The sequence below is a fragment of the Podarcis tiliguerta genome (assembly GCF_965153285.1).
Source record: "Podarcis tiliguerta genome assembly, chromosome: 9".
Classification (NCBI taxonomy): domain Eukaryota; kingdom Metazoa; phylum Chordata; class Lepidosauria; order Squamata; family Lacertidae; genus Podarcis; species Podarcis tiliguerta.
Window position 1 is genome coordinate 34,699,357 of NC_139542.1, and position 217,077 is coordinate 34,916,433.

Here is a 217,077-nt window from a genome sequence, read left to right on the forward strand (position 1 = left end):
TACTATGGATCTTGACTTGGGAGAGGTACTGCAATTGGGTGTTGTGCATCAGCCAGCAAAAAGTATTGGGTTGACCATGATTCATAGGATTGCACAGGAAGTGGCTTTAAGAACTCAGACTTCATTCTATTTCTTGTGTGGGGATAATAAGAATGACCTACACTTACAGGTTGGTTGCAAGGATTACAAATATAATATACATGTGGACACTTGAAATGTGTTATATGAATGCTAGGCATGATTGCCCTGATCCAATTAAATTTAGTTGGGCTGCATGATGCAAACTCTGGACTGTACCACCTGAGACTGAAGCAGGGGCCTCACATTTTGAAGTGCTTCTCCATAAATATCCACATAGAATAATAGATGCTAGGGGAAAGAATGCTAGCCTTCTCCCTAAGATGCTAATTTTCTATCTGTGAGGAATTTTTTTAAAATATGAAGAAACATTAAACCACATACCCTCCTCACCTGCAGTCTCAAGAGGTACAGTTAATGCACACGTTTACCACCCCAGTGACTACTAGGTCAAAGTCCCATTGAAACTTATTTTAAAAAACATTTGCATACCACTGTTATTTTTTTTAAAAAAATCAAGTGGTTTACAACAGAATATAAAACCATACTATAAGTATGCTCCCTGTTATTTTGTCATGCGATTTAGGCTATAAACCTATGCATGCTTGTGTAATAGTAAGTGCCATTGACTTAAGTAGAATTTACCTGTGACTAGTAAACACATGTAAGGTCAGACTGCTAGCCAAGACAACATACATTAGCAGTATTTAGGGCAGAGTTATTAGTAGCTTTTTGTGTGTTTGTTTCCCCTGAGAGCACCTTGCAAGGAAGAACACATCACAGTAACAACAGGCAGAGCAGAATGCTCAGCATTTGCCAACAAAGGGTTCTCTCCTGCTCACCCGCACCCCCCTTAGTCCACATGTGGTGGATTCCCCCCCGCGCTTATGTCTCTTCTTTATGAGAATGAAGGGAATTTTCCATTGCTTGAGTGAAGGAAGGTAATTACAAGAAGAGTCAGCATGTTTGCATTTTACACAGCTACCTCTCTTCTTGGGACTGGGCAAATTGAAGGTACGCAGGGATCTCAAATGGTGAGCCTCATTGCTGCCTTGTTAATGTAATTTAATTATTTTTACATAAATTTCTATACTGCTTAACTTTTTAAAAAACAAAAACCCACCCACCCACCTACCAATGTAGTGTACGACACAGACTAAAAACAATATAGAATTTGGAATAAAATAAATTGTATTGATGAATGGACCATACTGTTGGTGTCCCAGCTTACCTTTCCTGGCTTACTTTACTCTTCCAGCATCTGGAACTGGGGTTCCTACCTCTTGAGGCATGGTACCTATTATTTCTGAGAAGACGAATGTTAGTAATATGCCCTACTTGTGCTTCTCTTGTTGACCTTGGTTACTTGTTTGTGCAAAGTGCCCTTTGACCAGAGTTCCCATGTGTGCTTGTCTTAATTTCTCAAAACATCAGGACAGAGAGATGTGGCCCTATGCCACGTACCTTGATATATGAGATCTGTGTTTCCTGGCTGTTCAGAGAGTAGATGGTATGCTCAGTCTTGTATTCCCATTTTGGGCTGGGAAGGAAGTGATAATTGCCAAGTGTTAGTGCTGACCTTTAAAGCCCTAAACAGCCTAGACTCTGAAGGAGCATCTCCACCCACAACATTCAGCCTGGACACTGCGATCCAGATCTGAGGGCCTTCTCGTTATTGGTGCTCACCCTCCCATCAGATGCCAAGAAAATAAACAGCTCTTTGACTTTTAGAAGACATCTGAAGACAGCCTGTATAGGATTTTTTTAAAAAAATGTTTGATGTTTTATTGTGTTCTTAATATTTTGTTGGGAGCCGCCTAGAGTGGCAGGGGCAGCCCAGTCAGATGGGTGGCAAATCATCATCATCTGGAGCTCTTTCTGTTGACATAAACGAGAATGTTTTTAATTTGAACCACCCTTTTACAGGCATCACGTTATGCTGACATCACAGGGCAGGCCTGATCTCTCAGCAAGTTTAGGATTACGAGCAAAGTTCACAGGAACCCCATCATGCTCCAAACCCTTTCATTTTCTTCACCTGAGTCAGTGGTGTCACACTGGTATAGAAGTTGCTCTATCAGCAGTATGTTGCACTGGGTTTTGAATCCTGCATATGTTTGTGTTCCGCTGGTGCAAAGAGGATTTAGCAACAATCTTATTGTCAAGTGAGTGGACATACCTCAGGGACAGGATTGTGCTGCTGTTTACTTTTTATCTTTTGTTAAAGGCAGGACTGTAGGGTGGAGATGCTGAAGAAGATTTACAGCCTGTTTCTAGAGAAAGCATACCCTATGACACACACACACACACACACACACACACACGTATCTAAGTGTGTTGAACCAAAGATGAACTGTTCCAGAAGCTCTGCTTACACTATTTGGTAGTCAAGATAACACCACAATTAATTGGTAGTTGTTGTAGCAATGAGCTTATATGTGTTTATAGTCACTTGCTTAGATATAAGCTAATTGGTTTCCTTTGATGTTGTCCTTATCTGTGGACTTGGGGTGCTGGGCTCTGAGCCCAGGAAGTGGAACTATTTGTAAGGCTTGGGTATTTGCCACCTGCAACCTCATCTGGTTGCAGATGAAGTGATGGAGGTCCAAGACAAGGTGAGGTATGTTGCTTTGTATATAAAGAATGTATGGATATTTGCTTGGGCAAGGATAAGTCATCTCCTTGCTGCAGAGTCTGTCCTGCATCTACAAAACCTAGGAGAACTGGCAGGCTGATTTGCTGATTTGTCTCTACCTGATTTAATAAAGTGCTAGAACTCATCACTCTGGCGTTTTGGGCATCCTTTTTTGGAATACACCAGTCTCCCCCAACCCAAGAGCTTCCAAATATCATTGGGCTACACATCTCCTATCAGCCCCAGACTGTAAAGCTAATGGTCAGGGATGGTGTGGCTTGCAGTCAAAAACACCTGAAGGGCACCAGGTTGACACACTATGGAGTTGGAAAGTAAAATGTAAGTGGCAGTCTTCAACTAAGTTTTACTCAGAGTAGACTCACTGAGATTAGGGTGAATAGCACCCAAGACTTATAGCAGGGAAGGTTCAAGCATTAATTCAAATAACTGAAGCTATGAAGAAAACAGAAATGTAAATATTCTGGATCCTCCTGTACAGCAATATCAAATATGCAGGGGTTTATTTTTAAATTAGAAAAAGATTACAAATATTTGTCACTGAAACATGAAGATAGACTATCTTTCTGTGCCTGAGCGAATCAATGTATTGCTAGTGACTTGAAGTGTGTATGTGCGTGAATCTTCTGAAACAAGGTTCAGTTATTTGAAAATTAAGATGCTGCCATTCTTTCAGGAAATCACACCGATTTCATCTGGGGCTCTGTATTTAATCAATACTGGATTTAAATATATCAAATTATTCAATTACATCAGCTATGGGGAACCTGTGGCTCTTCACATTTTATTTACTTATATGCAACATAATACAAAAATTTCTAAGCGGTATGCAGAGCATTACACTTATAAAGTCATGTGATAAAAACCAAATGAACATATAATATCAAAACCCAGTAGCATATTAAAACAAATTATTAAAACAAAATACTGAGCAGCATGATCTAAACAAAATGGTAATGATCAAGGAAAGCCCGCCTGAACAGATGAGTTTTCAGTGAGTGTTTAAAATCTGCCAAAAGTTGATGCCTGAACGGCAGGAGGGAGAGTACTCCAGAGGGTCTGTGCGTAACCACAGAGAAGAGAATTGTTGGGTTTCAATTCCCATCTGCCCAGCCAGCATGGCCCACTATCAGGAATGATGAGAGTTGTAGCCCAACTCGAACAACATTTGGAAGGGTCATAAGTGCCCTGTTCCTCTTCTATTGTAATCTATTGTCACTCTAATTCTAAACATGTAATTTGAAAGAAAAAACAACTAAGTTCAAGAGAACTTTGTAGAGCTCTGTGACTTACACACTCAAGTGGGGAGAGCTTGACTGGTAAATAACAGCACTATGAGTTTGGGGGGCAGGTAGGTAGAAGGTAGAACTCCCTTCTAATTCCTGAATCCAGCATGGATTCTATTCCTGGAATAGCCAGGCTAGCTTCAAGGTAAGGGGTAATGGCCCTCTAAGGATGGGCCATTAAGGTAACAAAGGAAGTGGTGCTGTGCAAATGGGTGGCCCCCTTCCCTCAACTCATTGGTAGACCAGAGTTGGGAATTGAGTTATGTAAGCTAGAATGTAGAAGCTGGTAAACTGCAGCCTGGGCAGCTGAGAGACAGAGCTGTGCCTGATATTGGTTGAAATCCAAGGCTGTGGCTCTGGGAAAAGCAAGACCCACTTGGGGTGTTAATGCTGTGAACCCTCCTACTGCAGGCAGAGGTTGTATAGATGTGTAAATAAACACATATACAGTATATCCTAAAGACACCATGGTCTCCAATGTACCTCATTCCAAAGGAAACCAAACCCTGGAATCCCTGGGATCTTGCACCGCTTGGAGATTGTGGTAGTGTAAAACAAAATCCATGCAGACCAGGCCAGGTTCTTGCTCTCTGTATATAAAGCTTATCTACTTAAACAACTTTAACAGTGTCACTATGTGGCTAACTTATACAATTTACTGCATGCCAGAGATCCAGGTGCTACCAGACAGGTTGCAAATAGCTATTGTTAAGACAGTTTCAGTCCACATCAAACAAGAGATTAACCTCCAGAGTGCTTGCTTGTGCAGAAGGCTGCAGTAATTAAGTGGCTTATGGCTCTGGCATTGGATGACACAGCCTGGGCTGTTCTAGCTGGAAGGTTAACTTGACACCTAAAATCTAGTGTTAACTCTTCAGGATAACACTGAGGGGAGAAAAAAAAGAAGTCATGTGGCTTAAAAATGAGGTGACACATTGCTACATCCCGATAAATATTCTGTAACGGCTGCCCTATAACAGTCCTTGGCCTCTTGCCTATGTAATTGAATTGATGAGGATTATTTCAGGAACCACTAAAATCTGTTTTATGCATATTCCTTTAAGTCAGGATTCATGAAATTGTAGGGCTAAAGACCTGGAAGAAGTGATTGATCATCATCAGAAAATGATATTAATATAGGTTCTTACAATCCTTTACTCTCACAACACTCCTGCAAAATGGGCTGCAAGTTTTACTGATTTCTGTCACTCCTTTTCTTCTTTTTTTTAAAAAAATTGGTTAATCACCTTCCTTTTACCCAGTCAATTAACTCATTGGTTCTATTTGCAAAACTTCAGTATGGATTATCATTTGAGAAATTCAGACATAAGGCAATGTAGTGTGTATACGGTATATATATGTCCAGTAGCACCTTAGAGACCAACTAGGTTTTTTCCTGGTATAAGCTGTCGTGTGCATACATACTGCACATGAAAGCTTATACCAAGAACAAACACGCTGATTCCCAGACCGTCCACGGGCCAGATTTAGAAGGCGATTGGGCTGGATCCAGCCCCCAGGCCTTAGTTTGCCTACCCGTGATTTAACTCTTTGTTAAGGAAAAAGGGGCATCATAAATATTTTATTTTTCTATGTTACAGCAATAGCACCAAAATACCTCCCTCAAATAAAACAAGGGTATGGACCTTTAATGCACAGCTGGAACTCTGACTAATCAACAAAAGATTTAGCTGATTATGGAGCCCTAAATTAATCAATGAAAAACGTAGATGATTAATGATCTAACTAAAGTTTGTAGCTGCTACTATTAATTATTATACAGCTTGTGGATTGAGCCAAGCAGCCTTCTTTCAGGCTTAACCCCACGTGTGCAATATGTGGCTATCACTGATCTAACTTTCAGGGTTCTTAAATTACAACAAAATAATGCAAGTGACATGTGCAGAAGTAAGTTTCTTCAAGTTCAGTGGGGTTTACTCCCATATACGTGCTTAAAGGATTGCAGCCTAAGTATTATACTGAGAAATGAAGTCAAAGCTGAGTCAAAATATGAACCCAAGACTCATAGGTCCAAGCTTACAGGACATCCGTGGGCCACCGCACTGAGGCAAAATCTTCTAACTACACCGTTGGGTTATTTCTTCTGATGCACTAAATCAGTGCACCAGACACATGACACATGAGAGCCACAGATGGCCTATACACTAATCCCTGCAGAAGCCCCTGCAGCAGCCTGAAGGAATCATCAGGTGGTCCAAGACCAGTAAAGAGATGAAAACTGCATGTGACAAATATATACCAAGAACTACACAATGTGGTGCCTTCTTGGTTTTTAGCTAATGTCCGAGCTATTTGTGCATTTTCCATAAATCTGGATATGCATCTTAGAGACGAGATTGGAGAAATAATAGCAGCCATTACTGGATTTTTCTCAAGTATCTCCTAATGAAAGTTCCAGTACACCCAAGGGTACTATTGCCCCAGTTTGGGAATGAGTGCTGATCATTACTTAGATGTGGCGGGGGTGGGGTGGGGGGAGAGAATACGCAAGCATACATAAGTATTTGATCCTTTTCAGAAATGTACATGATCAAGTATCTCTCCAGACAAAACCTGTCCCCAAAGTCCCTAACAACAACCAGATCTGCTCTGTTGTCCTAAAACACCACTATCTTATAGGGTGGGGAATGTTTATTTTTTAAAAGTTTTTGTCTATTTCCTTTTTTAAAAAAAGTATGAAGCAACTTAAAAAACCCGTGCCAGTTAAAACCAATACAAACTACTCTTATATAATAACAAAACAGAACTCTACTTAAAATAAAATAAGTGGGATGGGCTTGCTGTAGTGGTAACTAGCATGCTGGGCAAATATGCAGAGGTCACACTGAGAGCCAGTGTGGTGTAGCGGTTAAGAGCAGTAGTCTCGTAATCTGGTGAACCGGGTTCGCTTCCCCGCTCCTCCACATGCAGCTGCTGGGTGACCTTGGGCCAGTCACACTTCTCTGAAGTCTCTCAGCCCCACTCACCTCACAGAGTATTTGTTGTAGGGGAGGAAGGGAAAGGAGAATGTTAGCCGCTGTGAGACTCCTTCGGGTAATGATAAAGCGGGATATCAAATCCAAACTCCTCCTCCTCCTCCTCCTCCTCCTCCTCCTCCTCCTCCTCTTCTTCTCCTTCTTCTTCTTCACCTGCTTTCACTGTTAAAAAAAAATAAGTAGAAGTGAGCTCTAGCATTAGAATGGATCACATGAAATGATCTTTACTCACACATCTTTACAAGAATCCTCTACAGAAGCAAATATACACCGTGAGAAAAATGTTTATATATTTAAGTGACTTTTATGCAGTTTTTCTCAAGACCACGAGTTTCTCAAGGCAGCTCACAATCACCAATAATTTATTACATTTTTATTTATTATAAAAGAAGAAAAGGAGTTCTACTTATTTATTAGGTAAACTTGGAAGATATAGGTCTAGCTGCAAGTCAGTTATTATTTCTTTTCTGTGAACCACCCTGAGACCTCCGGGTATAAGGCGGTATATAAATTCAATACATAATAACAACATTTTCCTAGTAATACTCTTGCAGTCTGGTTGAAGCTCTCTGGAAATTTGATTATTAAGCCTGTTTTGCATACTTTTTCATTTTAGATTTACTTGTCCAGTTCACTTATGCATGAATTATTGTTTTATTTGCTTTTTAAATGCTGTTATACTTTTGTTTATTGGTTTTAGGTTGTTTTAACAATATTCTTTCTTTTTTATAATGTACACTTCTTGAAGATTTTTAAAAATCTTAAGCAGTTTATAAATGCTTCAAAATAAATAAATATTTGTGCACCCCATCATTTGATCACGAAGACTTGATGAGCCATAGCTGAATGTGTGAACATTGTGCTTGAGACAATATAGAACATGCTAGTGCTTGAGGTAATATAAAATGTCATGGCAATCCCCTCTGCGGTGTGTATGATCTGTTGATGTCTCATTTGCATACGCAAGTAACCACCAAATGGGTATGCAAAGACTAGAGTCACACCATCTTTCCCATAACAACTTCTAATGCAAAGGCAGATGTAATGTTTTACCAGAAGTTCATGCTGCGTGTCACTCTAGACTTTCCCCATCTCTATTGTTACCACATGACACCTTGATTCATGCATGTGTGAACCAACCTCTGCTGCCAATACTTCTACAACATATTTTCCTAGGGGGCTTGTTCTGTCTCAGGATACAGCAGCAGAAGCCAAAGCATTCGCTAAGTAGGCACATGCTTGTCAATACATCTATGCCCCGTGAGTAAGAGAATGGTAAAGCAAAAGCCAAGAAAGATAGAGTGCATCATCCTTGAATAACAAAAAAATAAAAATTGAACTGTCAGAGTTAATTATTTTCCTTGAGTCTTCTTGCGCACAATGCTGTTATTAAATGAGCAGACCATTAGAATGTGTATGAGTCTGCAGCTCTTCAGTTATGCTTTCAAAAGCCTTAGCAAAACACCAGGGGAGCGCAGAATCTCCATATTTTAAGTCAATTAAGACAGAAAGAAAATGACTGTTTGGCAGGACTACCTAATAAGGTAACAACAGGTATTTCATACTACATGTAGAAGTTTGGTATTATATATTTAATGTCCTCCCGCTGCCAGTTACTGATTTTTTCCCCATGCTGTTACACAAAAGGTGTTTGGAGGGTTTGCTTTCAGACAGACAGACAGAGATGCTGGAGCTTTCCATCTTGCAAGCTCAAATGTGGGATGCTGCTGGTAGCTATTTAGCAGTAAAGGGGAGAGGCTCAGAAGACCTTTCTTGCCGTGATTTTAATTTAAGGTGTTAAAAAGAACACTATTCTGTCCTAGCCCTGCTGCCTCACATGAATAGATGTGCTTCCAGAGCATGTTGTCAACTGGCTTCTCACAGGAGCCAATCAGAGCTCTTTCCCCCACTCCCCACACATGCTACTGCTGCACAGTACTAGGTCCACTCTATTGCAGTCAGGCAAGTTAGTGAAGTCCTTTCTGCCACAAACACATGGCAGTCCACTTACAAATGCAGGAACATAGGAAACTGCTTTATCCTAAATCAGACCTTGGTCCATCTAGCTCAGTGTTGTTGACAGTGACTGGCAGCAGCTCGCCAGGATTTCAGGCAGGGGTCTCTCCTAGCCCCACCTGGAGATGATGTGGATTGAAACTGAGATCTTCTGCATGAAGAATGGACGCTCCATCACACTGAGCTACTGGCCTTCCTCTCAAGGTTCTGGTGTGCAGACTAATCTCTTATATTGACTACAATATAATGCTTCCTTCAAGTTGAATTTCAGGGCCAGGGGAGGAAACCCTGCAGGCACCAGGGGGGGGGCCTCTCCAGGTACATGAGTGTTCACAGCTGTCAGGTTAGCAACCCTTGCTGTCTTCTTCTTTCTTTGGAGATCACTCGTAGCTGAGTAAGATTGTCTTCCATAAACACGGTTTTAACAGTGAGTCCATAAGTGACTGTGGAGGCCAATTCTGGATCCACACATCCTTAGTGGGGAACATAGGTTTCCGGGCGGGAGTTGATCATGCTGAGGGATTGCCAAGCGTGCCTTCCTCTTAGCATGTTCCCGCTTTCGTCCTGAGTTTGAGTGTCTTCAAAGTCCACACCTTTGGTAAAGGCTGTTCTCCAACTGGAGACTCACAGGTCAGTGTTTCCCAGTTGTCTCTATTTATACTACATTTTTTTAGATTTGCCTTGAGAGAGTCTTTAACCCTCTTGTTGACTACCAGCATTACACTTTCCATTTTAAAGTTTAGAATAGATTAATTGCTTTGGAAGACAATAATCAGGCATCCGAACAGCATGACAAGTCCAACGAAGTTGATGTTGAAGAATCATTGCTTCCACACTGGTGATCTTTGCTGCTTCTTCTTTACAACCCCTGCTATAGGGCGCATGGCATGGTAGTGTCTCACCACAACATAGCATGGATTGGAACAGGATGGCTTTGCTTGGCCACTAGAATTACAGTTACCCACAGGCTACTTAGGAGTACAGCCACCTATTTTTTGCTACCTACAACAGTTATTTTGTGCTGGCACCTACAGCACTTTTATCAAGAGATGAGTACCAACATCACTTTTTTTATTTTTAACCAAAGTAAGCATTGCTCCTCAGAAAAAATCCGCCACAATCTGCTCCCTACATGTGTGCACATATGTGAAAGGAGCAGTACTGCAACCTAAAGCTTTAGTCTAGGGGGGGGGAATCTTTGGCGCTCCACATGTTACTGAACTACAACTCCCAGCAACCCTAGCCATTGACCATACTTGAGAGCTGTAGTTCTGTGATATACAGAGGGCCAAAGCTTCCTCACCCCTGCTTTAGTTATCAATCTGCTGATGAAATCCCACATGCACAACCTCTCAGCACCTGAATTCCAGTGGTGGGTGTGGTCAAAGGATAAAGTGGGTGGAGCAGCAGGTGTGATTCTTTCTTTTGTACAATAGGATACCTTCGAGCTATGCAAACTCAGATGAACAAACGCCTCTCCCCTTCCAAGCAAGGAAGATATATTATCACAATTCAGGGACAGTGAGGGGCATGACCTGGGTGTTTGTAGATGTGGGGAGAAAGTGATAGAAGATCACCTAGTAGTAGAAAAGTGGTCTATTGTAATGTCTATGAAAGACATCTGTTGAAATTCTGTCAAACTTATTTAGTTGGGGAAGGGGGTGGGATGGGATGGGGAGAACCACCGAATTCTTTAGAAGCCTTGCCTCCAGTTTAACAGTATGAGCTGTGAAGGGAGGGTTTATGTGGTTTTTATTGACTGAAATTCTGTTTTAACTTAATTTTGTTTGCACAGCCTTTTCTTGCCCATAGCATGTAACAATAAAACAAATGCAACAAGGTAATTTTACATTTATTAGAATTTCCTAAAGTTGGAAGCTTAAGTAAATAAATGCCTGTATACTTAGGCACATGGCAACACAGAATTATTGTCTGACAGTTATCATAGCAAATGATAGTAATATTTCGGTTGAGAATTGGGTAGGGGGGTACTGAATTTGTTTTCACCCAATAACTGTTAAAAAACAGAACCCCACAAAACAGAATTAAAAAACACATACCTCTTAATCAGTTATGTATGTGTGTTTATTACTAAACAACGCTCAATCTGATTCAGTCTTTTTGTTAAATCTACACTTGTGAACATAATACTTATTGTCTGTGTTTAAGGAGAGGCATTTTTCCAGAGAAAACAGAGCCTTGTGGCAACTTAAAGACTGAGACTGTGTACATACTGACCCATTTGGACAAAAGTGTAGCTTTTCTAAATCTGGAATAGTTTGTGCTTGTCATCTACATGCTTTTAATCTGGATTTACTCTAGATCTTGCATCCACAAGGGAGGGTGTGGTTGCTTGATGCACATTTGAAAACTCCCTTTGATTAGGTAATACAAGCCTTTTCTTTCCTGCACATGTCCCAGGTGAAAGAGGAAGGTGTGATTATTATCTTGGTATATGTCCACACACAACATAATTGGGAAGTTGTGGATGCAGCCCCCCCCCCCAACTGCTGGGACTGCCTACATCTGTTTTCAAATGGACACATGGGGAGTAATGCAGAATCAATCTTAAAACCAACAATAACCACCGTTAAAAACATTATAAGCAACAGTACTACTAAAAGCAATTTTAAATGGACAAACTAAAAATAAGATGTGCCTTGATAGTTTTTCTAAAAGCAGAAAGAGTGGGAACCAATCATAGCTTTGTAAATGCTGAAACTTGCTTTTTTAAAAAAGTACATTTTGGCTCTACTGTGCTACTCTAATAAACAATGAACATGGTGGTGAGAGTGAAGGACTTGAACTGGTGAGACCTGAGTTCAAATTCCCTGCACTTTACTCAGTCACATACTGCCAATCTAATCTCCCTGAAAGGATAGTTGTGAGGAGTAATCCTCCTGTAATGCCATCATGGGACCCTTTGGAGAGGAAAGGGTGGATTGTAAATGTGAGAAATAACAGTGACCCAGAGTCTGCCAAGCTCTTATCTTTTCCATTTGTGGAGGAATCTGTAAGATAGTCAACACTTACCTAGCGAAATTCCACAAAGGTGATGCCTTACTTCAATGCTGGTAAAGGATGCGCAGCTAGTTCATAGGCTCTTAGCCATTATAACATTATAACATTATAACATTATAACATGCGCAGCTAGTTCATATGCTCTTAGCCATTATAACAAAGGCTCTCAGCTGCTTGTTTATAGCCTTGTAGCTGCTTTAATCTTTTGTGTTGAAGATTAGAAGATGCCTCCAGCTGTTCCACCTAGAACCAACTTCAAAACAACTCTATGTGAATTGTTGGTGCAATATAACAGTTCTGCTACTGTTTGTTGAGTAAACCTTTTCAGAGGCATCCACAATACATTTATTGACCACTACACATACTCTAGCAGTGAGGCTTTGGGAGATGCTGAAAAGAATTGTGTTGAAGGACACCAAGAAGAATAGCAGGACAAAAGCTAGCTTTCCTTGCAAACTTGTGTACTTAACAGGCAGCATGCAATGCCTTGGGTTGGCCATGCACCCAGCTGAGCTTTTAGCTATGCTGTACTTTGCCAATGAGGAAGTAAGATTTATTTCAGGCTCAGGAGAGCTTTTAAAGAGAAATCACTAGTCACTGTGTTTTGTTTTTCCCAGTTATGCATGTAGCAATCTCATTTGCTCCTGCAAACTTACATTTTGAAACAAAATAAAAAAATTCTTCCAGTAGCACCTTAGAGACCAACTAAGTTGAACACTTTGTTAACAGAGATTACTAGGTTATTAAATAAATTCAATCATAACTGGATTTGTAAGTGGTTGCAATGGAGAATATGGCCAGATTTGCTCATAATGGTAAATCATAAAGCATATAACATGACTTACCATGCATGAGATGATCACATGGCCAGTGAGGACAGTGCTTAACCATGAAGAAGAAGAGTTTGAATGTGATATCCCGCTTTATCACTACCCGAAGAAGTCTCAAAGATGCTAGCAGTCTCCTTTCCCTTCCACCCCCACAACAAACACTCTGAGGTGAATGAGGCTGAGAGACTTCAGAGAAGTGTGACTAGCCCAAGGTCACCCAGCAGCTGCATGTGGAGGAGCAGAGACGTGAACCCGGTCCCCCAGATTACGAGTCTACCGCTCTTAACCACTACACCACACTGGCACTCGGTTTGGATAACACAGCAAGAATTTGACTTAGTTCAGTACAATGTGGGAGCAAAAAGGACTGGGGAGGAGCAAAGTGACTAGAAGATACTCTCCAGGAGTCCATCCTTTGCACAGTCCTGGGAAGCCATATTTTTACTTGCTGTGCTATGCAAACCAGGCCACTGTGGAAACAAGGTTTGTTATTGGGCTTACCGATCATGGTTTGTTTGAGAGAAACAAACCATGATCCCTGATTCACAAGTAACACTTAAATTACATAATTATTATTGGCAGTTCAGAACACAGTAAAATACACCCATTACAAATCTGTGATTAAAACATCTCAAACTACATAGCTAAAAAGCAAATAACTTAGTGAAGCAGACAATGATATGAAAACAGCTGGGCTCCAAATTCCATGTACGTTGTAACTAAGCCAGGTATTGTGGTTTGTTGCTCCTGGTCAAGCTGGGAAGGAGCAAAGTGGATGCCACCTGCATATTCACAGAAAATAAATAACTATTGTTTACAATGATGTGCAAGCACAACTGTTGTCTTCCATGAATAAAACTCATTAAATACCATTTAATTCCACAGGAAAATGTATATTACATTTTATTTTATAAGCAACTGTTTAAAAATGTTCAATGTTACCTGGAATGTTAACATACAGCATTATTAATTTATTGCATAATCAAAAACATATTTCATTGTTATTACAATAAAACTTTTAGAAAGCAATTTAAGAAACAGTATGCCTCTGTAGTACAGTTTAGTTACATTCTTTATTAACAGAATTCTTGTTGCATGATCAACCCTAGGAACTACATAAATGATTCACTAATCACTTCTACTGGATATACTGATTTGTAGAGATTTAGGCTGCAGTCCTAACCTCACTTACCCAGGAGTACACCCCTTTCTGTGTAGACATAGTTAGGCTTGTGCAATTAGTGTGAAGTTCTGTGCACACTTACCTGGGAGTAAGTCCTGTAGAATTCAACAAAGCTTTCTTTTCAGTAGACACATATAGGATTGTGTCATTCGAAACTAGAGCTGTGTATAACACTCTTATCTTCCATCCAATTTGCAATATAAAACAGAGTGTCAATAGAATTTTAAGAGTTACCAATAATGCCTGGTTTTAAAATGATCTTGGACAAGTGGGCCAAACTATTTAAAATCTTGCTTCAGAGATTTATTGTGCAATCCTACACACATTTACTCAGAAGTAAGCCCCATTATGTTCAGTAGAATTTATTCCCAGGCATAAAGGTATAGGATTGCACCTTCCAACAATTCAGTGTGAAACACAGAGTGGGATAGTGAGGGAGTGGGCGGTGGGGAGATAAACCTAAGGAAAAATTAAGTGCAGGAAAGTATTTAGGAACCTTGGTGAGAATCAAAAGAGCTGCATTTTCATGAGCTCTGTTCATAGATGTGCAGTTTGAAACATTAAGGCCAGAAGTCACTATTCCAACATCATCTCCCTACTAGGGTATTTTCTCCCTTCTTCCAAAAGCTTTAAATCAAATCACAGGCTAGAAAAATAAAACAAAACTCTCAGATAGAAGCAGATGATTCTGTTCTTTATAAAAGTTTCAATCCTCTATGGTACAGATTCCTGGCAGCCAAACCCGGCCCTTCCTTCATTCGAACATCGTTTAGGATATATGTATGCTGAGGGACTCTCACCAACATGTAATGACTCGACAAGGGAGCCCTGCTCTCAAGTGGCAGATAATTAGGCTTCCCCCCTCCCCTCCACTCAGTGCCACTGTTCCGAGTCTCCATCTCTCAGCTGTACCCTTAAGAGCAGCTGATCTGCAGCCAAGCGCTGCACACTCCCCACAGCCAGCGACTTCCTCTGAAGCTGCAGCACATAATTATAACCAGCTGTTAAGGGTTGTCTGAGAGCAATCCAAACAGAATCTTCATGCCCAGAGACTGAAAGCCACCCCCCACCCGTCCCTCCTCCCCATTCCGGGCTTTGCTACAGTGGATAAGCTGCAGGAAGCCCTCTCAATATTTCAGTAAACAAGAGCAGTGACTCCCAGTGTTTGCTGTACCAACAGAGGTGTTAAGTGGACAAGGCGGTTCTGCCACCACTCCGGAATCTGCCTTTGGTCTCCTGGCTTTGCCTGGCTTGCTTAAAACACAGGCAGCACAAGCTCCTTCTGCGGCACTTGCTGCCAAGTCAGGGTGACTCTGCTGTAACCAACATAAGCACTCAGCCTCCTTGCTGTTGGCACTGTTTCTGCAAGCTTCCTGCTCAGTGGCATTATACTTTGGACTACCAGGCACTGGGGAATAAGCAGCAGGTGGAAGATATTATGACGATGCCCTTCCGGCTTGTTGGCTTGCCTGCCTGGCTCTTTATGGGCAGGCGCAGAAGACTGAGCGAGATGGACTAGGAGCCTGACTCGGCACGGAAATTCTTACAGCAGGCCTATGATAGAGTGAGTGCATTTCTATAGCAGAGGTGGAGAATTTTCAGAGCAAGGAGCAAAACCCCTTCTCCCCCAGCATGCCAGGATCATTCTCTTGCACTGCAACACTTAACAAGATTAACTAGGGCAAGGAAATTGGAGAATTGATCCCTTGTGCTGGGGGTTCTGTTTTAGGGCCAGTGGGATGCTGTTTAACTTTTCCTGTTTGTGGTTTCCTTCCTCTGGCCCTAGTAATTGACCTATGGGACAGCAAATGCATGCACCCATAGATAATAGGAGTTAGTGTGGCTATAGGGAACCCGCGGCCCTGGACTCCCAACTCCCATCAGCCCCAGCCTGCATGGCCAATGAACAGGGATGATGAGAGTGGTAGACAAACTGCATCTACAGGGCCACCAGTTCCACCATTACTTGGCGCAAGCTGCACATTGCAGGTTTTGCAAGCATTATGAACAGCCACAATTGGTGCTAATTTGACAGTAGGACCCATTAACCTCACCATGGACAGAATTGCCTAACTTCTTCCCAGCCTCTAGAGGTGAGCAGAAGCAAAAAATAAAATAAAAAAAATACCCCCCTCCCATGTCACACCTGTAACGGCCATGACAATTGTTGACAAAAAATGCCCTGAGGTCATGAACCGTTTCTTGGCTGCAATGGACTTTGGGCAACTAGACATTATATGAAGTGTTGTGTTATTTTCCTCTGTGTTGTAGCACTCCTTATGATAGTCTCAGCAGAAAACAGAATCACTGAGAGAAGACAATATTATCTGCCATATTTTAATTTTTCCTGCGGGGGTAGAGAATTCAATCACTGGCTCTGTAAGACAGGAGATCCAAAGCAGAATTAATGGAAGGCTTTCTGATGTGATGCTTACTAATGTCTTATTTAAAAGGAGATTCAGAGTCCTGTAGATATAGACTGGGATTTTGCTTGATGGTGTAAATTTTATACACTGTAAAATAGGTACCATGTTGAAGATACTGGGAGTCCAAGGATTATAAATGGATGGGGATGATGGGGACTGAACTAGGTCAGACAAAGTAAGTCCCCGCCCCCTTTTTTAATTTTGGAAGTGTACCTGGTAGCAATAGCGCACTTTGTAAGAGACTCATAAGCCACTGTATTTATTCTGATGCAATATTACATTCATTGTAAAAAGGAGTAAGATTGAATTTGTGTTCTGTCAAATGTGAGATGGAATCTTAATTCAGAGTCTCACATTTTATAATGGTTCTCTTCCACCCAGCTATGGCCTGTGACTTTTTCTGCTCATAGCAAAGTTTCCTAACTTGATTCTTCTTTTAACGTCTCCCATCCCATGTGAACTAGACTGGAAGAGTATTTGCAATGTGTTGCTATAAATGAATCATCTAAGAACAGATGTTAGGTTGTAATCCCATCCCCACTTACCTGGAAGTAAGGCTCTCTGAATACAGTAGGTCTGACTTCTGAGTAGCATGGTTAGGATTGTGCTGTGACAGTTGCTGCACATAATTCCTCCTCTGTGTGTTAGGAACAGGATTCATTAACCCATTGAGCTCAGTATTGCCTACACTGACTGGCAGTATGGTTCCTGGGGGTTTCAGACAGAGGACATGCCCAGCGCTAACTTGAGAAGCTGGAGATTGAGGCTTTCTTCATGCTAAGCAGATGCTCTCCTACTGGGCTGTAGCCCCATTCCCAGGTACTGGGCACTTAGATTTCTGTTTAGTGTTTCCTGGTTGCAGTACAATATAGGCAATTTAAAAACATTTTGCAAAGCACCTTTGTGTCACTGCACTTGAGGTTGCTATTACTTTTGTCTGGCAGGCAGCTTGCACTGTGCTGTTGACCAGCTGAAGTTTGGCAGATGAAGCTGTGTTTCCGAGTTCTGTCATACACAACCTTTAAAAAAAAAACACGGAATGGAAATATAGTTGGCAACTCTAAGTATGTTGGCACATAGGAAAATGGGAAGTTGACTTACATGAAGCCAGTCCTACTGGGCCATTCAAGGGACGCAGATGGCACTGTGGGTTAAACCACAGAGCCTAGGGCTTGCCTATCATAAGGTCGGCAGTTCGAATCCCTGCGACGGGGTGAGCTCCCATTGCACGGTCCCTGCTCCTGCCAAACTAGCAGTTCAAAAGCACCTCAAAGTGCAAGTAGATAAATAGGTACCGCTCCGGCGGGAAGTTAAACGGCGTTTCCGTGCGCTGCTCTGGTTCGTCAGAAGCGGCTTAGTCATGCTGGCCACATGACCCGGAAGCTGTACGCCGGCTCCCTCAGCCAATAAAGCGAGATGAGCGCCGCAACCCCAGAGTCAGTCACGACTGGACCTAATGGTCAGGGGTCCCTTTACTTTTACTGGCCCATTCAGCTCTGTGTTCTCTACACTGACTGGCAGCAGCTCTCCTGACATCTCCTACCTGAAGATGCCTGGGGTTCAATTTGGGGCCTTCTGCATGCAAGGCAGAGTTCCCCACCACTGACCTACAGCCCTTCCCCATGTTTCTCCATATCCTATTCTCACAAAGTTACTTTGCTGAATACTCAGTCTATTCTGAAAAGGCAGGGGAAAGATAGATTTAACGTGGAGACAGACAGCGCTTAATTTCAAAGATGTCAGGTTCAAGTAAGGCTGCATTACATTACCGGGATTTCAAAGGTGGAATTGACGTTCAGGAGGGATTTCTGAAAGGTGGCACTTTCTCCTGGATCTTAGGCAAGTAGTTTCTGGAAGAAGAAAAAGCTCAACAATTTGGGGGTTATCTAAAAAAAGCTCAGCTAGGGGTGCCCCTCCAAAAGGCCATTCTCCTTCATTCTGTAAGTGATGGAGATGTCTGTAGTCACTGTCTGCTCCTGCATGAAGGCACTCTGTACACATTTAAAAACATTCTTAGGAAGACAGGAAGCTACATTATCAGGGTTGTCTAACACTGACTGGCAGTGGCTCTCCAATGTACCAGACTGGGTTATCTCCCAGCCCTGCTGGGGATTGATCCCAGGATCTTTGGCATGCAAAGCAGATGCTCTCTACCACTGAGCTATGGGCCATGAACCTGGGCATTAAAAAGCAAATCCAAGTCTAGTCCTAGGCATGAATTATGTCCTCCATCTCAAAAGTGAAGGACTGAGGAGGTCCCCTGGAATTTCTGCCTTTCTTTGTTCTTACCAGCATGCACCCGTATTTGTTTACACCCTTTTGGCACCATCCTGACTGCTGTAGGTTTTAGGATCCTGAAGCTGTGCCCTGAAAGAGGCAGAGGGGCCCCCATTCTCCACCTTGAGTTGGGGCTGTCAGCAGCAGGAAACACACTGTGCAGGAAAAAGTCTCAACCTGCTGCTGGTTCTTTGTGTTGAACGCTGGCTCAGCGCCATTCCTCTTCCTTCTTCCCATGCTGCTCTTTTCCCCAGTCCCTGTCAGGCGTCCAGCTGCTGACAAGCAAAGGGGGAGTCAAGGGAGCTGGGCTGCTCCGTTGTTTTGAATGCTTTAGGAGTGTCCCTACAGATTTGCTGCTACCTGCTGCAGCTGCTCCATCTACTGGCCAAACACAATTACTGCAAGGCTACAGGAGCTAGTCGTGTTGGGTGAATTTTAAGTGGATCGTGGTCTCCAGGGGACAAAAGACCCCCGCTTTTCCCCTAGGCATCTGAAAGGTGTACAAAAGCTCACTTCGGAATTCCGAGTAAAAGCAAAAGTATGTCAAACTCGCCTCAGTTTTCTTTTCCAGAATTCTTCTTCTTAAAACATTCCTGATTCCACACCCCACCCCAATGAATAAAATATAATTTCTACTCACACTGTGTTCATCTTTAAAACACAGAGATATATCTTTCATCATTACAGTGCCATCCCTTTCTGATGTGGAAAATAATATGGAATGCAATGTGATGACATACAAGTGGGGAGGCTGGTTTTACTCACTGGGCTTACATCTTGTCCACACCAGAGTTTACTGTGTTTTCGCCCTCAGTTACCCTCAGAAAACACCATAGGAGCCAACTCCTAGGGGGCCAAGGGGTCTTTTACTCCCCCAAGAAAATATTTGAGGGGACCGACCCCCCCCCAAGTTGATGGGCATTGCCATTCAAATGGTGTGTGTACTGTGTCATGTGACTATTTGGGCGGGGCTTTCCTAGGCTCCCCCAATATTTTATTCAGGTTGGCACCCCTGGACAATACCAAGCTTGATGCTTATCTCCTGTAAAATTCAGGCCTGAATAAGCTTGTGGACAATCAGTCTCCAAATTGCTCCAGTTGGAGTCACAGAAAATTTGTCTCAGTGTTTTGGGGTGGGTGAATAACTTGTCACTTTCTGCAACTCTCCATTCCATGCCCACTACTTCCTCAGTGCTTTCATCTGTTTTCTGGCTATGCTCGTCGCTAATTGTGGTGTGCTCCTGAGCAGAGGAACTATGCTTATATACATTTTTTCCCTTTTGATTCTTCAGAGTTGCACAAAATCAGAAAACTGCACAAGCTAACCAGATTTAAATTTTATATACTAGATCAAACAGCCTCTAGAAGTTGGCTAGGGCCTTTCTGAAACCTCCTTAAGTAGTGGGAGGTTAAAGCTATAAGCATGAGTGTTAAAATAATCTGAGATCACAATTTTTATGAAATAATAAGTTTGCAAAGATAAAAGGAAGAGTATAAGACATGTAAATGTTACAGAGAAAGAAATGCAATGCCCCCAAATTACAGAAACCTAAATTACTCCCTTTGGAGAAAAAGCAAACCCAAACAGGATAAACGTGATCATACCCTAGCCTAGACAATCCCTTAATTTGCCAAGGTTCCTGCTCAACTTAAAAGTATTTCCATAGCAGTTATGGCTGCAGGAAGTTTCCATATCTCCCAGCTGGTCTTTCCCAAACTGGGATCCTACATTGCTTTGCATTGTTTATTTCTTCTTGTTGCTAAGGGAAACTGAAATGCTCTAATGCTCTAAATGCTCTAAATTTGTAGTGTCCTGGAGCTCTTGAACTAAAGCAGTTTCAGATAGTAAACTCAGAGTACAAGTGGCATTTGACTGATGAACATGAGCAGAGCCTGCTGGATCAAGCCACTGGCTCGTCTAGTCCAGCATCCTGTTCTCAGGAGCTGGCCAACCAGATGCTTGTGAGAAACCTGATTCAAGCAGGATTGTTTTATATTGATTGTAATGTTATTATGTCACAACTCAGCAGCTACTTTGAAGGTATGTTCAAAAAGAAGAACATACCATTTTAATGAATAAATACATAAGGGAAATGCAACCAGAATCATGGGGCTGTATCCCATTAATTCATAGAGTAGATCTACAGAAATGTATGGACAAGTTAGCAATGGCCAACTTATGCTCATAGATCTCAATGAGTCTAATCAGAGTGTGACTTAATGTGATACACGCCAAAGAGCTTAGATCAAGGGTAGCCAATGTGTATGGCATAGCTCAGTTGGCAGAGCGTGAGATTCTTAATCTCAGGGTTGTGGGTTCAATTCTCATACTGGGCAAAAAAATTCCTGCATTGCAAGGGGTTGGACTAGATGACCCTCGTGGTCCCTTCTGACTCTACAGTTGGGAACTGGAGCTCAACAATGCCCAGATAGCACCACACTGGCAATCCCTGGCTTAGAATTAGTATGTTTATGTTGTTGTAGCTCAGAAAATACAAGGATGTGAATTATATTGACTCCAAACAATTGAGTGAATTATTTACACTAACAAGAAATAAGTTTGTTTCTCACTGAGGTAACAAACTTGTGTCTGGACAATACCATAGCAGGAGGCGGCTCACATTACTTCCTTCATACAAAAATACAACAGTTGTCTGTTGTTGCTTCCTTTTTTTTTTTTTTTTACACCACTTAGATATTTTAAATATATTAAGCAGTATAGAAATTAAATAATAAATCAATCAATAAAAATAAATTAGTATGTCAGGGAAAGGCTGGCCTAGAATCTAGCTTTCTATATGGAGGGATTTGTTTGTTTGCATGTTCGGAGTAATAAATGATACAAGCCGCTTCTTGCAATCTACAGTGGCACAGCCCAGACATAAGTTTACCATCCCAGTGAAAATGAAGCCATAGTAATTTCAAATTGAGGTGAATAATGAAGCACTATTGCTGTTTTTCTGACCAAAGTGTGGTCTGAATCTTGACCTCTTGGTGATATTAAATTTATTTTTTCACACAGCCCACAAGAAACATCCTATACTGGTTCTCTTTAATAACCAAAGGTTAATTAAATCATAAAGCTGAATTTCTTAAGCAGAAAATGATGAGATATGTTGGAATGGAAGAGATTTATGAGCATGCTTTGAAAAGTGGGTTACCTGACTCATTTTTTGACCTTTCACATTGAACAAGAAGTTGTTGTGGTTAGTCCATCGCTACAGATAAAATTCAAAAATTCAAACAAATAAAATTCAAAAATTGTCCAGTAGCACCTTAGAGACCAACTAAGTTTGTTCTGGGTATAAGCTTTCGTGTGCATGCACACTTCTTCAGATACACAGTAGTTGGTCTCTAAGGTGCTACTGGACAATTTTTTTAAATTTATTTCGACTGCATCAGACCAACACGGCTACCTACCTGAATCTACAAATAAAATTTTTATTTACTACATATTAAATCATTATTGGTGAGTTATCAGTTGTCAAAGATGATGAGTCTTCATTCTGGCTTGAAAACTTGCAAGCAGCTCCACCAAATTAGCAGGCATTAGGAAATGGAGGACTTATCTGCTCATCTACTCTGAAGTGCTCCCCAATTGCATTCTAATTACTCTGCTACACTAGCACATGCTATTGTCCACACTACTGTCATGTAAGCACAATAACTTGGTGGATCCCTTTAGTCAAACCTGGGGAGGGGCCTTAAGGGCAGGAAGAGTCTGGTGTGTGTGACATGAATGAAGAATGGTCAGAACTTTAAGAATTGTGACCTTTCATGGCTTTGTTTGTTTGTTTACTTGCTGCATTTATATACCGCCTTTCTGCCAAGGCACTCAAGGCAGTCTGCAGTTTTAAAATACTAAAACAAACAAATGAGATACTGCTTAATATAGAGTGATGGAGCCCTCTGAGGCAGCTAACAGCACAAACTCTGTGGCCTGAACTTTCTCACTTCTGGTCATACAGAGCCCTACAGAAGGTGGGGGCGGCACCTCAACCAGAGCCAATCAGAACCACTGATGGTTCTGTCAGGAGCCAATGATGTCTGTGTTCCATGACCTGACCAATATTTGTATGTAGGGGTTGCCCAGGTTGGTCCCCACCAATGGCATAGGCCTGGGTGGGTATGCAAAAACTACACCTCTCCACTCTGGTTTGAAGTGGCTAGGAGACTGCCTGCCCATTCACATGCTCCCTGGGCCACTTTGCTGCTTTGGGGGGGGGGGGGGATGCACCAATATATCTCATTGTCAAGGGAGCAAGTGATGGGGTGGGGCACTGATACAGCTCCTCATGTGTGTGGGAGCACCGATACAGCTCCTTGCCTAGTGCACAAGGTAGCCCAAGGTATGCCTCTGTCAATATGTTCAAAGTCGTTTAATTGCACTAAATATTAACCGTACCAAATTACATTTTGATAAACATGAAAAGGATAGTTTAGTGCTTGCCATTTGTTCTGGTGTCTCTGTACCCAGAACTCTGGAAGGCAAGATGAGATGCTTCTTAGTCGACTACTGGGCAGAATCCTATTTGCATCTTTTTGCTTTTATCAGCACAAGTTTTTAAAAAGAAGAAAAACTTACTTTAAAATAAAAAATAAACATGAAACCTGAGACTTCAGGGTGGATACCTGGAATATCCCTGATATGCAGGCAGCGGGGGTGGGGATGGGGTCAGGGATACAGCACTGCCTTTAGTGCAGAGAAAAAATGCTGGTGCTATTCACTACTTTCCCTGCCATCTTCCCTCTGCCTTGTCAGCTCAAGCCTGTATTGGATATGACAGTAGAGCCACCTTTGTATTCCCTGCCCTCTTAGCACTGTGGTCAAAAGGATGCTGCTGCAAAATCTGTTCCATATGGTCCCTGGAGTAGGCTTGAGTATGTAAAATCTGAAGCTCACAACTATCATTAAGAGCATGGGCAATAGATTGATCTCTGGAATAAAGTTCTGAATAATATGATCATAAGGTTGACTTAATTGTGGTTCCACTATGCTGATGGTCTGATACAGACCTATACAAAAGGGCACTTCTCAACAACACCAAATTCAATGGAAAATATTTAAGGATATGCTTAATTCTCCCACTGAAATCATTTAGACCTAAAAATACTGTTACTTTGCCTGCATTGCAACCTATGTTAAGATGCTTTGGTGAGGGAGTTGAGGAGAATTGGCGGTGACAGTGATGGAACATCTGAAAATGCACATTAATACCCCAGGCCCAAGGGCCAAATACCTCCAGGTCTCTTTATCTTACTCTTGGGACCCTCCATAGGCCATGCACCCTTCTGAGCCCTTCCTCATCCAGTCTTTCTGGCTGGCTGGAATTTGTCCTTGATCATGCTTCTCACTTCCTTGGAAGGAGAATAGAGAGCACTGTAGGAGTATGTGTAAAAGTAACCCACCGCACAGAGGTAACATTTATATTGTTCCATTCATTTTGTCTCTGGCCTCACTCACTACCGGCATGTGGCCCCTGGAAGGTTATGCAAACGAACAGCAGCCCTTCAGCTGAAAAAGACTCCTTACATTCCCTTCCTAAATGATGAGGCTCTAGAAACATATCCAACCATTACTGGGATGACGAGGTGATTAATGTGATCTCACACAAGTGGATCTTGGTGGCCTCTAAGATGCTTACTCCTAAACTGAATTCCGCCCCCCGCCCCACTGCTTTCAGCCCGCAAGCTCCATGCTGTAGAGCAGTCTTTGCCAAACACGTGCCTGCCAGATATTTTAGACTACAACTCCAATCAGCATGAGTGTGCCAACTGGGGCTGATGGGAGTTGTAGTCCAAAACATTTGGAGGCATCAGATTGGTAAAGACTGGCCTAGAGTTAAAAAAAATAAATACCTTGATGATACCAGGTTGACGAAGGCTGACCTTCATATGCCACTGGGTGTTTAGTTCGGATGCCCTGACAGAAGCATGTAAATAGAATAGACTACCAGATTATACAGTGGCCATCTTTGCTACTCATGGAACCTATGAAACTAGAACTCCTGTTTATCCAAACCTTTGCCTACGTCACTGCTTCAGCTGTCGCTGGATAATCTGAAGAAGGGGGACATGTTCTGTACTTGGTGTTCCCATTGTTTCCAGAAACCCCATTCACTCATTTTGCGGTTTGTCTGATTTTAGCTCTTTTCTTTAATTAAGACATCTTTCTGTGGCTTTAGAGATATCACTGCATGCTTTGTTCCTAGTTAAAGGATTACATTATTAAATCATTCTGCTCTCTACTCTTCAAAATTACAAAAACAAATGAAGTTATATCATTTGAATTATAAAATGATAATTTCTTCAGTTCAATCCCAATCAGAAGTACAACAGTTTAGACTTATAATAATCATGTTCAAACATATTCAGATTATAATTACTTTTCTTCTGGTAATGATAGCTCATCTGATTGGATGATTGCCTATTTGACTTTGATAAGTCTCAGAGGTCAAAGCAGAGATAATTGCAGACATCTGTTTTCTATGGAAAAATAAAACCTTGGAAAATAATGTTTAAAGTGACATCTGCAAATAGGTTAGAGGGAAGAAAACATGTTGCACATTTTAAAAGAAGCACAAAACAGTAGGAGTTCTTAGAACTGTGTTGAACAACAGCTGGAGGAGAGCCACTTTGCTACAGTGACTTAAATACTAGTCAGGAACTGATAAGGCCTGGGTTCAAATCACCTCTCATGCATGAAGTTCACTGGGTGACTTTGAACTAATAACTATTTCTAAATCTAGCCTGTGTCACGGGGCTGTTAATATTGGGGGCTGTTAATACATGCCTCAAAGCTCACTGGGGGAAGAGAGGGGTACAAATGTGACTTCTCCTATAGAAACTTTAGAGCTCAGATTTGGTTAAAGCAGTATATTTTCTGACAGTGCAGCATGTGAAGTTCAAGCCTGCTATCTACTCTTCAGAATGACAAAGTACAGGGCAGCTTGTAAGTAGAATCAAAATTGTTCTTAAAATAAGTATACTGACGTATTATAGGCACATGTTCTGCTTAGTTATTTTACTGACGGCAACAATGGGCAAACTTGGTGCCCTCTAGATGTTGTTGGATTACACCTCCCATCATCCTTGACCATTGGCCACTCTGGCTGGGGCTGATGGGAGTCAGAGGCCAACACCATCTGGAGGGCCACATATTCCCCCCCCCCCCCAGCATTTTCAGTGTTTTTCAGCCTTTGGCTCGATTTGCTCCTTCCAAACTTCAGTTGTGAACTAAGAGACTGCCTGTAGGAAAGTTTGTTTGTTTTTTGCTTCCCAACTTCCTTTCTAAAAAATCAAGCTTTGGGTGCATTCTGGGTGTCACCATCCTAGGACAATAGCCCCCCTCTCTCCAATGTATTAAGCTGGCCATATCTACTGAAGTGCTGTTAGGTGTTGTGTAAGTGGCTTTGCAAATACAGTGGTACCTCTGGTTATGAACTTAATTCGTTCTGGAGGTCCATTCTTAACCTGAAACGGTTCTTAACCAGAAGCACCACTTTAGCTAATGGGGCCTCCCACTTCTGTTGCGCCACCGCCACACAATTTCTGTTCTCATCCTGAGGTAAAGTTCTTAACCTGAGGTTAGCAGAGTCTGTAACCTGAAGCGTTTGTAACCTGAGGTGTTTGTAACCCGAGGTACCACTGTATGGCTTCAGGTACCTCTTTGAAATGTGGTGGTCCAGACACTTATCAGAGCTCTCCTCTTCCCTTTGCAACTGTCTTATAGTAGGCAGGAATGTTAAGCTCTGCCTATCATGGCTGGGTAATTCTCATCACCTCCATTGCCAGTCTTATTAATAAAACATTGAATGATGATTACCTTGGGATTTGCCAAAACTAAAAAGACATTGAGATAAAGTTTGATTTTTTTTTTAGAGTGACAGATGATAATGAAATTGTAACAGAGAGTTCCATTAACCTCACTGCTGCTGTGTCATACGATTTTGCCTCCCCCCCCAAAAAACACGTTATTTCTGAGTGATTTGGTATACATAAACGTAGTGAATGAGACACAGCATAACAATGTTCTCTAAATGACAAATGCACTTATAAGAATGAAGGTGAAGAAAACTAATTAATAGAGCACTTTTTTTTTTTTTTTTGGTGAAATCACACATTAATATTGATGGGATGTAGAACAAAATGAAGTACAGTAGTCAAATGGTTTAGGCTTTTTACCATATCCAAGGTCGTTTTTAGTTTCCATTGCAGGTCTGTTATACTTGTGCAATTCCTCCTCCTCAAAAAAAAAAAAAAAAAAAAAAAAAAAGGTAGAGAATGGTCCCACAGTTCTGTCCATTGCATATTTGGGACTCTGCATGGAATGTCTATCTCACATGCGTTGCTGTGTCTTGGATGGATGGGAGGAGATAAGGAACATAAAAAGATCCTTGCCAGATCAGACTAAAAGCCTATGAAGTCTAGCATCCTGTTTCCCACAGTGGCCAACTAGATGTCAATGGGAATCCCAGGGCTACCTAAGGCGAAGGATAAGATGGTGCCCTTCCTCAATGCATGTACAGAAGACATTTAGACATCCCTGGTGACAGGATAGCAGAGCTCTGTCCTCCAACACCTTGCCTCCACTCGCCTCATCTGCCACCCGAGACAGCTGCCTCACCATGTCTAATAGTAGGGTCAGCTCTGGGGAAGCCTGAAATAGCCCTCTTCCATTGTTGTTCCCCAGTGACTGACATTCAGTAGCTCTTCTTCTTTACCATTTAAACTGGAGACCAGCTCTATGACTTCTGATCAGCCAGACCATACTCCTCAAGTCTACATTATCCTTTGATATATAGCTAGCTTGGTTCTCCTAGCAGCAGAAGTGCTTAAAGTAAATGGGAAATGCTTCTTGAGGCATAATGACAGCATCTCCTCTGTCCCTTTGTTTTGACAGCAAGCAATATTTCTGAAGTCTGCAGGGAACTGTTCTTCAGGGAGTAGTCAGTGGAGGTATACCATTTCAAAATTGCTGCCAATAGGAATTAATATAGCTTGGGACATCCTCTGCCCATGCTCTGCCAAGGCTACCACTGCCAGTGACAGTCAGAACCGCTATTCTATTAGTTGGCTTTGCTTACAGGGACTGTAATGACAAAGGTGCCCCCTTCTGCTTTTCATTAGTAGTTATCAATCTTCATTGGAAAAGGCAGCAGTTTCCTTGTGAACTCTCTGGGGGCAATAAGATCAAAATACCCTTTCTGCGAGGATCAGCTTGGAGTTCTTTATGTTGCTGTCACACCCAGGTCACTACTGCATTTATAACATGAAAAATTGTAATTAAGAGCAGAAAGCTAAACATCACCTGGGTGAAGCAGGAGAAATTGAAGGCAATAGCGATTGATGTCTCCTGGCTCTGCTGGATGTGTTTTATGTTCATTTTTGGCTTGTTTTAATTTCCTTGATAACAAATTAAAAACCAATTCCCGCATTCTAGCTCAGCGATGACTCGTCCTTTACTGTGTATTATGATAACACTATTGATCACACCAGTTTAAAGCATCCGTCATTTTGAATAATTAATCTCTAAGCACGAGTTAGCTTCAGACATGGATGCTATCATCAGACATCTTTTCAGACATCTTTGCATCAGGGAAAAGCTGACTGCCGAAGAAGCGTAAACACACAAGGCTCAAGAAAAAAGCAAGACAGAAACAGCTGAGCAAACACCCACGCCACATTATTATCATTATTAATAATACATCCATTTAAATGTGTCCCAAGGCAATGTACAAACATATCATAGAACAGCTAAAGGTAGATTTAAAAGCAATACAAAATGGACACCTAACACAAACATCCAGCTTGTTGAAACAGGATTGGTTTTGGAAAATATGGGTTGTGGGCACTTTTTCTATCTTAACAGGGATACCGTTCCAAAAAGCCGGGGCAGCATTCCTAGTAACTAGAGATTTATTCATGTTAAAGGAGATAATATAGCTCAACATGGCTGTCCCCCTGAGTCCTCTCCACAGATCTACGACCCTATGCTCGACAATCAAGGTAGTGGTTGGGAGGGTGAGGTGGACAACACAGAATTAAGGAACATGGTGTCTCTGAGCTCATGTGAGTCTAGGGATTTGCTTTCAGCAACAGTCTGGGAGTTCACAGTCCTGGTAGGTGCTCCTACATGAGAGCCTCAGTGGGCAGAGCTCTGACTTCTGACCTTTTCCTTGTTTCTGCTTCCCAGGTGCTCCCTTATCTCCATTCCTAACACTAATTACTCATAACCTTGAGAATTGCCCTCCCCTGAAAGTCAAAGAGATAAGGAGTCTGGTGGTAGCATAACTCAGTTTTGGAGTTCTTGGGCTCCATGCTCATTTATAATCCATATGTTGCATTTAATTTTCAAAAGTAATCCCATGTCCTGAATGTACTTATAAATACTGGAAATGTATTGAATTCTGATTTAAAAAATAAATAAATTTAGAATGCAGCATAGTAAATGAGGGATGACAGATAATTAAACGAATTCAACAAAAATTAAATAAATAGATAAAGGAATTGGAAAATGGAGTGAGGAGACTGACAACATTTAGCATCTCCCAATTTCATTGGTGAAAACAGCAACTAGCACATCTGATGCTTTTGTGTCTCAGCCTTTGCAAGACTGCACACAGTAGGTTATTGTCACTCGCCATCCATCTTTAACAAGCTGTGCGTTTTACCTGAAATATCACTGCCTTATTAGTCTACAGTGGTACCTCGGGTTACAGATGCTTCAGGTTAGAGACGCTTCAGGTTACAGATTCCGCTAACCCAGAAATAGTACCTTGGGTTAAGAACTTTGCTTCAGGATGAGAACAGTAATCGCGCAGTGGTGGCACGGCAACAACAGGAGGCCCCATTAGCTAATGTGGTACCTCAGGTTAAGAACAGTTTCAGGTTAAGAACGGACCTCTGGAACGAATTAAGTTCTTAACCCGAGGTACCACTGTACACTAAGCAGATATTGTACTTTTCTTCAGAGCTAATTATAAGAAAAATCCACTGCCAGGTGCCTTTTTCTTTTTCTAACAAAACACATTCTTCAGAAACACTGCATTTTGCATTCTGTTCATGACCAAGAACTTAGAAAATCTTCACTCAATTATGTAGAAGAAAAGTAAATATAGTCACTTGCGTTGAACTAATTAAATGCTGAATAACAAACACACACATATATATTCGATGCATGTCGTGGGCATGATTCTGCAAGGCTTAACAGGACAATTTTTCTGCTTAGAACAATTTTTATGTGACTTGACTACCGTGAAAAGAACTTGACATGCAGCATAGCAAAAACTCCTCAATAAATAATCCCAACTAGGCTAACAGAAGTGCATTCAGATCACAGCTGAACTCTTACTAATTAATTATAATGATAGCAATAAAGCATATTTTTTCCTTGGATGTAAAAGTGTGCAAAACATTTCTTTCTTTTTTTTAAGGCTACATTATATCTTGTCTCACATAACAAGAAAAAGTCCGCTCTGATTTGAGTCTCAATGTCACTTTGATGCCTACTTTAATGAGGCTGGTAGACATTAATCTCCCACAGATACACAGTAGAAGAGTTACAGAGTGATCCTATCCTTGAGTTAAGTCTGCTGAGCGAGATATGATTGCTCCTAAGGTCAAAAAATGATAGCATTGCTCCTATGTGCCAGTGCAGCAATAGCCTTGCCTCTGTGATGAAGCCAACAGTTCACTGGGCACAAAATGGCCAAGATGGGGCTATGGCAAGGGAGGAGCAGAGCTTAAGTGGGACCCTATGACAGCTCAGTGTTCATTCCCACCCTCTGTAGCACCAACGAAACAGGTGGTGTTAAGTAAAACATTCTGGGGGATGTCCAACTATGTCATACTCTTAGCATAGACCAAATTAAACCAATGGACTTAAATTTCTGAATTTCAGTGGTTCTACTCTGAGTATGTTAAACCCACAAGAATTCATAGAATCATAGAATCATAGAGTTGGAAGAGACCACAAGGGCCATCGAGTCCAACCCCCTGCCAAGCAGGAAACACCATCAGAGCACTCCTGACATATGGTTGTCAAGCCTCTTGGGACTGGATCTCATTCTCCTATTGGAGTCATTGGAAACCCGAAGGTAACTGCCCCTATAACTTCCTCTTCCCCCACCATCCAGCTCCTCAGTTCCAGATAACTCAAGTAGCCAGTCATGGCACAGCACTGGGAGAATACAAGCCCCCGCAAGAGAACATACTTCTTACATATCAAGGTACCTACTTATATATCATAGAAACATAGACTCAAAGTATTGTAGAGTTGGAAGGGAGCATGAGGATAATCTAGCCCAACCCCCTGCAATGCAGGATCCACGCACACACACCCGCAACATGGGGCTTGAACCCACAACCCTGGGAATAAGAGTCTCATGCTCTACCATGTGAACTATGAGGATGGGTTATGCAATTGTTTCATTCACACATGAACAAAAATGAAGTGTAATGACTAATAGACAAGTTGATTTCATCACTTTCAGAGAGACAATTAATTTATGTCACGGTTCTACAAACCCTCTAATTTTCATGTGTGAACTTTACTATTTCATTTTATGTAATTCCTTAATACACAATTTTATTTAAAAAATGAGAGTAATCATACAATTGAATGAACAGTCGGAATTGTGTCAAGTTCTCAAGTGCCAAGAGAATTGCTACTGCACTGCTTTGTTCAGCACATAAGACTGAACGTTATTGATTATGAAATGGGGATTCCAGCATTAAAGTGCTGAAAGATTACCTCACTGCTGATGGCTTACCCTAATATGAGATGACGCATCAGAAAGAAACCAATGAATAAGTACAATAATGTCTCCAACTAAGTCATATTCAGAGGAGACCCACTGAAGTTAATGGATAGGGAGCAATCCTAATGGAAGCCATCTTAAGGTAATCTGGTGTAACGTATGCTGTTCAGGAACTCCTGGGAAGGGTAAAGGCTAGGTAAGCTTGCCCCAGCCCAGCAGAGAGAAAAGAAGCAAAATCCAGAGAGCTAGCTCAGCCGGCATAACTATGGGGACAAGCCCACCTGTTGACACACACAGGAGAGTTTTTGAGTGCCCTTTTTGAGTTGTGTATGAACGGAGAGACTTCTCAGAGACAGCTTATCGGAAGTGGCTTGAAATTGCCAGCACAAACAAATAGGGGACAAAGCACACAAATGGTGTCCCAGAGGCAGCCAATCAGCACACACTGTGCGCCACATACTCCAGGCATGCCCGCCACAAGCTCCACCAATCCCACAGCCACATGCAACAACAGATGATTGGCTAAACAAGTGCACATGAAGTACACCAGCACACCCTGTGTCCCACTTCACACAACCCACAAGCAACCCGAAGATACGCCTGCAGACACCCCAAAAACATGCAGCGTACATGGGGAGGTGCCAAAGGACAGCTTTATTGAAAGCACCCTACTGAAAGCTGAGTCCTGGCTGAAATGGGATGGGGGAATTATACTGGCAGATCACAGCTGAGCTGGGAACCAGCTGGCTGATCCAGAGGTCCACTGGATACTAGTTCACTTATCCCAGCAGACCTAGGATTAAGATTGCACCTTAAGTTAGTAATGTTAATTGATTTATATGGTTCTTCTCTGAGTATAATCTACAGAACAATCCTAACTATAGGAAGCCAGTGTAATGTATTCTGCCATAAATTACCCCTATTCTAAACTCTGCTCAAGAGCTTATGGGAGGGGACGCTGCTGGCTGCTCTGGCAGGTGTACATGGGCTCGAGTTTTGAGGATTGGTCTCTAGGTCACATGACAGAGATGAACAGGGTTTGGAATAGGTGTAGGTCTCCCTTTACCTTGTGCTACCCCCACCCCTCACACAGAATGCCCCCTTTCTAGGATTTCTTCTGTGTACCTGCCAGGTGCCCCAGAAAAAAATGGAATATCGCCATTTTTATGCGCAATATCACAGCGACCATTTTTCTTGCAGCGATCTCTCACATTGCTCTCTTGCCCTGAAAAAAGTGCTTTTCTGGAGTGAGAGCAAGGTGCAGGTCACATGACTCACCCAGGAACATGTCCTGGAAGACACGTGTCCTGGTTTTGGGTCTGAAAACATTGAAAGGTATGATGCTGATGTAAATTCCACCAGTTTAAATTCCACTGGCTGACCCCTGGTTGATGCAGGATGAGGGCCGACCTTACCCCATGATATCTGAGGTTCAGACAGCCAATATCAAGATCTGTTGAATTTGAATTCTCTCATCCTGGTGAGATCTTGGGTTTCGTTAGTGCTGTTAGTTGGATACAACCCATTATATGTACAAGTATATATTTGCATTTATTTTATAGTATCCATTGCCACATTGCTGATAAAGCGAGGAAGGCTAAGAGGCCCTGTGTTCACTCGGCAAAATTTAATCTAGTTTATAAGGAGCCAATACATTTCATTCATGTCAATTACCTACCAGAGAGAAGCCAGATGGCACAAATAATAGAAAACTATTGATAGTGGCAAGAAATATTAATTAAGCATTTTAGATAAGATCTATAGAGTTCAAACAGTGCATACCCTGTAGTTCTACAGGCATATAGTTTAACCAAAGACAAATATATTTATATGTCAACAGGATTATTTAGACGCTTTAGCCCAATGGATATTAAGGTTTTGTGCTTGTGTTGGCTCTGCAGAATGAAGCATACAAAATTACATGCAGACTGTGCTCTATTTTATGAGGCTGAATACTTATTTTAAAAGGTATCGACAACTGTTAATTAAATCTTACATGATTTTTTACTTAGGGTTAGGAGTTCAGAACAAAATTAAATGCATTGTATGTGAGCCAATGGGCAACTCTGGAACTTTTCTGGCATACCTGCCCATTGCAAATACATACACCCCTTGAAAAATTGATGCTAATGCCCAAGCACAATTTGGTGATCACGAGAGGATGCAGCTGGAGAGGGTAATTGGTAGGGGTGTGCACTGGATTCAGATTAATCCCAATATGAAAAATGTCCTGGCTATCCAGGAACTGTGATGGAACTTGAAATGACTTCCCAGCTACCTACCACTGCTTCCAGGTAAGCCCGTAGCTAGTGAGGTGGGTGGGCAGGGAACTAATGTGGGGAGGGCTCATCAGATGGTACTTGGCTAAGGTGGCCCTGACTCCTAAGGTGAAAAGCCAGGAACCCAACATGCCAATTGCACATGATACGACATGAATACTATATGAAAACAGAGAATTATCTCTGGTAAGTGAAATGTCTAGATCAGACTTGAGCCATCACAGATCAAGCACTACACGAATCACACGCCTTCTCTCAGTTAGATTTATTTCCAAGTTAATGTGCATAGGATCACACTAAATTTGTTGTGTCACTAAATAAAATTATACACCTTTCTAAGTGTGTTTTGGACGGGGCCTCTAATTTTCAGATTCTGAATGGCACATCTGCCTGTTTCCTGAGCTGAACAGCAAGTGGCCCATGTATATCTGGTTCTTCCATTATTCCCTCATACAGAAAATACAGTACAAAACTGAAACAATGGTGATTACTCAGCACCTATTGGTGTAAGGCGTTGCAACTTGTAACTATTTAACTTTTGTACCATAGCCGTTTCCGGGAGGCAGCTCAGGGTTGCAGCGATCCTTCCGTGCACAAGCGTGCTGTTGTTAGTAAGAACAAGAAGTGTTTCGTTTTTAGTGCAAGGATCAAGTAGCCTCTGGTGGGTGGGTGGAATCATTAAAGATTTAACAAGAGGAAAATAGGATATGCTGCTTTCTCTTTAACGCACTCCTGAAATTTAAAAAACCTCACTGAAACAAAATGGAAGGTTATCTGGAAGAGGAGGATGACAGCTTTACTAATATTTCCTTGGCTGATGACTCAGGTAAGGGAACATAGGTGGCTTGTTATAAAAATGTACGACCTAAGGGCAAAAATATATTTAGCCTTACAGGATATCCATTCTGTTACTGAATGTGTGTTCACACATAACAATGCACATCTCTTGTTAATCATTAGTCTCTGGACTAGCATTTTTATAAAGCATTTGGAGTAAACTTTGATGATGGCTTTGTAAAGGCGTGGGATTGTCACAGGCATTTATTTATTTATTATGGCACTGAGATATGCCATACTTTTGTCTATGAAGTTCTCAGAGTGCTTTGCAACTGAGCTTCAAAATATGCATACAATGTGGTGTATATTAAAGGGAGAGTGTTCTTAAAAGAATAATACTGTTTTAGAAAACTCAGTTGCTATTGTTGAATTAAAAAATCTGCCCCCTTTTTCCCCTAACAAATTAGTCCATGTCTTGGCTCAAAGTGGATTTTGAATCCCTTGTGCCTCTCTTAATTCTCCCCCGCCCTTGTTAGAGATAAAGCTAAAGAGACCCCTGACTGTTAGGTCCAGTCGTGGCTGACTCTGGGGTTGTGGCGATCATCTCACTTTATTGGCCAAGGGAGCCGGCGTACAGCTTCCAGGTCATGTGGCCAGCATGACTAAGCCGCTTCTGGCGAACCAGAGCAGCGCACAGAAACGCCGTTTACCTTCCCGCCAAAGCGGTACCTATTTATCTACTTGCACTTTGACGTGCTTTTGAACTGCTAGAGCAGGGACTGAGCAACAGGAGCTCACCCCGTCGTGGGGATTCGAACCGCTGACTTTCTGATCGGCAAGTCCTAGGCTCTGTGGTTTAACCCACAGTGCCACCTGCATCCCGAATTTAGAGATACTATAGCCTAAATACCAATGATTCATAGGAAGTTCCTCAGCAAGGCAATTAGACACTTTTGCACCCCCCAAAAGAGCAAAATGTATGCATAATTCCACAGTGGCAGACTTGGGCTTTAAAACTTCAGTGGCGCCCTGTGTGACACCAAAATTCAGTGCCCCCCCCCCCCCAGCCTCTCACCTTCACTTCTACATCATTGAGGCACCCTCTTGGCTCAGTGCCCAGTGTGACCATTGTACTCCCCTAGATCTGCCTCTGCATTCTGACTCCTCTTGAACCTGTACTATGGTTAAATAAATGACTATCTCTCAGGATGCACATGGTGGAAAGTTGCCCAATGCAGAAAATGTATCTTCAATAAAAGCTCTAAAAGCGCCCCCCAGAAGTGATAGATTATACTATTTGCCTGCTATATGAGGGGCACAGAGCTTCTGTTGATGCAACTGTGGTATATTGCAAATATTCATGCAAAAGTGCCAGAAAGTCTTTACCAGTCCTGATTATGCCTCTCATTTCTATTGAAAGCAATGACAGCTGGCTTTAGAAAATTTTAATTAGAACCTGGAATACATTAACTATGGCTAATTATCACTGTGCTATGAAAACGCGCTGTTCTCATAGGCAGAAGATAATATCAGGTTATGATACCATTAATACCTGGCTAGAGTGTAGTCCTTAACCACTGACTGTTGCTGCTGGAGAGGGAAGGATATAGTGGATATGTTCATATGCTGGCCACTGGAGAGGCCTCCACTGTGGCTGCAGAAAGTGTGGTGGATGATATGCTACTATGATAGCGTTTCTGCTAGTGTAGTGTCCCAAACTGGAACATTATAGGGATGAGGTGGGGTGCAGCTGAGCCAAGCCGAGCACAGGATTAGGCACAGGAAGCTGCCTTATACTAACTCAAATATTGGACCACCTAACTCAGTACTGTCTACACCTGGAGTGGGTAACTGGATCTGCCTGGTGGGACAAATCTCCCCACTCTCCGCTAGGGTCAACATTGACAGGTGGGTGAGACCATTCATCTGTCAATCACCTGACACCATAATGCTGTAAGGTGGTTGATACCTGTCTATGTTCAAAGGAGGTAGCTGTAACTGCCAATCAACTGATTGTCGGTTATGGCGACCTCCTTTGAGGACAAGTTTTCAGTACCAATCATCTGATTGGCACTAGAAGTGTGCCCACAAGTAAACTCCCTGTAACCCACAGTCAGCAGATTATCAGTTACATGGAACTCAGAAGCCTCTGCAGAGGGGGAAATTCTCCTAAAAATGAAGCATTTCCCCCTTTTCAGAGAAAGCTGTTGAATACAGAGTGGTTTCTCAAGAGAGAGAAAATGCTCTTTTAAAAAATGGAGCACTGCTTTATTCCCAGAAAAAAGATAAATGTATTCAATGAATTGGAGGAAGCACTTTGAATAAATTCATCTTCTTCTATAAAGAAAACAATTATCAGTTTTTTAAAGGTGTATTTTTTCATTCTCCTGAGAAAGTGGATTGGATTTAAATCACTGGAGCAAGTGCTTTGAATCCAAGCTGCTTCCTCTAGCCATGTCAGCTGCTAAGGGGCCTCCTGAGCTCCTTTGGCACTAAGGAGTTGCCTTCCACCCTGGCCAGTAAGGGCTTTCATACCCTCCAACATTTCTCGGATGAAAATAGGGACGTAGCATTCCATAATGATAATTTTACTATTGATACCTCACACACCTTACTGTGTTGCCCCAGCCACTCTGGGCAGCTTCTAACACATATAAAAACATAATAAAACATTAAACATAAAAACCTTCCCTATAAAGGATTGCCTTCAGATGGCTTAGGGGTCAGATAACTCCATACCCTCCAACATTTCTCAAATGAAAATAGGGACATCCTAAGGAAAAGTAGGACATTCCAGGATCAAATCAGAAACGGGGATGCCTTCTCTAAATCAGGGGCATCCCTGGAAAATATGGACACATGGAGGGTCTGGGCTTTGAATGTGGCAGTTCTGCCCTGCCTTGTCCCACTTCTCCCAGCCAGAGATTAAAATTGCTCTGCCAAAAGCAATCTTATACAGTACCTGGGAACAAGCCCCACTGAACTCAGTGAGACTTACTTCTTTCATATATAGGATTGCACTTTCAGAGAAATATAAGAAAAGAATCAAGAGAAAAATAAATGAACTAGCACTGTTTCATATTTACACTTCAGTCAGTTTTGACTTCTGGGCTCTTGGTGCCTTGCTCTTCAAAAAAATCTCTTTGTAAGATTGTAATATGAAAATCCATATAGCTCAAGTGAAAGAGCTAACTATATAATGTCTTAATGAACACGTAAATGAGCAGTACATTACTAATGGCAATTTTTAAGTCATTCCAGAAGCAGAGTGAGTTCTCTTAATTTTCTTTAAGCAACACTGACAGGGCATTAATCTCTTGATGAGCTGCTTTATAAAATATTACATTCAGTGTACTGCTCATACAATTATAACTATATTATATTGATTTTCTCTATGAAAAGAATGATAGAGTAGGATTACCATATTTTCAACTGGCCTTGTATCTGTGCCTTTAATAGCAACCTAATGCAGCAATGAAGTACGTGAAGCCTTTAAAGGGCATGGGAAAAAGTAGTCGTGAAGACTACACCTTTACTTCTTTCTTTCCATGGGTCAACTCTGGTATCCCAGCAGCCAGTGACCTACCAGGTCCCCCTTTCCTACCTATTTATGCTTATGTTTTTTCAGTCATTCATCATCTTATGACAATGGCAACAGACTTATCCACAGGCTGGGCAGCATTTCACCTTTCCCCCATTTATTTTAATCCTTCCCATTGTTTAGAGACAACAGGAGACTCAGAGCCCATTGATGCCCCCATCTTGGTTTCCCCACAGTGTACTTGAAATTATTTCTCGCCAGCCCTGCTTTACACCCTCCATGAATGTTTTTGCCGGCTGGAATGCTTCCTTCAACTCTAATAATGTCTCTTGGTTGCCTAGGTGCAGAACACCAAATAGCCTACTGTACAAAGGTAAAATTTACATTTGTTGCTCTACCCACTTATGCCTCTTTCACCAACCCACCACTGACATGCAGTTCAGCAATATTCAGTGCAACTATTGTCTTTTCCTTGAGTCCTTAATGAAATGAACTGGAAACAGGGGAACTGGCGTGCTCTGACAATATCATAGAAGTAGCTCAATGGCCAGAAGCCTAAAATGACCTCTTGGTTGCTAAGTTGGTTTAGCAACCAGTGAAGCAAGGCATCTCATATGGGGAGACACAGATTTCCTTCATTCTAGCAACATTTCACTAGCCAATGGGAGAGTGTCACAGACAAGTTCCAAAGTCACAGCTACAGAACTGGATGCCTGTTTGCAGGGATTTGAAAGGATTATGTAGGTTTTAAAAGGGCCTTTTCTGAAGGCAAACAGCTTGAAGCAGCTCTAATTATATTATCTGTATGACAGAAAGGGTGAGGATCAACTGTAAATCCTTTCATATATTGAATTACTTATATATTTATAAACTGTTGGAAGTAGCGTAAAACAAAAACCCCAAAGCGAATTTCCATCTACATAGCTTTTCTGCTGCACTACTTATTGTGTAATATTAAGTGGGCCATATATTTTCTACTAGGTAACTGCCTACTAGTTTGTCAGGAGTGCTGTGGAGTATTGTGGTGTCCTTAACCAATCTTCCTTATCCAGCTTGAGCATTTATTGCACTGCACTTTACATCAGGAGTGAGATTGACAGGCATCCGTAATAACAAATGCTTCTGAAAAGTCATGCTAACTAGGCTCAGCCAAGATGTAGCCTCCCTCCTTGCTTGCACTTTGAAAGGGGATTCTGAAGATGCCTATGGGCAAAAAAGATAGCTTGATGTCATTTTGATATCAGGTAACTGACAGGTGGGTATCTCTCTGCCCACCTGCCAAACCTGGATCATGAGGAGTCGTGGGGGGTGGGTAATAATCTGGAATGTAAATCAGCTCTAGCACCCCACCCCTGTTCTAGATAAATGGGAGTAAGGAAATTTCTGATAACCAGAAGTGCATAAACACCCTAACTGAAAGAAAACACAGGTCTTACAGTTGAAGAAAGTTACATCATTTACCCCGTACATTAAGTTCTTCAGAGGCAAATAGCCTTCACAAAGAGGCTGATAAAAATGTTCAGCTGTACAAGGTTGCAATCTTAGACATCTTAATCTGGATCTAAGTTCCACTGAAATCAGTGCAAACCTATTTCCAAGCAATGGCTAGGAGTCAAATAACTTCTTTTAAAATTTCACTAGCAAACCACTATGCCATAGTTCCAATGCACCTCATTATCAATGCCATCAGGGCCCTACTGGTCCAGCAGAATGACCAGGAGGCTCTCCAAATGCAGTACAGCTGGCTGACCACATTTTTAAGTAAGTGAATCAATACACATGGCCAGCTAAAGAGAGAGACATCATAAGAGTCCAGAGTCTAAAGTAATCTCACTGCACGACTGACACCTCAGTTTCAAAAGCGGTTTGCAGTGTAGCAATGGAGAAAACTGTTTTAGGCCCACCTAAACCCACAGAAATAATTTGGCATGATATGTGTTAATTTGGGACAGGGGTGTAAGTTGTCATACCACTGTGGGATTTATAGAACTGGGGCTACAAATACATTTCTACATACTGGAAACAACTGAAATTATTTACCAGAAAAAAGCATTTGCAAGTCCCCTCTCTAGACAGCAGAGGTCTCCCTAACTCTGCCCTTTTTATTAGTTCCTCGGTATATTTTCAACATTTCTCTTTTCATTCCACCTGAAATTTTGTTCCTCAATGAAACATGTATATGGGGAAACAATATACTCTTAAAAAATAAATATATTAGTATATTCATATTGTTTTTATCCTGATAAGCACCAGTATAACCACCATTATTTCTTGACATGTATTTTGCAAGTGTTTCTGGTATAAGAATTTATACATTTGCTAAATTGTGAGTTTGCAGAGAGGAGTGTTGAAAATTAGCTAGTTTGCTGAAAAAACAGGGCTGAAAAACCTGTGACCATGCAGATGTTTTTGGACTTGAACTCCCATCAGCCCCAGCCATCACAGCCAATAGTCAGGGATGATGCATGTTCTGGTGACTGGTCCAACAACACCTTGAGGGACACAGGCTCCACACCTCTAAGATAAGCCCTATGCCTTATACCACCACACCTTACAAGAGCCGTTTTCGTACATTACAGTGTAGAAGGTTCTATAGATATACTGAGGTTGGGCACTGTTTAGGGAAGGGAGTGTATTTCATCACACACACAATAGTAAGAAAATTCAGCTCCCACAGCACAGGGTGACCTACATCTGTGTCACTTTCACCATTCAATCTCTCTTATTCCCTCTGAACCCTTAATTTACCACTGACCCAGAAACTGTGGGGTGCAGGCATAGTACAAACACACATGAATGTAACAAAGGCATTTACATTTATATGCCACATTACATGATTTAAGTGTACACGCTTATCTGGTTACTTTAAAATCATATTGCTAGGTTTAAACATGTACATACTATGTTAACTTGTTCCTGACACTTTAAATATCAAACACTTATATTCAACTATTAATGTTAAACTAAGACACCTTCAAAGAAGCAGTTAATTACTCTATTAAAACCCTTTAGCCAAATAGCTTTTTTATTCTCTCCACCCATTAAGCCTCACTAGCACTGTAACAGAGCTCAGCATCTTTTTCCAACCCTTTACTAACCTATTGAAGCACAGGATTGTCCTGCTGTACTGCCCTAGAAATCTTCCCTCTGGTACTCCATAGTGGTATAATGGAATGGGGAGCCTCAGGCTTGGGGGCAAATGGGACGGGTGTGTAAGTGTGTGTAGAAACTAGCCTACTGAAAAAAAGGTAAAATTAGCATTTACTGCTTTGTACGCTTTTACCTCTGGTCCTAGCCACCACTGGCATGTGGCCCTTGGAAGGGGGCCCAGAGGGGGGCCCTTGGTCAGAAAAAGGTACCCATCTCTTGTATTGCAACATCATGGAAGACCACTGTGATTTCAATAAGGGTTTAGGCGGTGCCTAACAATTGCTCCTCCCATGCCAAATTCATGCCTAGGTATGGGCCTGAATCCTCCAAGGACTTAATTCCATCTCTTGTAGGCAGCATTGCCATGTAGAAGTTATGCCAAGAGAGTGTACAGTCTGAGAGTGTCATAGGAACTGGATAGTGGCTGCATGCCAACCATTGAAGTCCATCTGGACCTAGTCCATTCAGGTGACCACATGATTTTTGGGGATACTCTCCTGGCCTTGCAAGAACATCCTCAAGGTCATGTGAATGTAAACCAAGGAACAGGCTAATTACTTGAGCATCAATTTACTTGAACAGCATAGTAAGGCAGTACATAAGGAAAGACACAACCTGTTGCTGGAAAGAGAATCCCATCACAGCGCTTGAGCCAGTCTAAGTGTTGCATCTTGGCTGTCAGGAGTCTAACCCTGCTGCCACATAGAGGCGACTGAAAAGGGCCTCAGGCTTACCTGTTTTGCTTTGTTTATTCTTCTTATCCTACGAATAAAATCTGCATAAGGAACAAACTTCGCATTTGTTCTCTAGTCTCCTCCAGCTAGTTTCTTGCAATGCTTCCTTCAAAAGTGCCACAGCATTCAGTTTGACCCAACTGTCTGTAGGGTTGCAGCCCTTGGTCATGATGTTGACCAACCTTGCCATGTTGTTGCGACAATTAAAGGCGAGGCAAAGCACTGTGGAGAGTAGGAAATAAATATGAGCGACTCAGCAAAGTGGTTTCAGCGTTGGTCCTTCTCACCATGTTCTTGTGACGATTAAAGGTGAGGCAAAGCCCTCTGGGAGAAGAGTGGGAAATAAATGTGATTACAGCCTCGGACTAGGACCCAGACTAGGTTTCAAATCTCCCCTCAGCCACGAAGCTCCTTGGGTAACCTTAAGTCAGTCAGTCACTATCTCTTTCACCTAAGCAGATTGTAGTAGTGAAGATACCATGAAAAGAAGGAGAGGAAAACCACGTCCGCTACCTCGACCTCACTACAGGAAATGTGGGAGACAAATGCAGTTACAAAATAGGAACAAGCATTTGTCGCTTCGGAGCATGGCAGTGGGAGGTTCCTTCGTTTCCTTTGTCGGTGAACAACCCCTGACACACGTCGTTCTGTCTTAAAAAGTGTTTCCTCAGGTTGCGGAAATTTGTCTTGTAACTGGAGCGGGAGGTGCTTATGACGCAGCCCTGGGAAAGAAGCAGCGTTTGGGACGTGTTTGTTTGCAGCCGGTGCCGCTCTGCTCTCTTATGAATTAAAGCCTTCATTCAGGCCCACGACTTGAGGGACGGGGGGGGGGGGGCGGGGAGAGAGAGAGCGAGGGAGAGAAGGGACTAGCGATGGGAGGTGTCTGCCCCTGTCATCCCTGTTTACTACTCCGCTCTGCGGAAGCAGGCCGGCGAAGCCGAAGAGACTCCGCCCCCACAGCCGATGGAAGCGTCTGCCGATGTCTCCCTCCGCTTATTGGCTGCCTCGCGAAGGGCCGTCCGCTTTCGTTTGCTGTGATTCGATAGCTGGCTGGCCCGTCTCTCTCCCCTTAAGCCCGCCGTCTCCCTCCTGCCTCCCACCCCCCCCTACCCCGCCGGTTGTTTTCATGGAGCAAAGCGCGTGCGCTGCCGGCCGGGCGAAGGAGAAGCTGCGCAGTCGCAGTTGGCCGCTGTTGAACTAGGCGAGGGTTGGGGTCCGAGGGCAACCTGGGCAGGTGGGGGAGAGGTGAGTAGGCGCGCGCTTCCTTTGCCTGGGGACCTGAGCGGGAGGCGGGGCTCCCTGCTTGCGGGTTGGGAGGGCGAGACGACCGGTGGGTGGAGGGGATGTGCTGGCAGGGGGAGGGTTTCCTCCTCCCAGGCTCCGTTTTCAGGATGCAGCATCTAATCTGGTTTGGGGGGGGATTGCTGGGTGGTGCTTTTTCTTCTTCTTCTTCTGGGGAGTGCGCAAGAGAAAGCTCTGGAGCGCTGGGTTCTCCGCCTTTCCGGTAGCAGCGACGTTGCCTCCTACCGAGGCGTTGTGGGTGGAATGAAAATGAACAAGCCTCTCTCAAATGCCAGCCTTGCTTATGAGGGACCCAACATCCCCTGACGTTAATAATCGCCATCCATTTCTTGTATAAGGATGGCTCTCTCTTCTTTCACCTGCCTGGCAATAGGGAATGCAACCCTGTAGAGCAGAAATATACAGCGTTAAAACTATGAGTTTCTTCGAAGATGCGCATGTGAAATGTTATGGTACTATATGGACGCTGTGAGTGAGCTTATAGACAACATACAGCGTGAGTCTTTTAAAAGAGGCCCCGTGGAACATGTGTACTCTGTATCCACCGGGCCTCTTTTAAAGAACTCACCCTGTACAAAATTACATTGCACCCAGTAGTGTGGGACCCTAGACCACCACCTGAAGTTAACATTCAACAAGCTTGAAATTCGACATAAATCATTCTTGTTTTTCATTCAGCTGTTTCATTCAACTGTTACTGCTGCTGGCGGCTGTAGTATAATTTGGTTAAAATAGTAAATTAATAGAAGCTAAATCGATATGCATAACTTAAAAGATTATTAATAAAACAAATTGCATACTGCCTTTCATTTCAGGGAAACACCAAGATGGCTTTCAGAACAGTTAAACATCAACAACATATAAGAGCCACATGTTTTATGGATTATTTCAATGTTTTAATTTTTTGTAAACATTTAGAAGCTTTATTGCAATCAAACAGTATAAAAACGTAAATAGGCTTGAGTCAATGAAAGTCAATGAAGCATCCTATCAGTTATAGGAACCAGAGATGCCAAGAGCCAGTATTAATAGTCCAAGAAAACTTGGATGGAGAAGTATGTTTTAAATTGCTGGCAGAAGTAACCAACAGTCACTCAACAGATGCCTACCTGATCAGTTATTAAGAAAGATGCTCAAAGCATATATCACATTGCAAAGTGTGTCCCAAGAATGTTGAAATAGGTTGGTGCAGTTGATATTGGTGTGCAGAATGTGGCAGATTTGGCTGCTGCTGGAAAAATAACTGTTGGGTCTTCCTTAGGAATATTGTTTTGCTTCCTTTTTCTGGAAAAGTTCAATTTTACTACTTTTTTTTAAAAGGAGACAAAAGCAGATTTGTCTATTTTCACAGCAATGTTTTGTTGAAGTTTAGATAACAAATGCTACCCTTCTAAAACATTCAACTATAAAACCTGGTTCTGCATTTGTACATACCGTTGACAAAATTTTATCTTCTTTAAGCAGAGTACATTTCTGAAGTACAAGATTCACCAGTGGATTGGATCTGTTCAACGATGATGAATGCGGATATGGATGGTATAAAGCATTTTTTCAACTTAATGTTTTCCTCTTGTGTATTGTAATACTGTACTTGGCTGCACTAAAGAGCATCTCTTTTTTACAGCTGTTGAGGCTGAAAATCAAGTGGAATTGGAAGAAAAAACACGACTTATTAATCAAGTTTTGGAACTCCAGCATACACTTGAAGGTTAGTTTCTTAATTCAGAAGGTTAACCTATCTACATGCAGAATTACTTTAAGGATGAAACTTATCATTGATACAGGCTGCAGTTTTGATTGAGCTAAGAAGATGTTCCTGCAAATTCTGTTAAATGTGGTGGGGCATAGAACCAACAAGGGGTTTCACATTGTGACTATGGGTGCAGTCCAGAAAGTGCATTTTGTTCCCTCCCTTGCCATTTATACTATAGTGTGCCTTAGCATTCTATATTTTGTTCAGCATGTACATGAAACTGTTGAGTAAGGTCATCTGGGGTTTTGGAACACAGTATCATCAGTAAGCTGATGTCTCTCAGCTCTATTTCTTGTTTTCATTAAATTCAGATGAAGCTGGGGAAGTGTGAATGGTCTAGATGGTAATTCCTGATAAGTTGCCAATGCTGTTGGTTAGTGGAATCAACTGTGTCAGGGCAGGTTTTGGACCGGGTTTGTAGCCTAGGGATGTTATTAGACCCAACCCCTTTTTAAAGGGGCCTGAATGGCCTCTTTAGACATGAAGCGCTTTTCGTCTACTAACACTGATATTTATCTACTAGCACTGATACGCTGGCTACAGCCTTTCCTAGACAGAGATAGATTGACCACAGTTGTTCACGCTCTAATAATGTTCCATTTAAATAACTGCAATGCATGTGGCACCCTGACTCTGGAATACTTTTCCTAAGAGGCTTGCTTGGGGCAGGGACTAAATTTGACACTGGGTTACTGCGTGTTTTAAGAACATTTTCTTGGAAAGCATTGGATAAACTTTCACTATACAGAATGTCTTTATAATGGGCTTTTCTTTTCATGTGACTATTTCTACCATTTAGTTAAAACTCAGAGTAGAGCAGATGTTGTGATTTGCTTCTAAAATTCACCTTGTCCTTCCAGATCTGTCTGCAAGAGTAGATGCTGTTAAAGAAGAAAATCTGAAACTGAAATCAGAAAATCAAGTTCTTGGACAATATATAGAAAATCTCATGTCTGCCTCTAGTGTTTTTCAGACTACTGACACAAAAAGCAAACGAAAGTAAGGCACTGGTAACCAAACTGTAACATTGTATTTGCTGCTGCTTTTGTTTAATTTTAAAATTGCATATGGCTACATGACTTAAGTTAGTTTGTAGCATCATTGAATATTTGAAGATTTATTGGCAATGCTAGACAATTTTAAATGAACAACTGGGCAGTGCAAGTCTATCGTGTTAGCTTTCAACAATGTGCAGAGATAGTGTAGAGGAAATATTTATTACACAGTTTGAAGGCAAGAGTTTTCAACTCGGCTTTTATGTTAGTCAAAACATGTCATAAGCTGCCAAGTACTTTAGATATCTTAATTTTTACAGTGGTACTACTGTTCACTAGCAGAATAATACAGTGTTGTGTAGAGTGATGTGAAAATCCTTATTTGGAATGAGTTATTTGCATGACTTTCCCTGGGCTCCAAAAAAGTTGTAACACTCCTCATCCTTCATCTCCTCAATGGCGTTCTACATTCTTCTAGATAAGACCACAAAAGCTTAGTTTTTAAATATTACTTTGAAAGCAAGTGAAGGATTTAATATTACATACCAGCAATTGCTTACAAAATTGTGAATGGTTGAAAAACCACTGCAATACCTGCATAACTTTTCAGAACTGATAAGTTAACATTAAGAAAACACACCCTGCTTTAAATTATATTGCAAGGAAAGGGAGTCACATCTTGGCCTTCATTGTTTTGCAATCTCTTAAAAGTGGCCTCCCCTATTTACAAAATAGCGAGTAGCATGGTAATTTAACTGCCAGATGTAATGGTCATTAGTGGTACAAGCTCAACAGAAGTATCTTTGTGAACAATTAGTAGGTATTTAAGAGTTTTCACTAAACATGGATGCAGTCTATAGTTCTTTTTCTGCATAATCCTCATTAACTGCTGCTAGCCTTTAGCTGACACAGAATGTTCAGCCTTTCAGGATTAGAATACTTGGGGTTTTCAAAGCATGAAGTGTGCCTTTGAAATATTAAAGAAATACTAGCAGTTGTTGGAGAAGGCACCAAGTTACTCTCAACCTATGACATAGCCATTCATTCTGCATAGGCTCAACAAGGCTTACTTGGATATGCCAACGTAGTGGGATGAGCAAGCGAATTAATCACTATCATGTATGCATAGCAGCAGTCTCATGTCTGTGAATACACATTACATTAAGTGGATAAATTATGACAACTTCATACTTTTGATAAAATGTTGCTGTTGCCAGACATCACATGTTGACAGATTAGCTAGTTCAGCTGGTAGGGGACAGGACTATGTGGAATAAAGCAGTTTCTACTTAGGTCAGTTCTAGCTTTGTTTGGAATCTTATTGCTGCTTCCTGACTTCTGGTTTAAGGGAAGATTTCATTTCTTACCTAAGCGACAGGTCACTTTTCTCTTTGTGGGGAGGCTGGCATATTGTCTGAGATTATATGTCCAATAGAAGTCTGAGCTCATCACAGAATAATTCTTACCTTCAGGATTCACTGTTATATAGCACAAGCTAGTAGTGTCTTTGCATTCCAGCTGCCAGTATTATAAACAATGGAACCTAATTTGAGGCATTAGATTCCAGCTAAAACATCCCCATCACTGGACATACTTTAATAGACAAAGTAAATTAAAGCTTTCTCTGGCATAACAAGGGTTTAGAATCTAGAGAGTGTAAAAACATTCCTAAAACGAGTGTAGTGCAAGATCAAGGCAAGATAAATATAAACAGATGAGTGTGATGTCCACTCTAGGGAAGTGGCTTTCCAACTTGGCATTTACACATTGACTTGTTTGCCAAATAACCTTTGTGTATCTGACATAGAAATTGTTTTGGAGAGCATTATGGGACATGTTTCATGGCGCATAACTAAACCTAGCTTGGGCTTGAGTCAAGCACTCCATATAAGCTACCTGTGACACACCTCTGTAGCTGTGCATTGTAAAACCGGTAAACTGTCTTTTAAAGAAACTTGTCCACATTATGGCTTTTCTCATTGAGGAATCTGTGGCTGTTAGAACATAATTTGGAACACACCGTTCTATAGCCCTACCTAAATTGTGAACTCTTTCTTTAGGTGGCATGTGCCTGTTACAATTTAGCCTTGAAGAGTGCCAAGGCTGGTGGTTTTAGTATTAGGGTGGGTTGTAAATCAACTGAACTAATGCAGATCACCCTAATTTCAGCTCAGAATTTACTTCCTCTTTCCCCCAACTCCTTACTGAGTTGGGGGGGGGGGAGCTGGAATACAGAAGATGGTAAGAAGCTGAGGATTATTTCCTTACTCTCAGCCATAAAGACTTTATTCAAGCCTCTGTTGCGAATAGGTATTCTAGAAAGTGTACATTTTTTTCTTGCCACTGAATAAGCAAAAGAACCTTGGAAAATTAACTCAACAGTTCTTTTCCCTAGCCATTTCTTTCAACTCAGTAGTTAAATTTGAAAAGGAGAAGGGATTTGGAGAAGGTATGGAACTGGTGCAAGAGAGTATTGCTCCCATGAAGGACAGGTCAGGAAATCTGTAACTTGGTGTAGTGATTAGAGATATGATTTTTCAGAGCTTTGGATAACTTTTGGGTTGGTGTGGGACAAGGCTTTTTCAGGACTTCCCCACGAGTGGGCTTTAGACATCACAGTTATCTGCATTTCCAGAGGCAATTGAGGATTAGCAGGGACTACTAAATAGTACACAAGCAAGGAATATACCACCTAGTCTTTTTGTAGGAACTTCTTCCCACACTAGTGTGTGGGAAGGTGCCATCTTGATATGATTGGGTAGAAGATTGTTAATGTAATGCTGAATTTTGGTGTCCTAGATAGTTGTAACTGTAAAGAACCTTACTACTGTGGCCTTTGTTAAACTAACAGTTGTGCTGTATTTCGGAACTTGTATGAAATAAAAGCTTTCAAGTTTCTCTCATTTGGTCTGTTACTAGAATCTTTTTGAAAGTTTTACTAGTTATAGCATGTGCCATAGTTGTAAAGTAGAAGTATGCTAGAAGCATTGTCCTTTCTTTGTACCATGAGTAGTTTGCATTAAGTAGGCAAAAAAATAGGCTCCTGTAAGAAATCAGAGCTGCCCTTCTGTCCTCTTTGTGCCTACCTTTGCCGTTTTCAGTCTGCTTTGTATTTTAGACACAAGAGACCACTTTAAACTGTTTTAACAGCTTAGTGCTATAATGCATATAGCTAGTCCATATTATTAGGTTTAATATGGAATGCCTCATTGGGATTTTGAAAATGATAGTGACCATTGCTACCATTTAATTATAGGAATGAGTATCTTCCCCCAAGTAGTAGTATACTTACCTGATATAGCAATTCTGCTAAACTGGGGGCTCTTGCTGTTGGGGATATATACTCACTGAATGCCCTCTGCCCACCTGATCCCTAAATGACTCATTAACATACATTCTGCTCCTGATATTCCAGTCTTGCATGAGGCTTCAGTTGGTCTTCCACCTATATCTTACTGGTTTCAGTAATGTTGCAGCATCAGATGTGTATTTACTGAGCCCATTCAAGCAGTTAAGTATTATACTTGCCACGTGTCTAATGGAAAACAGACTAGTCCTCAAGATACCTTGCATATGTGCCCCCTATCTGAACAGGAAGTCTGCAGCTTGTCAGTAACCCACCACTATCATAGCACTATGAGAATAGCCTCTTAACAGGGAAGAGAAGTTGTTTCTCAGCAATAGTTAGGATAATGAAACAAAGTAGCAACATTGCAATAATCCATATTCCCATACTTAGACCGTAATCCTAATACCCATTTGCAAGCTTCATTGAATGTAATGGGATTTATGTATAGGATTTCCCCTCTAGCAGGTAAAAGTAAAGCAAGCAAACATCCAACTATTTTTGAACTACAGTAAGAATTAATGGTGTTGTGTTCAGGTGATTTAGTGGTCACATCTGCACCACTTCTTAGGAAAGGTAGTATCAATGGAAAATAGGATTTAAATCAATCCTCTCTGAACTTGCCTGCATATAGCTTCTTTTAAAAAGTAACATTTGAGGGCTATGCTGAAAATAGAATGTTATGGTTACAGTATATATTTACTAGTTTACTTCTAAGGAGAGTCATTTCAGTCATTCCAAAAAATACAGGGATTAATGAGTTTAACTTAAGCAGAACAGATTATATTAAAAGTTTTATTCAGGAGGCAATATACACTTAGCAAATATTTTGTAAACGGGTTATGCCATTCTGGCTTGAAACATGAAACTATAAAAATGTGAAAAATTCTCTTGTACACCATTGTACTTTAATAGAGTTAACATTTTTTGCATTTAAATGTAAAGCATGCTATTATGACAATGCAGTTCTCTGTAAAACAAAAACAGCAGCAACTGCTAACACAAACTAACATGTGACGCACAAACTGTAGGTTGACATTGCAGTAAAGGAAAAAAAGGTTGATGTAAAAAAAGAGCCAAAACAGTTCTTGCATTCAGCTCAGCAAAGAGTTGGCAGTCTTCTCTTCTTTCAAGGCATCCAAGTGGATGTTGCATCTACTGTTCATGCCTTTTATCTAAAGTGTAATTTGTGCTAAAGCTGGAAAATCCCATTTACATGAGGTTTAAAAAGGGTAATATTTTGAAGCCAAATCATTTCCAAATATTTATTATCTAAACAACGTCAAATAATATTTACAATAAATCAGACATATCACCATTTTTTATTCTATGAAGTAAAGAAAACAGGTAACTTCACAAGTCGGAGCGTTTCTTCAGAATAAAGGAAAAGTCTGACAAGATTAAGATGGTCTGGAGAATGGAAACAGAGGAGTCTAAGCTGAGTTCAGTCTTTTGGTTAAGACTCAACAACTTGCATGCTGTTAGGCAAGTGAAAACTGCATGCCTATGTTCTGTAACCTGGACCTGTCAATACTAGGTGGAAACAAGTTAGTCCTTTCGTACTCTTCTTTTACGCACTGCTTTTGCCGGCCCATCACCAGATCCTGTGCTTTCATCTGCTTCTTTCATCTGCAGGGGGTGGGGATGGGGAGAGAGATGCAATCATCTTTCCAAAATATAATATAGTTCATATTCTCTATCCAAACAATGTCTAAACTGTTGAATCCACTGGAGTTAAGCACAATTAAGCTGACTGATTTCAGTGGCTTAAGGGAACTTAATTTTGCTCAGATTCAGGCCCATGTTTGCTTCTCAGAGTACTTAATTTTTAGCTTTTATGTTTGTTCTTTCTTCACATAATAAAATGGGAATATGAACACTTGAGTTTATGGATGCAGTTTCTCTTACAACTTAACACCTATATTCCTAAACCTCAGTTTCTTGAAATCAACCAGATTGCGGGGGAAGTTGAAGCTTGCCTCCCAAACTCAATACTATGTATCTGCATGAAAACCTTTCCAAATTGATTTATCTGCTGAGGAACTCCTACTTGGTGATCCTAGAATGCTTGCACATAAATGCCTTGTGAGGCTAGCTATGGATGCTGGAGTTCATGTTTGAAGCCACGGCCTCAACCCAATTTCTGACCTGATAGAATATGCCATATAGAGATGGTGATCTCCAAATAAGATCAATAGCAAACTGCTTGTATTAAAAAAAATAAATCAAAATTATGAGACTATGACAATTATACAAATACCCAGCAAAACAATTTAGGATGCCTTAAATACAAGGGAAAATATTTGAATTTCAGCACTGAAGTGACAAGATCTCACAAGCCAGAACAATTCTATATTCCACTGTATTATTGTTTTATGTTTATTTCAACAATTTATATACTGCTTAACACAGTTTAAAAAACCCAATTAAAATTATCAGTGAAATCAGAAAAGTCTAATTTAAATGCCTGCTTAAATAAATTCAAAGTCTTCACCTAGTGCCTGAAGTTCAACAGGGAAGGGGTTTGTGATCTCAGTTGGGAAGGAGTTCCACAAGATTGGAAATAAAATGCCCTGTATTAGTACCATGGGGAAAAGTTGCCATTGTACCCCATGTTTTGACACAGCTGCAACATGGAATAATCTTTGTATATTATCTCATTCTTGGAAACCTCACCTCATCTTCTTCAGAGCCAGATTTATTTGATTTATTAACTTCTTCCTCCTGACTTCCTTCACCACCTTCATTTTCTTCCTCATAATCCTCTTCATCTTCACCACCTTCATATTCTAAGACACAAGTCAGTTATTCAGTTTAGCTCTCTAAAGGCTAAAATTCAGCAATGGCACAGAAGACCATACAGGTTGGATAAACCCTTAACAATAAGAAACCACAGGGTCTGTGTTGGTGAAGCATGTCAACAATGGAGCTGCACAGCGCTGCAAATTGTATATCCATAATGGGCAAGTTATTGGAATAGATCAATGTGAATTCTTAACAAGCACCTAAATATCTCTCTCATTTTCATGAAGACGTAGGAAAAATGTTGAGTTTAAATTACAATACATTTTCAAATTAAGAATGTTATTGGGTAACATTCTGAATTAACAAAATAATAACAGTAACATTCAGAAAAGCATACAAACACCTTTCCAGCAACATCCAATGGTAGTAGCATATATTCAGAGCACACCCATAACCACTGAAATAGACATTGATTTCAATGGGTCTACTCTGAGTATGACTGATGTCATCTATCACCCTTTAGTAAATATTTAGGGATAAATCTTTGTATTGTTGTGGGTTGAAACCCAGTTCTCTCAAGTTGTTCTTGCTGAAATGTCTTACTATTTCTATCCCCCACCATTTCCACCTATAGCAAATAGAAAAAATGGATTTCAATTAGGAAAAAACCCTAACCCTAATCATAATTTAATGTAGTGAAAGAAAAAGAGTATCTCCAAAATATGTAGAAGTTCAACATCTTACTTTCTTTATACAAGATGCTAGAAATTCCAGCATAAAATTTACAAAGTGATCCAATCATTAAAAGGGAGACAGAAGACAGACCAAATAATCTGTATTCAAGAGTTCCACTCCCATGTTCCCAACACCATGCTCTGTGCATTCACAATTCCATACATGGGATGCAAAGAGGTCACAGGAAAGCAAACAAAGAATATTTGAGGTTCTGCTTCAGCAGCAAGGTTTCCTTTGCTTGGAACCAGGGGTAGGTACCTGTCATTCATTGCAAAGCCCTCAGTGGAAATACTCAATTAGTGTCTTAGATGCTGAGAAATATTTAGTCACTAAGATGAAAATCAACATTTATTTTTTACTGAGGATTCTAAAGTAGGTTGTATTAGGCATTTTTCAAAATGGGAAGCTAGGGTACAAATGTAACAAAGACAAAAGAAAGAGATTGTATCAGCCCCAGCCAGCATGGCCAATGTTCAGGGATGATGGGAACAGCAGTCCAGCAACACCTGTCTGACTGGCAATTTCCTACCCCAATGCAGTTGTTGACATATTATTTAGCTGACCAATTTAAATATAGGTATGACAAATTGCTATTAAGAGAACAAACTATCATTCTGTAATTTGTAAGTAAGATAAGCAAAGAATTAAACATTTTTTAAAAAATCAAACAAAGAGCTAAAATACTCACAATTATGAAAATAAATTGTGTCATATGATTAGGGAGAAAAAACACAGAATATTCAATTCCAAGAGTCTGGAATGCAGGAAAGAACTAACTAACTAAGAAAGCAGTTAGCTACAAGACACAACTACACAATTTTGATCTTGCTGAAACAAAAATACACTTATCTTGAGTGCTGTAAAGTATAGACAGCAATTTCAGGCAGCAAAACAAAGTGCTATGAACTGCATTGTTTTTGTTTTTTTCATTCAGCTACCATTTTTCAGCATTGATCACTACAGTTTTTTAAATAGGCTAAAATCCCTTACCGTCTTCACCACCATTTTCATTTGGTTTTTCTAGGTCTTCATCTTTCCTTTGTACCTCTTGTTCCAGTCCTCCTTTTGTAAGTGGCTTGGCTATATCAGTTTTTTTGTAGTCCATATCGTCATCTATTTTCTAAAATAGAAAGACAATCATGCAAAAAAAGCTGATAGCGCCCCCTTTTTTTAACATCCACCCACCATTGAGGCAAGCCTCAGAACTTCATCTTCCCTCTCACCCCAATGGATTTTTTGAGTGAAAAAGTATTTGGATAGAAAGCGCATTAAGCATCATGCAAAAAATGAGGATATCCGATTAGTTTCTCCTGTACCTTGGATGGCCAGCAGAATAGTACACCCAATCCTATAGGTAGTGCTAATGTCAAGATGTAAATAACCCAAAGCCATGGACGTTCTTCCGCAGCAGTCACCAGCTGACTAAACATACCAGGCTGGATGGAAGAAAAGAAAACACACATTATAGAGCTTGCCAAGTCTTGCCATAAGGTATTTTTCCGAAACAGCATGAAGGAAACAGCAACCAAGGAAGGAAACTAACAGGTGAGGGGACATAGAGAAAAGAAGCTGTTCAGGGCCCTAGAGATCTGCAAACAGCCCTGAGTAACTACACTGCACTAAGAGCCTTAGCTGGAAGTAGCCAAACTGAATGTCATATGACTACCGTAAAACAGACCCGCAAACACAGTCAAGGGACCTAACAGAGGGAACACCACACAAGGCAGATAATGGAGCATGTGAGCAGGTTTCTAGCATGGGCATCTGCACAATTCTATCATGTACTTTTATTAAGTTATTGGGGGTTTTACATTTTTCATACAAACAGTAAATTAAACCATAAAATATTCACAACCATTAAGTGTTAAGCTATGACATTATGACTCGACTTGAAAATTAAGAGTTTTAGGGCTTTCTTTTCTATATTTGACCCTGCCAAAATCCACTATTATGGTTGAAAAGACCCCTTTAAAGTTCTGGCTGGAAATAGAAATAATGACTGATTGCAAAACTACTTTAGTTTAACTGGGGGGGGGGGTTATTGATACAGTGGTACCTTCTGTTAAGAACTTGATTCATTCTAGAGGTTCGTTCTTAACCTGAAACTGTTCTTAACTTGAAGCACAACTTTAGCTAATGGGGCCTCCTGCTGCTGCCACGCCGCCACCACACAATTTCTGTTCTTATCCTGAAGCAAAGTTCTTAACCCGAGGTACTATTTCTGGGTCAGCGGAGTCTGTAACCTGAAGCGTCTGTAACCCGAGGTACCACTGTATTGTTCTAAAAATGTGGCCTATCACAAACATTGTAGTATATTACCATGAGATAAAAAAGAAAAAAATTCCAAATGCCTATATTGTCAGGGATGGGGAACCAATGACCCTCCAGATTTTGGGACTGCAACTCCCGTCATTCCTGACCACCTCCCATTCTTGTTGGAGGTGATGGGACAAGAGTCCAATAACATTGGGGGGGGGGCATAGTCCTCTCTTGCCTGAAATCACAGTTGCAAGTTTGCATTATGAGTGTCAGCTCCTGTGTCAACATAAAATCAACTTGGAAAAGAATGAAGGTAACATTTACATCCAGGGTCCAATGGTTCCCTGCAGTTCTTTGTAGGTTATATTTTGTACCAAAGGAAAAACAGAAGTGGTATAACCACACAATATGCTATTGGAAGTGATACAATGACATGGATTGATGATACAATGACATGGATTGAAACAACATGGTAGTGTTTTTCCTACTCTATTTGGGTAAGTTCCTGGGGACAGAATGGACACCAGTTAGTTTGGGAATTTCATTTTCCTTTACTTTCAATAGGAGTGAATTGGTCCACTAATATTTTAATAAGTTAAATATAATTTAATGAATTGAGAAGGAGGTAAAGAGGTGAAACACCCTGGGACAACTGAACCCATAACCGTTAATAATTTCATTGCATATGAGGTCATTCTGGCTTGTTAAAAATATTTACAAGTATTTCAAACACCTTCAGGTTCACAACAATCCTAATATAGGAAGGATAATACAAAAGCTTTTTTTGCAACACTGTGTATTTGGGCACAACAAAATATAGTAAATTCTTACTTCATTAGCACTTGCAACCAATTTTTTAAAGCCCCATCCATCCGCTGCCCATCGATCAGCAACTTCCTTTTCTGAGCAGATGATGAAGTTATCAAAGTAAATATCAGATGTCATAGACCAAAGCTCTAAGCCAACAGCACCAACAGGAGTCATTTGAAAAGGATGAGAATCTTCAAAATAATCAGGATTAGGGATTTTTTGTGGACTCCATATTCCCTGTAAGAGATAAAATAAAAACATGCCGCATTAAAATAGACATTTAATATTAAATAGGCCAGCAAGGCAGGTTGATTCAGTTCTGAAAAATAATTGAAATTTCTTAAATATACCACATCTGTTAAAAACAGGTGACACAGTTAAAAGATTGTGGTCTTCTAAGTGCATAGGGCACTTCCACAGCACGCTTGCTTCCACTGCCATTGGTCATTCGAGTCACTGACTTTAGTTTACAGTTTAAGAAAGGAAAGTATTTCCAGCATCTCTTAAAAAAACAACCCTGTTAAGTCTGATTAATGGATAGAGAAAAAACTAAATTAAACCCTATTTATACTTATCCAACAAAAATCAGTAAGATGAAAAGAATGAATTATTTCATTAATGCACATGACATTCTGAAGGATCTGAAACTACCTAATAAGTATTACCTGATAATTAGGATTCTCTATCATAGGTGGTTTCCATTTTCCTTTATAATTTGGATTGCTCATCATGGGGCGTACCCATGCTCCACAGCCTGGTGCAGTCTCACACTTTGGATTAGGAATCTGTGGAGCTTCCCATTCACCATCCATCTCTTCATCCCTGTACAAATGATCAACACATCTGTTCAAACTCCTCCTGTAAATTAGTGTATTTTATTCCTATCACCAAACTACTTCTAGTAGCTTAGAAGAAAAAGCATCTCCTAGATTTCAACGTAACAAACATTCTTTGAAAAATGTGGATACAGAATAGCAAAACAATCCCTTATATTTTCAGATAGCTTGAAATGTGGTTCCAAGTACAGTGCCAAAGAAAATGCGCTCCTTTCTTGTGGATCTACATCTTGCACCAGTCTAGGTCCTGAAAATCAAATGTCATTTCCTAACTGCCAAAAGCTTCAGCTTTTAAGACACTCATCAACACATTTATTAACCTCCCCAATTACATATGGAGGGTAGGACCCAAACCAATGGATTAAAGTTACAAGAAAGGAAATTCCAATTAAACATCAGGATGGAAGTTCTGATGGTAAGAGCTGTTCAGCAGTGGAAGCAGGTGAAATCTATACCTAGTCCCAGATTATCTGTCTAAGAAAAAACTGTGGTCCATGTGAAAATAAATGACAGTAAGAGCTGTTTGAGAGTGGAACAGATTCCCATGAGAGGTGAAGGTTTTTAAGAAGAGGTTGGATGGCCATCTGCCACAGATGTTTTAGTTGAGATTCCTGCATTGCAGGGGGTGGACTAGATCACCCTCAGGATCCCTTCCAACTCTGCAATTCTATGGCTTCTGAACACTCAAACCAGATGTTTCAAACATACTTTTGAGATCCAGGCCTTGAAGTTGCAGACTAGAATTAGCCTCTAATTAGCACACAGTCTAGTGAAACAGCACATACTGGTTAGGTTAGGGACAACTGTTTGATGTATCAATATTAACATTTTAACACATTCAGTGTTAAAAAAATTCTATCCCACCTTTGTTTAGTCTTCAAGTCAGCTTACATATTATTATTTAATTTTGAAAATTTAAAAACAGTGCAAAGATATAAAACTACTTAATAAACCAAAGCACAGGAGAACAAAACAGCTAATCAAGTCGTAAATAAGAATATCTAGACCTATCAGTCTAATTTGCTACAGAAATCAGAGCCTGTCTAAAGTTTTGCCACAAGCAGAGAAATCTTACCAATCTTCTGGTTTTTCTGCATTAGGATCTGGAATGTATTCTGGTTCATCATCAAGCCAACCTTCAGGTTTAACAGCATCATGATCTTCTATTTTGGGAGGCTCATCTTCATTCCTTTAAAGTACAGACCAACTTTACCAGGAGATGGACAAAATACAGTATGATAGATAAAGCCCTAGTAAAGTTCTTCCCAAGCATAAACTAAAGGGTACATTATTTCAGAGACAAAACCTGTCTATGCTTTTGAAAACTTCAAAATAAAAAGGTAGTTAGGTGCAACGTGACAAAACTAATTCAAATTTACAATACAGAAATATTTTGGAGGTTTCCCTTCTACTTTATGAATGACTCCCCATCAGAATTAGTATTTCAGCTACCAACTTAGCAACTCAAATATCAATTACATAAAGTCAAAATCAAACCCAAGAAAATTTGCATACCATGTACTTGGTAATAGGAGGGAAAGGGCAAGAGAACAGTGTAGGTTTTCTTTACCAGTCATCTGGCTTGACAGCCTCAGGATCAGGAATTTTAGCTCTCTCATCCCAGTCCTCAGGCTTCTTATCATTGGGATCTTCTATTTCTTTTGGGGGATTCACAGGTGGAACCATATCCTCCAGGAGACTTCCCTTGCCAACCACTGCCTGGTCAATTAGCACTTCAAAAGTGTCATCAGGTTTCAGCACTAAAATATAATAAAATACACATATAATGAAGGTAACATCTGGAGAGCTACATGTTTCTCATCTGTGTACTGCTGGAACCTCTCACAAAATTAACTTCATTTTAAAAGGAATTTCAGTCACTCGAAACTAAACCGTCATCGTATTTGAAGTGAATAACATAGAGAGTTCTTCTGATGTTTTAATATAGGATATAGCTAAAAGTTTTCCCCAAAAGTAGAAGTGAGACGGACTGGAATAGAAGAACTAGAGAAAATGGGATGGCTGTGTGAAGGTAAGCAGTAGGCAGGATTCAATACGCCATGCCTAGATGCCCCTTTTGCTCTTTATGTCAGGAATAGGGGGATGGCACATATGGAGTCTCAAAAAAAATGCACCATGCCAGCCACCTACATGGATAAATTTCTACAGGGCAGTTCTGCATGGAAAAGCACTGTTTGTTGGAGAGGACACAGCTTTTATAACACATGCACAGGAATTAATGTTACAAAAAGTCACCATACCACAATTATGCTGTTGACAGCTTGAACGTACATGCAAGTAGCTGAACTGGTTTCGCCTATTTAACAAGCAGTAATTCTGGCAACATGTCAAGAGTAAAATTCTGGCTAATTAGCAACCTTAACTGCCACTCGGATTACTGTTCATATGCATTTGCTTCATGCTTCTTTTCCAAACCCAACGGAAGTACAAATTAGTTACAGGACATGGCCATGTGGCTTAATTGTGGGAGAGGGCGAAAGCCTTCTGTAGGAGTGGGTAAGAAGTTGATTCATTCTAAATGAAAATGAATGCGTTGGACCCTAGAACATGCAGGACTTCCTTTGTGGTTGATACCTTGATGCAAGTTTAGAATTAAAATAAAAAATATGAAGGCTGGCACTTAAACAAGAGCATTCTTGGTTGTATATGGATCTCATTTACAAGTCTGTAATAGGCACTTAATTGGTAAGATATGACAATTCAACTGATTAATGTCCTATCCATATTTAAAAATAATTTTTACATGGTTAGAGTAAGTTATCAATTCTGCTTTAATAGCAGAATAAACCTCACTGCTTTCATGACTAAACCAAACTACTGTTAGTATAATGGTTTTAGAAATATCTTCCAATTTCAGCTCCCTTATAGCAGTTCCCTGATTTGAACTGCTATAAGACTAGTTCCATTATCCAAATCTGCCCCACTATGCCATGTGACACCCCCTACTTACACCATATGGGGTTCCCAGAAACGACACCTTAAAAGCATCTTTAAAATATGGATATATATAACTGGATTTGTAAAATGTTTTCAGTTCTTATTTTTCTAAACAACTTAAAACTTTAAGAATACCAAGAGTATATAGATGAGTCTTCCTGTCAGTGAAGATTTTTTTCAAGTCTACATCAGGGCGTTTAGCATGTTTTTCTTCATAGTCTCCAGTTTTAGGATGTTTATGTCTGAAGATAAAATGTAGTTTGTAATCTTCACCACATTTATCTGGCCCAAACATAATTGTGTAAGATGTTCTATCATGGAAGTATTCCTGTAGGATGAAAATGAACACTGTTCTTAGTTTATATAGCAAAAAAGTTTAGCACTCCATTACTTTGGCACTTGGCATGCAGTTTGATTATTTCCTACTTTGCCATAAATTACTACATATGACATGGAAGAAATATTGCTCTCAGTTATAAACCATGCCTTAGTTCCCTCACAGAACAATATGGAAAAGTATGCACAACCAACTAACCAACCAATATTCAGGATTAGATCAAAAGCACTAAACTGGTTTCAGACTATCCAGCATAAAGACAAGCCTTGTATCTCTAAGGTCCTTCTGCAGTTTTCAAGTGAAGTTTGGTATTTTATTCTCCCTCTAAGTTACCATCTCTGACAGCAGAGGGAAATAAATAGATGTTTAAATAGCTAATATGCTACACACCAATATGTGTAAATGAGCTCCAAAGCCATTTTAAAGTAGAGAAACACATGATTTTGAAAACAGGGTGGAGAAGGGAAGATGTCAAGTTCCATAATTTTGAGCAGGAGAAGATTTAAGCACTCTTCCATCTCTACTACTTTACTCTTAAGGTACACTTTTCCCAAAGCTTCTTCCAATTTAAAATAATGGTATTGAGGCTCAGTTTGTGTACAGTACATTAGCCTCTGAACTATATCTGTTATGTACGTGGAAGTAACTTTTCATACCAGAGGTTATTCTGCTTTAATTCTCAGAATTATATCTTAGACCTCAGTCCGTTTTCTAGACCTGAATGGTTCCCAGAGACAGGCTGCCATTAATGACAGTGGTCATGCAGTGAGGACAAGAGGAAAACATTCCAGTGGGGGCAGGGGAGATTTGCTTTACTTACTTATTAAACTAGTAAACACCCTCCTCTGATTTGACTAATAGTATGCCTCAAAATCACTGGAACTTCCAAATATAATTAACACTGCAACCTTAGGTAGCACATTAAAATAATGTCATCTTATTGAAACACCACTACAATATTTATTATTAGATAGTCATGGAGATGTTGCTTCAATACTTGGGGCACAATGAGGCAGAACTTTTTCCATTCCATTCGCTACATAGGAGTTTCCTGCCGCCATCCTCATCCCTTCATCAGCAGCCCTATTGCAAGCAAGGAATTTTGCTTGCAGAACCGCTCTGACATACATAAGGGAACAACTGGGTCTGCTCCTAAAGCTTTAGAACTAGCCATTCAAGCAGCAAGTTTAATACAGCATGAACTCTAATCATTCTGGAACCGCAAGTCCAATTTTTTTCTTGCTCACCAAGGAAAAATTTGAATAACCCAAATCTTCACTAGGCTTGAATGATTATAAATAAGACAAACATAAGCTGTGGTTTTTTCATTTAAAAAAGTTTTTATTAAAGACTTTCTTGTGTTACAAAAACAAGGAAATGATAATACGTGAGTGGGTTTTTTTTTGAAAAAGAATACGTTGCTGCATTTTCAGTCACTAAACAAATTACTTTCTCTCTCTACTAATGCTGTTCTAGACCAAGATTAGTGTATGACTGGAGAGATCCAAGTTCAAAACCACACTTAGGGCTCATCCACACTTATGCTTGTCTTGCCACTTTTCCCCAGGAAAAGATTTTTTGGCAGATGGTCATTGTTGTCTCTCAGCCTATCCTAGCTCACACTGTTGTTGCAAGGGGGGAAAAATGAGGGCAGTAGAACCAAGTAAGCTGTCTTGAGCTCCTTGGGGGAAAGGCAGTTTAAATGCAGTAAAGTAGCCCAACATGTACCTTATTGCCTTTTTTGGTGACAGGCAAGAACCTATTTATTTTTCCAGGCTTTTAAGAAACAAGTTTAGATGATCTTGCTGCTTTTGTGACAGTTGCATTTTAAGTTTGCTAAGCGTTCTTTTATATATACAATGGTACCTCAGGTTACAAACTTAATTCGTTCCGGAGGTCCGTTCTTGACCCAAAACTGGTCTTAACCTGACGCACGCTTTTGCTAATGGGGTATCCCACTGCCACTGCACAGCATGATTTCCGTTCTCATCCTGAGGCAAAGTTCTCAACCTGAAGTACTACTTCCAGGTTAGCGGAGTTTGTAACCTGAAGCATTTGTAACACGAGGTACCACTGTATTTCAATTTCAGGCCTCATCCACACTTCCTTTTGTGCTATGCTTTCTAGGCACAGGTCTGGGATTTCTAGGTCCATCTCTGGGTGGTTTTTTGTTTTGGTCCCACTGCTTTCATGGGAAAACCTGCTGTTTACAGCTGAATCAGAACAAACAGCAACCCAGAGAAATCCCAACTGCCATTTGTTTCAATTCAGTGGTTAACAGTGAGTTTTCCTGGTGAAGGCCATGTGACAAAATAATCCCCATGGACGTGGACCTAGAAATCCTGGACCTGCGCCCAGAAAAAGCAGAACAAAAGGACGTGTGGATGAGCCCATAGTCCACATTGTAATTTGTTCTAGGAATAGGGTTGTTGAGCAGTATAAAAATACTGATACACAGTCAATATTCCAACAAAAGAAATTTATGAAGATGACCCATTAATAGCAGACCAGGTTAATTCACTGAGTGCACATATATGTGTGAACTACTGAATAAAGTGGTATCTCTGGATATGAACTTAATTGGTTCCGGAGGTCCGTTCATAACTGGAAACCATTCATAACATGAGGCTCGCTTTTGCTAATGGCACCTCCTGCTGCGTGCGCGCCGCCGGAGCACGACTTCTGCTCGCATCCTGGGGCAAAGTTCACAACAAGGAGACCTACTTCCAGGTTAGCGGAGCGTGTAACCCGATGCATTCACAAGGGGGACGGTACATAACACAAGGTACCACTGTATTAGGCACGTCACTTACAAAGATTAAAATATACCTAACCTATTATTTATGAGCTGGGTATCTTATACCTTAGGAAATCATAGACATACAGTTGTATAGTTGGAAGGGACCCCAAGGGTCATCTATGTCCAACTCCCTGCAATGCAGGAATCTCAACTAGATCATACATGATAGATGGCCATCCAACTGCTGCTTAAAATCTCCAACACTTCTTGTGGGAGTTTGCTCCACTGCTGAACAGTCACTTTCTGTCACTTTTTTTTTTAAACGAACAATACTTTTTTCTCAGACAGATAATCTGGGACTAGGTACAGATATTACCTGTTTCCTTATAAATATTGGGACATATCCAAGCAACAGCTGGTATAAGAACCCAAAGATTTAGGCACTCTCCTTCCCAACACTGAAACATGTCTGATCATACCTCTCTCTCCCAATTACTACATACCAGATTCAAGTCATCAGTTTTGGAAAGAAGTTTAACATATGCACCACCACAATCAATGCCATCTTGAAAATTCACTTCATACCTGCACAACAGAAACACAAGAATAGTCTTCTGGAGACAAGTACTAATTAAAAGTTCACTTAGCTACTAGATTTCAGATACTTCAGCCACTGTGTGCAAAATTCTTAGTTGCTCCTCCCCAGTTGTTCCTATGGCTGAGCAATTTTAGTTTTGAAAGTTTGAGAAGCAATTGCTATTATGCTTAAATACTAGGAACTGGGAACCCATGGACTTACAGATGTTGTTGGATTACAACTCTTATCGTCCCCAACCACTGACCATGCTGGCTGGGTTTGATAGGAGTTGGAAAGGCAACCTCTGGAGGGGCAAAGATTCCACATTCCCTTTTTCTACAAATCAGAATCCTGATCTTTTTTTAAAAAAAAAATCACTTTGCAAACCATCGAAGTATGGATATACTTACTGAATAATCAGTGGTTTACTATCAAAAATAAACGGCTGTGTTAGCATAGCCGATATCGCATGATGCTTTGCTACTGATTTCAGCACCAGTCCTCTGTCACCAGGCACTGTGTTTTCCTTTAAAGGTTCTATTTCCCATCTTCCTAAAAGAAATACAGCAAGAGAAGTACAAACAAAACCACAATTATGGTGTGGTACAAGGTATTCCTATGAATTTAGTCCAACTCATTATTACTAGTTATACTGAGTGCTCTGTAGTGTGGATTATTAGAAAAACATTTGCGTGGGATTAACTGTGTACAAACTGCACCGGAATATCTGAGGGAAGAGTTCAGTGAAAGATCACATGCTTTGCATATGAGATTCTAGGTTCATTCCCTGGCACCTCCAAGCAGGGCTCGAAAAGACTCTTGTCTTAAACTCTTAGAATAGATAATACTGAGCTAGTTGGACCAATGATCTGACTCAATATAAAGTGATTCCTGTATTTCTTCCCATTACATAGTCAACCACCATTACTATTCCATCCCTACATCATAGCTATCATTAAAAGCTCTTAATAAAAGGAAACAAATATAGTTTGGAACTATGATAGTAACTCAAACCATGGCAATTGATTCACCATGATGAATGCTCCATATCTTTTGATTGCTCAAAGTCATTAAAAGAAGAAGAGGAAGAAGAAATGAGGATTACGGATATTTTAGGAATTCCTAATCCTTTCTTCCACTTGCTAGCATCTAGACACACAGTTCTTACAGCCTTCATGCTGCTGACTGATTACTTTTCAAAGGATGGCATGCATATTTTTTCTGTAGCATCATTCTTGTGTAGTCTTGCAAAACATTTATTAAGCTACCAATAGAAAAACTATCTACCATACCTTTTTTGTTTTCAATCTAAGCCCTGGTCTGCCATATGAGCTATGTTAACACTGAGGTAAGGAATTAATGTACACCTAAAATGTCACTATGTGTTCTATGTTCTAATGCTTAGATCAGGGGTGAGGAACTTGTGGCCCTCGAAATACTGTTGGACTACAACACCCACAATCCCCTACCACTGGCTATACGGTCTGCAGTCTGACAACATCTGAAGGCCCCTAGGTTTCCCATCTCTAGCTTACAGCAATGGAAAAAAATTCTTTATGCTTCTGGTCAAAAGTAAGTGTCATCTAAAAATATATAGATGCTAATAGCTACATGAAATGAGATATTCTGAAAAGCATCTGTGCGCTTTTTCAGTCTGATAGTTTGAAATATTAAATGGAAAAGATAATATATTTACTAAAAATAGAAAACTCTGAAAGCAGAAATGAGAAAATCAAAGAGAATTTATACCAGTCACTCACGTATCAAAACAGAAAGCTTTAGTCTTACCATCGTATTTAGCAATATCTTCATCTGTATCCTCTTTTTTGGTTTGAGACAGAACCCACCTGTTAAGACAGAAGTATGACCAGCTCATACGAAGTTTCTGTAGTGCAAAGGGTTTGCTTAATTGCTAATTAGTTTAATGTTTCAGTTAAATAGTATGCCAATTTTGAGTAAGGGTGTCACTGGGATTTTGAGTAGAGCTGACACTTGATAAAAGAAATTTTAGGCCTGGCTTACAAATTCAGCAGAATGAGGCAATAGGATCCTAAGGCAATAAAAGCTTTGTATCACTTCAGACTGGAGGTGGGGAAGGATCCCATTTCTAAATGCTCCTTCATGTAAAAGATTGCTTGCAAGTAAGAAAACTAGCATGTCAGAGAAGGACGAACCTTCCAGCTACCTTTGTCTACTCCTCTCCCTCAACTGATCTCTGCTAGTGGCCATTCTATCTGGTTAGAGCAGAGAGATGAGAAAGCAGGGCCCATTCAACTGGCACAGCTGAGAGACCAGCTGCCTTTTGGCTTCTCTTCTCCCTGAACTATTTCCATTCAAGCTAGTCATTATCATAACTTGGCAACCTCAAGAAGTGAATTTCTAGTTTTCTTCTTAACTCCCATATTTTATGTCACTTCTTTTAGATTTAAGACTGCTGGGGAAAGGACAGTCTCATTTTCTGCAAAGATAGAATGCATCTAAGAAGGCTCCCTCTTTCCACTTATTTGTAAATGTTTGGATTAAAATAGTTAATTTTTAAAATCCAATTTGGGACACTTTTTTATTAGTTTGCAAATGGATTTACCAATTTAATAAATTTATCTACTAATACTGCAATCCTAATTTACTCTTTGAAAAGTTTTGTCTTTAAGTAAAAGTATTTACTAAAATTGAACATTTATTTCTCTTTTCAGGAAGTAATAACAGTTAACAGTTTAAATCAAATATGACATACTATACTAAGGAGTTTATCATATTTCTATAAGTAGTATTTAGTATCACCTCCCAGCAGATTAAAACACCAGCCCAAATAATGAAATCTGAATAGGTATTCCTACATGCAACCAATTACAACAAGCTAAGCTTTCCAGCTTTTGTCTTTAATTAATCATACTGCATGGACTTAATGCTTCCTTTGAAATATTCTTACCCAGACAGCACTGCATCATCAAAAGTTTCAGCAAAATACACTTCTCCAGTAGGCTCTGGCGTCTTGTATTCAACCTACCAAATATTTATAAAAATACATTCAAAATCTGAATAGTCACATTAAAGTAAAATGCACTGAGTTTTAAATCAATTAAATATTTTTATATTTATTGAATTAATTGAAAATAACTAACCCATGTGTTATAGACTGAGTTTTAATAATCAGCTAAACCCATAAGATGCACAAAACAAACAAGAAGGTTTTGAGTGTCCAAGAGTTGCTAAATTCTGATCTGCAGAAGCAAAACTTCTGATGTACAATAGCTTGTGGAATTAAGTCTTTCAAAAGCAGGTGTGTGCTAATAATACGTCAATCTGAAAAACTGTTCTGCAAATTTGCATCCAAAAGTTACTACCTAATAAACTGTTTTACTCATCTATATTTAGCTCATAAAATGGGCTTAAAAGTAAAGGTAAAGGACCCCTGACAGTTAAGTCCAGTCGCGAATGAATCTGGGGTTGCGGGGCTCATCTCGCTTTACTGGCCAAGGGAGCCGATGTTTGTCTGCAGACAGTTTTTTCGGGTCATGTGGCCAGCATGGCTAAACTGCTCCTGGTGAAACCAGAGCAGCGCACGGAAACACTGTTTACCTTCCCACAGGAGTGGTACCTATTTATCTACTTGCACTTTGACGTGCTTTCGAACTACTAGGTTGGCAGGAGCTGGGACCGAGCAATGGGAGCTCACCCACCGACCTTCCACTCAGCCACCCTAGACTCAGTGGTTTAGACCGCAACACCACCCATGTCCCCAAATAGGCTTATAAATAATAAAAAAGCAGACTGGCACAAAATTTCAGGCTAGAAAACACAGCAGATTGGCATCAAAGGAGTGGATTCGCCACCAGTCTGCAGGATTTTTATGCTAGATGAGTAGGACCCACATCCTGCAAGGAACCCACATTGGGCTATCAGAAGAGAGATAAAATGCTCCATACCTCTGCCAGAAACAAATTTGGCTTCTATGCTTGGTAGGAAGAAAGTGCCTTCCTCCATATACAGCCCAGCAATGCAGTGAAGCGCAAGAGAAAGGGCCAAGAGTTTTGTCCCTCCTCTGGCAGTCTGCTTATTCACTTAAGTACAATTCCTATTTGTCTTTGGAGACCACATCAGTGATTAAAAACAAGGCAGCATTATACAATAGATATAAGCACATTTTACATTAAACTTTCTTCAAATGCATCAATGAGCTTATGGATTCTTCACTCAGAATGGTTAAGGAATGCAGTTAATGCGTTAATTCTCATGAGTCAGCAAAGATTATTCATTCCCCACAATGCACCTTGTGACTTCTTATCTGTAAAACTGCCAGACTTCAGAACTCATAGAACTCTATTGGTTGCAGAACTTTGCATGGACTTGGTTGTGGACTGTATCACAGCAAGCACTTTGAAGCAAAGAACCCTCTCTGGGATCAGAGAGAAAAGACTACTTGTAACATCTGTAAATAGTTTGTGTATGTATAGTGGTGAATGCTGGTGTTGGCCTAGTAAAGACAGCTCTGCTAAACGTGTTTTCTGTGGTGAGCTTAATCACTTAACTAAGTTTCCACAGCACATACACCCCAAACCCCAACAATAACCAAGTTTCTGAATACTATAAATATTATGAACTATGACTATTGAAAATTAAGAGCCAGAGAGAGTATAAACAAAGAGGAAGTCTCTAGAGAAAGCTCCCCCCCTACCCCTATGTGAAGGGCACCACACCACACTATGGATTATGCAATGCATGAGCAGCTATACTGTATTCGTTTTCTCCAGAACTCATGCTCAAGTACAAAAAAAATGACAGATTGGATGTGGCTTCTCCTCAAAAGTGGAAATGACTTTATGAGCTTCATCACTTTTATCAGCAAGCCCTGCCCACATGGTGCTATTCATATCAGTGTGAATGAGCAGGTTTTCCATTTCAGATCTCCAAAACTCACCAAGAGCTTTTTTGCTTCTCAACAAAAGAAGCAAAAAATGATAATGTCTTCTTTAAGATGGAATCTTACCTCTAGAGATGAGCTGCCTTTTTCAACATTAGTATCCTCTGAATTCTTGTCAAAACCTTCTACTTCAACTTCTGAATCTTCAGATTCTGCACTTACTGAACTTAACAGCAAGACACTGAAACACAGCCAATCCCACTGGAATTGCATCCTGGCTACCTGTAAAAGAGAAATGTAAATGGCAAAAGATTTATACGATCTGAGAAGCCAGAGTAAAAATTGCAAAGACATTCATTCTGTCATTTCTACTAGTCAACTATCCACTAAATGAAATTAATATAAATGGTAAAATGGAAGGCAGCTTGCTCATAACAGCTGGAATAGAACTGCAAATACGGAAGAAAAAGAATTCAAAGCCACAAGCTGGTGTTAAAAACAGACTAAGGCAGTTGAACTTCAGTAATGATCATTTGAATCACACCGATTCCAGTAGAACTAAGGCTGCAGTTCTAACACTTGTAGTAGGAGAAAGAGCCATTGAATTCAACAGAACTTACTTCTTATTATTTGATGTATACAAATATACTGCTCACATGCCAAAATGGCTTCTAAGCACGTCAAAAGTATAAAATCAATTATAAAATATATACACATAATTAAAATACACAATAAAACAATTTTATCCAAACATCAAAAACAACTATAATTAAAAGATACAAGTAAACAACTTGTAGGCAACTCCCTGTTTGTGTGTGTTTGGCACGCGTGCAACCGACACACATGCCATTTTCAGCCCTGGAAAAGGGTGGAACAGGGCGGGCTTATGCATGCCCCACCAATGTGTGTGATATCCCGAAACACAGCCACTGTACAAACAGGAATCTGCCTGTAGCTAAAAAGTGTAACAATTAGAGCAATTATTGTATTCGGCAAGGAAGGTGTTCAAAAACTGGGACCAACAGTGAAAAAGCCCAGTTCCATGCTACCACTGGCCAATAATTATCATCTCATGGCAAAACTAACTGGATTTAATTTCCTCTCTAGGCAGTAGAAGGAAGGATTTTTTTCAGCTCACTAGTCTAGAGTTGTTTAGGGGTTTATATGCAAGAAGCAGGATCTTGACACTCATTCAGTAGAGTAGACATGATTAGAATTATGCTACAAACACAACCTTCTTAGACTGGATCCAGCCCAATGTTTGCTGTAGCATTCCCAGTATATTGGTTTACATTTCTTCTTCAGAAACAATACCATTTTACAAGTTTATTTCACTTACTTATTGGAACAACAATCCATCAAAATGATACAACATATGGCATACTAATATAGTATTTCTATTTGAGCACCTTCGTCTCCTTTTTTGGTTTTTAATCTCTCTGGTGCTGCCTCTTTCTTTGCATGGAAAAAAATTGCTCTCTAGCTTTGGGCATAGCATAACAATCGTATCCTTCAAAGATCCATGTTATATGCATAGGCCACAAATGCATATCAAGCCCAGCCCATACATGTCAGAACAGTGTAATCACTAACGTGCATCACTTGCACAAAAATACGGAAGCCAAAGAAAGAGCTAGATGCAACAAATAACTTTTTGTAGCTTTTAATTCAGACATTGGCAGAAATAGATTTGCTTGCTAGTTACTTCCTGGCATTTTAGAAAAAAACTTCAACATTTTGGTCTGGTAAAGACATAGCTGGGAAGATTAAAGCAAAGCAAGGCTTATAGCAGCCTTGGGAAGTATCTATGTATGATTGATGAACTGGTTAGCAATTGCAAGCTAAAAATATGCAAAGACCATTAAAAATAGTCTAGCAGCTCAGGAGAAGAACTCTTAAGTTGTCGTAACTGTGAACCATGGAAGATTATATGTATCTATGAAAATGTTTTATACTCCACCTTTCAATATTATTGCTCCCAGGGTGGCAAACAATAATCAGGTAAGATAAATAAAACATAATTAAACCAACAATAAAAATCAGCAAGGGAGTAGAAGAAAAATCAAAAGCAGCAGAATAAAAGCTAAAAGCTTAGTCACATTTTTCAAAGGTCTGCAGGGAGCAGGGTATGTATTTGCACAGTTATGAAAAAACATTCCAGGACAAGGCATTCAAGAGTCAAGCACCACCACAAAAAAGAACTCCTCCTAACCATTCACTGGCCTCACTTGTGAGAATGGGGACATCTAAAGAAATGCCACCTAAGATATCTTTGTGTGCAACAGTTCACACTGAAGAAGGCATCCCTTCCTCAATGTGCCACCCACATTGGTCTGCTATTATTATTATTATTATTATTATTATTATTACTGGAGGTGCCAGCATGGGCTGAATTCAGGGTGAACACAACTTAGGGGGGTATTCAAGTAAGTAGAATCACTGAAATTAGTGTACTTAAGTCAGTCATGTCCATTAACTTCAGTGAATCTACAGCCCTCCTGTGGCGCAATGTGTCAGCACAGCTGGCTGTTAACCAGAAGGTTGGTGGGTCAAACCCACCCAGGGATGGCTGTGGGCAGAATTACTGCATTGTAGGGGTTTGACTAGATGACCCTTCGGGTCCCTTCCAACTCTAGGATTCCATTATTCTATACTCCAAGCAGGACTAGTGTTGAATATTATTACCCTTAATTGCTTGGGTAAGAATCCAATAACAGAATAACAAGCAAATGGAAATGGATTAACCCAGCACGAGGGCAGTTGAGACTACTTCAACTGTCAGATTTTGCTTTCCATTAAGGATGACAGAAGTGCCAAAGTGCCAAATGAAAGAAATGGGATGCAATCAACTGGGGGGGGGGGAATCTTACTCAAAACTTAACTGAAACCAACATGGCACTGACAAGAGAGAAGCCTCCCTGTTCATTTTCAGTGGGGCTTGCCAGGAGAGTTTCCCAAAGGATTGGACCCACTTTTCACTAGAACCCCACTGGATCAGACTATCTTGCACACAATTAGGTCTCCCACAGTGGCTAACCTGATACCAAAGGAAGCCCACAAGGATAGGCATGCAATGGCCCTCTCCCACTGTCCTACCCAGGACTGATATTCAGAAGAATGGTGCTTCTGACCCGGGAGGTAGTTTAGCATGCCTGAGAATACCATTTGGACTTTTGTCTAATTCAAGCATCAGAATGCCTTGGGAAAGTCCTAATCAATATTAAAACCCAAATTCATACTCCAAGGTCAAGTTTTCAGAATCCCCTGACATTTTTCATAACTGCTATTTTTGTGTGGCTCTATGCTGTAATTTTTTAGTGGGACGCGGGTGGCACTGTGGGTAAAACCTCAGCGCCTAGGACTTGCCGATCGCATGGTCAGCGGTTCGAATCCCCGTGGTAGGGTGCACTCCCATCGTTCGGTCCCAGCGCCTGCCAACCTAGCAGTTCGAAAGCACCTTCGGGTGCAAGTAGATAAATAGGGACCGCTTACCAGCGGGAAGGTAAACGGCGTTCCGTGTGCTGTGCTGGCTCGCCAGATGCAGCTTGTCACGCTAGCCACGTGACCTGGAAGTGTCTGCGGACAGCGCTGGCCCTCGGCCTATAGAGTGAGATGAGCGCACAACCCTAGAGTCTGGCAAGACTGGCCCGTATGGGCAGGGGTACCTTTACCTTTTTATGCTGTAGTTTTACAAAAACCTAGGATAACTACTATAGTGATACCTGATCAGTATGCCAGATCTTCATAAATAAAAAGGGTATCCTGCAACAAAATAGCAGCGTGGAACATTCCTGTTCACAATTCCAGCTAGCCAACCATGCCTTCTTCCCATATACTATATTTTGTTTCCCCTCTTCTATGGTCAGCAAACATTTCATGCTCACTGAGCATGGTCAGTCCTCATTGGGCTCATTTTTGGATTTCTCTTAAGTATTTTCCTTAAGGCTTTTTGTACTTCTGCAAATCTTGGGGCTTCCCCAAGTCTGCCAATAATTCATTGTACAAGTGATGCTCTTTGGGCTCCTCCAGATGACCTGTTTAGTCACTATTCACCACGATTTGATTGTACAAAGCTTATACATGTTTTCTCTATATTTGGTCTTTATTGAGCATTCATTCTTATTTGTTTACAAGATTTGTCATAAGTCAATGAGCATTCATCCCAATTTGCTTGCAGGGTGCTGTTGACACATCTTCCAAATAAATAATTCATTCATCTCACACTTTACGTTCCTAACTGTAAAAACTTCTTCTTTTTTAGTGCATTTGCTGCAGTATCGTGACAGCATTTTAATCCACTTCAATTGCACCAACCTAAAAATATGGGATGTGCTTGAATTCTTCCTGCAAAATACTGACAGTTGGGAGGCACACTCTGGCTACACAAGAACAGACTGTCCAAAGAACAGAGTTCACCATCAGTAAATATATGGTGTGTGTATATATATATTCCTACCCTTCCAGAAAGGAGCTAAGGAAGACACGTCACAATATTTCTGAGATATATGGGTTAGGCTAGCAGCGTGTGACTGGGCCAAGGTCATAGAGTGAGCTTCTTGAGGAGTCATTTAAACCCTGGTCCCAGTCCAACACAAAAAACAATGCAACATTCTGGCTCCAAACCAACACTGACCCACCACAGGCTAAATCGTCACAGTGCATCTCTCCAGTGCCCCAAAGCAGGTCTGCCATCTGTGGGACCTGCTGCCACCATTTGTTTAGGATCCACCGTTTGTTTAGGACTTCTTGGCTGCTTGATGATACCAAACAAACAAGTAGAAATGAGGCGCTGAAGCTACAATTAGCAACAATTTCACCCGCTTCAGGCAGGTAATTATGGAGACCTCGGGTCGTCCTGGCTGCGAAGCCTCCGCTGATGCTGCTGTTGCAGCAGCAGCAAGCAGCTGCCTCCGCCGCCACCCGGGCGTCCTTCTCCTCGGCTACCAAAGGCTTAATTGGTGTTGATCACTGCGTCTCCCCCCAGAGGGCCCGTCCCCAACGGAGGCAGCGCTGCCGCCGGGAGAAGGGGCGACTCCGCACCGCTCTGCGGCCATGGGGCTGACGGGGATGCGAGACGAGGCCGAGCGGAAAGATGCCTCCTCCTCCTCCCACCTCTCTCCCCGCGAAAGAGAGCGCAGCCGGCTCGCGCCGAAGCCTCGCAGCCTTCAAACGCCAACGGCAGAATAACGGCTGAGCCCGAAGGCGGAGGGATGGGGGGGGGGGAGAAGGATGGAGGAAGGCGCTTCTCCGAAGGGCTTTCTAAGGAAACCCGCACCCGCCCTCCCGCCGCTCGCGGGGCCCTCGGCAACGCGCGGAACCGTGCGCAGGTCGCCCGCCCCCCACCTACGACCCCCTGGAAAGGCCACGCAGCCGTTACCGTCCGCGAAGCACGGTCCCGTCAGAATCTCTCCCCAGCAAAAAGCCCGGCCGCCTGCCAGAGCGCATCACCTCAACTGCCGCGCGCGCATGCGCCGCTCGCCCCGAACCAGAAGGCATCGAAGAAGCAGGTGCTTCGACGCGCGACGCGCCGCCGCCGCCACCGCGACCAATCGCGAGTCGGCGCTCGGATGGTTCGAAGCCAATCGCGGCGGAGGGTTTCATTCCCGGCAGCGCTAACCGAGAGCGGATCAGCTCGCCGCTCTTTGCTTAGAGAACGCAACACGTGCGGCCTCCTCCAATCACAGCTCTCGTCATTCCCCTGGTTTAGTGAAGGGTCCTGATGAAGCGCCTGCTCTGTGCCAATCGCAGCTCTTGCTAGAAAGAGCTGGTGTCTCTTGACACGTGTGATGTAGTGAAAGATCAGCGTGGGAACGCATCATGCTAGGGCAGTTTTCAGAGAGAGTCTTATTATTATATGCCTGCTAATATCTGCCTATTATTATATGTCTACTGTAGCAAAACAACAAAGAATTTTGGGACACCTTAAAGGCTAACATATATTATGTCATACCTGGACTGTTCATCTGTTCTGTCAGCCTACCTGTGTTAACACTACTGCCAACACGTCCTTGTCAATTGTCACTGTAAGTCTTTTGCTTTTATATAACTTATTACCTACCTGTTTTTTTGCATATTCTCTCCATGTCTTGTCCTCCCTTCCCTGCCCTAAACTGTAAGTACTGTACTGTATATACTGTATTTTTCGCTCTATAAGACGCACCAGACCACAAGACGCACCTAGTTTTTGGAGGAGGAAAACAAGGAAAAAAATATTCTGAATCCCAGAAGCCAGAACAGCAAGAGGGATCGCTGCGCAGTGAAAGCAGCGATCCCTCTTGCTGTTCTGGCTTCTGGGATAGCTGTGCAGCCTGCATTTGCTCCATAAGATGCATACACATTTCTCCTTACTTTTTAGGAGGGAAAAAGTGAGTCTTATAGAGCAAAAAATACGGTACTCCATGCACCTGATGGATTCTGATTTGATGTACCAGTAGCGTGTTGCAGCCATTTAAAACACATGGCTTCCCTGAAAGAATAATTGGAACTGTATTTTGTTAAGGGTGTTGTAAATTTTGACTTGTGAGGGGGAAAGTATAGTTCTCAGGATTCTCGGGGGGGGGGGAGCCATGTGCTTTAAATACTGTAAATGGTGTGGATGTGGCACATCTATACTCAAAGCCAGCCCAGTTGAATTCAGTGAGACTTGCTACCAGGTAACTGGGATTGAGAGCGCAGCCTTGGTGTTTTAATGTGCCAAAAGCCTTTTCATTGTTTTTGCTTGCTGCTGCAGTCTGCATTAATCCTTTTTAGTGGGATAAATTAGAACAAAAGACTGAAATTGGTTTTTAGTTACCTACCAGTAGCTTATTTTGCACTGATCAAGCCTTAGTTCTTTAATCATGGCATTAGTAAGAATATATTATAGAATTAATATCATATGATAATCTATCAGAACCACATGCATACTGTACTTATATAAGACTGCTTCCTGATACCCCCATGCCTATAAATGTTTTGTTATGAGTGTGTTTTATATACCAAAATGTAAATAAAAGTGCATTCAAACCAATTTATTAAACTATTGGCATCTAAAATTGCTCCATGGGAAAAAATATTTGCTCCTGGATTTTGAAATCTTTTAGTGGACCAGCTCACATTGTTATATTATTATACCTGCATTGTGAAACCAAGAACAAGAATGTAGCATTTAAAACGCAAGATTTTAACATGAATTGCCTTAATCAAATTTGCAGGCTGCTATGCATACTTCCTCCTATGTTTCAATTTGGACTGTCATTATTATAGAAAATGGGTTCATCATGAGATATGTTTTTTCACCCAAAAATGTCACCTGAAAATTCTTTAAAAAAGAACTTTAATGTTTCTTTGACATTATAGGCTTTGTGATGTGAGCTACATTTTGGGGAGAACCAAAGAGACAACTACAGTTTGGAGCAAGCTTTATAAGTTGACTAATGCATGAAAGATGCAGTTGCTTTATTTGGGAACCTGATGCAGTATTAGTAGCTGTGCTATCTGCCTAAAGAGCACATTTGCCTCTACTAACTTCTGCATGTGTATTTTTTTTTGTAAAATATTTTTTAAAAACACCATATGTCTCTAGTGCTCTCCCATCCAAAAGAAATTAAATCCTGTATTTCTGTGCCTTAAGCTTATCATCAGAAGTGTGGTGTGCATAATGCACTCCAAATGAGCTCAGAGGGAATAAGGTCTTGGAGCACCAGTAAAATTGCCTTCCCTTATTTTTAGCTAGTGTATCATTCCATTCAACAGCCTCATCCATATGGCACTAACAGTGTAACCATGGAGTAAGTTGCTATGGAAAAACTACTCGCTTGCCACTGTGGGTAGAGAAGGGAATGTCCTTGTGCAACCTCAATATAGCAAGAATCTATATCTACACACCACAGAGAGTTAGCTTCATGGTCTCCAGGGCTTTACATGCTCCATCCTTGCCTCCACTCCATGCATTTAATGACCATTTGTTTGCGCTGTGCCAGATTACATGTCATGAAGTAGTTCCTTTTGCATTAGTTGCTTACAATATTTTCATTTCGGATTTCCACTTAAAAAACAACAACACTTCTGCCATGCAGGCCTTGTGATAAAGAGGGAAAGGAACGTGTGTTGTTGCGCTGAATGTGACTCTCCAACAAAGCTTGGAACTAATCTTACACATAGTGTTCAAATTTGTTTTATTTATTTAGAAACATTATAAACCACTTAATCAAAATATCTCTAATCTGTTCTGCATATCAACACTATAAAATAATTATAAATAATACGCAGATAAAAATCAGCGAAATTTGAAATCAAATATTTAATACAGATCTGGGTAGGGTCATTTAAATAAATAAATAATAGTCTAATCAGGGTATCTGCCTAACGTTAGCAGTCAGGGAATTCCAAAGCGTAGCTGTTGCCATACTGAACGATCAGCTCCTAACAAATGTGGAACAATTGTCATAACGGCATTTGTAAAAAGTGCAAGGTCTGTAGATCAAAGCTGTTGAAGTGACACATAATGGGGCAAGGCAATCCTTTTAGGCAACTGATTCTAAACTCTTCAGGGTTTTAAATACTAACAGTGAAACCCTGAATTTGACCTGGTAGCCAATTGGCAGGCTGGGCATATCTTTTGAGCCAAGGTATAATATGCGAGTAGCAATCAGGCTGCAGCATTTTTCACTAACTACCGTTTCTGCAGCAAATGCAAGTCCCAGATACATTGCAATAATCCAATACTGAAGCTACCAATTAAAATAATTTTTTAAAAATCATAATTTATCAATTTACAAAGTGATGAAATTCTACCCCCTGTGCTTTATTTTTTCACAGCCAATTATCCGTTTCATAAGTTCATTAGAAACAATGAATGCAAATACAAATATTATGCAAACTTGGCAGTTTCAATGTTTTTAGCTGTGCTTAATAGATACATGTAAAATAAACATACTAAATTATATCCAGTGCAAACTGAAATTTCCAAATGCTTATTTCCAGTTCAAAATTTTCCAGAAAACTCACATCCCTGCAGCTCAACACAGTAACAACACTGTACATCTTACTAGAAAAGTTTTAACCTTTTTTTTTTTTTAACCTTATGAGCTGCCATTTCTCTTTAAAGCTTTTCTAAACTCTGAATAACCAGATAGTTGGGCATGATAACCCCAAATGCATAACAGTTCTGGAACATTATCGAGTGGGTTTAAGGGCAGCTAGATGGACCCATGAGCCTAAGAGAATGGGGGTACCTTGCCCTATGTTTAAAATATGCTATCCTCAAACTCTCCTGCAAGGATGCCTTTTCTTGGAGATGGGAGGAAGAGACTAGAAGTCTGAAAAATGCTGGTGACAGTTTATGAAGTCCTAAGGCACAGGCTGTGTATTCCTTACTGACTTAAAATGCAGGCAGTTTATTCTTTTTCTCAATTCAAATTGAAACTGGTTTGGGGGGGAAACACATCAAAACACAATATTTAATTTTTTTAAAAAACAAACACTACAGGGCAGATACGGATTGTGGCTAATGTGTGTATACCACTTCCCAAACCAGCAGTGAGAATATACTGGATGCAAAGTTAATGGGAAGGTGCACAGAGCCACTGCTCAGGGGAGTTGGTTTGCAAGAAAACACAACACCCTGTTGTACAATGAGGTCTCCAAGCTGTAGGATGCTCTGCATTAGGGACACCTAACAGGCACCAACTTTGTTATCAGATGAAAGAAGTTTTATTCTTCTGTAATTTTATTATAGGGGGTATTTACCTTCCCCCCCCTTTTTTTTGATGGATGGCAGCATTCACCCTTGGCCAACTCTCAGGGGACCAAATGCCAGCAGTGAAGGTGGGCTAAAGTCAGTGTGGTCATCTGACACTCTCATGTGCGCGCGCACACACACACACAAAGACACAGGACAGGGACACACACGCACACACACACGACACACATAGGCAAGCACACAGCCTCCCTTTTTAACTGATCAGTGAAGAACAGCTAAGAGGGTAACTGCATTCTCTACTAATCAAATGATCCTTTGATGACCAGGGAGGGGAGAATTTGTATCCCAATCTAGGTGCCAGCTCCATTATTCTATCCACTTTTTCTTTTGTCACCACTGCCATAATCAGTGGACTTGGCGGTGGCGGGGGGTGGGGTGGGAGGTTGTTCTGGGAGCTGGATCAGGCTCCTCAAATTTAATGGACAATTTTCCTGATTATTTTTGCTATGTGTCTTGTTTAGTTTTGATTTGTGGCTATCTGATTTTAATATTTTATTAATCTCTTGTTGATTCAGTGTTAAGCGACTGTGTTTTTTTTTTAAAAAAAATTGGTTAGTTGCCTTGGAAAATCCTGCCCACCAATCCCACACAAAGGACCAGTTATGAGGTGATAACTATGCTAAGTTTTGCATATGTATTGTATAAAAAAGTTATTCCTGAGTAATATATTCGGAGTTGAATTAAACACATTGCAGACTATAAAGGCACTTGGTTGTGGTGTGTGTGGTTTTTTTTTTACAGAATTTCTTCAGTTTTTCATTTTATTTTAAAACTTTTCTGAGTCATGCACATATGATTCAGCACAGATGCAAGGCACAAGAGTGAATGATTTCGTCTTTTGCCATATTGTATGCAACCACAGTGAAAATACCAAAGTTCTAGTGAATCTTCATTTAAAATAAAAACATCAAGGTATTCAAACTTTAAAAAAAAAAAACCAACTTCAAAGGGGGCAATCCTACACTGGAATTATGTTGGCTGAGGAGCTTTAGGATTTGGCAGAAGAACCAGGGCACCAGTGCAATACCAGGTGCATTGCTGGCAAGACAACTACACTGGTGGAACACTTGGCCAGTAGAGCTGTTCTACCAGTAATGATCTTAATAATCCTCGTAAATTTATTACTCACCCTAAGTTCACTGGGTGGGTTACAGGAATTAAAACGCAATGTTAAAGAAAATTTAGAAAATTTACAGAAATAGGGTAAGTCCAAATATGCATATATTTGTCAAAAGCCAGAGTAAAAAAGCTTGTCATCAGTATTCACCAAAAATGCAAAATCAAGGTACCAGGTGCACCTCTGTGGCAAGGGAGTTCCACAGGTTAGGGGCTGCCACAAAGAATACCCTGTCCTGGGCTGCTGCCACCTGCATTTCTGAGGGTGGTAGAACAACCAAGAGGATCCCTTCTGCTGATATTAACACTTGAGAGAGTACGCAGGAGAGGAGGAGGCCTTTTGGGTAGTTGGGGCCTGAGTTATTTAGAGCTTTAAAGACTAACAACAGCACCTTGAATTGGGCCCATAAATGAACCAGCAACCAGTGCAGCTATTTTAAAAATGGGGATTAGGTAAGATCTGTCTTTTCAGGATTCAGCTTCAGTTTACTGGCCAAATGCAGCCCACCACTGCCTTCAGATTCAGATGGAACAGAGAGAGAGAACTGGATGGCTCCGCCTATTGATGACACTTCATTCCAATCACCTGATGACAGCTCCCAAAGGCTTAATATAAATGTGAATTGGCATAGGGTCGCAGGTGGCACTGTGGGTTAAACCACAGAGCCTAGGGCTTGCTGATCAGAAGGTCGGCAGTTTGAATCCCCGCGATGTGGTGAGCTCCCATTACTCTGTCCCAGCTCCTGCCAACCTAGCAGTTCGAAAGCACATAAAAGTGCAAATAGATAAATAGGTACCGCTCCGGCGGGAAGGTAAACGACATTTCCGTGCGCTGCTCTGGTTCGCCAGAAGCGGCTTAGTCATGCTGGCCACATGACCTGGAAGCTGTACGCCGGCTCCCTCGGCCAATAAAGCGAGATGTGGAACCCCAGAGTCGTCCGCGACTGGACCTAATGGTCAGGGGTCCCTTTACCTTTACCTTTACGACAGGACAATCTCATGACACTGAACAGTAGTCTTCCATGACTTCCCGGAAATGGCCCTGGAGGTAGGAGTGGAACCACTGAAACACAGTGCCCCCAACCTCCATCTTCCTAAAAGGCTCCAGAAAAATACTATAATCAGCAGTACTGACAGCTGTCAAGAGATCAAGGAGAACGAGGAGGGTCACATTTCCCCCCCCCCCCATCTCTTTCCTAACAAATCTAATCAACTAGAATGACCAAGGCAGTTTTGGTGCCATGACCAAGCCTGAAGCCAAACTGGAACGAATCCAATTACAGTCATACCTCGAGTTACAGATGCTTCAGGTTGCACGTTTTCAGGTTGCGCACCACACCGAACCCAGAAGTACCGGAATGGGTTACTTCCGGGTTTCAGCGCTCGTGCATGCACAGGAGCACTAAATCGTGCTTTGTGCATGCACAGAAGTGCCAAATCGCGACCCACGCGTGCGCAGACACAGCGCTGCAGGTTGTGAGCACTGCGGGTTACGAACGTGCCTCCCGCACGGATCACGTTCACAAACCGAGCGTCCACTGTAATCAGTGAGGCAAGAACCTTGATGGGACCACCAGTCATGTCAGCTGGAAAATCTTCTAGAGCATTTAGGACTCCATTAGTCTCCAAGGGTAGACCAACTCAGTGGGTCCCTCACCCTTGCAGAATAGCTGCATTCAGCCCAAAACTCACCATAGAATGGTCTGCCCATGACAAGAGACTCACAGTGGGCCCTCCAATCAGCAAAATATTACTAATCCACTCTATGACAATGACAAGACCGAGGGCATGTCCAGCCACATAGGTTGCTCCCTCATTCACAATCAAATTGCAGATCATCAGTGTTTAATTCTGGGAAGCCCTGGCATTGAGCAACACTAAACAGGGTTAAGATGTGGATGGGATATAGGAGAAGTGCACACTGATGGCAAATCCTATGCCCCACCCCCCAAGCAAGGCCACACTCCAGCCCCTGATCGGGCACAGGGAATTTCCCTCCCACTGACTTGCATTAGATGTGGAAAATATATTGGAAAAAGTTGTCCCATGTTGACAGCAGCCACACCCCTATCACCCTGATAGAACATAAGATGGATGTAACTCAGCACCCTATCGCACCACACCAACACCAACAAGTAAATTGTTACTCAGATGATATAGCATGGGGCTACATTGCCTTAGGTTGTGCACGCACAGAGCTCAGGAGGGAAAAGCTTGGTGATGGGAGACAAGGGGAAAGGGCATTTTGCATGGAAAAAGGAGCACTTTACACAGTAATCTAATAATTTACTTTCCCCCACCTGAGCCCTTTGTGAGGTAAACAGTTGCTCCTTTCAGGCAATTCAAATTAGGAAAACAGCAGAGAGGAAAAAGCTGAAAAGCCCTCTCCCAGGACTGCTGCTTCAATCTGTCTTTGAGTGCCTCCCTCCCCAGATGTGACTGCTGTTATGAAAAAAAATTGGGGGGGGGGAATCTGATTATGAAACTTCCACATCACACACAGTCCATTTGGGAGGGCTTTAGTTATGAAGGAAACTGGGTTGCTTTGTGTCACTGCATCTCTTACCTCAAAGGGCTGCTGTGAAGATAAAGTTAAAGAATTCCAGTTCCGTTACCTGAGCAGCTGGTTAGGGAAAAATGGGATTAAATAAATAAAGATTTAAAAACCCCTGCTGTAATAGGACTTTAAAGGTATGTAGTTTTGGCAATATCATGCGCTATGGGTTTTTAAAGAAAATGTGTATTGCTAATCTACTGTATAATAAATTAACATGTGGTATTTACAGTGCAATCCTATGGGTTTTTATACCCTAGAATGTGTGCATAGGACTGCATCCTTATTTGTTTAAGCTATTGAAAGTATTTTTATTTACAAAGGGCCTGTTGGTAATATATTATCAGTATTTCAAAAAAAATAAGATTTAATGAGATTTAAAGTAACATTATCCCCTTTCCTACTACACTGTATTAGGAAGGAGATTACATTTTATAGTTGACAGTTTTGCTGCTGCCACTAGATGGCCTTGTTTCCATGTAGCATTCAATATTTTCAAAGAAGTGTTTCTTTCTTATTCTCTTCCCACTGCATCTTTATGTATATCTACATAAAAAGAAATGAGAATTTATTTGTCAACATTTATGGAATACTGAAAACATTTATCTTGGTTTGTTTGCTTATAATATCTTTACATAATTTGCAGTTGTTTCCTCCAAATCTCTCAGTAAGATATTCTGTAGGTAGAAAAATGTCAAATTTTACAGACTAATCAGTATTAACAATTCTGTCTGAAGATGTTGCCAAAAAAACCAAAACACCAGAAGAAACAGTAAAGACAAAGCTTTGGAAGTGCTTTGGAAGTCATTTTCCAGCTATATGGCATCTGGTATTTTTAAAAATGGAAAGCGCACAACCATCTCCCTTTTATGCAATCTTCCATTTACAAATTCAGAATGTTACTGAATGGGAAAACAGGAACATTCTAAAATGTCTCCACACTTCTAAACTCATTAATTGCAAAGGCTCTTCCCCTACACATGACACAAAAGGCCTTCTTGCAAACCATTGCCCTTGGACTTACCTATGAGAGTGCTTAAAGAGCAATTCTAAGTAGGGTAGATGGGAGGGAACTGAACTGGCAGATGTTATGCTATCTCCAAAGCTGTGATGGCTTATGCTGTTCAGAGAAACTGGTGGTGATGTTTTTTCTTTTCTTTTCTTCATACCAGTTTTTTCATTTGCTAAATTCACCCCATTGGTTTTGATTGGTGTAGGTGGGGGGGAATGAACTATGCTCAGTTAGGAGGAGATGGCTGCATGGGCATAGCCAGGATTTGGGGGGCAGGCCTTTTGTTAGGGGGCACAGAACCTCGGTTTGCTATGTGTTTTTATTGATTTATGGGGGTAAGCTGCCTCTCCATGCCCCCCCCCCCGGCTACACCCATGGATGGCTGCTGTGATGGCTTCAGACTCTTTCAGTTGCTGTCAATGGGCTGCCCAGTGCAGTTGCTTGCTGAATAATTGGGTTTTCAAAGCCTTCAGCAGGTGGGGTGATGCCGCTTACTTGCAGGGTCCCAGCCACTCCTCCCTTCTATGTACCCAGCGACAGGGACTTTAATTTCGTCTCTTCGCTCCCTGCTCAATATGAGCAGTTCAAAGAAACCTATGCCACCTCCATGTTTGCACAGTTAATGGGTGCAATCCTGGGTTTCTTGGGGGGGGATTGAGGGTCTTTGGATCTCATGGTCCCTAGGCTGCCTCTGACATGACACTGTCCCTAGAATGCCCCATTTCAGAGCCTACCAACTATGGAAACACCACTGACAGTAAATTATAAATGCTGAATTATCTGTAGTTGTACTGAGGGTTTACAGGCACGGATGCCTCGTCATCAGAGCTCCTCTCCCCTGGCAGAGGGGTATTTCTGCTCCATCTTAACCCCTTCCAGCCAACAGGAGTGCTCTGTTAATTATCTTTTGACTAGTTTTTTATTCCTACATGCTTACCTCACTCAGTAACAACCACGTAGTAGAACTAGAATGGATAGATAAACGAAGAGCTTTTATATTTCCTAAGTTTGGGTTGACGATGCCATCTGCTATTCCATTTTTGAATGTGCCTATATGTGAATGAAAACATTATTTTTGGTATATGCTGTAACAAACCTATTTTCCCAGAATAGTAAAAAATAAAAAAATAAAAATCTTATTTTATATTACATCAAATAAGGTACAAAGTTAAATAAATGAATACTGCATTTTTATTTTTTTTTACGTCTTAATGAGACATCACTGAAGTGGGCATACTATCATATTAAAATAGAACCTTGGTGCATATCTTTGTGATGTTAAAACTGTGCAATGAAAACCTGTGACTTTTGTTTTCAGTTCATGATCCTGCATGACAGTTTGTAAAAAGGTGTTATTTCCTTGCTCTAGGTTGTAGCCAATGGTGCTTTGGCGCATGCAATTTTCAACAATTGGGACATCCAAGTTTCAACAATCCCCTCAACCCAAATGGGCTCTTTGCATCCCTGCTCCTCAGCAAAACTACTCTTGAGGGTGGAGGGACCTTCCACAACAGAATGATATATGACACAGAACAGAAGGGTACAGGGTGGAGCAGGTATCAGAGAAAACCAGATGCCCCTAATTTATGCTGCCACAATCTCTTTCGACTAAGGCAAAGTCACAACTAGATGCAATTTTCAGTCCCCAAAAGATAGCCTTTTACAGGCTGGGATGAGGCCACACCCTTTCTTTGATAAGGCAATGTTCTTTACTATAGGTGCAGCCTACGGCCAAACATGCTAAGGACACTGATAGGAGAACAGACCATTAAGGTTAGAAGTCAGACTGAAGCGATGTGCATACTTGCACAGTAATGCACACTTGACATGACTTTGTCATGCAGACCAGAGTTGGCTATGCAATAAGTGAGCTGAATTTCTGTCTCTGCCATGCAGTCACTGGGTGGAAGGGCAGTAGCATTCACACATCAAGCCCCTCTAATGTTCCAACACTAAACACAATCTTGCTACCCCTTTCTTCTCTCTTGTGTTGTGTTGCTTTCTTGAGACATCCAACCTTTTATATCCCCTGTCTTCCCTCCCTTCCTTCTCTTCTTCCTTATCTCCATATCTTTCCCCCATTTCTTCTTCCTGTCTTCCTGCTCTGATGGGCTGTTTTTGGTGTCCACCCTTAGCCCTACCCCACAGCTGCTAATACTTTTTTCTTGAATGGGGTAATGTGGTTTTGGCTACATAAGCACAATCGCATTCTAATCGGTATTAAAATAAATGATTTCGACTTTCTCATGCAACATTGTTGTGAAAGGAGTATAACTTTTGGATCCCACCCCCTAAATTATTGCAAAACTTTAAGCTGTGCTGCAGTTTAGAAGTATATAAAAACCAAGCTGAAACCATCTTAGAATATATATATATATTACCTATTTGAAAATATCCATCCTGAGTTTTTACGATTTTAAAATTCCCTGAATTGCCTCCTGCAGCCTGTATGTCTATCTCCTGTAACAAATAAAAAGAAACAAAATCCTAACTAGTTTTCCAAGAGGAAAGCCGAGCCTTATTGTGCACATTTCCCTTTTGCAAATCTCCCCAGCCAATAGTGCTAACCATGTGATAACCCATGATATCCAACTAATCAATTTCAGTTTTAAATTAGTTTGTAATAACTTTGTATGCTGTTAACATATTTTAACTTTCCCTGGGCAAAATTATTCACTATATACTGTCACATACTCTTTTCAGTGTTTTCTTTCTCTCAGTTTTTACATGTTTAAGGACAATTTTCAAATCAGAGAAATTGGTGGAATTCCAATAATTAATAAAGGGATTCTTAGTTGCATAAAAGTTTTGGCTGACAGCTTACCTTCCCATATTCATTTCTACTATACCAGTATGTTCACTATTGTTTCAAAGCACAATGTATTAAACCCAGAGATTTGCTTTTCTTCCAAGCTCTGGTGAGTACATTTCTGGCAACCATCAGTAAACTGCCTATCAATTTGCAATATGTTACATAAGCTGGGTTCTCAGTTGTGTACAACACAACAGAACCACTGAACACTTCATGGGCCAATTACCTCAGTTGACTACAACAGTATAGGCAACATGTGGTCTTCCAAACATTTCTGGGCCACCACTCCCATCATCACTGAGCATTGGTCATGTTACTTGAGGCTGACAGGAGTTAGGAATGTAGGAAGCAGCAATTGGTCCATCTAGCTCAACAGTGTCTACACTGACTGTCATTGCCTCCCCAGGATTTCAGGCAGGAGTATCTCCCAACCCTGCCTGGAGATGCCATCAGGGATTGAACCAGGAACCTTCTGCTTGCAAGGCAAGCGCTTTATCACTGAGCTACGGCTCTTCCCCAAGTTGGGGTCCAACAGCACCTGCAGGGTCACAGGTCCCCCATCCCTGGGTTACAACAAATACAGTGGTACCTCGGGTTACATACGCATCAGATTACAGACTCTGCTAACCCAGAAATATTACCTCGGGTTAAGAACTTTGCATCAGGATGAGAACAGAAATCGTGCTCTGGCGGTGCGGCAGCAGCAGGAGGCCCCATTAGCTAAAGTGGTGCTTCAGGTTAAGAACAGTTTCAGGTTAAGAACGGACCTCCAGAACAAATTAAGTACTTAACCCGAGGTACCACTGTAAAAGACTGCTAGTCAAAAGATCTGCAGGAGGAAATTTTACAAGGCAGGCCCAACTTCCGTCCCCCCCTTTTTTAGCTGATCAAACACACAAGGTGCTATCAGAGCAACATACCAATATATAGAAGAGAATTTATTAAAATATAAGTGCCTGTGCCTGTAAGACATATACTACTGGTCCTCAAAGACTGCTCTCTGCTCCAATAACAGATTGACTTTTTAAATTATTATTTTGCACTATGGCAGCCATGGTTTTCAGTCAAAGTTGACTTCTGCAGTGCTGCCAAAGGCCATGGCAATTACTTCAGCATGCCACCACATGCTGAAGTCAGATCAGAAGCAGTGCCTGGATGAGATAAAACAGGAGAGATGCTTATCTCTGAGCAGAATTTTGACAAAATTGTCCCGTATGAGGTTGAGATGGTATCATCCTGACAGGTTATGACTGCTGGCCAGGAATATTAAGCAAAGAGCAAGACTTCTCCCTAATATTAATAATAAGATTTGAAATGCTTTATATTTATGTGAGAGCTGAAATACTTACAGCACTGGGTAAAACTTCTACAGTAGCATCAACTATTATATCTCCTGGATGTTCGACATTTCCGCTTTTAAAAAGGTACCTGCAAAACACATTATTGGGGCAATTAATAATGCATTAAAATTTTAACTTATAGTTATTTTATGACAGGTCTTCCATTTAATGTTCTCTGGGAATATTTTACAGATGGAAGAAAGAGTATAAACAGACTGAGGGTGGAAGTTACATGGCAGATAACACTCTGCCAATGGATTGTATTCTTCTTTAAAAATACAAATAAGGTACAGAGAACTGTAAATTCAATCAGAGGAGTGGTGGGCTACAGTGCTTACTTCTTTCTCCATCAAAGATGTTTTTCTCAAATAGGGATAGTTGAATGAGTCAATTTCAGGTTCTCAGACTTAAGTTAAGTTCTCCACATTTCCATATCAGCTTGTTTTTAAAATTTTGTTTTAATCCTCATGAAAGTGTATCAACATTGGAGTGCAAATTTCTCCTAACAGACACGTTTCAATGCAATTTTTGCATAATATACACATTTTGCAAGCAACTCCAACTAATATAATGATTTTTTTGTATATTCTTTTCTTTTTTTATTATTTATACCCCGCCCATCTGGCTTTCACGATCTGGTTTTCACTAGTATATGCATAATTATGCAAACTTTGCCTACAATATGTATTTTTTTTACTCATTATTTGGTTCGATAAATTCATTACAAAATTCAGAAAAATGCAAATTTCAAAGGATGAGTGTGTCTTGGTTTGCATATTGTTTCAGGAAATGCAGAATAGGTAGATTAGACTGTAAATGCAAACTGAGCTGAATTTCTCCCCCATCCCAGTGTCCAGCTTTTTCACCCATGGGAGAGATTAAAGAGCTTGGGGAGGGCAATTTGGATGAGAAACAAATTAGAGGAAATGTTCCTGCATCATAATACCTACCTTTCTATTTTTATTGGCTGCCAAAAGCTGAACAGAATATAATCTCCAGCCACAGGAGCAAAAGCCCAGAAAAATTCTATTCCTTTATAAGCTTTTTCTAGGGTAAAGTGCTGGAATACTTTTAGACTTGTAGTAACTTCTGCAGCTGGGTTGACATGTGCTGTAAGTAATGGATTTTTGCCGAAATCTCTATCCTGTAAGACATAAATGTATATTTTTTTATATAAAGAGAGTGAAATACAAAGTTATCAACAAAATGAAGGTCTAAGACAAACCATAATCTTTATACTTTAAATGTGCTGTAAATTATAGTCATGGATGCACCACTGAACATTTTGCAAATAAAATCAGTGGGCGTCATTGATGAGGTGTAAACTATAACTCTTTTCGACCAACCAGTGCAAGAACAGGGTATTCATGTAGGAGAGGAGTAAGATCCAGGTATCAACATACATGCATTTATTAGACTGCGGTGGTGAACCTCAGGCGCAGAAAGAAAGCCGCATGTCCTGTTTCGTATGGGACAGTCCTTTATTTGAAAGGCTGTCTGGATAGTTTTCTATTTGAATGAACACCTGGTGCAAATCTGTTATGGAACCATAAGAAGACAGAGCAGAAGCCTTAGAGTTGCCCATCAACAGTTAGCAGACTGGGCAGGTGTACAAGCATGCAGCTCTGGATGGCTCTCACAGTGGAATGGAATGTGCTACCACAGCCTAACTGAAAAAAGTTACACTGAGTGTTGCAGAGCCAGCCCTACCATCTGGCAAAGTGAGATGGCTGCCTCGGGCAGCTGATTTGGGGAGTATGAAAGAGCAGCTAATTCCAAGTTACTTAATTTATTGTTGTAATTTTGTTCCAAAAGTGGAGGTGCATGAGAGATTTTTTGCCTCCAGTTCCAAAATAACATAGCCACTCTTGGTTATTATGCACGTCAACTTTGGACAAATGTGGTGCTCCAACTCAGGAAGCAAAATGTTTTGGGCCAGCCCTGAGAATGAAACCTGCTGCTATGATCTCGCTCCCGTTCCATGCATGTCACACATACATAGATCATCTAAACAAATATTTACATTTTATGTACCATTTTTGGAAAGAAACTTTGCCTGCATGCAGACAAGCCCAAAATTTCAGCCACTTTGCAGGGTGGGGTATAAAAACAAGAGGTATTCACTCATCTCTAAAGAAAGTCTATGACCATTAGGGACAGGCAAACTGCACCCAGCTGCTTAGCCCTAAAATTAATTGAGCTTCTCAGGTTGAACAATCAACCATTCAATTATATATATTTTTAAAATTTCCAAACCACCTTTCATCTAGACAGACTCCGGGGCAGTGCACAACACCCTCTAGGGAGGGTTTTCCATGGTCATGGTGCTACCACAGAAAAGTCAAAATCTTGAGCACTTGAGTAGCAAAATTCCTCGCTACTCTCCCTACCAATTTCATCTACCCCACTTCTTCAGGAAAATAATTCTTACCTTGGGCGAGGCAGGACAATGGGTGGGAGAGACAGAAGGCTAGTGCAGCCAGTTCAGAGCAAACTCTCAAACTATAAAACACATGCAGCTATTGATTGTTGGGCCAGACCCATAATCCCCTGCTGGAAATGTCAGCTCTGTGTAGTTCTGAAAATACCCTGTAAGGCAACTTCTTGGCTGCATGGAGTTGTCACCTGCAGCTGTGGGGCATGGAGGTGGCAAGCCCCACATTCTTCAACTGTAAGCTAAAGAGGGGTGAGGTAACATCCAAGCAGGTGTACTTGCATTCTTGAGCACTCCCACCATGAATAATCACCCAATCACTAACGGCAACTGGAGACTGTGATTTGTTTTGCTAGCAGACACCGTGCAGGGCAGGGGACTAGTCTTGGCATCTTTGCATTGCTTCCACAAAGTCTCTAGCACTTTATTTGTCTTCTCTTTGAACTTGGTGACGGTTGTATTTCTACACTATTGACACCTTGATGTTGAGAAAGAAGCAAATGACTAATAGAACTTACCTTCAATTTCTGTATTTTCCCAGCCAAAGAAGAATGAATTCCCACATGCTGAAAGAGAGATGGCCTGTAACGGATCCGCAAATAGGTCTTTTGCCGTTCACAGTGTCTCTGAAAACGAAACCATTTCATGTAAAACAACAACAGAAGGAGGCAACCACGTTCAGCTGCATTTCAATTTCTCTACATATTTATAACTTACTATTCCAAACTATATTCCGTCACAGGTGAATAAACCACCTATACTTTGTTATGTTCGTGGTGCTCGACTGACTGTGGACACTGCTTATCTGGGGGGGGGGGGTTCTCACATTACCAGCTCAGCAAGGTCATTGTCCCTCTGCTTGTGTTGCTTGCTGCATTTGCACAGTGTTCACACTTAAGAAGGGGACAGAGATGTCTTCACTCAACATGTAGATGAGACAAGGAACTGAAGCAAGTAGAGACTAGTGAGAGAGGGCTCTAAAGAAATGTCACAGTGCCCAAAGCCTGTTTTACTGGAAGTGCTGCAACCCTAAGGAAGCAATGAGAGCTAAGACACAGTAGCCAGGGGTGGGATGGGATAAACATTAAAGAAATATCATACATATATCAATTTAAACTAACCACCCAATTCCTTGGTTGTAGGCTTCTAGTTAACTTTAAAGATATTTGTTGAAAAAGACTACACACAAACTCAATTCAAGTTTAGTATTTATGTGCCAACAATGAATAAGGGAAAGAGTAAGATTTTTAAAAATGTAGGATTAAAAGTTTAATTACAGATCAACTCAACTGATCAACTTCAAAATTAGGTCCAATATTCCAGCAGATATGGTTTTAGTAGGATTCAGTGTGGCATAGTGCTTTAGGTGTTGGATTAAGACCTGGGAAACCAGAGTTTAGATTCCCACTCAGCTATGAAGCTCTCTGGGCAATATTGGGCCAGTCACTACCTCTCAATCTAACCTGCTTCAGAGGGTTGTTGTGGGGATTAAATGAGGGGGGAAATAGAGTATTATACCTTGAGTTTAATGAAGGAAAAGCCTAGATCTACATGTAAGCAATAAATAAACAAACCACATCTTATTAAAATATATAAAGCAATACCGGTCTTGAAAATGACAGAATAATATATAAACTCAGATGTATAATTCTAATGGAATATCACATGCAAATACTTGTGCACAAATCTAGCTTGTATCAACTTACTGTGTTACTTATAAATTGGTTTTAAAATAAAATACCCATAACATATCTAAGGTGACTAACCATAATTGAAAACCAATTAAAAAACCACAATAATATCAACAGATAAAATGCAAATGATCAACCGCTTAATTCGGATTTATTAAATTATTTTGTACATAACAGCATTTTTTTTTTTTTGTATTTTAATTGTGTTCATCATTTCTGTTTCTGTCATGTTACAGTATATTACATTCAAACTTACAGAATAATGGAATATGCATTTTTTCATAGTGGGGTGACATGATTGACACTGAAATTTATGGAATTTGATTGAGTTAATTATTGTGAACTCATGCTGTCCATTTGCCCAATGGTTGTTTGGAAATTCCAGTTGTGTAATCAGCAACAATTTCCTTCTCTTTTTGTTCTAAAATGTAATTGTATTGTCAGTGTTTGCCCATCTGCCCCACCCCCATGCAACTTACTTTTGTTAATAATTGTAGTACTTACTGCATCTTTCTCTGGATTGCAAACTTTAACCCAAAGTAAGTGGTCTAGAAGCCAGTCAATTGGCTTATCTTTGTAGAACATTAACAAAAATTCAACTATCAGCGGCAAGTCTCTGCATCGGAATAATTTTCCTGAAAATGATGTTTTCAAAAAGGGAGAGGTAAATCACAACTTTCCATACTGCACAGTAAAGCACAAAAGAATGCATTTGTGCATGTTGTTTCCATGATTATATGCAGTTTTATGCACACTTTATGCTAGTGTATGCATTTTTGTACATATCATTTGACCAGAGAACTGCACTGCAAAATTTAGAGATGTACAAATTTTGAAGGATGGTTTTGTTTCAGTTGGTATCTTGTATGAATTGGGCACGTTCGCCTTTAAATGCTAACTGAATTGAATTTATCACCCATCCCTAGGTCGTAGTACTTCATGGTCCAGTGATGACCTCTTCAGGAGGGGTGGCACCACCTACTTTCTCAAGGTAGTGAGCATCTTTCCCTCTCACAGCAAGGCATGTACCACTTGCTGGAACCATCCAGTCAATCCTTTTCTGCTAGATTTTAACAGGGCAGGCAAGGTTGAGAGGATAAACAATTGGTCTAATCCATGTAAACATTCTATCTACATCCATGGGCTTCAAAAACTGCAAATGATCCTCTAAATCTAACCAGGACCTGCAACAACTGGCCTCAAGTTCAGAGTGGATATAAGTAGGGATGGAAAGATCTATTCATTTTAGTTCTCTCAGTTTCTCATTTTTCCCATCTTAAATTCTGTTCTTCATATATCTGCTGCAATCTGTGTTTTTTTTTAAGAATCCTCATAAAAAATCATCAGAATTTTGGTGCAAATTTCTTCTAATGTACACATTTTTGCATACAGCTGTGGCTAATGTACACATTTTTACAAGCACTTTCTCCTAACATAATGCATATTTGTATGTTATATTTTCTAATGTATGGAATTTTATGCACACTTCCACCTAATATATACTTTTTTGTAAATGTTGGCTGGTTGGAGAACAGCATTGCAAAATTCAGATGAGTGCAAATTTTGAAGGTGGCTGTATTTCAGTTCTCATACTTTTTCATGAAGTGCAGCCAGATTTAGGGCACAATCCAGCCCAAGTCAAGCTCTTCTGAGTCCCATTGATTTCAATGCTTAGCATTCAAACAAAATCAAAACGGGCATGAAAGATTTAGGGCACAATCCAGCCCAAGTCAAGCTCTTCTGAGTCCCATTGAATTCAATGCTTAGCATTCAAACAAAATCAAAGTGGGGCATGAAAGATTTAGGGCACAATCCAGCCAAAGTCAAGCTCTTCTGAGTCCCATTGAATCCAATGCTTAGCATTCAAACAAAATCAAAGTGGGGCATGAAAGCATTCAACTATGAATGAACAGCATACACGTTTAAAAAATAATGCCCCTTACAACCTGTAATACTGCCTTAACCAGATAGGATGAACCCTGAAGGAAGAACAAAACATGCAGAACTAGTTGATGTTGTTGCAACAGTTGCTTACGCAGTATTTTGCATTGTTTCTAAATGCAAATTCTGGAGATTATATGTAATCTAAGTACCTGCTAATTTACTTGGGCCATGTTTTGCTTTCTTTGTTTGATCAAGGTGATTTATTAATGGAAGAACTTAAAAACTTGCACAGTACAGATACTCTATTTTGGTTCCGTTACAGGTTAATTCCACTCATTGTTCCTTGGATCTGCCTCATAGGTTTATAAATCATTATGCTGTCATAATGTTGAGTTCAACATTTCCTTGTTCCAACCTGTCAACTACTTCCCATAAATTAATAAGAAAAGAAACTGCATCCAATGATTGTCCAAGGGGAGGAGAAGTTTGGTTCAATTCTCAAGTGAGGTTTTTGTTCCACCTATATTACTTTAGAAGTAGCGGAAGGGTTTTGTGAGCATCTTTTCCAGCACACCCCTCCTTCAGTTCAGCCTACTAACATGAATGAATGAAAAAATCATTCTTAATTCAGGAGCAAAGTTGTTGCTGATAATAGGCACATACTTCCTCTCTTGCTTAGGCTGCTCCTTTGCAGTCTTGGATAATGTTGCTTTGTTGCTGTTGTTGTTTAGTCGTTTAGTCATGTCCGACTCTTCGTGACCCCATGGACCAGAGCATGCCAGGCACTTCTGTCCTCCACTGCCTCCCGCAGTTTGGTCAAACTCATGCTGGTAGCTTCGAGAACACTGTCCAACCATCTCGTCTTCTGTCGTCCCCTTGTGCCCTCCATCTTTCCCAACATCAGGGTCTTTTCCAGGGAGTCTTCTCTTCTCATGAGGTGGCCAAAGTATTGGAGCCTCAGCTTCAGGATCTGTCCTTCCAGTGAGCACTCAGGGCTGATTTCCTTAAGAATGGATGGGTTTGATCTTCTTGCAGTCCATGGGACTCTCAAGAGTCTCCTCCAGCACCATAATTCAAAAGCATCAATTCTTCGGCAATCAGCCTTCTTTATGGTCCAGCTCTCACTTCCATACATCACTACTGGGGAAACCATAGCTTTTACAATACGGACCTTTGTTGGTAAGGTGATGTCTCTACTTTTTAAGATGCTGTATAGGTTTACTTTACTTTACTTTACTTACCAATAAACCCAAGCTGAGAAAATTCAAGAAACATCCACTCCTTTGAGTCCTGTAGCACAACAAACTCACTGATTGTTTGTATATATGATGGTTTCGCTATAATATCATCTTCTAGCTGAAAAAGAAATCAACTTTTTTTCAATTGCCGCCATAGATCTAGAGACCCTTTACAGATACTGTAATTTTGTTGCTTCCAGATAAATAAATGAAATAAGCAAAGGGAAAATAAATGGCAACAGGGTATCAATATAAATATAAGTCACTTCTGTACTCCATAGTAGATTAGCAGAAATGGAGGCATAGAAGAGGCATCGCTGTATCCTAGGTTTGCAGGATGAACACAAAATTGGATAATCTTTTGGGTGGCGTGTAAACAGTGATTTTTTTTCTGGGGGGATGCAGGGGTATGCATACCCTTAAACAGTTTGTGAATCGAAGTTTGAGGGGCAGTATTTCAATATGAGTAGGAAAATGAGAGTACCCCTAAACGTGTGTTTTTTAGAAAAAAAAGCACTACATATAAGCATCACAGCGGTAGAGTGAGAAGGTGGAGAGTCAGAATCACTAGTAGGCTGATTAAAAAGTATCAAAGATTGCAAAAAACATATTAACTACATATTAACTATATATTAAACAGCAGTGCTGATTAATGACTTGAACTGAGAAGTTTAAATTTGGCGCAGTAGAAATAATAAGATGTCTTCTGAGGAGATTCAAATGTGGAAACTGGATAATTGAAGCCAAAGGTTGTTTAAACATTAGCATTTTCCCTCATCAAACAGTAGGTAAATTGATATGCCTTATTGCATAGTTTTCTCACTGGAACTGCTTTTTTTTTTACTTTAAAAATTTGATATGTCTCTTCAATGAATAACCTGCTTGCTTTCTACACACACACACACACACACACACACACACATTTAATTGCTACAAATAAGAACATCATCTTGTGAAAAGCTGTGGGTGCCAGGAGTGCTGCTGAAGTGAAACAGTACTCCCAATAAATGTTCCTGACTTTTTTTCTGGCATGAGTTCTGAATCAAGCTGCTAAAAGCTGCTGTAGTTTTTAATGTTTTCATTTCATCTCCCTTGAGTGTTAATAAAAAGCACTTTCTAACAACTCCTGAAACAGAGCTTCTCAAAGATGCTTTCAGCTTTGGAAATGCCTAATTATCTCAGGATGAAGCGGACCTAAATGGACACAGAGAATAATTACAATTCACCCCAGGTGAAGAGGGATTTGGCTGCCTGTTCTTATGGCTCCTGTACAGCCATTATCTGTTCCCAGGCATGACTAAAAGTCTCTCAAGGGACCCTCGTGGACTTCAGAAATTGTGAACGATTGCACTGAAAATATTGACACAATTTTATCTAAACCTCCCTCAACCTTTTATTGATTTACAGAGACACTGGCCTTAAAAAGAAGAAATGAAATTTATAGCTTGCATAAGGAAAAAAGGAAGCTGCAGATAAGAGGGTTTATTTCCTTAAACTGCCTTGAAAACGTTGCTAATGGTAGCACAACTACAAAGGACAGAAGAAAAACAAATTTAATCAGTGCAGCAATTTATGTAGCATGTGAACTTACCTGTAAATAGAATGTTCCTCTTGGTTGGGCATACATCATTAAGAAGCTATAATCCAAATTCTGTTTTGTTCTCCATCTAAACGGAGGCAACAAATTATGTTTTTTTAAAGAGGAGCTTACTTTCATACTATACTTTCATTTTAGACAGACACAAGCAAACTCTTATCTATAACTACAGTATTTCAATCTAGTTTTCTGGATGGTAGTGAGGATGGAAACTGACTTGGTGACCCTGGCTAATAATTTACACTGGGAGAGTGACAACAGGGACTGTAACTTTGTTGTTTCCCTGGGACTTATCAGCAACTTTCAGTACATCAACCAGAGTTTCTTCTGCACAATCTACATAGGCTGCAAGTTGGAAGCCCTGAGTTACTCTGTTCCTACCTTAGTGGGAAGTTTTGGAAGGTGGTGTTAGAAGACTTCTGTTTGTTTGTTTGTTTTTTGTTTGTGTTTGTTTACAAGAAATACAAACTAATTGCTTTACATTTTTAAACAAACAGAATAATAACCATAAGTAATTATCCTGTGTGGGGTTCTGCAGAAATTTATTGTTTCTACCATGATTTTAAACTTCTGCATGGAACTTTAGGGGAGATTGTCTGGAGGTTTGGAGAGAGTTGCCAACAATGCACAAGTGACATCCAGCGCTTATTTCTCCTTTCCATTTCAAAAAGGTGTGAAAAAGTCAGCTTAAAATATTTGCCTGAAATCAGCAACAGACTGAATAACAGCAAATAAACACTCAGTGCAGACAAGAAGTTTATGATATACAGTACTTCGCCTGGGTGGGGTCATATTCCCCAGAAAGAAACTGTTGCTCTTCTGGATCTAGGTCTTACTAATCAGTTCTTCCCAGGACTACCTCTTACTAAAAGTAGTAATGGCTCATAGGCATTTTAAATTTATTTATTTAAGTAATTGATATGCCTCTTTTCAGACGGACCTCAAAAAACAGTTTGCATAACATTTTTGTGAGTATATCATTTTTAATAATAATAATAATACCTTAAAATGAAAAATGCAAATTCTTTGCTTCGAAGAATATGTTCTCACTTCCCTCAGGGCAAGAAGCCTCTGTGGTTACAGTTGAGGGAGGCAGGGGCTACAGTGGGGGCTGGGTGTTGATAATTCCTCAAGCTTCTGTCTCCTCTACTCCCCCCAGGGCAAGATGGTCCTGTGGCGGCAGCTGGGGGAGGGAGGGGTCACCAAGGGAGCTGGATGCTGCCAACACTGACAGGTATTGGGGAGGGGGGGAGCACCTGAGTGTGCTCAATGATGCTGACAGAAGCACCCCTGCCAGTCTACACTCCACCACAGGTAGGGAGGCTGCACTGATTCCCCAGCAAGAGCGGTGAGGGTGTCCTTCCGTGAGTCTCCGCTGGAAACGGATGCACCTGGGTGCCCTCAGGTTTACTTGGGAGTCAGTTGGCTACTGCCATTGGGCCCAAGACTAGGGCTGCTGGTGGGGAAGGGTGCTGTCCCCACGCTCCAGAGACTGAGCAGAGCTTAGAGGCCAAGCAGGTCTCTGAGGCCTCCTCTAAGCTGCAGCTGCCGACTCTGCTCCACCCTGGGGTGAATTACTTAGCTTATCTTTGCAATTGTGGCACTTGTTGACTGAACCATGCCTTGTAGTTTCAAGATACTGAGAGCTGCTTTGGGAACGAAGCTTTAAAACCAAGATACTCACTTTAAAATAAATAAAACAACCCTCTTTTTAAAACGCTTAATAACATGCTGTCTGAAATCCTCACACGCCGCCTTTCATACCTTACTCTCTCACTTGAATCCCCTAATGATGCCTTGAGATTGGAGAGTTTGGGATAATAGGAAGCAGGGGGAGAGACAACCTCCAGGACTCCAGAAAGTGCCTCCTTTGGGAAGCTAAGAAAAGAAAAAAGAAAAACAGTATTCTCTTCTGGTGAACTTCTGTTCAGAGGTACAAACTGCATACAGGATCAAGGGCTTATTCATGCTTGTGGGAGGACATTTGTACATTTTATTAGCATAAAACATTAATTTTTCCTGTGTATGTGTATTGCAGACTTGGGCAAAGTGATCTTCTGTTGCAATTGCTCTGTGGCTTGAGATACGCCACCGCTACATTCAGGGGTGGCCTGTCCTGTTTTGCCACCTTAGGTGAAATGGGCATTTGTGCCTCCTGCCCCTCTTTGACTCCCGCCTCTCATCTTGGTGGGAGATGGGGCACTCTTCAAAGCATTGCTGCTTGGCTTCTCTGTCTGGGACCAGGGAAGACAAACAGCAGTGCCATGTGCCAGAAGGCCTCCTTCTTGTTGGTGGAAGCAATGGGGCAGGCAGAGTGCCGCCTCTTGCACTTGCACCGCCTGAGGCAGACGCTGCAAGGAAACAGAGGGAGCCAACCCATTCCAGCAAGTCTGGAGGCAAGGATTCCCTCCACAATCCACAGCACAGCACAGTACCCCTAGCATGAGAGCCCTATTAGCACAGGCAGCAAACAGATAGTTCGCCAGACTCTAGGCAGCCCCGGAGCCTCAGGAACCAACCAGTCTCTCCTAGGAAACCTATGGGACCAACTTCTAAAAGCCATATTTTCCATACCTTTGACATCACAAAGGCACTCTTTACATTTTATTACATAAAAGTAGGATATTATTTTGAAAGTAAAACCAACAGCAACCTAGAACAGGGTAGAAGAATTGCTACTCCAAATGTCTAGATACTAGTAAAGATTTCTGATTACTTCATAGAATGTAAGTAATTGAATTCAGTATTGTATACACACAAGGGTGCTTTGGGCTGGCATAGTTAAATTATGTGGAAAGTAGTCTCAAGTTCACTTATTTAAAGATTATAAATGCAAAGTAGTGTCATAGAGAAAGAGAGAACTAAAGGATTTAGCTAAACTTTGCAATACTATTATTTTTCTGTTTTCCTTAGTACTGTAAATCTTAATATCTAGTTCAGTATATGCTACAGTAATCCATGTTACTGATAAGTAAACTTTTATTGATGCGGTATTTTTAATGGCATAATATTACTTATTTTTAGCAGCCATAAACTGACATATTATAAAAATCTTACCGGCTTCTGATGCTTTCTGCAATGCTGTTAACATATTTTAAATCCACCTAAAAATTAAGAAAATAATAATCAACATTTCTGCTATTTTCTGAAAACAGAAGTTGTGCTAATCATACAGGAAACCATATGTGCAATCATTTTATTCTATTTTACGGTCACCATTGCTTAACAATGGACACAGCAGAATTAATTTTATTATATGACTATTAAAAATTAAATAGAAAGAAGTTGTTGCACACTTGTTTATATTATATAGAAGGATTAAGATGTATGTAGTTTTCCTCATAATTATATGCAGAAGTTTTGCTTTTAGAAAAATCTATGACTCTTACCTTGCAGCAATGAACTATACCCTCCTGATTTGTTCTCAATAATGGAAACGCAGCTGAGTTAATAACAAACTCTCACAAACCGCAAACCTTTGGTGAGAAAATTCACCCAAGCAGTTTCCTTGCCTCAGGACATCCATTACAGAGAACTTCCAACAGTTTATTCCAAGTGTTTCCAAACTGTTGCATTTATATGTGAAATTGTAGCAACCAAGTTACAGCACATTCCCACAACATAACCAAACAGGGGTTTTTTTGATGGCATTGCTCTAGGTGTTCTAAAGCTTGCTATGAACACATTCTACATCTCTGATACATTTATGCATTGATGCATGGGTAGGCAAACTAAGGCCCGGAGGCTGGATCCGGCCCAATCGCCTTCTAAATCCAGCCCACAGATGGTCTGGGAATCAGTGTGTTTTACATGAGTAGAATGTGTGCTTTCATTTAAAATGCATCTCTGGGGTATTTCTGGGGCATAGGAATTCGTTCATCCCCCCCCCCCCCCCCCGCCAAAAAAATATAGTCTAGCCCCCCACAAGGTCTGAGGGACAGTGGACTGGCCCCCTACTGAAAAAGTTTGCTGACCCCTGTTAATGCCATCAGGAATACCCATAAAATATTCAAATATTAAAGTCATGATAATGCACAATTGTGAGAAATATTGAACTCTAGTATGCAGCATTTGATCTTTTAGAGCAATCACACAATATGTCCACAGTAAAAAGGTAAAGGTAAAGGACCCCTGGATGGTTAAGTCCAGTCAAGGGCAACTATGGGGTTGCAGCGCTCATCTCGCTTTCAGGCCGAGGGAGCCGGTGTTTGTCCACAGATAGTTTTCCGGATCATGTGGCCAGCATGACTAAACTGCTTCTGGCTCATGGAAGACTGTGACGCGTGCCAGAGCACATGGAAATGCCATTTACCTTCCCACCACAGTGGTACCTATTTATCCGCTTGCACTGGCGTGCTTTCAAACTGCTAGGTTGGTAGGAGCTGGGCCAGAGCAACGATAGCTCACCCCATCACGGGGATTTGAATCGCCAACCTTCCGATCAGCAAGCCCACAGTATCTTGTGCTGTATATGCAGTAAGACTACTTATGTAGTTTTGGAAAGATTACCACCATAGGTTTGCAACATTAATATATGTGAGAACGTGTCCTTTGTTTGCAGGTGCTGCCTAAGAAAACCATAATTTCGGCAGACTCGGCCTGGGCTTTATCTCCATCTCCATCTCCATACACTGATTAAAGACTATCAGCATAATGTTGTTCCAGAAACTACAAGGTTTCTTCCCTCTTCAAGCTCCTACCTATTGCATTGTCCATTTAAAGCCATTGAGCTTTTGCTACTTTAGAACGCTGCATTCTAAACCGGAACTGCAGGATTAGCAAGTCAGAGCTCTAGCACTGAAACCTGCATTATTTGGGTGCTTTTTGTTTTTTGCTTTTGTTTTTTTGCTATTTTAAAAAAGGGATATCCGCAGGCCAGTAATTGCATAGTAGCTCACAGCAGATGACCCTCAGTATGAAACATGGTAGATGGCTCAGCAGGAAACAGCAATGCAATGGGAAATAAGAGATGGGAGATAAATCTATTCTAAAAGAACTAAATGTAAGGATGAGAACCTGTGGCTCTCCATGGTTTGTGGCCTCCAGCTCTCAGGCATTATGACCAATGGACAAAGATGAGGAGGGCTGTGGTCGGTAATATCTGGAGAACCACAGATTCTACATCTTTGGTCTACCACAAATGACTTCTGATGTGACCTATCTAAACAAAAGGTTTAGATGGTAAATGTGGAGCAGGCAGGATTTGAACTCTCTCACTCCAGAAAGCAGCACCCAAACTACACAGCTCCTTGAATACAGGCTCATGATGGGTCATTTAATATTGCCTAGACCATGACACATGCCTTTACCCATGCATCATATCCAGAAATCCCTCCTAATGTGGAGCCTCATCTCAGTGCAACAGTCCAGCTTCAGCAGACCCAAGTGTTGAAGTTTTGTTAATGTTGCATAAAATGGTATATAATTGTAATGGTGTTGCATTTTAAGTTGCTGTGAAAAATGCCTGAGCACATGGTGAAGGCTTGCATTGTTTCCATTGCAAAGATAGGGTGGACTAGGATTTATGACTGAGTCATGGGTCTCTGGATGGAATTTTTGAGTGTTTACTTATGTTAATGAACAGGGCGCTGAGTACAGGGGTGCAAGGGGCTTCAACTCCCCTCAATATTTTGAAGAAGGGCCCCAGCCCCCCAAGTACTGAGGGGGTTGACATCCGCCACTGCTGCTAGGTGCCCTCTGCGTGCCCCTGCCCCTGCCTGGGAACCGAGGAGCTGGGAGGGGGCTGGGACGAGTGAGGGGCAGGGGCTGGGGCATGCAGAGGGCACCCAGCGGTGAGGGATGTCAGCCCCCTCAATACTGAGGGGGCCTGGGACCCTTCTTCAAAGTATTAAGGGGGCTGATGCCCCTTGCGCCCCCTATGCCCACCACCCCTGTTCCGAGAGAGTACAAGCATCATAGGCGCTTCCAACTATCTTTACCCTTGGTTCTTTATTGTTTTCCACTGTGAAGTGCTCCTTTGCATCAACCTGCTCATCAACAGAATTTCATTCAGGGCTAGTGCAAGGCATTTTCCCACCTGAGCCAAGGTGGATGAGCTGTCACTGCTTCCCCATGCACTGATCTCCTATTGCTGCTGCTTCCCCATGCACTGATCTCCTATTGCTGTGTCTGTTCACAACATCATTATTAGGAGCACCTATGTGGCTTCTAGCTTTGTAAGGAACAGGTGCTGAGCCAGAGGTCATGGCTGGTTGGGTGGTGGTGGTGGTGGCGGCAGCAGTAACCAGCCAAACATTGGTGGGTGGGTAGAGACCAGAAGTCTCAGAAGGCAGGCCAAAGGACCCTGATCCACCACCATGCCACCTGAGACAAGAGACTCACGTTGACTAACGGGTGGATTCACCCTGATTGCTTCTAATGCGCCCACAGATTTACACATGAAGAAGAGTGTTGCAGTCCCATGTCTGGCTCCTGAATTAATAAAAGCAGTGGCTTTGTTTCCTCCTTGGGTCAAGACCTAGCTGTTTTCTCTGGTCTTTATGGGTAATGCTCAATTATAGTGATCTGCTTGCTGACTTTAGTTTGCCATTGCTTAGAATGATAGAATCTTGACATGCGGTCTCCCATCCAATTTGAAACCATACCAGTCCCTGCTTAGCTTTCCAAATGTGCTAGCAGTTTTATTGCTGCTATTCATTGTAGTTCAATATATATCTGACAAATCGTCATTTTAGATTGAATGTATCCACCCCTTGAGATCAGCTGGCAGAGTGCAAGTCGAAAATAAATAAATAAATAACATTCTCTAATGTAGCAAAGGGGTAGAAGGGACCGTGGATCCCAACATACGTGGGCCAGGGCTGATGAGAGTTGGTGCTCCATGACATCTGCAGGGCCACAGATTCCGCACCTCTTTTATTATAGGCAAACATAGACTGCTGCATTTTCTTTCTGTAAACACAAACCATTTCAAGCTAACTTACCTCTGCTACAAAGATAATTATCATACAATGCTTCTTCTGATCTTCAGACATTCCACTTAAAAGCGATTGCAGTGTGTCCATCAAATAGCTTTCCTTTTCTCTTCGCACTGTTGGAACACCTATTACCATGGCCACTAATGTCAAAAAAGGGGACTTAGTTGGACAATTTTTTAAATCAGTACAATAAAAAATCATTTTCATTTTCATAATGACACAACTACATATATTACTAACGTGATACTATTAGCATCCTTAGGCGCAGAAATCAGCAGTGAGTTTAAACCAGTAAGAATAGAAATACGGTACATATTCTACGTTGGCCATAATCCAACACTAAGTTAGATTTTCTAACTGTGTTTTAGAGTGTGGTTTTAAGTTTTGAATCCAGGTCCTCCTTATTTTGGGAATGTTTTGCATTCTCCACTAGCTGTCCATTTTATTAAGCTAGTTCCCTTAATTTTTGACTTCCCTTTAATACAGACAAATTAACCCCCTTGATAAGAAGGATCTGTCATATTTTATAGATAGCAGTGGTAACTCATATGCTGGCGGCGGAAGCATCACAGCAAAAACATAAGGACAGCCTGCTATATCAGGCCAATGGCCCACCTAGTCCAGCTTCCAGTTCTCACAGTGACCACCCAAATACCTGTGGGAAACCCACAAGCAGAACCTGAGCACAAGAACACTGTGCCCTCCTGTGGTTCCCTGCAAGTGGTATTTAGAAGCATACAGCCTCTGACTAATGTTAGGAACATAGGAAGCTGCCTTACGCTGAGTCAGACCATCCACCCATCTAGCTCAGTATTTCTATACTGAGCGGCAGTGGCACTGCAGGGTTTCAGGCAGAAATCTCTCCCAGTCCTACCTGGAGATGCTGGGGATTGAACCTGGGTTCTTCTGCATGCAAGGCAGATGTTCTGCCACTGGGATATGGCCCTTCACCTACTACTCCACTAACATCTGGGCAGAATTTTAAAGCAGCTTTGTGCAGAGCTGTCAAATACAAGCCTTTTAGAAAGAATAGCACAGAGAAGACTCCCTGGAAAAGACCCTGATGTTGGGAAAGATTGAGGGCACAAGGAGAAAAGGATGACAGAGGACGAGATGGTTGGACAGTGTTCTTGAAGCTACCAACATGAGTTTGACCAAACTGCGGGAGGCAGTGGAAGACAGGAGGGCCTGGCGTGATCTGGTCCATAGGGTCACAAAGAGTCGGACACGACTAAACAACAACAACAACAACAACAACAACAAGCACAGAGCAGTAGATCTACTGTGAGGGCAAAATGAGATAACAATGCACAAAAGGTGCATGTGAGAGAGACTTGAAGCCTGAGAAGACAGACCAAAAGAGGGGCCTATCTTCTGTATACTAAACAGAAGCAGCAATAGAAAAATCCAATAGTCAAAAAGTTGCCTATTGTGCTTTCCTCCTCCTGCCAAGGTTTTACAAAGCTCTTCATCTGGGAAATTCCGCAACTACCCCCTGGACAAACCTTGGATAACTTTTTTAAAGTGGCACTTTTACGTTGTCTCTCTTCTCATTCTTTTTCCACCCCAATCTCCAAGCAGTGTGATGGTCTAGGGGTCCAGGCACTTACCCAGGGTTCCTGTTTCCTTTAGAAATGAGGCCCAGCAAAGAATGTGTGTGTAGTTTTGCTGAGGGTTGCAGCCCAGCAGATCACTACAGTTTCAGCCCACCACCATTGAAAGCAGTAGTGGAGGAATTCGCTATGGTGGGGCAGAGCGAGCCCCATTTGCCTATATGGACCAGCCTCCACTGGCAGAGGGAGGCAGATAGGCACACCCGCCATATCCTAACTCTTTCCAGAAGGCAGTTCTAATCTGGAGTTTAGGGTTGCTCTCTAAATACAAACAAACAAACAAATAAAAACAAACAAACATATTCTCACCCCCAGTCCTTCCTTGTCCAATTACAACATTTGGATAAATACCATCTTCATGCTCCTGGAGATGAGGCAGATAGTAATGGATATTTGAAAGATGTATAGGGAGCTTGTTGGCGAGACTCAACACGTTCAACTTCGTAGAGTCTTAAAGCGAAAGGAAAAAAGAGCTTTGGAACTCAAAATCGAAACACTTAAATAACTGCCTAAAATGCTAGCATGCTCAGGGTACTGAGATAACATCATGGCTGATAGCATACCAATCATGCAGCTTTATGGTGTAACATTGTGGCATACGGTCACTATTCTGAAGCAGGACTCTCCCACCCACCCCCTCCAATGTTAAGCTTAAGAATTTCATGCACCTTCTGCTCACATCTCATGCATTGGCTATCGACTGGAGCTTACAATTGGGTCTCCCAGCCTACCTGCTTAGGAGAAGTCCTTTACAATTTATCGCTTTGCTGTTCTCTACATATACATATTACTCATACAGTGGTACCTCGGGTTACAGACACTTCAGGTTACAGATGCTTCAGGTTACAGACTCCGCTAACCCAGAAATAGTACCTCGGGTTAAGAACCTTCCTTCAGGATGAGAACAGAAATCGCGAAGTGGTGGCGTGGCGGCAGCGGGAGGCCCCATTAGCTAAAGTGGTGCTTCAGGTTAAGAACAGTTTCAGGTTAAGAACGGACCTCCAGAACGAATTACGTTCTTAACCTGAGGTACCACCGTACTGTGAAACAACTCATTTTACAGTATGATAAAGATTTTACCAGGGACACAGAGTAAATATCACTGAACTCTGTGAGGTTTACTTCTGAGTGTACAGGCATAGGATTGCTTTGTAAATTATTTCATGAGTTAGATATGACATTTATTTTTAAAGTCAGACCATGGGCGTAGCCAGGGGGGCAGGGGGCAGCTGCCCCCTCCTAAATCAACCAAATCAATAAAAATACTTAACTGAGGTTCTGCCCCCCCAACATAAATCTGGCTACATCCATGAGTCAGTGAGTGTTGCCTTTCATCCAGTCATTGCAAAACAGTGCACAAAACCAATATATAGTGTCTCTCCCTAGGTTCTTCTGGAGATAAATTCTGGTGCCAAAGCTTGGCTAAAGGGGAAACACATTAAGGGAGCTTTGCACAATTTAAGTGATAGGTGGCAAGAAGGTTCCATGCTCCTGAGTCCTTGTTCCTGTTTTTGCAGCTTAATTCAGACTTCTCTGTCCCAAAATCATTTTTTATGTCATTTTGGCAATTCTCTGTGATAGAGTCAATGTGGTATAGTAGCTGAACGGTTGAACAAGGGAGACCAGGGTTAAAATCCGCACTCAGCCATGAAGCTCACTGAGTGACTTCGGGGCAGTCACGGCCTCTCCTCAACTTAACTTATGTAACAATAACTGATGCAATCAAACAGATAGCACTGCCTATTAAAGTTAGGAAATGACTCACCGGCAAGAAATCTAGTAAAATTCCCTTACTGAGTTCTGGTGGTAAATTGCTGGTTAAAACACAGGACAGAATTGACCAACGGTATGTGTTGACCTAAGGCTGATATTTATTGCATGTGGGTTCGTTGTGACAACCCAACTACTGGAGGTTGTGCCATTTTAAAGATAGAAAGCCTGGAGCCAGGCCTGTGCAGAGCTTCTCTGAGGCCTGGGGTGGGAGTCTTGTTAGAATGAGGTTATGAACTCCAACAAAAAAGCAGCCGGTCCCTGGCAGAGACCCCCAGCCAGCTTAGCCCTCCAAGTCCTGGGGCAAGTGTACCTGGCTGCCTCTGCCTGGAACACTTAATATTTTTTAAAGATATGGGTTAGGTCAGAAGAGGACTAATAGAGTCAGAAGTACTGCCAGACACTCCCCTAATATAGCTGATGGCAAAGTTAACAGGTACATCCCTTAGGGAGGGAGCTGGATCTTCTGAATGGGGCAAAAGTAGAGTTTCCACAATCTCAACTAAGGGTGATGCTGTCTTCTGGAGACTTCACTTATTCTCAACCTGTATATTTGTAAATAAACTCCTAGTTTTAAAACACCGTAAGTCTCTAGAAACTTCTTTCCAAAGTAAACTGGTAGGCGCTGCACTCTAGAATGTCTTGTGGCTCTGAAAAATTCAGGCAAGCATTACAGTATATACAACCTTTGTATAAACCCTTGTATAAAATTTTGTGAACAAATATTTTTTCAGACTTTGAGGGGGAAAATACACTTTGCTGGGTGGGGTGGGGGTTGATCACCACGTTCTATTTCCCAGTCATACCCAAATAATTCATAAGAGGCTATCATTTAATTGAAAATTAGAGAGCTGGTTTTGACCTATAAAGCTTTAAGCAGCTCAAGACTGCAGTACCTCAAAGACCACTTCTCTCCATAAGAACCTACCCTGACCCTGAGATCACCCTCTGAGGCCCTTCTTTGTGTGCCTCCTCCACAAGAGGTCCAGAGTGTGGCAACATGAGAACGGGGCCTTCTCTTCAGTGGCTCCCTGTTTGTGGAATGCTCTCCCCGGAGAGGTTCAGCTGGCGCCTTCATTATGCATGTTTGGACACCAGGCGAAAATGTTCTTCTTCAACCAGGTTACCATCCAACACCCTTTTAAATGTGCTATGGGAGGGAGTGAGGTGGGATTATTAGTTTGTTTTTATTATATATTTTGTGTTTGTTTAATCTTGTATTTTTATGTTGTGAACCACCTTGAGTTCTATGGATGAAGGGTGGCATACAAATTTAATAAATAATATTTATCTTGTAGTTTCTTATAAAATACTGCATTTTGATGTGTCTCCTCCACAAACCAGCTTTGATCAGAAATGAGAAAAAGAATTATTGAGCTGTGTTTTCAGCTGGTGTGTACACAGCCTTATTCCCTGCTTTCTTGGCTTTCCCTTATGCCTTCTGTTCCCCACCTCTGGGTCTTTCTGACTTCCCACTGCCCAGCATCGCATCACATGCTCCCATTAAAATCCACAGACCTCCATTAAGATCCACGTTTCCTTTCTGAGAAAGTAATAACTTCACAAGTTGTTAAAAAACCCCCCAAAAAACCTCAACACAAACCTGTAAAATTTCCGGAAGCACTGGCTAGCTCACCAATGAATTGCTTGATTTCATTTAGGACACTGTTCAGCTCTTGGGATCTTTTTTTGTTTTCCTTTTCAGCAAAGAAGAGTCTTTGGCGAAGTTCCAAAAGCTGTCTTTGGTTCAAATCTAAAACACTTCCTGCAATTGTAAAGGCAAATTATCTTCTTCGGAAGGAAGGAATTCATTTCCTTAAGTAAAAGAAGGGTTAAACCTTTTCTGACTGATCATTCATTCACAGAAGGAAAATACACACCCTTTTTTAAAATCCTTTGTGTATTTATGGATTTATACATAAATTAACTTATTATTTTAAGTAATGTGTAAACATAAACTAATCTTCACAAAGCTCACTCCTCCTCTCCAACCTCCCATAAATCTGGATTATTGACCATGCCTTTCCTCACCAACACATAGTCAGACTATAGATTAATGAGTCTATTGTGATTTATGCCTCCCACAAGTGCCTTACAATGAACCTGTTAAACACTGCTATTACAAAAGCCTGCTGATCATTGAACAACATGTAGCTGAATTCCATGCAGGTTTTGACCTGAAGAAACTTAACTAACTGGTAGTGGAATTTCTAATTTACAGCAGTAGAATGAGGTCGAATTCAGAGCCTGCTTTTCAGTAGTGCTAACGGAACAGTATACACACATCCAAAACAGCCTGTCTTCCAGGGGTGGCTTTTAAATATTGTATAGCACTTATTGAATTAATGTATAATTAATGCACTGTATAAGTGTTTACTAATCGAAGCAAGTTCCTGATCTGTCCATGTCCCCATGGTTACCAGAGCCATCAAGTAAGTAGAAAATAGTGACAGGGTACTACTTTTAGGGTGCACATTGTTGCTTCTTCAGCCCCAGTGACTGAACACCCTCAGTCAACAATATATTTTACATAGCTCTTTGGCAATAATGACACTTCCTGTTTCTTTCCCACATCTGACGCCCCCATGTCAACAAGAGGGATAAAAAGCAGCTGTTGCACTTGCCAGAGAAAGGAACTCGGGAGAACTGGGTTTTTTAAAGGGGTGTGTGTGGATATGCAACATAGCATCTTGTTCCAACTCAAACAGTGTCAACAAAAGTACTTCCTTCTACCGAGCTAGCATTGAACTATGTAAAACAGGTGAGCTACCCAGCTCAGTGGCACTTGATTTCTGCTTATGCAACCATTTTACAATCTTGTGTGCATTTACAATGAGTGATATTCAATTTATTACTGCTCATGTGTGCAAAGTTACTGTCTGCACCACCTTATATAATATATAATAAAAGCTTGTTAAGGACTACGCCTCCAGTTGTTTCCCTGTTCAGATGGAAATTTGACATATGCAAAGTGCACAGACGTCTGGCCTTTGATTTTATTATCAAATCTGAAGGTGGAGGCTGTGCATAAAAATACTAGGTGAGGCCTTTGGGCAACAACATCATTATGTGAAGTTCCTGCAGCTGTGGGAATATTGTTGTTGTGTTAATAGTTCTTGTATATACCTGGAGAGAAAAAAAATATGCACCTATGTTCTATATATAGATCTACTAATGGCTAACAGCAATTCTCTGTTGGAGGAATGCAATTTTAAGGAAGGATATAACCAGACATATTTCGAAAGAAAAATCTTACAATGTTTTGGACAATCTTCCTGAGCATTTATGTCAAAAAATGTTTTATTGCACACACACAAAATAATAAAACCACTCAGTGTAGAAAAAAATCACCCCCGGAAACATGGAAGTATGAGAAGTGCTGCAGAATGGTCAGCATGGATAACCTTCCACAACTGTGTTCTACACAGTGCTTTTCTCCTCAGGAGCTGAGGAAGTCCCTATTCAAAACAAATCTCCCGGCCATGATGAAAAAATTTATGACAGTTTAAATGTGAGAGGTATACAACTAGGCAGGGGCATCAGACAGCAGTTGAGAAAGGCCAGAACATCACAGTCGAAAATGTAAGTGTAAAAGACAGAGACAGAGTATTTTTACACTAATACTAGAAGACTCTGAGTCAAGATGGGTGAACTGGAGTGCTTGGCCTAAGAGGACAAGATTGATATACGAGAAACCTGGTAGAATGGAGAGAGCCTGCAGGACTCTGCTTATAGATTTTAATGTTACCTATGTTCGTTGATTTCAGACCCTGTGTGAGCAGAATGCTGTCCTGTCTGGACACTGTACCATGGCGTCCCAATTGGAATGTATGGCTGGTGTCTCCCGGGTTTTGCTCACCCCAAATGTTGTAGAGAACCCTGGTTTTTAGCATTTTTAGTAACTTGTAAGAGTCCCTAGTTGTTGGGGGTTTCCTTCGGAGGAAGGTTGCCCATGGGATTGTAGGGTGAATGTCTTTCAGGGATATACCTTTCATATTTAGGTTGAGGTCCCCTCCTAGGATTGCTTCCCCTTCAGAGAAGGAGAGGAACTTGTTTAGTGTCTTCTGGAAGAATTCTAGTTGTTTCGAGTTTGGGGCATATATGGAGTCGATTGACAGTTTAATTTTGCCATCTAGTGTCCCTTTAGCGAAAATGAATCTGCCTTTTTTGTCCTTTAGGACTGTTGTGGCAGTGAAGTTCAGGTCTCTACTGAGTATTATAGCTCGTGCAGCCCATTGTTGACGGAACCGGGGGTCACTCAGGAGTTTGCTCCCTTTGGGTGAGTTGTGTATTTCTTGTAAGAAGGTGATGTGTGGTTTCATGGTGTTTATGTATGTGGTGATGCATTTTCTTTTAAGGGGGTTTCCCATCCCCCTCGTATATAATGTAATTGCTTTTAGGCTAGCCATCCTGCTTACCTATTATGTAGGGTGATTCCTTGCCAACCCGTCCAGGTTGTCCTGTGTCTCTCACTTTGTGTTGTTTAAGGAACCAGTGGGGTTGCTCTGACCAAGCGTGTGGTGGGTGGGGGAATTAGTGAGATTAGGATCAGATTTGGGTTAAAGAGAGGGGGATAGATTATAGAGAGTATCCTATATGTAGTCATATAGGTGTGTGTTAGGGGTATTTTGGGCCATATGGCGTTTAGCCGGTTGGTCCTGGGTCTCAGCTGGTGTGGATGGCCTTGTTCTGGGGCAGGCCATCCACCCTGTCATTTGCGATAGGGGGTAGTCAGTGAGACGGTGTTAAGCGTCTTTGTGACGCCAATGTCGGGTATAGGGTTCATAAGCAGTGTTGCCAATATTATTAGCAACATGTTGGGGTGGGAATGTGGGTGTTGGTATGCTCTAGTGCCACCATTGTGCTGATTGGGTGTCAGATTTTAGCCTCTTTGTGGGTTATTTTATCAAGGTGGGAGAAGTTGTTTTTCCTTAGTATGAAGTAGGGGGGTGCTGAAAGTGTGGGTTATGGGTTGTTGGGTGGTGGGGGATAAGGTTTGAAGTCATCTGGACTGGCATTGGGGTGGGGATCTCTGTGGAGATGCAGGGCTGGGGGGGGTGTTGATGGTGTTGGCTATATTTATGGCCTAGGGGGAGGGGGGAATCACCAGTCCTTCAGTTTGAGATGTTTTCTGGGTGCTCCATTCATCTGTGGTTGTTGTAGGGTTTTCCATCTGTGATGTGTTGGTTTGGTTGATCCTGGTCTGTTGTCTTGTGCTGTATGTTCAGCGGGATGCTTCTGTGCTTGGTGGTGGTTGGCTGTGCTGGTTTGCATTGTTGTGTCACTTCTGTTGCTTCTTTTTCCTCTTTACTGTCTTCCAATTGTTTGGTGGTGGTGTTGTTTCATTGTGGTGGTCATGACTGTCACTTGGTGGGTCTGTCGGCTGTCATTCCAGTGGAGGGTCAAGTTCGAGGTTCTTCAGTAGTTGCAGGGCTTCAGGTATGTTGGCAGCTGTGTGTTGTGTTGTGTTGTGTTGTGTTGTGTTGGTTGTTACTATAAGGCGGAAGGGGAAGCCCCATCAGTACTTGATCCCTGCTTGTTGGAGACGCTGGGTGCATAGGCGTAGGTTTTTCCTCCAATTTAGGGTGTCCTGAGATAAATCCTGTAAGGCCAATATGGGGTTATCTCTGTATCGAAGGCTTTTTGTTGAGTTTCTGAGGTTGTTCCATACCTCTTCTTTCTTTTTGTAGTGTGTGAAGCATACAATGATGTATCGGGGGGGGGCGCGTTGGGTTTCGGCATAGGTTTTAGGGCTCTGTGAGCCCTCTCCAGGTCGTTTACCTCAAGTGTCAGGCTTGGGATTCTATTTTTCAGCCAGCGTACAATTAGGTCTGCTGGGCTTTTCTCCTCCACTTTTTCAGGAAAGTTGCGGGAGCGGATGTTGCAGCGTCTACGATGGTCTTCAAGGTCTGCCTGTTTGATTTTCATGGCTGTATTTTCCATTTCTATTATTTCCAGGTGGCTTTCCAGTTTAGCCAATTTATTATTGACACGTGTGTTCTCCTCTCGGTACTTCTCTATTATTCTTTCTTGTATTTGGTTCTTGTTTTCTAGAATTTCCACTTTGGAAGTCATGTCACCAAACGCTTTCAATAGTTCTGTTAGTCTCATTTTCACTTCCTTCAGTTCTTGTTTTGTTGCTGGGTCGTTGTCATCTTGGGTGTGTGTGTGTTGTGTTCTTCGTGCTGTTTGCCGTCTCCCTGGTTGTTGTCATCGCAGTCTCGTTGGTGTTTTTGGTTTCAAATCTGCTTGGCATCCTCTTGGAGCCGGGCGTGTTGTGGTTAGGAGTTGTGGTGGTGGTGTTCCTGGGTGTTGCTGAGCTGTTAAGCTGAACAGGCATTGCTGACTGGTGGCTTTTACAGAGTGTCTGGATTAGGCGGTGGCTGTGCTTTAAGGGCTTCTCTGGGGTTCCCGCAGTCTCCTCAGCAGTGTTGCCAGGGTGAGGTGGGGCAGTCGAGCAGACAGATGAGTAAGCCAACAGACAGAAGGTTCACGTAAAGGGGTTGGTAGGCAGGGGTATGAGAGATTGGTGGGGTGGGGTCAGAGGGAGAGTGTATGTTTGGGGGGGTTATTTGTGTGTGCACCTGTGTGTACACGTCTGTGCACAGGTACTCACAAAGGGAGTATTGGGGTCCAGTCGAGGGTGGAGGGAGGGATTAGGGGTTCGTAGTAAAGAATTAGGAATTTAAGGTTAGCAAGGATGTGTTCAGGAGCAGAACCCAACAAAGCAATGTAGAGGCTGAAGGTGAAAAAGGAGGGGAGGAAAGGGGGAGAAGCAGGGGAGGGGAGGGATGGAAGTCAGAGTAAAGTAAAGAGGGGAGAGAGAAAAAAGGAGGGAGGGAGGGAGGGAGGGAGGGAGGGAGAGGAAGGAAGGAAGGAAGGAGGGAAGGAGGGAAAGAAAGAAAGAAAGAAAGAAAGAAAGAAGGAAGGAAAAGGGGGGAAGAGACAAAGAAAGATGAAAATGCTTGGTTGCAGTGGTGGTTCTAGTTATAGTATGAGGTAAAAGACCCCTGGGGATGGGGGATTGCTAATGAAAGTGTGTGGGGAGGTATGTGTATGTAGATTTTAGGGTTAGGAGGGTAAGAGGGACTAGAAAAGCAGACTAAATCAAAGAGGGAAAGCGGGGGGGGGGGAGAGAGATGAGAGATCTGAAGATGTCAAAGTTGTGATACCTGTCAGTAGTATTTGTATATCAAATGCCAAGGGTAAAAATAATGTAGAAATGAAAAAATATATGGAGGGGCAAATATAATATAATAATGTGTGTGTGTGTGTGTGTGTGTGTGCGCGCGTGCGTGTGCGTGTTCGTGTATGTATGTGTTCTTTAAGGGGAAAGGAGGAAGGAGGAAAGGAAAAGAAAGCAAAAGAAAAAAGGAGGGGGAAGGGTACTAGTGGTAATAGTTGCAGGACAATGGGGAGAAGGTAAGGCTCTCCCCTCAAAAACAGAAAAATGAAGAAACTAAAGGGGGACTAAAAGGAAAAGAGGAATAATAATGATGGTTATAATAATAAAAAGGATTTTTTTTAAAAAAAAAGGTAATAATAATGATAAAAAATAGTAATTAAAAATGTTTCCCTCTTTTTTCAAAAAATAGAAATGAGGGTAGAGAATGGGATAAAAATAAAACAAAATGCAGACAATAGAGAAGATATGTTAGAGAGGGGTAGATTGGTAAAAATAAAGTAAAAAATATTGGGAAGGAAGGAAAGGGGACAGCAGCAGCAACAACAACAACAAAAAGTCCCCCCCTTTTTGGGAGGGGATGGAAAATGTGTTTTTAAGTAATACGTGGATGTATTTTTAAAATGGTAGTAATAATAATTTAGTGAAAGGGCTGAAGACTTGGGGAAGGGGCGAAGGGAAAAGAGGGGGGTTTAAAGGGGGTTAAAATATATGAAGGGGGAAGTTTTATGTATTAAAAAAATTAGAGGACAGAGTTAATGATATAATATAAAAAGTTGATATATATGGTTTTTTAAAAAAAGAAGGAAAAAATAGTAAAAAACACATGCACACAAAAAGGAAATAAAAAATTGAAAATTGAAAAAGGCGAGGTCTTTTCCCAGCGGGTTTCCCTCTGGGCTTCAGCCTGCTTCTGGTGCGCTAGCCATCCAGATGGATGGCTGGGCGTCCCTCTCCTCCTTTTCCTCAGCTCGGCAGCAACGACAGGGGTTTGCACAACCTTCCTCTTGCTTCCTCTGCCTGCTTTTTAGTCAATCCTTTTCTAACTAAATATCCTGTAATGATACCATATTAGAAGACTGCCTTTCTAGATAATCAGCTCTTCAACATGCAATTTCATTTTGTTTCCCCCCTCTCAAATCACCCTATTCAGTTTCACATAAGACTCTTAAGAGTAGCTCAAGATTATGTTTGTAGAAGATCTACTTTCACAAGGAGAAAAGCCATAATAAAACATGTATTGTGTTTTGTGAATGCCTCATGTAGCACTTGTCAATTATTACGGATTTATTTGGGAGACTCATGAATTAGTTTAGTTTCCACACTGGCTCACTGCCATTCTGTGGGGACAGATTCACCACTTGGAACATCAACCTAAACTTGACGTGAGGGAGACTAGATAAGAGACTGCTACCCAATGCTTTAGCTGTCTGTCTTGTTAGGCATTATTGTGTACCACTTTTCAATACTACCCCAATTCTAAGCACATTTATGTGGAAGAAAAGCTAGTATGTTTGAATCTTTTCAGACCGATTTGCTTGTACATCTACTTGGGACACACTGCAAACTGTGGTTTGAGTGGTATGTACAGATGGGGATTATATTTATTAAGAAGTCAGGAAGGCAAGCAGGAAGAAAAAGCAACACACAAAGAAAGAACATGCAGTCTTTTTGTCTCATATTTGTTTAAAATGCCTATGTCAACTTGAACCAAAATGTCACACGCAAACTAGTTGGCTAGTGTTCCACAGTTAAGTATTTGTATTTATATCTCCATTTGTTCTGCCTGGCACCCTCCTACTTTTCAACTGAATTTCTGCTAGTTGTGTATGACAGAACTGCCTCTTGTTCATTATCTAAGGATTGGATGCCCCAATTTCTAAGAAATCCTACAATAATGGAACAGCTTTGCATTACACTGGGACCAGAGAGACGCCACCATTCTGTCACTGGAACAGCCACCATCTCCAACACATCCTTGGACTGGAAGGAAAGTGGAGGCGAACACACAACCAGAAAAACAAAATAAAAATGGTGCTGCAAGCCCTGCCAATGACAATCAAGCAGTGACTATGCTCACATACAGAGGTACCCAATGAACACACAATGAAAGCCACATACTGCTAGCACATGCACCCCTGCATTACCACATAAATAACACACATGGTAATGCCACAGTGCCTCTGCTCTACCAGTGCCATTGGCACAACCAGCCAAGACCCCACTACTGCAAGTCCCAGGAATCCCTACAGGCAACCTCCCTTAGGCTTCTGATAACCACTGTTTTATAAGCACAAGGCGAGGAGAGCCTATACAACATAATACACACATAGCTCCCTGGGCAGAGAGCCTGGAGAGATTGCATACAGAGCTCCTGAGATAAGGGTTCAAGACCCACCCTGGGAAGAAAATACTCTTTCCAGAAGCAGTCAAGGGGAGCGGCCAGGGCATGCAAGTGCAGCCACAGACACACTGAGAGCAGCAGCCTTCAGTGCCCCACTTATAGGGCATAGGATTGGCAGGCAGGACATACCCTACTCAACCCTGTGAAGGAACAGCAAGGAGCATCCTGGGCCCTGCTTGTCATGGGATTAACAGAGAACATGGTGTGGGATGGATCCTGTATTTGAGGGAGAATTACCTGTGTAAGGACAGGGAAACACGGGGAAAGAATAATGAGCAATTGAACCTAGATGCACAGTGGATGTTTGTGAGGCAGTGAGAGAGAAGGTGGATTGGTGCCACCTGGGTGCTCAGCCAGTGTCTCCTTCCTGTGGAGGGAGACACTGTAGTGATTATTTATGTACTTCCTTTTTTATGGTTGTAGTGAAACACTGTTTGTAACAGCTCTTTAATTTGCTCCATGCATCCAAGCTGTGATATTGCAAGGCGGAAGCACTCATGTTTAGCCAGCAGTGGCAATGGGTGCAATGGAGAGCCTGGCTTTTGGCAGCAGAGAATTTACCTACATGAGCCTCATGGGCAAAGAGTGCTTCCCCTGTGGGAGGAAGACAAAGCTCCCCACTTCTGGGTTGGAAAGAGTATCGAAGCAAAATAGTTTAGTCTAGACACAGATTCCCAGCTTTCACTGTTAAAACAACTGGAATGGGGGGGAGTTTCTAGCATTTGTAGAACCTAAGATACAAAGCAAAATGTACAGGCACTATTTTCCTTGTGTAAAAGTAACTAGCCTGATGCCACCTTTCAGTGATTTAGTCCCCCCCACCTCAAAAAATAAAAATAAAAAATTAAGAAGTCTGCAGGTTGGTATGGAATTTTGTATTGGATGTTTGTGTCTTGATTCCAAGGTGAGGTATCAATTAAGGTTATAGCGGAGAAATGTTAGCAATGTGCTCAATTTCCCACATGTGTTCCATGTGCAGGCAGTTTTGTGTCCTTTCTCCTTGTAAAGTTCAATGAGACTTAATCCCATATATATATATATATATATATATATATATATATATATATATATGACTGAATGTCCTAGAGTCACAAGTACAGTACCACAAAATTAGTCAATTTAAATCTCAGGGGCAAGAAATATATCGACTTTCACTTTGCAGTTAAGCCAAGAATGTTAAAATCAAAAAGAACTCTTTATCTCTCATTTACATAGAGTAGGACATAACATATTAGAACCTAACAATGATCTCATAAATCATGCTCACATGCTTGGTCACTACTGATATTCTCCAAATTTATCTATTTAACTAAATTAAAAGCAGCATAACATAAGAAAACATGCATACAATGGCTTGGATCCTAAGATAAGTTAACTTTAGGAAGTTCATGGAAATAATATTTCCCACCTCTTCGCTCCCCAGTGGCCACCTATGCCTCTGAAAAGCCTCTCCAGACAGTGGAGGCCCTCCTGAGCAATGTGGAATGGAGGCAGGGGAAGCTTCCTTCCATGAACTTCCTCAACTTACTTATCATAGAATCCAAGCCATACTATATATATATAATTTTCTTTCCTCCTCCCTCCCTCTTACAGTCACACACACCCTCAGCTTTCACCTGGTAGCGACCATTCCAGGAAGCTTCCTCAGTGGGAGAGATGGGAAACCTGGCTCATTCCGTCAGCTCTGGTGAAGGACCAGCTCTATCAGGTGTCTCCCATCCCTGAACCATTTTCATTCCAGCTGATCATTATAAGAACTATTTAACTTTAAGAACTGCCCCCCCATTTGCTTTTCTGCCTCTTTCCTCCCCATCCTCTTTTCCGTTTGTGTTCTGTCTCCTAGATTGTAAGCCTGCAGACACCATCTTGTTTTAATTGATAACATGCAAGCTGCTCTGAGAGCCTTTTTGGCTGAAGAGTGGGGTACAAGTGCTTGTTGTTGGCATCCATCTGTCTCAAGGGACAATGGAGTGCACATCTGGGGTGAAGTCAAATTGCTGTGTTAGCAGCACCGAAGTGACCTCCTTGGGGCACAAGCCTGGGCAGTGTGTATGGAGATCCTGAGCTGCCCAGATGACAAGACACCAATATCAAAAGCAATTACAATGTGAAAAACTGAAGTCGCTGAAAGTCTTTGGAAGTCCTTCAGTTTGTTAGTTTTGATGTTTTGAATTAGTCCATAAAGTTTTTCACATTGTAATTGTTTCTGGCCATCGTGCTGCTCTTGATATTGCTGACTCATATTTGATATTGCTGACTCATATTTTGCATCACAGGGGTTTGTTTGTTTACCCATGGTCCAGAAGGAGCCATATAAAAGGCACCATCCAACTGTCTGGGGGACTCCACCGCAGATTTGTGTAGGGCTTACTTCTTAGGCTTTTTTCTTCTCCCAAAGATATCCCACAAGGCAGCAGAGGTTTAGGATCAGAGATGGGCTACCTCCCCAGAATGATGAACCCCATCTGCCCCTCACTTCCCTCTACAACATGTGCAAAAACTGCCGCCTTCTACTTAACCATTGGACCCACTATTGGTCTTGTGCTCTCAATCCTTTACAGTCTGTCTTCACATGCAGGAGAAGTCTTTAACTCACGAAGGGTTTGAGACCCATCAGCTACCCTCATTTGGTTTAGCCCACCAGTCAAAGCCATTTCCTGGTGTGCAGATACTGATGCATGTTGACAGCTTCTAGGAGCCACAGGTGAGAACTGAGTGCAGGGTGGGGATCAAAGGTGGACAAAGTACCCCAGAAGGAGCACGACATGTTCCCCACCAGAGGTACTACCTCTTCCCTAACACCCCATACACCCCAGGTACAAGTGCAATAAATAAATAAATAATTCCACTGAAGTTCATGGAGTGAATGGTAATAAGAGAAATCTATTACTATTCTTTTACCACCAAGTGACAGTGCACAGATACAAAAAGTAAATATCCTCAAATCCCACAAGCACTCTAATTTTAAAATATTTCTATAGAAGAGCCAATTTGAGTGATTATTCTGGGCATCAACCATCACTGTGCATGTAGCCAATGCAATGTCTCAACAATTAGTAATTAGCAGGAAAAGCTGTTTGGCACATCACTGTTCAGCCCCATTAGGGTGGCTTCAGTGGCATGCTAGTCATTTTTGTGTCTGCGATACATTCATTATTCTGAGCCACTACAACTTTCTGAATTTGGGTAAGGGGAGGGGACGGCGAGAGGACACCCACACATTCATAGCTGTCAACGTTTCCCCTTTTTTAAGGGAAACCCCCTTATTCCGAATAGGATTCCTCGCAAGAAAAGGGAAAAGTTGACAGCTATGCACATTGCATCAAGTGTGATTAGTGACTGACACGCATTTAAACAGCTGCGTTGTTGTCACAGCATTCAACGAGCGGGTTGTCCGCACAGGGTGTTTAGCTGAAGACATCAAAACTCAGCTAAACACCCTGTGCGGGTGCGGGACATTCAGGACATCAAAACTCACAAACCATGCAGCAAAGTTATGCAGCTCTTCATGCTAATCTTACTTCTTCCATACTGCAGAGAAAATCGCTGGGACCCCGCAGATGGCACAAGCCACAAAAGGCGTTCAGGACCAATAAGATGCAAACGCAACCGGGATCAGAGCCAACCGGGACCTGGGCTGCTGCTGGCGACGAGCGCGCACAGCCGCCGCCCGCGCAGGTGGCGGCTAGCGGGAGTTGGGAGCCGTGGCCCGGAGGCTGCGGTCCCGCGGGGAGCCTCCAGGTGCGCCTCCTCAGCCCCTTTCCCTGGGAGAAGCGAGGCGCAGCAGTGCCGCCCGTCTCCTCCGAAGGGGGCCCTCGTCTCTTTCCCGCCAACCAGCCAAGCCCTCCTCCTCCTGCCCCAGACCGGGCCGGGGCGCGCGCCAGCAGTTGACTTTCCTCCGCCCGCCTTTTCCCGCTTCTCACCTCCGCTCCCGCTCCGGGCAGCGTACCAGGCGAAGGAGAAGAGCGCGCTGAGGCACACAAACGTCAAGGCGCTGGTCAGACGGAACCTCATTTCTCGGCCCCCTGGCGAGGCTGCCCGAGGTCCTCGGCGGCGGTGGCGCCTCGAAGCAGCCAAGGCTCTGCCCGTCGCCTCACCGCCTTTGTTTGGCTTCGTGCAGCTGCGTCTCGCTGTCCTGCTCGCCCGCGGTGTTTTGCTTGACGCCCTGAGGCGGCGGAGGCTTCTTGTGTGTGTGTGGTGTTTGTTTGCTCCCCTCACGCCTCGTTGCACCTCTGGGAAGAGTTATTATCTGCCGAAAGGCGCCTGGCCAAGTTCACAGGTGCGGGGATCCGATTCCGCGCTTATCTCTCTCAGCCTTGGCTGCTGTTCCAGCAACGCGGGTCCAGCTCCTCCTCACGCTTGCAGGAACTTGTGGCGCAAGGCATCGACCATCTCTCACACACCCAAGAGCGACTGAAATGTTTCTGGCGCTTCCCCGGAGGGAATCGCTGGAGCCGCGAGCCCAATCAGGGAAGAGTCGCCGCCGCCGCCGCCCCTCCCTCCCGCTTTAATGTATAAGTCAACAACCTGTGCAACCTGCTTCGCTTTCTCGGAAACATTTGAATTGCAGACCCTGTGGGCAAGTGGCCAAAGTGAGAGGTTGGGGAGGGATAGGTCTGGCGCCTGGATTTTAAAAGGCAGCGATACCCGCCCTCATTCTTAGGTGCAGTCGCTAGAACTTCGGCACATTTCTGTTCGAACGTGCGGAGTATTGTGACGTAGGAATTCCAGGGGTTCGCATGTTGAACCGGGCAACTGAAACTTGCCCCCAAAACTACTGCAGCTCTAGCTATGGCACTTCTTTGGCCCAGTAAAGCATACCTTCTTGCGTCAGTGTTATTTTTTTTAAAGCGACTCTTTACAAGTATGAATGGAAAAGTATCCCTTGTTCACCGATGCAACTTTTTCAGATATCTGTACTGCTGTTTGAATGTGGTTTCTATATCTTAAGTATTTTCAATATTGCTTTATGAAAATTGAGCAAGTCCTTCTTCCCGGCACGGTCAAGGTACAGAAGCCATAGAGAAATTAAAATCAGCATTGTAACCTTTCAGTCTCGGTGAAGGACCCAGAATTCTGCAAAGCCGAAAGAAGCAGAGTGCTCTATTTGTTTGATGAAATGAGCATTTTGAGGTTTAAAAGTCAATATTCTTTTTCTTTGATTTTCACATAAGTTCTCACTGTGTCAATTGCACTTGCAGATTCTTTTTAATCATTCATTCCAGTTCTAGCCAAAACATGTAGTGTTTCAAATTTATCCTAAATACAAACATTAATTGCATTTCCATCTTGAAAGTTCAATATGCTCTCAGGCTGACACATTGGCAAGTCTCCAGGGAAAGTTGTAGAGCAGCAACTAAAAATGCTTATGTGTTCTTCCCGCATGGTGGCAGGAATGCAATAAATAAATGCACCATTCTTAGACAACTGAGATTGTGACAGGATACAGAGGAGGAAACCGTTTCCTTGATATTTTAGATTCTGGTGAAAGTATCTTCTGCAAAGGGTACTTTGTAGCAGCAGCACTTTCAAGCTATACATTAAGCTACTTAACTTTCATCAGTGTGACCTTCCTTTATTTAGCAGTTTACAAGGACAGTTTTACTGCCCCTCTTAATAGTCATTATAAATCATAAATGATTATTATTTGTTCATGGTACCCATGAGTGTACTAGAGTCTGTAATGAGCAACATAAATAGATAGTCTGCCCTATAGAGCTTGCAGTGTGATTTCTGGAATAAAAAACCCCCACTGAAAGTGAAGAGAGAATGGGAACAAAGGAATTCTAAACAGTTACCGTATTTGATGCCTCTGGAATATATAGTAAGACCCATCTCTTTATTATTAGCACATAATTATCATTGTAGCCAATTAAGTATGTGAGCTGTGCATTATTCACATTGTAGAACATTATTGTAAGGTGTGGTTCAGTTTTATAAACTAACTACACAACTGCATATTGTACAATAAGTCTTTTTTCTTAATAACTAAATCAAAGTGATTCAGTTTTCAAATTTTAGGCAGGCTCCTGAAGTAAAGGCAATGGTAATATTTGACAAAATACAAGTATATTAAAGTATATCCTATATATGTTGTGCCTATTTCTTTCAGATGAATGAGTGCTAGGCAACATCTAAGTATAGATAAAAAATTTCACTGATCCATGAAAAATCAGACTGGTATTGGACCCCAGAGCTGTGTATTTGAATGTACATTTTACTATGTACATTTAGTTGCCAAGGATCACAAGCAAGTATGATGCAAATAGATGTCGTTATTCTTGTAGAATAATCCGTGTAGAAGGCATGGTCAAAGGTCAGGATGAAATATTGATTAGTATAAGTGAAGTTCTCTGAAACCACTGACACCAGCTTATTTAGATTTAGAGTAGCTAGTTTCAATACCAAAAATAAAGGCTCATTGCAAATTGATTCTGCATTATCCTAAAGTACCGTATTTTTCGCTGTATAGGACACACTTTTTCCCCTCTAAAAATGAAGGGGAAATGTGTGTGCATCCTATGGAGCGAATGCAGGCTTTCAGGCAGCTATCCGCAAGCCTTCGGAGCGCTCCGAAGGCTTGCGGATAGCAGCCTGCAGCCAACTGCCGCTGCGCTCCCCGGGCTTCAGGCAGGTATCCACAAGCCTTCTGAGCGCAGCAGGAGTTCCCGCTGCACTCAGAAGGCTTGCGGATAGCTGCCTGTTTTGGGGGCTGGTGTCAGGGGAAGCTCAGGCTTCCCCCGCCCCAGCCCCCCGGCTGGAGAGGTTGCGCATGGCTAAAGAGGAAGCCAAGACAGCCAGCGGGATGGATCCTGCTCGCTGTCTTGGCTTCTTTACTCTTTAGGGCTGGGGGGGAATATTTTTTTTCTTTATTTCCCCCCTAAAAACTAGGTGCGCCCTATGGTCTGGTGCGCCCTATGGAGCGAAAAATACGGTATGTTAATTTGAAAACAAATGTAAACAGATTAAAGCAGTTGTGGCAATGTGGGTTGTATCCACATCTGCCAAATGCCGTTGTCGGTATGTGTACATCAGGGTCAGCAAACTTTTTCAGCACTGTCCCTCAGACCTTGTGGGGGGGGACTATATTTTTTTTTGGGGGGGGATGAACGAATTCCTATGCCCCACAAATAATCCAGAGATGCATTTTAAATAAAAGGACACATTCTACTCATGTAAAAACATGCTGATTCCCGGACTATCTGCAGGCCAGATTTAGAAGGCGATTGGGCCGGATCCGGCCCCCGAGCCTTAGTTTGCCTACCCATGGTACACACAATCACAACTTCCTTCTTCATTCACTGGAGCATGTGCAGGGGGAAAAAGGTGTGGATAACCTAGGGACAGCCTGTCCCATTTTGTCACGAGGCAAAATGGGAAGGTGCCCCCTGTCCCCTGTGGCTGCCCCTCCACTGAACCCTTGCTTATTGAGGTTGTGCAGCTTTGGCTTCCTGGTTCTGGTGAGATCTTGTGAGAGGTCTGCGATATTTTGGCAGAGCCTGGAAGCTGCAGCCACTTCTCCTGTGACAGTGGCAGTGTGCAAGACACCTTAATTAAAGAGACCCTCACAGTCAAGAGGAATGTATTTGATACTTGAAAGGGCCTCTTGTGGGAAAGCCACTGATTGCAGCCAGGCACAGATATGGAGGGTGATGTAAGCCTGCCATAGCTTTTGAGTTACAGTCCACCATGTAGTGGGAAATGTGGATTTGCTGCTTAACCGATCAACAGACTTTATGATGGAAAACTTGTGGCAGCTCTCTCTTGTCATCCAGCAGGTGATGAAGAAGGAAAAAAACTTTCCCCCTAAAGGAAATGCTATCTGTACCACGAAGAAAGCAGGAATTTACACTACTGATAGTCTAAAAGGCAGAAGGAGAGGGGTGATCAGTACGAATGATGGTAGTGGAGGTGAACTGAGTGGAAATACAGGACTAGTGTACACACAATAGTAGATAGCATGATGAGTAGCATAAGTATCAAAATGAATGTGGAGTCCAACATAGATGACAATCTTTTTCTTGCAGCAACAGTTGGTTCTAATATTAGAAGCTGGTGAATAGACAGAAAGCAGAGACACCACAAATGGCAATGAATCAATCAGAAATTATGCCATTGTCATAGAAGCAGGATGTTGACCCAACTCAATGTGCCCAACATTAGGCAATCTGTCTCATCATTTGGTGTGCTGAACACCTTTGTTTAAGTTTCTACAACAAATAATAACAATGACATAAAATATAATAATATACAATTAAAACACACATAATTCAAAGCAATTCCATTTATAAGCAGTACCAAACAGCCAAGAGGGCGGGGGGAAAGATAGTCTCCAAAGGGTTTGTGAGAACAAATGGGTTTTCATCAGCTAAGAAAAAGCCATTAATGTTGTCACCATTTATGCTTCCAAAGGGAAGGAGTTCCATAAATAAGTAAGATTGCAGACTGGAAACATCTAAAGTATCCATCAGGTTCTGCGTAATAAGAATGGATGAGAAAACATTCTCTCACTTGGTGATTCCAGTGCCTATGCGATGTTTGCTCCAAACTTTGTTATATTTAGGGAAGCTTTTAATGTTTGACAGACTATTGTATTTTAATATTTTGTTGGAAGCCACCCCGAGTGGCTGGGGAAACCCAGCCAGATAGGCAGGGTATAATTTGTTGTTGTTGTTGTTGTTGTTGTTGTTGTTGTTGTTATTATTATTATTATTATGCCTTTTGATTGCTGAATGCTTCTCCACCTATGATTCTCCCCCTCCTGACTTCCTGGAGATAAAATGGGGTTGTCCTCCCTCTGTTCTTTGCCATTCAGCTTCCTAGTCACCTTATTATGGTTGTTGGATAGATTCCTCATTTAACAACCTTGCATCTGTATGAGCCAACTAAAATATCTGGACACTCTTTAGAGGCAAATGTATATAAAGCATATTACAGTAATCTTACCTAGATATTATCAGGGTATGGATAATGACCAAAATAGCTTCTATAAACTCACAGCTGGCTTACCAGCCAAAACTATGTCAATAATACAATCCTATGCATGTATTTTTGGATGCATGTCTTCACTGGCCTGGTTCACACATAACACTAAGCCATGGTTTATTATCCAAAATTCAAACTGTTCTTAAGGCTTGACTGATCATGCTAATGCTTTCAACTCTGCCTGGCAACAGTCTCTTTTCTTACCCCTGAAATTATGTACAGAAAGTGCTTTCCAGCTTTGACTCATTGTGTGCTGCAAGGGTAAAGGAGTTTTAAAGATTCTGTGGGAAAACAATTAATTGGGGGAGACTGCAGGAAATGCAGATGCGAGCTTTGGTGGGGTGGGAATCACAGTTTTGAGAAAAATGTGGAAAAGAAAACAAAGTTTGTGAAAAGTGGAGGGGAGACAGGAAAGAATGCTTCTATTCAGCATGGTCTAACTTCCAGTGTAGCATAGTGCACACAAGGAGTTAATGCTCTTTCTGTATGGTTTCTCCTTTAATAGGGGGCAGTGCAGGAAAGAGGGATCATGACTGGCTTGGTAGTTGTTAGTGATCAATAGTAAGCAGGCTGTTGAAGTGGGACATACTGTATGGTGAAGCATTATTGCCAGTGCAAGGACTCCATTGTGTGAAGGTACTTTGCTCAAACCTCCACCATAGTTTAAAACCACAATTTCCCTCTCAGTTATCTCATTTCTGCCTTACTCAAACACCAACTGCTATTTTAAACTACCAATTTTTGGATCAGTGCCGCTCCTTCCTCATTCCCATACCATGGCTGCTGCTGTTATGCAAACCTGCCTTCACTTTTGCTCTCCTATCTTGCCCTGGCTTCATGCAAATCCAGGATTGTGATGCAGCACTACAATCCTCCAATGGGGGCTACATGATTATAACCTTCCATTTTTATGTATATAGGAAAATATGATGTGTAAGTATGTATTACAAGTGATAGTCTCCAACTGAAGTAAGCTAAGCTGTATTAGAACACAGCCAACTACCCGAACCCTGCCCTAGCACTGGAACCAATGTCAAATTCAGCTATTAACCAGCAAAAGTCCACTTGAAAACCAATCACATGGTTATCAATAAGACTGTATCTGACTCAGGATGCTCACCTATGTGAACTGCAACATCTCTCTTTACTTTATGGATATTTTGTTGTGGAAAGTCCTGGGATTCCGATTGGTTGAAGCAACATAAACCAAGTAGGACGTGTCGCCGGAAGCGGTGCCTGGCGCCCGAGACCCAGCCTGCACCATCTCCTTTTTCCTCCTCTCCCTTCGGCCTGTACAAACCTTGCGAACACCTGAACGAAGGAGAAGCAGCGACGGAGCGACCTGGCGGCCACAAGACGCAAAGCCAGCAGGAGACGCCTCCGCTTCTCCTTTGCGCCCGCGAGCTCCAGCCGGCGGCTTCCCCCTATTTCGAACCCAACTTAATTGATGGTTATTATGGGATAATACATTATTCATATGAATTGGCCAATGTGTCTCATTTCCGTGCTCGTTTACTGGCACTAATTAAATTATAGATATATATATCTTAACCGGCTTGTATTATAATAATGATGACGACTGTGTTCCATTTGCTTTCCTAAAGTCCTAGTAAATTTATTTATTATTAATTGAGGACCGGCAAGTGTGTACGTGAGTCTTCTCTGGCTCCTTTCGGGGCACGCGCAGCGACCGTTGTGTCTCTCAATTCTTCTCGTTTCACAATAACCCCACCGCTTTCAAAAAATAAAATCTTCAGGACCCCACGGCCCAATTTTCATTTGGCATCATTTCTACTCCCCTCCCCCCAAGCGGTTTCTACTCAGAAGAAAGCCAGCCGCTTCCTTCCCTGTCCCAGCCTTCCCTCAGGAGCCTTCACGCTTTATAGAATGCCTGAGGAAGGGTCAGCAAGCGACTGCGCCGCCCGCCCGCCCGCTCTCCGAAACCCTTTTTAAGGCTTAGAAACCAACCATAGCTGTCAACTGTTCCCCTTTTTGAAGGGAAATTCCCTTATTCCTAATAGGATTCCTCGCAAGAAAAGGGAAAAGTTGACAGCTACTCGCCCAACCGGCGTCCGCCTCCCAACTGTCAGAGCGGCGCCTAGGCACGCAGCAGACAAGGCAGCGACGCCCCGCCCTCTTTGGCCGTCGCGAGCGTCTGTTGCCCCGGTAACGGCGGCGACCGCCCGCACGTTTTCGACGCCGGCCCGCCGCTGTGGGCAGCCCCGCCCACCCGTTCGGCGTCGTTAAACGGACATAACGGAAGACCCGCCCATCCCCCCACTCCGCCCATTTCGGCCCTCACGGGCCGGTCTGCGTTCGCCTGGTGGGCACCATGGAAGCCCCCGCGGACACGGACGCTCATGTCATTTCTAAGGAGGTGGGGAAAGGAGTTGGGAATGGTTTGCTAAGGGCCGTGTTTCTCTGACAGGACAGTTATAAACAGCCAACGCAACCCCTCCCCCATCTCGGGCCACATCACTCACTTCCGGGTCTGTGGGGGAGGCAACTTCCTTTTATGGTGGGCCGTGGGAGGGAGCTGCTGGCGTGAAGGTGAAGTGAGGCCGCTGCCCGGCCTGCTGCGCTCTCGCTTGGGATGGTGTGACCAGAGTTTGGTACCGTTTAAGGGCGGGGAGGTGGGGGCGGGGGTGGAGCGTCTGGTGGAGCGTGCAGGGGAGGGGACGGCGAGAGGACCCTGGAAAATGGGGGCGGCGGGGACAATGCCGCCTATAGGCTCGTCCCCTTTCAAACCAGCTGCTCTTCTCTGGCCCGATATTCGCTTCCGGGATCAGGTTCATTAGGGAGCCGGTGGGCGGGAGGACTTGTTTGTGACTGCGTACACTAAGACGGGATCTTTTCGTATGCTGCAGTGGCCTCTTGAAACAGAACCTCCATATATATTTGCAAATATGTTTGTACTGCAAAACCTGCAGGGATTCATTCATATACATATACATATATATGTATATGTATATACATATATACATATACATATGTATATACATATATATACATATGTACATATACATTTGCAAATGTTTAGGTCCTGTGGAGATACTCTAGAGAAGATGCTGACCAGAATCAAGCCAGTAAAAGCTGGCGCTTGAGTATTCCTTTTTTTTTTTATGAGCTCGGGAAGACGCAGCAAGACAGCAGTGAGCTCACAATCATAAGAGTAACTCACGTGCAATAAAATTGCCTTTTAAAACTACCGTTCTGTTACGATTTCTGCAATCATTGCTTCTGATACCTTTGCTGCTAGCGGAGGTGAAGGGATTAGGATGTTCTTAAATGTTTATATAGTGTGTTTATATGTTTACCCTTTAATGGTTAAGAGTTTAACCAGATGTTTTCTGGAATGGTAAACGACTGTAAAGTCAGCATTAAGTCAAACCAAGCACTGAATGGGCAGTAAGCCCAGAAACTAAAACTCAAAACTTAGAAAGTTTGGGAGAATAAGGACTTTGTCTGCAATACAGATGTGAAGACAAAACGCGGGGGGGGGGAATGGGGAAAACTATCCCTCTCCCTAAATGCCCCCCCCCCTTTCATGTCTCTAGTCTGCAAGAAAATGAGAGCAGGAGCAGTTTTTAAAAAGCAAGAAAAGCCCAGTTTGAGGCATTCTATTGAGACATCAACGGGGCATGCTCCCAAGTAACTGATACAAATGCAACCCTAATTTTGTTGGTTTCAAATGCTTAAGTACAGTGCAGGCTCTGTATATCTCTAGTCAGAAGTAAACTCCATTGAATTCAATTAGATTTTTTTGTTGTCATTTAGTCATGTCCGACTCTTTGTGACCCCATGGATCAGAGCACGCCAGGCACTCCTGTCTTACTCCCAAGTAATTGAATTTAGGATTCCAGCATTATTTAGTTTTGGGTGAAGTGCCCCAATAGTTTAATAGCTTGAAGCAGTTAGTACTGGAATTTAAGGTTTGCATTTAATTCTGGGCACACTTACATGACTTACTTGGGAGTATGTTCCATTAGGCTGCATGGGCCTTCTAAATTAACATAGTAACGAATTTTTGAGTATTTGTTATACTCGGTCACTATTTGTGATTTTTTTTTTTTTTTTTTTTGGTGTAGAAAATGATTGTACACTTATGGAGCTATTTGTATAGAAATATCTTTCGATTTTGGCTAAAATGGATCTTGAGACAGTTGACTGGAAAATGTGAACTGCAGCGTATCTGTGATGGCTCAATGAAAAGAGCAGAAAGGACACTACGGATAGGTAATATATTTGAAATATACAAGCTTATACATAAATTGTTATGTTCAATCTCCAAAGTTAGTTTGACAACTACAGAACAAGAGAGAATTTCAAGTTTTTCACCTTCCATAAATATTTACCTTCCTTTTATGTCCTTAATTTTGGGTGGCTAAAATTCATGTAGATAAGGCTATTTATTCAACAGAGGAGACAGCTGACAATATACATAATGTAGTGTATTGTGGTTTTGTCTTTTGCAGTGTGTTCCCTGTTCAGTATGTAAGCTGGTACAGTAGCTGTAAAATAAAGTCCTATAGACAAATAGTTATTTCAGATTAAAATACTGGTTCCTTGCCTTTTCAGTTGCTCCAGCCATTCTCATCCCATTTCTTTCTTCAGGCCTTTTCTTTTCATTCCTTTGGACCTCCCATCTTTCATTCTCAAGCTTAATTTTCTGATTCACTCCCTTGGTCTGCTGCCTCTTGAAATCCTGGTGCCTGCATTTATAGCCTCCTGGTTCTTCTAGTCATTGTTGTCTTTCCTGCATCTCTCTTGGAGATTAGTAACTCCACATGAATCTCCTTTTTTTTTTTTTTTTTTGCTGCAAAAGGCTAAGGGTGTGTTTACACTTGTGACTTAAAACATAGCCAGGTCATTTTCCCCTGCTGCATTTCATGCCTTATTTGCATAGAAATGTTCAAATCAGAGAGGGGATAGGAATGCTTTCACCTTATGTGTGTGACATTTTTGTTTCCCTGCCCCTGTAATCCTCCTGGAACTCCTATTCATTTTACTGTCATAAGTGCTTATGGAGTCATCTGCAATTGCATGCTAGCTGTTGAAGTATGTTTACATTTACCGCATCAGTGGTTAGCATGCTTCACCAGTACATTGGGAGGTCTGTTCCTTACAGTGTAGGAATTGGACCTTTATTGTGGTGGCACCTTCCAATTTGAACTCCCTTCTGCTCCATATCAGACAGGCGCTGTCTTTACTGTATTTTTGGTGTCTGTTGAAAACCAACACCAACAAGCCTTTTACACTGAGATTTTTATTCTAGTTTTTAACTCTCTTAGATTATAAATTTTATATATAGTTGTTTTTATTGTTAAAGCACTTATAGATGTATTATGGGAAGCAATTAATACATGAAATAAATAAATTAGAGGTATTAAACCACGGTTACAATCATGCTTATTCATTTGTCTTGTGTTATTTTAGAAATCAGAATCTAGGGTCTATGAATTTCTTTAAAAACATGCATGTTTTTATCTTAATGCAGAACATTCGTTGGAATCATCAAAGTGTAAGGTAGGTTAACTTTATATTACGCCCAGCATGTAAAGTCAAGCCCAATTCCCTCCCCACCTTTGAGTAGAAAACCTCCATAGTTACATTCATGAAAGGCACTATGTAAGAAACACAGCTCTAAAGCATACAGAACTACGTTTTCTGATCTTTGGATCCTCATCATTTTTCTAAAAAAAAGAGGCCCAATATTATAATTTGCACCTGGTTGGGCTTCTTCTGAGTAAATGTGCACAAGATTGGCTTTATCATTGCTGTAGCAATGATATGCCAACCAAGGCTAGTCAAGAACTAGATTGGATGCAAACTAGATCAAGTCTGATTTATGAGCCTGCTTAGTTTACATTATATGCAGTTATAACAACACTGCTGTGGTACAGTTTTTGGCTTGCTGTTAATGAAACTGTGTATTCATACACCAGTGCTAAGAAACCTCTGGTCCTTAGGTCTAATTAAATGGGCTTGGCCTTCCCATCTGGCCCAGACCCCTATGGCCAAACCACACCCACCTGTCCTATGCCTAACGTGTAAGGTGTGAGGTAGGGTAAAGATGTGGCAGAGTCAGAAGAAGTTTGCAGACATTGCAGTCAGCTGTTTGGTGGTGTCTTTAAAGCGCTGTGCACTGAACTTCACAAGCTCCACCAGCCAGCTTATTCCCACACTCCCAAACTGTGAACTTGATTCTTTTGAGGGAGTATGACTCCATCCAGAACAGGTTGTGGAGTCCCTGCTCATAGTAATTTTCTCCTGAAATGTAAGTAACTGCTATTAAAACAGATGATATTTTGTGTCAGAAGATTGATGTTTTACTTGTATTTATCAGGCTTTACAAAGGGCTGTGTATTCTTCTAAAGATGACGTGAAAAAATGTGTGGCACTCATCATAGAACAAAAGAAGATTAATACACAAAAGGATGCAGTGTAAGCCTATTACTGTTCTAAAGATACCTTTTTTGGAACTTTATCTTTGAGGTCATTGAAAATGTTTTGTTCAAATAGACACTGAGAATTAGTAATTCATTCAAATTAGTCTTCATAAAATGCATTTAGTTTATCTTGTAATTCATACATAGTAATGTGATTCTTAAGAGATTTGCTTAAAAACTATTTTAAAAAGTGTGTTAATAAGCAATAATCCGAGTCTGACTTCATTGAAATCAGCAGTTTTGCTGTGGACTTCAGTGAAGATAGAATGATACACAGTAACATTCGTTATCTAAAATACATGATTCTGAGAACCTAAGGAAATACCGGCCAGTTGCCAACTTCCCTTTTGGGGGCAACGTTCTTGAGCAGGTGGTCACTGAGCAGATCCAGGTGCTCTTGGAGCACACTGGTTTTCTAGATCCATTTCAATTGGGATTTCGGCTTGGCTTTGGCACAGAAACTGCCCTGATTACCTTATAATGACTTCTGTTGGGAGAAAGACTTTGGCAATGTGCCCGCCTTTTGATACCATTGGCCATTGTATACTCCTGTAGAGGCTATTTGAATTGGGGGTGGGCAGCACTGCTTTGCAGTGGTTCTGGTCCTACTCGGTCATCTTTAGCGAGTGATGCTTGAAAAGTGTTTTTCGGCAGCATTGGGGTTTCATTGTGTTGTTGCTGAGGGCTCAATTCTATCTCCCATGTTGTTTAATATCTATATGAAGCTGCTGAGTGGTGTCACCTGGAGTTTCAGAGTCTGTTGTCAGCAATATGCGGGCAACACACAGCTCTATTTCTCCTTTACATCTACAGGCATGGCAACGGATGTGCTAGACTTGCCTTGGTAGTGGACTGGATGAGAGCCAATAAACTGAAGCTCAATCCAGATAAGACAAAGGCATTGTTAGTGGGTGGTTCCCTAGACTGGATGGATGGGAGACTTCCTGCTCTTGAGGAGGATACAATCCCTCTTAAGGAGCAGGTATGTAGCTTGAGGGTGTTCCTGGATCCATTACTGTTGCTTGAGACCCAGGTGGCCTTGGTGGAGCAGAGTGCCTTCTGTCAGTTTTGGCTGGTGGTCCAGCCACACTCCTATCTGGACAGGGATACCCTAACTTCTGTGGCCTATTTGTCATAGTTTAGAATGGTAAGCAAGGTGGTCTGGGAAATGAAGGTTATATGATTTTCAACTGGTACTAACAGCTGTGCTCTTTTATTGCAGCTGTTAATTATAATTCTCTCTGTGTTTTCCTATATTATAGGTTTGCTGCAAAGCTGCAATTAAGTTTGCTCCAGATATCAGGATGTAAGAAACTTTATTTGGCTGTAGAAGAGCTGAGAAAACAGCCATATAACTCTGATAATAATAAACATGAAGAGCAACTAATGGAGGTAAAAAAATTAGGTTTTGTGCCCTTATGGCATATTTAATGTCCAATTTGTGATGTTACAAACAAGCATCAATTATGAACTCAGTCTACTGAAGTTACAATTGCCCGGCTAATGTAGTAAGGCCACTAGATCAGCAACTCTTATCCGCAATAGAAGTTCATGCAGTTATGAGTGATGTGAAGAAAGGGATTGGTGAAAGTTGTGTCTCATAATAATACTAAAACACAAGGCCGTCCAATGAAATTGATTTAGCATTAAGTTTTGAAAATGCAAAAGGAAGTATTTCACACAGCATACTTGATTTACGAAATTCATTGCCACAGGCAGGATACAATGATAGCTACTTGTTTAAATAGCTTTAAAATGGAATTAAACAGATTAGGAGAGGTGGTTAGAAAAATAATTGGTGTTTTTCAGGTTTGTTAAAAATTGCAATCTGATTTTTAATAGTAGTATGACTCTAGTTACTGAGGCCTAGAACACATGGGATAGCTCAGATACAAAATGCTGGACTGGAGGGTATAATTTAACAGCCAGTCTTTAGTGAGCTGCTAGACAACACCTGCAAAGCAAGTGTGACTTTGGTGGGTTGCAGTTTTATATTTGTTGGTTGTGAGTCCATATGCTTTAGTACAAGTTCATTCAGTCTGGTGCCTATGTGGAGTTCTGGACTAACTGCTACCTTGAATTCAATAGGAGGAGGAAAATTGTGTTCATAGATCCACTGAAATGCGCAGGGAGTCCTATGTGCACAGGAGAGCTTCAAAGCAGATTGCCATGAAAGCTCTTTATCGCTTGCTACACTGGAAAAAAAAAAAGCTTCCTTGTTAATACATTTCTTTGCATCCTGTGTTTCAGGATGCTTATGCCATTTTGCCATTTTGTGTGGCATCCAGTTTCATTAATGATACCTATTTGTATTTAGAATGAGTTGTTGGAAATACTGATAATTCTGTTAACAGTAGCATATTTATACAGCTTTGGAATTTGTTGATGCCCCATGAAAAACTGAAGGCTAGAATCACGAAGCAGTGGTGTGACATTGGTTTCCAAGGTGATGACCCTAAAACAGACTTCAGAGGAATGGGCATGCTGGGATTAACTAATCTTCTGTAAGTCAAAAATATTATGTAACAGTGGGTATTCTTTTGCTGATGTAAATGGGTATTAAAAAGAGGGTATTGGATCCAGTCTTCAACAACCTGCCAATCTAGTTCAACAACCTGCCAATCTATCTTATTTCAAAAGCTATTGTCCTACTATTCATGAATTTATTAACACCATTAATTATACTGTAGAGCAATTGACTTTGCAAGGCAGTGGTTATAATGTGAATGTTTAGAAAAGTAATTTTTAATCACTGCTAGTATAAGCAGTCTCTTGCAAACATAGTTACTTTGTGTGTACATATATTTTCAGATATTTTAGTAAACACTATCCCCGTGAAGCTCGTCAAATCCTTTCTCGCTCAAATAATCCAAAACTGGGGTAAGCTACTTTTTAATAAAATTGCTGTCATAATTGACTCTTAAACCTGAAAAAGCAAAGCTATCATTATTACTTTAGTTTCTAATAAATAATCTAAAGTATATTTATCTTCTGCACCTCCTCTTCTATAATATTTGTGAGAGTAATCCAGTAATTTCTAGGGATCCCATAAGCGAAATATTTTTTCATTGCATGTTAGCCTTATGCCTGTCCTATCTCACTTTTCCTCTGTACCTCTGTTGTGTGTGGTTAGATTGTCCTGTTGATGTCTTCACACAAAAGACCCTAGTAACTTTTCCTCTCTTGCTCCTCTACTGTATATGTATAACCTTAAGGATTTTTCCATTAGGCTGAACCTGTTCAAGCATCTTATCAACATTTTTGGGCTTTAATAACTGAAACTCATCCAGTAAAATTGAACTAGACACCTCCATTAAAGGAACTGCATTAAATGTTGCTTTGTAGTTTTGAACAAACACAATCAGTGTCTTCCATCCACATGATTTAGGCATGTGAGCAAATGGGAAGCATGTCAAGTTGGAGGCTGTCCTGTTTTTCAGGATCAGTAAGCATATCAGATTGCCAGGTTGCAGTCCTTAATAGTGCTCTACCCACATAAAATCCTAAAAGTAAAGCCAAATGAAATAACAATGCTGTCCTCAACAATACTGCCTTTTAAACTTAATTTTAAAATATTTGCTGCAGTGTGAATTGGTACTTGAAGCTTAAGATACTGTTTCTCTCACTATCATTATTAGATAAAGCCTATTTTATAAATGTTGTTAAAATTTTAATTTATTTTTTCCATGTCATAAGAGATGTTCCCCAACCAGGTGCCCTCCAAATGTTTGAACTAGTGTGGTGTAGTGGTTAAGAGCGGTAGTCTTGTAATCTGGGGAACCGGGTTCGTATCTCTGCTCCTCCACATGCAGCTGCTGGGTGACCTTGGGCTAGTCACACTTCTCTGAAGTCTCTCAGCCCCACTCACCTCGCAGAGTGTTTGTTGTGGGGGAGGAAGGGAAATGAGAATGTTAGCCGCTTTGAGACTCCTTCCGGTAGTGATAAAGCGGGATATCAAATCCAAACTCTTCTTCTTCTTCTCTTCTTGAACTACAACTCCCATTATCTCTGATTGTTGACCATGCTAGCTGGAAATGATGGTGGTTGTAGTTCAAAACCGGAGACTGCCAAGTTGGGGAAGCTTGTTTCAGGTGAGGGATAATAACACACATTTTTAAATGGCTGTCATTCTACACCACATACCCCGTAGATACAAATAGCTTCTTGTCCCATCCTATCATTAGCAGAAAATGAGTACATGCTGCAAAATGGTCAAATAAAGGCAAATTGCTTAATTTGTATAATATGAACACATTACATAATTTGAATTACCTTAGTGTAGTTTTAGTGGTGTTTTTAAGTATCTTATATTCACTTCTCTTAGTAATTTGAAAATTGTGTTTGGACATGGGAGTTGTGTTTAACTTTGGTAACACCAGGGCCCAGTGAATGGTCTTGGAACAGTAGGCAGACATTGCAGTATTGCTGAACTTAGGAGGTTATGCATAGAATGAATAAATTTCTATTTTTAAAAACATTGTTAACACTGAAGATGTCTCAAGACTTCTAAAATAATCCTAAAGGTAATAATTTGCCTTTGGTTATCCTTGACATTTATACTGCTTAAAATGCAGAAATCAAAAAGTATAGTGATTATAATGTTTGTGTATTGCAGATATTCTTATGCAATAGTTGGGATCAATTTGACAGAAATGGCTTACAATTTATTGAAGAATGGACATTTAAGAACTCACTTCTACAACTTGGTTCCTGGTGAACCACAAATGAAAGACTTCCATCAGTTTTATTGTGAGTATCTTCAACTAGCTTTTATATATGGATAACAACTTCAGTGATTTGGAAGCTGCTGTTTCTGAATTTAGTTAGAGGCAGAATGTTCTCACTAGTTTGTTAACATGTTCAACCATAATGTTTGCAGAGATCTTTTTTAAAAAAAGAATCTGCTGTGTTTTCTGGAAAGCATTTTGAATCCTACCATGATCCTGTCAATGCTATCGCATCTCAAAGGCGCAAGGATGGGGTATCAACATGCTTTCAGGAAAAATAATGCTTCTCTATATTTAAATGAAAGATGAATTTCAAAGGCCTTTTACACACATTACACTACTGGAGAAGAAATAAATGTAATCAAGCATCTATCACGTGTATTTGTCTCCAGAAGAGTGGAGCCATATACACCACTGTAAACTTTGACTTTTTTGGCAAAAACAGCCTCCACATTCTGACTGAAGGTGCTCTTCCTTGGATAGACGAGAAAAGCTGGAGAAGAATTTCTGGCTGTGACTCCTTGTATTAACCTATTCACCACTGCAAATTAATATAGTGTAGGGTTGATTACACATATTGCATATGTTCCAAAAATAATCTATTTGCTTAATAACCCAAGATAGGAGTGAGCCCTATGGCTTTGTATATAGCCCTTTCAAGTGAGCAAACCAACCAGAAAGTCTTCCGTTTACCATGGTCCCCCATTTTGTCTGTTTTGGGAATCTATGGTTAACCACTTCATAACAGGTTATTAAGCTGAGAGAGATGGTCATATGAACAAATATATAAATTATATGAGCAAGCCATAATCTACGGGTATAGAATGTTGTACTACTACAACTAATAATAATAATGGGAAATGAAACAAATGACTGCTAAATTCTTTTGTAGTGTTCCTCGAAGCTTAGTATGCTGTTGTATGTGTCCTCTTCTTTGTTGCATACGTACAGTATATGGAAATACAAGATTATTGATTTTCCTTATAAGTGCATATTTTATGCAAAGCATACCAAATTTGAAACTGTAATTTCAAAAGTAATTTGATATAGCTTCTACTCTTCTACATTTCAAAAATAGTGCCAGTGTCCAAGCTTTTGATTGTATGTGCCCAAAGTAGCTCTCTTTGGTGGTATTCAGCTAAGATTTACTCAAGTAGACATACTGAAATTAATGGCTCTTAACTTAGTCATGTTCATTAATTGTAATGGGTTTTCTAGTCGTTTTTGAAAAGCTGCTTAGAGGCAAACACATGTGTTGTCTCAATACACTTTCTATGTTTTGGTTTTTACAGGTTATTTGGCTTACGAATTTGACAAATTTTGGTTTGAAGAAAAGCCTGAAAGTATTATGTACTTCAACCAGTATAGAGAGAAGTTTCATGAAAAAGTCAAAAAACATCTTCTGGATTACGATGTAGTCCTTGCCTTAAGAAACGAAATATAGTAATGTGCATTCCTTTGGATTCTGTCTATAAAAATTATGCACTTGACTGGGATTCTCATATTTAACCAAAAACTTCACTTAGTAATCACAAAGTTTTATACATCTATTTTTTTTATTAAAAAAGTGGTTGAGAGAGCTTGGACAATCAACACTTACTTAGGTCTGTATACTATTTGCTGAAGGTAAGAACTTTTTAGAGACAAATATCCTTTCTGTACCACAGATCCTCATAATTTTTGTATACCTAGCAGATGAAACAGGTTCTTGTTGTGCTACATTTTCTCTAGCAATAGCTTCTTTTCCATATTTGAAAAGAAGCAGTAGCTTCTTTGACTGGTGTTAGCTTACAACCAGAGATGTTGCAATACTTCTCGAACAGAAATAGCTTTTGTTTTAAATGAATTAGGTTGTATTTTCTTTCTCTTCTAACCTGGAACATATGGTCTTTTATTATTACACTACTGGGGCTGGGGGACACACTAGCAGGTTAAATGATTTGGGTGTATGAGAAAAAAGCTTTACTTCTGTTTATTGAAGACTATTTGTTTGATTTTTCTTGTGGCAGCATGCTTAAACATTGCCAGAGTTAAAACTTTTGTTTTTAAATAGGTCTTTGCATTTTATCATAAATATATTAAGTTAAATATATTTTCCTGTACTAGACTATTTTTATTTAAGATGTTGTAACTGCCTTCACATATCAACCATTGCTCTATTTCCCTCTTTCTTTTGTCACTTAAGTCCACAGCTAAAGCTTAAGAATACTAGCGCTCCAAATATTCAGTAGAAGATAATTGGGCAATTAAGTAAATTTTCTTTAATACACTGCTATTTTGTATTGAAGAAGGCAACTCAGATGGCATATTCCGAGACAATCTAAAGATTCTTCAACTATTGAATAAGCATGTTTAAAATGCTTCTAATCAAACTTTAGTTGCAGGTAGCCTTGCTTTAGGGATAGGGTAATTAGTTCAAAGATTAATCTTTTAAAAGTGCCTTGTACTTACTTCATGTGCGCTTCAAATCTGAAGCTGAGACTGAGTCGTTGCTGGTCAGTTCCTAAAACATGCTGGCTTTGTTGTAAGAATTGATATTGGAATTGATCAAATTCCCATTTCATTTTACTAACTGATAATCGACTAATTAGACTGCTGATAAGGAAGAAGAGTGCAGCAGGAAGCCATGGGAAGAACATATGATGCCACATGGCAACATTGTAGGCATTACATATGCTGGAAGTATTATCTAAAACCTGTGACATCTAAAAGTAATAATTTATCTAGAACAGTAAAAAAAGGACAAAGCAAAATTGATGATATCTAACTTATGGGAAATAAAATGCTTATCGAAGTTCCTTTCTACCAGAGCAGTAGAGCCCTGACAGAGAGATGGAGTGGATCACAGAAGGCTTTTCAGTATCTACATCTGTTTTTAGAGAGGTTTGATCACTTTTGTGCAATACAAGAAATCTTTCAAGAGAAATGTGATATCTGCAAAATGCATTGGGGCACAATCAAAAAAGTCCATATGAGCTCTCTCTGTATAGGGACAACCCTATTTTCTCCCACTAGTTGGAGATTTGTCTTCACAGAGAAGTGTGTACCTGGTTATATATGAGCACTGCATCTAGTGGTTCATGGTATCAGAATGTATACAAAAATCATTCCTGGCTGAAACTGTTGTAAATGTATTTTCCTTTTCTGTATGCTATAAGGTACATTTATTGCACACTTGATTCCATTTGGGTTTTTCTTTGAAATGGCTTAATTGACAACCTTTTTTAATTTAAGAAATTTCATTTATTTTACTTAAAAGAAACCTTGATCTTCTATACTAAATGCTTTAAATATAGAGGCAATAGAAAATTCTAGAAAATATACCAGAAAAGATTTTAAGGTATGTATTCATATATAGTTGTCACATTATTTGTTTACTACAATAGTATTAAATAAGAATCAATGGCTCTGCAAAAAATAAAGCTGATGCAACATTGTGCATGTGAACAGTAGCATCTACATTGTTCCTGTGATTTCATCAATTTGGACCTGTAGGGATTTGGTAGGCTGAGTCTACCTGAGCCCTTCCAGTACAATCTGTATTTTTTTATTTTTTTATTTTTAACGAGTTCATCTTTTCCTGTCAGATGATAAACCTAAGGAAGACTGATAGATTATAAACTTTGTCAACTCCCTAATGCTAGTGATGAGTGGAACCATAGTTCCACTCCAGGAATGTTTGAGTTTTCATTCTACCAAAACTCTGGGCTAGATTATGCAACAATTAAAATATAAACCAGCAAACCGACTAGTTTTAGGGTTTTATTTTATTTTTGTAAAAACTAACATATTAAATGAAAATGATTATCAACAGAGCACAAAGTGATATAATGCTAACATACCCAGTTTCAGGCAGTATAAATATTCTTTTCAATGGTGCTAACAATCATAGTTGACAATTTTTAGGAAAGAGGTTTCTAAAGTTTTGAAGCCACCAGTTGTGTTGTAAATATTTTGAAATTCTCATTCCTTACTGGAACAAATCTGTATCTTCCTTCTTTAAATGTATTGTTGATTTTTTGTAAAGCTGTGTTCCTTAATTACAGATAGTCATGTAGCTATCCTATATGGGTCTAATGCTTAGGTATAATAACTAAACTTAATAAGGCCATTCTTCATTGGTTTTTAAATACATTGGTCTCATTCAGCTGTAATGATCCTGGTCTACTAAAGTATAGTTTATTGGACAAGAGACAAACCATCTCTTGCCCTGCCCCTCATGTGTTCAGTTTGGCAAAGTTTTCTTGAATTCTTAAACTACCACCTTCTTGGAATTTGAAGCTAATTTGGAAGGTAGCCCTTAAGCCACAGTTTGCATGTGCAGACATTCTGGGAAACATTTAAAGAAAGTAGGCAAGCTTTATTGAACTTGGCTACTAGGGGGAAGGAGAAAATGCATGAGTCAGTAGCTCTTGGTCAAATACCTATGATTTATCAGACAAATGGCTACAACTGAATTGGGCCAATGTATTCCAGTAGCTGTTTAGCTTGTATATATATTTGCCCATTTCTTTTTGAGAATAATTCATTCTAGACTTGTAGTTGAACCACTTACTCTAGTTTTGAGCTGTGAAAACCTAAAGAGACTGGTAGTAGATAGAAATATGTTGTAAAACAGGGTTTTTCACTAAATATTGCATTGTGACAATCGTAAAACAATATACTAGTATATCTGCACTGTTTCTTTAGAAAGAAACAAATACACATTGAAAACACACAAGCAGCCCTTTATTTTTTCACATAGCTGTTCACATTGTTTTTCTCTATGTGGTGTGAGGTGAGAGGGCTACATGGAAAAACATGTAGACATCTATGTGTATCACTTTCACTATTAACGTTTCTCCAAAAGCTTTTGAACCTGTGACTGTATAATACATTGTGGGAAGGCAGATCCAGCTGCTCGCATAAAAGTTCCTTTTACAGACTTGAAACCAGAGGCGGCTTGCATTTCCACCTGCTCAAGGCAGTCCTATTGAATTCTCCCACTTTCTCATTCTAATCACTGCTTTCCCTGCCCTATCCATTCCGGATTGGTTCCTTGACTTTTGTAGTTGCTTTTGGGGAGCAGTGCTGGGGGATGAGCCAGCAGAGACCCATTATGAGAGCAGAGTTCTGCTCATCTATCTGGATCTAACCCACAACGTTTCAAATTGCATTCTCACAAAAATGGCTATTAACTGGAAAAAATATTGATCTCCAAATTAAGCTCTATGGCACAACCAAATAACACTTAAAGTTTGGCTTATAGAAAAAATGGATTTCATAAAAATCTTGGGCACTTGAGTGCATATTACTGGACTCAACTAGGAAGCAAGCATTAAAATATCTTAATAAGACAAACAAGTAGTAAACAGCTTCCTTAAACAGCTTCCTTAAAGGGAGCAAATTACAAAAATCACTTATAGCAATATGAGCCACAATATTTGTTGAATGCCTGCAAATGAAAAAACTCTAGGAAAAAGGGTATACTTTTAAACTTGTAGTGGAGCTTCAATCTGGAATTGCCAACTATCACAGACACTATTCATAAACTAGAGAGGCCATATTATTGGTTGTGCTGTATTTAGGTGTCTGGGTTCATTGGATTATTTACCATAGCCACAGATGCACTAAAAGATCATGAAAAAATATCCAAGAGGCAGAAATAGAGACCACAGAATCCTCTTCTATAACAACCTGCTTTTTAGCTTTCCAAATGTATGTCAAAAGTGTCATAATTACAGTTGCATTAGTAAGGTTCTGTAGCCTGTACTGATAACTTACTGTTTCTTGTCCATATGATGTGCACTTGTACTGGTTACTTCTGCGGTGCTCAGGCTGGTGACAGTTTTTTCTGTTGCTGCCCTTTTCCACTGTGAGAAACACATATCGGAAGTGACTTGTAAACCTTTGTGGAGCAAGAGCATTGCCCATTACTAACTGTGTGTAGTTTGGAAGCAATAAAATGTGATTCTTGTTTGGGTGTGGAATGACTGCTAGCAAATAAAGATCAAGTTGATCAGAAGCTTTGTTTTGCTCAGGTATGTTGTATTTATTGTTTTCACAGCCCCCTTTGTAGGTTCCAATGTTGCTACAAGAGTACTTGTGTTACAAGAGTGCTGTTTGTGGAACACAGGGATGAGAGGAGTTTTGAGTTCAGCTACAACTGCAAGGGCCACAAGTTCCCCAGGCCTGATCTATATGATGGGACCTGGGACTGCATCACTTGGCTGTAGAGGGATTTTGGCTGCCCCTGTTGTAGAGAAAGTCTCACTCCCCTGCAATAAATCTGATTTCTCTGCTACTTAACTCAGTAGAAGTCAAGCTAAAAGAGTTACACCTTGAAAGACAGTTGCAATTTTCCATCTGATAATAGTTTAATATCTCTTTCAAAAAACAAAAAAGAGCCTTGATTACATTTACCTACTGTGGCTAAAACCACGTCAGACAGTTCAGTATCTTAAATAAGAATTAAAGCAATAGCTTTGGCTTAAAAAAAAATACACCTGGAAAAGTTACATGATCATAACATACAATATATAAAAAAACAAAAAGGAGGTGGAAAGATTTTTTGAAGGCAGCAAATATAGTTGAGGCATGTAAGAATGATTTGGACCTAATCACCTAAGAAATTTAAAAAATATTAGGCACAATCCAGTCCTATCACAGGCACATTCAGAGGATTCCCATAGTATCAACAGAGCTTTGCCCCACCCCCAGACACGGGCATGCGTACAGATAGTGTGTTTGAGGTTGGCCGGGGGGAGATGGGTCTCTTTGAGCCTCTTGGAACCCTCTGAGCAAAGGAAATATGTGCACCATGGAAGTGAGTTGTGCCGCCATTTAATGTTTTGGAAAAAGAAGCAAAGATTCAAAGTGCAGGTGCTCCATTTGTCATTCAACGTATCATTCAGTAAATTACATTATACATTATTCATCTATAATAAAGTGACAGTGTTTTCATTAAGACTTTCAAACATTCAGTTACATTTCCTTGCAAATCCCCCCCCCATTACATTCCTGCTAATAACTGTTTTAAAATGAAGACTTAAGCTATGAATTCTTAATCTACCATACACTAGGTTTAAAATGTTCAACAACATACAATTATCTACAGAATTTTATTAAAAACCCTCTCATTTTTAAAAGGGGTACTATGAATTGTTTAGGTCAGGATGTTGGCATGTGTCAAGGCAAGTCCATGGCGGTATCCCTGAAGAATGTATTTTAAAAAGTATTAGGAATCACTGGCCTCTCTTTAAAAAAAATAAAATAAAATTATATCAAGAGACATCCACCAGGGATGCTGCACAGAACTTACTTTCGAGTCCTAAACAAGTTGACAGCATCCCTTTCTATTTTTAGCGCAGCCTACTAATCTCGTAACAGGCATCGGGTTCCAGTGCACACATGGTGCTCCCTGCCTGCAGCAGCTTCTGCTTCCCCATTCGCGGCAGTGAGGGAAGCAGCTCTGCGTGAGCCAAAGGCATGTGAACATTGTGCTACCTCCCTCAAGGGGAATGGCAAAGACAAAGGAACTCCATATGCACGCTGCAGCACACAATGCTTCTGCCACTTTTAAGTTCTTCCAGTTTCTTCCTTACCAGGATTTCAGGCCCGTTTTTAAAACATACACAAACTTTGTTCATTTCTAGACTTAAAATTGTACTAATTGTCACCATTTATCCATGGATAGCAATACTAATAACATACCCACCACTGACAATGATGCCCTCCCCCCCTATATATTGACGATAAGACAAGCATTCTGATAATGTTTCCCACAGCGAGAGAAAGTTCAATATAACATGTTCACATAAGCAAGAACTACCACCTTTTGAACACACCAGGACCTGTGCCAGGCAGTAATAAATATGTAATAAAAACCAAAAAAATAGTTTTTTAAAAACCCTCCCTACCTGGGCCCACTTAGCCTGACATAGCAGAGATTTCGTAGTCACTTGCAGATATTATGGGTTTGCCCATCATCCGCACATTCTTGGCATTTGTAATCCTTGCCATCATGCAGACTGGCTTGTCAAAATACCGCACCAGGGCAGGTTCAGTCAAGAGGGAAGCCAGAAACTGCTCAAAGGTGATAGCCCAGTCTCTGTCGATGCTCATGCTTCTGGGTAGAGAAGGGTTGCTGCTTCGCACTAAAACCGTGTCCTCACCGATGTCTTCACAATGCAACTTGTCTTCCTCATGAGAGCCTGCACTTAGGACGGAATAGGAAGACATGGAGCTGTCGTCTTTAGTATCGTCATCTGAAATAAGCATGGAAGAACCAGCTCCATTGTCTCTAGGAGAAGAATCTTCCAGCTTGATGTCCTCCATCTGTGTGCCATCACCACAAATATTCTCTTCCTCATCCGCAAGGAAGCCATCTTGAAAAGGGTCACGTTGTCCAAGGTGATACTGCTGGCTTCCCTTCTTCTGAAGAAGTGCGTTCTGAATGGCTTTGCTGCTACTCTCCGCCTCCTTAAGAGGCTGCGCACTAAATAACTTACCAACTTCTCCAATCTCCAAAAGCAAACTTGTCACAGCTGCAGTAGCGTGGTAAAGATCCTGCTCATTGGGGTCTTCACTAAACATGTTATACATTGTCTTGCACAATTCAATAAACTGCCCCTAGATGCAAGAGAGAGGAACAAGGTTTTGTTTCTTAAATATCTATTATACTTTTGTATGGGGCTCCAAATTGTCTCCCATTCTAGATCGTGACCATGTCCACATTTGCTTAGCTTCAGCTGTAACATGTATTAGGTGCTCCCAGTTAATTGACTGAGATGCAAGAGAATTAATGGGAAAAGGAAAAGGAGAAAGGCACAATTGTTCTCTGTATATTCCTGGACATGTAATACCAAATTAACAATTACCAACATATATTTAAACTTGACAAAATCAGTTCATTTAAAAAAAATTCATATGAGTGTTACTAGCATCTGGTGCTTATGCCAATCAAACAAACTTTTCTGAGGCAGATTATGGCAACAGAGATTCCTGCAGATTCTTACCCAAAAGAATGCATGTGCCAGCCTAAGCTGCCCTCCTTAAGCTATGTAGAAAAAGATTAAAAGTTAGGCATTTATTAATCACAGGACTTAATCTCAAAAAAGTATGTGTATACGAGGGGAAACTGTGTGTAACTATAGGTGACAACCGAGCCATCCCTAGGGGGGGGGTGGGTGAAATAATGATGCAAATCATGTTCTTTGGGTGCACTGTATTACACAGGGAAAATCTGCCTCTGAAATTTGAACCAGAAGGCAGAGATCCTAGACTCCCAGGTCTTTGAAGAAAATGTCTAGATTAGAAGAACTCTGAATGCTTTTAACAGGTGACAGGGATTGACTCGGAAACTATATACGTACAAAACATGCTTCTAACCCCCTGCAAGTGCCTCTTGAACTTGCCTAGGCCAGCAAAAAACTTTAAGACATTTGGGATTCAATTATACCAGTTGCTTTACTTTTACTTAGGATTCCCATCCTGCTAAAAAACAGAAAAGAGCTGAGCACACTCTAAAAATTACCTTCATTGTTAACTAAATTCAGAGTGCAGGCTTTTTCTTTAGGGTTACTTACAACATTCTTTGGCTTTAAGCAATTAAGCATCAAGTGAACTAACGGACTTCAGGATTTGCCCCACATTCCTGCAGTTGAATGTGAATGTGTTGAGAAAACAAAACTACCAATCTCTCTCTCATCCACATACATGTGCCTTTTTCAGAGGGAGGGACTTTGCTTTTTGAAATAGGGGAGGGGGGGAAATAAGCGATGCCACCAGCTGACTTCTGAATGCAGGCACACCCCTCTTCCCATGCCTGCTTTTCTGGGGGCTGTAAAAGGGGATCCAGGTGAACCAGGGGTGCTGCCCAATCACTGGCCAGTGTTACTTAGCATTTGGGGCCTGTTCCCAAATGAGGCTGCCTCCGCGTAAAGGTGTGGAACCCCTGAAATTGCAGGGCCCAGAGTGGTCACCCTGATCCCCTACTGTGTAGGACAACTCTGGATGACTAATTAAACAATCTATGAGGAGGAGATCCAACCTTGCAAACTTCCCTGTTGTGGGCACATAAACCACCACCACTCTGCCATCTGAGATAGCAGTAACAGCAAAAGAAAAGGGGGTGTCAGTGAGATCACAGGCATCTTTGGATCTGCTAGATCAGGCTTCCTCAACCTCGGCCCTTGTAGTTTTGAGACTACAATTCCCATCATCCCTGACCACTGGCTAGCTAGGGATCATGGGAGTTGTAGGCCAAAAACATCTGGAGGGCCAAGGTTGAGGAAGCCTGTGCTAGATCTAAACAACTCTCCTAGTCCCTGACATGTCCCCAGAACAGATTAGAAAGTGCACCAGCCCTGGAGCTGGAGTTATTGATTTTGAAAGCTACTGGGACTAATGGGAGAGGAAACTCTGAAAGAAAGAAAACCACTGGTCAAAAAAGAAGAAAACACCCTCAACACAAGGAAGGCTTTGGATTTGGTGGTGTCTTGACTTTATATTCATATTCTTTCCCTTCCCTCTTATCTCTCCCTCTCACACAAACCTCTGCCAATCTTCATTTCATTATGCACCTGAAATTTAAACAACTTTTTGCAAAGGATTGTGCATGCAAACAAATGGTGCATTTTTCTCTTCTATATGAATGAACTTCAAATACATCAACAATATTCTATCAACATCCCTCTTCAAATCTTGCTAATAAAATAAAGGCGATTCACTGTTTAAAAGTCTTGCATTTTTGTTCAAAAATGACTAAAGGATTTGATCCACAGATCATTGTATGGGTTGCTGCATGCATTCACCTTTTGAAAAAATGGCTTATGCTGCCAGCTTTATCACTGATTGCCAGCTGGGGGGAAGTGGGAAAGGGGCTCCTTTATTTGCATTTAGAAGTGTTAGGAACTAACATACCACCTATGTTACAGAATGCACTACTTGCAGACTCAACAACCTACACTATGCTTAGTTGCTGGATACAGGGACTGAGACCTTACACACCTTTTTGTTTTTTAACAAAGCTTACCTGATTGAGTTTGGGCAAGTCCTTTGCACTCTTTGCTTTGGCTTTATTCTCTTGGCTCCACATTCTAAGGTAGTTTCTATTATCTTGAGAGGTCTTCTTACCTGACACAAATGTTTTGCCAAAAAGCAAGATTATTTTTTTGGGAAGAAGTTGGATAACGAAAAATTATTTCCCCATCCCCTCCAATTTAGCTTCATACCTTTTTCAGTTTTCACACTCACATTAACGAAACCCTCATCTGCTCCATGTTTGTTCCTGCCATCTACGCCAACAACTAATGCACAGGAAAAACAAAATTAATGCACTTTGAGACACCTCTGTATTTACACATTTGGTTACATTAGTTAAGCACAAGACCAGGAAAGCTGGTATCAGCCAGGCCTTCTCAGGGTGTTTCCAGACATGTAGCAATTCATTGCTCCCTTTTTTTCCAACACAGCTGATGAGTATCACACTTTTGGTATGTGGGCATCCTGCTGCAGTCTCTCCACACAAGAAGGCATGACATACCATAGACAATGGCACAATTCATCTGAGTACCACCTTTTTTTAAAAGCGTCTCAAATTTTAAAAAAAGCAAGCTAATTTCTGCTGCCACTATACGCCATTCCGTGCCTACTCAGCCTCAACTGGGAACCCAGCCTGAGCCACAACCTCAGAGAAGGTGATCGGATATGCCCTGCCCTCTCCACATCAAGTAAATTTCTGTGACCTTTGTTCACAGAGGGGGTACACCAAAAGGATCCAACACCTTTCTGGTCTCCTGAAACTCCCCTCTACCCCAGAAACTTAAACTACTCCAACCATGAAGCTGATGTGGTTTTTTTCCCTTCCAGAAGGCCAGAGAGAAGAGGATGGCTTATTAAATCCACAGTCCTGATATTCAGAGAGGAAACTGTAGCTGGTTTCTGTTTTATTTTGGGTACAAGAACCTTTGAGTTTATATTTGAAGGGGAAATTGGGAAATTGATGCAGTCATGAAAGAGGAAAGATCTGAGGTAAAGTCCAGTACCATGTGTACACTCTGGTGTGATGTCTTCAAAGAAGTACTGTGTTGCTTCAAAAGCAGAATCCGGCTCTTCTTGATCAGAGGATGGGTCTGCGCACAGAAGCATCAAGCATCATCATACTTGGACAGATCAACCAACCCATTTGTACATATCAAAAATGCCAAACCCCTCCCACTACCAATATATATTACATATTTTTTTAAAAAAATGAATCTATTTCAGGGCAATAATAAATTACTAATGGATAGGTTTATGAAACAGCATTTCCTATATAGAAATGCTTCTTAAATGTCTGATATAAAAGTCTTGGACACAGATGTCCCTATATGTGCCAATTTAGATGAACAAAGGCTTAATTATGATCTTTGTTGAAACATTCACGTTTTCGGAAGCCTAGTGCTGGGCATCACAAGGCAAACACTTAAATGTCGGGGCAATTTGTGGATGGGCCCTAGACATTAATGGCACATGTTTTAATAATAATGGAAACAACAAATTATTGCATACCTGTAGCTTCCAGATCCTGCTGGATTACAACTCCCATCATCCCTAACCATTGGCCATGCTGGCTGGGGCTGATGGGACCGGGGAGTCCAAAAAAGATCCAAAAAACAGTCTCCACCTGTTATTTATAGTAACTAAATGCTATGTGTTTATTTTTGGTCTATATGTTTATTCCATTTAGCACTGCCGTGCATATCTTTTTGATGACAAACAGTTATGGCTATGCCTCAGAGCACAGCTACTCCTCCCATTTAGTATGCGCAAATAGAAATCCCAATACTGGTTGGTGGATGAGTTACAGCAAATGTCCCATCAACAGATGCAATCCTATGCGTGTCTACACAGAAGTAAGGCCCATCGAGTTCAGTGGGTCTTACTCTCATGATAAGGAGGTCAAGAATGGCACCGTTAGTGGAATCTTTAGGTATCTGGAATGGCCCTCTGCTTACTTACCAGGCAAAACATGCATTTTATACAGTAGCTTCAGCTTCTCTGTAAGATCTCCATGGCATGCTGCACCTAGAAGAAGTCACATTTGCTGCATCAGAATTACTAATTGTATTTTAATGCGGCACACACAATCGCCCAGACATTTAGAAATTAGTTATCTATCTTAAATAAGGAATTATACCTTATTCATATGTAACCTCCACAAACATACATAGCAAGTGCAGGGGGGAGGGGAAGGATTTACCTGCTTCTTTAGCTATATATAGAGAAAACAAGGGTTATAATGTAGTAATCCATCCAATGTGGCCACATCTGAAGACATAAACTCATGTATTCCAAATTAACTACCGAAGAGGGATAAAACAGTTAAATACTGGACTTTAGCTTTATTTGGGGGATTGTAAACTGTGTGCACATCCAATATGCATTTCAATTGTTTAGGAATATATTTGCAGAATTACAGTTTACTGCTTCTTTGTTTGAATCCACCCACCACCATTGCCTTAATTTGGAAAAAAATGTTGCCATATTATCTCACAGCAGAGTACATGCTGAGGAAAACTTTGACTATATGAGAATTCCACATGCATCAGATAAACTGGACTTTTGTTAGAAAAGACAATATGCCATGAGCAAACGTTACTGGCATACAATGTACCTCTTTAAAATTCTTAATCACAAGATATTGAGGCATTAATGTGCTGAGCGCAATTCAGATGTTGCTTGGCTTTTGGGGTGACAAATTCTTTACACACTTCAAGCGTTCCAATGTGTTTAGATTGTGGCTTATTATGTAATTACTACACAATAAATATATATCTATTTTATTTAATGGCAGAATCCAAATCCAAATAAAAACTGCAGGTTAACAGGTATAAGCTCTGATATTTCCCTTCTATTACATTCAAAAATATATAATTGAATGGGGTTTTTTTGGGGGGGGGGAGAATAATAATTGCTCCTAATAACCTATTGCTTTAAAATGACTGCCAGTGATATAAACATATCCAGGTTATGAGAGCACATGTGTACATAGCCTTTTAAAATGCAATTATCTCACATAAGGCTGCATACCAAGCCAATGATTTCACAGTTAATGCAACTGGGAGAGACAGGCCTCAGGTTTAGTAAAGCAGTTAAATACATGCATTCTTCTTACTTAGTCCAGAGACAAATTCCCGAAAGTTGATTAAGGAATCTCCGTTTTCATCCAACAATCTGAACAAGCGTGCCGCCAAAACATCAGAGTGAGTACCACAGGCCCAAGGAAAGAGGAGAGCAAACATGCCCTTGAATTGTTCAAAGTCAATGCGGTACTGTTCTAAATAAGGCAAGCTTGGGTCATGGCGGTCAGTGGCATTGCTGGTGCCTCCCCAGTAGCAGCTAGTGAGATGCTCTGCCTGAAGAAAAGCAAGGCACACGACATTGGCATTATTAGGACAATATTCACATCTCTTCTGGCAGCAGCATCTGCCATCATGATTTATGCTACTTTTGAACAAATGCAATTGTTGACAAATTTCACCTGACCTAGAGTTAGCACACAGAGTGCTTAACATTACAGGACTATTACTGCTATACCAGGACAGAGGTGCCAACTTGAGTAAAATATTGGGAGGGGACCCAGGTAAGCCCCACCCTGCATAATCGATCACATGACATGGCACACTATTTGAATGGCAATGCCCATCAACTGGGAGGGGGAGGAATGGCCCCCTCAAATATTTTACTGGGGTGGCTGAAGGAATCTCAACCCCTAGGAGTTGGCGCCTATGTACCAGGATGACCCATTCTCCATAGAGCACAACCGTAACACAGAACCTAATTATACCATCTACATTTCGTAGTCACAGAATCTTTTCTATTATGAAAAGTTAACAGGTGCTATGGAAGCACTGGTTATACACCCCCTCTCCACACATGTAACGATCAGGGACATGACTGTCAACCATGGAAAAGAAGAGTCCAGCTTGCCCAGTTCAAATCTTGCATCTATGTAAAAGCGTTTTATTGATTGACTGATTTCATTACATTTATAACCTGCTTTTCTTGTCTGAAACTCAAGATTTATTAACCTGTGCAGGCAGAAAAGGATGCTATCCAGACTTTGCCTTCTGCAGACAGAAAGGCTCCTTCCATTCATGGAAGGCTTTTGATCAAGTGCAGGGATCCCACTTGTAATGTGGTGGCGACAGAAGGAGTGCCACCTCTCCTCTTACACAGTTCCAGAGGATCCCCAACCCTCAATAACAGTATGGGAGGTGATGTTGAGGGTTTGAGTCAGTTTCTTCCACCCTCTGCCAGTGGGGCTGTCCCTCAAGTTGAACTCCACACAGATGATGCTCCCGCCCATTGGAGTGAAGTTCAGATTCGGCCATATGTACTGATATACATCTCAGCTTCCATTATAACCATGGCTATGGGGACCTTGCTCTAGTAATTAACATAAACGGCCTTGGCCCAGTATACCTGAAGGAACGTCTCCACCCCCCTTCATTCAGCCCGGACACTGAGGTCTAGCTCCGAGGGCCTTCTGGTGGTTCCCTCACTGCGAGAAGTGAGGTTACAGGGAACCAGGCAGAGGGCCTTCTCAGTAGTGGTACCCGCCCTGTGGAACGCCCTCCTATCAGATGTCAAGGAAATAAACAACTATCTGACTTTCAGAAGACATCTGAAAGTAGCCCTGTTTAGGGAAGTTTTTAATGTTTGATCTTTTATCATGTTTTTAGTATTCTGTTGGAAGCTGCCCAGAGTGGCTGGGGAAACCCAGCCAGATGGGAAGAGTATGTATGTATGTATGTATGTATGTATGTATAAATAAAACAACAACAACATTAACAAGTGTCATGGATCTGAGCTCTCTGGGTTGCTACTGAGTTCCTTTTTCTACAAATACTGCAATGGTGTTTTTGCAAAAAGTTACTGGGTTTTTAAAACAACAACCACAAGAAAAACAATTACTGCTTGTGATTACCAGTGTGAAAGAGCATCTACATGACAATTATATGGTTGGTTTCATTTCCCAATCTACACTTACTTTAATTAAAATATTCCATACACATGGTTACCATCAAAGTGGAAGTGAAATAGTTGCTTCTCCATTATGGGTTGAACTCAAACACAGCTTATGGTTTTTTCCTTCTTCAAACTGTTTTGACAATCAACTGAAATTTCACTGAAATCAGTGAAAGGGTACACAGGCAACACTTATAGAAGGGTACACAGGAAACCTACATAATACTACTAAACAATGAATGAACTAGACAGCTATTTCAAATTTACCTTGAAAAGAGCATAGAGTTCCTCCAGCTCATCTATTGTAAAAGAGGTTTCTGTCACTATGGTTCGTACCTTTCAAAATGTGTAAGCAGAAAGAGTTAAGGCACGTGTGAGGCATTAGAAATCAAAACTCAAGAGACAATTGATTAAAATAGCACTCCAAGAACCTACCACATTGCGTTTGGTCGTGTCTTCTAGAGTCTGGATCACCTTCAATCTCTGTTTGAATCTCATTTGTTCAATCAAATCTGCCCGTATGCTTCCAAATTTCTAAAGGGAAAAATTATCACTCAGCTTTGCTGTAAACCTAGTCAGTCAGATCTGTAACTGGTTAAAGAATAGGAAGCAAAGAGCAGGAATAAATGGGACTGTTCTCAAAATGGAGGGACGGGAGAAGTAGAATCCTTGAAGCATCAGTATTGGGACCTGCACTTTTTAATATACTCATACATGACCTGGAGTTAGAACAGTGTGGAGCCTAACATGTTGCTTGTTTTTGTGTTTGTTTCCTCACATTTTTACATTTAATCGCTGATTTTTTTTTTTGTCAAATCACCTCATAGGAAGTTCTGATGAGCCTGAAGATATCCACCTCAGGATAAGGCCCTACATCGTCACTGAGCAGAGAGTGAAGGTGAGGAATTGGTGGCAGAGTGCTGTCCTTATTGGTCACACTGTCCAAATACCTACAGGTGGGAAAAGAAATCAGATGGAAGCACTGTCTTTGCGTGTAAAATTAATCCAAGCTTAAAAGCACCGTACATTCCATTTCTCCCCCAAAGTTTATTTAAAATACTCACACCCACCAAGTTCGGGTTTGTAACAGTGCTTAGTATGGGCATCTCCAGGTAAGGGCTGGAAATTCCCCCTGCCTGAAGCCCTCGAAAGCCACTGCCAGTCAGGGTAGACAATACTGAGCTACATGGACCAATGGTCTGAGGGAATAAAGGCAGCTTTCAATGTTCCTAAACAGCTCAGAATGAACTCCAAATGATTGCAGATTATAGCATCAACCCTGTAAAGTAGACCATTACTAAGCAACCTTGTGTTTGTGATGGAGACTGGGAGATAATGGCTCAGCTAAGGCTATTCAGCTGCTCCCTTCCAGTTAGCTAAACGAAAATAATGATGTTGGCAGAGTTTGTTGATGGAAGTCAAGCAGTAGGATGTCTGGCTTTTGGATAGCCGCAGAAAATCGTGTGGAAGAAAACGCTTCCCAGAGAACAGCATAACCTGCGACTAAACTCTGAATAAGACAGACCTGAATTTAAGCACCAGCCTAGTAGACATAGGCCAGGCATAGGCAAACTCGGCCCGTCAGATGTTTTGGGACTACAACTCCCATGATCCCTAGCTAACAGGACCTGTGGTCAGGGATGATGGGACTTGAAGTCCCAAAACATCTGGAGGGCCAAATTTGCCTATCCCTGCCATAGGCTATCAGGAATGCCATGAAGGGTGAACGTTGTGGGCTAGCGGAGGATGGACTGAGTGTGACATCCCTCCTCTCAACCCAGCATGAAAACCAAGTGGGCTGCTAGAGGAGGAAACTCCCATTTTCTGCACCCAGCATGCAAATGCAGCTGCCATTCCAACAGGCTAGTAAAATCATTTGAGGCTAGTAAATTCTATGGGCTTGCTTGGACTGTTGTTCAGTCTGTATCAAGAGACTGTGCCATATAACTGAGTGGCAATGCATATGCTCTGCATGCATGAGATCCCTGGGTGATTTCTCAGTATGAGCCCTTAGTAACAGAGCTGGGAAAGACTTTGCTTTGGGTGCTGTTGCCAGTTCAGCACTGTCAGTACTACGTGGCACTGAATCATGTTAGTGGCTCCTCTAAGGCAGCTCTTTCTAATGAAATCAAATCATAGTGCCAGAGATGGGGGGCGGGGGGGGGGGGAACAGACTCAAGCAAAGCTGCTCCAATGCTAGCGAGTGGCTAATTAGGGAGACAGAACACGATGAGTCAAAGTTATTCGTTTAATGGCTATGCTTTCCCTTTATTACATGGAAAGCCCTTTTGGCAATGCAAAGTTACTGATTTAAATGGGGGAGTGGTGTGTTGCAAGAGCATCATGTACGACGGTCACAACTGCAAGATATTTTAAGCTTAGTTTATGTATATGCTGCTTTTCCATATGGAACTGTGCTGAAAGTAGCTCACACCAGACATCTTCTTACTGTCAACATATATAACAATTGGAATACGTAAAAGCACATTTGTTATAAGACATTATAAATTCAAACAAAGCAAAAAAACAGTTCAATACGTATCTTATAAATTCAACATTACAATGAAATAGTCTAGACTTAATGTATAACAATTACAGTGCTGGGAAGAAGCTGTCTGGAAATATTTAAATATTTAACCATCCTAGTTAACAATAAAACTGCTAGCACATTTGCAAAAAGCTAAGTAGGGTCCTGTATGGTTTCAAATTGGATGGGGGGGGGGGCGCGCTGTGTGTTGAGATTCCTGCATTGCAGGGAGTTGGACTAGATGAGATTCCCAAAGGCAAAACTTACCTTCCAAGCACTGTCATCGCTTCCCCGTCATCTTTACAATTCAGCAACTTGTCAACATTTGCATCTAGCACAGCCAGCGCCAACTGGAATATCACCTTTATGCCTTCATAGAAGAAACAGTCCACAACAACCACGGCACTTTCAAAGGGCATTACACTGAGGAAGAGTGTGAGGAACCAGGAAAGGGATATAGTGGAGATGACCCCCAAGTCCTGCATACAGTCATATAATTGTGGAACATAATCTCGAGCTAACTCTTCAAAGACACCTTGATCCACCAGAGCTCCTGCGAGACATAATCAGTATTTGACATATATGAAATGTTGATTCATAGAACGTGCATTTAAGCCTATCTAGAAAAGCAGTGTGGAATCATTTTGCAATTAGCTTACACTGAACTACATTACAATATCTTGCCACTCAGGAATCATCCTTTCATCATTGATTTGCTTTTTGTGTTTATGTATTGAAAAGAATCTGCTTCATGCAACTGACAAACATTACAAAAATCCATTACTCTGGGTCCTATTGCTCTAATTGGATCATCATAATAACATAAGGTCTTGATTGATTTTGACTAAAAACAAAAAACAAAAAATATATTTTATAGACTAGAAACAAAATACGGAATGGCTATGTTTGGACATGATGTGAAACAAGATATAAAAGGCAGTTCTCCAAAACACAAGGCAGAAGCCCAGCCACTCAAATGTCATTCAGCATCAATGAATTCAAGTATCCCTCCCCCATTGGCAGACCAAACCTCACTTTCCGGCAGCTTAAGAATTAGGTCTGAAATTCCCGGTGATTATGCTCTTACAAGTCTCCTTTGACATACCAACAACTCTCGTGTTGTAGTAATCTGGCAGCATGCGCTCACACAAAGCCACAAGCAGCCAGAATGCTTCCTCTTCCTTTGCATACAAAAGCAGTACCGATGTAACAATATTCATGGCCTAGAAAAAAGTACATTCAAAAGTACATATACTAGATGTTAAATGGTCTAGATAACAGAGTCAATCAACAACAGCCCTAGTTTGGGCCTAGTTTCAGAAAGTAGCAAGTGATTCCACAAAGTATTTTTCGAAGATGTTGAACCATGCAGCCTGGCCAACGTAAACAAGTTATCACACACTGACTCTTTCTCTCTGTCTCCCTCATTTCCCATTCCCTTGGAAATGTGCAGAGGCAAAAGCCATGCTTTTCAAAGTCCAAGATATGTGACTAAAAATGGGGAAGTAGTCTACTGTGTTACTACATAACAGCAGTTTTAAATCAGTCACCAGTTTTAAATCAAAGTCACTCCCTTTAATGGCAAACCAGGTGGTGGATGCTGGTGGTTCTGTAGTAGCCACAAGATGGATGTATCAGCATGCTAAGGGATCCCTGAGGTTTGCAGAAGTTCTACCCCACCCCAAAAATCTTAAAGACAAAATCTTAAACATCCAGATGCACACAAGCCCAATGACCATCTGAGTATATTCAGCAGTTTCAGTTGGAAATGAAAACCAGAAAAGACCCAAGTGTGGGGGGAGGAGAGAAGAGTTGAAAGTCCTGCTTGGCTGGACCTTGAAAAGGAGAATTCCTGTTATAAGGGATCATATATTGCACCATTTTGCTGCAAGTCCCACTTGTTAAATTCCAGGAAGATTTAAAATTTCCAACCTACTCTACTAGATCAAAATTTACCATAAGTGCACAGAAGGTTTGGCCTCTGTCTGCAACAATAAATAGAGGCATGAGTGAAGGAATTTGGGTTCTTCAAAATGAAATGAGTTTGAATTACCTGGCAGTATCCTATGTTTGGATTTCTAAATGCATAAGCAGTTAGTACTCTCCTCAGAGCAGCAATGCCCATCTCATTCTGGAATGCAGGATGCTCTGGGAGGGAGCGGTGCAAATCCCTCTCAATCTCTTCTGTGGCGAGATTGTATTTCCCCATAGACTTCTCCACCAAGTCTTCATAATAGCCAGCGTGGGTGGCCATTTCATTAATAGCTCCTAAAAATGCAACAGAGCAAAATTGACAAAAGAGAAAGTAGGTTACAGATATAGGCCAGGATCCAAAACAACTGCACAGTGAGTTGCGCATGCCCAAGAAGGACATGCCCCCCCCCCCACCCGCAATGCTAATTGGCAAATCATTTTTGAAGCTAAGAAGGTTTTCACAAAGTCTGTGATATGGCATAAGGGTTTGCTGTTAAAATAATAAAAAAACCTCTCACACCATTCAAATGTGCCTGAAGTGATTCTTTGGATTTCAGCCACTGAGTACAATAATCAGGTCCTATTCTTACAAAACCTCCCACGCTCAAGTTAACTGTCATAGACCTTTGGTTTACCACAGTGAGTTAACACACCTGCCTCCTCTTCTATGAAAAGTTTTGCAGACTTAGTGGCAAGCCTACTGTGAGGGATCCAAGATATTCTGTATACAACCCCAAATACAGTCATACTAACAAGTGTGTTTGTGTTTCTGTGTACACACACACACACACACAGAGAGAGAGAGGGAAATGTTCATTCAAATAAGATAGCAGAATGCAGTTTTATGTTCTGTGGTAAGCTACTTATAAATAGGTCATAAGAAAGTTGCAATCCCCTTAATAGTTTCTCACGCCTATTATGTAAGCCCACAAAAAGCCTGCCTTGAGTTATAAGTCCCACTGCTGGCTCCATGATTTGGGGGCACTTCAGCAAGGCATCCTCAGCTGACCCCAGATTGGCTGCACAAACTGAGAATTCTATCGTTCCGTCTCTCTCTCTGTCTTGGTGCTGCATATAAAGCAAAAACGGTAGGGCATTGGAAGTGTCTGTTCAGGTGCGTGGACAAAGCTCTCACTGCTCCTTTTTTCAACCCAGGAGAACAGATTTAACTGGTAAGTTCATTTCTCTCTAATTTAAAAAAAGCCAATCCCTAGCAATTTAATGAAGTACAAATTAGTCCACCTGCCTGCTGTTAACTAAATTCCTTGTGGAACTTGACACCTATGCCTACATCACAGAGGAGAAGTGTGAAGGGCCCTTTTATATGCTTTGCTGTACACTTCTTCTGAAGCAAAATTATTTTGGGCTACCAGGCAGACACTATTGATTGACCCAAAAGAAAAATAGTTTCCCGGAGTGAATAGCAAGCCAAGAAGTTGAACTTCCAAATCTCTTATTTCGTTTTCACTGGTTGGTAAAATATACCTCACCAATTTAGGCCACAATCCTAAACACAATTACCAGCAAGTAAATTCCCCAGAGAGACTTTCTTCTACGTAAACAAATTTAGGAGTGCAATTGTCAATCTCCATTTATCTGCAGCCAACATGTCCACTAGGGCACTGACATAATGAACTCCACAGAAGGAAAAAGATCATATGGGAAACCTTTGACTTACCATTAATAAAACAATGTTATCTACTGATACCCACCTGACAGGAGTAGCCAGAGTTCCCCTCTCATGCTTTCCGGAATACCTTTCAGCACAAGGTCTCTTGTTTTCTCAGTCCGATACATACAGATGCCTTGGCCATATTCTGCGAAATGAATCTTCCAAGCTTGTTCTTTCAAAAATTCTTTTGCCTTAAAAATAATGGAGAGTACGATATACAGAACTAAAAACGCTGTGTAACACAATCCTGTAATGCAAAAGAAGAAGCCATCCCCCAAAATGTCATTTAATCCTTAATTTTATTATCAGGAGTGGTTTCAGCAAAGCTTTCTCAGTATACTCATTTTTAGCATGACATTTTCTCATCTTGATGTCGCCTCCTAAGCATTTATGTATGTCCCCATGTACAGACATATTTGCAAAAAAGCTACAAGCACTAACTATTATGACATAATGATTTCAAAATACACTAAAATGACATGCAGACGAGGAACATTTTCCACCCAAAAGCCACATTCCCTTCTGGGGAAACTTCTGCGGGCTACATACCCATGGTGGGCATGGCTAGCGGCAAGAGTGGGTACAGCAAGGTGTGCAAATTACCTTTGTACAGTAGTAGGTGAGTTTCCTACACAAACACACATCCATTTCTCAGCCCTTTTGGCTTTCCTGGATGGAGAATAACGAGAGTTCAAGGACACATTTCAGCCAGGCAAAAACACTCAAGGAGAATGTTGTGGCGGGGGGGACGGGACCTTTAGAGAGATCCAAGGGCCAGCGAGAGGCCTCAAGGGCTGCATTTAGTCTCTGGGCCTGAGGCTCCCCCACCCTTGGGATCCCCATCAATCTCTCCCTCCACCTTGTTGACAACAGAATCCATAAGGAAAATTAATAGGTCTAAGTCAGTGGAGAGGAACCTCAGGCCCAGCGGCCAAGTGCAGCCTTTTAGGCATCTCTTTTTGGCCCCACTCCGTCCCAAACACCACATGAGTGCTTTTGCCTGGGTACAACGTGCCCTTGAGCTGCTATGACGCCTTTCACCTGCCTGGATGGAAGATGACTGGTGTTTGTAGCAACCTGTGACACTTTGGCAGGGCTGGAGTGTAACCTGCTGTGCCAAGGTAAGAGTCACCTTGCTCTGCCCACTCCTGCATCTGTTCCTGCCCACTGCTGGTATGTGGAAGGTATAGTTCACATCAGTTAACAATTAATGCAGTAATCTAAATGAGAGCTAAAAAAAGGGGAAAGAAGGTGGCATGACCTACTAATTTAGGGTTGAATTCTTCAGGTGAACGCCTCCGGTACATGGTCATTAGTGCCTGGGTTACAGTTGGGATGCTGTTGCCATTCAGGTTGAACTGCCGCTCTCCATCTGCTTCGGAACTAAGGCTTCTCTGAGGGCTTGAGGAGAGAATGCTACTTGTCCTTGAATATACCTGAATGGAGGAGGGGGGAAATCCCCACAATTTTATGAACTGTTCAGGTGCGGGAAGGAAAAGGGCAAGGATCAGTTTGTTTCCACCGTGCTAGAGTAGTGGTACCCACCGAGTTGCGAATTGCAGATGCACACAAGGGCTTTCTGAGGTTTTTAAATAGCTACATGTCAGGAAGCAGTTTGGCCCGCGCCTCTTCTCCTGTCACACTGCCTACCCTTCTCCGCTGCCAGCCTTTGTGCTGAGCTCGAGTAATTGGAACTACAGAGGGTGGGAAAGGAAAGGGCAGCCAGACTGCAGCACTGCAGCAGACAATCCACTTTGGCCAAATGTATTCTGCCATGAAGCCTCAAAGGCATGGCTGACCCCCACCCACGGCACTCGAGTCAGAAGCCTGAACCCCTTCAAATTAGAAGCCTGCACCATGGTTGTTTGCAATGCTGAGTTCCTGTTAAAATCATAAAGAAACTGCAGTGGATTTCAGGACCGACATTCGGACAACAGAAACAAGCTCCAAGGAGCACAAATGCATCCAAGCAGTAAAGCATTCAATCCTTCCATAAAATATTTTTTAAACGTTTTCTATAGTATCCCACACCCCAATGCCGCGCCACATTATTTGAATGGAAGTGGAAGGTTTTCAATGAGCAACATAATATGTTTATGAACTTCCACTGGCAAGGTTATTAAAAATATGTACCTAGGAGCAATCTAAGAGCTGATTTAGAAGAGCAATAAAATTATGCTAGTTCTGAAGGATATTGTGGTCCACAAAGCCAGAGCAGCTATTTGCCAGAAGACATTTGCACCTTTGGAGTTTATTATTATTATTATTAAAGAGGAGCTTTGTATAAATAACAGCTCCCAGAAACTTAATTGGTAAAAGCACTGGGCAAACTAAATGTGCAACAGCTCTCTTATCAGAGATGCTCGGCTTGTTGGAGGAAGCAATATTGCAGTGGGTCTCTTGTGGCCCTCCTGTAATCATATCCTCCTGTTAGTAGTCTGGCAATTCAATGGATGCAGCGCCATGCATATCTGTCAGACTGTGTCCCTGGGACAGTAGCCGTATTCATATGCTGCACTAATCTGTGGTTTAGCTCTATGTGGATGAGCCAGAATGAGTCTGAGTGAACCTGGTTTTAAGAAATGAAACAAAAATCAAAGGCAACAAACCTCTGGTTAGTTTAATTGGCCAGCTTAATAACCCAGGATCCCTTGGAAGGGGAGCATGCTGGGTCTCATCCAGGTAGTGGTAAACCATGGTTCTGTGCTACTAGCAATTGTGGACAGTGTGAAAGTGATCATCTTAAAAACATAAAAGATGGAAGCCAAACTGCAACCAGATTCGTCTGGGAGGTAATAAAGGGGAAGCAGAAATGAGAAAGGATCTCCAAGCAAGAATGGTGAACAGCTTTTCAACACTGCTGTTTTAAGTTAAATTGATTTTAATGACTTTTTAAAAAAGTGTTTAAAGAGACAGAGAAGTCTCTAGCTTTTCAATGCCCTTATGTGTCCCCTCTGACTTCCTAGTTCCAGGCAGAAGCTTACTGTGCATGAAGTCTACTGCCATCCATGCCTGGAGGATTGTGTTTAATGTGGGGAAAACAACAAACCGTCTTGTGGTATCTTAGAGACTAGTTCATTTATTATAGCAGAAACCAAACAATGGAACTTCGATGGGTAGGGTAAAAGCTGCTGAATTAGCACTTTCAAGACGTTCAATCTATCCCCTGTGGCTTGAATTGAAATAACAGGTTATAATCCCACTACAGGTGTTGAATTAATTTATCAATGCCAGGGTGCTTCTGTTATCAACAGTGTTTCATGAATATCTAAGTAATTATCTAAGTAACACAAATCATCACTGTCTTAGTTGCTTTTCCCTGCCTGCCAAAGTTTGTGGGAAAAGCCTTTACCATGATACATGTGTTAGTTTTTAAGGTACCACAAAATTCTGCTGCTTTGGCTGCAACAACCTAAAACGGCTACCCCTTTGGGAACTTGGCTTGGTGTATCACAAGTTGTTTGGACCCACAGCTGAAAGAAGCCCCATGACCATACTGCGCCGAAAGCAGGAACTGAGGGACCATTGACAGCTTACTGACCTTTCCAAGACTGTGAAAGTATTTATACTTCCAGCCATTATTAAATCAGTCATGCTCAAAAATAGCACATGTCAAAAGACAAATACAGTTAACTAAATCATCTGATTCAAAGAGGTGAACTTTTAAATGGCTTGTTGCCACTTTTAAAAAATAAATAAATCTGACCATAATTTTATGATTTGATAAGCTAGACACTATGTCTTAAAATCTTCAGTCTTGGTCATTTGGTCATTTCTCCAAGCTCATTAGAATCCATTTGTAATATAAACAAATTACTTTTATAATTAATTACTGCAATTTTATGTGCACTCCATCATGCTACTTTCTGCTGGGTTTTTACTGCCTTGTATTTCATTTCCAAGTTGGCATACATTCAGCAGTCAATAGCTGGCATTTTGCTGACACCAGCATTAGGCAACTTTCCAGACAAGAGGATATCTTCTGAATATGGGTAAATATTTCCTCTCCCCTTCCCAACATTTAACCTTAAAAGCAGATAACCTCTTTTAATAGAGGATACTTGGTTTTTCTGAAACCAAGGTTCTGGGATGCAGAGTTAACAGTTGCTGATGAGATTACTCAGTCTCCATGCGTCAGATTGTCTTTGTCTAATTCAAATATACACATAGACGTGGTTTACGATGCAATACCAAACCACAGGTTGTAGTTATGCACCTGAGTATTTGGCCTGTGTGTTTTTTGGTTCCCACACACCCAAGCAATCTTATAATTGAGGGAACCAAAGTATGCAAAGCGCTAATCGTCAGTATAGTGAGGCAGAGCCATAAAGCCACCCTCCCAGTACTGGCCTTGCTACAGCTTGCACCGTTGCAAACCTGAGCAGGCCATAATCCTGCCCCTAGCCCTGTCCAGGTAAGCTATAGTGCCACCACTCCCAACACCACTGCTATGAATTTGAAGCTCCATGATTTGGCCAAATTGGGCCAATATAATCAGCTAAGCAGTCTTTTTTTGGGGGGGGGGGTATTAAGACATGCTAAAACAGGCTGTCCCCATATTGCTGACATAGCCCTTCAGCACTACATGAGAAGTGCAGAAACAAATATTCAACACCGGTTGATTTGAGCTCAATCCTGATATCTGTTTCAGATTTCAAGAAAATGTGAAACAACAGGATAGTGCCTCTAATTATGGGCAAAGATCTTTTTTTCATTACTTGAATGTAGCCACAGCTCCTCTCCAAACCCTCTTGTATTAGGGAACAGGGGTTCTGAGTCAAAGCATAACTTTAGGAGCCCTGACACCACTCACTTATAAGTTTTGTGGTATGGAAAAGGCTTTTGATGCAGTGAACGGGCACCTCTGATACATGCAAGTCACAGGGCAACTGTGTGGCAAGTAGATAACATGGTGTAAATACTTTTTTCTGTGTAGACTATGTCTTCTATCATATGGACTAGCATATATTTCCATAGATATACCCATAACTGCTTTATGGATGCAGCTATCAGAGGTGCCATTATGCTATCAGAGGGCATTTATTATGTCCAAGCAGCTTTCTTTCCCACAAAACCTTGATCATACATGTTCTTAAAAACTAACATAAGATTTTCAGGGAAGTACATGATACACAATTTTACACTCTACACTATCCGAATGCAGCAGCAGCCTTCTGCCCAATGTGCAATTTTTACATGTCCAGGAAAAGACTGATATGAAAGCATTTCCAAACAGTCAATGGTTGATGTGCATTCTTAGATGGAAGATGGGCATGAGAGGGTTTAACCATATGCCAACCTAAATGTTTGGCTCAGCAATTTATTAAGAAGATCAAAACAACCTCATGTCAATGGAGTTCTGCAAAAAGGAATCTTTACACTGAATTTATTACTTGGGAGCAGCTACTTGAAATTATATAATTTACTAATCTGAAATTAACTGAATACTTCCTGACACTGGCGTCATCTACTCACCTCATCATCTGAGCTGTTGTAACTGCCAGAAATCTCTTTTTCAGAGTATATTTTGGAAGTAGTTTGCTGGAGAAAATCAGAAATTCTCTGAACCAGGAAATCTCTGTCTTTTAAATTGGCAAAGAGAAATGTCATTCGATTTTTGGTGCTAATAGACAATGGGCTAGGTAATACACTAGAGCTGTCAGCCTTTTCTACAATAGTCACCTAAGGGAGAGGAGGACAAAAGAAAATACACACATACAATTGGTCATATTCCAACAACATCTGGCAATGGCACAATCTTAAATATAATTGGATTATCTAATCATTTTCTAAGGCACCCTCACAGCAGTGAAGCTGAATATCTTATGGCCTTTCCATGTACCCATTTCTGCACACTTCTGGAGCTGCACAAGGATCACAGTCTTATGATATAAGACTAAATAATCTATGAGATCTATCAGTCTGAGCAGGCCTACCAGAGGCACCTAAGGGTGAGGGCTTAAGGGAAGAGGTACAATTTTCTTCCAGGAACTCCGAGAGCTATAACATTTTGTTACTCAGCAAAGAAGTGAGTAAATATCCCTCAAAAGGAGCACTACTGTGATTTAGCAATTCAGCCCTTGCAACGATGATGTTTCAGACATTTAGGAAATCTGCATTTCAGGGGAAAAAACTGGCCAGAGCAAAAGCAAGGTACAAGGTGGTAGCAGAAACCTAAGAGTAGTATGGAGACAGGTTGTCTCATTTAGTGACAGTCTCGTGCCCCAAACTGTGCTAATGCCAGGAATATAGAAAACTGCCTAATACCAGGTCAGAGAGTTTCTCTCTCTAAACCAATACAGTGGTGCCTCGTGAGAGTCTCTTCATCTAGCGGTTTTTCCGTCTTGCGAAGCAAGCCCATTAGCGGATTAGCGCTATTAGCGGCTATTAAAGTCTTAAGGGATTAGTGGATTAGCTGCTAAAAGGCTATTAGCAGTTTAGTGCCTTAGAAAAAGGGGGTGGGGAGTGAACCCCCCCCCCAGGAATCGCAAGACATTTTCGTCTTGCAAAGCAAGCCCATAGAGAAATTCGTCCTGCGAAGCACCTCCAAAACGGAAAACCCTTTCGTCTAGCGGGTTTTCCATCTTGCGAGGCATTTGTCTTGCGGGGCACCACTGTATTGCCTATCCTGAATAGCAATGATTTGACACAGTCTCTCATTATCATCTGCTGCTTGAACACTTTTAACTAGAGATGAGAGGGACTGAATCAAGGACCTTCTGTATGTGAAATATTGTTCTATTTCTGAGATATGGTCCTGCTCCTAAGTCTTAACATTGGCTCATGTACAATTAACTGTGTAACACTCTCTCTCTCTCTCTCTCTCTCTGTGTGTGTGTGTGTGTGTGTGTGTGTGTAGTTGTGAAATTTTCATTTCAGGAACAGTGCATTAGTTAGAAATGAAAACAGTATGCTCAAAGACCCTTCTGAAGACCATAAAGAAAAGTTTTAAAAAGCTTTAAACCACTGCTTCCAGATAGCTTATCAGAAGCAATAAAAATTGCATTAGGCACTTCAGGATAATAGGAGTTTCAATGTACAGAGGCTTTAGTTTCAGTTTGCAGGGTTTTTTATTTTAATGATCTATGGTCAAGAATTATTACAGAGTTTTAATGTTTCATTAGCAGAAAGGGTAATTTGTTGCCATCCTCCCTTTCATTTAACATATCCTATTAAATTGTATTGAAATATCAGCAGCTATGTCTCAGTTACTTAAATGATATTGTCTTAATACTTCTCCCAACCAGGTTCTTACTTCCTTTATATAAGCTATAGATCTGTCCATAATGCAAGAGAGCCACATTAACAATGCATATTTCCAATTAAAAGGGAAAGTGTTTTAATAGTCCTTCCTAAGAACATGAAAGTAGCCCTTGATCAGGCCAATGACCCATCTAGTCCAGCATCCTGTTCTTACAGTGACCAGCCAGATGTCTATGGGAAGTTCACAAACAGGACCTGAACACTCTCCCCACTTGCAAATCCCAGCAAACTTCCCAACAGGTCCTTTTTATGTATGACTTATACTACTACTATTACTACTACTACTACTACTACTACTAATAATAATAATAACAGGACCAGAAATGGAGGGATCCTAATGCAGAGACAGTGCCAGTTTGTTGTAAATTATACTAAGCAAGCAATGGAGTTCATTGCTGAGATGCTCCCTGGAAGCTAAGGAGCCCGTGAACTTGACTTAGGTAAGGTAAAGGGACCCCTGACCATTAGGTCCAGTCATGGCCGACTCTGGGGTTGCGGCGCTCATCTCGCTTTACTGGCCGAGGGAGCCGGCGTACAGCTTCTGGGTCATGTGGCCAGCATGACTAAGCTGCTTCTGGCGAACCAGAGCAGCACACGGAAACACCGTTTACCTTCCCACCGGAGCAGTACCTATTTATCTACTTGCACTTTGATGTGCTTTCGAACTGCCAGGTTGGCAGGAGCAGGGACCGAGCAACGGGAGCTCACCTTGTCGCGGGGATTCGAACCACCGACCTTCTGATCAGCAAGTCCTAGGCTCTGTGGTTTAACCCACAGCGCCATCCGCGTCCCGAACTTGACTTACATGGTATAATTAAAATGGCCGGACTTGATACCCACCTCTCGTAGAGGGATGATGAGGCTGCACAGGTTTTCTTCCTTGCTAGTGAAACAGATGTAATTTGTAGACACAAACATCTGACCCAAGATGTGCATTTTGTTAAATGGAGTCCAGAGGGTACAATCGGTATGTCCATCTAACTTTTCGTCCTTCGGAAGCCGGAACAAAGCACGGTACCGTTCACTCTTTGCTCTGGCATCAAGATCCCTGAAGTGAGCAGTTTAAAGTTTCATTGTTCATATTAAAATTCAATGTGCATGCGTATGTCTTCAACAGATTAGATAAATGTACACTGTAAATTAATTCTGCACAAGCACAAATAAAACACCAGGAAATGATACTCTATGGGAGAAATCTGTCATAGCAGTGCTGATGTTCGTATGCTTCATTTATATTCGTGCTTTCTGACAGCCTTATAAATTACACCACTAAAGTCACTAGGCTGCAATATTCGTCTGCTTTTTACTTATAAGAGGACAGCTGGCTCTCTTTATTTACCCTTATGAGTAAAAAGCAGGCTAATAAAAAAAGTTGCAACACAGCAGGTTGGTGGAGGAAGAACAGAGCATTCCCTGCATTCCTTCTACTCCTCCTCCTTATTTATCGTGCCAATGCACTTCCATGCAGGATGAAGCTTTGCCTCCTGTGCATATAAACAAAGAGGACTGCCATTGACGGAGGGCCTGCTCCTTCTCTCCACCACAAGCCCTTTTCTTTTCTATACTGGATGCACAGGAAGAGGCCAGCATGGTAATGTAAGAAGCCACTGGATGAAGGATGAAGCCTTCCATTCTTCCTTCAGAAGCCCACTGGTTTTCTTTGCTGGGTGAGGAGGACTTTCCCCAGCTTCAATCAAGTTCAGGAGGTGTTTAAAACACCTGGAAGGTTTTCATCTGGTAACAAAAAGCTTGTAGTGTCAAGCACCTGATATGCCTCTTTCTGGGGAGAGCATTCTAAAGTCAGGGTGCCACCGTAGAAAAAGGCCCTTACCTTCTGCACCAGTCCTTAGTCTCCATTTCAAACAGCTTCAGTCTTTACATGCTTAATTCTAACTACATTCTACTAAGGTCAAAGGGCCTATAACAGTCCATTGTAGAATGTTGTTATTTTGACAGGGCTATTGTATACAGAGCTTTGAAATACAGGGATATATGTGAATACAGTGACTTTGAAACCTACCGTTTTAGTGCAGAAACTTTTTTGGGGGACTTCTTTTTAAGTCTGGGCAATGACCTGTCTTGCTCAAAGCCTTCATTGTCCAAGAGCTGTCTCATGGCTATGTTGGCAAGTTGTTCCATTAGCTTAAAAGTTTCATTGATGTTGAGGAAGACTGAAAAGAAATGCTGACTGGACCTTGTGCTAACTTTGATCACATCAGGTAAAAGCAGAGTCGCATTCTTCTCAAGCTGGGTGATGTCAACCCACCGGATGACTAGCTTGGCTAATGAAAAGAAATCAAGAGTAAGCAGAGAACAAGACCACTCAACATTTTCAAATCCAAAAACCACTGGTGATAAAACAGCAAGCTTTTCAACAGCACTATGCACTTATACCATTATCTTGTTTCAGGGCTCTACAGTGCATGTTTATGCAGAAGTAAGTTTCACTACTTTCAGTGGTCCCCCCATTTTAATTGTGTTTAGGACTGCAGCCTCAGTACAGTGCTGCACTTGGTGCTAGTGGGTCCGTTTTGTCAGAAACACAACAATAATTAAGAATTCTGCCATGCACACTTTCAGTTTCAAATAATCTCTCTTTTTTAAAAAAGCAAAACTCTACACAACCAATGTTTAGTTTGCAAACAAGCCAACTTCAAGCTATGGGTGAACAAACAGGATTGTTCGACTAGCTTGTACAACTAACCATCTTTGGTTGGTTCACACATCATTCTAAGGCTGAGATCCTTTGAAAATGGAAGTCAACTTAGCAATTCCTCCTTCCAGGGAGGATAAGAGGGAGAGAGCAAGAGCCTGCTGCTTTGTTTGGGCTTGCTGTGCTTCACCCCATATAAAAGTGAACTAGCCCAAGCTCAAAGAAGATCAGACTCTCTACAATTAATAGTCAATATAGTTAACTGGAACCAAGTACAACAGCATTATAACCACTGAATGCCAGGTTGCTGTGCACAAGCAACAGGAACTGGCTATCCCATTCATGCCTTGCTTGTAAGCTTCCTGGAGGCATCTGTCTGGACTACAGAAAGAGCAATATGTGCTTATGTTCTCCTATCAGCCAGCTGTCCCTACACTCAATGTACACTAGAATGAAACCTCCTTCTAATCAGTCCAGAGTGTTGGAAGAGGAAAAACAAGTATGAGACATACAATAAATTAGTACTAGGGCTCCATGCAGTAACTTAATCCACTATAGGCAAAAACACCACAAGACACTATAGACAGGAATGGGGAACCTGAGGCCCTCCAGGCGTGTATGGACTCCAACTCCCATCATCCCTGACCACTTGGCATGCTGTCTGCGGCTGGGAATTTTGAATCAAACAACATGTTAAGTCCACAGGTTCCCCACTGCTGTGAATCTTATGATGGATTCAGGAAGTAAGAATGTCTGTAATTATCCTGGCAGTAGGATGTTGATGAGTAGACTGCTCGTCAGGCAAGGTGCCATTAATCAGATAGCTCTGCAGTTTAAAGCTGTAAACATCTTATAGAGAGTGACCACACAAATGGTGACGGTTCTGTGAATGTGTGTGTGCCTGAGTTATCACCAACTGCCCTGAGGCAGAAACTAAAATTGTTTATGAACAAACTCAATTGTATACAATTTAGCGCTTTTGTCTGTAATCACTGCTTATATATTGCTTCCACTCCTTGACAAATACATCACCCAGTTTCTATTTCTTAAACCTGAGCAATGAAAACTCATTCAAATAAGGATTAAGCACAGCCACTTCAGACCATCAGGCCACTTTTCCCTCTGCTCAACATCCATGAGGATGTGACAGCAGGCTTTCTTCAACATGATCAGTTTTTGGAAGGGACACTTTGCCCCCTTGCCATACTTCTGGGGCATCATATATTGCCACCGTAACACTAAGCCTAAAGCCAGAATGTTTCAGGTCTCCACATAAGTGACACTTAAAATGAATGGGCAACTCTAACTAGAAGGATAAAACATAGTTTAGTGGTCCATGTGCTGTTGCCAGTTCCTGCACTACATCAAGTCTACCAACAATGACTATGTGTATCGTTCTAAACCACCAACTTCAAAACACACACACAAAGATCAATAGAAACGGAAGTCTCTCATTCATACCTTCCCGTCCCATGAGGAAGGAATAAAAGCAGAGGTGGTTAATGCTGAGATACATCCAGCCCTGACGAGGCACCTTCCCTTTCCAGTAACTGCAGGAGTAGTAATTCACCAGCTTCTCTTCCTCCGGCATCCCAAAGAGTTTGTGGAATTTCACTATGGCTTCCTTAAATTTTTCAGTGTCGTCATCCTCCTTGATACCATTAATTTTGTTAAATTCTGCAATGATGCCCTGAAGCAGAAGATCAGACAGGACAGTTTGGCTTTCCCCCAAAATATATGTGTGCTATGGAGTTCAAAATTCCAGCATTTAAAAAAAGAAAAGGTTTGGGGAGAGGAAGAGAACACATTTTGAGTATGCAACCCAACTGGCATACTGCAGTGACATGGGGCTGTAGTCAAATTAGCAGAATGACAAGATGAGTCTGCATCAGGGTTGGGGAATCCATAGCTGTTCAGATATTGTTGGGCTGGAAATCCCATAGGCCCCAGCCAGCATGGCTAATGGTCAAGGATAATGAGAGCAGATGTTAGAGGTGGATTTAGGAAAGCGTGACCAGTTTGCCTGCAATGGGCGCTGAGCTGAGAGGATACCACAACAATGGTGTAAAACAGTAAGCAAGAGGTGGGGGGCACTGAATTTTGGCATTGCACAGGGTGCTGCTGAAATTTGAAAGCCCAAAGTCTGCCACTGCTGTAGTCCAGCAATTTCTGCAAGGCCACACCCCTGGTCCATATGTTCCATTGGAGTCTTTCCAGTTGTTGTTGGACTACAACTCTCATCAGGCCAGTGGTGAGGGGTGATGGCAGTCTAAGAAAGTCTGGGGGCCCAAGGTTGGGAAAGGCTGTTCTATTGCCTTCAGAAACCACAGGATGCACATAAATCACACTAACAATTTCCAGAGGAATAGCCATGTTAGTTTGTTGCCAAACAAATGGTGGCATATTAAAGACAAACAAAAGCTTTTGTCATTTCAGCTGTGTTGCCGTGTTATCGATTTTAGCCTTTAAGATATCACAAGGCTCTTTGCTATTCTAAGTTACCAAAGCAACAAAGAGGAGAGTGCTGCAAGACAAAACCTCAACTGTTAAATCTAACCTACACAGGGCATCTCAAGAGATTAGATCTTGGCCATATGGATTTCCCAAACTACCAAACAAACTAGATATTCTCTGCTAAGAAAGGACCTGGCCTTACTCCCTCTCAAACAAGCCACATGGTAAACCTGCTTTGGTAAACTGATTGCAAAAGATTAAAAAGAAAAAAAAGAGTGATGTGTTGATGGGGAGGTGTTGTGCTGTTACAAGATAAAAATTCTGGAATTCCACGTGGCCAGCATAAGTCCCTTGACAAACCTGAAGATAGTTATGTGATCTCACCCTTATCTATGCAACTTGATAATACCAATGTGTCTGTTTCCACTGATGCCTGCTTCCTCAAACTAGATAATGAAGCTCACTGGAATCTGTGCTTACCAAAACAGAGAAGTACACAAACCAGCAAATCAAGTATAAAGGACAAGCTTGCATAATAGTTTTTTTCCTGGTCATGAGGATAATTAACTGTGCTGACAATATATATACACTACCTGTATTTTTCCTTTGACAAATGTGTTTATGTCATTTTCATTTTCAAAGATCGAAAGAGTTTGTAGTAAATTCTGTTCAAGCCATTCCCAGTGCTCAGTTATTTCTTTCCTTGAACAACCTAAGACAAGAACAGGATAAATTGCTAGATCATGTCTGTAATTTGATCATCATAAAGCAAAAATAAATAAATATATTTATGGATAGGTGTGCAACAGTATGTTTATTGGATAACCAAAACAAAACAAAACAAAACAAACCCAACAAAGAGAATACTCTGCATTTTAAAGCAAACCAGCACAGAAGAGTAATTTAATTCAACAGAACACCATGGCCCACTTCAGTTGTAACAAGATAAATAAATAAGTAGATAAATAAGTACCGCTGGGGCGGGAAGGAAAATGGCATTTCCGTGCGCTCTGGTTTCCATCACGTCACAACCCCATATTCCATACTTAACTGTACATTCCCTCCCCTCCTTAGCACGCCTTGCTAAGTTTTCACTTCCTGTCTTAAACAAATCACAGTTCCTCATGAGGTCTGAACTTGAGGGTGTGTAGTTTGCCTATACTTTCCAAACAAGGCAGGAAATGAAACCATAGTGTGATCCTGGCTTGTTCTTACTACTCATAGTTTAAAACAAAACAGAGTTATATGAACTTGGATAACGTGGGAAACTGTGGTTTGTTTGAAACAGGAAGTGAAAGCTTGTGAGTTTCCTTCCAGGGGCATGAAAGTATAGGAGAGATGAGAGCGGCATTCAGGGGCCAAATGATCTTAACAACTGGGCCTACATGATCTGTGGACTGGCAGTTTTATGCAAACTAATTTTTCTGCTTATCCTTGAGCCCTTGGTTTTCTCCTAGAATGGTAATAATTTAGAGTCACTTCTAAATGGCATTATAGAAGTTAGAACATTATTGTAACTTGGCAGCACTGTCTCTTCCCCCTGACCCAAAAGTAGAAACGAGGACAGACCTCTAAGCTCCCTCTTCTAGTTTTGGAAATAATTGCCCTGCAAATACTTTCTGTAAATAGGGTACAATTTAATCAGATACATTTAAGTGTGTACCTCACTTAGTCTTGCATTTAAGTACTTGCCTGCTAGGTCTGGCAGACAATGAATTTCATGCAGGTGAGTGCTCCATCCCTCATTTAAATCCAGCATAGAAACCATGGAGCATGTCAGAAAACAGAACCCCCATCCTCTGTGTCCAAGGTAAAATACAGTGTACTGCTAGGGGAGGGAGAAAGCTCATAGTCCATCCTCTGCTAGCCCCCCAAAGGCTAAAATAATTTGTGGACTTACTAAGAAAGTGGGCTTAACTCCCTCCTATTATAATCAATGGGATTTAAGTGATTCATGTCAACAGAATTATGCCCATAGATTACACTGAACTCCTGAATGAATAGAAGTTATACAGTACATATTATATAAATCACTCAAGAGCTTGCTACGACAGTGCCAGGAAGGCATAGGTACGTGCAAATCAATTATTTCCTAGCCACAAAATTAGAAAGCTAACACAGTAGTGAAATGATTTCCTGGGAATTGCAAGCATAAGCTTATCTCCAGCACAGCTCGGCTGATGAGGAATGAGATCATTCTCTGCAGCTTCCAGGGAGGCCTGGCATTTCTGCTCTGCCTTTTCAACACAAATCATTTCTGAGAGCCTACATAATTTAAACAGCGGCAGCAAAGGCCCATATGTGATCATCATGTTGGGCTTTGCTTGCAATTACTGCATGAAATTGTATTGTTATAACTCCGGATGTGGCTTTAAAGACCGAGTTATTCTTTCCATAGCTTTTTACACACCTACAAAAGAGCCATAACACAACATATAGGTAATGCACTTAAAATCGCCAGAGAGATGCAAAATGATGATGTCTTGCCTCCTGTGGAGCAATAAAATGCAGAGTTACCATGCCATTACCATCACAGTATCTGTTCTGCAGTCATCATCTGAATTATTTTTTATATATGGATTATTAAAGCTGAGGTTACTATTCACTATTTCTAAATATGGATACAACTGCCGTCACACTTCAAAACTTTTTGTTGTTACTGTTGTTATTCTCAGGAATTTATTCTGAAACAGGAATGTATTATTATTTTTTCCAAAAAATAAAAAAAACCTAATATTTCTCAGCTTTGTTCCCTTCTTTCCACTAGCAATTCTGTTATGGGAAGGACAATTGGGGCACTCAAATATATTTTCATAAAAGGAATGTAAGAGACACATTATCTAATGAAAAGTATGGCCCACCTGTACCTGCACACAGGGGGCGTAGGAAGGGGGGCGGTGGGAGCGGTGTGCCCCAGGTGTCATCCCTGAGGGGGGTGACAAAATCCCCCTGGGTGGATCGCTGCCCTGCCCCCCTGGACACTGATCACCACACCAATGGCCCCCAATGGGTGCTGATCGCCATGTTGATCACCCCCAATGGGCGCTGATCGTTACATAAAACTGCAACAATGTCAAAATAGCTAATACTAGCCAGAGTTTATTACCCTTGTCATAATCAATGCTTACAAGGAAAGGGAGCAAAAAATTCCACATAAGAGAGGAAATGTGGGAATGGTATCTGTACACATCTTGGTATCCTGTTCTTAAGTGTCTTAAGAGTTTGACAGTATTACATCTACAATAGACCACAGCCATTGCTCAATATAATCTCACTAGATTACAACAGGCTACAATGCAACACAATGGGTTGGATCCAGACTCAGCCGTGCTTTGAGTACACTTATACAAATCAATGGGGTTTAGTCACGACTAATTTGTACCCACTGCTTTCAGTTGGTCTAATCTAAGCATGAGTAAATCTGGATAAAATCCAGTAACAGCAATTTCATATTATAGACAAAAACTTTGATGGAGTTAATCGCCCAGTCTGATAGTTACAGAAGATTAAATGGGAAATGACTTTTTAGCATTTCAGGGCCTGGATCTCATAAATGACCTGCTACTCAAGTACGATGTCATCACACAGTATAGTGGTACCTCAGGTTACAGACGCTTCAGGTTACAAACTCCGGTAACCCTAACCCTAACCCTAACCCAGAAATAGTACTTTGGGTTAAGAACTTTGCTTCAGGATGAGAACAGAAATTGTGCGGTGGCGCGGTGGCAGCGGGAGGCCCCATTAGCTAAAGTGGTACCTCAGGTTAAAAACAGTTTTAGGTTAGTAACAGACCTCCAGAATGAATTAAGTTCTTAACCTGTGGTACCAATGTACAGGCAACCCCCTCATTTACACGCCTTCCACTCCCAGAAGACGTTTATATGGGTCACCGCAAAATAAATAAATAAATTGGCCTTCCTTCCTGGAAAGGAGGGAAGGCACGCCATTCAGAGCTCCGATCCAGAGAAGGCTTGGGACCGGCCAAGTAATGGCTCTTAGTGACTTCCAGGCAGCAGCCCCAGCGGCACACATGAGTTTCTCTCTCTCTCTCTCCTCCCTGTGGACCCTCCCTATCAAAGTGGGGTGCCCCCCACTTTGTGTCATTTCACTTATTCATGTGGGGGCTCCATGTAAGTGAGGGGATGCCTGCCATCAAGACAGTATGCAATTCAGTACTCCTATGAACTACAGTGGTACCTCGGGTTACAAACACTTCGGGTTACAGACTCCGCTAACCTGGAAGTAGTACCTCGGGTTTAGAACTTTACCTCAGGATGAGAACAGAAATTGTGTGCTGGCGCTGCAGCGGCAGCAGGAGGCCCCATTAGCTAAAGTGGTACCTCAGGTTAAGAACGGTTTCAGGTTAAGAACGGATCTCTGGAACGAATTAAGTTCATAACTAGAGGTACCACTGTACACAGAACATCCAGTCCTCTAAGAAACTGGTAATTTTAGCCACTATTAAAATACTTACCACAGGCAATAGTCCAGTATATCATAGAGTCTGGAGCCTGGTATAGAATTCGATATGGCGCTACCCTTGCACTTGAATCCAGCACAACATCAAGAGTTCCCACAAGAAGACCTAGGGAGAGGGAAAGGAATTCAGTGGTGAACAGTACTGCTGTCTTGAGGTAGACATGGATACATGAACTTTACAGAACATTCCAGCCCTTTAAAAAAAAACAGGTAAGAAAGATATATTTAATATCTGAGAGATACAGTGACTAGACTGTCCTTAGATTGGGTGATGTGAAACTAAAGTGCTAATCTGAGCAATTTGAAAGAGACAAAATTAACAAGAGAATCAGCATGAAAGGCAAGTTTATATAGGTAACCAGGTCACTGACTGACTGAACTCTTCTCCTAGTGCTTAAACAAGTGCTTAACAGCAGTGGTAGCTAACTTACTTCTTCTATTCACCATTCTTTAGATCCACCCTTTTGACTAAAATCAGTTCTTCTAGAACTTAACTGCTTGGCTCTTTGTTTGATCTGTCACAATTTTACCCAGTCATCACAAAACCTTTCGGGCCATACACAATCTGAATGGTTAACTAGTCACAGGTCATTTCTCAGCCTTATAATTTATGAGATAGCCATGCCTCGCCACATCCTGGTTCACATTTGGGATTTTCCTTATAGCTCAAAATAATGTTTTTAAACACCGCCACCAACACAGAGACATAGCCACATTCCAGTTACTACAGACTGCAAACCAGCATTAGAAATTTCTCCACGTAATTAAAATGAAACATTTAGTAGGCACTCGGTTGATCTCTCTCCTCTGGAAATGCATCTGTTCATAGTCCTTTGGCCAGGAGTAAGTAATCTCTCCACTCCTCTATTCATACCCATTAGCCCTCTACCCCCTTTTGTTTTTAGTCTCAGTCAATAAGAGGGAGGTGTAGCCTGTGTGGCGTTAACATATTGAACTACACTCTGTTCGTATAAGAGCACAGTGTAATAAATAATTGAGCATAATTTGAGACATTGACCTTGCTTGTCCCTTCTTCAGCCTTTGTTGTGCATGAAGAAAATGCTTCAGTGAGCGCTTTCCCAAACATTTTCTTGTCAAGCTGAAAATGTATTCAAGAACCAGCTCTTCCTCTGATGCATATTCTCTGCAGAGCAATCAGCATCAGAGGCAGCCTTAGCACAGTTGGGTACAGGACAAGGGATGGACGTTTCAACTCAGGACTGTCTGAGACCTTTGCAATGTGCCTTTATAGACATCGTCCTGGGAGAGGGAGAGGAAGGAGTAGCAGGTGCGGCAGCTATCTGACACGCCACAGCAAGGAATACCATTTTAGGGGGTGAAACTTAATTATTGCAAATTTCTTCCATGAGAGGGCCTTAAAAATGTGGGTTTCTTTTGGTGTGAGAAATTCAAATCTGCTTCTGTTTCAAGGCCTCCACCACCTATTTCCAGGACCCTGCTTTACTTGGATAATACAAAAATCTTTTACACCCCCTAAATATTTCATCCCCCCCACCCCCAGTGACGCCTGGTTAACATTTATGAATGAAACATACCTTACCATGAAATATGTCTGATTACATGGATCCAAAACATGTAAACGCACGACATCAGAGATTTAATATACTAGCTTCAACTGGCAATACACAATTTACTCCAAACACTACTATATTGGTGCTTAGGTAAACACATTTAAAGTTATGAAAACCATATCACATGCAGTTGCATGCTAGGAACAGTCAGGTTTTTCTATTCATCATATGGTACCATTGCAAGGCATCACAGTTGCCATGGAATTCTTGGCATAGGGCAATGCATAACTTACAGTGGAACTGATGAAAGTTCAAAACAGAATGAGATTTTTAAAACAGTATTATTTCATGATTTGAGTATCATAGTTTGCAAACTTTCTCATTTTGAGGAAAATGGGTTGTGGATCACAGAAGTCTGATATTCCCTCATTTTTTGTTGCTTTTAGACTGACTGAAGAACTATTCAGCTACATATATTGCTACATTCAAGAGTAAAATCCAGTCATATACAGTATTATGCTTCCTGGAAAACTGGTCATACTTGCCACCATAATGTGTCAGCTTTGGAGTCAAGTCTCTGTCAGGTGATAATTCATAGGAGGTCAGTAGAACCAAGAGCAACAACAAAATCCACAATGGTTTATGTTGTGGTTCTTATGACTTTTACTCAAGTGACTTTAATCTAGGGGGTCCCTATTTCTTTCAACCAAGGCTACTGTAGCTTGGCAAACCAAAAGCACATGTACAGTTATGTGCTAGTGATGCATAGGTTTATTGCACAATCGTGTAATTCAAGTCTTAATGACTTGAAGACTTAATGATTATTTCGAACTATCAGCCCCCCAACCCGCAACGAACAATTTTTTTAAAAAGACTCCCATTGCAACAGTGGAAAGTGGAAAGTGCTCCGAAGGCTAGGGACATTACAATTTCATGCAATAAGGTTAATCACAACTGGGAACTTCAAAAATGAGGATGCAACTTTTAGCTTGTTGGAAATCTTCTCAAGTAACAGCTCTCCAAAGAGACAATGCTTAACACATTGTAATTAGTTACGAATTGCATTGAATACTAGCCAAATTCCAAAAGTGAAGATTTCTTCATTAACAGCCTGATCCGCCACAGCAGAAACCCAACTCTTTCCTTTCACACTGAGAATGAAAGCAAGGCTTGGACTACAAATCTGCTAGACTTTAGAAAAAGCTATCAAGACTTGAGCCTTTAAATATTACATCATACTTCTTTCCCAAGTGACATTTTAACAATACTTAACAGAAACAACTGCTTTCTCTCCCCCCGTCGTGCAATTTTATTTTATTTCTTTAACCAGAGACCTGGCATCCCCCAGCAGAGTAAATTACAAAATGGCAGCTGGGAGGCAGAAATAGAACCAGCAAGAAAATGGCAACCCAAGGGCAGACACAGCCTTAATTACCAGCTGCATCCCATGAACCATAGTCACTAAATTTAATGGGCATTACTCACAAATCAGTGTGTATAAGATTGGAGTAGGCATTTTCAGGAGACCACACTTTTCTCCCAGTCCTATACATGTTTACTACTACCAACTAATACATTTACTTTTTCAGATTTAAACAAGGTAGTTAGTAGTTTATTGCACAATCGTGTGATTTAGTTACTAAACCTGTTTTCTTTTCATTTATTGCTGAAATAGTAGCAGGCATTTGCCCTCAGCTGCCATCAAGACTGGGGAATGAGAAAATCTGCCAGAAAGTCACCCCCCCCCCCAGCAATGGATTAAAAAGATCAGTTCTCTCAGTTTTTAACCTGTTTGTAGGTTTATCAGGAATACTTTTTTTTTTTTAAAAAAAGATACTTGATTAATACAGCTTGGCTTGAGTTTTATTCTCTATACTGAAGAGACTGAATACAGCTTTCTTTCACAAAACTCCTGAAGCATAAAACTATTCCTTGTAAGCGAAATCTGCACTGTAAATCCTCACAAGTTCCATGCCATCATGCAATATGATCCCTATCAAAATACAACTAGAAATCATAGGAAATGTATAGTAAATTTTCCTTCCCTTCCCAGGAAAATGGCCCATTTTACAGATGAGACTATCCCAGGGGTCATCAGTGAGTCAATGGGAGAGAGAGAACTCATGGCATATGCAAAACAGAAAAAAAAAAAATATGAAGTGAGCTAAGACAAAGACTCTGTGTTCACATATGCAGGATAATTAATCCCCTTTTATAGCTTGGCCATCTGGAGGCTGATAGAGAACAACAAAACTCAATGCATCTCTTTCTCTACTTAAAATGCCATTTAATAAGAAATATCAGTGGAAAACCTATTTGTGGACTGTACCACTTTTTAAAATGCTCTTCCATAAATAATAATTATCAATAATCAGAAGACAAATCCCTGCACATAGAAGCTAGTTTGTAGTGGAAGGAGGCTAGAACCATTATCTCCAGCATTTAGGGCAGGGTGGTCCAATACATGGCACCCAAGAGCCACATGTAGCCCCCAAGGCCCTTTTTAGCAGCCCTTGGCAACATTTGAAACCTGCCCCAACCCAGTGGCGTAGCGTGGGGAGTGCAGGGGGGGCCGGGCGCATCGGGCACAACATCTGGGGGTTAGGGTTAGGGGGCGCAAATCCATGGGTTAGGGGGCGCAAATTACTTGCCTTGCCCCGGGTGCTGACAAGCCACGCTACGCCACTGCCCCAACCCCTCAGCTCTTGGCTCTGCCTTCCCAAAGCCAGGTAAGCTATGCTTATTCTATCTGCCCTGTTTAGATACAAAACTGAAGGGGTCTATTATTTTGTCTATTTTAGAAGACATCTGAAGGCAGCCCTGTTTAAGAAAGCTTTTAATGTTTGATGTACTACAGTATTTTAATATTTTTCTGGAAGCCGCCCAGAGTGGTTGAGGAAGCCCAGCCAGATAGGCGGGGTATAAATAATAAATTATTATTATTATTAAATTATTATGGTTCAACAGAACACAGCACACAGGTGAGTGGATCTAGTTAAACTCAAAGTTCTGTGTTCCATATGATTCCCCCCCCCCCCGCAGCCCAGTTTGTATTAGGTAGCAAAGTAGCCACAGTGATACAGCTAAGGGAAAGGAGATTCATCTCTCATCTGCACATACATTCAGCTATAAAAAGGAGCACAATTTCCAACCCCACCTTTGATTTCTATTTATTTTATGCTATATTTAGATCTCCCATCAGCCAAAGTCCTCTGGCCAGTTTTTATAGTCGGTAAAATGTACAGGTAAATACAATAATCCTGTATTGCTGTGCACTGCTGCTCTGTGCTGCTGTTTTGTTTCATTTTTTTTGTTTGATTTATTTTAATGTGGGGTTGGTGTGTGGTTTTTTTTTTTTTTTTGGTGAATGGTAGACTTGAAGTACAAACAAACAACAAATAAAATCGACCCAAATACAAACACCATAAAATCTCAAACTAAAGCAAAAACATTACTAAAATGACATTAAAAACACACTGGCATGAAATGGAATACAAAAGCCAACCTAAAAAAGAAAAAGAGAATGAAGTTCTGGGATGCAATTCTGTGTAAAAGTTTAAGGAAGTAAGTCCCACTGAACAAGGTAGGCCTCATTCCTAAGCAAATATGAACAGAAATGACTCCACACACATTTAGGGAGTAGATTGCTTTTTGCTATAGGCAGGTAACTCCAACATAAGCACACAAAACACAGACACAGCACAACACAACACAACACAACACAACACAACACACAGAGCACTACTATACTCTGATTAAACCACACAGTTATATACACCTATTCTGATTCCCTTTTACCTGTACACATACAAATGATACAAGACTCTTCTTCCTTTTTCTGTTACCTTTCTCACCCAGACCCACATCCCACCACTAACCAGTTTTATTGCTATACTGATAAATTCAACTTTAGCTAGAGCAGTGCCTTTCCCTGATATCAGTACAACACGGGCAACAGAACATTTTAATAGTAAACAAGCAAAGGAACAGATCACTGCTGAGCTGTGCTCACCATTGTGAGAGCTGAGGTTATGATGATGATGATGATGCTTCCCCAGCTGTTGTCATTGGCTGTGGACTGCCTGTGATGTCACACAGAACATGGCATCTGAGTGGATACATAAAGGTAAACGAAGGGGAAAACCAAGGCAAAAGTAGTTTTACTTCCCTAAGAGAACACAGTGGGAAATAGCTGTGGTGTTCAGCACTGGGTGGTCCCCTTCCACGACAAGGCAAGCTAGCAGATGGAACAAACTAATCATCCAGCAGCATCATGATGTGGATCAATAAGAAGGCAAGTTTTTGTGGCTTGAAACCAGATGATATCCATAGCCAGAAGCTGTCTGCTGTCTGGTGATGAACCTAGCAGAAGCTGACAGATGTTGGTGGGTGGAAGCTGGTGGAGTTCGTATTTGGATGTTGGTGGATGCTACAAGTCTGAAGCAGGCTGATATTTGTGGGTATAAACTGGCTGAAATTCACCTTTGGAAGACCAACAGAAACTATGTGGCTATTTGTGGATAGAAGCTGGGGTGTATATGTGAATGAATGGAGAATGGCCAATTAATGAATGTGTCTGTGCAAATGTCAAGCTTTGAATGTGTTTGAAACAAATGGTGTGTGTCTGGGTAAATTCAGAGGCGGCATAGGTCACCCTCTGGATGTGGTGTGCCTGGGAATTATGCATTCAAGAGGTCGCTCTCCAGGTGAAGGGTGCATGCGTGAACCAGTCAACATTCACGGATGGAAGCCAGTGGAAGTTGGGCGGCTGAAGTCAGGGATAAAATTGGCAGAAGCTAGTGGAAATGCCTGGGTGATGCTGCTGGATGGTAGCCATCCCTCTCACTGTGTTTGTGCCTTTCACAGTTGTCAGAAGCTGGCAAACTTTTTCCATAGACCACTCATGAAAGTAATGAAGAGAGCAGTAGGCCTTAAGAAACCCAGCTTCTATTTCTAAATAAATGGCTTTCTAAATACATCTAGACAGGACGCGGGTGGCGCTGTCGGTTAAACCACAGAGCCTAGAGCTTGCCGATCAGTAGGGTGGTGGTTCGAATCTCTGCAATGGGGTGAACTCCCATTGCTCGGTCCCAGCTCCTGCCAACCTAGCAGTTCAAAAGCACGTCAAAGTGCAAGTAGATAAATAGGTACTGCTCTGGCAGGAAGGTAAACGGCGTTTCCGTGCACTGCTCTGGTTCGCCAGAAGCGGTTTAGTCATGCTGGCCACATGACCCGGAAGCTGTACACCGGCTCCCTTGGCCACTAAAGCGAGATGAGCACTGCAACCCCAGAGTCGTCCACGACTGGACCTAACGGTCAGGGGTCCCTTTATCTTTAAATATATCTAAGTAGTGTTCGATCCACCCCCTACCACCGCAAGACAGATAATAGAAAGCTGTGCAGATCGTTCCCCAGCTGTTGCCATTAGGTACAGACTCCCTGTAATGACACAAATGGACCCAGTGGCTGAGGAGAAAGAGGCAGCTACTAGTGGAAAGGAAGGAGGGGAGCAGGACCAGCAGAAGGAAGAGGTGGTGGCTGGGGGGTTGGGGTTGGGCATGCAGGGCTAACTGGAGATGCAGAAGGGAAATCTGGGTTGACTCCCTCCTGTCTAACTGAGGTGCCAACATTTTGCTCTCTCAAGGCTCCTCTGTGTGTCTTGCGATGCCCACATAGGGGTAAAAGGAAAGAAAATCATGACTGATTTTGTCACGAAGAATACTCCAGCGCTAGTCACCTTATAAGGTTCCCTGGGGGTTGAAAAGCCTTTTTAGCCGAACTCTGCTGTGTTTGGCAAGGTGTTTCCCTCAGGGTCAACTGCTTTAAACTTTTAGAAGAGAGAGACTCGGTGCTATGATGAGCCTCAGAGAACCTGAAAGTCCTGACAGATAAGTTTACAAACACGAAAGCACAGAACAAAAAAAATATGCATACCCAGCATTCTGAGATGGTCCTCTGAGTGCTTTGCATCATGTGGTCTGCAAGTGAGCTCCATGCACCTAATGCACTCATTTAGCATTCTGAGAATATCAGCTTTCATTGTAAAAAGTAATTTTCTAGCTTTTGTGGTTGCAATTTGATCTTGGTACATAATGGCGGTGGGGAGGGAATCTGACGTAATTCACTATATTTGATAAGTTGCCCACCCTGTCTTATAGGAACATGCTTAGTGAACATGTCCACTGATATAGGGCTTCGTGGAAAGGCAAAGCAATGTTGTGGTGAACTTGGCTATCTGCCCAGGAATGTAAAATCCCAGTGCATAAGATTTTTTAAAGTGCCTCAATCAGCCATAGGCGAGAGGAAGCCTGGGGGCTAAGTACCCCATACATTTAAAGCACATTTCCCCTCACCTAAAGAATTCTAGGAACTGTAGTTTACCTGACATACAATTCCCAGCACCCTTAAACTACAGTTCCCATGATTTTTTGCTGGGGGCATGTGCTTTAAATGTATGGTGTGTACTCAACAAAAGCGAGTAATCATATCACTGGCTGAGCACATTTACTCATCAGGAAGCATGAGCTCAGCAAACTCTCTTATACTTGAATGATCCTCTATCAAAGAAGCAAAACATGCCAAGAAGCAGCTATGGGTGTTTCAAGATTTCAGGTTCCCAAGTGAGAATCAACAACCTGGAAGGAGACTGGGAAGTATCTCATATTGCATATGAAAATCATAAACCGTTGTGTTGTTCCATTGGGGTAAATGTATAATTTATTGCTGGAATGGCATACGAAAGATGAACAAGTGAAACCTGTAATCATTGAATGGGCCAGGGATGTGGGGCACAATATCATGATGGTGAGTTGGGAGAAATTGTGGAAAAAAGGAATCAACTTTACAGCTTGTAATGTATTAAGAGAAAATTTGATGAAAATGATGTACAGATGGTATTTAACACCAGTGAAGTTAGCAAAAATGCATCATACTCATGATAATAAATGCTGGAAATCTAAAGAAAAAGAAGGAACCTTTTACCACATGTGGTGGACATGCCCCAAGGTAAAAGACTTCTGGGAAAGGATTTATAATGAACTGAAAAAAGTGTTGAAAAACACACTTATTAAGAAACCAGAAGACTTTTTACTTGGTATAGTGGGGGATGAAATCCCCAAAAAGGATGTTACTTTTTTCTGTATGCCACAACAGCTGCGAGAATATTGCTAGCGAAGAATTGGAAGAAACAAGATTTACCAACTATCAAAGAATGGCAGATGAAAATGATGGACTATATGGAACTTGCCAAACTCACTGGAAGACTCTGAGACCAGAGAGAAGAGATGGTGGAAGAAGATTGGAGGAAGTTTAAGGAATATTTGAAAAAAAAAATGTTAATATTTAAATCTTAGAATAGCTTTGGAAGTGAATATAGGCTGTGGGGTTATAAGTAGAAGATAGTGTATTTTAAAATAGTATTATTTGTAAGTGGTAAAATGTGAAGTTTTTTATGGTTAAAGTAAGTGTGATTAAAAAAAAGATGGTTAAAAATTATGATATATGTAAAGTGCTAAAGATGAAGTAAAATGAAAATCAGATAGGTGTGACTTGGGGAAGCCCACCTAACAATGTTTAGAAAAATAAGGATAAGACAAGAATCTGTTTGTATTGTTTGTTTTTCTGTTTGTGTTCTTTATTTGTGTTATAAAATGAATAATAAAAATTTTTTTGGGGGGGGAGAGAGAATTCAAAAGCCACAGTAGGGCAGCTTGAACAAGTTTGCAAATACTCCAGAATGCATGCAAACAAACAAAAGACCCTGCAGGCTTAAGAATTTTAACATTGTGTCCTGTTTTCCCCTCTAACCCACCACTTACCTTTGCTGCAATTAAGATATAATCTCTGACCAAGAATTGTAGAAAAATTGTGGAGTTAGTGTAAATCTTCTCCCCAACTCCCATGTTGTCTGTTAGTGCACTTGAACAAGAAGTAATCAGCAGGGAAATTAGGGCCTGACTCAAGACTATTCAGCATGCTGGCACTTCAAGCATGCCAGTCTTTTACAACTGCAGGATATTCACTGGAAAGGAGCACAGCCAGGAAATGGCAGTACAGAGCTAAGCCCAAGAACAGCTGCAAATGACTGCCAAAAAAGTTGCCAAGTGTTCTTCACCAATTGATTCCTTCTGTTTGGACGAGATAACCCTTTGGGTCCCTTCCAACTCTATACAGTATTTCTATAGATAGATTTCTATCTACTGGGAGGAAAGGACAGATGTCCTTAATAACACTGGAAGTTATAAATGCAGGAGGGAAGAAAGAATTATTCAGCAGCATCATGGACTGGTTATTTTAGATGTGGTTGGGAAAAAATGAAAATAACAAGACAAGAAAGAGCTCTGCCGAATCAGACCAAAGGCCTGTTAAGTCTAGCATCCTGTATCCCCAGTGTTCAACCAGAGGTCTGAGGGATGCTCACAAGCAGGACATAAGCATAACAGCATCATCCCCATTTGAATCCCCTAGCAACCGGTATTCAGAGACACACTGCCCCAAATACAGCAGTATGGAATCTTCTAGTTAATTATGTTCGCTTACACGCTCTTAAGTACTCCCCAGGCTTTTATTCATGCTCATGCCTGCAAGCAGGAAAGACAACACCTAGGTAACCAGTGAAGTTGCTCCCAACAATGGATTTGGGAGTGGACAAGGAGAAGAAGAGTCCGAAGGAGTTTCACTTATTCATAAGGGGCAATTCTGAAAGTAAAGATGTTGCTGCCATTTGTTAATATTGATTCGTTAGTCTCTTTTTACTAAGTGACTTAACCAGAGAAAAATACCACAAATAAAAACAATTAAAACCAGAAAATGTAAAACAATCAATACAAAAATGCATTAAATGCTCATCCAAGCTGGTGTTGCTTGCATGTTGCAATGTAGCTGAAGTCCACACCTCTGACATTTGACACATTTAAACAGGATGACTAAGAGGAGACTTAACAACAGCAAAGATTTACATCTGTATACTGAAAACAGCAGTTTTTCATGCCTAAAGAGTTGCCCCAACAGTACAGCAACCTCCAGGTAGAAAACCAGTCAGTTCTGAACCTAACAAGTCCCATATTACAGGAATATCTTGCTGACATCAAACCAAGGCGATTAAGCAATTCTGTCCAGCACCAAAGGTTATTTTTGGAGCACTTTCAAAACTCTGTGGCTCCATTCAATCTGCATATTTTATATGCATATAATTATATTTGCATGAATCCTTTCTGGTGCCAGGTCACGCCTGCTGCTGCTAAACATGTCTTCACTTGCCTATCAACATATTTTGATGGTTTTGTTTTTCATTTCAGCAATTTGTTCCTGACAGATTGGCAAGTTCGGCAAGTATTCCATCAAGGGAAAATGACAAAGGACCATGGGATATACATGAGCTCTTCTTTTTTGTCTTATACAGAACCAGTACATTGTCCTGGCTCTCACCCTTGAATGAAGAACTTGGACTCTATGCTTTGGAAATCCCCAAATTATTAATGAAATTAGAACATGGTCTCAGCACGCAACTCAGAGTACAGGTTACATAGCTCAAAATGTACATTGACAAGGGATGGGATACATGGCTAGGCATAAGCAAAGACTTGACACATACCTCCTGCTCTCCTTGTAAAGGAGTGGGATTTAGAAATTTTCTGAGCCCATCAGATATGCTATTATTGCATTTTCAAACTTTTAACTGACTTCCTTTTAGCACAGGGAGATTGAAATCTATTCTACACCAAGGAATCTTATGCATCAAGAAAACTAAAAAGAAATAGACAAACAAATCACAACAGCTGTTTCCTTCTGGCTGTATTATGGTTGCTAATTTTCCCTTCATTTCACAAGACAAGCCATATGGTCAGTAGGCTTACTCATTTAAATAGCAATAATAATAACAGGAAGAGTCATCCACATGACTTAGTGTCAAAAATCTACAATAGCTGATGGCACAAGGAAAAAATGGGTATAACAAGGAAATTTCCGGGGCAAGTACTCTTTGGTGAGAAAACACCAATAGATTTAAAATCACAAAATATGCAGCAAAGTAAAATGTAGAAATATAGGCTGTTAGATTTTTTTAAATATCCCCTTATGAGTTCCAAAACTTCCCTCTTCCTTTAGCTTAAAAGGCCACACATTTGGTCTAAAAAAAGAAGGATAAGTAATAACTACTTTGTAAAATGGATAACTCTCCTGAGATATCCCACTACTGAAAAAAAATTATTACCAAAATGCAGCCCCTCAAATCCAAGGATAAAATGTTGGTGTTGCATGGATGTGAAAGCCAACACTATCTGATGTTTGAAAGCAAATCCTGCACTGTGTCTTATTTAACATTTTCTGCACAATATTTTTAGCACAAGCATCCTTATAATACCATTATGCCTAGTTAGACAACTGAGGCCAAGAAAGAGTAACTTCTTCAAAACCACCTGGGCACATAATAATAATAATAATAATAATAATAATAATAATTAGTTTTTGTACCCTGCCCATCTGATGGGGTTGCCCCAGCCACTCAGAGTGGCTTCCAACAGAATATACCAAAACACATCAGAACATCACACATTTAAGTCTTCCCATAGTAAATGTTACTATGAAGGCCACAGCAGCATTTCTATATATGTGAATCCTGCAAAGATGCTGATGAAAAGTTCCTTTGTTAATCTATCCTTACTTCTTCGCAGTGAGGATCAAAAGCAGTAAACCCTGCCTCTACAAAGATACTGCTGTACTGCACAACAACAAATTAAAATTCAATTAAAAACAAGGAGATTGCAAAGAGCAATGAATTCAAAACATTTTCACAATACCATGATTAATTGACTTTTAGCCATTCATTTAACCTAGAACATAAGCAAATAATTCAAGCCAAGTACTTATGGCACTAAAATTGAACATGCCATTACTATAGCTTCTGTTCATGATTTTGTTACTCTTGAAACATTAAACAAAGTTTTTAATCTTCGTCAGTTTGGTTCCTAATAATCCTATAAAGTAGATACCACAGTGCCTATTTTCTCTAATTTAGTTGGTCTGGAGTTCCAAACATGCCCTTAGAAATACTAAATATAGTAGCAATTTGCCTGAAGATTTAATGAGTTTCCCTTTACTTTTGCTACACAAATTTTTAAAGATTCAAGAAAAGGTAACTTCAATAACTTACAAGAAAAGTTTTGTAAATTTTCACAAGTGATAGAGATTGAGTTTCAGGTGTTTACAAAATCATATGAAGAAAATAATTTGTGGTAAGATATATGAAATTATGTTACCATGAAGGATGCGCTACTGCTTTATGCACTACACAAAACAGTAATTAGGCCATTGGGTAAAAAGGCAAGAATGTACTCAGAAAATGGTTTCCCCCCATTTAAGTAGATTTATGAAGCCAGTAGCTTCAGTGACCTTGGGATGAAAGTACTTCACAACATTTTCTGATTTGAGGATAAGGGCAGGATGCATTTAAAGGAGCAGACCATTTTTGCACATTGCCAACTTAAGAGTTTGTGGGTATATACGTTTTGCCTAATATGGGCACAGGAAGGTTCAAAATAACTGAAAGAGTGCAAAAACATAAATGAAACTATGGAAGTTTTGTGAATTTTTCTTTCTTAGAGTCCACTTGTGGATAAAAATATTTATGGAGCCCCGAATTCTGGTTCATCTTTTGCAGATTTTAATTTCTCTGATATACAGCACAATTCTATGGTGTCTACTCAAAACTATGTCCCATTGAGTTTAATGGGGTTTACTCCATGGAAACTAGATATAGGTGTGCAGACTACATCCACAATTCTATATGAATTAACGTGGGAGTAAGTCTCATGAACTCTTCTCTACTTCAGAGAAAACAGTATTAATTTATTATTTCATCCCATTTGTTAATTGCTTCCAATGAAACATCTTGAAGTGATTTAACAATGAATACATATATAAAACTACTTTATGCACACAAATCAATTAAAATACTTTTATTGCTACATCTTTTTAAAGACATGTATATGACTGAACTGCATTGATGTAATATCCCCAGGGCCCAGTTTCTTAACAATCCTTATTAGCTGCTATAACAAAGAGGTAGGCACCTTAAAGACTTAAAGTTTAGCATCAGCACAGAGAATTTGTAGTTTTAATGAATTATGAAATGCTTTGTCAATCCCTTAAGAGTTTACTGAGAAAATGTCTCAACTCAGCAAGAAATATTTAGGTGCACTGAAGGGGAAAATAATCATTTCATTAAAGAATTTAACAGCATAATCCTATGCATGCCTTCTCAGAAGTAAGCCCCTTTGAGTCCAGTGAGTTAACAGCACAGAGGATTGCAGCCCAAGGCTGTATTCTGAGAGCATGCCCCAAAGAACTCTGTGAGCCTTAGAAGGAGATATGCACACGATTAAGCTGTAAGCTCCTTGTATACCAAATATTTCATACTACAATATATGTGAAAATGACATTGTTTTAAAAAATAGTGCTGGTGATCTATTAATGCCAACCTATCACACTGAACTAGTGTCAGATAGATAAATTGTTTCTATATAATGGTGAGAGAAGACAATTCCCACCACAGTTTCTGTGAGCATTTTATTCCCTCGGTAGTCAGTGGATAGCCATCTGCCAGCCACCTAAACAAATGTGTTAGAAAGATGTTTGGCACCATTTCATGAACTTAAAACTACTGTTACATGCCCCGGCTGCAGTAAACAGCTCCACAGTCCACACTGCTATTATCCAACTACTACCATAAAAACTGTATTTATAAAAATACTCATTCTGTAGAAATATAACTTGTAAATACAATGAGAGCATCTCTTGTTTCCCTGAGAGGTCCAAATGGAGGACGCCACTAAAAACACATTTATGTAGGTATTCTGCAGACTGTACCTGAAAGCAGCTATAGAACCATAAACAGCAGAGAGTAAGGCCTGGGAACTAGGAGTGCATGTCAAATTCTAATGTGCAAGGACTCTCATAGTTGTTTTTCTGAAAGCCAATTGCTGCCATACATGATCTGAAGTGTGCACCCACAATAGAGTGGAGCACACTTACAGCATCCATGCACATCATGGACGGACACTCATAAATTTGGAAAACAAATTCCATGCTAATGGAGCACACAGTGATTAATTTAAACTTTCAAGTGTTATGACGGGTTTCAGCACTGAATGACTTAAAAGCAAATTGTGCTGTGCAGCAGAGGCACCTAACAGGATGCCTTCCAAATGTTGTTGGACTCCAATTCCCATTGGGCACAACCAGCATGGTCCATGATCAGGGATAATGTGAGAAACATCTGAAAGTTTCTCATTCCTTGCCTAGCTTGAATGGCAGTCACTCTTATTAGTTATGGATTTTTCACTACTGTATTTTGTTACCCAATAAGTACTAGAAATGTCAGAGACTAGACCTGGGACCTTTTACATGCAAAGCATGTACTCTGTGATTCCTCCTCCCAATCTAATCAACTGCTTTCATATTTTAATAGGAAATTACATGTAGCTGACCCTGCTGCAGCCAAACCCTTTACATTTGCAAAATCTGTTTAATCTGAAATACTGCTGACTTCCAAGGCCAAATAATCTCTTCCTGGCAAACTGAGTCTTCCTTTAGATCTATTTTTGTTTGCACTTCTTCTTGCAAATTGCCATGATTTGCATAGATAGCCAATGCACAAAAGGCCACACAGACTATATGCCTGCTCTAAAAGGGCTGTCTTTGAGCCTTCAGGCAAACACCTTCAGCAATAAATGTATTCTGTTACCATTTTTTGTTGCATGTAGGCAAGGTCACATTTTTCTAAACCTTTATTTCATGTAGTAACAGCCACTGATAGAATGAATTCTAGGCATGCATAAAATATATTGCTTTCAACAAAATCATAAAATTAGTATACAGATCCAGCATGATTTGGTGGCTGAAGTGCTTTGACTTAGGAAGCTTACATCTGAACCATTTCTCATCTGTGAATTTCCTAGGTGGCCAAGAAAGGAGTGATTGAGGTGTTACAGTGTTTCCAAGTTATATACGGGATAAACTCAAGCAGCTACTTGAATCAAGACATGCTTACAGTGACTCAGATTTGCCAGACCCTACTTTACAGTAGCCAAACGTTACAATGAGGCAAGGGATGTTTTTGAAAAAGTGTGCCATTTTACCGATGTCACTCGACTTTATACAATTAAATATCAATACAGATTAGGAAGCAGAAGAAAACAAGCTGAAAACAAGCAGAAGTTGAGAATGTATTTTTGACTCATTCCTGTGATTTCCATTTAGGTAACTGTCCTTGGGAAGTACAGCACAACTGACATGCACAATAGTGGCTAATGGAAGAGCCTTGCTGCAAAAGCTTTCTAGGACACTTGAATCAAAATATCCTAAAAATAACCTTAGACTAGGAGAGAGAGAGATGCACAACCATTTTTGGGAACGATGGAATTGTCAACACTGTAATGCTACAGGATTAAAATTCCTTTAGGATCTTCCCCACCCTCATCCTGGTTTTATATTCCTTTAGTGCCAATTAAGACATTACGTTTTGCAGTTGCCATCAGAGCCTCGCAGCCAGTTTTGTAATTGAACCCAAATTACAACCAAGGATAATCATATAAAACACAGTGACAACGCACATGTAAAACAAAATTTTAAAAAGCTGAATCCTGGTTGTCTTGCCTGATCTTCACTATTTCCAGATGATCAATGCTAGTGACAAAAAACATACATGGCTAATAGACATCACAACTACAACCACTACACTTAAAACATTCAAACTGTCATATTAAATTTAAGGAGTTCTCTAGAATGGCAAGTCCAGTTCAACTCAATTTCAGCTTTGGACTGGTTGGTTGGCTGGCTCTAACCAAGCTAGGTGTAGGTGAGGAACTGATTCATTGAAATAGTGAAGTGCAAAAGGAGATGAGGAAATGAGACTCATCATGTTACACATTTACTGGTGTAGGCCACAGAAACTGACATGCCCTAAATCAGTGCTTCCCAAACTTTCTGTCCCACAGACCACTGAGTCTTGGCAGATCACTTAATGAGTTCATGCCCGTTGCAGCAATTCTAATATGATGCGATTGGTGCTGGTTTAGATTGTATTTTTATTGCTTCTTTTGTATTTCATATATTCCATCTGAATGAAGCTTGTGGTCTACAGACTATAGTTTGTGACACTGCTGTAAACTATTCTAGATCTTTTGAGCCAGATGGCTCAGAATTGATTTTTTTCTTGATGCAAGACAGAAGCAATGTGCTCCTGTGAATAAATTATTTCACTTGGGATTCCTGCGTTCCTGATAAGTCCCAAACTCACTGTGAGACCTCGCTGTATTTCACTCCCAGCATAGCATATCCAAAATAACAATTGAGTGGCCTTCACAGAATTTCTTTGAAGGTAAGTTACAAAAGCACTCTATCAATCTACCTCCACTCTATGCATGGCTGATTAGAAATAAGTCTCACAGAGTCCAATGGGACTTACTTGCAAGAAATTGTGCAAGAACTGCAGCCTAAAACTTCTCTGTGTGTGCTATTAGTAACCTTTCTTCATGCAATTTTCAAAGGACTCTGGGATGCCAATCTAAGTCTTCTGCACAAGGAAACAGTAATCAGTAGAGACTCTGCCAACCCCAGCAGTACTGACATGCAGGTAATATAGCCATCCATACACAATAATAAAAGCCTAAGCAAGCCAATATAGATATATGAAGAAAGAAAAACTGGCATCCTGGATTTACCAAACACACAAACAGCATACCTTTAAGTGAAATGCACACACCTGTTGCAAATACAGACCCCGCATCAAGACACCAGGCGTGGACATGGCATGTAAATAAACGCACCAAAGAATAGCAGGAGCAGCATCCCCCACCCCAAAGGCTAAAGAAGAAGATCCAAACTGAGCAGTTTTGCCCCTTATTTCTCCCCCTCCCGCCTCGGAGCCCCCTTCGCCCCCTTACCAGCTAGCCCTCCGCTGCCTCCATCTCCTCCGTGCCCCTTTCTTCTCTGCAGGATGAAGTAAGGGTTGGCCCTCTCCGTGATCCACAGGGCGTTTGCCAGCAGCACCTCCTCCGGGTTCACCCACATGCTCCCGGCCAAAGACAAAGGCAGCCTGGACGGGGTTCGCTTCAGACGTCTTATTTCGCTTTTAAATCATGCGGAGCCCGGGACGATGCTGCCAGCCCCGGTTCGCTTCAAGCGCCCTGCCCAGCCCTGCCCAGGTAGGAGCCCGCAACGCCCCGGCCAGAGGAAGGAACATCGGGGTTAGAAAGGGGAAGAAAAAACAGCACCATCCCCACCGCGACTCTCCAGCCTCGGATCAGCCCCTTCTCCTAGCCGAGAACAGCGGCAGCAGCTCGGCGAGAAGACTCGCTCGGTGGCGGACGCGGGGATGAGCCGAACGGGTGACCTCAGAGAGCATCAGCTGCGACGGCTGGGCCCGCCCAGCAGCCTCCCAGGCTCCTCACTGCATTCAGGCTCCGGGAAGGAGCCGCTTGCGGAACGGCGCCCCCACTCGGAAAAACGAGAGCTTAGCAGCTGCTCTCCTTCCGGCACAAGAGCTCGGGAGGTCCGCTCCGCTGCATGGGCGAAAAATGCAAAAAAATAGATAAATGCAAAAAAACCAAAACCCACCCTCGCAATGTCTGATGCTAACGAGCAAAGGCCAAGCCTATCTATCAGTAGGGAGCGATTGCAGGGAGCGAGGTCCACCGTTCGGCATCTGTGATATGGCTACGGGGAAATCACAACAGGTAACCCTGGCGAGAACGCGCCCGCGCGCGTACACACACACCTCCGGATTGGTACTGCCGAGAGCCGCCCAGCGCACCACGGATCTTTGAAGATCACCTACCTAGCTACCCCTCCCCCGCTAGGTTTAAAGCACGCGCACAGCCTAACAAGATCTCAGCGCGCGCGCACACATGGGTCTAAAAAGCCTGCCAGGGAGCAACACCGAGGTCACTGCAAAATCGTCCGCATCACGGTCTGACAAGTGGTCGCTTATGGCAGCTAAGGAGATGGGCATCCGCAGGGCGATCAGCTGCCAGTAACTGCCGCCGCTCGGAACAGGGTGCACAGAGCGAATAAATCTAACCACCCTGCCATCGGTCGGTAGCTATAGATGGCTTGCTCGTAATGTCCATTTCTGCTCAATGAAAAGGGGAACGGGAGGGGGGGGGGATGGAACGTCACCAGCTCCCGTTCCGCCGAACGCTTTCTATGCGCAAGCGCGCGACCTTACGACTAGCGCGCCGCCAGGTTCCGAAAAAGGCGTGGCCAGCGCCAGCAGCGCAACCTGCGCAACGTTGTTTGGTTTCCTCCTTCCTGCACTTCCAGGAGCCAGTCCCGCGTCCTGTCTGCCCTTGCTCCTGTCCTGTGCGGGTCTCGGCAGAGGCTCCACCGTCCCTGCCCCACCCCGGTTAGAACCGGCGCAGGAATCCCCTGCAGAGCTCTGGCAGCGAGCTGATCTTCAGGGAGGGTGTGAGAGAAGTCATTCCTATCTCACCTGATCTCCCAAGTCAGAATTCTTAAGCAAAAAAGACTTCAAAGAGGCGAGGCTCCAGCAGATGTTGCCGAACTAAATAGACATGGAAGTAGCCAGGATTTGTGTGTGTGGGGGGGGGGGGGCTGGCTTCGGGCTGCAGAACCTCAGTTAAGGATTTTTTTTGATTTTATTGTGAAATAGGATCAGCAAATTCCAATCCATTCGTAAATGTAGTTGAAAGAGTTGATTTCTTTCCCAATGAAGGGATTACATTAGCATAGCTAGAAAGATAAAATTATCAGCCGTGATTACTACTGTTGTGTTAGCCATCATTTTATCTCCCAGAAATGGCACAAACCTTGTTGTCCTTTTGTCATGTCCGACTCTTTGTGACCCCATGGACCAGAGCACGCCAGGCACTCCTATCCTCCACTGCCTCCCGCAGTTTGTTCAAACTCATGGCGCAAACCTGTTGCTGTTGTTGTTTAGTCGTTTAGTCATGTCCCGCTCTTCGTGACCCCATGGACCAGAGCACGCCAGGCACTTCTGTCCTCCACTGCCTCCTGCAGTTTGATCAAACTCATGCTGGTAGCTTCAAGAACACCATCCAACCATCTCATCCTCTGTCGTCCCCTCCTCCTTGTGCCCTCCATCTTTCCCAACATCAGGGTCTTTTCCAGGGAGTCTTCTCTTCTCATGAGGTGGCCAAAGTATTGGAGCCTCAGCTTCAGGATCTGTCCTTCCAGTGAGCACTCAGTGCTGATTTCCTTAAGAATGGATACGTTTGATCTTCTTGCAATCCATGGGACTCTCAAGAGTCTCCTCCAGCACCATAATTCAAAAGCATCAATTCTTCGGCGATCAGCCTTCTTTATAGTCCAGCTCTCACTTCCATACATCACTTCTGGGAAAACCATAGCTTTTACTATACGGACCTTTGTTGGAAAGGTGATGTCTCTACTTTTTAAACCTGTCTAGGTTTGTCATTGCTTTTCTCCCAAGAAGCAGGCGTCTTTTGATTTCGTGACTGCTGTCACCATCTGCAGTGATCATGGAGCCCAAGAAAGTAAAATGTCTTACTGCCTCCATTTCTTCCCCTTCTACTTGCCAGGAGCTGATGGGACCAGTGGCCATGATCTTCGTTTTTTTGATGTTGAGCTTCAGATCATATTTTGCACTCTCCTCTTTCACCCTCAATAAAAGGTTCTTTAATTCTTCCTCACTTTCTGCCATCAAGGTTGTGTCATCTGCATATCTGAGGTTGTTGATATTTCTTCCGGCAATCTTAATTCCGGCTTCAGATTCATCCAGCCCAGCCTTTCGCATGATGAATTCTGCATATAAGTTAAATAAGCAGGGAGACAATATACAGCCTTGTCGTACTCCTTTCCCAATTTTGAACCAATCAGTTGTTCCATATCAAGTTCTAACTGTAGCTTCTTGTCCTACATAGAGATTTCTCAGGAGACAGATGAGGTGATCAGGCACTCCCATTTCTTTAAGAACTTGCCATAGTTTGCTGTGGTCGACACAGTCAAAGGCTTTTGCATAGTCAATGAAGCAGAAGTAGATGTCTTTCTGGAACTCTCTAGCTTTCTCCATAATCCAGCGCATGTTTGCAATTTGGTCTCTGGTTCCTCTGCCTCTTCTAAATCCAGCTTGCACTTCTGGGAGTTCTCGGTCCACATACTGCTTGAGCCTTCCTTGTAGAATTTTAAGCATAACCTTGCTAGCGTGTGAAATGAGTGAAATTGTGCGGTAGTTGGAGCATTCTTTGGCACTGCCCTTCTTTGGGATTGGGATGTAGACTGATCTTCTCCAATCCTCTGGCCACTGCTGAGTTTTCCAAACCTGCTGGCATATTGAGTGTAGCACCTTAACAGCATCATCTTTTAAAATTTTAAATAGTTCAGCTGGAATACCATCACTTCCACTGGGCTTGTTATTTGCAGTGCTTTCTAAGGCCCATTTGACTTCACTCTCCAGGATGTCTAGCTCAAGGGGTGTACGAGACATCCATATCTTTCTGGTATAATTCCTCTGTGTATTCTTGCCACCTCTTCTTGATGTCTTCTGCTTCTGTTAGGTCCTTACCACTTTTGACCTTTATTATGGTAATCTTTGTACGAAATGTTCCTTTCATATTTCCGATTTTCTTGAACAGATCTCTGGTTCTTCCCATTCTGTTGTTTTCCTCTATTTCTTTGCATTGCTCGTTTAAGAAGGCCTTCTTGTCTCTCCTTGCTATTCTTTGGAAATCTGCATTCAATTTCCTGTATTTTTCACTATCTCCCTCGCATTTTGCTTGCCTTCTCTCCCCCGCTATTTGTAAGGCCTCGTTGGACAGCCACTTTGCTTTCTTGCATTTCTTTTTCATTGGGATGGTTTTAGTTGCTGCCTCCTGTATAATGTTGCGAGCCTCCACCCATAGTTCTTCAGGCACTCTGTCCAGCAAATCTAAATCCTTAAACCTGTTCCTCACTTCCACTGTGTATTCATAAGGGATTTGGTTTAGATTGTATCTTACCGGCTCAGTGGTTTTTCCTACTTTCTTCAGTTTAAGCTTGAATTTTGCTATAAGAAGCTGATGATCTGAGCCACAGTCAGCTCCAGGTCTTGTTTTTGCTGACTGTATAGAGCTTCTCCATCTTTGGCTGCAGAGAATATAATCAATCTGATTTCGATGCTGCCCATCTGGTGATGTCCATGTGTAGAGTCGTCTCTTGTGTTGTTGGAAAAGCGTGTTTGTGATGACCAGCTTGTTCTTTTGACAGAACTCTATTAGCTTTGCCCTGCTTTGTTTTAATCTCCAAGGCCAAACTTGCCAGTTGTTCCTTTTATCTCTTGACTCCCTACTTTAGCATTCCAATTCCCTATAATGAGAAGAACATCCTTCTTTGGTGTCACTTGTATAAGGTGTTGTAAGTCTTCATAGAATTGGTCAATTTCAGTTTCTTCAGCACCAGTAGTTGGTGCATAAACTTGGATTACTGTGATGTTAAAAGGTCTGCCTTGGATTCGTATCAAGATCATTCTATCATTTTTGAGATTGCATCCCAGTACAGCTTTCGCCACTCTTTTGTTGACTATGAGGGCCACTCCATTTCTTTTACGGGTTTCTTGCCCACAGTAGTAGATATGATAGTCATCCGAACTGAATTCGCCCATTCCCGTCCATTTTAGTTCACTGATGCCCAGGATGTCAATATTTATTCTTGCCATCTCATTTTTGACCACATCCAACTTACCCAGGTTCATGGTTCTTACATTCCAGGTTCCTATGCAATATTTTTCTTTACAGCATTGGACTTTCCTTTCGCTTCCATGCATATCCGCAACTGAGCGTCCTTTCGGCTTTGGCCCAGCTGCTTCATCAGCTCTGGATCTACTTGTACTTGTCCTCCGCTCTTCCCCAGTAGCATGTTGGACACCTTCCGACCTGAGGGGCTCATCTTCGAGCGTCATAACTTTTATATGCCTGTTGTCTTTGTCCATGGAGTTTTCTTGGCAGGGATACTGGAGTGGCTTGCCAGTTCCTCTTCCAGGTGGATCACGTTTGGTCAAAACTTTCCACTATGACCTGTTCATCTTGGGTGATGAACAGGTCATAGTGATCCATGAAGGGGAGTGATCCATGAAGGGGGGGGGGGGCGCAAACCTACACACACACAATTACTTCCTATTCCTTCATGGAATTTTATGGAATTTTTGCCTCACTACACTTTTTTCTCTATGTCAATTTAGAACACCACATATATTTGACAAAATAGTCTCAGGCCCTCAAAAGCTTGTTCCATAATAGATGTCATAAGATTTGCTTTTCAAGAACCAATGCCCCTTTTAGTATACCGTGGCAGTCTAATTATGGCAGGGGTGGCTAGGCTTCAGTTTAGGGGCTAAAGTGACAGCCCACAAGACAATTTTGACCTGAAAATATGTCCTCCCCCATTTTGACATCAACAACAACAAAATATGCAAATGACCTGCCCATGGTTATCAAATTGGTGTTTGATGAGTGGAAAGGAGGCAGCCCAGCTCATCTACACAGATCAGCTGAAGGGTGGGGGCTTGCCAACGGTTTGAACTAGTCCTTAGCAGCAGTTTGATCCTATCAACCTGTTACAACCGTGGTAGCCATGTTGGAAAGCTAAAGAAACAGCTCAACACAGCCATACAGTTACCCTAGGACTCCAGCAGCAACAAAAGTGTCCACTCCACTTGTCACCCACAACTCTCCTCATCTTTCCAGGTCCATCATCAGGAACTTCACAGCTCATCCTGGAAGATGTAGGTCTGTTATTTCTACCTGGAAGTTTCCCCACAATGGATGAGTGAAGGGTGTGGTCTGAGGGGAAGTGTGGGTTGGGCCACCTGGCTTGGAGAGAGTCTGGAGTGCTAGACAGGGAGGCCTGCAATAAACCCCCAGGGCAGAGGTTATCCATACTGGATATACTTAGTAATGTATCTGGAAATAGGCCCCACTGAGGGTTTGTTGTGCACTACTCCCAATCAGCTATAATTGCGCAACCTGAATTCACCAGCATGTGACTGATTCCCACCTAAAAGTAGGGAAAGTCTGGAAGTGCCTATAGTGTGCCTAGTAATGGTGGAACTTGGTTGTGTGAGTGTTTAAGGATAATCAGCTTCTTTATGGCTCTGATTTGCTCCTGTCCTAATCTGCAGGTAGTAGGAGGGAATTATGTGTTTCTTCTGTGCCAGGAAAAGTTTCCCCTGCTGGTTTCTTCTTACCAAGCTGCCGTGAAAAGATTAAGAGCAGGCCACATTTTTCTGGTCCATTGGCAACCCAGAACACAAGCCCCCTCTGGGATATTTGTATAATGATTCTGTTGTTAGCAACTGCACTTTCCCTCTCTTCCTACCCTCTGCCAACCCCCCATTGTGTTATGAGCTATGATTTTCCTTCAGTAGGAGAGTAGGGGAGGGGGGAAAGGCCAATCATGTTTAAGCTGCTTTGGTAGCCCAAAGGATTGTCTTGCAATATAGGAAGTCCCCCGAGTGGGCCTTTGGTTCAACAATATGCTGGGCCTTTGAGATAAGGAAAATATCACTTCTAATTGGCAGGGTATGTCTTGACACGTGCAAATTTATATGCTATGCTTGGTTGTTGTTTTTTTAATCCCTGTTGCTTGGATTCCTCTGTGGAAGCCTTATGATTTTCCTTTTACCCCTCTACTATACTGAATTCTCTTTTTCCCCTGTATTTTACCATTTTCTATAATTAGATCATCCCTATTTGGGTTTTCTTAAAAAATATTTCTGATAAAAAAACAGTATAAATCTTACTAAAGGCCACATTCACACCATGCATTTAAAGCACTTTGATACCACTTTAAATACGGTAGTCATGGCTTCTCCCAAAGAGTTCCTGGAGCTGTTTTGTTAAGGGCCCTGAGAGTTATTAGGAGATCCCTGACAGCTGCAGTTCCCAACATGGTATAATAGTCAATCCTTTTGCACAGGGAACCCTGGGAGCTGAAGTTTTGGGAGGAGAATGGAGATAGTCTAAGAACTCTCACCACCTTTAGTAAATTACAGTTCCCGGAATTTTCTCCTTTTGGGGAGAAAAGTGCTATCACAGTACTTTAAATGTGTGGTGTGAATGTGACCAAAGCAACTGGGAACAATGCTACTCATTATTCCATTCCTACAGCTGTGTCCTTGATTTTCTTCTTTAAGAAAAATTACAGTGCGACACACAGCACAGCACCACAACAGACACATCCCACCCACTCCAGAAGTTGAAGCTGCAACTACACAGGCAGCTAGACAGGACCTCTAGTAATAACCCTTAGGCCTTTAAATAAGCTGTTGACATCTGTTTTCCCAGCATGAAGAAGCTGACAAACATTGGGATTAATAGTGTTTGCTGATGTCTCTCTGCTAGGTCTAAGAAAACCACAACTAGCACAAGAACCTTCTTGAGAGAGAAGTACTTTGTTACTCAGCTAAGGCTGCTTCCCTTAAAGTTCAACCCTGGAATGAAGAAGGCTATGAAGTAGTTCCAAAGTAGTTAACTTATAAAAAGATACAAAACCAAGGTAGTTTTCATATCCTTAAAAAAAATGAGGAAGGATGTTGGAGGCAACAAACCAACAGCTTTTGCTTCCTCATCAAGTTGACTGTTGACCAGAATGGAAAGGCAAATAACATAGCAAAACCAGACTGTTAACTTTGTAGACATAGTTATCAGTGGTATTTACAACATGAGGATTTCTGTTTGTAAAGAAATATCACATCTAAGGAAATATCAGACCACATATCTGTGAGTTATCAAGTAGTGAGTATGTTAGCATGGTCTCTCTGAACTCTAGTTGTTGATCAGGTCTGTTCCCAAATTTATCCTGATAAATTTAGCATTTTAAAACATACTGATTGCATCAAACTCTCTTGACTACATTTGCAAAATCTTTTGGGCTTGTTTTCTTTGGATCTGCAGTGGCTAATCTCTCAGATAGTGCAAAGACACGTGTTTAAACCAGAAACTGACCTGCCATTTGAATGTTAACAGTGCACAACTGCATCTGTGTTTTCAAGTCAACATATCTACCCTCGTGGTATTTTGTGCTACCTGCAGAGGCCAATCTAAAAGTGAGACAAAGAGCATGAGTCTGTACATGGTCATAGCCAGGATTTTTGTTAGGGAGGGCAAGCCTTTTGTTAGAACCTCAGTTTGCTATAGGGAAAGAACCTCAGTTTGCTATATATTTTTATTGATTTTTATTGATGGGAGGGCAGCTGTCCCTCCCTGTCAGGGCTGTCTTACCTATAGGTGCTAGGGGTGCGGGGCATCCAGGCACCCGGGTCTCAGGGGCACCAGGCCGAGAGTCCGGGGCCCGAGAGTTGAGTCTGGGGAACAGCCTGCCCATTGGTCAGAGTTCTGTGGTGGGCTCTTCTGCTGTGGGCACCTCTGCACCACAAGTTGGGGGGCGATCGAGCCAGCGAGACGCTGAGGTGGCCAACTGGCTCCACCCTCCTGCGTGCCTGGGACTGGGCAACCGGGGGGAGGGCGGGGTGAATCTTTGCACCCAGGCGCCACATATGCTTAAGACAGCCCTGCTCCCTGCCCCCCTAGCTATGCCCATGAGGCTTTATGCGTTTAGTTTGAAAGTAAATCCTATAGCATTCAATAGAATTTACCGACAAGTAGTTATGTGAGGGACTCCAGCCTTCCAGCCTGATCATGTGCAGAAGTTCCACCCAGTTCATTGGGGTTTGCTGCAATGTTCTGTGCATAGAATAGAAGCCTTAGGCATTCTCTCTTTCCTACTTAATACATTTTAGTTCATTGTGGCATTATCCCATAAATATATTCCTCAGTGAAGAAAGAAGATTGTATTCCTGAAGCATCACAAAAAGGAAAAAAAATAAAAATGATTTTGATCTAGCCCTCAAAGTTTTTCAAGATGCAGATAAAGAACTGATGGTTAAACCTGCAGCTGTTTGGTATTCATATTCAAAATGGGGCCCATGATCAATGGCAGATGCAGTCAAGTAATTGCATTGGGCATCCATGAGGTACTTGGAGTTTGCATTGCCTGTGCACTTTTCTTTGTGGCTCAGTCCTGCAACTTTCCTCTGCATCAAGGACAGTAAATAATAGACAGGGGTGGGCTTGAGGAGCCTTTGCAAATTGCAGTCTGGATTCAGGTTCTGCATCAGCACAGCATTCCTGACGCACTGAGTGAAAATGGGAATAAAATGCATTGAAATCTTTCAAGTTCAGTTTCAGAAGGATGGATGCAATGAGTATTTTCCTCTTCCAAAACCATGACTCTAAATGTAAATAATTGTATGCACTTACACTGGTACCTCTGGTTACGAACACTTCTGGTTACGAATGCTTCAGGTTACGAACTTCGCTAACCCGGAAGTAGCTGCTCCTGGTTGTGAACGATGCCCCAGGATGCAAACGGAAATCGCACGCCAGGAGACCCCATTAGCGAAAGTGCGCCTCAGGATAAGAACTGTTTCAGCTTAAGAACTGACCTCCGGAACGAATTAAGTTTGTAACCAGAGGTACCACTGTAATTAGTTTCTTACATTTATATGCCAACTTTCTTCTGTCATAGGACCATCCTATCTAGGCACTGACTGGACCCAGAACTGCTTGGCTTCAGTAAGGTGGTGGCTTTAGACCGCACCCTGGGATGTCTGTTCTGTTGGCTAAAAAAACCCTCTTCTCCCAGCCCACAGAGTCTGGGGAAAAAGCTGCAACTAAGTGTGATGATGGATGGCACCGGGACCTGGTATATTGGGACCTTTGCCAGGGCCTATGTGTCTTAGCAGGGCCTACTGGGATTTTGCCTTGGCATTCTGTCCCACTGCCTGCAAGCAGCTGTTGAGGCAGCAGCCACCAGCCTCCTCCTCTGGCTAACAAAGGAGCTTACCTGGCGGCAGCACTGTAAGGAGCAGACACTTGGCTCCAATCAGCACCTGGCGGCCACCTTATCTTCCACAGTGCTGTAAGATGCAGCAAGCATCACATGGCTCCTGGCCCATTGCAATGCTGTTGCCCACAGGTAAGCCTGTGTGCCTGCAGCCAGAGTAATGTAAGGGGGACGCCAGCGGATGCAGCAGGGAGACAATGGGTGGGGGTGGGAGGGTGTCAACTGCCAGAAACCTGCCCTAGGCCTCCCAAACCTGGACCCAATACAGTGGTACCTTGGGTTAAGTACTTAATTCGTTCCAGAGGTCCGTTCTTAACCTGAAACTGTTCTTAACCTGAAGCACCACTTTAGCTAATGGGGCCTCCTGCTGCTGCCGCGATGCCGAAGCACGATTTCTGTTCTCATCCTGAAGCAAAGTTCTTAACCTGGGGTAATATTTCTGGGTTAGCGGAGTCTGTAACCTGAAGTGTATGTAACCTGAAGCGTATGTAACCCGAGGTACCACTGTTCAGGTTACAGACTCCGCTACCTATAAATAGTACCTCGAGTTAAGAACTTTGCTTCAGGATGAGAACAGAAATCGTGCAGTGGCAGCGGGAGGCCCCATTAGCTAAAGTGGTACCTCAGGTTAAGACGGACCTCTGGAACAAATTAAGTACTTAACCCGAGGCACCACTGTATATATTAACTTTAGCTCTTTAAAGATACATTTATTTAGTTTCTGGAATAATGAAAGGGGGCAGGGAGGGGAGAAAAGAAACGGCAGCATTTTCTAGAAGTTAACCTGCTTCTGAATTCTAAGCGGCAGGGGAGGCGGGAAAGGGGGCAGATGCTCAGGAGAGGCCCCCTTGCAGAGTCTGAGGTATTTCTCTCCTCATGTTTCAGGATTCAGGTGCAGACATCGTTACAAATTAACCCTGGGGTGGATGAGGAAAGAACAGGCAGAGAAGGTAGAATTGTTCTTGTGTAAGTTGCTGTAAGGAAAGCAAGGGAAAAACAAGAAACCAATTTTGTTTAAAAAACAATTATGGTGTAATACCATACAGTGATATGGAAAGGAAAGTACTCATACACATGCGTATAAAAAAATAAGGTGAAAAATTAGTAAATCATTTAATACAACAAGGAGCATATAAATTCACAGTAAAGGGGGGGGCCACTAGGTGGCGCGTTGGAAGATGGCCGACAATAACATCTCTCTGACCCATACGAGGTATTAAAGGGCTGCTATGGGAAGTTGGCAGCCTTCCTGGCCCCCCCAAGGGTATGGGGGGGACTGCCCTGCCAGCGGTGTTCATAATGCACCCCCTGACCCGAGAGACGGGGGTGTGGAACACTTGGCAAAAGCCCTCGATGGAATCAGATCTTCCCGACGCCGATTCCAATCAGCGCGTGCTGGTTGCTTCAGCTTGGAATTATAATTGGAACTAATTGGAAATAACGGATCGGAAAGAAGGCTGAAGCACATATATCAAGTGAAGCTCGACGATAAAGACTGCTGATTAATGCATCTCTGTGATCGGGAGTGACGGATGGATAAGTAAATCTTTTGATGAATTACCACCATGAGAATGTAAGGCTGGAACGAAGGGGGGGTGGAGGAAAAAACTCTCTCTATTTCCTTTGCATGATATGACTATAATAATCCCCCACCCTAGAAAGAAATAAGATCGTCGCGTTTTAAAAACCATAAACAGAACTTTAAAACTGTGTGGGGGAAATGATTACAATACGAGAAGATCGAATGGCGAGAAGGAGGAAAATTCCTATGACGCAGTTAAAAAAATATGGCGTCTCGCCAAGACAGGCTGGCAGGAGAACAGAAAGAACAGGGGGAGGAGAACTCAGGACTACTTGAAAGAGAAGGAAGGTTGGAATGCAAGTTTGACCTGACAGAGCCCCCTGATTTGTCTGATTTATTGGGCTAGCCTGAGGAAAAATAATGGACCGACCGAAGATTAACTTTGTTTATGGAAGTATTTAACAGAGGTCGTTCCTGAATAATATGAGCTTGGAAGAGCACAAAACCCACACAGAGACGCCAAATCTTCAATCTGTTTGTGAAAATCATCAGAGATCGCAAAGAAAGGAATAAATGATAACAACAAGAAGAGAAAGAAAGTAATAAAGATCTATCCGAATCGAACTGGATGGAACTGTTTAATAAAAGCAGCAAATAAGTGATGTCTGGAGTCATCTGGAATTTTGGACTCGTGCGGAGCTTGATGTATGGGTACCCCCAAAAATTTTAAAATTTGGCTGTATAATCTGGAACTAATGTGATTTGAACAATGTGATGTGATTGGCCTGTTAATAAAAATTATTTCAAAAAAAAAATAAAAAATAAATTCACAGTAAAGGGAGGGAAATCCACATTTTCAAGACTCAGTTGTTAGTACAGTTTTTCTAGAGGTTTATACAATTCTGAACTTGTCAAGAGAGAAAATCGTCCTAAAACATCTTTCCATAGTGAAGCATGAGTCAGTGGTAAGCTCCATCCATGTTCCTTTTGGGCCACATGGGCTATAAAAAAATATCCATTTACATATAATGTGTTTCTATTTGTTGGGTCTTTTTTCTTTGTCTTATCTCTTGGGTTAGTTTCTCCATTAAGGTGACTGTCCATATTTGTTTAGTCCTTTCTTCCATCAAATTAGTCAAGTTGTTTTCAATGTTTTGCTGCCGCCTTGGGCAGAGCCACATCATACATACAAAGCCTATCCAATTGGCATTTAAAACACACGAGTTGCCCCCAGAGAATCCTGGGAACTGTAGTTCCCCTTCAAAGAGCTTCAATTCACAGCACCCTTAACAAACTACAGCACAAACATATTGGGGCAAGGGATGTAGCTCAGTGCTTGCATGCCAGAAGTCCCAGATTCCATATTGGATGTCTGCAGGTAAGGCTGGGAGGACTGCTGCCTGAAACCCTGAAGAGCTGTTGCTGGTCTGTATCAACCGCATTGAGCCAGATGGACCAGTGGTCAGACTCAGGTATCAGACGGCTTAAGGATCAAAGCTTCTCACAAGGAATCCAGGGATTTGTAGGTAGGCAAGGTAATACAGCTCCCTGTCCCCTTCTCACATAATAACAGTTCCCACAGGTCACTTCAGGAGTGGGATTAATAGTTAATCTGATTTAAGTCTGTGGTGTGCATCTATCTGACCACAGACATTTTCTGTGATGTATTCTGGCATGTAGTCAGTGTTATTACTTCAGGCAAAAGGGAATGGTTTGTCCTCTCTTTGGAAACAAACAGGTTGCATGCTTTGCTGTGTTGGTGTTTTGCAATTTACATACACAATTTCGGGTCATGTGGTTTCCCCAGATGTGTTAAGAAGCTAGAACCGTCATTAGTAACCAGCTTGCGCCTCTGGCTCACCTGACGTCTTCCTTGCTATTTTTAGGGGATGACTCAGTTGCTCTGTATTACAGCCACTGAGAATCTCTGTAGACTAATAGCAAAAGCTTTATGCCAAGTGCTGCTGAAGCCCAGCAGAATACTGGAGCACGTAGATAAAACCAATTGGCACTGTTGCTAGGAAGACACAGAGGCTTTGTTTGCCTTTCTTTTCCCAGAGAAAGAGCTCAAATAGGCAAAGGGAATATCAAACAGGAATAAAACCCTTATGATGAAGAGAATAAAGGCAGAGCCAGTGGCATTTCACTAGGGGCTTCTTAATACCGACATGACTGTTGTGCAAACAGACATGTATTTGAATGTCATTTTGCTTTCAGACAGGAAAAAGTATAACATTCCAGATTTTTTGTTTGTTTTAAATTAGCTTTTTACACGCACCAGTTGGCAAATAATGCTGCCTTGCCCATCTTCTTCCACTGTCTTGTGGCACGTTCATTCCTGCTCTTTCTGTATGAGGCTCTGATTTCTCTGTCCTTTCACCTTTCTCTCTAATGTGGCTTGCCTAGAGCCAGTTCTTATGGAACAGTGACTTCCCACACCAGTTCTGCCTCCTCTCCTGTGATCTCTTGTGTTCAGACATTTCACACTTAGTGGTGCCATGTGTTCCCAAGGGCCACCTGGTGCCCACTAAGTCCAGGCAGGGCCTTTAGTGCAGTGGCACCTGGCCCTTTGGAATGCACTTCCAATGAAACCATCAGGCACCTGCAGCATTTGCTTTTAGCTGCCTGCTTGAAATTTCTCTGTTCATCTGGGTTTTTACTGAAGGGTGGTCTAGGAATTGTAGAAAATGGATTTCAAGTTCTGATTTCTTGTAAAGAGTTCCCTTCCCACCACACATTTGCTGGGTTGGTGGTATGAAAGAGAACAAGAAATGTAGCAGTCATAGTTTCACGGTTATGGTATGAGAACAGATTAACACAATGCAATGTGCCGGCTAGATTATCAGTGAGGTCCAGGGCAGGGCCATCTACTTATAGGGGAGATGGGAAGAAAGAGATAGAGACCAATAAATGCTAATAAGCGAAAACATGGTTGAAGGGACATTGCATTTGTGCTAGACCTGAACTAAAAATCACTCTCCACAATCTGGTACCCTATTTTGGGGTGGCCAATCCAGTGCCTGGTTTCAGGAACTGTGATCTCACTCTGAAATACTTTCGGGGGGCTGGCATGAAGAAGATTGCTTACCCAAAAGAATCCATATTACCATAATTACTGGAGAAACACTGCAAACATAACTCCGCTTAGCAAGGAAGCTGTATGTTTTGCTTATACTGGAGGCAGACCTGCGACTGGCCATTGTTGCTTTGCCCCAGAATCCCAAGCTGTAACCTGATATCTGCAGCTCCTAACTGCAAAGACTAATTGAATCAGTCCACAATCTCCCTGCTGAGATGTAAAGCGCTACCCTGACTGTTGCTATCTTTGGGTGGGATTCAATCACATACCTGCAAATTCAGGTTGTGCAATTAAACGTGGTTTGGAGCTCTAACTCAACACTCCACAGACTTTTTTTTTTCTGTAAGGAAAGTGACAGAAAAATACACCGGAAAAGTGGGATAACAATTGGTTGATGCAATGTCTTCTTACACCCCCACAGACAAATCAGAATGATTCAAAAGGAAAAGGCCTGCCACTGCCCACACCTCTCCCAGCAGGACAAAGCAACCTGTGCCTTCAGTACACCCATAGGCCTTTCATGACCCCTGCTCCTGGACAACCACAGAGAAAGGTGTGCAGCCCTGGTGCATATACCAGCTAAGACTGGTGTGGAGGGGCTTCTTCTAAGACCTCCTGGACAGTAGCGTTGCTAGGGGGGCAGAGTACCCTGGGTGGCACTTACCTTGGGTAGCCTGCCGGAGCCCAAGGTGATGTACTGAGAGGGACATGGTTCCGGCAGTGCCCCCTGCCCCAGCTCGCCGTGCCCCTATGGACAGCTCGCCCGACCCCTAGCCACCCCAGCAGCTTGCTCTGCCACTGCTCCTGGAGAGATTTGGAATGCGACAGAGAAATGCATTGAGAACTGTGAGATAAAGGAAAGATTAACGAGGAAGCATGTAAACACCCTGCAAGCAAATCAGGATGAATGCTCATTGTCATATAAACCGCCCTGTAAGCAAACGAGAAAAGATGCTCCATCACGACCGGGCATAGACTAAAAACGAAATAAGCTTTGCCCAAGCACATCATGATGAATGCTCAATGAACTGGTCCTCTGAAGGGGATGCAGAGTGACCAGTGGCAAGGGCAGCAGTTCCCATTCCATTCCAAGCATGCCCAGAAGCCGCTGTTTTGCCACCAGGAATACAATGAGATGATAAAGATGGGCTAAACTTCAGAGAGGGATTTGGTTTGATTCACAATTGAATCAAAGCAGGGAAAGCGCCAGAGCTCAGTTTGTAGAGCATGTCTTTTGCCTACAGTAGGTCCCGGGTTCATTCCATGACATCTCTAGGTAGGGCTGTGAAAGACCCTTGCCCCAAATCCTGGAGAGTGACTGCTGAGTACAGTGGTACCTCAGGTTACAGACTCCACTAACCCAGAAATAGTACCTCGGGTTAAGAACTTTGCTTCAGGATGAGAACAGAAATTGTGCCGCAGCGGCAGTGGGAGGCCCCATTAGCTAAAGTGGTACCTCAGGTTAAGAACAGTTTCAGGTTAAGAACGGACCTCCAGAACGAATTAAGTTCTTAACCTGAGGTACCACTGTAATTGAAAGACAGTACTGAACTTGAGAAGCACCTCTAAACATAGAGACACTTACCTGAGAGTAAACATGCACAGTATTATGATGCATGAGGAGCAATTGTTTATACAGCACCTATGATATAGTTAATAATAATAATTAATAGTAGCCTGCCCATCTGACTGAGTTGCCTCAGCCACTGTTTTGAGATGCAAAGAATAAAACAGATTTGATAAATGATTTGCATCAGCCACTAGATGGCACTAGCAAACCTGAATAAACTCAAGTGATACAATGCCGAATTGTGACTTCTTGTGAGATAAGTAACAGCAACTTGTTCCAGGTCATCCAGTGGGCTTCTGGGCCAGGTGGAGATTTGAATTAGGGTCTACCTGAGCTAACACTACACCATACTTGGTTTGTACAGCCAATTGACCTTGGGCGTAGTGCAACATAGGCCCAAGTGAAAAGTGGCTGGTCACTAACCTTGGTAATAAGATTCATTAACTGCTAACCATAGGTGTATTTTTCAGGTAATGTCTTACTCATGATGCTGATCAACTATAGTAAAGGTAAAGGTAGCCCTGACCATAGTGGACAGCAAATAAAGAGACCTGGTCTGAAACTGGATAATACACCCTCATTAGAGAAGATGTAATTTGTGTGGCTGGTTAGATATACACTAGGTATTCAACTAAGTTTTACTTGGAGTAGTTGCATTTAAATTAATGAACCTAATTAGATGTTGGAATTTTTTAAAATTTTTTATTTTGAAAGATTGTAATGGAAAATTAGGCTAGATTATGTTGTGTAATTTAGGTTAGTATTTGTTGTGTATTTGTTGTTTATGAAGGAAAATGTATAAAAAAAAATAAAAAATTAATGAACCTAATTTAGTCATGTCCATTAATGTCAATGGGTCTACTCTGAGTAAATCTTAGTTGAATAGCACTCTATGCTTCTACGAGCAAATTTATTCTGTGCTTGAGGCAAGCTCCTTCTTCAAAACAAGCATCTAATCCTGGCTTTAATCAGCTAATTAATTGAATCTGTTTAGGTGGAAAGGGAAATGTTTAGGATATTGCCTGAATAATTTAAACTGGATGCTTTGTAACTCAGAATGATGATGGTGGGGATAGATTGGAAAGGCAATAGAATTTGGTTTACCATACTGTATTTTCTTCTAATTCTGCGTGTTTCTTGCTCATCTTTCTTAATAATGATGGAAAAGGCTCTCAGTGGAATATAAATCATTGTGTCTCTGTGTTCACTAAAGCAATTTTGAATCTCTACCATAAGCTTTGTTCCCCTGGGCCATACTTCATGCCGCAGTGATCACGCTTGACTGAGATTAACTTCTTCTTTGTCTATATTCCTTGTATCAATTTGAAATCCACATGAATCTGCTTTCCTTTTGAGTGTAGCTTGACTATTTAACATACATTTCAGGAAAATCTTACCATTATCTGAAAGGTGTGAATGCCCCCTACTGGTAATTTTAATAATACAGCTGGATTGCAAATTTATACCCTGTCCATTGAATTCAAATGAATCTCAAATCTCAAGGCAAATTGGGGCATCTTTGAGAGACTTAGGGCTTGACAAAGGTGAAGTGGGCTCTCTACAAATTAGGCCACACAAATCAAAATGCTTTGTGTATTGTGGTAACCAATACATGAAAAATACTATAGACAAGTATCTGCTAAAAGTAAAATAAACGTCTCTAAGTTTACATAATACCAGGAGTGGCTCAAGGGGGGAAGGAAGAACAAACAAACACTAGAGCCCAGTAGGGGGAGAGAGAATATTCTCTTGGGTCTGACAGGTCAAACTTCTAGTCAGATAGGACAATTTTATCTACAGAGTGAATCCTTTTTTAGTTCTTACCTTCCCAAAATAAACTTTAAGGGTGACTAGCACAAAAGCCTCTGAACAAATTTGTTTGCAGTTTGCCAGGGTTGTTACTCAGGGGCACCTCTCTCATGAATACAAGTATCAGACTAATTTTAGGCAAAATGCTAGGGGAGATTAAGTGATTCCTTTTATTTCCCGGTGTGGGAAAACAGCTGCTGCCATCTTTCTGAAATTTGGCAGGATTCATCCTCTCAGAAGAGGTAATTGTTATTGTTGTTTAGTCGTTTAGTCGTGTCCGACTCTTTGTGACCCCATGGACCAGAGCACGCCAGGCACTCTTGTCTTCCACTGCCTCCCGCAGTTTGGTCAAACTCATGCTGGTAGCTTTGCGAACACTGTCCAACCATCTTGTTCTCTGTTGTCCCCTCCTCCTTGTGCCCTCCATCTTTCCCAACATCAGGGTATTTTCCAGGGATTCTTCTCTTCTCATGAGGTGGCCAAAGTATTGGAGCCTCAGCTTCACGATCTGTCCTTCCAGTGAGCACTCAGGGCTGATTTACTTAAGAATGGATACGTTTGATCTTCTTGCAGTCCATGGGACTCTCAAGAGTCTCCTCCAGCACCATAATTCAAAAGCATCAATTCTTCGGCGATCAGCCTTCTTTATGGTTCAGCTTTCACTTCCATACATAACTACTGGGAAAACCATAGCTTTTACTATACGGACCTTGCAAATTTTATCAAATTCTACACCCAAAGAATAATAAATATATTGTCAGGAGCGAGCTGGCAGTAATTCACTGTTCAAATTGGAGTTAACTTTATTAGCAAGATGATTATCTGCACAGACTTGGTGGAGTGTCAGGCCTAATGAGCCCAGCAGCTCATCTCTTGTAGATCTTGCCTCATGAATTAGTTGCAGGGACCAACAGTCCCTGCCTTCCCACAGCTGTCTGAAGTCCCCTCATTTCCAGGGCTTTCCCCAAGCAATTGTAGACTGCACCTGCATGAAGCCACCCTCTCCTCTGCTCTTTTCATGCCTCTTCTGGTTCTGGGAAGCTGGGAGGGGGAGTCTTGTTGCAGCAGGAGGGGGAGAAACCCTCTCCACCAGCCTGACTCCTCTCTGCTTCTTGGCCTGTCTCCTCCCACCCTCTGATTCTGGGGTAGATACCTGCTCTTTTCTGATGATTATTAGGCCTGCATAGCATGATAGGGGCCAATTTAAACTTGAAACCTGCATGAATGTTGTGTAGATAAGTATTTCTGTTGACCAAAGGATAATATATTTTAGGGAAATGAAGTATTTAAATTTTATGGAATTCAAATTGCAATACAATAAAGTACAATATAAGAAATAAAAGGAACAATAAAAACACAATTAAGAATCAATATTAATATGTAATGCAGGCAGACTGTGGACCACTTGAATGAAGTTCATGGACCACTGATGGTCTGTGGACCACAGTTTGGGAATGAAAAATCTAGATGCAGCATTGTGAAAAAGAGTGTAACTTTTAGATGTTCATTCAGAGACAAAGTCCAGGAGAAATTCCTATTCAGGCATCACAGTGTTTTGTGTATTTGACTTGCTTGGCTGCTTTTGCATTTAGAACCATCTGGTTTCATGCATTTTTAACTAGAATGGTGTTTGCTTCACCATATTCCACCAGGCCTTGGTGCTGAGCTGTTTTCATCTATTGAGCTGTTGGAGGGCATATCAGTTGCTTACAAAAACAACCTGTGTGCTAGGTTCTGTTTCATTTGCTATTGTTGGTTTAGGATTAAAAAACCTAACTGAGCAAAGTGCACCAGACTATGCTTACGTTAAAGTCTATGCATGTTTACAGAGAGATTGTTCAAGTGTGTTTTAAGGATGGGGCAGCCAGTTAAAAAAAAATTCAATGCTGCTTCTGTTCCCTGGATAGTTGCTAGATGAGGACATTTCAACAGATGCAGCTTGCAATGCAAACTACACCTGCTGAAAATCCCTATTCTACGCACCTATTAAAGGTATAGGAGCAGCCCTGCCTTCTTTTTTCACCTGGCCAACCCTTTTGCTTAGGGTTGCAGCTGTTCAAATGTCTCTCTGTTTACACGGCTCTGCATATGGAAAGCGCAGACATGAAGAGCAAAACTCTGCTTACGTATCATTTTACACAATTGCAATAAGCTATATTGTTCCTGGAGCTGAGTTTCCCAGCCAATGGGGGGCTCTCACTCTTGGTTTCTCAAACCCAGATAGCAGTGCCAGTGTGCTTTCACCATCTGAACAGTTTTAAAAATACAGCTAGCATGAATCAGTGAGTGGGAGAACTTCTTTAAGTCCTGAACCAGAATCTCTCTCCGCAGTCAGCAGCAGATATTTTAATAGGTTAGTGTCAGGCTCTTTACATCAAGATGAAATACTCATATTGACATGTACAGAGCTGAGCTTCAATAAAATTAAAGTAAGGATTGTATCATTTCCCCCCATTGAGTCTTTCTCCCCAAACTGCCAGAGCTTTCCAGTAGAAGCCAAGCAGGGGTAGTTTAATTCTCAAAAAGCTGTTCCTTCATTCTGGACTTGGCAGTTCCTCCTTTGTATTTATTTATAGATAGTAATGCCATTCTTTCTCGCCCCCTCCCAATGCTGCCCCCCCCAGCTTCAAAATGTACTCTTCAGATATTTGAGACCATTCCCTCCCTTAAGATCTATAATATCAATGACAGCTGTGTTGTGTGTGCAGATCACATAGCAACTTGGTCCAGCTGCCTGCCAGAAACGCTGGCGCTGGCTTCTCCCATGACCGTATTTTAAATGTATGTGAAGAACAAAAGGCAATGAGGAGAGAGGAAAGGGAAGCTGGAGGAACAACTGCAAGAACAGGGCATGGCTTATAATACTCAAGTGACTTATTTCTTTTGAAAAAGCCAGACAACTCTAGGGCTTATTTCCGTGGCGACTTGCTTCCATTCTTGGAACCAAAATGCTAAGGAGGGGAAGCCTCTTGTATCACCAAGTGGCTGACATGTTTTTAGGGCTATTGGGAGACATCCCAGCATCATTGGCAGAAACATCTGGAAATGTGTGTGTTTCCTGTTTCTGATTCAGTGTGCTTCCCAGTCACATGAAGAATAACTGTAGCTGAATTGCCTTTAATATCAGGCTGTGGCCGGTCACAAGACTTAGCTTGGTCCAGACACTGACTAGGAGTGAGGAACCTTTTTCCTATTGAGGCCCCCATTAACTCCAGGAGACCGAGTTTGTTCTACGTAGTCTATCCAGTTTTCTACCTTTCACACGACACAGAAGAGGATGTCATCCGCAGATGTTGTGGGCCCACCCTGGAGATCAAGAGTGAGCCCACAACATCTAGAGCACGGCCTGTCCCCACCACTGTTCTAAGGAAAGGCAACCATTGAGACGGTGTTGAGACGGTTAGAGCGTCGGTGGCAGAAAACTCACTCCGAATCTGACCGGACACAGGTTAGAGCTCAACGTCGAGCCTACCAAGTGGCGATAGCGACGGCGAAGAAGACTTTCTTCACCGCCTCTATTGCATCTGCAGAAAATAGTAGCAGGAGACTCTTTCAGGTGGTTCGCAATTTAACGGAACCACCTTTACCACCGGGGCCTTGTAAAGACCCCAAGATCTCCTGCAACGATTTTTGCAAAGTTTTTTGCAGATAAAATCACTCATATTCGGAAGGAGCTAGACACCACCGTGGGAGCAAGGCCGGGGCGGGAGAGTGCTAGAGCTCTGTCTGGTCAAGTTGCATGGAATCAATTTCAATCCGTTACCCCCGAGGATGTGGACAGGCTGCTTGGACGCGTGAAACCAACCACCTGTCTCCTTGATCCTTGCCCATCCTGGCTAATAAAAGCAAGCCGGGAAGGGCTGGGCGATGGGCTCTGCGGGGTGGTGAATGCTTCCCTCTGTGAGGGAACATTCCCAGATCCGCTGAAAGAGGCGGTCATTAAACCGCTTCTTAAAAAACCATCTTTAGACCCGGCCAGTATGGCCAACTATCGCCCAGTCTCAAATCTTCCATTCTTGGGCAAGGTGATTGAGCGCGTGGTTGCTGAACAACTCCAGGCACGCCTGGAGGATGCGGACCATTTGGATCCCTTCCAATCGGGATTCAGGCCTCACCATGGGACTGAAACTGCCTTGGTCGCGCTGGTTGATGATCTCCGGCGAGCTAGGGACAAAGGTGAGAGCTGTTTCCTGGTTCTGCTGGATCTCTCAGCGGCCTTTGATACAATCGACCATAACATCCTTCTGGACCGTCTAGAGGGGCTGGGAGCTGGGGGCACTGTTATACAGTGGTTTCGCTCCTTCCTCCTGGGCCGTGTTCAGAAAGTGGTGGTGGGGAATGAGTGTTCAGACCCCTGGGCCCTCACTTGTGGGGTGCCTCAGGGTTCCGTCCTCTCCCCCATGCTTTTTAACATCTATATGAAGCCGCTGGGAGAGATCATCAGGGGGTTTGGGCTGGGTGTCCATCAATATGCAGATGATACCCAGCTCTACCTCTCTTTCAAATCGGAACCAGTGAAGGCGGTGAAGGTCCTGTGTGAGTGCCTGGAGGCGGTTGGAGGATGGATGGCGGCTAATGGATTGAAGTTGAATCCTGACAAGACAGAAGTACTGTTTTTGGGGGACAGGAGGCGGGCTGGTGTGGAGGACTCCCTGGTCCTGAATAGGGTAACTGTGCCCCTGAAGGACCAGGTGCGCAGCCTGGGAGTCATTTTGGACTCACAGCTGTCCATGGAGGCACAGGTCAATTCTGTATCCAGGGCAGCTGTCTACCAACTCCACCTGGTACGCAGGCTGAGACCCTACCTGCCCGCGGACTGTCTCGCCAGAGTGGTGCATGCTCTGGTTATCTCCCGCTTGGACTACTGCAATGCGCTCTACGTGGGGCTACCTTTGAAGGTGACTCGGAAACTACAACTAATCCAGAATGCGGCAGCTAGGCTGGTGACTGGGGGCGGCCGCCGAGACCACATAACACCGGTCTTGAAAGACCTACACTGGCTCCCAGTACGTTTCCGAGCACAATTCAAAGTGTTGGTGTTGACCTTTAAAGCCCTAAACGGCCTCGGCCCAGTATACCTGAAGGAGCGTCTCCACCCCCATCGTTCTGCCCGGACACTGAGGTCCAGCTCCGAGGGCCTCCTGGCGGTTCCCTCATTGCGAGAAGCAAAGCTACAGGGAACCAGGCAGAGGGCCTTCTCGGTAGTGGCGCCCGCCCTGTGGAACGCCCTCCCAGCAGATGTCAAAGCGATAAATAACTACCTGACATTCAGAAGACATCTTAAGGCAGCCCTGTTCAGGGAAGTTTTTAATCTGTGATATTTTACTGTATTTTTTGTTTCTATGGAAGCCGCCCAGAGTGGCTGGGGAAACCCAGCCAGATGAGCGGGGTACAAATAATAAATTATTATTATTATTATTATTATTATTATTATTATTATTATTCATCTTGTGGCATTTTCACTTTTTGCAGACTTAAGAACATAACAAGGACCTGCTGGATCAGGCCAATGGCCCTTCTAGTCGTGCGTCCTATACTCACAATGGCCAACCTGTGGGGAAATTTCATGGCACAGAAGTGACTGTCCATTTGCATTGTCCCAGGGGGGAAATTAAGTTGCTGAGCTCTAATACAAATGTAAAATTAAGTTGCTGAGCTCTAATAACAAATGTAAAAAATATAATTGTTTAATCCCCTTTCCTTGCTACCACATTAATGCCTCTTCTGGCAGATTCATAGATACTCTAATTTGAGACAGAGGAACATCAGATGTTCCTGCACATCAGTGAATGAAAGCACCTACACTTGAAAATTCAACTAAAAGGCTTGCGGCTGAATCATGTCCGGTTGGAACCCATCTTTCCCTGTGAATAATATATATATTTTCTATGTGGGGGAAAAATAATTTTGTACATGTATTTCTAAAAAAAAAAAAAAAAAAAGGCTGAAATCTCGCAATCTGTGTTAAATAAAAGAGACTGAGGAGTACTAAGCACCAAATGGCACTGCTTGTAGCTACGGAGCCAAAGAATTTCAAGATTCCAGTAATGGGAGTGCAGGCTTTGCAAGAAATTGTGCTCATTTTGCAATGCTATTTGTATTGTTAAAGATTACAGTGGCATTCATTTAATTTTCTTTCTTTCTATAATGCTACCACGAGGGATATTGACAATGGAACAGATAACTTTGGGGTCTGCCTTTCTCCAGGGCATCTCTAAGAGACAAGCTAGGGTCATTATGTCTTCTCCTGGATTTTAATTGATTAATTCAATCAATAATTTTTTTAAACAAACCTGCCCCAATTTCTTAAAAAGCAAAAGTACTTTACACAGTCCTCTGCTGCACTTAGTTGAAAGCCTAGCTGAGGAGACCAAGGGCTTTTCAGGAAGTGTGGGCAGCTAGGAAGGCTGAAGTGTGCAGACAACCAGAGATGCCATTTGTAAAATGAAAGAACACTCAACAAGCAACACCTTGGCAACCTCGAGAGTAATTTTAGCACAACAAAAACATTGCAGCCCATGCAATAGACTTTTGCTGAAATTGTCTCACTTCTTTGACAGATAAAATTTCTTTTCTCATTGAGAACGGTTATTTAAAATGAAGAAGAGGAGGAGTTTGGATTTGATATCCCGCTTTATCACTACCCTAAGGAGTCTCAAAGCGGCTAACATTCTCCTTTCCTTTCCCTTCCTCCCCCACAACAAACACTCTGTGAGGTGAGTGGGGCTGAGAGACTTCAGAGAAGTGTGACTAGCCCAAGGTCACCCAGCAGCTGCATGTGGAGGAGCGGGGAATCAACCCTGGTTCACCAGATTACGAATCCACTGCTCTTAACCATTACACCACACAGAAATTTTCAGCACAGCACTGGGGGAAATTGTGACGGCAGCCACCACTCTTTTTTGGCCAGAATGTTCTAGAATT

At 41.6% G+C, this 217,077-nt stretch overlaps 5 protein-coding genes and 1 long non-coding RNA gene across 19 annotated transcripts; 2 read left to right on the top strand and 4 right to left on the bottom strand.

Annotated features, from left to right (window-relative positions):
* Positions 1-13,757: 13,757 nt before the first annotated feature.
* Positions 13,758-42,870, bottom strand: LOC310685422. Its single transcript, XR_014515231.1, has 3 exons — positions 42,009-42,870; positions 18,259-18,339; positions 13,758-17,508 (listed from the first exon to the last, which is right to left on the bottom strand). It is a non-coding gene; the product is annotated as an uncharacterized lncRNA (long non-coding RNA).
* Positions 33,656-48,961, top strand: SCOC (short coiled-coil protein). Of its 5 annotated transcripts, none has more exons than XM_083457675.1 (4): positions 33,656-33,821; positions 44,772-44,846; positions 44,935-45,018; positions 45,924-48,961. In XM_083457675.1, the coding sequence occupies exons 2-4, from the start codon at positions 44,825-44,827 to the stop codon at positions 46,064-46,066; spliced, it is 249 nt and encodes an 82-aa protein (XP_083313801.1). In that variant the 5' UTR covers positions 33,656-33,821; positions 44,772-44,824; the 3' UTR covers positions 46,067-48,961. The 5 variants fall into 5 exon arrangements, with proteins under 5 accessions (XP_083313801.1, XP_083313797.1, XP_083313798.1 ...); XM_083457671.1 differs by lacking the exon at positions 33,656-33,821 and adding an exon at positions 34,369-34,632; XM_083457672.1 differs by lacking the exon at positions 33,656-33,821 and adding an exon at positions 34,369-34,632 and having other exon boundaries at positions 44,775-44,846.
* A 1,224-nt stretch (positions 48,962-50,185) lies between these two features.
* Positions 50,186-74,159, bottom strand: CLGN (calmegin). Of its 3 annotated transcripts, XM_083457333.1 has the most exons (16): positions 72,896-72,939; positions 71,985-72,024; positions 68,389-68,544; positions 66,331-66,404; positions 65,190-65,248; positions 63,812-63,953; positions 63,328-63,409; positions 59,883-60,075; positions 58,360-58,549; positions 57,865-57,978; positions 56,619-56,775; positions 55,975-56,190; positions 54,201-54,320; positions 53,875-54,004; positions 52,081-52,193; positions 50,186-51,033 (listed from the first exon to the last, which is right to left on the bottom strand). In XM_083457333.1, the coding sequence occupies exons 1-16, from the start codon at positions 72,922-72,924 to the stop codon at positions 50,953-50,955; spliced, it is 1,896 nt and encodes a 631-aa protein (XP_083313459.1). In that variant the 5' UTR covers positions 72,925-72,939; the 3' UTR covers positions 50,186-50,952. The 3 variants fall into 3 exon arrangements, with proteins under 3 accessions (XP_083313459.1, XP_083313460.1, XP_083313458.1); XM_083457334.1 differs by lacking the exons at positions 71,985-72,024; positions 72,896-72,939 and adding an exon at positions 73,640-74,159; XM_083457332.1 differs by lacking the exons at positions 71,985-72,024; positions 72,896-72,939 and adding an exon at positions 73,711-73,921.
* Positions 74,160-82,014: 7,855 nt separating this feature from the next.
* MGAT4D (MGAT4 family member D) lies at positions 82,015-120,370 on the bottom strand. 3 transcript variants are annotated; one of them, XM_083457394.1, is made up of 16 exons: positions 119,772-120,370; positions 119,514-119,700; positions 107,607-107,768; positions 104,543-104,683; positions 102,627-102,760; positions 98,740-98,786; positions 97,447-97,560; positions 95,677-95,752; positions 94,089-94,203; positions 91,468-91,598; positions 89,791-89,898; positions 87,789-87,982; positions 86,848-86,926; positions 85,068-85,146; positions 83,624-83,736; positions 82,015-82,220 (listed from the first exon to the last, which is right to left on the bottom strand). In XM_083457394.1, the coding sequence occupies exons 2-16, from the start codon at positions 119,602-119,604 to the stop codon at positions 82,170-82,172; spliced, it is 1,635 nt and encodes a 544-aa protein (XP_083313520.1). In that variant the 5' UTR covers positions 119,605-119,700; positions 119,772-120,370; the 3' UTR covers positions 82,015-82,169. The 3 variants fall into 3 exon arrangements, with proteins under 3 accessions (XP_083313520.1, XP_083313519.1, XP_083313521.1); XM_083457393.1 differs by lacking the exon at positions 119,772-120,370 and having other exon boundaries at positions 85,068-85,173; positions 119,514-119,720; XM_083457395.1 differs by lacking the exons at positions 119,514-119,700; positions 119,772-120,370 and adding an exon at positions 119,073-119,115 and having other exon boundaries at positions 85,068-85,173.
* A 6,370-nt stretch (positions 120,371-126,740) lies between these two features.
* On the top strand, positions 126,741-141,755 carry ELMOD2 (ELMO domain containing 2). 5 transcript variants are annotated; one of them, XM_083457536.1, is made up of 9 exons: positions 126,741-126,952; positions 128,664-128,811; positions 130,073-130,101; positions 130,922-131,019; positions 132,287-132,416; positions 133,395-133,528; positions 133,836-133,904; positions 135,640-135,773; positions 137,044-141,755. In XM_083457536.1, exons 1-9 carry the CDS (start codon positions 126,908-126,910, stop codon positions 137,193-137,195), a joined length of 939 nt encoding a protein of 312 aa, XP_083313662.1. In that variant the 5' UTR covers positions 126,741-126,907; the 3' UTR covers positions 137,196-141,755. The 5 variants fall into 5 exon arrangements, with proteins under 5 accessions (XP_083313662.1, XP_083313665.1, XP_083313664.1 ...); XM_083457539.1 differs by lacking the exon at positions 126,741-126,952 and adding an exon at positions 127,071-127,171; XM_083457538.1 differs by lacking the exon at positions 126,741-126,952 and adding an exon at positions 127,086-127,125.
* A 327-nt stretch (positions 141,756-142,082) lies between these two features.
* On the bottom strand, positions 142,083-193,497 carry TBC1D9 (TBC1 domain family member 9). 2 transcript variants are annotated; one of them, XM_083457084.1, is made up of 21 exons: positions 192,240-193,497; positions 174,762-174,872; positions 170,881-170,999; positions 169,295-169,523; positions 167,201-167,462; positions 166,021-166,228; positions 163,393-163,599; positions 159,183-159,353; positions 157,958-158,108; positions 156,325-156,539; positions 155,377-155,494; positions 154,539-154,824; positions 152,565-152,694; positions 152,180-152,278; positions 152,012-152,080; positions 149,889-150,129; positions 148,733-148,798; positions 147,778-147,864; positions 146,965-147,039; positions 146,766-146,866; positions 142,083-144,361 (listed from the first exon to the last, which is right to left on the bottom strand). In XM_083457084.1, the coding sequence occupies exons 1-21, from the start codon at positions 192,364-192,366 to the stop codon at positions 143,660-143,662; spliced, it is 3,774 nt and encodes a 1,257-aa protein (XP_083313210.1). In that variant the 5' UTR covers positions 192,367-193,497; the 3' UTR covers positions 142,083-143,659. The 2 variants fall into 2 exon arrangements, with proteins under 2 accessions (XP_083313210.1, XP_083313209.1); XM_083457083.1 differs by having other exon boundaries at positions 159,183-159,392; positions 192,240-193,485.
* Between the last annotated feature and the right edge of the window lie 23,580 nt (positions 193,498-217,077).

Excerpts from the sequence above, each read along its gene's own strand:
- SCOC (XM_083457671.1), top strand. The coding sequence starts at position 34,569 with ATGGAAGGTTATCTGGAAGAGGAGGATGACAGCTTTACTAATATTTCC. Across the intron at positions 44,847-44,934 it reads GATGAATGCGGATATGGATG|CTGTTGAGGCTGAAAATCAA; the intron begins GTATAAAGCATT and ends TCTTTTTTACAG. Across the intron at positions 45,019-45,923 it reads ACTCCAGCATACACTTGAAG|ATCTGTCTGCAAGAGTAGAT; the intron begins GTTAGTTTCTTA and ends TTGTCCTTCCAG.
- CLGN (XM_083457332.1), bottom strand. The coding sequence starts at position 73,863 with ATGAAACCCTCCGCCGCGATTGGCTTCGAACCATCCGAGCGCCGACTC. Across the intron at positions 65,249-66,330 it reads GATGATGCAGTGCTGTCTGG|GTGGGTTCTGTCTCAAACCA; the intron begins GTAAGAATATTT and ends CTGTCTTAACAG. Across the intron at positions 58,550-59,882 it reads GACTCATCTATATACTCTTG|TGCTGAAACCTGATGACACT; the intron begins GTATTCTTAAAG and ends ATTATATTTTAG.
- MGAT4D (XM_083457393.1), bottom strand. The coding sequence starts at position 119,604 with ATGAGGTTCCGTCTGACCAGCGCCTTGACGTTTGTGTGCCTCAGCGCG. Across the intron at positions 83,737-85,067 it reads GGATGGATATTTTCAAATAG|GCACATTCAAAAATGGAATA; the intron begins GTAATATATATA and ends ATTCACATATAG. Across the intron at positions 82,221-83,623 it reads CGTGGTTGTTACTGAGTGAG|ATATACATAAAGATGCAGTG; the intron begins GTAAGCATGTAG and ends CTTTTTATGTAG.
- ELMOD2 (XM_083457535.1), top strand. The coding sequence starts at position 127,275 with ATGGGGGCGGCGGGGACAATGCCGCCTATAGGCTCGTCCCCTTTCAAA. Across the intron at positions 130,102-130,921 it reads TGGAATCATCAAAGTGTAAG|GCTTTACAAAGGGCTGTGTA; the intron begins GTAGGTTAACTT and ends TGTATTTATCAG. Across the intron at positions 132,417-133,394 it reads ATGAAGAGCAACTAATGGAG|CTTTGGAATTTGTTGATGCC; the intron begins GTAAAAAAATTA and ends ATATTTATACAG.
- TBC1D9 (XM_083457083.1), bottom strand. The coding sequence starts at position 192,366 with ATGTGGGTGAACCCGGAGGAGGTGCTGCTGGCAAACGCCCTGTGGATC. Across the intron at positions 171,000-174,761 it reads ATACTGGACTATTGCCTGTG|GTTGTTCAAGGAAAGAAATA; the intron begins GTAAGTATTTTA and ends TTCTTGTCTTAG. Across the intron at positions 158,109-159,182 it reads AAGAATTCAACCCTAAATTA|GCAAAAGAATTTTTGAAAGA; the intron begins GTAGGTCATGCC and ends ATTATTTTTAAG.